Genomic DNA, 288358 nt, shown 5'->3' with positions numbered 1-288358 from the left:
TTCTATTTTACCTACTCGTGTATCTACAAGATAGATCATCTATATTCCTCTATCTCCTGAAATAGTAAACGACATGACCCTACAAGGAGACCCACCATGGTAACTCAGACTATCACTCGTAGCATCATCATTCCTATGCATCCCCACACGGCGTTTTAAGTTTCTTATTCTGCATTTTAATGATGGAACCATGCATATTTCATGGTCATGATGCTTCTTACTTAGCATGAGTCACAGGAGGTAGTTGCCAAAAGCAACTCAAAACTGACAACAGCATAATTTTTTTTTACTTAATTATGAAATGGAAGATACTCTAAAACTGGCACATGCAGAGGAATCAGTCACTTCTCAAAGGCAAAGAAGGACAGGAAAAAAAAAAGGTATTTACCAATATAATCAGGGATTATGTAGAAAGTCTTTGGTGAGCCCTTATGTGAGAAGGAAAGAAGGACAAAATCTGATGCATCTAATAACATTGGTAAGAAATGGGGAAAACTGGGAAAGAATTAATGGAGTTGGATTGTGACAGTGAAACACATCAAAATATAACTGTGAGAACAAACTGACTTTTCTCGTAAGTTTGACACATCTTTGTATTTGTTATATATTGTTCTACCTACACTTACATAAATTATTAAATAAAATTACTGAACTCCTGCAGCCAAAATATATGAGATGTAAGTTGACTCATAAAATCTGGTATGATCATGTCATGTAATTCTATGTCTGACTCGTATTCTTATGCTTCTTAAATGTCAAGATAAATCAAAACAGAGATAGAACTGTGCAGTATAATGATCTGTACCCTGCCCAATCCCAGGTACTGAAATATCACTAGCTTATGTGACTGTCTGCTGCGGGCCGCAGGAATATATCATAAGAACTCAGCTGGTTATGGCAAAGTCACTACCTGGAGGAATCAGGGAATTCCTCCAGAGGAAGCCAAATCCCTAGGAGTTTTTGGTGTTACTTGGCTTGTTATATATCAGCTGTCTTCTGTTATGAAAATCATGTGTGCCTTCATAGTTTTCCCAATTGACTTTTCCCTAAGAATGGCTAACAATGTGGACTGATCACTCTCTAGACATACACATTCCAGGCATTTGGAGAACAGCCTCAGGAAAGGCTTTCTCTGGAATCAGATATCTCCCCTAGCCACTTTCAAGGACTAAAGGAGACACCACCCAGGTGGTTGCCCAACTTCCGAGGACTAACAGTGATAACCACCCACAGGCGAGTCTCCTGACTTAAGGTAAATTCCACAAGGAGACACCGCCCAGGTGGTCGCCCAATTTCCAAGGACTAACAGTGATAACAGCCCACATACAAGTCTCCTGACTTAAGGTAAATTCCACAAGGAGACACCGCCTAGGTCAGGTGGACGTTAAGTAATAGCTTTACACAATTTAGCTCGGACCCTCCTTTTATATACCGGGACTTCCAGGGCAGAGGGTGGGAGAAGAGAAAAGAGAATGGAAGAACTAGACGGGTAAGAACTTGAGAGGAACAAACTGAGATGGGGAAGAACTAGATTGAAGGGCTAGAAGAGGGTACTAGAGGAATGAGATGGAAGATGAGGATGAGCCAGATGGGGAACAACAAGATGAGGAAGAACGAGATGAGGAGAGAGAAAGAGATGGGAGAAAAGATGATATGGGAAGGAACAAGATGGATGAGACCCTAGAAGGGGCAGAACAAGATGAAGGAATTAAGATAGAACCCAGAGGGGACCGCGGACAAGTGTAGAGAGAAATCAGGCAAGAAAAGACCTAAATATGAGAGCAGAATATAAGCTTGTAACTGACACAGAATAATAAAGTTTATGGACTAAGGAGTTTCGTGTACATAGATTCATTTCTTCTCATCAAAGATTAATTATCAGCTGGTTGTAGATTCTTCCCGGACCCTGGGAGGGGACTATCGAGGGGCTGGACCCCCATAGTCCCCGATAGCTGTCAAGTAGGAATTCTTGTACAATCAGAATGTTATAAATTCTGGGAAGCTGAGCTACAAGATCCCAAGGAAGGAGATGAATATTGTGTGACTCTCCAGATAAGCCGTCCTCATTGAAGTCCTTAGTGTGAGCATTATTGATAACATAAAGTTTACAGCAGAGAGACTTATTGTAGGAGACTGCATGCCAGCAGTTTGTAACCTGTAGATCACGACCCCTTTGGGGTCAAGCAACCCTTTCACAGGGCTGCCTAAGACCATCTGCATATCAGATATTTATATTATTATTCATAACAGTAGAAAAATACAGTTATGAAATAGCAACAAAAATAATGTTATGGTTGGGGGTCACCACAACATGACGAATTGTATTAAGGGGTTGGGATGCAGTGTTAAGAAGGTTGTGAACCGCTGTTATATGCCTGTTATTAATTTCAGCAATCCTAGAGGTCTCATTTCTGCACAGCTCATTTGGCTACAGTGGCTGTCCTGGCTAGTTTGTATCAATTTGACACAAGCTAGAGTTTTTGGAGAATCGAGAACTTATATTTGAGGAAATGCCCCCATAAGATTGGCCTGTGGGCAAGTCTATGATTTGATTGACGTGGAAAGGCCCATCCTAAAAGGGTGTGGCCACCCCTGGGAAGGTTGTTCTGGGTGCTATCAGAAAGCAGACTGGGCAAACATGGGGATCAAGTCAGTAAGCAGCATTCCTCCAAGGCTTCCACTTCCATTTCTGCCTCTGGGTTCCTGTCCTCACTTCCTTCAGTGGTGGACTGTTACCTAGGAGTGTAAGATGAAATCCAATTTGTCCTCCCAATGTTGGTTTTGGTCATGGTGTTTTATCACAGCAAAAGGAACTCATCTAAGACAGGAGCATACTGAATTGTTCATTTACTCTTTACTGGGGAGACAAATAAACTCAAGCCAAGCTCTACTCTATTCCAAGAAGAGAAAAGAAAAGGCAATGTGCAATATGGATCACTTAAGAAAATATTTCACTAGGGTAAATTTAAGGACTTGTTATTTGCCGTGTATTTTTTGGGCTAGAAGCATGAGGATAACCTAGGATTTTTTAGAAATCAGTTGCTTAATCTACTCATCAAAGAAATATTGAATCAGAATCTACATTTTAACAATTTCCAGGTAAACTTCTGAGAGTATTAAAGAAATCTTATTCTACATTTACAAGAAGAATATTATTAGTCATTTATTGTTTGCATCATAAAAATAACTAGAAACTCAATATCACTACTAGAAGATAGATAATAAATTAACTGATAGATTCTATAAATTGTTTACTTTAATACTGTAAGATGTTAATTCCTATTTTAGAATCATAAATACCACTAGCTCAGAGTTGACAAAAACCCTTGAATACTTAAAATGAATAATGTATTCCCCATATTACTAGTTTAGAGTTGACAAAAAATCTTGAATATTTAAAATGAATAATGAATTTCCCTAGGATAAATGTATAGAGGCTATAACAGTATATTATATTTTTAAGACTAGATATTACAAGAAACACATAATCCAACTTAATTTTAAGACTATGTCTAATTGTATGATGGATATATTGAAATTTAGGCACCAATAAATGAGTGAAACTAGTTATAGACATTAAAACACTGTGAAGATGCATTCTGGAGTAACAGCTGGGGAAACTGATGATGTTCATCAGATGCTTCCTAATAGAAAGGCACTAAAGCCAAGATTCAGTGGTGTATTGTAATAATAATAAGTCCTCAGATTACTAAAAGTTTATATTTTATCTTAAGTGCTCTATAAATGTTTTACTTTTATTGTTCCAATTATCTTCATATAGTTAGCATAGGAAAATTGTTGACAAGCTTCTTTTCAAAACTGAGTCAGAGAGCAAGCTACTAATGTTCCTGGTGGTCTATGGCTACAAGGTGAGAGATTTGTCAAATTATTCTTTGTACTCTGCTTCTAGAGTTGCCTCAAAATAATAAATGCTTCAAGATGGATAGCAGGGGCATTATCCCTACAGGAAAAGGCAAGGTGGTAAGTATATCGGAAGTGGTTAGAGGACAGAAGCAGAATGGCATGGGTAGAGTTAGTGGTTTGACAAGCATGTGATTTTGAAAACCATGAGCAATAATATATCAGGATCCCAAATTGGGCAAATCTGGCAAAGTCAAATGACAAAGCATAAATGGAGAAGCCAATTCCCAACCACATTACCAGACTGACCATTTGTGGGATCTTGAACACTGACCTCCCTGAACCTCTATCCCAACATCTGCTAGGTAAGAAGTGTTTCGAAGCACTCAACTTGCTTAGAGCTATTTCATCAGCATTGTTTTAGTAGGGACCATAACTTAAACAGCAAAGTCATAAAAATTATAATCAATTTGTATGAGGTGACAAGGTACTCCACTTGAAAATCTGAGCTCTAATCAGATCAAGTCTGACAATGCTGAAGTCTTAGCTGCTCTGGGTAGAACCCTCCTCCTACTCTCATCCAAGACATTTCAGCTGGGCTTCTGCCTTGTAGTTTTCTGAAAATCTGAAACAGGGTTGGTAAAAGGCAATGCTTATATACATAAGCCCTAATGACACTAAACAGTTCCTTCTGTTCACGTGGCTCCTCGTGCAGAGTTACATATGTGGAAATACAATTAGCGTGGGATAATTATAAGTCATGCAATTGATGTCAGAAGACTATTATTGTGACATTCTGAAGACAGTGTTTTCAAAGCACTTTTCTATAAAGTCGGTGTAAGTTAAATATAGAACTCTAGCTTGGTTCCACATAAATTATGGAGTTGGTCAGTCATGGAGACAGAATTACATTTAGAGTTCCCTCTGGCATTCTAAGAGGCGAAACTGAAAAGGGCATTCTCACACTGCATAACAGGTGCCCCAGATTCTTAATGCTGTTGTTTTCCAAATTGAATCCAACTCAGGAGTTTCAAAATGAGCCCTCAGAAGCTTGAAAGAATTGTGGCAGTTGACTAATAAGTCCCCTATTTATGGAGCACCATGGTTTGACAGTCTGGCTAATTAAAGAGTGATTGTATTTCCTGAGATCTAATTTGAGATCTAAACTCATAGTTGCATTTGGCTTAATATCTTCTTGCCCTTTATTTTAGAAATCTTCCATCCTTACTGGCTGTGAAACTCTCATCATAACTGGCATTTCCTTTCATTTGCCCCTAAGACACAAATTTATCTTCAGAAATAAATTATACATATACTAGAAATAATATGCATTTTAATGATAGTATTTTAAAGTTTATTATATTTAAGGTCATACTTCATTCATACTTTATTATTTAAGAAAACTAAAGGTTATTCAAACATTATTGGAGTCGGTGATTCAGTCCCTGACTTACAGTGGTCAGGTCAGTTTTCCTTAGGACTGAATGAATTACAGTGTGGCCTTTATCCATACATTCCAAAGCCAACAAAGCAATTAGCTTTGAAAGAAGATCCAGGTAGAATCATGATGTTATAGCTTTCAGCCTATCTAAAAGAGAAAAAAAAAAAAAGAAGAAAGAAAAACACACAATTTTGTAGCATATCAATTCTTTCTTTTCTTTTTTATTATTGAGATATTTTCTATTCATTTTACATACCATCCATAGGTCCTCCTCCTGCCCTCCAGTCTTGCCTCCCAACCCTCCCAACCCTCCCACCCCCATTCCCACATCCTCTAAGGCAAGACCTCCCATAGGGAGTCAGCAGAGCCTGGTCCATCCCTTTGAGGCAGATCTAAGCCCCTCCCCCTACACCAAGGCTGTGTAAGTTCCCACCATAGGCACTGGGCTTCAAAAAGCCCACTCCTGCACCAGGGATGGATCCTAATCCCACTGCCAGGGGAACCCTTAAACAGTTCAAGCTAGACAACTGTCTTGCCTATGGGAACTCATGAACTGTGGAACCATATCAATTCTTGTTTTCTTAATTTGAAGACTAAGTAAAGAAGAGAAAAAGAAACAAGAAGAATTTAAAATGAAAGCTTAGTCAAAATGAGTTCATGAAACATTTCCATTCATTCTTGTAGTTTTCTCTAGTGGAGTAAACAACTCCTTAAAAAATGATTGCTAAGACGTAGAGGGAAGAAGGCAGTGTAAGGATAAGTAATGTACAAAGAAGTATTATTGGGGAGCAGAATGGTTTTTTATCAAGTCATTAAATGGGTAACAAAAATGAATTTAATATCATTTAATTTGTTGATTTTATTTATTCACTTCTTAATTTCCCTTCAGAATAGAAATGATATTTACATTTAAAATGTTGAGCATTAAATAATCACCTAAAATCAGAGAGAATACCATTCTCATAGAATGGGCACTCCACCTACTTGGAGATGGGGGCAGAAGTGAGAGTTTCAGTCCCCTCCAACCCCACATCTAACCCCAGAGAAGCAATCTGTGAATTTCTTCACTTCCCTTAAAAGAAAAGTCACGATTTTTGTTTTGTTTTATTTTTTGTTTTCATTTCTTGTTGTAAAGTTAGCGTTGTGCCTCATGACATGCATGTGGCTATTTATACAATGTAAGGAATTACTTTAGTGTATTCACAAACACCTTGAAACTACTGAAATGGTCTTGTCTCTTATTCTCTCGACTTTGTGTGTAAAAACACTGCACTAGGATAGCTGAGATTTTTTTCCCGTCCTTTTCCTGTTCTCATAAGGAATAATAAATAAATAAGTTTTATAGACCTCCATCTTTCATGGACCAAGGTTTGGAAGGCAACCACAATGACTTTTTTTCTGCTCAATCTTAGCAACATGATAGAAGAGCAAATGAGCATGTGGAGGGCACTAACCATACAGAGCAGTTAGCAGCAGATACTGACTTATAAAATATTCCAAGTTAGACCTTATAGGTCTGATTGTACCATTTTCATAGTCTTTCTAGAATTCTGCAAAACATTTCTTATGATACCAAAGATTTCCTATGATAAAGGATGTTAACATAACAGAGCGAGATTATAAGATTATATTATAATTTGAAAATATTTACATCTTGTCTTGACTACAAATGCACTGACAAATAAGTGAATGAAATGTAAGCAGAGTATGCTACATCTTTCCAAAGAGAAGTTTTAAATAAAACTCCATGATTCAACTCAGCCTCTTTATTATCTCTTCCTTCTTCTGTGGGAGCAACTCACCCCAAATAGGAGTTGTTGCTTCAGCTTAGGTTGTTGAGTAAGGATAGATGTGGAGCTGACTGCAATCAGCAAGATATAAAGAAGACATGGGACAGAACAAATACATGTTTGTTCTTGTAAGCCATTGGGATTTGGAAGTTGGCTTGCTATCACAGCAAAACTAACAGAATAAAGTGACACCTAACACTGGAATTTTGCTGTTTAACAAACTGGTACTGGACCAAAAGCTATATTTAGAGCCTAAAAATGTCAATAATCCACACACTATGGTGACCCAGAGAATACATGTAATGAACTTGAGACTTTGAAGATGAATATTATGACATGGCTTGATTTATTTTCTTCATTGGATAAACTTAGAATCACTCCATTTGAAAGTAGACATAAAAAAAATCACAGACACTCTGAGAATAGCAGAGTTTGAAAATAGAAGGGCTTTTCATCTACCATGAATAAAAAATATGTAAAAAGAGAAATGCTTTATGTGATTATAGCTGATTGGGACTCAGGCTAGATAAGACTAATGTTCAGTAAAAAACATCTCTTACAGAATCCTCTGATTATTTTAAGATATATTTTAGATGCATGTATGTATGTATTTAAAGTGGAGATGTGAATATGGTTATTGATCCCTGGCCCCTGGTGAAATCAGAGCTTTCTTTTACACCTTTGTTCTAAAGATTTGCGTTGTCCTCTGAGAGCCATGACTCTACTAGCCCTAGGGAGTTGGCTAGGTTTCTAGTACCAGATGTGATTTCCCTCTTGTTGAGTAGACCTCATGTCCCATTAGAGAGCTATTGGTTATCTCTGAGATATAAGCATCACTATCGCACCCATAAATGCAACCTCATGCTGGTCATCATTGTCCATAACTAGGTAGGACTGTTGGTTGCTTTCCTCCCTTGGAAACTTGCACAGCAGCTTCTGGCACCATGAAAGTTAGCCTTCAAGAAGGAACGTTTCAAGTCATATCCAGTTTGTGTCCTGTGGGTCTTGTGTCTTAAGTGCATGGTATCTTCAGCAATAGGGACCTACCTCCCACCTCCGGGAGGTTTTGAAAGTGTACTGCCACTTTCATAAACTAGTATATTACTAACTGCATTCAAAATATTTATCCTTGTAACCACAAATTAGGGTAGCTCTCATTCCTCATCAAAGAAACTTCTATTTGCAACAGATGGAGACACTTGTAGAAATCACAATCAATCAAAATGCAGAGAACAAGTGACTGTGAGGTGGTCAGTACCAGTGAATAAATACATCTAGAGCTCAATTCTAGCACCTAAGGCTTAGGAAACAACACAGAAGAGGGGGGCAGAATGCTGGGGTCCAGCCTTGGCTCAGGTTCAGGTCCTGAGATGGGGAAGGGGTGTCTGTGCAAGGAAGACTTCTGACCACCAAGTGGATTGCACCCAAGTGACTCCAAATAGCTTGAGCTGTGTTTATTTATACTTAAACAGAGGTTTTCTTACCAGGGTTACATGAACAGCTTTATTATTGGCTTCTATTTTTACTTTATGAAATACATCACAATTTAAGGAATACATTGTGATCGTTATGAAAGCCCCCATTGTTCCCCTTTATGCTTCCCCAAATACACCTTCCTACCCCCCTGCATAACCTTATTCTAGAATAGAGTTCAGCATTTTTGTAGGCTAAACTAAATATTGAGTCAGAAACATCCTGCTCTCCCAGTACTTATGTCAGCTGGCAGCTACTTGTGGTTACAAAGTTAAAAAATAATAAACATGGGCACAATGCTCTAAGGACAATAATATTCAAACCCAGACAATTCTTTCATGTCTGCAAGATATGCTTTTATACAGTTCCTTTTTTTACAAGAGGGTCCCATGTCTCAATCTCTCTGTAAAAGGAAGACCTTGACAAAGCACTCTTTTCTCATTTCACTGTACCATACTTCTTCCACTAATATAAGCTCCTATTTATGGTAAAGATGGATCTATCCATCCCACATTTTGCATTGTATTTTTTCCTCTTGGAGCATATCAGATCTTACCAATGATTCTATGCTTAGTGTCCAGGGAACTTATTCTCAAAAGATGGCACTATGTGTATTCCTGAGGCTTTTCCCCTATTCTGTGTATGCATACCTTGCTCTCCTTTCCAGAACTGTTAAACATTGTTAATATTCCAAGTGTTGTTTTCTCATACGTACCTGTCTCTACTGAGTCAGAAAAGTTCCCAGGATTTGAAGATGTAGTTAATAATCAGATAAGAGGTTTGAGAAGATTTCACCCTCTGTTGAATCTTAGGGGATTATATTCAAGAAAGAGCAGAAAACTCAGGGAACATTACAGCTATTGCATGTGTGACTGACAAAGTAAAACTAAAACCACCAAAAGAATAAACAATATGAGAGAGGAAACAGTCTGCAAGCCACACTAATTTTGCAAATTCTCATGCTTTCCTATAGACTTTCCAAGTGAGAATCCATTTCCACAAGTGTCTTGCCCTGAGGAAACCCATCAGACAGGCAGTCATATGCTGAATGGAGACTAGGCTGCATGGCTCCCAATAGCAGACTATAAGAGCCAGAAAACCAGGAAATCTACTGTGAGATTTTATGTTCTAGATATGACAGGAAAGCTTAAGCAATGATATGGTAACAATATGGCACCCTAAACAAGACTTAAACAAAGTCTTGAACATCAACAGATAAGCTAACATGAACCTCTCACTAGGAATCTCCCATAGATAAAAGTCTACAGGCAACTAAGAAATGCTGAGTGGAAGAAATAGTCTTTCCTGAATATCAGCCCTTAGTTGGTTATTCAATACAAAGCAGTCAGCCCTGAAATTATATTGATACAAGAAACACTAGATGAACTGAGTAAGTTGTTTGTATATGTTTAAGGGTGCATGTAAGTGCATACACATGTGCATGCATGTGTGTGTGTGTGTGTGTGTGTGTGTGTGTGTGTGTGTGTGTGTATGTGTGTGTGTGTTCTATGCATAAAGGCTATAATTTCAAGAGGGAGTAGGGAGTTAGGAGGTATGTGGAAAGGATTGGAGGGAGGAAAGGATGGAAATGATATTTTAATTTTAAGAGATTTGTGTTGTCTAAGGTGCCATCATCCCTAGGGCAAAAGTACTTATTGCTAGACTCTGAGATGATCTTTGGGTTCCCAGCTGTCTAAGGCAGAAATAGTGCTGGGAAATCTGATTACTCTTCCCAAGAATGTTTTCTTCTCCAAAATCTGCAGCATCTGGAATCAGGAGGGGGGAGGGGGAAGAGTCCTCCTCAGAGTAGACCTAAGAGGTGTGGGAGATAAGGGAAGAGAAAGGTAGTTATTCTCAGGGAGAAGACTAAGCCAATCAAAGAAAATCCACCACATCAGGCTGTCCTTACACTATTTTTCCTGAGGTGCATGTGAGAGGAGAGGTGGATGTGTGTGTGTGGTCTACATGTGAAGGCCAGAGGACGACAACCAGTATCTTCCTCTATTGCTCTCCACGTATTGCCTTGAAGCAGGGTCTATCACAGAATCTGAGCTTTTGGGGTCCATTGCAGTGCAAAGACAGCAACAGCAACTCTGCCCAGCTTTTTATGTGAGTTTCTGAGGGTTTGAGTTCAGTCCTTGTGCACATACAGAATTTGCTCTTACCCACTGAGCTGTTTATCCAGACCTCCTTATACTCCGAATCTGTGGAATATCCACTTTCCTATTTGAATGGAAGTGTTTATTTTGACTGTTTGCTTGATATTATCCTATACAATTATGGCATTAAATGTTAAATGTGTTTATTTGTTGTATAAACCTGGATTATTTGCCTTCTTCCAAAATTTTGGGAACCAATTTTTAGATCTGAGGTTGTCTTCACAGTCTTAGAGTGTTGTGTGCACATGTGTGTTTGTGAGTGTTTGTGAGTGTGTGTGTCATATGAAAACCCTTTTTACATCATTTTAGAGATATTGTGTTTCTTCTTTGAATTATTTGTTTACAATAGATGAAAGTTTATCTAAAAGGAAGTAAAAACCCTCTCTAGAGTATATGTCCAGTGGTTCACTTGTCAGTGACATTCTTTCTTCAATAATATGAATACTATTTTGTGGTGATATACTGCATACCTCAATAAAGCTTACCTGGGGATCAGAGGAAAAAGCCAGACACTAAATTAGACATAGAAGTTAGGCAGTGGTGGCACACACATTTAATCCTATCACTTGGGAGGCAGAGATCTGTCTGGATCTCTGTGAGTTCAAGGCCACACAGGGCTACATGAGAGAAATAGAGCCAGGCAGTGGTGACACACACCTTTAATCCCAGGCAGTAATATGGCAGGACACTTCTGATATATAAGAGTATATACAGAAATGTATATAAAGAGTGAGGAAACAGGACCTCACTCCCTTTAGACTCTGGATTTCGTAGAGGTAAGAACTTATGGCTGGCTTGTTCTGCTTCTCTCGGCTTTCACCCCAATATGTGGCTCTGGGTTTCTTATTACAAAATGTTTTAAGATTCGTGTTACACTATTTATGATCATAAGGAACTTAAACTTCGTGTAATTTGCTTCTGTATTGGTTTTTTGTGTGCATATATCTCTAAACATCATACTTCAATGACTTCTCAAATTCTTTTTTTGTATTTTACCCATACATATACAAAAGCTTTTACATATCCACATTATTGTAATTAATTTAATAGTGTAAATACTTTGTCTTTCTTGAAGGCAGAAATCTCTGTCCTGCCAGCAGCTCCCAAATAAACACACTGAGGCTTAATATTAATTATAAATTCTTGGCCAATAGCTCAGGCTTGTTACTAGATAACTCCTCCACTTAAATTAACCCACTTTTCTGATTTACACTCTGCCACATGGCTTATGGCTTGTTACCTCATTTTCTACATGTTTTACTTCATTGGAAGCTGGCTGGTGTCTCTCTGACTCCACCCTTCCTCATCCCATCATTCTTAGTTTGACTTTCCTGCCTAACTTTATCCTGTTCTGCTATCGGCTAGTCAGCTTGTTTATTAAACCAATCACAGTGACATATATTCAAATAGTGTACAGGAGGATTATTCCACAGCACTTTCTAAGGTTGCTATTTATGTCACAGATTTAGAGAATAAAATAGCATGTTCGATTTAAACTTTCATGTAAGCAATCATTATAATATGGAAGTTAATATTTGATTTTTAACAAAAAAAATACAAATCCTAACAAAACTGTGTGGAGAGTTTTGTTTGTTTGTTTTGCTTTGTTTTTTAATTTTGATAACAGCAGGTATAAGACAATAGAGATCATGTGTGAAGATGCCTTGAGCCCAAGCTGGGAATCTGGAGAAGAATGTTCTAGCTGAATCTTGTATGAGCTCTGGTCTCTGAGCACAGTAAATACGAAGACTAATTCAGTAGCATTATATAATGTGATGCCTTAAGAAGACTTGGTCATCAGGGCTAGATCTCTGCTAAGACTTAACAAAAAAAGATCCTCATAGAAACTTTATAACTATAAATAAAATCTTAGGGACTCACTGTCACATTATACGTACTACATGATCAAATGTACATAAATTCGCTCAGTTCCTCCTCAAAATATAGCTACATAATGATGCCATTCTATTGATGGACAAAATGAAATTCTAAAAAACCTAAATATTTGCCCAAATTACTTTGCAGAAATACGGGCAACAATTCAAAGAGACAGGTGAGAATATAACCATCTCTTCATCATTGTATTTTTGAAGGAAAAGAAGCAATTCAAGTATCAATCAAATCTTGCTGACTCCCCATCAAATTTGAAGATACATTATGGGTCATGTGCAGGTTTGTCTCCTCCACTGTCTTCTGTGGTCTTGCTGCATCCCTAGGGATCTCGTTAAGCACCTCCTTAAGTGACACTCTGCTGTGTGCTGTGGGGAAGGAGAAAGACAAGACTGATGGGTCCCAAAGACTGATAAATCACCACGTAAGTGGAGCCCATGATCAGGACAAGGACTCAGGAGCCTTGCTTTACCTGACAGCCCTGAGCAGAGGCAGAAGCAGGCTTTATAGGCACAAAACCATAAACACGCCTGTGCCAAGTTACAATTACATTTTTCACCGATCAGGATTCAGGGATTAGGGGCTTTCCCCATGTGTTCCATCATTGTTCAACCAGTACAGATTGTTCAACCAAATGGATTTCTTTGTTCTTTCTCTTGTTAGGAACAGCCATAATATTTCAGAGAACCAAGGGGCATAGGAGACTATTTCTATTGTCTAAGGAGGAGGTTGGTCAGCTGTTGCAACGTTCTCATCTCCTCTAGGGCTTGGGAACCTAGGGTCTTGCTTCACCCTACAGGTAAAATGGAGTCTGAAGTCAAAATGGCAGTACTGCGGACAAGGTGGCTCGGCTTCTCCCTTCAACTTCTTTTCCTTTCCTGTGAAAACTTGTTAATTTCAGGCCCCTCTTCTTTTCTCTTGGCATGAATCACCCCATTATTCCCAAAGAGTGAGACGTCTCATGCCTTCACTCTCAGAAGTTTATTCAGGTACACCTTTGCTGGTGAAATACCTCCAAACAAGGGAAAAAAACATTAATGCCCTCAAGATAAACATAAATATACAGAAATCTTGAGAAGAGGTAGGTATCAACATAGAAACAATACAAGCTTCATAGGAGAAAAAGATATATGAAAATGGAGGGAACGATGGAATTTTTTTTAATTCAAATGTTTGCTTACTCTGACCCCTTCTACCAATAACCAATTAGTTTATGTTTCTATATTCCAATCCCTTGGTCATAGTCAGCATATAATTCTTTGTCTGGATTGGAGGTTGACAGAGCTCTTTAAAAAGGAAATTGACATCTGCAAATGGGGAAAGCTTGACTTCTCCCTTTCCAATTTGGGAGAACAAGGGAATCCGTGGCTGATATGTAGAACTGAATTGTATTGCAAAATAAAAATAAAAATAAAAATAAATAAAAAAATAAAAAAAAGGAAATTGAAAGGTTCCTTTGAATCAAGCTTTCATGCTTGGAAAATTGGTTTTGTTTACTAAGCAAATGTTCCTTGCTTTCATATCACAGGCTATGTAAATAAGACATATTTTATCCTCTCTGCTTAATATAGAATTATAAAACTAATAGAGGCTCTTTCTAGAGGAAAATGTAAGTCCTGGAAAATTATACTGATCTTTCTATTTAAAACCAGCAGTAAGTAATATGAAGCCATTTTGATTTCACTGCATCAGTTTTTTCTTATTATAAAGCATAAATTGTTCATTTATGTATTTAATTTATTTAATAATCCCAATTATTCACTTAAGCTTTTATTCTTAATATAATAAAGAGGTATATTTAAACTGTGGCATTCAAAGGAACATCTAGCCTAAGTAAACTTTAACTATCACTAATAGCTTATAAAATATGTATTTGTGGGTAATGGCATACATATTTATATTCTCTGAGAAACACAAGGATAAAATTCCATGTTGATTGTACAATATGAATTGTTCCTAAGTTACAAGAGTGAATTTTGTCTGGGCTGCACAGAGAGTTTTCCTGAGGAGGCATTGGAATTGTAGTTCCTTTTGGAAAGCTGTAGGACTGGACAATAGGCATGTGCAGTTAGCATGAACGGAATCTTCTGTTCCATCCAACTCTACAGAACCTTCTACTCTGCCTCCTGTGTGGTACAGACCACCAGGGATTTAAGATGGATAAGCAGTGATTCTTACAAGTCTCATGGTCCAAAATAGAAGACAACAATCTCAGTCCAAATTGATGGGTGCAGGGAATGGAATTCAAGATGCTATGACAGTAGGAAGAAAGCTCTCCAACCTGTTGTATATACTCAGATTAGATAAAGATGGAGACAGAATTTACCAGGGCAAAGTGCATACATACATCCCAAACTACATTACTCTGCTTGTGCATGCACCTACATACACAGTGGTAAGAATGGTAAGAATTGCTTCAAAAATATTCTCACTGATATTATCCTAATTTTTCATTTTATTTTTTTGCTACAAACTTTGCAAATTACAGGATCTATATAGTTTTTTCATTGTAATGGGAAAATACAAATAGTTATAGTAATCTAAGCAACCAATAACTTTGGAAACATTACCTCACAAAGGAGAAAATATTAAACTGTTAATTTCTTTAGTCCCATAAAAGAATGCATTGGTAAATTACAAACCTAGAACTAGAACAGTCCAGGTTCAGACTAACTAGAATCGGCAGGAACTGCTGGGAGCTCCCTTTTACTGTAAGAACTAGATAGAAGTTGGAAAAGGATTCAAAGGAAAAGAAAGGCCAAAGGACAGGCTCTCAACCCACTGTCCTTTAGCATTCTTTAATAGTTATTTCCTGTGTGTTATTGATCTACATTGAAAGGAAGAGAATGCTGAGGGAGTAAGATTTTTCTCACTAGATCCCATGAGAATAAATAATTGTAAAACACTCTCTTGTTCTCCAGTAAAATGGAGCAATTCCCAACAAAAATACTGGAACCCCAGTGATAGTAACTCGAAAAAATACAAAGAATCACAAAATCACTAGGAAGCAGAGAAATGACTAAGAGAATCACTGGTTCCCTTGATAACCTCATTACATTCACTTCCATGAGAAAATATGTAACTTAGGACACCATGACTAACTGAGGTACATAACTGTGTTCTTGTAAAACCTGTGTGCTTTTTATTCTTTTTGAGTTTAGAAATTTCAAGAGCTTCTCCTGCCTAATTTCATCTATCATTCCCCTTATATTTTATCCGTAATAAATTCTATTTTATATGTGGTACATATTTATCTTTAAAAGTATCAGAAAAAAACTCCAGTATTTTTCTTTCTTCTTTTTTTTATTTTATTTATTTATTTTACATCCTGACAGAAGTTTCCCCTCCCACTTCCTCCCCGTCTGTCCCTCTCTTCTGCCCTCCCTTAATCCATTCCTCCTCTGCTTCTCTTCAGAAAGGAGCAGGTCTCCCATGGGTTGACAAAGCATGGCATATCAAGTCGTGGTAAGACTAAACACCTCCCCTGGTATTTAGGCTGGGCAAGGCAATCCAGCACGAGGAATAGATTCCCACGAACCAGCCAAAGCATTCTAGTATTTTTCTTTTAAATATAATTTTCTAATTAAATACAAAATTTCAGGTGAAGGGCATTTATTTCCCATGCCCTGGTGTGTAGTTGTCCCTTGGAAGTTTTGAAACTGAAGGTGCAATCACACAGTGCCTTACCAAGTACGTGTTTAGCATGGTATATCAAAATAAACTATCACAGTAAGTCTCTCTTGCTGGTGTACACATTGCCTTTCATTTTGAAGAAAAAGCTTTCACATTCTCGTTTGTTGAACTTGAGTAATATCTCATATTGGCATAGAAAAGGCTTGTCAGTGAAATTTGACTTGAAACTTTGCTACATCAAAGTTAAGCTTTGTTTCCTATAAAAGTACTATCAATTGACAAGTTTTCTTAAATTTAGGAATTGTGGGTATTTTATCTAAGCAAAGATAAAAAAAAAAAACCACCACAAATGCATTGAATTTACTTAACGTGTAATTTTGTCTTTGAAAAACTTCAATGAGTCATTTAACTCCTTTTTGCTTAGATTCCACTTCCTGGTCTAATTAGTGAAGTCCTAACTCTAGGTCATCCCACCCGAGACAACACAAACAGCTTTCAGCCATCTGTAGTGAGCAAAGCCATTTTTTACAGTTCTTTTAGTAAACCACATTTTCTAAGCAGACAAAAACAATTCATGTTGATTTTATGGTCACTGACGAGCTTCCATTTGTATCAAAGCCATAAATACACATGGCAAAAAGTTCTCGCTTGATGCCTGCAATTCTTGAAAGAGCAGGCCTTTACTGATTTTGACCTCATTGCATGGCACAGAAGAAGACTTAGCTGTGGCCTCCAGATGGGTCAGTCTTGAAGGAATGACATGTTATTAAAAGCTCCATCCTGAAAGAGATTTTTGTTGTTGCTGGTTTGGTTTTTGATTTGGTTTGGTTTGGTTTGGTTCACCAAACCAGGCAAGCTTTTAAGGACTAAGCTGAGAATCAGAAGAAGTGGCTTCTCCATTGTGTGTCCCTTCCTCACATATGTCTCTTTTCCTAAATTACTCTTAGGTTTTCCTGAGTAAAAAGTCTGCCATTCCCAACTACAACTTCAGTTAAGCTTTAGTCTTTAGTCTATTGCTGTCATCTGGTGTCACTTCATGACTCAGTGGCTAGATGTCATATTTAATAAAATATTTTAACATATTAAAGGTGCTATCTAATAAAAATACTGTCATGCCAACAACTTTTTTATCCTTTCCTTCCTTAGAATTGAAAACTAGAATTATAACATTATAAGAAACATCAGACAATTCCTCAGTGTTCAAGTTTGGAAATACATTCTACTTATAAGTAGAAACCAAAAAGATTTGATTTGGTTATATATAGAATATTTCTTTGGGATACAATTCTTATTCAAATAAAGTAGTATTTAGAGTGAAAAAGTCCCACCCAAAGTCATATGTTGAAAATAATAGGCACAGATGCTCAATAAAACAGTACCTTACTCCCTGGCAATACTGGCATACAAGTTCTTATCCTGTAAGTAATAAATATAATTAAATGTTATTCAACAAATAATGTTGAAGCACCAATCACTTATGAGAGCCAGTTTCTAGAAGGAATTAAAAACTGATTCAATTATCTTTTCAGTGTTAGAGATCTCAGACTATGCTCCTCTTAGCGTCAACAGACACATGCATGCTCATCAAATGCTTGTCATAGATCTTATGATCGAAAAAAATTAAGTCAGAAAAAAAATTATCTCACTAGAAACTGCTTGTCTACAAGGTAAACTCACTCAATTTTAAAGCTGAAAATATCCAGATCTGAGCTAGCTCATCTCTATTTTATGAATATTAAAGCTATAATTCAGAAATATTGTGAGTTGCCTAAGGACAAGACAGTTACATTTAAGATAGATATCAGTTTTCTTATATCTTTTTTTTTTTTTTTTTTTTTTTGGTTTTTCGAGACAGGGTTTCTCTGTGTAGCTTTGTGCCTTTTCCTGGAACTCACTTGGTAGCCCAGGCTGGCCTCAAACTCACAGAGATCCACCTGGCTCTGCCTCCCGAGTGCTGGGATTAAAGGCGTGCGCCACCACCGCCCGGCTTATTCTTATATCTTTTAAAGAGAGAAAGAAATCTTCCTATTATCCAATAATATTGATGTTACTGTTTGTTTTGTTTGATTACAAAATTAGAAAAAAAATCACTGTGTTTAAGACTTTATAACTGTTTCTACAATGTAGAAAATCTCTGGTTTCTGTTCTATTTATTTTGCCAGGTTTACCAAGAAAAAGACTGTTCAAACATTTACCCCTGCCTTGTCATTACTGTAATACACACAGCCATCTCAAAAATGTGGCTTTTAGATTGCATAATGTGCCATTAATGCAAAATTCGTTGCAAATTGATTTGACTGTATGCCACATTTGTGTAATGTTTTTCATTTGTATGAGTCAAACTTTGAACATCAAAACACAAATAAATACAAATTATGTGTTCCTCAAAGGAAATTTTACTAATTTTACTAAACAGCACTTAATATATGCATATTAGAAAACTGGAGTGTATGTCTGAGTTCACCTACATGCTCTTCACTTGAGTTCAAAATGTGCTAGGCAGAAAATTGTAATTATTTCAGGGGGTATGCTGTTGACACTGCTTAAACAAATTAATGACCTCCGTGTTTCAGACATAAATAAGCAAAAATTTTATATATTCATAAATACTGCATAACAACAGATGTGTTGCATTCACAACCCAATCAAATGTTTACTTGTGTTCTCTGCTTTAGCAAATGGCATGTGTGTTAACATTAATGGAGAAGAAAATAGTCCTTTATGCTCATAAATCTTCCTTTTTAAAAGTCTTTACTTGTGTACTGCAAATTCTCTTTGGTCAGAGAAATCAGAGCTGCACAATAAAAGGCAAATATCTCTCAATGGAAAAGAGTTGGCAGCGCCAACATGTTGATATATTTACCCACTGAGCTTGAGCAAATAAGCCAATGGTCAAGTGAGCTTGCAGGAACTGCACTGAACATTTTTTTTCCTCTGTCCGGTCCTGTTTCTGCCAGAGCAGATGAGATTTATGAAGGCACATAGGCTATGCGTTTAGAATATATTTCGTCCCAAGCTGACAAGTTTTGCTTGCCATTTTGCTGGTTCATGTAAACTGAAATAATATATTAATAAAAACTAAAATTTATACATTCCATTATACTACATTTCCTTTTGGCTCCACCTCCATGACTTTATTACATATTTCCCAGTCTACCTGCTCCTCTGCCCACTGTGCCCCAGTTTCTGTGCCACGCTATAGGGAAAGCAGAAGTTCATGTAAACTGATTATCTAAGGGCTTTGGTAAGAAGCTTGCTTTGTGTGCCTGTTCAATAAACCATAAGAATCAACAAAGTATATAGAAAACATAAAAGGCTGTGGATTTTCAAATCTTCCATAACTCAAAATGTTCGTCTCAACTCTTAACTGTAATGACTAACCATTCATTGATGCATATGTTTATTAAAATTCCGGTAAGCAAGGCAGAGGAAGGTAACAGGATTCTGACACTGAGGCTTTTGGACTTACCATTACATGCTACCTGATAACTTAACAAGCAACAGATTATACTGAATTCTGTGTTGAATTAAGTAACATGAAATTCAGTAACCATTTCCTCCAAGGTATGACCCTTCCTTGCTAGCGAACTATACTTATTGAGTCTAGTCTGCCATATTCTACAAGCACTATTATTCCTGTCTGAGACGCAAATTATTAAATGTAACTACAAATATTAAATAATGTTAAATAAGTGACAAATATAAGAGCAAGATTTTCAATAATAAGAGACATAAAGAAAATATACTGAGTAGGTTTTTAGTGGGGGATGGTTCTTTTTATAAAGTAGTGTTGTGGAAACATTGAGACAGGCCTTGATGAACTAACAGAACACTTGCTGGGTGGAGCTATGCAGTCAGAGCTCTGCCTTGTGGAGGGGCCATGCTGTGAACATATTCAGTAAGTGGACGATACCTGGGGACCAGCCCGCATCATATTACTCTTACATCTAACTTCTGTGAAGCCTCCAAAGAGATGCTGTATTTGAGAGAGAGAGAGGAAAAAAAAAAGACCAAATTGAACAACTTATCATAAAGGTTTTAAAATAAAAATGCTGGATATCTGATATCTTCAAGGTCCCGTGAGTAGTTCAAGGCCAAGCCACAGCATGTTGCTAGATGTTAAAGATAAAATTCCATTTTATTTCACAAAGTCGTCTTTATGTAAGTACCTGGGCTTTCAACTCCATAGATCAGTTACATAAGGCTCAAAGTCTAAAGGACAGATATGGATTTCGCAAGAATGACTTCAATAAAACATTAACTCTCTATTTCTAAAGGCATGGTCATTTGTCCTCTATTGTCATTAAGATCTTTGTTCTCAGAGTTATTGTACATTTTTACCTCTTTAGCACTCCTTTCCTTGTGGCTGGTTCTGTCGTCTCTCCAAACCTCTCTCCTAGAACTCTCAGTGCTGTTCTTCTCAGTCTTTTTCTACCTACAGTGCTGCATGCCTAAGACTGCTTTCTACTTTCTCTCCTTTATCTGTGAAAGTCAAATGAATTCCCGAAGCTAATACTTCAAACTTGGCAGAACTCAGTGCAACTCAATCTACTTCTGAGTCAATATACAGTTCCTGATGATTTCTCTTTCAAAGAGTGTATCAATCAGTTCTCCTAAGTATCTTTCTTAGAAGCAAAATGTGGGACAGGAATTGGGACACTTCTGATTTATGGTGACAGAGTTTCCAGAAGGAAGAGCACAAGGGGAGAAGGAAAGGGGAAGAGCTGAGCATGGGTGGGCTTTCTTCTGCAGACTGGAGCCAGTTTGATTCCATAGGGCCTCTGATTCAAGAAATATTGACACAGAATCGGGCCAACTTTAAAGCTAGGAGCTTGACTTACGTACCTCCATGTCTGTCATTGATATCTCAAGAAGAGTACACAGTGTCCTGAACAAGGAAGCTCCCATACTGCCAAAAGCAATCTTCTCTAGAAGGAGGCAGCTGTGAGTTATTAGTGACCAACACAGAGTGAGCAGATGGGTGCTTGAGTCCTCCAAGTGGCATGGACTTGGATGGAACACCAAGACTGTCCACCACCATATTCAAGTGAAATTGTTGGTTTTTATTGAAGGTCACAGAGTACTTCACTCAGACCTTTCCTAGTTATATTGAAGAAACACAATACAATGAATAAACTAAATTCTTAATTTTGTAATGGCTTTAGAATCCATTGCTCTCAAGAACATATTTCTACTGTACAGTCACAAAGTTCATTTTAACAAATATTTATAAAATTTATTTTCACTATACTGTAACATCCATAAAAATGTCAGCCATAGACATAAATATGCTTGTAATGAAACTTTGGGTGTTATAATACAGGGCAAGTTTCTTTCTGAATTCTGATTTTCAGAACACAAAAGTGTATACAGGGCTGGGAATGTAGCTCAACAACCGAACTTAACCACCATGTGACTATCACTCTGAAAAAAAAAAAAAATTACATATGTGCTCAAATGCCCCGCTTGTCATTATCTTTTAACATCATCTTCAGTTAACAGAATGAAGTCCTTATTATGTGATAGACATCATGCTAGATACTCTACAAACTGTACCAGATTGCACTTACCAGGTGATTATGGTGTCCTTTTCCACACATCTTCTACAATACATTGTTTCCTGACCACTGACCAAGTATCAGTATCTAATATCCTTCCCCTTGAATATGAAAAGATTTGGATTGCTTCGACAGAGCTGGGTAGAAGGAAGACTGTATGTTTTTCAAAGCTGTTTTACATCAGATTTTGCCCTGTGTGGAAGTCATGTGTACCAAGAACAGGTTACAATGAAGCCAGGCCATAGGAAAATGATAGGCAGACTAGTGAGTAGTGCTGGACTTCCAACCCTGGTGTCAATCCTGTGAGTGAGAAAGCCAGGAATTCATTTCCAGACTTTGAGTCTCCCGAGTCCTAGTAAAACAAAACAACTTGCTGTATCCTCTTCAATTTCCTGAGCAGTGAATGGATGAGGACCATAGAGATTGTTTAAGATGCTCAAATTTAGAATGAATGGCTATCACAATAATTGAAACACAAATGATAATTTATTTTAAAGTAACTATAATATCTTTACTGAGATGGATTATGAATCTTGTTAAGGCATTTTGTAATTATTGTTTCTTGAAAGTCTTTATTAGCAGCTAAGCTAAAAACTGCGTGATGAATGACTTCTAGACATGTTGCAGCTCTAAGTGTCCCCGTTGCTTCACAGAACTGTTCCTTCTACTAGAATTTCAGGGAAATCAATATTCGTGTATCAAAAAAGCATTCTTATGCAACTTCCATATAATTTTATATTCTACTCAGAAACCCACAATTCTATCAGTTCAAAAGGTCAAATTTTTCTAAACTAATCAACACTTCACATTCTAAGCAATTTTAAGTATATTGAGGCTGAACCTGGGGATTAGATGAATATTGTTCAAATTACTACTTGGGAAAGTAAAACAATTACTAAAAGTCCATTCTTTCTAATACAGTGTACATTTATTACAAAGTGTTTTATCCTATCTTAAAAAATAGGTTTAAGTATATTTAGTCACAACCGTATCGCCAATATTTAGCAAATGTCATTTAATTATGCGCATTGATATGTAAGTGATCACCTCTAACATTCGGCATATTTTCAGCCTTTTGCCCACGGAGGATTATAGTGACGTGTGATTCAGTTTCTTGAGAGTTTGCTGTGGGAATGACAGTCACTTTTATGCTCCTGGATACGAGCAGCGCTTTCCTCTGAGTTTGCATAACTTTAACATGAATAAGCATTTCTATTGCACCCTCCCTTTTTCAACATATCTGCACATTCCTGAGTTTATGAAAATTCTGTGAATTAACTTCCCATGTCTATGTTGTCTCATTGATCCCATATCTATCAAAAGGCTGGGATTTTTAAGGCATATGTATTTAAGAAGTAACTAATGACCCTACTTCTGTTTTAAGCTTTTCAAGAGAACCCTCCAAAAAGGAGAAAAGAATATCCCAACTTTCCCTGCAAGTCTGAAGGCCTTCACATCTGACTTCAGTAAGGCCCCTCTCCACAATACCAGGGTGTTCCAGATACACTAGCCATCTCTACCCATACATCTCTCCAGGCTGGTTCTCCACTGTGGCTTCACGATTGCTTCCTGTTTTTCCAAAAGCTCAGCTCTCAAACATTCTGATCTATGCTGTTTCCTGTCATTTATGTTTGCAACTGAAATGTGTTTCCATGTCAGAGACACCCCCTCATGTATCCCAATTCAACACAGTCCTTCTTCTCCCACCTCGGGTCGTGTTCTTCTAACCATCCTTTCTTCCTGCTATCTGAAACTACACTGCTACTTTATTCACTTCCTGTTTCCTGGTTAATTCTGGAGGAAATAAGCTATCTATGCATTCTTTTCACCCAATAACCAATCATTTTAATGAATGGTTTTACGTTTAAGAGATGACTGATTCTCAACAGAAGTGGTAGGGGTGGACCGCAGTATGGTGGACTGCCTGAATTAACACGAAGACCAGATGGAGCTGTGATGATGACAGAGATGGAAGAAGGTAAATATTTTCTTCCCAGACTGAGAACTAAAACTGGACTGCAGATTGGAGTGAACCAACTAGGACAAAAGACAAGGCAGAAGGAAAAATAAAGTATTTCAAAAATCAGTATGACAAGGCAGCAACAGCTTATGCAGTACATAAGGCCCTTCCCTCTTCACAGCCTTTAGCAAAGACAGGGTTACAAATACTAAACCACATGTAAGATGCGCTTCCATTCGCTTTGCATTTTAAAATCTATTTTTGCATACTGATTATGCATTGCTGTGTTATGCCAATCACTCTATTTCAACATGATGCTTTCTTGTACTTAGAGAATGCCTGGTCATAAAAATCCCTCACCACCAATCAGCTTCATGCAGCAGTATCAAAGGAATTGTGTTTTGAAGGATACAAAATGAAAGCCCCAAGTAATAGAAGTGGATTTTATTTTGAGCCTGCATAAGCAAAGTGAAATAAATAACCATTTCAAATTTGTAATCTTAATTCTTTTAGTAATATGAAAATGGGTAATAGTTTATTCAAATGCCACTCTAGTTTTTCTACTGTCCAGGAGATAAGACTTCTTACCTTGGCCCTAGAGTTACAACATATTTAGTGGCCCAAAATCTTAGTGTATTAGTTCCCTAATAGATGTTGTAATAAGTTGCTGCAACTTGATTGCTTAAAACAACAAAAATTTATTTTCCCAATCCTGTGGAGACCAGAAGTTTCTAAATAAAATACTGTTGGCTAGAGATATGTCTCAGTGGTTGAGGACATTGGCTGCTCTTCCAGAGGATGAGGGTTCAGTTCCCAGCACCACATGACAGATCACAACTGTCTGTAATTCCAGTTCCAGGGGAGTTACATGGCACCTTCACACAAGCATATATATAAGCAAAACACTAATACACATAAAAATAAATAAAATCATTAAAATAATAAGATACTGTGAGGGCTGGGCTTTCTTTGGAGGGTGTGGTGGGAATCCATGTTTCTTTCATCTTCCTGTGCATGTCCGTATTCCTTGACTTGAGGGTACAATATTCTGATTCCTGTCTTCTTCTCTAGGTATCCATTGTAAAGACCATTTTCATATGCATTTATGTTCTAGGTAGACAGTCTAAAATTGCTTTAGGTTGTTAACTCAAATATAAGACCCTTCTTTATAGATGTGTTCCAGAGATAACGGCATATTCATAGGTGGTCAGAAATGGACATTATCAATCAAATATATGGTTGAAGCTTTGCATAAATCAAATTACTGCTAAACAAAATGAAAAATAAATAAGGAAAATGATGGTATTTTCTGCATTATATCTGAGTATTGATTTCTGAAGAAAGGTAATGAGCAGGTAAAATTAAAATAGGGAAACTCTAAAATCCATGTAGGACTCCAAAGGTGAAGGCTAACACAGTGAGTTTTCTGCTTTGATGTATACTAATAACTTTTTCTATAGTCAGATCACGACAAATTTCTTTCAGGGTTCGAATCTCCTTTTCTCGTATCAGTCTCTGTTATTGACATTGTTATCCACTGTAAACTGGAAATCTGCCAGACTATCTTCTTTCATCTCTTCCACCTCCAGTCACCTACAAAATCCTGTGGCTCTTACCTTCTAAATCCTTGTGGGATCCACTACATTATCTTCCTTCCTACTTTACCCTATCATGTTTCTCCAAACACTAACCATAATTCGGTCCCTAGCTCCCTTGGGGGCCCTTGGCTGCCTTTGATTACCATTCACTTTCCAAAACACAAGTCTGCTCAATCAGTTCCCTGATGTAAGTTAACCTAAATCTCCCTTTCTAGAAAGCCTTGGATTTTCTTACAACCAATCAATTAAAAGAGAATTATCTGATTCTGTAGGGACTTGGGAAATGTGTCCCATTACTAAAGCCAGCATCAATTCTGATTTGCCAATGCCTGTGTATTGTATCACTCTTTGAGAATTTGGGGGACCGCTGACTTTGAAGAAACCTGACTGTTGGCATTCACTTTAGTTTCTGTGATGTAGAGTAACTCCCATGAGCAGAAACTGTTATGTTAGTCCAGAACTCATGGGATGATCAGATGGAGTTAGCAAGCAACTTGACAGCCTTAGACACATAAACAAATACATCTTGTGTTATGGAATGACCCATGTTTTGGACAATGAATTCTTTCTTTTTTTTTTTACAGAATAGTAGCAATCATTGTGGGCCAAAAGGAAATAGAACTTTACAAATACATGATTTGGATAAAGATTAAAAATTCACATTCAAAAGTCAATTCCAGAAAACTGGAATTGAAATCCCAGGTGACTGAATATTTGGTGCAAGCAATTAATTGAGATAATAGACTATGAATTGTGATAGTAGTCAAATGAATTTGAGTAAAATTCATGGAGTGTATCACTAATGAGTAATTAATCAGTTTAGGTTATACTGGGTTTTCAACTTCGTTTACAGTACAAGGTATGTTTTCCTTTGTGTGGAGCATATCTCCAATATAATCACAAAGTAGTTCATTATTCCCAATATAGTCATGAAACTACTGTAGCAATGGGCCTATCTCAATTGTAATTGTAACAAGTATGGTCGATAGCTGAGTGAGACTGATAAGTTTTCTCCCACAGCTCCCTGAGTAGGACCTCCCAGTACGGTGAATGCTAAGCAACAGGAGTTGAGTTTCCTGCTCATTTACAAGTTGGTTCCTTTTTGTCTGTAAAGAATATGAGAGCCAGAGTATGGGGTGGAGTACCATAAAACACCGCTACCTAGATACAGTATAACCATTGTAGTCCCAGCAAAGGGGCAATAGGTACCTGTACAATTGCTCCTTCAACATCCTGTCAGTTGGGAGAGGAATTGCCTATAAGTTCCATCCATCCCTTCCTGAGGAGCTATTGATAGTAACCACTGTGGGAAAGGGTGTCATCCTTTTCAGCTGTGTACCTGCTAGAGAACTAGTTGGAGAGAAATGGACATTCAGAGGGAGTGAAGAGGAATAAAAAGCATAACAGGAAGTCACTATAATCACAATTATATATATATATATTATATATAATATATATATATATATATGGAACTTTCAGAAACCAGGCCAACCCTCCAAAAAAAGATTATAGTGCAAAATGAAGGGAACTAGTTAGATGAACATGAGGGCATTTATTCACAGAAAGGTATTTGTTGGAATAGCTTTAAAAACTATAGGGAAAACAACAGTAGTTCGATGTCTGTGGCTAAAGAGTTAGGAAAGATTCATCCTGTGGGATTTTAAAACAAATGGGATAGATCCATACATATTGGTAAGAAATAATCAAGATGTGAGGGTATAAAGGAATTCCTGAAGTCAGGGCTATCTTTAGCTTTGTTTACACCTCTCTTTTAGCCACAAATACTATCTTTCACTTATTCAAAAAACTTGGAAAGCTAATCAAAACATAAATGTATTCACCCTTCTAAAGGATTGTATAAATGTTACACTTCGTAAGAAAATAACACAGAAGCATTGAAGATATTTTGTCTTAGGAATGGCATGGTAGAATCTGCTCTAGTGTGGTATATTAAAATCCTTAGTAAATGTAAAGGGTTTCAAAATTTAAAGTTTTTTAATTAGCTCTAACATTATCTTAGAACGTATTGTGGGTATGTGCTCATGTGTATGTGTGTGCTGAAGCATGTGTATACGTGGAGGAACCCTGGTGCTCTTCCTCATGAGACATCTGTCTTACTACATTTGCGGGGGGGATAGAATCTCCCATGGGACCTAGGACTTGATGATGAGATGAGGCTGGCTAACCAGCAGACCTCAGGATCTGCTCACGAGTACTTCTCCTGCGGTGGAATTACAGAGTGCACTGCCATGCACAGCATTTACACATGACTTTTGGAAAGGAAAATCAGATGCTCATTTTGTACGGCAAACATTTTTACTAGTTGAGCTATTTTCCCAGCCCTAGGTTATATTTTATTTTATTTTATTTTATTTTATTTTATTTTATTTTATTTTATTTTATTTTATTTTATTTTTACCAGGAAAAATTAAGAGTTTCTTCCCAATAGTGTTGATTTTAGAAACAAAATTGGTAAATGTAAAAGTTCATGCTTTCTTGTTATGCAAAAACAGCTGAGTGACTTCCCTTAAAGATTTCTGCATACACACATACACACACACACACACACACACACACACACACACACACACACACACACACGGGGTGTGGGGCATTGACTCTTGTTCTATTATCATTTACTTCCAGGGCACAGTTCTTCAAAAACCTTAATATAAAGAATGTATTAAGCTTACATTTCAAACAAGTTACGTCTGCCAGAAATAATTCAACACGAAAATATTCTCCTGTGGAACTTGCAAACAGTCCTGTTTCCAAAATGCATGCCTGTGGATTCTGCACAAGAGAATGTGACAAGAAAGATTTAAGAGGAGTTTGAAGGCTGAATGCAGAGAGATTAAAATGAACTTTATCCCCCGCCTCCCCAAACAAAGAACCAGAAAAGAAGTGAATTTTGATGTTACATTTTATACAAAATTAGCTGGTGGATATTATTGTCTTGTTGAAGAATATTTTCAATATCAAGTGTTTTTCTCTACCTTTCTCAAAGCCCTGGCCAAGTTCGTGCTTCCTTTGGAAGACAAAGGGGAACAGCTGCTGAGTAATGCCCAGCAGTTTGCACACAGAGAAAACACTGCAAAGTGTACTGAGTTCTCCCGCTGGAAACATTTGATGAAAACACTTCATTCCCTGACTTTGAGTTTAAGTGAGAAGCCAAAGGAATCTAAATTGTGTGGGATCCTGGAAGTCTTCTATTTTTCTGTTTTTCATTTAAAAGAAATACAACTGCTCTTTTTATTTATGTGGTCACCTAAATGAAAAAAAAAATAATACAGAAGCTATCTATATTCATATAATCTAAAAACAGCAGATTGAGCTCAGTGTCAGAGCTGATTTTTCTCTGTAAACCCTGCACAAAGAAATAATGAGCATTTAATATATTTGTAAATGTAAGTAAATTATTTGGGGGCTACAAAGAATGGCAAATTATATATTTAATGTTTATAAATTGTATGTGTATGCATGCGTGCTTCTATAGCGCTGTGAACATATTTACATAACTATCTGCTGAGTTTTAAAACTACTGTTGGTTTATATAATTAACACTTCCTAAAGAGACTCAACTTCTGAATTTATGAAACCATCTCCACTTTGTCTACAAGGCACAAATTCCTGATCCTTACAAAACTGATAACTCCAGTTTGAGCATTAACTAGTGCCTGTAACCCCAGTACTCAGGAGGTAAAGGCAGGAGAATATTCAGGAGTTTGAGGCCAACCTGGGATACTACAGCCCCATGATTTCTGGGATGCCTTACTGGTCAACAGTAAAGAAAGAACAAAAAATGGGTCTAAAAAGAAAAAATTAAAAAGTAAAAAGTGTGGAAGATCAAGGAACCTGACAAGTTTGCCTCTGAAAGAAACATCTACCTTGAATACTTTTTCATTCAAGTCACAATATGAGCAGGTACAGTCAATAGTATAGTTTATTTGGATCTATATAACAGTGTGTGTGTGTGTGTGTGTGTGTGTGTGTGTGTGTGTGTGTGTGTGTGTGTGTATGTATGTGTGTGTGCATGCATGTGCACATACATGTGTGTTCCTGGAGAGTTTCTAATAAATATATATCATCATAGAGGAAAAGGGAGTACTTTGTTGTAACTTGTATTATTCCTCCAAAGTAAAGTATTTAAAATCAGAAATCACTACAACGTGTTCTTCAACCAGAGTGGAACTTTATCTCCAGTGTTTTTTTAACCAAAGAGCACATCTGGGTCCTTCCAAGGCCACTGAAACTTTGCTCTGGCTGTTATTCATAATTTCCAAATTGCAGAGGGAGTGAAAAATGGCAGAGGCAAATTTAGCATTTCAGTAGTCGGAACCCACTTGCTTTGTCATCAAAATAAAGTGAACTGTATTGGTGGCCTTACACGGAACAACAAAATGTCTTCTCCTTGGCAAGATGTGCCCTTTGGAGTTGAACTGGAAATTGCACCAAGCATGTAAAAATGCATGATTTTCTCCAGCTAAGTTTTAATCTAAATAGCAATAACCACTATCTGTCATCACCTGGGCCTTTCGAAGCATCTGAATCTGTAACTCATAGGCATATAATGTCATTTCTTCGAATCCCAAGAAATGCAAAATGGAGAAATCAATATGCACCTGTGTAGATCATATTAATTTCCTGAGTAATGCACAAATATCCTATATTCTATGTGCCCAAGACCTTGCCTTACTCCAAGAGCTGGGACTTTCATTTCTTCATGTGTCCAGGACTTGGCACGATGCTCACAGTCAGAAGGCACATTATATCATGTCTATGGAATGAATCAATTAAATGAATGGGAAACATTCTAATATTATACGTAAGTGGTACTCTTGCTAGAGTTCAAACGAAGGGCCAACTCTAAACTTTATAGAGGGAACATAAATACTGGAAAATTACAGAGCAGTTGCATTAAATCTAAAATGGGTGTTTATACCCTAAACAGTTATGACTCAAGACTGAAGATGAAACAGTCTAATACCCTTATTAATAATTGCCCTATAGGATTTTTAGGTCATTTTAGGGTCATCATATTAATGCGGAACAAAGTACTTATCAGGTGCATTCACTAAGATGAAATATGTTGGCCTCACTGGATTTCCGTATTATGTGATATGTTTGTACATATATTTGTGTGTTTTGGAGGGATGCATTTAATTACCATGAACTATTATATCACTTTAAAGTAAATTTTTATAATTAAGAGGAAAAAACAGATCTTTGAACAAAATGTAAGGTTCTTAATTAACTGAGAAAGGAAAACACTAACAATTGAGAGTTGTTTTGTTCCATTAACTTGGACCATCAACCTAGTAAAGGCATAGACATTGTAAATCCTAAAACTGAACGGCCTGCTATCACCAAAGAGTGTAACTACAAGATGACAGTGTAGCAGGGAGATGGACACACGGTGCAGGACTCTTTGGTGTGCCAACAATATACAAAAAAACCAATGCCATTGCCAAACCTTTTCTTGAAAACAGCTTACGTTCAGAAGGAAATAGGTATAAAGGGAAGAGTTCTTGGAGTACAATAATTCCAACTGAGTCAACACTCTGGGGCAAGTGGACTGAGAAATGCTACCAGTAGCTCCAATTAAAGCAAAAAGGCACTGGGACCTGCAGGCTAAACACTAGTGTGGCTGGACTACATGGTAATTGCTTCTGGAGACCCAGCTTTGAATAGAGAGAAGAAAACTATTTTATTAAGCAATATTATGCTTAGAAGACTTAATAAGAAAAACACAGGGAAAAAAAATGAACTACAATCATGTTCAACCCACCAAGGAATCCTTTTACTTTTGTATTAAGTAAGACTAGAAATTTTGCTTTTGTTTGCATAAGCTATACATGGTTTTACTAAGTATATTTTGTATATTTAACTTTCAAAGCACACATCTCAAATAATACAAGGATTTATAATCTTGGAAAATCCCTCAGCTTCCCAACCTACCATCTTACAATACATAGAGAAACAGTTTAATGATTTTGTTTCTGTTTTCGAGCTGATCAATACATCTGTATCTCTAGGCCATATACTTTATTGCTTATTGCTGAATTAATTTTTACATTAATACCTGCTTTATAATTATTATAGATACATATCTCACAGTGGATAATACGCTGTTTTTATCTAAATAATGTGCTCTCCATTACCTTTATATGATTTTACATCAGCATGATGACAGGCCATTTTATGTAACACAGTGAATCCCTTGCTCTTGGATTCCTTCCTTCAACCTCTAAACATTCTCACAATCAAAATGTGAACCACGTAATTCTAATCAATTGATTGGTTTTTAAAAGTCAATGGTCAGTAAGCAATGTCTATACTGTATGATTTAATGTTTTTAAAATCCAATACTTTTATTGAGAATTTTATATATGCATATAATATATTTTGATCATATTCATTGCCCTGAATATGGATTGTGGTTGATCTGGAGCATGGTTGACATACAAAGGGCCACATGCTTACAGAGAACTGGCTCTGTCTCCACAAGAAGCCATCAACTATCCATTGCTTCTCAGCTAGTGGTGCTTGAATGTTAACTGGCTAGACCTTGTGCAAGTCCTGTGCAGGCAGCCATAGCTACTGTGAATTCCTGAGTGCGTCACTCCGGTCTTGTTTGGATGACATTATTTTGCTCTAGTTCTTCCTGACCTCTGGCTCTTACTCTCCACCCATCTCTTCTGTGATACTCCCTAAGACTCGGCGTCAGGCAGTGTAATATTGAAGTCCTGTTTGTGACTGAGCATTCCACAGACACTTACTCTTAGCAACTGTAACAAGTGTGAGTTTCTATGGTAATTACAGTGCACTGCACACAGAAACTCCTCTGATAAAGTCTGAGAGATGCAGTAATCTATGGGTATAGAGAAATTAATTTAGAGGGCAGTTATAATGTTTATTTAGCAAACTGATACTACACTATTTTTTTAAGTTTTTCATCACTTTGTTATATTACCAAGTTTCCTTTACCCTGGATACTTCTCATTTAGATGTCATTTCCAGAACTTTGTTTCCTCCCATCAAGCCTGTGCTGATTGCACTCAACATGCGCTACTGTGCTGCTCATGTCCATATTAGTCCTGATGTTTCTGGAAACTCAAGCCTTTTTTCTTGGTTTACAGCAGCATCTACCGACAGCAGATATCTGAGTAATGTTCTCACTGTGGGCAACTGGCACAGATTGCCCTCATAAATGATGGATTGCATATGGAATTCAAAATCCAAGGTGTATTCTCTGATGATTCTGAGGTATATCTTGTCAAAACCTAGAGCCCAAACTTGCCAATGAACTATCAAGTTCTGGTTCCTTTGTAGACAAGCATTTTTTCTGCTTGGAAGTTTTTAGGATTGAAGTACTTGGCATGGACATTTGTTGGAGTTTCTTCTTAGAAGAGAGAACAGGAAGCCAGGTGCTCTGGCATCTGCCTGCAGTCCCAGCTACTTTGCAAGACTACTGGGGAATCATTTAATTCCAAAATTGAAATCCACCCTGAGTAACAGTGTGCAAAATCACCTCAAAAAGTAAAGAAGAAAGGGAGGGAAGAACGGGAGAGAGAGAAAAAAAAGGAAAAGTAAAAATAAAAATTGTAAACAGAAAGACCAAACTCAAATTGGTGTCTGTGAGAAAAGTGAAATCAGGAAGTTTATAGACTTACACATTACAAACTTTCTCCATTCACCACATTGTAAATGTTTATTGGGTCTATTTAATTAGAAAACTTTTCATCTGGGTCTGGAGAGATGATACAGAAGTTAAGAGCCCTTGCTGGTCTTCCAGAGGAACCACACTTGGTTACCAGAACTCATGACAAGCAGTTCTCAACTGTGTGTAGCTCCAGCTCCAAAAATCTGACCTTTCTTCCAGCTTCTGTGGGCACCAAAACACACATGCACAAATATGCACACAGACATACATGTACATATAAACAAATATTTTCTATAAAGAAAATGTTTCCTCCCTCACAGAAATCTCCTGAGTTACTACTTTGATAATTTCCTATCCTCTTTTCTCTTTGTAAAATTCCTGTTACTCATTTTTATACAGGCTGCTATTGCATATAGCACCTGCCTTTTCTTACACATCTCTCAGGTTCCTCCCTTTTCAGTTTCCCTTGTTTCGGCTCACAAAAGTCTCACAGTGTGATGCCTCAAACTAATGTTCTAAAACCAGGTCTCTCACAATCATTTTGAATTCTTCAGTATGAAGGTTCCTGGGCCTTTAGATGGGGAAGTAAGTAAGGTACTAGTTAAATATACCGACACGGTATACCCTATGAATATTATTACTTGTGGTCACTGGGTAACTTACTTCTCTGACTTCCTTTCCTAAGCAATAAAGCAAGATATAATAGCTTTTTTAAATTTACAGAGTTGTGTTAGGATTAGCAGAGTAAAAACTGAAACAAACAAACAACCATTTCCAGTATTCCCTAGGTATAAAATCAGGACTGCTGTGTTAACCATATCACAGTATAGTAAAAATCCTCAGTTGCATGAGTATATATCGTGAAAATCCCCAATTGCATGAGCATGCACGCAGACATTTCCTTAGATTTTCTACCCTCAGTAATTGCATGTACTTGTACACTTTTTAGCATAGACATTTACAAAAACAAGCTGACAAGGAAAACCAAAAATCTATTCGTTTTTGTATATAGACAACACCTCATCAGAGCTCCCTTAAATATCTCCTTCAAAACCCTTATTTTCCATATTGCTCAAAGGGCACATGCAATGTTGAGTTTTTTGCGTTCTGTGTACTCAGAGTATGGGTGCTAATAATGGTGCTTTTATGATCTATCTTCAGCTCCATCATGGCACCACATACTTTCATCTAGCCAGAAAGTCTATGGAACCACCCAAACGTCACCTCACTGCAGTCTTGTGCTCCCATGTCATTGTATTTCCCTTGCTTGAAGTATCCTTCTGGTAAAGCTTCCCAGGGATGGCTACTTTCTCCCTAAAATCATGACCACACATCTTATGATCATCTAAATAAACACTTTTCACTTCTCACTCATCATTTTGTTGCCCTCCTTATTAATATTTTTAATTCTCTCTCTCCCTCTTCCTCTCCCTCTTATCTCCCCACCTCTTTCACACACACTCACCACTTATCAGCAAACCCTCACAAAGAGGAATATTATTGATTACCAAATTCCTAATGATGAAAACATGTAACAACAACAACAACAAAAACCCACAAGTTTTAAATGCTTACTGAAAACTGAACATTTTCTTTTTCTAAAAGAATTTAATATCAGAATTCGAGTTAGGAAAATTTATTCTAAGACTACTCCTCCAGAGGAGCATGACTACTGTCTAACAAAGGATCTGATGAATGTGACTAAGAAGGTAAGAGAAGAGGTGTAGGGAATTTCAGAGCAATTGGGATGGTAAAAGCCTAACGTCTCAAGAAACACCTACTGCACACAGCCCTACAGCTGCCTTTACATCCAGAAGCAGCACATCAAGTACTCCATTGCCTTATCTAAAGGTGAGGCTACTGAAAACTGAAATAATTGAATTACTTAGTAAGACCTTGATAAACCAGATAATGCCCAACCTTGGGTGATAGATGGGAGACAAACCAGTGAGTATTTCTGTTGTGTTAGCTAGTTTATGATTTACCAGGAAGCATGCTCTGGACCTAGAATAACACCTCATCAACTGTGTGTTTCATCTGTCATTCACCCATTATCTTTTGGTGACAGCACAATATCTACCTATTATAAGTGCATGCTGGTAATTTATTTTTAATATCTTTCAGATGGTTTGGCTGGAAATTTTAAATAGATAATAACAGCATGGAGTCTTACAACAATGTAATTTTCCCCTCTTTTTTAGACGTGAGATTATTGCCTTTTGATAGAGAAAAATAACAAAAAGATCTTTCCAAGATAATCATATTAGGGAAAAAAGATACTTAATAAATTATTTCACTTTGAGCGATAAATTTGTCCTCTAATTGCTTTACATGCATATTGTATTGTGCTTCTATCTTATTCATTCAAGTAAAGCATAATTTTAACATACTTTTCAAGTCAATAAAATAGTAAATCACCTTGATTTTCTAGAAAATTCAAATTAAGCAATTTTAATTCTAGAAGGCTTATTTTTATTATTTTTTAATATACAGTGTATTCATCAGGAGCAAATGGGAACCAAGTAGAGACAAATGAATAGGTTAGACTACTAAATGTGTTTGTAAAAGAGGTCTAGGTATCACTGTAATATGACATTTATTTATGTCTACCACTAAAAAAATAAAACATTGTGCTGGGGGCTGGAGAGACAGCTTGTCAGTTAAGAGCACTTACTGCTCTGGCAGAGGACCTGAGTTTGGTTCCCAGCATCCACATGGTGGCTCACAACTGTGTGTAACTTCTGATCCAAAGGATCTTATGAACTTTTCTGATCTCCATGGATACTTCACACATGTGATACCCGTACATGCAGGTAAACATTCATACACATAGAAGTATATATATAAAATCTTTTTTAATGTATGTGTGTTGACCATACCTAGGGATGTGAGAATGGGGTAAACTGTAAAGGCATTCGAATACTTTGTCAACTACTGTACAGTGAAGCAGGCCATTTGTAGAATGGAGTGTTAACTATTAGCTGGATGTCATACTGCATGTCTCTCTCATCCAAATCATGTTCAGTTGGCAAGGACATGTAAATCTTTTGTCATTACTTCTCTCCTTAAGAGCACATATATGTACTGGCTAACACCTCCACTTTGATATCACAGAGGTCATCCAAATCACACAAACATGTGCTAACCACTACCTTTCTTCTCCTGCAGGATACTGTCCTCAATGAATGATGACTCCCCACACATTAGCTTGAGTTAGCAAACCAGATGCCACCTCAACAACTCAACAACTCAACTGAACAATAAGATCATGTCTTCTTAATTCTACTTCCTAGATGATCTCTCTGTTTTCCCTGTCGCCATCTTCAACCAAACCTCATTATTCTCTCTGCCTTAGTACCATCTGATTGCATTCAGGGAGTTTTCTACTTTTATTTTTGCTTCAATGCAAAAGCCAGGGTAATGTTTCTTTTAGCTTAATCCCGGTCACTTTATTTCCTCAGAGGTTTCAATGACTTCTTATTGCTCTAAAATATTTCCAAAATGCTATCATACCTCACAAATAATCCATCTGATGTCTACATATTACTCTAGCCATTACACCCTTTTCCAATTCCTTGAATAACTAATTTCATGGCATTTCAATAACATCTACTGCTTTTTTTCTTTTACTTTGATAATTTCTATTCAAGTGTCAGTTTCTACACTACTTTTTGACAAGAGCTTTCCCAATATCCCAAAATAAATTAGTTTTTCATTTATTTGTTTTATACTACCTCCCCTTTTAACATTCGATACTTTCTTCTGCAAGACGGTAATGTTTGTACTGACAGAGAAAAACATGTCAGCTGGAACAAAACACAGCCTTCATGTTAAACTCTGAAAGTCACTCAACTTACACTTCTCTATAAGAGACTCTGGTCACTGAGTGTGGTAATGAGAATTTCAAACAGTTGGCTGGCTTGGGAATTTATTTTGCCCAGTAACCTTGGAACATAGACAACTCCTAATTTTCCTGAGTTACTGACCTATATGCTCGGCCAGCTCTTTCCTAGGTATCGCTAATTGAATGTCAAGATATTTTGAAGAGGCTAACTCTTAGGAGTGGTAAAAAGGCATAAATTCTTTGGGTCATATTTTAGGAATATCGAATATCAAAATTCACCAAAAATTATTAAAGAGCATGTGAGTCCCTCTACATCTTAATTTTGGTCTCCATGCTAGACCAGAATTCATCATAGTCTTGAACATGTTCTTATTGACTCACTGCTCATCAGAGAAATGGTTCTCAGCATCTCTTGACTCCAGCTCATTAAGCAAAATATGGCTGCAGTCAGTGCAATTGTAGCTTTCGGGTTTTGCTGCTGTTAACATCTGAGAGGCACTACTTCAGAACCTAGGTACAGTGTTAAACTGCAGAAGACTCTTGGTTTAACAAAGGCAATAAACTGATTTTTCAAATCTTTCCCTTTAGCAGGATTGCAATATGTCCTTTCTCTCTAAAAAACTACTTACCCATCATTTCAATTTGCCAATGCCAATTTGTCTCCACCTTTTCTTTTCTTTCTTATTTTATTTTAAATCTTTTCTTCATTTTACATACCAACCACAGTTCCCCCTCCCTCATCTCCTCCTGCTCCCCCTCTCCTGCCTCATCCACTCCTCAAAGAGGGTAAGGTTTCCCATGGGGAGTCAAGAAAGTCTGGCACATCAAGTTGAGGCAAGCCCAAGCTCCTTCCCACTGAATCAAAGCTAAGCAAGGTATCCCACCATAGGGAATGGGCTCCAAAATGCCAGTTCATTGTCTCCACCTTTTCATTGGTCACTTTTAAGGTTTAGCAAAGTATTCACACAGAGAAATAAATAGCAAATTATGATGTAGATGTAACCAACCATCTTATTAAATAAGAAACACAGAGCCGATTCAGAGAAGAAAGCCAAGAGGTCAGATCAAATAAGCGGCAGCTGCCGGTTTGAGCTATTGGCGGGTTCCTAGCGTGTATGCTTGACCTGCAGTATGGCGGGAATGAGGCCTCTGCAAGTGGCACATTAAGCTGCATGGTGGATTTAGCCTTTGCTAGTACAAAACAAAAAAAGAGGTTTCTGGGCTACACGCTGCTTGGATAAAAGCATAGACCCATGATAGCTCCCAGAGCTGGTGGAAAACGTAACACCGCCATGTTGGGAAGCTGAGGTGGGCAGAGCCAGCAGCCACAGCTGCTGCAGTTTAAAGCAATAGATTCACAATAAGACAGATTCAAATATAATAGTTTACAATGTGTGTAAAATATACGTAGGCTTGAAAGAGACAAAAAAGGTGATATATACAGTTATATAAACAAATACATAGTTTTAAAAAATAAAGTCTTTAAAGAGACAGTAAAATTAATATAAAAAAATAAGCCATGTAAAGATGAATATTACACAGAGAATCTGGATTGTGTTATCTCTGGGATTTTTAACTGCAGAAAAACATTTGATTGTAGAAGCTGTTGAGTTATGCCAAAATGTATATTTTAAAGGTACCTTGACTTCAAAATTTGGATATAAGGATGTATTTCTTTGGAAAGGAGACTCTGCTTTTGTTCCCACAGAAAGCCAGAGGCTATGGATTTGTTCCAGATTAAGATACATCAGGTTTGACCAGCCAAGACCCCCTGAAAGGTCTCCGATGACACCAAGGCCAAGATGATCCAACATCCAGAACCGTTTCAAGGCAACTGGCTCAGACAATACACCCTCACGACTACTCCATAATCCTAAAATTTTCTTTGTGTCCCCATAAGATACAGCGCCCCCCTCCAGCAGAAAGTAGTAAGAGAAGCTACGCCCAAATTCCCAAATTATATGTAATTTTACTTTGTTAAGGTTAAAATCTTCCTTTTGGAAAAAAAAAAGAAAAGGGGAAGTGCTGTGGGATGGTCTGTATGTCAAGTGTGTTGCTGATTGGTCAATAAATAAATCACTGATTGGCCAGTGGCCAGGCAGGAAGTATAGGTGGGACAAGGAGAAGAATAAAGCTGGGAAGTGGAAGGCTGAGAGAGAGAGAGAGAGAGACACTGCCAGCTGCCACGATGACAAACAGCATGTGAAGATGCCGGTAAGCCACGAGCCATGTGGCAAGGTATAGATTTATAGAAATGGATTAATTTAAGCTGTAAGAAAAGTTAGCAAGAAGCCTGCCAAGGCCATACAGTTTGTAACCAATATAAGTCTCTGTGTTTACTTGGTCAGGTCTGAGCGGCTGTGGAACTGGCAGGTGAGAGAGATTTGTCCTGACTGTGGGCCAGGCAGGAAAACTCTAGCTACATTATGATGCCAAGTAATTTATACTCTTCTTTCAAAATACTTTAATATGAGGCTAGAGAGGTGGTTCAGTGGTTAAGAGTACTTGGTGCTCTTTAATATCAGAGTTCAGCTCTTAGCACCCACATCAGGCTGGTCACAAGCATCTCTGTCCCAAACTATAGGTAATCCCATACCTTGCTCTGGTCTCCCCAGGCAACAGAACACACATGTACATACACACATGGAGACACACACAAAAAATAAGTAATAACAATAATAATAATATTTTTAAATGTAATATAAATGTCTACACATAGTATGTGTGAAGTATGTTCTATATATTTCCATATTGAACTAGATATTATTTAAAACACAAGTGAACTTATAAGTGCTAGTCACTTAGATAAACTAAGGATTTATCATACTTTCAGTGAGAATAACAATTTTATCATATTGGATGCTTTCATAATGTTTGAACTTCCTTTATTTAGAATATGTTTTAACAAAATGTTGACATTTTGTCCCTAATAATTTAAGATGAATTTTGACATAATACGTGTACTTCAGGAAGTTGTCTAGGAACTATCTAGAATTATGTTAGTTGGTATTAAAGTTAACAGAATGTAATTGACATGTGTGAAAACTATAATTATTGGAATATAAGTGGTATGTCTTGGAGTAAAATCAAGAGAAATTATTTCAGTAGAAATGCATTTACATAAGGATATTTTTGAATGCTTATAAAATGGTAGGTTTTCAAATTGTCTTCTCCAAACATCTTTCCTGCTAGTTATCTCTCCTTCCAAGCCTTCCTCCATCAGCCCTTCTTTACGTAATGATCCCATTATTCTCCCCCCCCCCCTTCATGTCATCTGCATTCTTCTCTGGCCTACCTCGCAGTGGCTCCCATTCTAGCTTCTCCAGGACTTTGAGGCAAATACACCAATATCAATATTAGAAGCTATGATCACAGATGATAGAGAACCCCACTCTTTTCCAGGCTAGACCGATTTCTTCTCATTCATCACTTTACCTGAAAATTTCATGATTTCAGCTTTACTTTCTACTGAGTAAAATTTTCCTGTGTGGGGATTTTCATTATCTCTTTATCAATTGATGGACATCTAGGTAGTTTCCATCTCCCAGATACAGTGAATACAGAAACAATGAACATTGTGTACATGTATAATATTCTCAAAGAGTAAATTAAAACATCATATTAAAAACAGTGATATCACCTTTACATACAAAACCAAAGCCAACATTTGTTCTTGGCTCATAATCCATCAAAAGCCAGTGGTTCAGCCTAGAGATTGTAGGGCCTTATGAGCCCATGCCTGACCCATGATTGACTGTGTTCGAGACTCTACAGAAATATGTCTCATAAGGACAATCTTACTTCCCATTATAGATTTAACTAATTAGAAATCAGTCTAATTAATAAATTTAGGAATTTTTGCTCTAAGTCATTGTGATGAGGCTTATGGTTTCCTTCACTCTGTGTAACTGTCTGGCTTTTAAAGCAGCAATGTTTGTCTCACAGGTGAGTGGGGAAAATTTCCTTTTCTTCAAGTTTTCTGAATAACATAAGGATTTCTATTAGTTCTTTTTTATTGCAACAGGAGCCTAAAGCTACCCCACAATTTTTCCATTTTTTTCTATAGCTAGAAAAACTTCAAAGTAATGTCCTATTATTTTCAGTAAATTGTATTGTAAAAATATAGATCTACCAGCCTTGTTCAATACCTCTGTCTCCTCAAAAAGAAAAACTGCACAGAGCAACAAGCCATGTTTCTCATCATCCTTTTTACACATTATTTTACTGTCACGGCCATTTGGAGATAATATCTTCAAAAAAAAGCCATGAGATGCATTTAATTTTATTTTATTGCTTTCACATTGAAACAACTACGGCTAGCTGATGTCATAAAATGTGCACAGTTCAGCTTCTCAGTGTGACCATTAATACCAGCTAGATGAAATTGTGATGATGTTCCAGAAAATTCCTTCAAAAAGTATTTATGGTTTTCTACTGTGTCAGGAACATTTTTATAACTTTGATCCTTTGGATTTCATAATTTACACTGGCAAACAAAAGAATATACAAAATGGGGTGTTTTTTCAAATAATATTAGATATGTATGTTTGCCTTACTGCTATAATTTATATTATCTAACAAGAGAAATATGAGAATTTGTGTTTAGTGCAAACAGCACTGTTTTCTGTGAAACAGGAATATGTATTTGGGAAAAATTCAACTTCCAAGCTTCCTCCATATTTTTAACAATGGATGATACCATTTTTTTGCTCAATAGTTAGGAAACAAAACTTGTTTTAAAATAAACACCTATACTAAGAAACATCATATGCTACAGGGGTAAATTACTGATTGTATGAGTTATTCTCAAGATTGAAGTAGGCTAAAAGAAGACACACAAGTGATTTCTCAGATCAGTGTTGGCACTGGTGTTTCTCTACTACGTCTGCAGGCATATTTTCTTCCATAGTTGAGGTTGATTCCAAGTCTCCCCTGCCCTCTTTTAAGGATATTAAAACGTTTACTTTGTCATTTTATATTTTATTGCAAAAACTTAAAACATACCTACAATAAATTTTAAAAATCACAAATTTCTGTTCATCCTTCCACTACTTGCTTAAATGATGTTTATCTGACTTTCTTTCATCTCACCACCATTCCTTAACAGGGCAATAATGATGATAATGGTGGTCATGATGGCAGCAGGACTCTTTAAATACACACAGCCTGCACACATCTTATGTGAATTATTTGATAAACAGATGTCCCTTCAGGAGGACCACTCTGTCTCATTTCTTTCTTCCTACAATGTCCCCTTGAGGTTACTCACAAGTGATCAAATCATAAGAAACAACCATTCTTAAACTCTTTCAAACAGCTGGGCATTGGTGGCACATGCCTTTAATCCCAGCACTCAGAAGACAGAGGGAGGCGGGTTTCTGATTTCAAGGCCAGCCTGGTCTACAGAGCAGGTTCTGAGTCAGACAGGGCTACACAGAGAAACTCTGTCTTGGGAAGAAAACAAAAACTGTTTCAAACTACATTATTATCATTCATTTGGGAACTTCAAATAAATGGAATTACTCAGTATTTGTTCTTTTGTCTTTAGCTTTTTTTGCTCAAAATTTTGATGGTGAGGTTTATATATGTTGATGTATCAGTTAATTCTATATTATTGCTGACTACTATCTTGTTTCATATATTCAGGAGAATATATCAATTTTCCTTTGGTGACTGGTATTTTGGGTAATTGGCTTTAGGTATGCGTATGAAATTTCTAGGAACATGCCTGAGCATCTCTTCTTTTATCAATGCATGTACCTATTTCTCTCAGTTAGATGGCTACAAAAAGATAATTGTTCAATAAATACATAGGTGTATGTTCTTTTTTTGTGTACTTGTTCAAGTATATGTATGTGCACAGATATGAGTATGCACATGAAGGCCAGATGCCAGCCTCAGGGGTCTTCTCCAGTCATTCTCCAGGTTACATTTTCTTAGGAGTTCTTTTCTGTTCCTACTGATTCCTAATTTATCATATTTGTAATGTTGAACACTTTTCACATATTCTTGTTCACTATTTCCACTATTATTTACTCTATTAACTAATGTTTTTCACAGTCACTGGCCATATTTTCTTATTTTTCCCACATCTACATATTTCTTGTATGTTGATTGTTGTTAATTTGTGTTTTAACTGATTCCCTCCAAACAATGTTGGGTTTGGGGCTGGTGACATCATATAGTAAAAGTGCTTGCTTGGTACCCTTGAAGCCCAGAGCTTGATAGTAAGCCTACAAAAAAGTAAAGTGAAAACAATGCTGCACTTTGCTTGTCACGTACAGAACCACTTACTTCATTTGAGACTAATTTCTATGTGATTTTAAATTCAGGCTGGAATAGCCTTTGAAACAAGTTTAATCTCATGACTGATATTCCAGGCCAACATCCTCTCCTACACCTGTGTGCTCGAATAGGATGTCAGACACCAAAGAGCTCCGTGCTCATTCAAATGTTTTTCTATCGTTTTCTTGACATTCTTACATAATTTTATCACTGAAACTGTCCTCTGTATTACTCCGTGACTGAGGACAGTTTCTTTGGATGGCTTGCCAAAATTTTTAATGGTTGGACACAGTGCCAGGTGACATTGACTAAAATCAGCTTATCCAAAACACAAACAAACAAGGAAACAACCAATGAGTTGATGTAGAGAGAGACGAAATACTGATACTTCTTATGAAAGACTAGCTCATATGATTAAGTAGCTTGAGAAGTTATTCAATCATCTGTATGGAACCTGGAGATCCAGATAAGAAAGAGTTATAACTTCCTAAAGCCTGGAGATCTTCAAAGGCAAAGAGCCCATGGTGTGATTTCCAAGCCTAGTCTTCAGACCTTTGAGCCAGCAGAGTCTGGTGGCCTAAAAAGAATGTTCCAGCTGAGGAAGATAGACCAAGCACTCCCTTTGACATGAGACCTCTGTGGATTGGATGATCTCAACCCATGCTTGCAAGTGAATTCCCTTTGCTTGGTTTCCTGATCCAAATGCTAATCTCTTCCAGAAAAAAATCTAATAAGACATATTTAGAAAACTGCAAAAACACACCTTGGCTCAATCAAGACAATTATTATGGGACAACATTATAGTCCCATAAGAAGCATCCTTAGGCCAGGCCTGCACACCTTTCATCCCCCAGGAGGCAGGAAACAGAAGAAAGAGAATTGCTGTGAGTTCCAGAACAGCCAGGGCTATGTACAGAAATCCTGTCTCAAAAAAAAAAAAAAAAGTCTCCTTGGTCTCTTCAAAGAAAATCACTATTTTAACTTGAACATACTGAAGATTATTTTTGAATAATTATAAATACACATTTAGGCCATAAAATAAGAGTCTAGAGGGATGGCTCCATGGTTAAGAGCCCATGTTCCTGAGGACCTGGGTTCAGACCCACCACTCACACAATGGTCCACAACTATCATAACTCCAGTTCCAGAGGACCCAGGACCCTCTTCTGACCCCCTGGTGCCTCTACCAGGCAAACATGGGGTTCACATGCATCCATGTAGGCAAAACCCTCACACACAATAAAATGAATAAGTTCAAAAAAATTAAAAATTTGAAATGCAAAGTGTCTACTTTTTTACTCCTATTTAATTTTGGAACTGAAAATTCCAGTTTTCTTTCATCTTAAATTTTTAACGATAGTCTTTGCTTTTCTTGATGTAATGTGTGCAATAAAGATTTAGATTTTTTTAAATTGTAAACAATATTTGATATTAGGCTTATTTAAAGAAAATATTTGGTCACTATTATAAACAAATACGAATAGTCTTAATATATCTATGAGATATATTAAAGATACTTTTGGTATTCTGAGATCCAAACTTCTTCCAGTAGCTCCTGTGAGGATCTGCATGGAACTTAAGATATTGCCTTAATAATATAGAAAGGCAAATTGATTAATGGTGTGGTATTTGCCCACACTAAATCAGATGTAGGGTTAATTATGCTAAAACTAGGAGAGAAACTAATTGCAGTTTAATTTTGTTTATGTTTTCTCTTTTAGTAATTCTTTTCACAAGATAGAGTCCTCCTCACCCTAGTTGAAATGGAACGTGAAGAATACAATTTCAGTCCTTTTACTTGAATTTAGTTATTTTCTCATCATGGTCTTCACTCATTTACATCATATATCATCCTAGAAATTGTCTAAGTCCACTTATGGAATGGGTGTGTGTGTGTGTGTGTGTGTGTGTGTGTGTGTGTGTGTGTGTGTGTGTGTGTGTTCAATTATTTAATATATTTTCTATGATATACCATCCTCATTATCATTAAAATTGCTGGTTTCCTCTTAGCTTCAGGATGAGGCTAGACTCAGGTCTCAGAATTACTGGTTTTCTGCTTGGTGGTGTATGGCAGTCCTCCTAGTCCTTGGGTTGCCCTTGCTGGTTCTGCTGTTCCTTGCATGATACCTGTTTATTTCATTTCATGCTTTTCGGGTTTTATTTTCCTCCTTACACAAAATCCTTCATTTCACAATTTTTCTTAAAATTCCTTTTATCAATATTCTCAGAGGGTTTTCTGTTTATGCCCCTAAAAGAAACTATATAAATTCATACCTTTCACCAGCAAAGTAGCTTTTTCTTAATGTTTGGGATCTTAATAATCATAGTTCATCAGTTCTGCTTTCAGATTTTCTTTTTATAAGATTTTTTTTCCAACTTCTGCATGCATGTGTGTCTGTGGAAGTATGTGCACATGAATGCAGTTGCCCCCAGAGGCCTGAAGAGGGTGTCAGATCCCCTGGCACTGGAGTCCCAAGCAGTTAGTTATAAATTGCCTTTCCTGGGACCTAGGACCTGAACTCAGATCCTCTGGGAAAGCAGTACATCCTCTTAACTACTGAGCCATCTCTCCAGCCCCTCAGATGAATTTCTTGTGTCTATATTTATTTTATTTTTCTATTTTTTTGTAATTTTGAATAGAAATAATGTGTGTATGTTTTAGTTTTGTTAAATTATAAAAAGTTATTAAGGCATATGATCCTAAACTGTTGCTTATATTAAATGCTACATCTTTCTAAATATAATATGTTTTTCAGTCTTATGATCTTGGTTTCAAAAGAATCTCTTATAATTCCTCAAAGCACTTACACATGTTTGAGCATCTTAAGGAACCTTTAACATTTCTAACAGATGATTTCTCCCAAAGCCTTTAAAAGACTAGTGAGAAGTATTCTGCTAAATGTCTTACAGCAAGCTCATGATAAACCTTTAGATTTCTCAGTCTTTGTATTTCTAGCAAGTTTCAAAGTATTTCTATTTCTTTCATACAGCAACTATTCTTAGTAGTTATTTAACTTTTGAAATTAAATACCTATTTATATTTTCTCTCAAAATTTGCTGTTAAGTTTATCCTTGAGAGAAATGTAGGAACCGGTGATACCTTAAAGTAGGTATTTTCGTACAACCATAAACATATGCGTGCATGTGCTCACATGTGCGCGTGTGCGCACACACACGTCTAAGGCTGACCCTCTCATGACCACCACGGCTTTGCTGAAAGTAAGCTTATTTACTTGAAAGCAAACAAGGAATTAATACTCCCTCAGATTTTATATTTCCATAGATGTTTCGACAGTTCTGGTTCTTAGTATGGATCCTCCACTGAATGAATACCAAGATAGCCTTAATAGGTCACCAGAAATGCATAGATTATAAATCCATGAGGTCTCAGAATGTTAAGCCTTCCATTTGGAGGCACAAACTTCAAAGAAACCATCAAATTCCCTAAAAGTTGCAAAGATTTTTCCGACTTTCTTTAACAAAGGGAAGAATTTACATGCAGGATCCGCGTGTTTCTGTTCGGTGTTTTTCCAAAACACAGTTGGATTGATTCATTGCCCCGTCTGCTGTGCTTATGTTTGTTCCTGATAAATGCAATCACAGAAGCTTCCACTGCAGTGGCAATATAACCAACTTTCCACAGATATTAATAGCAGTAGAAGTAACTGTGCCCTCTGGAGAGAATAATCCAATCTATTTCCAGCACCTAGAGTCAGTTTTGGAAAAGACAGAAGCCAGCCTTGATTCAGATTCACAGATAATCACTCTTTCCTCCAAATCTATTCATTTCCAGGAAATGAATTCTTTCATTTAGGATGGAGAGAGAAATAGTTCATAAAACTAGTGATTATGTTAACTACTAATTGCCAATTCACTTCATAGAGGTCTATGATTTTTTGTAGAGAGTCAAGTTCATCATATCCCAGGTTGAAAATAGGCATTATGCAGAAAGTGTCCTGAGGTCTAGGGACCTTGAACTCTTAGGCTCCAGAGGGATAACTGTTAAAAGGAAATTGAAGAAGAAAGCTTAAAGGGAAAATGTGTGATAAAAAAAAAAAAAAAAAAAAAAAAAAAAAAAAAAAAAACATGCCAGGCTTTTCCAACCATTCTGCCTAGGGCTCTCTATAAGTTCTCTGCTCTACTTTATAGGCAATTGCTTGAAGATCTTTTTTATAAAATTATTGCTTTTCAGATCAACTAGAAAAGGAACTTGGGAAGTGAGTGTCACCTGTTAGTTCCTCAACCTTGAATTTAATTCTACGTGCAAAAACTTTAAAAAATTATCTTTGAGACAATGCATTCGGCAAATGTAGGTATTGCTAGAACATCCGAAATTCTTCATCTCCTTGTCTTTCTAAATGGTGAGTGGACCTGGCATCAGAGAATCAACTGTAGCTTGTGACTCTCCTAACTGTGCTAATGTGAACTTGGATTTCAAATGTTACATCTGACTGCGCAGTACTGCATCTCATCTCTTTAAAGAACACATCAGTTCCTTTTTTAGCACACACTCTGTCATCCAGCTTACTGAGAACATTTTATGTTTTCTAAAACCAAAACAATGAGAGAGGGGGCTATCACACCTCTGAGTGCATTAGTTATTCAAGTTAGGAACAGAGTCAAGACATTTGGTGCATGATGATGCCTCCTCACATTTTCTCCACGCTGACAGCAGAAGCAGAAGCAGACAGGCATGGCAGTGCCCACAGACTTCAGCCAAAGTCTAATGCCAGTGATACTTCAAGGACATTTCGTAGCAAGAATATAAACTAGAACAAAGCATCATGGCAGAAAAGAACAGGGAACTCATGAGTGTGATGTCTCAAATTCGAAAGGAAACTTGATTACGGAAATCATCCTTATTCTGTGAAGATGTAATATCTGGAATACAAAAGATATATACAGGTTCCTAGACCTTAGCTCCAGATGAGTTACTAAAATAAGGTAAAACAGGGCCTCAGAGACACTGGATTTAGGAACCATTTGAATCATACCAGGGCCCTGATTCAGTAAAGCATCCCAAAATTAGAATAAAAATTGAAGGATTTTCATAAAACATGACCAAAAACACAGCCTCCCTCTTTTTCTAGGTTTATATCCATGGACAGGAGACAGTGTCCAATTTAACATCTCTGTGGCCTGATTAGCCACACTTGAGTCCCAGAACTTCTTTCAGTGTGGGCACCTTGAATTTCATTCATTCCTTATCTCTAAGATGAGGACCATAACAGATTTATTGTTAGATTTGGTAAAGTTGTAAAAAAAAATACCTGAGAATTTATTCAGCATAATGACAGTGTCCTGTCTCTTCCACTAACCACATCTTTGACTCAAGACTGCCCCACTTGGCATAAAGAAAAGTCAATGACAACAAAAACATTTTTTAAAAAATCACACCAGTCTTGAGGACCTCTCTAAGGTCTTAAAAAACTTTTGTTTTCTATAATTCTTTTATCTGTGGCAGGCCCTTCGGGGGACTGTTTAGATTTTATTGTTTCCTTGGGGGCAGCAATATCAACCTGAACTTCTGGGCTTACCGTATCACAGTCTTGTGTATGTCTTAGAAAAAATACATACAGGAAAATTCAGAATGAAAATCCACTTTTACTTCACATAAAGAAAATCAAGTTAAAATAAACCTAGACATCCAGAAAACGTTATGTCTAGTTTGAACTATAAAACTACCTACTGTTGATGAATGGGTAAAGTATATGTGCTACATTTAACACAATGGAATATTATCAGTCTTTAAAAAATGAAATCATGAAATTTGCAGCTAAGTGGGATAGATGGAACTAGGAAAAATTATCCTGAGTGAGGTAACCCAGATCCTGAAAGACAAATACCGTATGTATTGGCTTATATGTGGATATTAGCTGTTAAGTCAGTGATAACCAAGCTATAATCTATAGAACCACGGAGGTTAGGTATAAATTAAGGTTGAAGACAGAGAGATATCCCTAGGAAAGGGAAATAGAACAGATAATTATGGATGGCTGGGGAGCTGTAATGGGAGGATCAAATGGGTAGGGGAAGAAGAGAGGGAGAGGAAGAAATACAGGGAGAGACAGCTAAAATTAAAGGCCATTTGAAGAGTAGTATGAAAACCTGACACAGTAGAAGCTTCATAAAATGTGTGCATGTATGAAGGGGATCTAAATGGAAGTGAAAACAAGAGGGGAGGCGGAGCCTCAAGTGGCCATCCCTTGTCACCAAATGAAGCTTCCATTACCAGAAACGTGGTTACATCTAATTGAGTATTATTGAGTATCCTATTGGCCAAAGAGGTCCCATAGGACCCCCTCCCCCAAGCAACCTGACCTATCGCCGAAACAACAGGCTGCTCTCCATAAACGGATGACAAGTCCCCATTGCTGAAGACAACACCTACACAACTCATTGGACATGGAGAAGTTGATCTGGTGCCTACCTAGAGCCCTCACCCCTATGTGCTAGGGTCTAATGCAGGAAGGCACTCCGCATGCTGCCAAATGAGACACAAAACACCAACCCAGTCACAAAATCTTTGATCTACAATGGCGACCTGCCTGCACGTGTTCAGGCAATGGTGGCACAAAACTTGTGGGAGTAACCAACCAATATCCGAAGGGGCTCTCAAGCTAGACAAAGGCCAATTCTCTGTTTCAAGATCATATTGGTTGTTCTAATAATAACAGGAAATAATCTACTTTAAACTTCTCTCACTTGCCTGCTAAAGTGCACAGCTTTCTAAGAGTGTCTTTGTGATGTATTTCTTTTTTTTAATTCCATAACCAGCCTACCCCCTTTCTAATGACAAACTTTGAATGTATCAGTGTTCTCCAATAAGAAAAAAGCAGTATAAAGCAAACAGACAACGAAGGGATTTGTTAGAGGACTTATATACATGGGTCACATGTATATGGAGACCTAGATGTCTCAAAATACTCCATCTGCAGCTTTGAGAGTAGGAATGCTGGAGAAATAAATCAGGCCAAGTCGGTAAGCCTCTGTAAGTTCTAAGCACATGATTAGCTCTTCCTTAGTCTAAAGTAAAAGACCTCAAAACCTAGAGAAAAATCTGATAAAGGTCCTGGAATCCCAAGACTAGAAATCCTGAAATTCTTGTCACCAAGACAGGAGAAATAGGATGTCACTGCTCCAAAAGAAAATGAAACCTCCTATCTCCTCCATCTTTTGTTCCATCTTGGTCTACAGCTAATTAGATGGTACCTGCCCATGTGGAGAGTGTTTCTTACTGACTCTTTTCTATCACTTCCAAAGCCAATCTCCTCTGGGATCCCTTCCAGAGACATACCCAGAAATAATGCCTTGCCAGCTGCACACATGTCACTCAGCTCACCCAAATCGGCATCTAAAGTGTAACAGTACATTACAAAATATTTTCTTTGATGATTCGTTCATGGACTCATTGTATCTCAACCAGGTAACTATCCATTGGCATTTTAGAGGAGAAGAATTCATAATATGTCATGTTTTGCTTCATTTTTTTCTCATGCCTTACCAACAAATCTTATTTCACAGATGTGCAACTGAGAATTTGTGATTATAGGACTAGCTAACTGATGTTAGTAAGCTCCTGAAGTAGAACAGAATCTAAATATTGTTTCTTCTGGTTAAATGATTTTTCACATTCTGGTGGGTATGTAGAAGTTCACAAAATAAGAATTACATAGACAGGTGCAGGAACTCAAAACAGAATCAGCAAGTGAAAGATGACCTTTGTCCAAAGGGGTGGGTGCTCCTGTGTCAGCCTACCTGCTACATAGGAGCAAGAGATCACTGCCATTTTTTTCTTCTTTATCTTTCTTTTTTTGTTGTTGTTTTTTTGAGACAGAATTTCCCTGTGTAGCTTTGGAAACTGTCCTGGAACTCGCTCTGTAGACCAGGCTGGCCTCAAACTCACAGAGATCCACCTGCCTCTGCCTCCCGATGCTGGGGCGTGCACCACCATTGCCTGACTATCTTTCTTTCTTTTTTTAGACTAAAAGATACTAAGATTTCTCCACAACAGAACCCTATGTTCCTTTTCAACTATAATGGTTACCCTGATTCAGCCTCTGCAGGACACTGGGCTGGATCCAACACTTAAAGCTGGAAAGGTTTTAGAAATTACCAAGTCATTGAATTTGCAAGTGTTCTGAGTGATTCCTGAGAAATTACTGCCATGCAAAATAACAGCTCATCCTTATTCTAAATGCAAGAGAATAAAGCATAATGTGCAAGCATACTGCCAAAGGTAAGTTCTATTTATTGCAAATATGTTATCCTTATTATAAATACATGCAAAACTCATTTACAATCACTGTGTATATTTTGGAAATTTTCAAAGATGTGACGATATAAAAATCTTGAATTATTCTTTGCTGCAGCATTTATTCCTAAATATTTTTTAAGATTTATTTGTTTATTATACATACAGTGTTCTGTCTGCATGTGTCCTTGCAGGCCAGAAGAGGGCACCAGATCTCATTACAGGTGGTTGTAAGCCACCATGTGGTTGCTGGGAATTGAACTCAGACCTCTGGAAGAGCAGTCAGTGCTCTTAACCACTGAACCATCTCTCCAGCCCCCCTAAATATTTTTAATTAAAATAGTAGTGACCACATAAATAATTGAGACGTGTTAGATCATGTACAAAGATATTTGTTGATAAGAAAATAAAAATTAACTTAAGTAGAGAAACATTACTTAGTAATTAATCTTATAATTATCCAAAGAAATACATAATTCATAGGTTAGGAATTTTTATCTTCATTAATTCATTCTTTGGCAATTTCATGCATACATATAATATATTCTGAGCAATGCATCCCTCCATCTTCTCTATCCTTCTTCTACCCTCACCAACGCCCCCCCCCCATCAAGTCCCCACAATACTTTCATGTGCATTGGTTCCTTTGTGACCCACTGAGGTTAGCCAGTTCCACATGGATTGGTATGGGTTGGAAAGCTATGTCTTAAAGCACAGGAATATCACTAGTGGCTACACGAAGAAGACTTTCACCCTTCCAGTAGCCCTCAACTGCCATTAACTTGTTTCCAGTGCAGTACATTACAGTTTTGGTGCAGCATTGTTGAAGTAAGATGGAGTTGAGCTAGGATTACCTAGAAGTTTGGTTCTTGCCCTAAACTAAAGTAAGACCCTTAACTTTGAATCCCAGCCCTCCATTTATCTGTCCATGATCTTGCTTGATTGGAACTTTTAAAGTTTCCATTTTATAAAGTGAGAATTTATAATACACTGGTTCCTTCCTTAGGAGGTCATTGATAATACATATTAAGATAATCAATAGAAAATGTTAAACCCAGCAGTCTTTTACAGCATGAATTTTTTAACATCTTTACTGAAATTTCCCAACAACCCTCTGTCAACTTTATCCTCCAAAGTTTCATCATTTAATAGTATACTTTACCTACTCTTTACATAAGAATTTAAAGGATTCCCTCTAAATAAGAGATTGTCAATCAAGCTTTCTCTCCTGTTACAAAGATTTAAACAAAATTTTATACTTCTTGGAGGAAAGGACTTTTCTTTTTTTGTGTGTGTATCAAGAGCTGATTACTTAGAAGACAGATTTTGCTGAAGTAGAACCATTTATAATTCATAAGAATTGTGGGGTAGTAGTGTTTTAGATAAATTATAAAGTATTATTAAAATACAAGAAATATTTAACTCACTCACCTCTGTTATACATTATGACCAGGTAAGAAAAGGTGTTTTTATCATAGTTCAGTTGGAAGAGAGAAAAGAAAATTATGTTGAAGAATATTATGTCTAATTTAAATAAAGAGAGACAGAAAAGAAAATGACAAAAGAAGAATAACAAGAGGAATTGGAGCAAAATAGATAGAGACATTTTTTTGTGGAATAACTGTATTTTGGTACACAAAGGAGGACATTGTTGCTCAAAAGACCCATGTGCCCACTATGTGCAGGCCAGGTCATAGGTGCTAGAGGACCTACTTGCAGAAGATCTTTCTTTGGACTGCAAGCTCCCAAATAATAACACAGAGACTTCTTATTAGATATGAAAGCTTGGGCTTAGCTTAGGCTTATTTCCAACTAGCTCTTCTAACTTAAGTTAACCTGCTTATATTAATCTATGTTCTGAAAATTCAAAAACTTTTAAAGGTAACATACCTTCATTAACTTAGCTATGGAATGTGTGGTATGCATAAATCAGCTAGAGATGATTTTGTGTTCTATGTTTGAGCAGAAAAAAGTCATCTGTCAACTTTCTAAATTCGTTTGGACTGTATAATCAAACTGTAGTATAAATCTCCATTCATACTATATGAAAGGATGGCATATAATAATATCATGAGGACATTGTAACCAACAAGATTTATCATGTCTCATCCAGTCTCAGAGCTGTTCCCGTAGTAGAGGGATCAGCATATATGTCACCTGTCTTGTGGTTTTTCTTGGTTTCTTCCTTCACATCTGTAGACATGATTTTCAAGAGGTCTCCCCTGGTCAAATGTAATCTTTATTGATTTTGAAGAAATCCATAGCTTTTTATTTCCTGTGGAAACAAAAGCATAACCTCTCCCCCACTGTAACACATTTCCTGACTTCCATTCTGAAGTTAAGACATCTTTAAAATATATAAGATGGTTTAATTTAGTAGTTTTCATAGTCTAATGTCTCTCAGCATTTTTTTTGTTCACTAGCACTGAAAAAAATTAAAATTAATAAAGCACTACATAGAATCCAGACATCTTGTGTCATAATATTTCTCATCCTTATGTGGCATATATGTGTGCGTGTGTGTGTGTGTGTGTGTGTGTGTGTGTGTGTGTTTGTGTGTGTGTTACTTTACTTTTATTATTTTTAAACTATTTATTTTTTATATGACTGTCTATACCCATTTTCTTTTCTTTCTTCAGCACTTAAGCACATTTTCAAGCATGCTGTACTTGTTCAGAGGTTTTCTCAGTCTGGAGCTGGCTTTTTGCAAGCCTGCAGCCTCTCTGACCACATGAGTCAAACCTTAAATGGCCAGGCCACCTACTTCATGACTCTGCTTAGAACATGATGCTGGCAACTAGCTCCACCCTCCCTAGGATTGGTCCAGCAGGCTACCCCACTGGTTCTGGGCTACAGCTGCAGTTTGACTTTTTGTTATAGCTGAGCCTCATGTCTATGGGCATCAGCTAGGAGCCATGCTTACCCACCTCAGCTCTGGGAAGTTGTTGAGCCCACACTGTGGCAGGAGTTTATACCTAGTCTAGTAGGTATAAACTAGTAGCGTGCCAGCTGCTCTATACTTGAATATATGTGCCCGATGTTTTAATGCCAAAACTGTCAGCTCCCAAATAATGACATGGAGACTCCTTAGTAATTATGAAAGCTTGGCCTTAGCTTAGACTTATTCCCAACTAACTCTTAAAACTTAAATTAACCCATTTATATTAATCTATGTTCTGCCATGTATCTCGTTATCTCTTCTCAGTACCATATGTTCAACTTACTCTGTATCTCATTGGTAAATCCCAAATGCCAGATTCTAACCCAAAGTTCCTATCTCTGCCTGAAGTCACTATCCTCTCCTGCTTAGCTATTGACCATTCAGCTCTTTATTAAACCAATCAGAAGGTACCTTGGCAGAGACACATTTTCACTGTACAAAAAGATTATCCAAGACACCTACTGATGCCTTTCCTCTGGCTCAAAAAAGGAATCCTTCTTTTCTACTCAAGGCAGCTAGCAACATCTTCTGGTCTACCTCATGTTAATTCAGTTTCTATCCCACTGGTGTTCTCCAGTTGCCAGAGTGATATGAACAGGCCACTTAATGGGTAATCATTTGTCCAGCATCAAGGTCAAACAAATCCTCTCCATTCTTTATTGCTTATAACCCAGGAACCATGCACTGTAAAGCACAACACTACCACTTTGACCACCCAGATGATAATTGATTAATAAGAATATTACTTGCTCTTTCTGATCTCAGTGGCTTATAGAGAACAATAAACCCCTATTAAGATATTTCTATCATACTAAATACGTATACATGCCACAGGGTGTTAGAAATGGGCCACTCTTGGTAACTGAATCAAAACTTCCAATCTCCTTATGGCATAAGTGTTTACTTCCAGGACTTTATACTGCACAGACTTGAAATAAAATTACTGGCATTAGAAAGCCTGAAGATGAAGCATAGAATTTGTCAACTTTTCATTTTGCCAAGATACATTTTTTGTGAGGTTTTTTTTTGCTCTTATTTTTATTTTTTTTTTGGGGGGGGGTAAGCTCTTTTTTCGCCCAACATATTGAATATTTGGAAATTTCACATTATGCACCCTGATCACACTCACTTCCCAATCCTCCCAGGTTTGCCTCCCACCTTTGTGACTCCTCCCCCCCCCAAAAAAAAAAGAAGAAAAAAATTCAACTTATGTTGTCCATATACTCACTGGAGCATGGTTAACTCCCAGTGGCCAGCCCCTTAATGAAACCTGAGTCCTTCCCCACCCATACCCCTGCCAGATGCCATCAACTGTGGAGAGCTACACTTCAGCATTGTTACCGCAATCTTTAAGAGTTCACTTCAATGGCTTCCTGTCTAGGCTGTTACTTTTTATGCTCTGTGGGATGGAGGAGTTGGGTGGGGTTAGGGTTTGTCACAGAGGCCTTCTATGTCCCTTTTTTTCAACTGTGAATCATTACCACTGCAGGAGTAGTTTCATTGCCCATTACAGTCAGCAGGAGGAGAGGTCATGGACTTCCACATGATTTCTGTTGACAGCATGTGCCCTGAACCTCAGCATGGTCTCTGGTTTGCTTTTTTAAATTTTGCATATTGTTGTGTGTGTTTGTGTGTGTGTGTGCATGTGCATGTGCGTGTGTGTGTGTGTGTGTGTGTGTGTGTGTGCATGCGTGTGTGTGTGTGTGTGTGTGTGTGTGTGTGTGTGTGTGTGTGTGTGTGTGTGTTTGTATGCGCGTGCATGCATGCTCCTGCACATACATATACCATAGTGCCCTGGTGGAAGTCAGAAGACAACTTCTGAGAGTCAGTTCTCTCTTTCCATGTTGTTAATACAGAACATCCCTTGTTTCTTCACAAAATATTCCAGATCAGCTGGCCCTGGCTTCTAGGTGATTCTTCCCAGCCCCTCATCTCACCGCAGGGGTACTGAGATTCAAATGTATGCCACAGCATGTGGCTTTTTTATGGGAGTTCAGGGGATTGAATTCAGGTCATTGGGCTTGCTCAGCACATATTTTACCCACTGAGCATCTTGACAGCTTGATATTTTCTTCCTGAGAATTCAAATGGGTCACTTGATTCTTCTGTTTAAAGCTTTACTTAACATGGCCCGGAATGCTCTGGCATTTCAGCTGCCTCCCAAAACATCTCCAAACACAGCCCTTTTTTATCTGCTTACAGTTTTGCTCTGCATGTGTATTGAGACCTTCCCACAAAAGTGACCTTCTTGCTTCTTTTATTTTCTTATTTCTAACACATTCCACCTAAATCTTGTTTAAGTATTTCACTTTCAGCAAAAGTGGCAGCTCTGCTTAGACACCACTTGATTAGTGTCCAGACTACACTGATGCCATCACTAAATGTTGTAATTGCACAATCTGCTTTTCCCTGGTGGCATTTAGCATAGTGTGACCCGGTCCGTGCATGAATGAGATATGATTTGATGAATGCTTCTAACTTCATAATTAAACTTCATGAAGGAAGAAATCAATGCCTAGCATCTTCACTACTGCATTCCTTTTGTCCCAGGAACAATTCTGATTTAGCCAATGCTAAAAGGATTGGATGATTGGATGATGCAATTGTATTTTTACCAACTGAACATTACTATCACTTTAAATTCCTTTATAAAAATAATTTTGGCACTAAAGTATAAGAACCATTTAATTTTAGCACAGAGAGTGTTCTAACACTAAAATTTAAATCAATTGATAAAACCTTAATGTTTTTCACACATGAACTAAAAGTTCTATATTATATACCTAAAATGAGTAAGATTTATTTTTGATCTGCATAGATTGATTGTCCCAGAAATAAGAAATAACAGTTTCACAAGAATATGTACTTCAATAACTGCTTAGAAATGAGCTGGAATGGTTCTGAGATTCGTTTTATATGTGGGACCCTCATTCCTGGGGCAGAGAACCCCAAGTTAAAGAAATACTTTGAGTTTTTAACACAGGCTGACATAGTTTGGAAGTAATTCTGAAATTTTCTGTTCCTTCTCCAAATTCTGCCTATAATTTTCCTAGATTTATTTTGTTAGTTGGCACCCAAAGTTAGTTTATTACGGGATAAGTAGTCGGAGGCTGATGCTGAGACTTGAGTGTGGGTATCTGGAACAATGTTCGGGTTTCACATTGAACATTATAATAGGAAATGGCAAGCTGTATTCCTACGTATAGGCTCCGAGCAAGTAACAAAAAAGCTATTAGGTGTCTTGTATTTCAACTGTTAAGATGAGACTGATCTTATAGGGACATAAAATTATTTCCTATTGGCATCCTGTCTGTCATGAACAAAGATCCAAATATCATGTAACAATAAATAGACTCAGGATGTTATAAGTTATATGTATTTATAATTTTAAAACATAGTGATGGTCACTTATGTTAACTCTTACCATAAACATGTAAAAAGGCATAATCAAATCATATCTCTTCTACAGTAATTATTGCTTTCTGTTTAATCCTTAGAATAGTACTCCACCTTTGGACTTGATGTTAATATTTTCAGAAATAATTAATAAATTTATGCAATGACTAAAAAGGGTATTAAGAGCCTCGCATTTAAGGGTTTAGACACAGTCCCCACCGCAGTGCCAATCACTGAGGCAAAAGGAGAGTCAGGATGGTAAGGCATTCTAAAATATGCCCTCTCATCATGCTAATGGGGCTACCATCTCTTTGGGTGGATAATAATTCTTAATAGAGGTGTTTCCACAGACACTGGGGCAATGGACAGCTGACGGTTGTGACAGGCATATGCCAACAGCCTGTCCTAAGTTTATGCTCTGAATTGTGGTCACAAGCAGGATTTGCCTTCTTGGGATTTAGTGTTTAGCTCTTGTTCTGCAACAAACTTTCCTATACATTTTGCTGTTATATTTGATTCATAGTCTATGTAACCTAATTTTAGGCAGTTTCATAAAAATAAGTAAGAAAACTCTGATTTCACTAGATTCTTTAAAAATACTGCCTTAAATAGACGCTGGGTGAAATAAAATTGTATTCACTTATTGTGGATGTCAGCTTTTAATATTTTTATTTTTTACATTCTTATGTTCCTATTATATGTCTTAGATTAGAAACAGCTGTGTTAATATACCAATGAATTCCTTAGCCCTGTTGTTATCAGTTAAACCCAGGAAATAACAATGCACACATTCTCTCCTGCGATACCCTGCAGCTACTGGAAATTTCAACTGTCTCTTTCTTCCAATAAAAATACTTCAGGCACAACAGGGATGTATGTCCACAGAATGGTCTCTGTCCTGTAAACTGTTTCGAGGACAAAGCTATCTGTATAGTTATTTCAAATTCTGAGGTCTTCTTTATTTTGAAATGACTTGTGATATAAAGTTCAGGATGCTTTCATTCTCATAGTACATATTGAGAAAGGTCTATTCCTCTTTATCATGGGAAACCTGGACAGAATTAGAACAGATTGCACAGGTCCTGTTTAATCTTGTTTAAATTTTTAATGATATAATATAATTACATCTTTCTCTCCTCTAGCCCAGTGGTTCTCAACCTTCCTATGCTGTGATCCTTGAATGCAATTCCTCACATTGTGGTGACTCCCCCAACCATAACATTATTTTGTTGCTACTTTATAACTGTAATTTTGCTGCTGTTATGAATTATAATGTGAATATTTTTTGAGATAAAGGTTTGCCAAAGGGGTCATGACCCACAGGTTGAAAACCACTGGTACAGAATATCCAACCACTGGCATGGAGGTGGCAGCCTCTTCACACAGCAAATAGACCATGTTGCTCATGGAGAAACATTTCTATTTCTCAGCACGTCACTATTATACAAAGAGAAGTTGGCAGACTATACACGGAAAAGACTCTAGGAGCTCATGTTTCACTGTCTGCCTCATTGGAGTGTCCACACAGTGGCCTTGAAGTCAGATTGAGTGCTTTTTACCTCCTTCCTGACTCACTCTTTGTGACAATAAAACCTAGGGGAAGAAATCTTGATAGAAGAGACCTCGGTGAGGTCTTTTACAGCTGCAACTGGAAATAGCTGGCTGTACAGTATGGCTTATTCACATAGTAAATGTATTTTCCATGAATATTAGATTCAAAGGACATTTTAATGCTCACTAGATGCCAGACTTTCTGCATGTAAAGAAGAAAAAGAAATAGCAAACATGTTACTCTTTGCAAAAAAATTAACAGTTATTGGAGGAAATAGATTTTACTAGCCAAACCTTTACCAACAGAGGGAAACACATGATGATGCCCAATTAATTAACAGCTAAAGAAAAAGCACACCATGTGAAATTTGAACACTAAGTTTACAAAATACAAAATAATTACATTAAGAGCATGAACATATAATGTTTTTTCATTTAATTTTAAATAGCCAGTCACTTAGCCCCCTAAGATACTTATTAGGTCTATAAGCTAGAGTGTGAAAATTACATTTTTAAATTTAAATATGCTGCTATTTAAGGATCTATAATGAGACAAATATTAACATGGCAATAACTTAAAGTGTACAAAGCAAACATCCAATTAATATAATACAAGAGGAAATATCCTTTCCTCTTGTATTATATTATATATTATATTATATTATATTGTATATAATATATATATATATATCCTTTCCTGTAAACATAAGCAACAGCATGGTGTCACATCACACGTGTCCAAGTTAAAAGAGTAGAAAGAGCCACGTGTGATGATACACACTTGGAAAGCGGAGACAGGAAGATTGGGGGTTAAAGGCCATTGTGGGCTATAGGGAGAGTTTGAAAGCAACCAAGGCTAAGACCTTGTCTCAAGATGAAATAAATAAAAACAGTAAGTAGAAAGTAAATACAAGCATAATATCAATAGTAGTCTTTCTGATAATAAATATAAAAGAATCTAATCAAATTTGACCAAAAGAGGAATATCTACAAATAAGGAAATCATAATTATGCTATTGGGAAATAGTTGGAGAACAAGGCATTAATTCAGTTTGGGTGTAACAATGAGAAAAACGTTGGAAGTGTTTATTAAACGAAAGGAACTAAACATAATGTTGTTTGTATACTTCAGGATAACAAATCAAAGTATGGTAAACAACATATTTAAGAATACAATATCAGTAAAACATTCATTCATAAGAGAAAACATCTTCTAAAGGACATTAACAACATATTCACATCCCTTCAAAGTGGCTCACACGGGCAATCCATTGCTCAAAGACTGAGGCAGGAGAACTGTTGCTATGAGGTCAAGGCCAACCTGTGCTACATAGCGAGTTTTAAGCCATCTTGGGCTTCAGAGTAAGAGCTTATCTCAAAAAATAAAAAAGGAAGAAAAAAATTAATGTATTTTAAAAACTCAAACAAAATAATGTAACTACCTTATGCTTTACTTATTTTCAAATTATATAAATTTGAAATTTAATTATATAAATAACATGAATGCTAATTCTCCACAAATATACAGGAATATTTATATTGAGCTACTCTCATACATTCATCCCTAGAAGCATGATAATAAATTAATTATTAATATAGCTATCTAGTATAGATATTGCATATTGACTCATTACATAAGCATTACTTAACATAGACCAACAGTTATCAGAGCCAACTTTAATTAAACCTGGCTTTTGGAGTTAATTTCTAATAATATTTAATAGAAAAAACAAATTCAAACTTTTATAATAGAAAGCTATGGAACATTCTAGCATATACTTACCACATTCAAGAATAATTCGACTGTCAACTATGGATCTTAAACACAAAATCATTTTAAAATACTTTGTATTTTCTCTGTTCCCAAACTCTGTCAGCACCTAAGATCTAGAAAATTGCATTTACTTCTCTGTTCTTTCTCAATTTCATAAAAAAAATACAATTTCATATTACCTACATATCTTCCCCTATGTTTAATCTATTGTCATTCAAAATAATCTCTAGGGATAAATCTGTGATTCTTTGGATTTGAAGCACACATTTTTCAAGGGAATCATTATATTTTAATTTAAGTATTTGGTTCTTATATTAAAATGTGAGAAATTCCCAAGGAACTCCTCAGAATGTGATCTGACTGCCACTCAAAATGCATCTCTATGAGCACTGACTCTCATTTGGCAAACAATAAAAAATAGTTTATTGGATGGCTTCTGACTGATGAATAGAAAAGAAAGTCTGTCCTGTTTTGTTAAGTAATTTAAATGTCTAATTTTCCATAGATGTTAAGTAGCATGTGATAAGCAGACCAAACACTTCAGCTAATGCATGATACCCATAACATACCCCTGAACAATAATGAGTTATTTAACTGTCTGATGCTGAGATCCAAATGCAGTAAGATAGATGGCTCTGTGGGCCAGGATTCCTTAGCATATAATATCGGAAACGAAATGTGTCCAGACCGTGGGTTGCAGCTTTCTTCCTTTCTGTCAGGGGTAACTGATAATCAGGGTGGTGCCAGAAGATTGGGCTCAATTTTCAAAAAGTTGCACCTGTGATTTCAGCTGCTGCAGGTCAATGGCAGACACCGCAGCTAAAATTACAGAAGCTGTTGACAGCAGAACTCAATTTTATTGCTTTCACAGTCCAAGTGAATACATGAGAGAAGGGTTAACCACTTGCATCCCAGTCCGTAGAGACAGGAGGAACATGAAGCCACAATACTCAGGCACTTCTTTTAATGTGTGTTGTTAATTTTTATTTGACTAGTAAGCAATATTTTACTGTCAGGCACATATGTAGATGTTTTCTACCTCGTTTATAGTATACAGGAGAAGTTGGAAAACTCACAGGAGAAAAATAAACCCCTAGATGTCCAAGTCCCGTCCACATTTGCACAGTGGTTTGAGTGAACCTGTTAAATTCAAACCCCCATTATGTTACAATCCTTTGCCTAGTAAAGTAAACCCAGTGCCAGCAATGGTGACATCCATCAAGAGCTTTTTTAAAATGCAGAATATAAACACCCTTATTTGCTGTGGGATGTTATGTGTGCTGTGAATATGTTGCTCTGATTGGTTGGTAAATAAAATGCTGATTGGCCAGTAGCCAGGCATGAAATATAGGTGGGATAAACAGACAAGGAGAATTCTGGGAAGTGGAAGGCTGAGTCAGTAGATGCCAGCCCTCCGTCCAGGGAGCAGCATGCAATGGCACACAAGTAAAGCCACAGAACACATGGCAACATATAGATTAACAGAAATGGGCTGAGTTTAAATGTAAGAGCTAGTCAGTGGTAGGCCTGAGCTAATGGCTGAGCAATTTTAATTAATATAAGCTTCTGAGTGATTATTTTATAAGCAGTTGTGGGGTTCATGAGGCTGGGCAGGACTGGAGAAAACATCAGTTACACTCATTGGCATGTCAATCAACTCAGCATTCTAAAATGATTCACGAATTACATGTATGTTCAATTCAGATTTCTTTTAAACTGGAAGTAAAGAACAAATGAACACTGTGACTCTCTCCTCTCTATGCTATTTATTTGTAAAATGCATGAAGAGTTTCAGCATTCACTCCTAAGTGTTTCTGAAAGGCAGCAGTCTAGAAGTACAGCTAGGAAGTGAGGATATCATATTTGTTCTCATGCTAATTCGAGTGTTTCATAATGTCCAAATCTCATCACCATTGCTTCAGCAGCAAAGATAATTACGTCGTCATGTTTTACTTAAAATCAAATGTATTCATCTTTTTATTGTGCCTTTATTCATTCAACAGATATTTTCCACATGCTTATAAGAGCTTTTCCCAAATTTTAGCTCCTGTCAGAAGTAACCGAAGGACTTATTGAGCTAAGGACTGCTGGGCCCCATTTCTCAACCCTCCTGAGGCTGAATGTTTTGACAGGTACTCAAGACTTGGTGATGCTATTAGTTCACAGCTTGTACGTTTCAGAACCACTGCTCTGAAGATGTTGGACATTACTAGATGCTCAGAATTTCAAAACTGTGGATATGATATTATTTTTCTTTAGAAATTCAAACACTGATAGCCAGCTACGATAATTATGTTAATATTTGTAATATAAGAAATGATCAAGAAACAATTACAAAGGCAGAGAAGATTTGCTCACGTAGGCAGAAGGTTCTCAGTTCAACCACCAGAAACATACACACACACACACACACACACACACACACACTCCATACAAGTACAAAATCATCATCCATGATGGCAAGCACTCCCAGTCCCAAAGAGTTGGAGACAGCTGGATCATTCCAGCTCACTTGCCAGCCAGTCTAACTGAATCAGGGAGGTCCAGGCCATTGCGAGATCATATCTCAAAAACCAAGAAGGGCTTCTTCTGAAGAACAATGCCAGAATTTGAGTTCTGGATCCCACACGTATGCACACATGCACCTACCTACACACACACACACACACACACACACACACACACACACACACACACACAGAGAGAGAGAGAGAGAGAGACAGAGAGAGAGAGAGACAGAGAGAGAGAGAGAGACAGAGAGAGAGAGAGAGAGAGAGAGAGAGAGAGAGAGAGAGAGAGAGAGAGAGAGAGAGAGAGAATGAACAGAATCAGTATCTGAATAAATCTTATAGCTATTCACAGTGCAGGGACAATATTTCTAGATAAAGATTAAAGTGAAGTTTGGGCAAAAGACAAAGTTGTGGTTGCAGCAAACTGTGGATAGAATATAGATCCCTGGAAGTTTTTAGGGAAGGATTTCTTAGGATGAGATTTGTTACCATAAACTAAGGCACAAGAATCTAAGCTGGAGGACACCCGGTGGATCTAGCAGTTTGCAAAAAGAGAAAATACGTTTGAAAAAATTGGTCACAGACAAATAGCAGACAGAATTTCACTGTGGTGGATATATATTTTAAAAATGAGGTGCTAAGTATCTTAGCAAAGTGAAAATATAACCAATTCTTTGTACTAAAAAAAAATTAATCCGTGTTAATGCACCAAAATTTCTATAGGCAACATGTTCCAAAGATGACATTAGAAACACGGGCTTTGTTCCTTTCATGCCTTCATTTTGTAAATGTTGTGAGCAGAACATCTGTCACAATCAGCGTGTGCTTCAGCAGGGACACCCCGCTTGTGTCTGGTGTGGCTCACCATGCATGAGTGGAGGCTCTTTGTATGCCGGGAAATGTGGCGGCAGATCCCGAGACCTCTTCTTTACCTGCTTTTCCCATCCCCTGTGATGATCTCAGAACTCCAATGCTATGGCATGCAGCCTTAGAGTGCTGGTTGCATCTCCTCCACGCATTGCTGGTTGCATCTCCTCCACGCATTGCAGGTTGCATCTCCTCCATGCATTGCCAGACTCATCTGGATGTAAGTCAGAAGATGAACCCGAATCACGGCAACGGTGTCTGTTTAATTATCTACTCAGATCTGTGTTTAAACTTACCATACTTCTCTTTACTACTTCTCATTGGACAGACATGTTTCATGTGAATATATACAATGTTCTTGATAGAGATAGACAGAGAGAAAAACAGAAGGGGGAAGGGAAGAGAAGAGGAAGAGAGGGAGGGAAGAAGAATGGGACCATGGGACCGACTGATACACACAGAAAGGAAATCTAACACCAGCAAACCTGAGCAAACAGGCAGGCATTCTCATGAAAAGTCAGCTGCCTTATCTTGATTTAAAAGACACTGACATGAACTTTATCTCACTGTTCCTAGCACTCAAACCTGGAGTTCTAATGCTCCAATTCATCTGTTCTAAGTTTCACAACTATTACTACTTTGCTCATGAAATGATTGATGAGGAACATCACACACTAACGTAGTCAGAAAATTCATTTTAAAGGCTTACAGAGGAAAAATGGTGTTAGTCATATACTGACTCAAAAAAAAAAAAAAAATGAATTCCTCTTCCCGCAGAGATGAACTGAGGACCTCTTTCCTCCAGGGAGTAGAACAAAGTCTTGCCTAACACCAAGGCAAGGGCTGAGTACGTGGCAGTGACCAGGGGCTGCAAGGCACTGAGATAAAGAACCAAAGAGAGAGTGTTCTTAGGAAACACAGCGCTGATTCAAGTCTGAATGTGCAGTCCTGTGCTGAGCTGACTGGGGGAGAACAAATCTCCTCCAGATCTCCCTTGATAAGACACTGGCATTTACATCAAACTCTGAATTTCTGCACCAAATACACATACAATGCCATTTTCCCCTGAAGTTCAATGAATCTACAAGTAGAGGATTTACGACATAACCTGATGAGCACAGGGAACAGCAAAGGACACAGCAAAGAAAACAATGAACAAACAAACAAAACCAGGTTGTGGGCATGGATTATCTGAGAGAACAAAACATCTACTTGTCAAGTTAAGAAAACGAATAGAGTCTAATTTCTGCCCCAGAATCTCCCGTCCTAGGGACCCACAGCATTGGATATCTCTGCAGCAAGGGAGGCAGGGAAGCAAAAATAACAGCAAGATGTGGGTATTCACACATGTGAATCCACGTAACAATCATTAAAGAAGAGGTCTTGAGTTTGAGAGGGCCCTGGGGAGATGTGGGGGGAGTTGCAGGGAGGTGAAGGGTGGACCGTGATGTAAATTACATGGCGCAAAACTCATGTATGAAATTCTCAAAAGAAACCATTTAAGCTATTTGAATTAAAACAATATAATCGAAAAAATTATAAGCATAAAAGCAATCACTAAAAAAATTAATCACACCAGTTAGATCTACGACGAAGAAATAACAAAAACAAAAACAAAGACCCAGATTTAGACTATAAAAATCAGACTATGGGCTGAGTTCAAAAGGTGAATCCAGCCAGGAGTGGTACACACCTTTAATCTCAGCACTCGGGAGGCAAAGGCAGGTGGATCTTTTTGAGTTTGAGGCCAGCCTCTTCTATGCAATGAGTCCCAGAACAGCCAGGACTACAAAGAGACTGAGTTTTTTGTTTTTGGGGTTTTTTTTTTAAAAAAAAAGGAAGAAAGAAAAAAGGTGAACTCCAGTGCCAGCCAAATGGTCAGCCCTGAAACCATATGTACAAATAATATTATGTGGACTCAACAGGTTATATCTGAGAACATATATGTATATGTAAATACATATGCATTCAATCACAATTAATGTAAAAAAAAGAGCCATAAATTTTAAAGGAGAGTGGAGAGGGGTGTGTGGGAGGGTTTAAAAGGAGTAAAGGGAAGGGAGAAATGTGTAATTAAGTTATAATCTCAAAAAATAAAGAAAAAAGTGAACTTTACTTATGCTTGTTTATAAGCAAGTTATATTAAACAGTAACAAAAGGTTGGAAATGAAAGTAATGAATGCAAATAAATAAAATACAAGTAAATATTATCGTACTCTACCCAGTGACACTCTGTCGGAGAAAACTGGTTTTCCTTATGAAGTTGGGTAGGTAGGGAAGTGGGAGGATCTGAGAGAAGTTAGGGGAGGGGAAAATCCTAATCAAAATATAGTGTATGAAAGAAATGTTAATAAGAATAGAAAAAATGTATTACCATGAATAAAAATATCATATCTAGAAAAATATTTCAGAATCAAAAATACAGATAAAAATTTGTAATGATAACATATACTGTGTATAAATAGTATGAATACAGCCTTGCCATGTGCAGCAATAATACTGAAGATGTGTATATTGTATAAATACACTTAGAAATAAAAAAGATGTTCAGTAAAAGCACAGTATGAGGTTCAAAAATTACTATCCATCTTTTGAATGTTTTGATTTTCCTCCTGGAGACTATGATATTCATAAATAACTTTCATCCAACTCCACGCCAGTGAACATTAAGAATAACTCAATGAAGCCGGGCTGTGGTGGCGCACGCCTTTAATCCCAGCACTCGGGAGGCAGAGCCAGGCGGATCTCTGTGAGTTCGAGGCCAGCCTGGTCTCCAAAGCGAGTTCCAGGAAAGGCGCAAAGCTACACAGAGAAACCCTGTCTCGAAAAACCAAAAAAAAAAAAAAAAAAAAAAAAAAAAGAATAACTCAATGATGGGAAAACAAGAACATTCTCCTTTCTCACAGGGACTGAAACACTTGCATCAAACATCAGAAACATATGCAATATTATTGTAGACTATGATTTTAAGGGGTGTTACTTTTGTTTATGTTGCATTTGTTTAACTATGTGAAGCTGTGTTGCCATGACTATCTAAAACACCTGATGGTCTAATAAAGCGCTGAACAGCCAATAACAAGGCAGGAGAAAGGATAGGCAGGGCTGGCAGGCTGAGAGAATTAACAGAAGAAATCTGAGGGGGAAATGAAAAAGAAGGAGCCAGAGAAGGAGGAGGACACCAGGGGCCAGCCACCCAGCTACACAGCAAGCCACAGAGTAAGAAACAAAGAAAGGTATACAGGAATAGAAAAGGAAAAGCCCAGAGGCAAAAGGTAGATGGACTTTTTTAAGTTAAGGAAAGCGGGCTAGAAATAAACAAAACTAAGGCCAGGTGTTTATAATTAAGAATTAATCTCTGGCCATCCTATCACCAGAGTAGGTCAGTTTGAGCTTTCTCTTGACCATTGCCAGCAGTCTGTTGTGTGGGTATCTTTGTGGATTTTTGTGGGCCTCTCTAGCACTTTGCTTCTTCCTATTCCCATGTGGTCTTCATTTACCATGGTCTCTTATACCCTAACTGTTGTGTTAGAACTCTCATCCAATGACTGAGGGAAGCAGATGCAGAGATCCACAGCCAGGCCCCAGGTGGAGCACCGGGAGTTGTTGAGACCAAGGTTGGATAAAGCACAGGGACAAATAGCCAAACGAATGGAAACACATGAACTATGAACCAATAGCTGAGGAGCTCCCAACTGGATCAGGCCCTCTGGATAAGTGAGACAGTTGATTGGCTTGATCTGTTTGAGAGGCATCCAGGCAGTGGGACTGGGTCCTATGCTCATTGAATGAGTTGGCTGTTTGGAACCTGGGGCCTATGCAGGGTCGCTTGGCTCGGCCTGGGAGGAGGGGACTGGACCTACCTGAACTGAGTCTACCAGGTTGATCTCAGTCTGTGGGGAAGGCTTTGCCCTGGAGGAGATGGGAATGGGGGGGGGGGGGTTGGGGGGAAGGTGAGGGGGACGGGAGGGGGGAGAACAAGGGAATCCGTGGCTGATATGTAGAACTGAATTGTATTGCAAACCAAGCATTCAAATATATAAGTCTGTGGGGGTCATAATCATTCAAATCACCACGTCCATAGAATGAGTCAGTTAAGTTCCCAGAAGGAAAAAAAACAACAACAAAAATAAAAACAACACACACAAACATTAAACATTCTACAAGGCTGATTAACAGATTAGAATGTAATAATGGTGGAGATTTGGAATATTGTAGGTTCTGGGGGAAAATATCTTTGTCTATAAACAAAAACCATTTATTGTCTGCTCTTGTGAGTCCTAATGTCCTTGTTACTATTAAATAAATCTTTTTGGAATATTTAGACAGAACCCAGCTTCCACCAACTCAAAAGCAAAGAATGTCATCAGACAATACCTGAAACGAATAGCAGTTTTTTTAAATTTTGCTGTGACTTGCATATCTGATTTCCCACTGACATATCTGAAGATCCCGATGTATGACTTTCTTTGTTCTGTTACTATAAAAACTACATGAAATTCATGATAATCTAAATCTGTGTTCCCAACCATTGGTCACTCTGGCTTTGCCCCAGAGTAAACTATCTCTTACTCCCTTTAAAGTAAAAGCTGTGTTTTTTATGTCCTCAAGTGTCACGGCAAAGAATAAACTCTCAACAGTAAAATTACAAATGAAGCGGGAAGACAACTTGCATCTAGTTAGTGTGGACAAATGTTTATCAGAGACTCAGAAATAATTTATTTTCAGGTATTTGAGAAGTTAAATTGCTGGTTAATAAGGGAAAGGAGTTTTTCAAAATATATCAGAAATTTAGATTTTAATTTTTATTATAACCATAATGTAAAGAAACACTGTAATGTAATTCTAGACAAGCACTTACACATTGGCTTCTTCACCCTTACCACATGCTGCAAGGACACTGAATAGGATGAGTCAGGCTGGGAACAGTAGACTATACAGCTGCCTTATTATGCTCTGGGTTTGTGGAAAAGTAGTCTGAGAAAGGACAAGGATTGTACTGGGGTTCACACAGCTGCACTATGCACCCAGATCATTGGCTTTGTCCAAGGTTATCTCCTAGGGTAGGCAACTTCAGAAGAAGGAGCAATCGTCCTGGAGTTATCACAGGTTCAGGGTTGACTCAGGATCTGCTAACGCCATCACAAAATATGCGTCTTCTGAAACAGTACTAAACAATAACATTGGAAAGGATGTTAAAGCTGTCTGGTGATACCAAGAGTATGAGTGATGCAGTTGTTAGGAGTGTAGCTGCTGGTTTGTAGCTGCTATGTAAGTTTTCTCAGTGAGAAGCTAACCATTTTTAGAACTTTACCCCTTATTTAGGAATTTTAATAGGTTGCATAATTTTAATGTTGAATATTTGCCTCAGACAAAAAAAAATCAGACTGATGAGGTAGTTCATATTTTATTAATATTAGTTAAAGACACCTATATTCCTGTCTGAATCCATTCCAATTAGCTTTGAAGCTTTTCTTCTTGGTCATGTTGTGTTAGTCCCACTATATAAGTCCGTATCAATGACACTTGACTGGTACACATGTGTTCGGGTTTTAAGACCCATCTCAATAAAAAATAGTATTTAATTTTCCATAATAAAAATGGTATAAAAAATTAGCTCGTTAATCTGCAAAGTAATTGATCCTATCCTTTCCCAAAGACATGGGACTTGTTTTGCTTCAAAACATATTTCAAGGGAAGAAAGTGTATGGTGTGTGTGTATATGAAGTACAGTACTGTACAGAGGAAAGCACAGTACTAAATGTACATGTACATGTGGAATATATGCATATCTGTTGCCTTAAACATTATTAGCTTTTAATTTTCTAAGTGTCTTAAAATTCTAGTTCATTAAAGTCAGAGATGCTTGTGCAGAATGTACATAATTCTGGTGCATTTTTCATAGTCTTTTCTGTTATTGGTTTCAGAGTATTTCTCTAATTGCTTTACCCTTTCAGAACAATTTTATGCAAATAATTTCATGCAACAGTGATATTTCTTATTAGAATTAGACAGGCCTGGGATATTATAGTTATATCACCAAGTCAGTTTGGGTAAGGCTGTGATAATTCTTGGGTTTTGTCCAAATTTATTTTTGTTTATATGAATGTGTGTATCTGTGATTGTAAGCCACATGTGTTTGGGTGCTTGCAGAGGGCAGAAGAAGGTGTCAGATTCCTTAGAGTTAGGGTTACAAGCAGTTATGAGTCACCTGACATAGGGGCTACAAAGTGAACTCAGGTCCTATGGAAGAGCAGCAAACGTTCTTAACTGCTGAGCCACCTCTCCAGCCTCCCATGACAGTTCCTCAAAGGTATTTTATCACTAATAATGAACATCTCTCACACTGAGTTTTCCCCCAAAGAGTAATAGATAAAGGATACTTTCAAGGAAGAATGTTATCTTTGAATATTCTCAAAAGTACAAATCATCCTCAAAGTGAAACACTTCCCTTTTCTAACAGGAAAGGGGTGAAAATAGTCAATGCACAAGTGTAGTGAGTGTATTCAAATAGTTTTAAATTGTATCTTGAAGCAGATATAGTAACATGTGATTTAGAGTAAATGCCACATGTAGAGTCTCAACATGACAATCCCAGCAAGTTAGGAGCCTGAGACTTATAAACTTAGCACTGACAAAGCTGCCCGATTAGGTTTTAAGCAGTAATGAAGATTGAAATATGTCCTTCTAAACTGGAGGAATTTGCATCTGGATTAAGAGAGGTACTCCATCAGTACAGTGAGTGCATGAAAACAACATGTTTTCTATTTAATTCGACTTCTTCAATTATTTACTGAAATGGATGTGAAATGATTTGCTATTGTGCTATAAAGAGATAATGAAGAAAATACAGACCAAAGCACAGCCCAAAAGCTGTCATTAACTATCCAACAGCATGCTGTTGCTTTAATGGTGGCTTTCCTTTAGAAGTGTATTACTATACATATTGTATTGCTACACTTACCATTAAAATGGGAAGTTGCTGTATTAGGCACAGTAAGAAACCCCAAATACAGTCACATTTTGGAAAGAAGAACAATTAAATTTTTAGAAAATCTGTTGGTTGTTTTTACTCTTTGCTCTTTTGGGGAACCACCACCCAACTCCCAAATAAATCACACATGGCAGCTTATTCTTTTTTATAAATGCCTGGCCTTAGCTTGGCTTGTTTCTAGCCAGCTACTCCTAACTTAAATTAACCTATCTACCTTTTGCCTCTGGGCTTTTGCTTTTCTCTATTTCTGTATACCTTTCATTACTTCTTACTCTGGGGCTTGCTGTGTAGCTAGGAGGCTGGCCCCTGGTGTCCTCCTCCTTCTTTTCTCATTCCTTGATCCCTTTTCTCTTCTATTTATTCTCTCTGCCTGCCAGCCCTGCCTATTCTTTCTCTTGCCTTGCTATTGGCCACTCAGCTTTTTACTAGTCCAATCAGCTGTTTTAGACAGGCTAAGTAACACAGTTTCACAGGGTTAAACAAATGCAACATAAAAGAATACAACACATCTTTGCACCATTAAAACAAATGTTCCACAGCATAAACAAATGTAACACATCTTAAAATAATATTCCACAACACTGTCTGGAACCCTTGGACAGTAGAAGATGGCAACAGCTACAAAGCTTGTTGGGTTCTATATGGAAACATATACGGGGAGGCTGCTCAAATGCTGGAACAGCCAGGTTGTTAGAGAGAGGACTACTTTAAATGGGTGAGGTTGCATTTAGTAGCATTTATCCAGCCTTTAAGAACTTCTGAGAAATGCTTTGGGTTTCTGTTTTCTGGAAAAGCCAAACTCAGGTGGCAGTTGAGCTGTTACCCTAAAATATTGCTATCAGCATTGCCATTTGGGGGCTGACTTATGACTTAACAGATCCTGTGGTTTTAACATTTTTCCCAAAAATTTTATATGCTAGATTTTAACATCAAAGTTATCACATTAAGATGTGGGGCCCCTGGGAAGGTACACAGATTGTAAGAGTAGAGCTTCATAACTGATATTGCAGCCCTCTTAGAACAGCTCAAAACATTTGCCCCATCTCTTACATCACGTAACTCAGTGAGATGTACCATATGTGAGCTAGGAAGGGTGCATAACCAGATGGAGTTTCCCAGTACCCACATGTTAGATTTCCCATAATCAAGAACAGTAAAAATAAATTTCTGTGTGCGTCACCCAGATTATACAGCTTTGCTGAATCAGCCTAAACTAGAAATTTACTGGGTTGAATAATGTCTCCCCCACCCCAGATTTATGTGCACATAGAACATGTAAACATGGCCTTACTTGGAAGTAGAGTTATGTGGATGTAATCAAGCTAAGATTATGTCACACTTTCTTAAGATGAGCCCTAAGCCCATAGCAAATTCTTTTTCATTAAAAGAAATGGGATGTTTAAATGTGGAGACACAAAAGGAGAGAACTCCATATGAATATAGAAGTATACATTAAAATCACGTATAAACCAAAAAGTAAAATTAAATCATAATAAACAAAGATTGTCTGTAGCCACCTAATGCTAGGTGGGAGATGTGGATGAAATTTCTTCTTCTCAGAAAAGCCTTCAGACAAACCAGCTCCACTGACACCTTGATTTCAAGCTTCCACCCTCTTGAAATATGAAGGAGAAAATAGTTATCTTTTAGCAAGCAAGTTTATGAGTACCCCAGGAAACTTACCCAGGTGAGGTAGGCAGCTTTGATGATATTGCAAAACCGTCTCCTTTCATGTGAGAGTCAGATTCTCTTTGCTTACCCTCAGAAGACAAGCCTAACTGACTTCTCTCTTTTCCCTGCACCTTTTTGTTATATTTGCTTATTCAGAAAAAAAAACAGATTGTGTGATGATGTTAATATATATGAAATCCAGCAAAGTATTTATTTGATCATAATTTCCTTAACACTTCTTCAAAATACCTTCAAATCAAGTTTTCTTACATTCCTGATAAATTATTTTGAGTAGTAGCTAACATAAAGTTTAAAGTCTCCACATTTTACAAGAAGACTTAGAATCTGTAATTGCCTGTTTCAAACTTACAATTACTCTGCATCAAAAGAAAATACAGAATATGCAAAAATAAAAGAATCTCTGTTTTCACATCATAGAAATAGAGGAAAAGGACTTGCAGCCAGATTCCACCTAGCCCACACTTTCCTAAACTAATCAAGATGTTAAAGATTTAGCTGAGAACAAACAGACGCTGCCAGTATATCTCCTTGAAAAAGGAAACAGTCTTCCACAGTGCTTTTTAACGGTACTTTGAACTTTATATTGGGTAATACGATGTCCAACAAGTCAGAACTGGAGAAAGGTCTATGGCATTAGGAAATGCATCCTTCTGATTGATATGCATCCTATCTATTGATAGGGAATAAACATGGAATTCCATGGTAATCATTATTAGACATGCATAACAATAATTTACAGGCATGTGTATATGCTTTCAACCCATAATTCATGAATCTGATAATAGCATATTGTTTTCTTTTTAAATAAATTTGTTTTAAAAAAGATTTATATTCACCCACATTAACTGATGCCACAAAGCTAGCTAATAAAAGACTTTAAAAAGCTGCCTTACTTGGAGAGTCTTCCAGATCTAGACGAACAGAAACTAACTTTTCTATAGTTAGTTCACAGAAAAAAAATATTTTAACTTCTTAAGAAATATCTGGGTATGGTGGTACACACCTTTAATCCCAGCATTTGGGAGGGAGAGGCAGCCAGGTCTCTGTGATTTTCAGGTCAGTCGGGTACACACAGTGAGTTTCAGAACAGTCAAGTCTATGCAGTGAACCTGGATGTAGCTCAGTCCTATAGCACTTGCTTACCAAAAGCAAGGCCTTTGATCTGATTCCTAGGACTGCCAAAAACAATTATTTTCAATACCTACAAAATGGAAACTAATCCATTGCCATTATTTACTAGACAGCAAATAGATTTATATTCTTATTAAATTCTAGTCATAAAATTTCCAACCAATGAATATGATGTTCATTTGATTCCATTTTGAAAGAGAATAAGACTATTAAACATTAGTATACTACTTTTACATTTCATGTGGAAAATATGTTCTAATTCCACAGACTTAAATTAATAAAGAAAACATAGGGAACATCTTATATTTAGGATCTGGTTAAGCTTGAGAATTTCAAAATAGTCAATTAGCTGTGTAGTTAGTCAGCTTGTTTTATGAAAAATAATCTTTTTAGCCTCTCTCTCTCTCTCTCTCTCTCTCTCTCTCTCTCTCTCTCTCTCTCTCTCTCTCTCTCTCTTTCTCTCTCCTACTGCTGGAGGCCATCTCACTTTTTAAAGGATCACAACTTGAGGATAGGCTGTATAGTTCTCTGGTCCCTAAGACCATCCTTAATTTCCATGATTTTCTGAGAACATTCAGGAAACAGAAAAACAATTATAAAGATCACTATGTTTGTAAAGCAGAAAGATAGAAGGGTTCTGAGTGAAAACCAGTGAAGAGAAGATATGCTTAGAGCTCAAGCTTCAGCACCCATGAATCCTCTGTTGGTGAAGTCCTACGGGCAATACTTAGTGTGCCTGTAGTGATAGGCACCAACCAATGATAACTCACCTGAGCATGGATGTGAAGGATTGTTTATTGGAAGTAGACTGACTAAGCAATGTTGACTGCCCATATGGCTGCCCTTAGTACCCATCGTCTCCAAAGGTCAAACCAGATGATGTGATCTAGAACTTGTGCAAAAATTACATTCCAGCATAGACTATCAAGAGTGGCATAAGACAAGGGTTACCTAACGGGTGTCGTGACTACTTTCTGGCAATGAGACATGTGAGAACTTTAATATGTAAGATGTGAAAAACCCAGACTTGCTAAATGAATTTTAAATCATTGATAAAAAATTGTATTAAGAATACCAGTTTCTAATATAACAATAATTTCACAGAGAGAACTACAAACTACTAAACTGTAAGCTATTTTATGTTGGAGGAAAAACTGAATATTTCACGGGAGGGGAAATGTCAACTCAATTGAACAAAGGAAAAGACAGAGGATGAATTTGGTTTTCCACAGCAATGTTAGGTGGCTTATAGCCATCTGTAACTCTAGCTTCCAAGGATTTGTCACCCTCTACTACTTATGTCACCCTCACATAAATGGCCTGCATACACACACATGCACACAAGCACACACCATTTTAAAAAGAAATAGCAGATCACTAAAAAAGGCATAAAAATCATTTCCTTTCTGTACATAAACTATAGTCACATACTGGATATCTGCCAGAACTACATTCAAAACAACTTCATCACAAGACTTCTTTAAATGACCCATTAGATGTTGTAGGAGTCACAGAGGCCAGTGCTCTAAGGCATTGCCCATTATTGATACCCTCAACTTATACTGCTTTTATTTAAATTTCTCAGGAAGACGTTAGTTTTTAGTTAAAAAAAAGAAAGAAAGAAAAAGAAATCAACAAGTCCAAGTAAAATGGAGTCTCAGCACTGGTGGGGGAGGTGGATGTGAGCCTCCCTCGCTAACCAAGAAGCTATTTCCAATAGACAACTGCTTTCAAAGGGAAGGTTAGTTTCCCCTTCAACACCTTGCCTCACTTGGAATCCTGTGAGCATAAGACTGACTCCACCCACACTGTGTTTAGAACTCTCTCTTGGGCTCTCATAGTCATCACTAAAAAAGGAACCTCAGGTTTGTGCTTTGAGTGACTGGAGTTGGTCTCATCCTTTAAAACACTTGGCTCTGACTATAATAGCCTACAGAAATCATTCAACACTAGTCCTTTTTCCCATAGTGTTTACCTATAACCTTGATCTTTGCACTGTTAAAATTGCTATAATTTGCCTGCATTTCCCCCATCCGTCGACTTTTTTCTTAAAGATTTGTAGTAACCATCTCACAACTTGATAACTAGTTTAAACAAATTCTTTACATTTTAGGCACCATATTTCCATAGCAGCCTGTATTTCTAGTCCCATCATCTCAGATCAATGAGTTTGGATGGTAGTATCCAGTCAATATTTTCATTTTGCAAGGTTTTTTTATTATCATTCAAGCAAAAATTCATTTGCCCTTGAAAATTCATTGCTAGGAAAATAATAATAATATCCTGGAATAATATAGTACTTTGACCAATTTTTTAATTAAATTAAACATTTATTTAATGAAATTGAAGACAATAAGAACTTAATGACGTACACACATTTTTTAGAAAACAGTTTCAGGAGTTCATCTTTGAGATGAGAAGGAAAATCAGATTTGATGACTGAATTCTGATTAAACTTCATATTTCTTGAATTATAGACTTAATTATTTCTTTGAAAAATAAAATCTGGATATGTATGAGGTTGTTCCCATGATAGAGGTAATATTAAAACTATAAAAGAAGCAAAATGGTGAAATGGAACAATCAATGTATTCATTGTTTATTAGAAATAGTAAATTAACACTTTACATTGTTGCCTTTAGATTTAAGCAAGAGTTTGCTGGTGCATGGGGAGATGGATTCACTCACACATTGTGTGCACTCATGGGGAGGCCAGAGCATAGACTCTGATATTGTTCCTCGGGGTCATCCACATAGGCTTTGAGTCTCTCATTGGTCTAGAGTAGGCTAAGCTGATGGGCCAGTGAGACCCTGTCTCCAACTATCCAACACTTAGATTATGAGTATATTTAACTACACCTGGTACTTTTTTACATAGGTTCTGGGGACTGAGTTCAGGCCCTTTGTGCTCAGAGAGCAAGTGTTTTCCTTAGTGAAGACCCTCTTAAGCCCTCAGAGTCTTAAATTTTGAAAAGGTCTCCTTATCATTCAGCTTGTTTATTAAAGGAAATATTCTGGCTCTTAGAGCTAAACATAGCACTAAGAGCAGAACCTCAAATTGTGACCATCAGCTCCCATTTCTAACAATGGTTCAGTCACCAAGAAAATGCCTTTAAGTACCTATTGCCACATGTTCCCAAAACAAAGTTGATTACATGCAAATGCCAAGAAAGCTTGTGAATGGCATTGCTGTCCTGTCAGGTACAAACACTGCTTTGGAGTGGAAGAAGCCTATGAATGGCAGAACTGCTGGAGTAGGAGAGCAAACAATACAATTACCTAAGGAGCTTTCTGACTGTCAGCATATGTGCCATGGATTCCCACCGAATAAGAGTCTCCCATTGGTACAAAGACCCCAACAGTGACACAGAGGAGTATACTACAGGAAATTACTTCGGCTACTCTTAAGTTTGTGTTGATGTAGTATAGACTTAACATGATATAAATAGTTCACTCTGTCACCAAATGCACAAAATGTTTTATTTAAAGAAATTATGATTCAATTAAATGTGCAAAAATATTAAATTATTCAATTAGTAGAACATTTTATGCTAAAATGTGGAAGTTTTTAATAATTCTTCAATACATATGAAAATATTTTATATAAATAGATTTGGGTGGAAATGTTCATAATTTATCATGCTCTGAAAGTACAATTAGTTACATTATTAAAAATGGTTTTAAACTGAAGTAATAGAAGTGATTCAAAATTGTTCAATATTGAGAAAAATGCTCAGAGAAATAGCATGTTTGTATTCTTTAGGAATTAGATTTTTTTTTAAGCATGACCAAAATAAATTGAGCATAAAGGACACTATACATCATTAATTTAAGAAGATCTATTTTTTGTAAAAAGAATGAAAATTAGAAAGAAAAGTATTTCATCTCATTCAGAATTTGAACTGGTCAGATAAAACTCAGTAGTTATAGTCAATCATTCCTGGTTGATGGGATACAAATTGTATCACTTGCATATACAAAAAAATGTGCAAATAAAACTGAAGGAGGTTAGACAAACATCAACTTATGATATTCAATAAATCCAAAAATGTATGAATAATTAGTATTAGTTCAAAGTTTAAAAAGTTACATTGTCATTATAGAGTGTGACACACAGGGGTAGAATCCAAGATGTGAGTATGGCCCTGATGCATAGAGGTGGATATAAGGGAAGGACAGAGTTCACTGACTATAACCACATGACTAGTTCATCTTCAAAACAATTGTGCAAGAAATTCAAAATATCTCTGAAGGGTTAGTTAATGATGCTATTAAGTTTTGATTCTGTTTTTCTCCCTATATTATTCCTCAAAAGCTGCCAATTTTCTAAAAGAAAATCATGCTCTCATGCTCACAATTTAAAAAAAAAGTCAGAAAGGAAGGACTTGGCGTTGGGTAGGTGGAGACTTAGGGATGATCTGGGGAGAGGTAGTGGGGATGGGAATCATGATCAGACTATGTTCTGTGAAAAAAATTTCAATTAAAAAATAGTTGACTAATTTCAACTTCAAGACTTTACTCAAAATACTCAAAGAACTAAGATTAAAACCTTCAAGTCACTAGGCGGTGGTGGTGGTGGTGGTGGTGGTGGTGGTGGTGGTGGTGGTGGTGGTGGTGGTGCACGCCTTTAATCCCAGCACTCAGGAGGCAGAGGCAGGCGAATTTCTTCGAGTTCAAGATCAGCCTGGGCTACAGAGTGAGTTCCAGGAAAGGCACCAAAGCTACACAGAGAAACCCCGTCTCAAAAAAAAAAAAAATCTTTAAGTCATTGAAGAAGATATCAGAAAAGGGAAAGATCACCCAGGCTCATAGATTGGTAGAATTAACAGTAAAAATGGATATCCTACCAAAAGCAATCTACAGATTCAATGCAATCCCCATCAAAATTCAAAAACAATTCTTTACAGACCTTGAAAGAACAATACTCAACTTCATATGAAAAAATAATAAACCCAGGATAGCTACAATAACCCTATACAATAAAAGAACTTCTGGAGGCATCACCATCCCTGATTTCAAGCTGTACTACAGAGCTGTAGTAATAAAATGCATATGGTATTGGCACAAAATAGACACATTGACCAATGAAATCAAATCCAAGACATTGATCATTGAAATCAAATCAAAGACTATGAACTCCTGATTTTTTTATAAAGAAGTCAGAATTATACAATGGAGAAAAGAAAGCATCTTCAACAAATGTTGCTGGTCTATCTAACTGGCTGTAAGTATGTAGAAGAGTGCAATTAGATCCATATCTATCATCCTGCACAAAACTCAGGTCCAACTGGGTCAAAGACCTCAACGTAAATCCACTTACATTAACCTGATAGAAGAGAAAGTGAGAACAGCCTTGAATGCATTGGCACAGGAGGCAACTTCCTGAACAAACACCAATAGTGCAGACACTAAGACCAGCAATTAATAAATGGAACCTCATGAAACTGAAAGGCTTCTGTAAGGCCAAGGACACTGTCAATAGGGCAAAAAAAAAGCAGCCCACAGAATGGGAAAAGATTTTCACCAACTCCGTATCTGACAGAGGGCTAATATCCAAAATATATAAAGAACTCAAGAAACTAGACACCAACAAACTAAATAATGCAACTAAAAAATGGGGTACAGGTCTAAATAGAGAATTAACAACAAAGGAATCTCAAATCACTGAAAAACACTTAGAGAAATGCCCAACATCCTTTGTCATCAGAGAAATGCAACTTAAACTGACTTTGAGATTCTATGTCATACCTGTAAGAATGGCTAAGATCAAAAACACAAGTAACAGCTCATTCTGGGGAGAAGGGGAAGCAAGGCAAACACTCCTTCAATGCTAGTGTCAGAACAAACTTGTACAGCTACTTTGGAAATCAATATGGTGGTTTCTCAGAGGGAAAAAAAAAAGAATTGCTCTATCTCAAGACCCAGCTATACCACTCCTGGGCATATACCCAAAGGACACTCAATACTATTATAAGTACACTTGCTCAACTATGTCCATAGTGGTGTTTTTCATAATATCTAGAAACTGGAAGCAACCTAGATGTCCCTCAATGGAAGAATGGATAATGAAAATATGGTACATTTGCACAATGGAATATTACTCAGCTGTTAAAAACATTGACATTATGAAATTTACAGGAAAATTGATGGAACTAGAAAAAAAATCATCCTGAGTGAGGTAACTCAGATACAGAAAGACAAACATGGTATGTACTCACTTAAAGTAGATATTAGCTGTAAAATAAAAGATAATCTTGCTAAGGTCCACAGACCCAAAGAAGCTCGGTTACAAGGAAGGCTAAGGGAGGACACAAGAATCTCCCTGGGGAAGGAAAATAGATTTCCCAGGTTTACTGGGGATTGAGTGGGTTGGGATCAGGAAGGATCAGGTTGGGGATGAGGGAGAAACAACAAATTGGGAAGCATTTGAGAGGCAAGGTGGAAATCTAGTGCAATGGAAACTCTGTGAAATCTACAAAAGTAACCCTAGCAAAGATGCCTCGTAATGGGAGACACAGAGCGTGAACCATTCATCTTCTATAATCAGGCAAGGCCTCAAGTGGAAGGATTGGGACACCAATGCAGCCACAAAACCTTTGACCTACACTTTGTCCTGCTGCAAAGTGTCCTGGGATGGGAGCCTAGCAGAATTGTCATCAAAGAGATCAGAGAGACTTCATCCAGCAACTGATGGGAACAGATGCAGAGTCCCATAGCCAGACATTAGGCAGGTCTCAGGGAGTCCTGTGGGAAGGAGAGGAAAGATCAGAGGAACCAGGGGGGTCAGGCACACCACAAGAACACAGCCCCAGAATTAATTGACTGGGACTCCGAAGATCAGGGAGGCTGTAGGAATCTAATGTAAGTCCTTTGCATATAAATTGTGGCTAAGTAGCTTGGTGTCCTTGGCAGATTCCTAATGGTGAGAGCGGAGGCGGTCACTGACTCTTTTGGCTGCTGGTGTAACCCTATTCTTTCTACTGGGTTGCTTCAACCAGACTTGATATGATGGTATGTGTCTGGTCTTGTAGCTTGTTATGCCATGTTTGATAGATAATCCTAGGAGGTCTGCTTTTTTTTTAGGGGAGGCAGAGGGGATTGGATCTCGTGGGGAGGGGAGGTTGGAAAAGAGACAGAGGGGAGAGGAGGGAGGGGAAACTGGTTGGGATGTAATATATGAAAGAAAAATTTAAAAAATGTTAAATAAATAAAGTTGACTAATTTCAAATTCAAGACTTACTCAAAATGATCGGCCCGGCGGTGGTGGTGCATAGCTTTAATCCCAGCACTTGGGAGGCAGACACAGGTGGATCTCTGTGAGTTTGAGACCAACCTGGTCTATAGAGTGAGATCCAGGACAGCCAGGGCTACCTAGAGAAACCCTGTCTTGTAGTGGGTAGCCATTCCAGCTTTGATCTGGAAGTTCCAACCCCCATTGAGGCTTCGGTAACTGTCACGCCTACAAGGCGGGGCCAAGAGAGGACCCTGAAGACCCGAGATCCGGATGCACGGCCTCTCTTGGTTCCTGGACCCTGGACGCGGGAGGTAGACCGAGCAGAGTTCTCCAGAGAACACCACCGGACTGCGCTAGTCTTTCCCAGACCCTGCAACGTACCTATCCCTTCATTTGTAAGTTACACCACTAAATAAAACTCCCTTTTAACTATGTGGAGTGGCCTTAATAATTTCACCAATACTGTCTCAAAAAAAAAATCCATCAAAGAACTAAGATTATAAAAGAACCACCTAATACAAAGTCTAAGCACACAAGCATACATGCCCACTCATGTCATATGAATATGGACATACATACAGGCAGGCAGAGAAAGAAGCATGAGTTCAAACTCACGGGGACATCAATCTCTCCACCGTCAGAGGATTCAGGTCAATATGCAGCAGATGCCAAACTATCAGTTCATTTAACAGTAAGATTTACTCTCACTGCCACAAACAGATTCTCAACACATTCTTGTATTCTGTTTACACTGGGAACAGTACATGTCCCACTAGATACTCTGTCTTTGTTTTTTTGCACAGATGAACTTAGCCTGCTTTGAGTCAGGCCCAAGCAAATGGTCCATGGTAAACTTGCCAGCAGACTGGGGCTCAAAATCCATATGACCCTCTTGGATTATAAGCTTTTGTGAGTGTTGTGTTTAAGAAAATCACTATCAATGGCAAGTAGATCCTCTGGAGACATTCAACTTATGGATTTGAACATTTGATACTGGATTTCTTGAAATTGTATGTATTTCTGAGGAGGGTGTCATGTGTCTCTGATATAACATCTCTGTTTAGAGAAGGGTCAACACAGAATCTACCATTAATAAGACAAGGTACAGGCAAGCTTCTGTTGCCAAAGGAAAATGTCACTTTCCAAATGACCACATCAAGGTTTTGTGGCTTTCCATGATAAAGCAGCAACTGAACCTGTAGGGATACTTCATTCCTGATTCTGTTGCCTAAGCAAAAGCTGCCTGTTCAAGGAGTCTTCACACTGGTGAGATTTCTCAAAATACCTGTGCCTGGATTGCTAATGGCCCTACTAAATTAAAAGCTGATTATGTACACAAGGCCATTTCAAATGACAGGCCATCTGTGCTAAATTCAAGAAATTGGTTGGTTCCATCCAGTGAGAAGATCTCAAACTGTTCTTGTAACTCAGGTGAATGATCCCCTGTGGGATCTTGTCATACCTTTACTGACAATCTAGCAGTTTCCAGAGACCTAGAGATCTATCCAGTTATTTGGAAATCTAAGGACTGTCACATTTCTTAACAATCTGTCTGTGTGGCCATGAAATGTGAAGATGAATCCAGGCTGCACACTGAACTATCTGATCGAGTTGTGTAGACGGCCATGTCTGGCGAAACAGATTAGAACCACACTATTGATCAAGCCTGGACTGCCCAGACGGTCACATCACTGCATGGATTCATCCTTCAACCAACATCAACAACAGGGCACAAAGGTTCCAAGCACCTGGAACTAAAAAATGTTTCATCCTTCATCTACCATGAGCAACAGGGTATAAAAGTTTCAAGTACCTGGAACTTAAAAAGGCTTTTAAGTTTTTTCTCCCCCACCAGGAGGCTCCGACGATCACTTGATGGTCACTGGTCTACTGTCAGTCACAGTAAAAGTCTCCATCTTTCACATCCCAATCTCTCATAACACTTGTCAATAATTCTTCCCCACACCTATACTTGTAGTTATTCTTCTAGTGCTCTGTGGCCAAATGAATACCCCCCAGGTGGTGGCATTTAAAAGCCAGATAGGTCAGCCAGACTGCCTCTAAATAATCTGCCTGTCTTAGTTAGGGTTTCTATTGATGCAACAACAAAACACCATGACCAAAAAGCAAGTTGGGGAAGAAAGGGTTTATTTGGCTTACACTTCCACATTGCTGTTCACCATTGAAGGAAGTCAGGACAGGAACCCAAGCAGGGCAGGATCCTGGAGGCAGGAGCTGATGCAGAGGCCATGGAGGGGTGCTGCTTCCTGACTTGTTTCCCCTGGCTTGCTCAGCCTGCTTTCTAATAGAACCCAGGACCACTATCCCAGGAATGGTATCCAGGCCCCAGCACACTGATCACTAATTGAGAAAATACCTGCAGCTGGCTCTCATAAAGGCATTTCCTCCACTGAGGCGCGGTCCTATCTGATGACTCCAGTTGTTTCAAGTGGACACAAAACCAGCCAGTACACTGCCCCAAACAAGGATGAGGCGCAAATGCTCAGCTTGAACTCTTAATTCCTACAGACAGCAAGGAGACCTCGGGAGGGAGATGATATCAACTTGCCTGGTGCGGGTCCCACATGGGGGACTCAGACAATTGTAAACACTTTCTTCCCAAGGATACAGTGACGCCAATGAAGCACATTTCGACGCCACTCTTAAAGTTACTCTTTTCTGAAACTATGATGATTTGTCATTTAGGGGCGGTTATGAGAGACCTACAAGTGTTTAAGACAATCCAACCTCTAATTGCTGTATTCTGTAATTGTTACCCTCTGGAAGTCTCCTCAAATGATGGCCCTAGTTCCTTGGAGACGCTTCTAGAAGAGAGAACTGACTCACCCTTCCTAAGTACCATGTGGGCAGTTTAACCTGAGAATGGAGTCATTTAACTGAAAAAAAAAAGTGTGCAAATTTATAAAATTAAACTACTATGGGTAGTTTATTACTCACATCTCCTCATAACCCATGACTATTTTTTTAGACAAAGCACCATTGACCTTGTTATGTCACTGGCACAGGTTTGGCAGTCACAGTGAGACTGTCTGCAAATCACTTCGGAATTAAGTGGCCTTGAGCAGATCAGAATATGTCAGTGTTTGAGATTTTTAATCTCTGAAAATGTGAATCTAGTAAATTTATTTATTAAATTTAATACTGAATTTAAGAAATTATTTCAATATGTCTTACAAAGTCTTGACACATGATAAAAACACAAAAATAAATGATTAGCTCTTTCTACTGCTTCATTTAGAGTTTTGTAAAGATTTACTTCTGTTGCATGTATCTGAAGTGTGTATATGGGAGGGGTGTGTACATTCTTTTTTTTTTTTTTGTGTGTGTGTGTGTGTGTGTGTGTGTGTGTGTGTGTGTGTGTGTGTTTGGGGACCAGAAGAAGGTGTCAATGCCCTTCTCTGCCATTCTCTGTTTGTTGCTTTAAGACAAGGTCTTTCCCTGAACCAAGGCCTTTTATTGTCTTGGCTGGACAGGAATCCAGCAAGGCCCAGTAATCCTCCTATCTCTGCTCACCTCAGAGCTGGGGATGCAGGCATATGTACCATGTCCAGCTTCTTTGGGGGGTACTGGAATCTGAACTCAATTCCCTATGATTGCAAAATATTAATTTGTAGATTGTAGATTGTAGACTGTCATGCTGCGACGGTCTCTGTGAGTTCACATGGATGTACATCAGTCCTATTGTGCCTGGAAGACAGATTCCTTGGTATCATCCATCCCCTCGGTATCCCAGTCTTCCCACCTCCTATTCCTCAGGGTTTCCTGAACCTTGAGGGGAGGGACTTCAGAATTTTGATCACTAGCTATTTGAGACTGTAAACATTTCTCTTTTAGAAAAAGGAAAAATGAATATCTCTTCTCTGCTTTGTGAATCAAAAACTCTAAAAATAAACTGAACTACGGAACCTACAAGCCTTCACAAGAACCAAGGCCCCATCATTCTTTGTCAGAGCACACTTAAACGCATTACTTAACTTTCTATATCCAAAAAAATTGGGAGTTTGAACTAAGTGATCATAAAGGTGATATCAATTTCTAACGGAGTAAATGGATTTGTGAATACTACATAACGCTGTAACAATGTCTTTTAAAAGCATTCAGGTCATTATTGTGAGGATTTAGAAATCCTTTTATCACATTTATGTAGTTGTGTGTGACTGTGTGCACTCCTGTGCATGTGAATGTCAGAAGCCAACACTGTCCTCTCCCACCACATCAATCCCAGGGACTGAATTCTTCAGGTCATCAAGTCCGTTTGTCACCTGAACCATATCAATGACCCTAGCCATGCCCTACTTTAGAAATGCATCATCTATATTCTTGTTTCCTTAAGACATATTCTGACTACATTTTATTATTTATTCATAAAATCAAGATTAACTTTGAGGTCATTAAATATTCTAATGCTCCATAACACTGACTTAATTCATGTGATAATAAATTTCGTCAACCTTGTTTGATTAAGAAATGCCTAAAATATTAGTGAAGCACACTCTCAGTGTATCTGTGGGGATTTTTACAGACAGGATTAACTGGAGGGGAATACCTGCCCTAAATGTTGGTGGTACTATCCAATGGGCTGTGTCCCAGGCAGGAGGAAAGGAGAGAATAGAGAAAGCCAGATGAGTGCTGGAATTTATCACTCTCTGCTTCCTGACCTTCCTGACCAGCAGCCTCTGCTCATGTGGCCACTGTCCCACACTGCTCCTGCTGCTATGCTGCCCTGTAGCCTCAAAACATGAATGGGATAAACCCTTCTCCCTTGGATTGCTTTTTACCAGCTCTTTGGTCACAGCGACTAACGGAGTAACTCCTGCAGTAGCCTATTTTTAGATTGAGAGCCTTAGAAGGGTATCAACAGCCTTTCAAACCTAAAAAATACAGTCTCGTTTTTTTCAAAATAAAGTTGGGTTAAGCAAGGTGGGTCCTGCCTAGCAGAGTAGCACTCAAGAAATCCTGTCTCGAAAAATAAACCAACAAAAAGTTGGAAAAATAATTGCCCAAAATTTATTTCAATCGTTACTAACCACTCCATGGTCTTTAAAGATGTCAGGGGTTACGAGCACCGGGTGCTGTTACAGAGGACTCGGGTTCAGTTCCCAGTCCCCACATAGCTGCTTACAATCCACTGTAACTCCAGTCTCAAGAGAAACAACAACCTCTTCTGGCCTCCACAGCCACCAGGCACACACATGGTACACAGATGCACATGTAGGCAAAACACTCATACACAAAAAGTTAATTAATTACCTAATTAATTAAAGGTCCAAAGAAGATTATGAGACCCTTTTTGATGGAGCCCTAGGACATCACTACTACAAGATCCAAAAAGCTTTGGCCGGGAGAGTTTGGTGAAGGTGTTTTGTACTTGCACAGGTCACACACACACAGATCACTCAGTCTCCTACACAGACATGCACAAAACACTGTGTTTGTGGATAAAGTGTGCGCCCTCAGCTATTTACAAGTACAGATCAGGATCCATCCCTGGTGCATGAGTGGGCTTTTTGGAGCCCATTACCTATGGTGGGACACCTTGCACAGCCTTGATGAAGAGGGAGGGGCTTGGATCTTCCTCAACTGAATGTACCAGGCTCTGCTGACTCCCCATGGGAGACCTTACCTTTTCAGAGGAGGGAATGAGGGGTGGGGTTGTGGGGGAGATGGGGAGGCAGGAGAAGGAGGGAAGAGAAGGGAGTCTACGATTGGTTTGTAAAAATGAATAAAAAAATTCTTAATAAGGAAAAAAGAAGACAAATGGGGGGGGGGGGGGACAAGTACAGAGCCAGGTTATGAAATTAAGATCTAGAGTCTTCATTGTACTTTGAAAGAAAATGAAAGGAAACAACAGATATTGTATGTCACTTCATTTAAGCCTTTTGGCTCATTGTTTAATTATTATTCAGACTCATATTCAAAGGAGGAATAATCACATTTCCTAAAACAGAAATTCTGTTCACCATCACTATGGTATTTGAGAGAAGGTGACAAAATATCCACCTAGCATTGATCTGGCTTTCTCTTTTATCCCCTTTCATTTTATGTGGAACCCAGCCCATTAGATGATGTCACCAGCATTTCAGAATGACCTAAACTCTACCTTAGTTTCTACCTCAATGGCTTGTGTGGTAGTTTGAATAAAAATGGCCCCCATAGGCTCATAGGGAGTGGCACTATTAGGAAGTATGGTCTTGTTGGAGTAGATGTGTCCTTGTTGGAGGAAGTATGTCACTAGAGGTGAGCTTTGAGGTTTCAGAAGCTCAAACCAGGCCCAGTGTCTCACTGCCCCTTCCTGCTGCCTGCTGATCTGCTTATAGAACTCTTAGCTACCTCTCCTGCACCATGTCTGCCTGAGAGCACCATCCTTCCCACCATGATGATAATGGACTAAACCTCTGAACTGTAAGCCAGCCTCAAATTAAATGCTTTCTTACAAGAGTTGCCATGGTCATGGCATCTATCCATAGTAATAGAAATTCTAACTAAGACAGAAGTTGGTACCGGGGATTGGGGAACTGCTATGACAGGCCAGACCATGCTTTTGCTTGGAGGAATATGGAACTCTTTGGGACTTTAGACTAGAAAAACAAAAAAGAAAAATGATTGGACATTTTAAGCAGGCCTAATGGACCATACTTGCAGGAGCACTGAAGACAGTGATGATGATGGTGATTTGGACTGTTGGGGACCAGCTCGGGAGGTTTCAGAGGAGAAGAATATTAATATGTGACCTAGATATCATTCTTGTTATGTTTTGGTGAAGAATGTGGCTGCTTTCTACCCTTGTCCAGAAAAATCTGCCTCAGGCTAAATTGAAGAGTTATGGATTAACAGCTTTGGCAGAAGAGGTTTCCAAACAACCTACCTTTGACTATGTTGTGTCATTAATAATGGCCAGTCTTATGCAGATCTATAATAAAAAGGAGCAAGCTAAGCAAGGAAAAATACAAAATGTAGATAAAAAGTTTAAAGAAAAAGCTGATGCTAAATGGAATAAAGGGAGTAGTGAATTCAAAGCAAGACCCCATCTAGCTCACTTCCAACTTGTAAAAAGGAAATAAAGAAAGGCAAAAAGAAACTAAAGAAAATCCTAGGGTCAAGCATAGTGATTCAGTACTCCAGAGACAGAGGCTGAAGGGTCTCTGAGTTTGAGGCCAGACTTATCTACAGATGGAGTTTCAGAACAGTGAAGCTTAGGCAGTGAAGGAAATCATTAAAAACAGAAAGCTGGTTAAGATGTAATTGAATGAGGGGGGCCACGCTCCAGCCCCAGCAAGCAGCAGAACTTGGCAGCTTCAGCCATATACATCTGGCTTTAGAATCAAGGATAGAAAGAAGGAGATTATGGAATCTCCCTCTGTGACTAGGGAAAGCCACTGAGGCCAGGCATGTTCCAGGGATGTCCCTGCAGGGAGGCCTAGAGGGGCCATTGTGTGAAGCTGTGAAGTCGAAGCCTGGATGGCCTTGGAGACTTCAGGATGTTAGAGATGCCCGAGTAGTGGGATACTTGCTGAGGAAAGCTGCTAACAGGAAGTGGAACCAGCCCCAGAGAAAGAAGTGTGTTGCAGTCAACAAAGCTGAAAGAAGTTGGAGACCTGAAGAGTGTTTTTGCATCAGACATGGACATGCAGAGTTTGGAGTCTGACCAGCGGGTTTTTGGTCTTGCTTTGGTCCAGTATTTTCTTGTTTTCCTCCCTTTCCTCCCTTTTGGGACAGTATTGTATATCCTGTGTCATTATGTATTGTGAGTATGTGATCTGATTTTTCATTTTGATTTTACAGGGGTTACAGTTAAGAGATTGTCAAGAGTCTCAGAAGAGACTTTGGACTTTTCAGCAAGTTTGAGACTGTTACAGACTATGGGGACTTTTGAAGTTGGACTACATATATTTTGCATTATGATATGGCCACAAGCCCATGGTTGCCAGGAAGTGGAACATGGTAGTTTTAATAAATATGTCCTATATGGTCCCATAGGGAGAGGTGCTATTAGGAAGTATGGCCTTGCTGGATATGTGGCCTTGTTAGAGGAAATGTGCCACTGGAGGTGGGTTTTAGAAGCTCAAGCCAGGCCTGGTGGTTCACTGTCCCTTCCTGCTCCCTGCCAATCTGGATGTAGCAGATCTCAATTACCCCTCTTGAACCATGTCTGCCTGCATGCTGCCATGCTTTCTACCACCATGATGATAATGGATTAAACCTCTGTAAGCCAGCCCTAAATTAAATGTATCCTTATAAGAGTTGCCACGGTCATGGCATCTATTCATAAAGATAGAAACACTAAGACAGCTTGTCATTGGAAAGCCTTGGAAATACTGAGACACAATCCTTTAATTTGTCTGATCAGCTTAAGAAAGAAATTTTCAGATAGAAAATTTCAGTGTTGATAGTAGTAAAAAATAGTATTTTAATAAACATGTGAAGTAAGACAGGCACTTACTAATCTGCATTTACAGAGTGCCCTTTCATGGAATACAAGGTGTCCTTTGTGCCTGTCTCCACAGAATTAGGTAGGTACAGTCAGTGAAAGAACCATCTGTTTCTGTCATGTGTTGTGGAATATTAGTTGAAGATGTCTTACATTCGTTTATGTTGTAGAATGTTTCTTTAATGATGCAATGATGTACTGCATTTGTTTAACTCTGTGAAACTGTGTTACTTTGCCTGTCTAAACACCTGATTGGTCTAATAAAGAGCTGAATGGCCAATAGCAAGGCTGAAGAAAGGATAGGTGGGACTGGCAGGCAGAGAGAATAAATAGAAGGAGAAATCTGAAAAGAAAAGATTTAGGGTATGAGAAAAGAAGGAGAGAGGACACCAGGGGCCAGCTACCCAGCTACATAGCCAGCCACGGAATAAGAAGTAAAGAAAAGATATATAGAAATAGAGAAAGGTAAAACCCCAGAGGCAAAAGATAGATGGGATAATTTAAGTTAAGGAAAGCTAGCTAGAAAGAAGCCAAGTTAAGGCTGGGCATTCATAAGTAAGAATAAGTCTCCATGTGATTTTCTTGGGAGCTGGGTGGCAGCCCCCCCCCCACCCAGAGAGCCAAAAGAATAAGTGTAAAAAGCAAACAACTACAGTCATAGTTTTGGTCCTATTAATTGAAAAATATAAAAAATCTTTTTAAACCTTTGAGTTGTGACTAGACACCAGTTAGTTGCATTGGAGTAATGATTTTGCTCATCTACATAGAATCAAAGAAACCATTGATAAGAACTTGAAGAAAATGCTCAGGCCTTTCTAACACAATCACCAAACACCTGGAACACAGTTTTAATATTGTCTCTGGGGAAAAAAAAAGTAAGGGGTCAGCCTCTTAATATAGTAGCAGGAAGTTCTGGTAAAAAGACAAAACTACCAATAAATCATCTATTCCATTCCTTCCTTTAAATCGACCACCCTAACATCCTGACTACTGACTCCACTTAAACTATTCCTAGACTTTCTGCCATTTCATCATTTGCTTACCTGAGAAAGACTCCATGCTGCTCTCACTGTCCCTTCACGGGATTTTGTGTGTCAAGCACAAAAACATGAGCGGCATCTCTAAGAGTCAGTCGAACCCAATGGCATCTTTGATACCTGAGGCAAGAGAGTGTTTAGAAAGCTAGAATCTGAAGACATGCTGACTGGCGGACGTCTCAGTGGGGTTTTCATTCTTGCTAGTGTGAGTCATTTGTGGCACAGCTGCTTCTTCATCGACAGGTTTGCTGACAGCCGAGGTTTCGGGACACTTATCCTGTCTGCTCCCACTTACACCAAACACCAGAGAAACAGCAAGAGCTAAATCAGAATTTTGCAAACCATCCTTTCAAACTGTCTGTTTGTTTTTTGTTTGTTTGTTTGTTTGTTTGTTTTTGGTTTGGGTTTTTTTTGTACTTTATTGGCCCAAATAGTCTAGATTTTCATCTCTGTTCTGCCTCATTCTAAAAGGTCTTTTCTGCCGGATATTGATCATGTATTTAAAACTAGAATTGAAATAGTTTCACTGGAAAACGTATTATTTTTCTGTTTCTATGCTTAAAGTGATGCTGGTCCAACTCACATCCTGTGGGTCACATATATTGCAGGGTAGCTATGAATGGGACCCAAAACAAAACCATAATGTTACCTTGAACATTATGAGGGCTGCAGAGATAGCTCAGGGCTTGCTACCTTGTAAATAGGAGGATGTCATTTTGATCCCCAGACGCCACTTTTTTAAGCCAAACATGATGATATGTGCCTATAATTCCAGCAATGGGGAACAGAAACAGGTGGGTTCTGGATCTCACTTGCCACCCAGCCTTGCCTATTTGATGAGTTCCATGCCAGTAAGTGAGCCTGCAGATAGATAGATAGATAGATAGATAGATAGATAGATAGATAGATAGATACATATATACATACATACATACATACATACACAGACAGACAGATAGATAGATAGATAGATGATAGATAGATACATACATACATACATACATACATACATACATACATAATACACAGACAGATAGATAGATAGTTAGATGATAGATAGATAGATAGATAGATAGATCGATAGATAGATAGATGATAGATAGATAGACAGATAGATTGATTGATTGATTGATAGACAGATAGATACACAGATAGATAGATAGATAGATAGATAGATAGATAGATAGATAGATAGATACACAGATAGATACACAGATAGACAGATAAATGAAATAAAATATGGAACTAAATAAGTCCTCTGGCCTACACACACATACACACACACACACACACACACACACACACACAACAACAACAACAACAAACAAAGCAAACGAACAAAAACTATAAGATACTGTTAACAATACTAATGGCAATACAGTGTCACAAAGTCAAAAGCTTAGACACACCTATTACAGAAAATACTTATTCTTGCCCTTGACTCTAATAATCCCTGGTCTGGACTGATGCCAGTCTGGTGCTAAGTACTGTCAGTTGGATGAGTGGCCTCCAAAGGATACTGTGTATAGTTGTGGTATATGGGAAGGTGCTGTACATCTTTCAAAGGTGAGACCTAGTGTGAGATGTTAAGGGTTAAAGTCCCTGATATATGCCCCCAAAGAGACTCCAGGTCCTGTTCATGTTCCCTCTCCAACTCCATGACCTTCTACATGTCCCTCTCCCTCTCTCTCTCCCTATTCCTCTTCCCCAACCTCAATCTCTCCCTATCTCTCTCTCTGTCTTCACACTTGCTCCAGCATATATTGTTACCACTTTAACAAGAGACACCAAGCCATAGTGCTACCTAACCTCAGATTTGAATCTCCAAAGCCCTGTTTCAAAAATTCTCTTTACTCCTTAAGTCAAGTGGGTACTTTGTCACAGTTATATGGAATTGATAAATTAGCTATTTCTCAACTAAAGCAATTGAGAAAAATCCCTGCCCTCAAAGGGGTTCAAATTTTAAACATGCACAGTATAAATTAATAAATGGTATCCAATATGATAGGTACAAGCTCAAAGGAGTGGGGAGGAATAAGTCATGCTAAATTAGCAAATTCTATCTACAGGAGGCACTGACTCCATTTAGTGTAGGCACTACCTACTTTTAATTAAGACATAGAAGTTTGCACGTGAACCTATTAAAAATGCAAATGGATGATATACCCAGCAAATGTCAAGTAAATCAATGTGAATCGAACAACAGTATAGGCTGGGTGGTGATGATGCATGCCTGTAATCCCAGCACTTGGGAGGCAGAGGCAGGCAGATCTCTTTGAGTTCAAGGCCAGCCTGATCTACAGAGCAAGTTCCAGGACAGTCAGGGCTGTTACACAGAGAAACCTTGTCTTGAAAAACCAAAAAAAAAAAAACACAAACAAAAACAGTATAGACAAATATCCTGCATATGATAAAAACAGGTGAGCAAGCCAGCGCAGTCTGTAATGCATGCCTGCAATCTCAGCACTTAGATGGTAGAGACAGAAGAAACAGGAATTCAAGGACATTCCTGCTTAACAGCAAATTCAAAGCCAACCTGTGCTACATAAGACCTTGCATCATATTTAAAGGAGTGTGAGTGGCTAGCCTGCAGTATTTCCTTCCCAGAAGAACTCATGGCATCACGCATTCCTAGCCTCCTCCATCCACTCATCTCCACCATGGGTCAAGCCTGTATTTTAAGTGGAACTTAATCTACTGGACCAGCAGGCACAAGTCACAATGAGCCTCAACAACTGATGAATTCCCACTCTGCTTCCTCCTTGTGAGAGATGGTAACTCTCTCTGGCCAATGAATTGACAGGCTGCAGTTCTCTACCCAGGGAGGTTTGTCTGAAGAAGTTTCAGTCAGTATGAAGCTATTTTTCTTTTTTTAATGTGACATGCTCATTGATCTAACTGCTTCTCCTGTATAAAAGAAGTTATCACAGCTTGAGCAGAGTTGGCCGTTATCATCCAAGTTGATGGAACAGAAAGGATGATATAAAAAAAATTAGGGAGAACCATTAATAAATATTTTGGTAAGATGATATGATCAATTCAGAAACAATTCTCATCAAATCCTGAGGGAGACATCATGTCCTATACGAGCCATTTGAAAGTTTCAGGGAAAGATGTGATAATATCAATTTTGAGTTTTAGAAAGCTATCCAAGCTACAAGAATAGAAAGAATTTCAAAATCCCAGGACTGAACAAAGAGCAAGTAGTTCCAGAGAGGCCTTTCCCAAGATGTTTATATTTTTGAAGATAAGAATGATGGCCCTGCAAGATGGCTCGGTGGGTAAGGTGGCTTATTCCCAAGCCTGCAGACCTGAGTTCAATCCCCAGAAACCACATGGTAGGAAGGGAGAACAGATTCTTGTACATTGTCCCCTAACTGTCACATATGTGCTGTGGTACATGTATACATGTGTCCCCTCCACCTCACACTAAATTTTGTAAAATGCAAAATAAAAGAAGCTTTGAAAACAAGAATGAGCAAAACAAGCTTGTAAACTCTAAACAGTTAGTAATGGTACAGAGCCTGTGCTCTTTTAGATAGTAAGAGCAATACCTGCAGCATATCCTAAGTTAACAATTATATACTAATAACGAAATTCCTCGCAGAAGCAAGCATTCCTGACTTGCCTTACCTCATTCTCAAAGATATAGGGCTCCCAAATAATTCAGTTAGTTCTCAGTTTATTTCCATGAGGTGCCAATAGTTCTGTGCCATAAATAAAATATAGCATTTTGAGCTATCATGAGGTTCCTTGCAGCTCTATTGGTTTCCGCTTTCCATAATAGCTGTAAATAACACATCTAGGCATCTCCGTATGTTTTCACTTTGCACTGACAATCGCCATCTGCTCTCATTGAATAAAGGTCCTCCAAGAAGAAACTTACTTACAGTTAAATCTTTTAAATTTACAAAGTATGCCACAAGACCTCACAATTAACACAACCAGATAAATTCTGTACAATCTCATTCTCCTCAAAATATAAATAACTATTTGGAAATCACATGGACTCCTATCTATTTATAAAATCAGAACAACCTTTCCGTCAAGCAACGCTTCTTAAGTGACTCAGTTCATCACTGTTTTACGAAGAAATGGGATTGAAATATAAATTGCTTTTGCTTTTATATAAGTAAATTGTTGCAATCACGATTCTCACCCTTTGTCTTTTTCTTCTAAAATGTCCCATAATCATATATACAAAAAAAAATCACAGCTCATGATTCAATGAAGAGTGATAAAATGCCTCATTTTATAAAATGTTATGCCAGAGAGACCTTGAATACTTTCGAGGTTCAAGTTACTCAACTTTCCTCATTCTTAATTGATTGGTATGATTTATTTTTTTTAGGAGAAATATAAATAAAGCTACCACTGAAGTGATTACACTATTGAAAACAAACTATACTCAGCCAGATAATGATGCCAGGTATGGGTGTCATCTTGTGGAGTGGAACTTAAATCCATTTAGAAAGTGATTGTTTACTCCCTCATGACATTCATGTCACTGTAGCACCAATGTGCATGGCTTGCCAAACCAATCATTTCTGTAGCTCCGGAGGTTCACAAATGGTGATAAGATGGATGCTTGCTTTTCTCCTCCAGTAGCATGCATAGCAACTTCCAAAACTGAAAACTAGCCAGCTTAGTGCCAGCTTAATTTCTCCATGTTTTATGTCTCACGTGGGTGTTGTCCTCAGTAATAGGATCTTACCATCAATTCTGGAGAATGACCATGAACATTGTCAATAACCTATAAATTTAGGGATTTGGGGACCTAATTCCAAAGGAGGAGACCCATACCTTGAAATGGGCTTTTTATTTGTTGATCTGTAGTATCTAGTGTGGACATTCATTGTTGCCCCATTATAGGTTAACTCCATTTTAACTCTTTTAATATTCATGTCTGTTTGTGCGTATGTGTATGTACACATATATGGAAGTTTCTACAGCAGCAGGTTCCCATATGACTTTTTGAAAAGTCTTTAGTGTTTTTGAGCCCTTCCCATATAACCTCCTCTACCCTGCCCTCCTGTCCCTACTCCCAATAAACTACTGATATTTTGTAAGACATTTCGGATCTAATAACAACCGGAAGTTTTCATGGTAAATCTCCCACTTAGCCTTTGTGGTTTTTACGAATATAAAATGCACTCTAGAAATCTTTTTAATTTATGCTGTCGTGCTGTATCCTCCATTGATTTTCTAGCGTACATGTATCTATTAGGAGCAGACTCCACAATAAGAATCAGAAATCCAATTTGTAATGATGTACAGTAAGCAAGGCCTGTTTTCTCACATGCTAAGTGTACACCGGGAAATAGCTGTAGTTCACTCAGCTGAAATAAAATTGCTTCCTGTCTTTTCACGATGCCATCTTTAGCCTATTCATTTACGTTATAAACACTAGGTTAAGATAACAATTTGTCTGCAGGTATTCTGTCTGCTTTAGATGAGAAGACAGGATGCTGGCCACCACTTGCCTCTAGTTAAGAAATAAAACTCCTGAATATGTGATCCTCTTTAGATCTTACTGATCATCATTAGCAACAAGAAAAACTAGGAGAGCCGGGCGGTGGTGGCGCACGCCTTTAATCCCAGCACTCGGGAGGCAGAGGTAGGAGGATCTCTGTGAGTTCGAGGCCAGCCTGGGTGGGCTACAGAGTGAGTTCCAGGAAAGGCGCAAAGCTACACAGAGAAACCCTGTCTCGAAAAACCAAAAAAAAAAAAGAAAAAAGAAAAAAAAAGAAAGACTAGGAGAGTAAAGAACAGAAATCTAGTACTGATTAAGCCACACATTATTATTGGCAGGATCTGTGCCCATTTTTGTTACAAACAAAATAAGAATAAAAAGAAAAAGGATATAGATTTTTGAGTGAGCAACAATATTGGCACAATAGTTAACAAAGCATTCTCTATCATGTTTTTGAAACTAAAAGTTTACTTTTCTGGCTAAAAAGTTTAAGAAGTAGAAGCTCTACTATAAACTCAAAATGAAGGACTATGGTTCTTTTATATTTTGTTAAAACAGATGACTGTTCAACTGTAAGCACTACCAGATAACAATGGCTGAGAGTTCAATAACTGAAAAGTTGAGTGAATTTATGTGTAAGTTACTGACTTTAAAAAATGTGAGTGCCATAGCATTCTCCACTGTTAACCATATCGAATAGCAGGTGATAGTTTATAATACACTCTGTAGCAGAGATCCTCCTGTGCTTTTAAGTCTTTGCAAAATCTATGAAATCAGAAGGTAGGCTTTTCTCTCAAAAGGAGTATCATGGAGTTATTTACACATTCGTGCTTATTTTTAGCACTCTTCATAATAGCCAAGATACAGAACCAGCCTAGATGCCATGAACAAGTGAATGGATAATGAATGTGTGGTATATATACACAGTGGTGTTTTATCTAGTAATAAAGAAGTATTTATGTGCTTGAAAGAAATGTATGCCACAGGAGATCATCATGTTACATAAAGTGAGCAAGGCTAGAGGGTGACTCAGTGTGAAAAACACGGACTGTTTTTGCAGAGGACCCAAGTTCAGATCCCAGTATCCTTATCAGGCAGCTCACAACTGCCTATAACTCCAGCCCCGGCGTTACCGGTGTATCCAACACTCTCTCCTAGACTCTGTACTGTGATATATATATATACATATATTGCACACACACATATTGAAAATAGAAGACAGAGGGAAAATGGTCTAAAAAAAAAAAGCCAATATGAGAAGATAATGGGGACAAAGAAAACAAAATAAATCATGTTTCCTCTCCATGCAGATCTGAACACAAATTGTGCATACATGGCCAACATGAAAAATACTTGAAGAAAAGGATCAGCATAGGGGTAGGTTAGGAAGAGAGAAAATATGAGTAAAGTATAATTGTAATGAAGTCTGTTGTTTTAATATGCCAGCTAAAATGATTAACATTTTACAATTCATAAAAACGAAACACAAATTGAGCACAATGATGAAAACCTATAACCCCAGCACTTGAGAGGCAGACAAAGGAGGACGAAGAGTCCAGATTTATCCCCAATGCTATGCAGTAAGTTCAAGGCTAGCCTGAACTACATGAGACACTGTCTCAAAACAAAAGAAAGCAAAAAACCAACCAACAAACAAAAAACGAATAACAACAATAAAACAAAGTCAAAGAAGAGGAAGGTGCCGGGCGGTGGTGGCGCACGCCTTTAATCCCAGCACTCGGGAGGCAGAGGCAGGCGGATCTCTGTGAGTTCGAGGCCAGCCTGGGCTACCAAGCGAGTCCCAGGAAAGGCGCAAAGCTACACAGAGAAACCCTGTCTCAAAAAACCAAAAAAAAAAAAAAGAAGAGGAAGGTAGAAAGGACAAAAACAAGAAGCAAACTATCAAAGGACTGCTAGCTTTGGGGTGTCAGATGAAACCCTGAAAGAGGAATAAGTATCATCGAAATTCCTAAAGGGGAAAAAAAAAAAAAAAAACCACATGGGTTCGCTGAACTGTGTGTTCTATAATCTACAAGCAGAACCTACTGGCAAGTATTCAGACAACATCTAACGGGAGGCTCTTAATTACACAGAAGCATAATGCTTAAATTAGAGAACACCTTTTTAATGGTATTAACTCGCATGAAGCAGGCCAATATTCTCTTTTCCCTATTAATCCTTTTCTTTCTCTTTTATTTTATTTTTCTTTTGTCCAACTCTCTCATTACTTCACCTTCTAAAAAAAAAGTTAAAGTTAAAAACCTAAAAAGGTAATTGCTGGTTCGACTGAGAAGAGGCTCTGAGACTACAAAGCACCAAAACAAAAGATTCTCAGCAGGAACGATAGGGGAAGATTTCCCCCACTTGGGGACTCTGTATGAGCTTCTGACGTGCTAATGAGAATGCTTTCTTCAAGAGAACAATTTGCCTACACAACCTTGTAGACTGTGCACATAAGGAGTTAGACTTTGGGGGAGGTTTTTTTCTTTTTTGTTAGAGATTTTCATTTTTACATGAAAAACAAGTTGAAAAAGTTCCCCACAACCTATCTTAATTTTAAGCATACATGAAGAGACTTGGTAAACTGACGAGTCTACGACCTCCTAGTGTGATTACAAGATAAACAGGAGACAACAAATAGTCTCATAAATAACATGTGTTTTTTGCAAATACAGACCATTAGAGCAATAAGAAATTCAGTAGAATTATAAAAATTTAAAGGAAGACTGGATCTGAGAGAACACTAACTCTACTTCTCATTTGAGTGAGTCGTAAGCCAATAAATAAAACTATACCCCTAGGTGGCAAAGTCAGAATACACCAAGGTACCCAGTGGTATGTGATGGTGCATTTTATTTTTGTTGTACATTTTTAGAAAATATTTATCTCTCTTAGCTGAGTTTAACATAATGATCATTAGTTATATGAACAAATATTTATATAAAAAATTTAAGTTTGACTGATTTGCAATTACCTTAACTTGCCTAGTGGCTAACAGTATTATGAATTTAAAAAAATGTCCACATTAAGCCAGAGTTTGTGGGGTTTATTATGCATAAATTACTATTTGCATAAAAAATTAATGTACGATAGTTTATGGACATACTTGCCTACTAAATTACAATATGCATAATGTAGACATTAAACCTGCAGTCGTCTGTTGAAGTTAAGCTGCAGCTGGTGACTATCAAAGACACACCGCTTTGCTTTCACATCAATTGCAAATAACTTTCATCTGAAACTGAAGATTGCTATAGTTTCACAACCATTCAAAACTGGTCCAAATGGCTTACGTGGTTGCCACCGACTAGGTTAAAAAGTTAATATTCCCATTGAAATGTTATGTGCTAATCATCTGAAATGGTATATGGTAATTACAAACATTGTTCCATCATGCCAACTTCCATAATTGTGCATCAAACCTTCTCTAAATTCTATAAACAGTGGCACAATAGAGACAGCGTGTGTCTATGTAATTAGTGATTTACAATTTACTACAAATTAGGTAGAAGTTATTTTGCCATTATTCTTTGTTTCTAAATGTTTTATTTACAAAATTAGCTGACTGCTATCATTTTGGACACACAAAAGCTAGTCTGGGATAGGATATTGCTATGAAATCAGAGCTGCTACATTTGTGAAGTCACATCATACTTTTTTTTAAATTTCAGCATGAGATATTTTTATATTATCATATATACCATTCTAAATTTTCTTATATACGGTCAAAACAATAATTTACTTCTTTTAAAGCTTTTCTCTCCTTCAAAAAAAAAGTAGTTTAAACACTAATTTTAATGAGGAGACAGAAACACACATTCTCTATCCAGTTGCCTCCTTTGTACAAAGAGTAAGACAGGAGAGGTGGTCCCGTGGGATGACACAAAGGCACATCCTAGAGGAGCACGGAGCAGATCTAGACATTGTCATCAGGAGGAAGACACACTGCATCCTAAGAAGGAAAGTAAGAGCATAGGAAAAACAGCAAAGACACTTAAAAAGGAGCATGCCACCTAATCTCCCCAGAGCAAGTGAGCTCCTGAGAAAGGCACACAGATTTCAGCAGTGTGAAGGGAAGGACGCAAGGGTAGAGAAGTGAATATGATGAATATCCTCTAGGGACACTGAAATCTTAGAACTAAAATGTCTTCGCATTTTTATGATCATTTCATTAATACCATTTTCCTTGGATTCTGCTCACCAGTGGAGCCATAGTTGATGAGGAGCTGCTCTTCATAAATACATTGTGTATGAATGTTTGGGAAAAGGAGTAAGTTTTTATTAGTCACAGGGAGAAAGGCCAGAGCCATGTTACACAGGATAGAGTTCTAGTATGGGCAGTGCTGTAGCCATCTTGATGCTTGCTAGCAATTCACTCCCAGGCTTCATTCTAAATCATCTGTTATGATTTAACCTGAGATGTTCCCTAAAGACTTAAAACCTAAGCTGGTGGGCCTCCGTGCAATCATTGGATTCTGAAGGCTAAGGCTTAAGCAGAGCATTAGTCCTTAAACAAACTCATAATACTTCGAGATTATTGTGAGAGGGGCTGAGAGAGAGGAAGTAGCAGGTGACCAGGAAGAGAAGCCTCCTCAGCTCTCTCTCTGCCTCCAAGGCTCCCTCGCTTCCTTCACGATGATGCTCAGGCTCGTGACAAGTCCAACAGTAATGGAGTTGAGAATTGTGTACTGAAATTTCCAAACTGAAAGCCAAAGTTTTTCCTTTCTTAACAAAAGAGATCTACCTTTTAAAAAGATTTTCAGATGATCCTTATGTATTTTAAAGTTTAAGAAACACTGGGCTAGATTTTATGTTCCCACGACTTTTGAAAGGACAATTTATGAGTTCATTGAACGTTACATTGCACGATTTGTTGACGTGGACCTCTAGTAAGGGTTATAACAACAAGAAAAAGTGAAGAACCCTAGAAAATGACATTTGATTGCACAAATAATCCTTTTGATTAGAAAAGGAATGTGGTTTTTAATAAAACAATGAACAAGCAGTTTTCGGGGACCCAATGTATTTAAAATAACAGTAATAATAATAATATCTAATGAGAGTTTTCTACATACTATACACTGTCCTCGGTTCTTTATATGAATTAATTTACTTACCATTTATTAATTATTTAGCTTCATTAAGTCCATGCAATGAAAAGAATGCTACTTTAATTGAACAGATTCAAGCATCAGGACGCAAAAAAAGTTGAATAAATGGACCAAATCAAATTACAAGATGAGGCGCGGCGCCCGCCCGCCCGGAGCCTGCCGGGATTGTGGCGGTCGGTCTCCCGAATCCGAAGCCGGCGCTGCCTCGGGACTCCCGATATGGCGACCTCTCTGGGTTCCAACACCTACAACAGGCAGAACTGGGAGGACGCGGACTTCCCTATACTGTGTCAGACGTGTCTTGGAGAAAACCCTTATATACGAATGACCAAAGAAAAGTATGGCAAAGAATGCAAAATCTGTGCCAGACCATTCACAGTGTTTCGCTGGTGCCCTGGGGTCCGCATGCGCTTCAAGAAGACTGAAGTGTGCCAAACCTGCAGTAAATTGAAGAATGTTTGTCAGACCTGCCTGTTAGACCTAGAGTATGGCCTACCCATCCAAGTTCGCGATGCAGGATTGTCATTTAAAGATGACATGCCCAAATCAGATGTCAACAAAGAATATTACACACAAAATATGGAAAGAGAAATTTCTAACTCTGATGGAACACGACCAGTTGGCATGCTGGGAAAAGCTACATCCACCAGTGACATGCTGCTCAAATTGGCCCGGACCACACCGTACTACAAACGGAATCGGCCCCACATTTGTTCCTTCTGGGTGAAAGGAGAGTGTAAGAGAGGAGAGGAGTGTCCCTACAGACATGAGAAGCCTACCGATCCAGATGACCCCCTTGCCGATCAGAATATAAAAGACCGGTACTATGGAATTAATGACCCTGTAGCCGATAAGCTTCTAAAGCGAGCTTCAACCATGCCTCGTCTAGACCCACCAGAGGATAAGACCATTACCACACTATATGTGGGTGGTCTGGGAGACACCATTACTGAAACAGATCTCAGAAACCACTTCTACCAGTTCGGGGAGATCCGCACAATCACGGTTGTGCAGAGGCAGCAGTGTGCCTTCATCCAGTTTGCCACCAGGCAGGCTGCTGAGGTGGCTGCAGAGAAGTCCTTTAACAAGCTGATCGTGAATGGCCGCAGACTCAATGTCAAGTGGGGAAGATCCCAAGCAGCCAGAGGGAAAGAAAAGGAGAAGGACGGAACCACAGACTCTGGGATCAAGCTAGAGCCTGTACCAGGACTCCCTGGAGCTCTACCTCCTCCTCCTGCGGCAGAAGAGGAGGCATCTGCCAACTACTTCAACCTGCCCCCAAGTGGCCCTCCAGCAGTGGTGAACATTGCCCTGCCCCCACCCCCTGGGATCGCCCCACCCCCACCCCCAGGTTTTGGACCACATATGTTCCACCCAATGGGACCGCCTCCACCTTTCATGAGGGCTCCAGGACCAATCCACTACCCCTCTCAGGACCCTCAGAGAATGGGAGCTCATGCTGGAAAACACAGCAGCCCCTAGCACAGCATCACCACTCGGGCTCTGAGGAAGAAAGGGCGCTCTAAAATCCCAGTAAATGAATCCTGGGATAAGTATAATTTTCCTTGCTTTGTAGTTTCCATGGTAGCTGAATGTGTTCAGATGTGGGCAGCCAGAGAACACAGCTATGCTTCCCCACATGTATCAGAGGATCAGTGGGCCCAAAACAAGCTGCCATGAACACAGCTGCTTACTACTCTAGCAGTACTAAGACAGCCTTATGTGTGTTCGTTCCTTTTCCACTTAGTGGGGAACGTACACATGGGTGAATCAGAATAACTAATGGAGTTACTATCCCAATATGTTCATTTTGTATCTTTTTGGGCGGGAGGCAAAAATTGACCTGCGATTTGGAAAAAAAAAACTTTTGACCATTTTTATGTCTATTTGGTATTTTCTTTTATATCATCTAAAAAAATTTAGTACTAATCATTGTAGTGTCGTAAATGTGATTTAACCAATTTGAAGTCACACCCTCAGAGACAAGCAGAGACCAGAACCCAGCACAGCCGATATTTTCTTTGCTTTTAAAACTTCATGTTACTAAAGGAGTCAACTGATAATTTGACTTCTCCACACTGTCAGAAAAAGACAAAAGTAAAAACTTGCTTTTTATTCCTATTGGGTGGAAACCCAAATTTTATGGCGCTGCATATCATTGATGAAACCTGGTACCTGAGATGAGATGGTTTGAAAGAACTTCCTGTGAAACACTTTAATAAACTGAAAGGAAGAGCCTTGGCGTGTGTTTGCCTGGAGACTGTCCGCCTGCAGCCGGAACTTGGATCCTCAGCGTTCACCCGTGTGTCTTCAGCGGCTCACCATTCGCTGCCTCTGGGCAGGAGACTGTTCAGTCTTAGGATGTTTGGATTTAACTCAATTGTAGATGGTAAGGGAAATTTGATGTTGTATTGTATTTTTTGTTTTTAAATAATTAAAACGGGTCAATTTTCCAAAAAAAAAAAAAAAACAAAAACAAAAAAAAAATTACAAGATGAATGCTGAAGACTATTTTAAAATCCAGATTTACAAAGGAGCTGAGGTAATTGTAGTATTTTACAGTCCCTTGGCTAAAATGACTCTTGTTCTAAATCTAATAAATAAATAAATCAAGTTAGTCACTTGTGTGCAGACTAGTCACATCTCCAGGTACTAAGACGATCTAAAATAAGAATCATAAAGGATTACTTATGAAGAATTAAAGGGAAAAAATCCTGGAAAACAGAAAAGTGGATTCTTCTCCAGTAGAATTGTCTTCCACAGTCTCATTCCTACAGCAAGTAGCATTTTATGTTAATTAGGTCATGAGCTAGCCTATATAAATCTCAATATTGCACTTGCTTCACCTATTCCAAATATACTCAGGAGAGACCCCAGACTACAACATTAGCCACCGCAGAGTATACAAGCTGAGAAGTCTTGAGTGTATAAGAGAGCCAACCCAATCCACAGACTGTAAGCTCAAGTGTAGCCAGCAAAGTATCCTGATACAATAAGAAGACAGCTTCTAGAAGCAAGAAAGCTCCAAGGAACATCTGGCCCTTCACTGGCCCTGCTCCAGCAACAGCCTATATTGAAACACAGGCCACTAGTTTCAACTTGCCTTCCCCCACCTCCACCTGGCAGACTCCAATTTTAGATAACCCAGAAACAAGCTGCTCCTACACTTCATCTTTTTTTTGGCTCCTTGTGCTTTTTCTTTCATGAATGAGCCAACAAGAGTAGTATGTACACTAGGAATAGCCCCAAATAAAATAGGGAAAGGTATCCAAAACAACAGATGCACAGAGTATAACACAGGAAAACAAGAAAGATGAAATTAAAGGCAACATGACATCTACAAGATATCTTGCTCAATTACTAAATCCAAAGTCTACTTCTGAAAATAAGCAATGATTTCAGAGAAAGCAAACAAGCAGATGAATGAACTAAAACACACACACACACACACACACACACACACACACACAAACCTGGGACATAGAGAAGAAAGCACAAATGCAGAGGAGAAACTCAGGAACAAGATTAAGAAATTCAGAAAAAGAAAAGTGATTATGATTTTTAAAAATTCAAAGAAAAATGTTAGGATTCAAAGCCCAGCTAATCAAATAAAAACACATTGGAAAGTATCTCCAGTAGACAGACAGGTAGAAACAAAATACTGGAGATTGAAGTCAAGATTGAGGAAAGACTACATTTAGAAATCAATAAAGAAAAAAATTAACAAGAAAGACTCCAATTCTAAGAACCATGAGGCAATATTGTAAGTATAAACCTTGAGATTCTATGGTGTAGAAGATGGAACTGAGATTTATTTTTTTTAGTCATAGAAAATCTATTTAATGAAATTACAGCAGAAAATTTCCCAAGTCTAGGGAAATATATGGACATCCAAGTCCAAGAGGTATTGAGAATCGCAAATAGACATCTCCAGAGAAAAACTTCTCCATGAAGTATCACACTCACTATGCCAAAACCGCAAAACAAAGAAATGATATTAAAAACTCAGAGAGAAAGATAGCAGTTCACTAGTAATGGCAACTCATGAAAGTAACTTCAGGCCTCTTAGCAGAAACTCTAAAACCCAGGTTCTCAAGCCCTGAAAATAAGTAACTGCTGACCAAGTTTACTATACCTAGCTATGTTATTTTTCAAATCAATGGAGAACACATTTCAAAATAGGCACAGACTAGTGCAATTCACAACCATCAAGCCAGCACTACAGAAAATAAGGAAATCCTACATAAAGAAGAGAAAGAGGCATTTTCAATCATAAGAGCATGGGAAAGAATAAATTTCATGCCAGGAAAAGTGCTAAGAAAGAATCAATAGAGCCCAATAAATAGAGCCCAATAGAGTCTGTGAACCAGAAAATCCCTAGTCTAACCAGGAATAAACAACAATAAAATGAATCACAGTGGTTGTTCTTCTGCTGGCTGAGACAGTATGCCCTGACAAAAGACAAGTTAGACAAAAAAAAAAGGGGGGGAGTACTTTGATTGACAGTTCCATGGGAGACACCGTCTATCATAGCAGGAAATCATGGAAGCAGGAACCTGAGACCAGCATAGCAGTCAAGATGCGGACTGACCACATGTTCTCTACAGACAGGAAGCAGAAACAGAAAAGAGGAAGTAGGGGTAGTCTATAAAACTGCAAAGCCAGCTTCCAATAACATCCAGTAACTTCCCCCACAAGGCACTACCTCCCAAAGGTTCCACAGCACTCTCAAAGCACATCATCACCTGGGAAGCAAGTATTCAAACACATGATCCAAAGGAAAACACTTATCACTCAAACTACAGCAAGCCAGAAAACAAATAACAAGACGACAGGAACCAGAAAACTCCTCTCAATAAAAATTCTGTATGTAAATAGTCTTAATTCTCCCTGCCTTATTGGATTGTTTACAAAAAAAAAAAGAAAGAAAAAAATTCTCAATGTCAAAGACACACACAGATGGGAGGGTGGGGCAGTCAATGTATCAAGAAAATGGAAACGAAAACCAAGCAGGTTTTGGGGTAAAGTAGACTTCAGACCAAAAGTAGTCAAAAAAGAGAAAGGTTACTACATATTACTACAAAAATAATCATGAAGGTAAAAACAACTATAAATAGATGTGTACTGGACATTGTTGTACCCAATAAGATTTTTCAAGAATACTAAAAATGAAGAGTCAGGCAGGCTAAAATCAAATAAATAGTGAAATAGTGACTTTTTTCTTCAACAGGTAGATTATCTCGACAAAAAAAAAATCAACCAAGAATCTTTAAACATCACCATAGATTACATGGTCATATCAGACTCCTACAGAATATTCCATCCAGCAGCTGCAGACTCCACACTCTTCTTTGTAGTTCATGGGATGTTCCATAAAATAAAATATTTTAGTCCCAAGGCCAGTAGGAACAAATACCAAGTGAGTGAAAATGATTTCTTTTATGTTGTCAGATTACAGTGGAATGGAGCTAGAAATCAATATCGAGAAAAACTACACAAATACATGGCAATGAGAGGTTGAATGATACACTCCTGGACGGCACTGCACTTTCCCCAGGTAGACACATCACCTACTCTTGCCTTATTCGAAGCTTTGCTGATGTTACCTTTCTAGTGAGGTCTTACCTCACATTTAAAAGTCCAACTCAGGGCTGGAGAGATGCCTCAGAGGTTAAGAGCACTGGCTGTTCTTCCAAAGGTCCTGAGTCCAATTCCCAGCAACTACATGGTGGCTGAAAACCATCTGTAATGAGATCTGGTGCCCTCTTTGGGCCTGCAGGGATACATGCAGGCAGAATACTGTATACATAATAAATAAATAAATCTTTTAAAAAAAAAATAAATAAAAGTCCAACTCTTCCCATCGCACTACCTGGTCAACCCATCCCTTTGTTGTCTTTCTCCACAGCAAGCGAAATGTTTCTGACTGTGTAACTTATTTTCTGTATGAGTGAGATATTTTTACCCAACATGTGTTTGTGTGCTGCCCCCTTGTTTTTCATATAATTTGAAGTTGGGTGAGGCCAGTTTGGTTACACTGTCTTCAAAATATGTAGTTTGTCCTGTTAGTCAAACTCCACGCCCCACATTCTGGCTAAACTATAAATCATAAAACTTTAGCAGAGTCTCTGGCATTGCTGATATGCTCAAGAAAAAGGCTACATATTCTGGGAGGTATAATTATTGACCGAAAGAGTTTCTATTGACTAGAGTCACTTGTAAAAATCATCAACTTTAAAACCCATTACTATGAATTGTGTCCCCGGGTAAGAAGTAAGCTTTTATTGTGTTGTTTATTACTTCTGCATAATTGAAACTATACTGCTCCTGATTATACATTTTCCCCATTAAGACAAGTTGTCTTTGCCTCTATACATGCATTTCCAGAACTTCAAACAACCCATAATTTATAATCAATGAATATGTTAAATGGCTGAATAAATAATAAATGAGAGAACAGTATCCACATGAATATAATAATGCATTTCCAAGTAATGCAGTGTACAGTGTCTGTAAACAAAGGTTTGTTTAATAAGTAAACTTAACAGCATGCTCACTGAAATATGTGCTCAAATTAATAGATGTCTGGAGGAGGTTTAAAAAGTCAAAAGTATGGGACCATTTGTCTTAGCATGAGGCGGATCTGCGCAAAGCAGAGCCACTAGAATCCCAGCTACATCCTAGTGGTAGCTGTCTCCTTTACCCATGAATGGAAAAGCCAAAAATACCTCAAATTTAAAACAACAACCAAGAAAAGAATGGCTTTTATTCAGAATATTCTTTATTAAAAGTAGCAAAGAACTTAAAGAATAAAAATATTAAGAAATTAAGTTCAATAGAAGCAAAAATCATAAACAAAATAAGAAGCTGATAGAAATATTGTGAAAAGAATTGAAGATGTTGGCAAACCTTTCTATGAAGATCTTAGACAATAGGTGTGGAAGACGCTGCAGTCATCCATGGCCTTTTACTGTCTTCTTTTCTTTTATGTTGTCTTCTTTTGGTGTTGGTATTGGCTTGCTTTGTCTTAATTACAGCTCTTTTAAAATTCAAAAAAAATGTAATTAGTTTTGTGAACATATAAAAGCAGGCTAGAGGCTCAGGAGAGATTTTTTTCCTGTAAGTAAATTCTCACATGTGCTTCTTCATTCTGTATATTGTGATATCTTCTTGGTTTAACTCTATGGAGAAACGTCTTACATAAGCAAGTGGTTGAAAAGGAAGAATGTTTGATAGCTCTAGAGATCATTATAAATAGCCTTTATAAATATCTCAATATCCAACATGAGATAGTTTCTTAAAGATAAGTTGTTGAGCCAGAAAACACATCAATAAACTTAACAATCTCTAATGCATCAAAATGTACAAGCCTGCCTTACACTTTGAATGAACGTTTTATTCACACATACCTTTATATACCTTTTGCCCTGGTCTGATTTCTGTTCCTGTGATAAACAACATGACAAAAAGCAACTTGTGGAGGAAAGGGTTTGGCTTAGATGTCTCATCATAATCCATCATTGAGGTAAGTCAGTGCAGGAACCCAAGCAGGAACCGGGACACCAATCATGGAGGAAAGCTGCTTACCGGCTTGCTTTCCATACTTTGATCACTTTGGCCCATGGATGGCACTGCACACAGTGGGCTGGTCCTTTATACATCAGTCATTAGTCAAGAAAATGCCCTACTGACTTGCCGACAGGCCAATCTTATGGAAGCAATACCTCTTCCTAGATGGATGTAGCTTGTGTCCAGTTGTCAAAAACTGTTCAACACATCTTTGCAATACCTCAGCTTACTGGGCTATGCCTACCTGTTCAATACTGATATTTCTCATTACATGATATTTGAAAAATCATGTTCATTCATAGCACATGTAATTCAAGAATTAAAATCTACTCAAGGGCAAAAATTAACCAATTTAATAAAAATAATATCTAAATTTATGTTGCATATGGGAGTTATGCTTTAGATCCCAAACAAAAATAATTTGAAAGTGAAATTATGAAAACAGATATAGCACATCAACAAACCAAATGCTGGAGTGGATACACCAATATCAGATAAAATATACCTTAAACCAACAAATACAATAGTATTTTTAAACTATTTGCAGTGACAATATTTTATGGGTGAAGAAGACAGTTCAGTGGATAAAGTGGTTTGTAGGCAAGCATGATGTCCTGAGTTCAAATCCCCCAAACCCATGTAAAAACCAAACACGTAGCACAGTGTCTGTAGCCCGTGTCTCTGAGGACATGGGAAGTGGAGACAGGAGCATCACTGTACATAGCAACCAACAACAAGGAGACATTGTCTCAAACAAGGTAGAAAAGGTGGACAAAAATTTGACATTGTCTTCTGACCTCCACTTATGTGTTGTGTTAACAATCACACATACAAATGCAAACATGTCATACATATACCTTCACATCACCCACATATATGTAAAAATAAAAAATGCATAAATAAATATGTAAATAAATAAATAAAACACCTGTCATGGACAACATGGAAGAAATTGGAGAACATTCTTCTAAGCAAAATAAGCTTGCACAAAAGACAAGCATCAGTGTTCTTGCATGTATGTGGCACTGAACAAAATTGAACTGTTTGTTTCAGCAGAGAGAGAACAGACATTATCAGTTAGAGAGGCTCAAACTCAGAGATGGGGAGATGATTGCTAAACAGTATAAAGCATCAATTTGACAGAAGAAATAAGATTTAAAGGTTTTTTAAAAGCCTATTGCAAAGTTCGCAGTGTGATGAATATAGTTAGCAATATTGCATGATATATTTCCAAATTGCCAAAAGTAAATTTCTAAAATTGTCATCACAAAAAGAAAAGCATTCGACATGATGAATATGTTAATTACCTTGATTTAATACTACAAAAAATTCATGAACTATAATATCACTTTTTATCATAAACATACTCAATTATAATTCTTCAATTGAAAATAAACATGTTTTGTAAAAGACAGACCATAGCATTGGAGAAAATCTTTGAAAATTACATAGTCAATGAAAAACTTATATATAGACTATATAAAAGCAATCTGTTGAAATTCAGTAACAACAGAAGAAATAACACAATTGAAAATGAGCTAAGGATCTGAGCAGATGTTTCTCCAATGGTATGGATGTCCGAGAAGCACATATGCTCTTGTCCGAGATGTGGATGTCCAAGAAACAAAATATACTCAGAGTCACGTGTCATCAGAGAAACACAAACTAAAACACTAATGAAGCACCTACTAAGATAGATAATCAAAATACAGACAAGAAAGCCAGTTATGATGACACATACCTTCAATCACAGCATTTGGGTGACAGAGACAGGAGGATCTCTGTGAGTTTGGGGTCAGCCTGGTCTACAGAGTGAGTTCAGGGATAGCCAAGGCTATGTAGAGAGACTGTGTTTCAGGAAAAAAAAGAAAAAGAAAAAAGAAACAGATAAGAGGGTTTACAAGGATATATAGAAATGGTAACCTTTATATTAAATGCAAAATTGTGCAAATGATTTAACAAACCTCTGATGGTTCCTGAACAGGATAAATGCCTAGTTACAATGTGAACAGTAATTTCAAGGTACAGTTATAAACAAGAATACTTGATTATGCAAAAATTGTATGCAAGTTTTTATTACACAATTATTAATAGAAGTAAAAAGCTAGAAATGTTTCTATGTCCTCGACTTGATAAAAGGCTGAGTAATGTTAGGTATAACCATAGAGTAGAATAAACAAAATTATGCAATAAAAAGGAACAGATACATGCCTCAAAGTGGATAAACCTTAAAATGCACTAAACCAAAGAAGCCATTAACAAAATGCTGAAAATAATTTGGTTCCAGCTATACAAACTGAATATCATGGCCAAATTTATAGAGATAAGAAATAGATTCATGGTTCTCTGATACAACAGAATAAAGCAGGCAGGACAGGGAGTGACTGTTAATGGATCGGGGATTTCTTTCAGGAATGATAAATGTTATAAGATTGATTGTGATGATGGTTGTATAACTCTGAATATACTAAAATCCATTAAGCTGTAAATTTTAAATGGGTAAGTTTATAGTATATGAATTATGGCCCAATGTATCTGTTAAACAAAAGAGACTATACCTGAGATATGAGTGTATTATATCAGTCAACCAGCAAAGCAACAGGAAATTCATGAAGAAAAACAGCACAATTGGGGATGAGGCTGAGCAACACAGAATTTTAGCTAGTAAGGTTATTTTGGAAATTGTATAAATACTAACACAGAAACTTTAATGCTGGGTGAGGATGTAACTCAACAGTAGAATGCTTGCCTAGCATTCATGAGGATCTGAGTTCAACTCCTGGTACTGAAAAAAATGCAATAAAGTGGCAAAAAAATAAAAGTTCTTATAACACAGTACCATGTAACTAGTCTCCAAGACTTTTAGTAATAGCAGAGGCATGGGAGATGATGCAGCCAGAAAACTACTTGCCATGAAAGCAAAAGGACCTGAGCTGGATCCCCAGCACCCTGAACATCCCCAGTATCCCCAGCAACCCCAGCAACCCCAGCAGCCCCAACAGCCCCAGAATCTCCAGCATCCCCAGAATCCCTAACATCCCCCAGAATCCCCAGCACCCCCAGCATCCCCAGAATCCCTAGCATCCCCAGCATCCTGAACATCCACAGTATCCCCAGCACCCCCAGCAGCCCCAGCACCCGCAGCATCTCCAGCATCCCCACCATCCACATAAAAGCCAGGCAGGGGTGGAGGCTGCGATCCCAGCACTGGAGAAGCAGAGACAAGAGCATCAGTGTTGTTCACTATGATGATTTCTGATCACGGTTTTCTACTGAAAGTTCTACAGTAATATAATCCAAATTTGACTACTTAATAGAGTATTGTTTCTAACTCTATCAGATGTAACCAGCATAAGTGCTCACCCTTTCTGCTTTATATGAAATATTTACCAAGCAGCAAAAAATTCTCATTGTATATGAAAATACAGAAAAAAAGGAACATAAATATCTGATCTTAAGCGAATCTATCAAGTTTCACAGTGATGACAGCTACAGTGGTAGTTTCTCTATTAAGAAAAGAAAATTCCAGAGCAAGGAAAACCCAAACCAGAACCAGATGTACAGAAAATTCAAGGCTAATAGAAGAAAAGGTGAGGGGGGAAATCAAGAAAGTACGCACTTGAGAGAAATTAATTTTTTGTTCTGTCAGTTTTTAAGATGGACACTAAAAACACAAAACTGTCATATAAACTGTGCATGTGGTAATACCATATCATACCACATTATAGTACATAATAACACATAGTAATTATGACCAAACATTTCCTTATTTTACAGAGAGCTCTTCCTTTGACTTCGACAGGTTAATCAAATATTACGTTTCTGTGCATTTGTCCAGAACATTCCTGCAAAAATGGCAGTCAAGAAAAAAAATGACATTGAGCTAAAAGGAATAAACTAATAGCAGACATAACATACCCATATTTTCTGGAGTGTGGGAAATGTATGCAATGAAAGAAAGGAGATAAATGAGTGGTAGCCTGGCCCTGGGTGCCCATGAGATGCTTGGCCCATGAGGTACAAGGCATGTTAACAGGCAGATACAACGTATGATCAAAAGTGTGTTACCAGTAATTCTTCTATGAGTAATGGAAGAGGGTGGCTAGGTCCATTCACCTTTCTCGTAGGCAGGCAGTAACTTCCCTACCCTTACTCCAGTAGAACTTCCAGGAGCAGCCACAAAATAACAGGATTATGTATTTTTTTTAAATCTACATAATGAAGAAGACTAGCATAGGCAGTTTCCTTACTCCTGACTATCCTCAAAAGGCTTCCATGAAAGGAACTGAAAAATCTCTGTAACTGGTTCATAATTGAAAGCCCCAGAGTGGACATGCTTTCTTGCCATAGAACACCCAAGTCATGGAGCAGTGTTTTAGCAAAGCTTGTGGGAAGGAACCACTTGTAGGATCTTAAAAATCAGGGCTTCTGCACCCCTTTTCTGGGGACTAATGGGCATCCAGGAACACCAGGTGTTGGAAGACATCTTTAAGGATTAAAGCGGAAAGCCTCAGTGGCGAGCGAGGAGAAGAGGCGGTTGTTTGACTCAGGACCATTGAATGACGCGAGAGACACTGAGCAACTTTTACCATGAGACAAATGTCAATTTTGGGAAAATTGTAGATGATGGATTTCACTGCATTTGCAGTTTAAATATATGCATATTTTACTCATGCATGCATCTCAACAATTATTTCATATTTTCTAATTAGGCAAATTACTAATGGTAACTCAAATGGCTTCCTAAAGCAGCTCAGAGTCTATAGGAGAAGCAATGAGTGCACAGTCCTCTCCCCCCACACACACCCTCATTACAATGATATGATAAATCACCAAGAAATGAAATGCATAAAAGCTCAGCACTATTTAAGAAAAGGTTAAATGTCTAGTTCCCAAAGCAGTATCAACATACTTTAAACAGTGTCACTAATACAGTTCCACATGCACACATATACTTTTTAAAGTAAGAAAGGAGAAATTTTGTAATTAAAACAATTGAGAAATTTTCTTAAAAAAAAAACTTATATGTGAACCCTGTTTCAAATACTACCCATCAAGAATCCATAGTAGGATTCTACTTGTACCAGTGGAGTGTATTCCGTGACCTATATCCATGGTGAATTCTGTTCTCAACCTGGGGCTGTTAGTAGGAAGGCACTTGGAGTGGTTAAAGAGTTAACATGGAAGCCAGGTAGTGGTGGCACATGTTTCTAATCCCAGCACTCAGAAGGCAGAGGCAGGTAGATCTCTGTGAGTTTGAGAGCAGCCTCATCTACACAGTGAGTTCTAGGACAGCCAGAGCTGTTACACAGAGAAACCCTGTCTCAATTTAAAAAAAAAAAAAAAAGAATTAGCATAGACCTTTGAACAAATTTCATTAAAAGCCTTCAAGAATTGCACTTAATTAAGCAATAGCAATACATCAACAGCTTTAGGAAGCTGTTAATTTGTCTCATTTCACATTCATGAGACTCAGCATCTGTATGAAGCTATAATGAACATTATTTTTTTAAATAATCACAGGTTATTTTCCATCAAGGACATATATTAGTCTCTTAAATATTAAATATTCTAGACAAATGTGTGCCATATTAAATATTCAGAATCTCATTTTAAACTTTTTTCATCCCAGTAAAATTCCATGACGAGACACCCACTGCGCTCAAGCCTGTTTTACGGATGTTGCCATGAGTTGGCAGTGAGCCAGCACCTAGTGTCTCCTTTACCTTGGCTTTTAAAACCACATTTGTTTCCATTGGCCTCGTCTCACCAAATCTGTATAGTAAGTAAAAGCTTATGAGGAAGACAAGGAGAAAAAAATCTGTTCATGCTATGCATACACTATTTTTCATTATTGTTATTTATCATTCTGATTTTTTTATCTTACTCTACTTGGTCAAGTACCTGCTGGTACAGAAAGAGGCATTAGATCCAGATAGATGCAGAGCCCTGCCTTTGGTTGCACCAGACAAAACACTTTCAGTTTCAAATTAGCTTTTTATGGTGATACTAACTTTAAAAAAATACTTCATTAAGTGTTAAAATCTCCTGACTCTATTCTATTTTCACAAAATAATTGATTTCATATAGTGCACTACCTTATTCTGTATATAACTCCATAAACTATATTCCCCATACTCAAAGTAATTTCTGGAGATAGACATACCTGACTTCTTATGAAGGTAAATTTTGGTGATTGAAATTGGAAGATGTTAATTTCCTTCTTTAAATTATCATACAGATTAGTGAATAGATGAAATTAAGAGCCAAATTCAAGTCTTATTTTTCTGCCATTTCTTTTGTTTGTTTCTTTTTGACACAAAGTCTGGGGGAAATTGCCCACATTGGGTTGGCATTTAAAATATAATGAGGACAAACCTAAAATTCTTGATCCTCTGCCTCAATCTTACACATATTTAGAATGCAGGCATACATCATCTGGCTAGTTATGAATAGTTAATTCCATTTTAATGCAAGTTCCTTCAAGGTTTTTATGCTTAACTTTCTTAAGAATATCAAGAGGAGAACTCCTTTAATCCCAGCACTTGGGAGGCAGAGGCAGTCAGATCTCTGAGTTTGAGGTGAGCCTGGTCTACAGAGTGAGTTCCAGGATGGCCCAGGCTACACAGAGAAAGCCTGTCTCAGAAAAAAAAAATCAAGATACAACATAATAAAGGCAATATACAGGAAGCCCACCTACCACGTCAAACTAAATGGAAAAAATACAATGCATTTCTAATAAAATCTGAGTAAGACAAGGATGTCTGCCCTCTCAGCTCCTGTTAAACATAGTACTTAAGGACTTAGCTAGATCAATAAGACAAATAATGAGTATAAAGGAGATACAAATTAGAAAGAAAAATCAAGTATCTTTATTTGCAGATAATGTGATACTATACATAAAGGACCCTAAAGATTCCCTCTACAGATGATAAATACTTTTAGCAAAGTTTAGCAAAGGAGCAGGATATAAAATTAACATCCAATAGTCAGTGGCCTTCCTGTAGGCAAATAACAAACATATCAACAAAGAAGGAGTACAGGAGAGAGTATGAGGAGTTTAAAGATATTTTTTAAGCCATATGGAAACCTGTGAAAAGCCTCCTTAAATTACAAACACACACACACACACACACACACACACACACACACACACACACACATGCACACACAAAGAGTTAAAACAGATTTACCCTATAACAGGGCAACAACACCCCTGTTAGACATCCAATGCTAATTAAGAAAAGGCCCAGTGTCAGGAATGGTTTACTTGTTTTGGAATTGTTACTCAGTGAGGTTCCATAGACCCCAAAATGGCTATTGGGCAATATTCAATCACACTGTGAACTCTGAGTTTTCATTTGCATTAATTAAATAAAATTAACGTTGGGTCAGGAGGCTGAGTTAGCAACTAGTTGACAGAAAATAATCATAGAGCATCAGAGGGCATCAGAGGAAGAGAAAGATAGATGCCAGGAAACACAGAAGAAGCAGGATGGATGGTACTTGACAGAACATAGATTAATAAAAATGGGTTAATTTAAGCTATAAGAGATCATTAAACCCAACCCTAAGCTAAGGCTTAGCTGTCATAATTAATAATAAGTCTCCATGTCATTATTTGGAGCTGCCTGGCAGGACAGAGAAAGACATGGTACACATGGCTATTGCCATTGCTCTTGGTGATCCCCTGTCCCCAAAACTGACCCATGATGATGAGACCACACCCTCGAGTCATAAAACATGGAGATATGAAGCTGGTACTCAATTGGAAGCTTTGTCCCTACTGGCTACTTTTTGTAGTGCTAGAAGCTGCTGCACACACTACCAAAAGAGAAAAGTGATCATCAATCATACCCAGCGGTGAACCTTGAAAGCTACAGTAGCCACTGGTCTGGAAAGACATATCCACCGAGCTATAGCGACACAAACATGTGGGAATAACCAACCACTTTCTGATTGGATTTAAGTACAATGAAACCCATACCTGACACCATTATCAGACCAAGGAATATACAGGCCATGGGCCCTAAGGGAAAACCCTAATGCTATTATTTTTGCTAAATGTATATAGTATTAAACCAACTCCTCAGGACTTGTTGTTAGACCTATAAATCAATGTATTCTTCAACCCTCACCTGAGAGGCTTTTGTTTGCAGTGCATGATGATTAATAATGGGATCCATTCCTGGCCAACGTGCAGAGAATAAGAAATTGCAGAATTCTCAACCCTCAATGGAAAATATGCACCACAGCTCTTCCTCTCGAGGCTCCGAGATCATTGCAGAAGAAGGGGCAGAAAAGATGTAAGAGCCAGAGGCGGTGGGTGATTAAAATGAAAGTATGTATTCTGGACAAAGCAATATAGCTGCGCCTATGAACTCCCAGTGGCTGTGACAAAACACAGGAAATCTGTGCAAGACCACGCCAGACCCAATCCCAACATGAAGGTGGGATTGGAACATGAAATCCTACCCCTAGCCGTGGTGCTGTTGGCAATTGTTAGCTGCTAGGGGAGAGAGTATCAGTTCTGAGAGTGAGGCCTCTGGTAAACCAACCGTGCTCCAAAGGACGATCACAATTCTAAGAATATTTGGGCATCAGAAACTGGTCTTAACGAGAAAGAAAGAAACAAACAAAGAAAAAAGAAAGAAAGAAAGAAAGAAAGAAGGAAGGAAGGAAGGAAGGAAGGAAAGAAAGAAGGAAAGAAAGAAAGAAAGAAAGAAAGAAAGAAAGAAAGAAAGAAAGAAAGAAAGAAAGAAAGAAAGAAAGAGGGAGGGAGGGAGGGAGGGAGGGAGGGAGGGAGGGAGAGAGGGGGGGAAGGAAGGAGAAGGGGAGGGAGGGAGGGAAGGAAGGAAGGAAGGAAGGAAGGAAGGAAGGAAGGAAGGAGGACACAAAGGTTGGGTGGGTAGGGAAGATGGGGGTAGATCAGGAAAGTGAAGAGTGAGTGTAACCAAAGCACATTACATACAATTCTCAAAGAACTAATAACATTTTAAAAAATAAAAAAAATCTGCCAGGCGGTGGTGGCACATGCCTTTAATCCCAGCACTTGGGAGGCAGAGCCAAGCAGATCTCTGTGAGTTCGAGACTAGCCTGGTCTACAGAGCCAGATCTAGGATAGGCACCAAAGGTACACAGAGAAATCCTGTCTCAAAAAAACAAAAATAAAAAAGACTCAGCTATACCACTCTTGGGCATATACCCAAAGGATGCTTAGTCATACCACAAGGACACATGCTCAACTATGTTCATAGCAGCTTTATTAGTAATAGCTAGAACCTGAAAACAACCTAGATGTCCCTCTACTGAAGAATGGATAAAGAAAATGTGATAGATTTACACAATAGAGTATTACTCAGCTGTTAAAAACAATGACATCATGAAATTTACAGGAAAATGGATGGAACTAGAAAAACATCAACCTAAGTGAGATAACCCAGACCAATAAAGACAAACATGATATGTACTTACTCATAAGTGGATATTAGCTATACAGTAAAGGATAGCCATGCTACAATCCACAGACCCAGAGAGACTAGGTAACAAGAAGCACTCATTGGGGAGACACCTAGGTCTCCCTGGGAAGGGGAAATAGAACAGATTTTGTGAGTGGGCTGAGGGCAGGTGGGGATGGGAACATGAGCGATCAGCTTGGGAGGCTGGGTATGGAGGGGTTGAGTGCTGGGGTGGACTGCTGGAGAGGCGCATTTCAGGTCAGGCAGAAGCCTGGTACAGGGGAATCTCCCAGGAGTCTATGTGGAGGACCCCAGCTTAGACTACTAGCAACAGTAGATAAGTAGCCTGAACTGGCCATCTCTTGTGACCAGATTGGTGCCTGGCTCAATTGTCATCAGAGAGGCATCATCCATCAACTGATGGAGGCAGATGCAGAGACCCACAGCCAAACCTTGGGAATCCTGCAGAGGGGGAGGGGAAAGGAGTGTAGGAACCAGAGGGGTCAAGGACACCACGGGAAGGCTCACACAATCAACTAATCTGGGCTTATAGGGGCTCACAGAGACTGAACCGATAACCAGGGAGACTGACCTAGACCCCCTGCATATATGTTACAGTTGTGTAGCTTGGTCCTCTTATGAGACTCCTAACACTGGGGACAGGGGCTGTCTCTGACTCTTTTATTGGCTTTTCGAATCCTACTTCTCATAATTGCCCGGCCTTAATACAAGGGGAGGTGCTTAGTCTCACTGCAACTTGATATGCCATGTTTTATCGATACTCATAGGAGACCTGCCCTTTCCTGGATGGAGATGAAAGGGGAGGGATTTGGGGGGACTGGAGGGTGGAAATGGGAGAGAGGGACTAGGAGGAGAAAATGGGGGTGGGCTGTGGCAGGGATATAAAATAAATAGATGAATAAAAGAAAAAAGAAAACTATTTTTTAAAAGAATGTTGTGATATAACTGTGGCAATAGATAAGAAATTGTGCTGATGTCTCTGCTCATTTTGTTCATTACTGGTCTTCTCAAATCAGAGGTGAGCTACCTGTGGCTTAATTGACCACAATGGCAGATACGGAAGCATCCTCTTTACCCATCTTTCCCTTACATCACATTGTTCAAGCCTAGTAGATGGCATGCCTTTATCTGCCATGGAAATTATAATGATTTATGCCAAAAAACTAGACAAGTTCATGAGCCTGAAGTTTGAGTCAGTTCTTAACAGATATCTAAAAAAATAGCTTCAAAACATTTTTTATCTCTGCAAAAATAAACATCTTATCATAAAGATTATTTTCAATCTAGTCTTCTCTTTGCTATAGAATTGTTGGTTTGTATCTGTTCTTTTACTTACTTCCACAATAATGAAGGAAGTGACCACCCAAAGATTTAATGGCATGAAACCATTATACAAATTGTTTTTCTCATAAACTTGGGGAAGAGATGTGTATTGATTGCTTTTCCTTTTATGACGAGTTTTCATTTCACTCTGCTTTTTTTTCCAAAACAGAAAATGGTATTTAAAGTAATCCTCCATAAATCGGCCTTGTGATATTGTGAAATTAGTCCATTTATCTTACTTAGGAGGCACAGAAGTTGGGTAAATCTTCTATGCTTAGGCAAATAACTCAGGAAAACATTACCCATTTCTGAAAATGTTCCGTCACCTATGCCTGCACTGTCTGTTCTAATTGTGCCTGGATTATACAATTATCTCACGGTTGCAGTCAGCTTAATTGAAAGGAATGACAGCGCTTCAACTTAGCTTTTAATTGAGATCAATATTACTGAAAGGGTGCAATTTGACCTTGGTGAAAATCACCCTCTGGCAAAAGATCAAGAAATAGCATATTTCTCAGTAAGATATATATATATATATATATATATATATATATATATATATATATATATCCCTTGCTACAAATGTTTACAATTAAAAATAAATGAGTAGTGATGCTTTCTGTGGGAGTATGATTTGGTTTGATTTTTGACACACAGTCTTACTATGTCACTTGGGTTAGCCTCAAACACATCTACTACTTGTCTTCAACTCTGGAGTGCTTGGCTTATAGGCATGGATCAACATAGCCTGGCAAGTTGTACTTGTGGGAACTTAGTCCTTGATTTCTTCTAGTAGGAGATGAAGAACCTAGGTCCCCAGGTGTGCCCGGCAAGCATTCTGCCACTGAGATGCCTTGTTAGTCTTTGATTTCTTACAAAAACTTTCAAATAGAACTCCCTTCCAGAAGTGGTGGCCGGGAGGTCATCATGTTATGTGAAACACGGGAGACTCAGAAAGACATCACATGTTTGCTCTGTGAATTAAAAAGACAAAAGTCTGGAAAGTAGAAAGGATACTACTTGGAAAAGAAAGAGGATTTATGAGAGGGACAAGGTAGAGGGTAATAATAGATATGGGCACAATCAGAGCATTTTATAGACGTGCATGAAATGTATAATAAAGCCCATTCTTTTGTACAATTAGAGTACACTAATAAAAGCATTTATTTTAAAAAGGACTAGTAAAAAAGAAAATACCTTGTTTGGAATGCTTTAATCAGTCTGGAACTTAAAAACTGGTTCTGATGAGATTTTTACCAAAACCTGGGACTCTCCAGTGTAGTTCAATGTCTATCAAAGAGATGTAAGGAGCTCCTTCTGCATTATCTTCCAGTCACCCAGAGAAAAGTTGCTGGGGGCTGGGATGATGTCCTGACTGCTGGCTTAAGTATCTGTGCACTGAATAACAATGGAACTCCTCTAGGGCAGAAGGTCCTACTGCAGCATGCAAGGTGTATTTTTCATCACCCAGCCTAAGCACATTCATTTCCTGCAGGAGTAGCAGCGGGGCATCTGGAAACTTAGATCCCTTTTGCTTTACAAGTGTAATCTCTACTACACCTGCACTTAATACACTCTATTCCCCTCGATTCACTATTGAATTGCTGTTTCCAGTTGCACAAGTCCAAGTGTGCCATCCGAAAGTATTCTAAAACTTGAGGTCTTCAGATTCCCATTTCAAGCTGGCTCCTATTATCCTTCTTAAACGGAAGGACAAACCCTATTTGATTTCTACATTTTCAGAATATCTTTGTATCTCTGGAGGGCAATGTCACTCCAGAAATGCCTGAAGTTGGAGATGTTCTTAATCGACCTGTGGAGGTGGTACATAACCTTGGACTTTATAGCTGTCACTGATGAGATTTGTTGTACAGTATGCTGGAGGTAAAAGCAAGATGGTCAATACAATAGTGAGGGAAATAACTGCTTTCTGCTCCTATAAATCTTGACTTCCTCTGGAATTCTTTCCACTTTATTTCCTAAATAAGCCCCATATATTTACGCTGACACATATTTATAAGCAACAGGGGCTAGAACTGTGCAATTCACAACACAGGGACGTGAGTTAAGAAATATGTGAGGGAATAAGAATGTGAAATAAATACTGACATCCATCTGTAGTGACCACAACTCAGCTAACATTTACTGAGTACCAAGTGCCAGGCATTATGTCTGAAGACAGCATCTTGTTTAAATATAGGATGCAAGAGAACAAGGATGGCGGCACAACAGGAGGACCATGGGCTGGAAAACACAGGCTCGGATTATAAGGCAGATTTCTAAAACTTCGATTTGGATGGATCATAGGAGGTGCTGGCATGTGAGAGAGCAGAAAGGATATCTACATGACAGGCTTTTCCCAGAAAGGTAAATCTACAGTCAGCCTCAGGGTGCAGCTCTGTCCTGGTTGGGTCCACCAAATGGACAGTAGGTGTATCTCTGGCCAGGAAAAGTCCGTCCCTCCTCTGCTATCAGTGGAGACCTGCTTAAATCTTACAAAATGCCTGCCTTCAGGAAACAGTCACATTCCAAGGTCAGTCAAAACAGATTTTGGTAATTCCAGGTAGGCTGATGAAGCCCCTGTTTACAGGCATCATGAAAAAAGCAAGTCTGGAAGGAAAAAACCAAACAGAACAGCAACAGCAAAGGTCAAATATCCTCTCAAGGTCACATCCCAGCGAAAGCAGTAGAGCCACCTCTGGCATAAACCACCTGAGTAGGAAGAAGCTGAATAAACCTTGAATTCAGTGCCTCTCCTCCCTTCCTCCTTCCTTTGCCCCCAACTCCAGTTCTTTCTCGAGAAATGCCTACTTTGTGACATTGTGGGTAAACAGATGTCCGGAGCCACCCAGTAACTATCAGGACTATAAAGGCACTCTCCATGACTGTTACCTCAAACGCCTATATGTACCCCTCCTCTGAGCCTCACTTTATTTCTAGTCTTCCAAAGAGGTTTTAAGGAGTCCGTCCAACGATGAAAAGTTAAGGGAAACAAGATCGTTTGCTTTAAGCTGTTCACATAAAGGTGGTTCGCGTCATTTCCAGATTTCCACGAACAGATAATCTCCAAGGTATCAGGAGAGTTAAAGGGACGGGACTTTATCCCTCCCCCTTCCCTTCCCCAAGCGTCAGTCCAAGGGAAGGGAGGGGACGAAAAGAAGAGACTGGGAGGTGGAAAAGTGGAAGAAGCTGGAAGAGCCGGGTGCTGAGGGGAGCCCCCCGGGCGTCGGGCCCTCGGGCGAGCTGGCGTCTGGAACCCGCCCCGGAGCTGCGCCCCAAGCTGCAGCGCGCAGTCAGCTCGCCGCCCAGGAGCAGCCGGGACGCGCCGCTGTCGCCCGGGCACGATCGCGGCGGGCTGGGGACCAGAGCCCCCAGAGCTTCGCTAAGGTGAGTACGAGGAGCTGCCCCGGGCACCAGAGAGCGCGCAGCGGGCGGCGGACTGCTGGTAGCACTTGGGTGGGAAGGGTGGCGCGGCCTCAGCCTGGCAAGCGCTAGGGTAGGGGCTGGGGGACGGGGGTGGTGGTGATGGTGACAATTCCTTCCCCCGGCTACTTGGATGGAACAGCGCGGAACTGAAGCTCGCCCTTTCCCGTCTCCCCTCAGCCTCTGCTTCCCTAGGGCTAACTTTCAGGAGCAGGCACGGTCCTGGGTGGAGCAGGTGGTCTCCGGTGCGTGGAGGGATCTGGTCCCAGACCCTGGAGAGAGGTGTGGATTCCAAACGGTGATGCCAACACCCCTTAGGGTGCGGGCACCGGGAGAGCCTGCCAAGGATAGAGGCTAGGGTGTACTGAAATCCAACTAGAGGTCAGGGGTGTCATCGAATCCATCACTTGGTCGTATCTGGAGACAATCAAACAGACAACGATAGAATCTGTGTAGGAGTTCAGAAGGGTATGGACCAGAAATCAGGGGTAGTTTTCCAACTTGACTTTCCGTGGGTCGGGATCAATGAGGTAAAGCGCCAAACAGACCCTCTCACCTCGCCTCCACAGAGTCCCCAGCTGCTGTAGGGGCTTGTCCAAGGAAGGCTTGTTTGGCCTCTTCGTCTTTACAGAGACCAATAGGCAAAGAAAAGGAAGGGGTGGCAGAAGGAAGGGCCATGCTCGTGTTTCGGGTGCTCACACCCTAAAGGGGATGAAAGAACCATAGCTGCTTGCCAAAAGTTAAGGAACGAAATGGAGGGATGATGCGGAGCATGCCTGGGCACAGAGGTTGGCGTTTGGACTGCCTTCAGAACCGAATTTGGTTTGTTCACTGGGTACACGATGGACATGTACTGCCACGCACTTGAGGAAAACAGTGAGATAGAGGCTTCGTTTTTTGCCCTGTAGCTAAGTAGCTCCTAAGCACCTTACTGATGAAATACAACATGACATGTGACCATTTAAGATGACCTAAGCAGGTAGCCTTCCCAGCACTCTCTGTTTCTCTGGAGTACCAATGTAATTGTCATTTAACAGCATTATAGATGCTACCAGTCCCTAGACCAAAAAAAAAAAAAACAACAGCAATAATAATAATATTCTTTCAAATGATTTTTGTTTCTATTCCATTTACATATACACCTGTGAACTTAGACTTGTTGATCAACAATGTAGGAATATTTACATTTTATTTGCTCTATATGTCTGTTTATGAGGAGACAGACTGAACTTGGCTGTCTTCCACTGAAGGAATGACAGTCCCACACAGCCGAAGGAGACAGAGGAAATAGCCCTTATCTATGGCTCACAATTACTCCTCCTCTTCTCTCTCCCCACTCTGTAAACTTAAAAGCAAATTCTAATATCACCACTTTCAGTTTTCTCATAAGATGAAATCACTGTTACCTCTGTTTATCCCAGTCAAACTTGTTCAAGGTCAGTTCTATAAGAAAAATTGCTATTCACTGAGTTCACTCAAAAGTGGTCTACCCATCTTTGTGTAAGGTGTTCCTCAAAGAACTGAGATGTTGCAGGACAAATGTTGTATCTGCTTGGTATTAGTCAGGAATTTCCATATGCACCAAGTAACTTCCTCATTTTTATACAAAAAATTTTAGGAAATTTTCCCATGCAGTCTTTGGTCAATATGTGACATTTGTTCAAGCTTCATCCACTTGGGCTTATTGCGGAGCTAATGGTTATGTTCTACTAAAAAAGTGTTCCACTCTGACAATAAACCAAGGGCTTTGCTTATGAGGATGAAGATGCAAGGAACAATGCAGTGTTTGCCCCTTGCTTCCTGGGGCAGCCTCTGTGGGGCACATTGAAAAGGCTCTTTCAATTCGTTCAAATAAATAAAAACACTCATCTGCTTTACTTAAAGTTCTTGAATGCATTGCTCTTATAAATACTGTCACAGAACTGCTGGTTATAACAGCACATTTCTGTAAAGAAATGTTTTGCTTTCACTTGAAGTTTGGCACACGTAGTTTTTCATAGACTTCTAAAATCATAACATCTTCATTAAAAGTAAGAAGACATCCAAAGTTCTCTTCTAGTAAAGGTGATCCCCTTTGAAATGATGAGCTATTACTGAAACAGTTTCAAGGATGTTTGAAGGACATTTTCTAGTATATTATTACTAAATAGGCAATGTAAAACAATGTGGACATGATTTTTTTTTCATTTATTTTATGTACGTGGGTATCTATAGTTCATAATGTGCATGCAGTACCCACAGAAACCAGAAGAGAGCGTTGGATCCCCTGGGACTGGATTGACACACGATTGTGAGCTGCCATATGGATGTTCGGAATTGAACCTTAAATCCTCTGGAAGAGCTGCTAGTGCTCTTAACTGCTGAGCCATCTCTCCAGTCCCTGAATATACTGTTTTTAAATCCATGGCAGTATTCTTTTATTCATCACTAATTTTGTAAGTAGGAGGGGTGCCTTTTGAGCAAAGAAAATGTGATGCTACCAGATCTTGTGATCCCTAAGGAGGTATCTGTAGTCATCCAACAGACCCACATAGAACCTTAGTCCTTGTGCTCTGACAGAAATGATCCATCCACTTGAAATCATAACAAGAAATGTTTCGGAGCCAAGAGAGGAATATAAGTAGGCCAAAATGACACCAACAAGTACACCTGAGTATTTGGGAGTGGAGACTGTATGAATCCGACAACCTCCCCCAGCTCCTTGATGATCTTTTCTTCTGTCAGCTCTTATTTGTGGCCCTTTTTATGCACAGTGTGGAATTTCTCTTTGTTTCAGTGGATGTGGGAAGAAATAATATTTCTTACAGCAAGAAAGGCTTTACCATGATGCCCTTGCCATGACACTAAGCTCATCTGTTGGAAGATAGAACCTGCGAGGAGGTTGTTAAAAGCAGTAGAGTTGTTTATCATCGTCTTTAACAGGGGATGACAACAGAAAGTGGTGAGACGCGATGAGGTGTGGAATACATTTGGGGGTAAGAGAGGCAAGACTTGATGGGTAGATGTGGTTGGTGATGGAGGAAGCAGAGCCACAGTTAGTTCATGCCTAGATTTATGGGTGGAGCGTCTGGGAGACTTCAGTTGTCCCTGAGCAGCATGGGAGACTGCCAGGGACAAGTAGGTTCCATGCAGCTTATCAGACATCTGTACAGAGGTTTCATTGGGGTTGTTGGGTCAGAACTCAGGGGAGGAGAGTTGGAGGTGAAAGTGTGAGGCATCCGTTCATCAATGACATTCAAAACAATAGGATTTTATGGAAAAAAAAAAAAACAGAGGTCAATACATTCGGAGAATCAAACAATCTAGAACAGTCCAGATCACAAATATTGAAGATGGTAGGAGCAAGAAAAGAAAGTTAAGGCGTAGGAATCAGAGGAGTCAGGAGACTTGCAGAAATGTGTGAGACCAGAGACATGAAAAGAAAAAAAGTGCTGTAAGTAAGAAGAAGGTCTAATTAACTATGTCCATGCTGCTGAAGCCTTCTGTGATGTGAGGACAAAGAATTATTTTAGAATTTAAATGGTCTGCAGGCTAGTCAACTTTCTATGACTGTACCAAAATTCCTAAGAACATCAAACGTCAGAGGTTTCCGCCAGTGATAACTGGGCCCTGTTGCTTTGGGCCTGTGATGGCTCAGTATGTCACTGAGGACAGGAGCAGAGAGGGAAATGTGTATCCCATTCAAGGAAGGGCACACAGTTAATGACCTAATTACCACTCTGCCCACCTCCTCAAGGTTATGTTACCTCTTAATAGGCCTCAACACACAGATAAGGCCTTGGGGGACATTCGAGATCAAAACTGTATCTCAGCTGAGACAGGATTGCTTTGGGGTCAAGCCTAACCCATAGAGAGACTAGGCTTGAAAAAATTCTCACACTCTGGTACTCTTTATTTTACTTAAATTTTTAGAATTTCATATATGAATACTGTGTTTACATCATTTCCATCCCTCGCTCTCCCCCTTCCCCTTGCAGCCCTTACAGCAATGTTCATGTGAGTCATTTCAGTCAAAATGATAATGATGATTAAATATTGATTCATAACAGTGAACAAAACAATTGTAAACCCAGTGGTTCTAATTCCTGGAACTTTTCTTTGGCACACAGTTATATTTCAGTAAATGAATATATGTTCAAAGTTAAACAAACAACTGAAAAGCATAAATATCTATACATTTAAAAAGCAAAATAAACTATGAATATCCATTCAGTGAGAAACATTCCAACTGTTAAAATTATTAAGGCAGCTTTCCATGTATTATAACGAAAAGACCTTCCAAGAACATTCAACATGAACAAAAAAAGAATCAGGCTTGATGGCTTATTACTGATTAACAAAGAAAAATAAGGTTATATGTGAAAACTTGTCTAAAAATCAAGAGGCAGCAGCAGTTGCTTGTAGGGAGGGAAAGTTCGGAATAGAGCATAATGAATATGAGGCTCTGGGAAAAGGGGCCTTTGTTTTCTTCTGTTTTGTTTTATTTTCAGTTCCGGGGAGTGAACCTATCCAGGGTCTTGTACTTGCTAGGCAACCATTCTGCCCCCGAGCAACACTTAATGCCTTTGAATTATAGGCACACGGTTACCTATTCAAAACCCTAAATAAAATTTTATGCATAATTTTGAAGCATGTCATTTAAAATAATAAGAGGAAAGAAAAGATGTGGTGGTGAAAAGTGAATACTATATATAGCACAAATCTTTGAGGCGTTTTCAAAAGGAAGATTAAAGGTAGCTGGAGGGAGCCATGGAGGTTTGGTTTTTAAAATGGGAGCCGTTAATGCCAAAATTAAACTACAACAGAAGAAAAATTGACTTTCAAAAAAAAAAATAATGAGGACAACTGGAGAGCAGATTCCTTTAGCAAGTAGTATGGGTAGCATTTCAGGCATTTGGAAGAAAAAGAGCTACCATGACTAGGAGCAATGAGAAAGGCACGTTCTAGAAACCTTCAGGCATGGACCTGTGCGTTGGCCAGCATGCTGCATGCCCAAGCTCACGGCTGCACGGGTCATCTGTATAAATTACTGGGACCGAGGGTCCTCAAAGTCTCCACTTCTGAAGTCCTTCCTCCCTACGTCCTTCTCATCAAGGTTTGTCTCACCCTTGGTTGGCTCTCCCCAGCGCTACTTAGCATCTGGCCAGCGGCCTGTGGGCTCCATAGAGATTGGGTTGGCTGAGAAAGCAGCTGCTTTGCCCAGATCTCCTTCACCCTCATCAGGATTCTGCTGTACTCTGAATTTAGGAGACTGAGAGGCCCTCAGGCATCCATCTCCCTCACCACTTCCAACCCCTGTCGGTTCATCTGCTAAGCTATTCTCCTTCCCCTAAAGCCTATGGTCTAGCTCCCCTCCCTCTGTGTTCTGAGTCCTACAATAGCTTTGCTTCACCCTTCCAAATGTTAACCTCTTTGCTATTCAGTGACCCATTGTGTAAGTGTATTATTAACATGGGATCTAACCTCTTCATTATTAAGAGATCTCATCATGTAAGTGTATTATCAACATGGGATCACTCCCACATTTAAACCACTCAGACAAGCAGAGAAGCTTCACAGGATACAGAGCCCTCAGCTACAATCCTAGCCAGTCTTCTCTTTGTCAGCCAGCTTTGGATGAGGGAAATTAATTCACACTTGTCTCACCATCTCCCTGCTATTAATTTCTTTCCCACCACCTTCTGGCTTACACTCCCACCACCCCACGAAACCTTGTCTCCTTGAACTGCTTTATGATGGTTAAGAACGGTAATCCTTGGCGGTTTCTCCCATGGGCTCTGAGATTCATCTCTTCCCTCTCCAGCTGAAATGGTACCATCCTGACCCAATTTCTACACTTGAAGAGATGCTTTTCCATGCCTCATTGGCCATTGTCTGTAGCCATCTTCTCCATTCAATTCTACCTTTCTTTTTCTCTTTTACTCAATGATCCTTAAGAATCAAAAAGCAAAATTTAAAAAAAAATAAAAAAATCAAAGACACAAACAACTGCTGTTTCTCTTTCCAGGGGAAAAAAATCAGAATCAGATAGTTGCAGGTGATTTCAAATAATGAGGACTCTCTGAAGCCCATCTGTAGAGTGAGAGAAAGCTTTCTTGAGACCTTCTCATTGATATATATATATCAGCTACTGTGATTTCACTCACTCCAAATAAAATGGTAAATATTAAGTATTCTGTATATGAGGATGAGCCCTGGCAGGCTTCAACTCACAGCAGTCCCCCTGTCTCAGCCTTCCAAATGCTGAGATTACAGGCACAAATCACTGTCTATTTTTAACTGTATACTTCTGATGAAGATGTCCCAAATGCTGATACAAACTGCATTATAGTTTTCATGTCTGAATCTTTCATTGGTTCTTCTGAATTTCTCCTTAAACTTGGTGATCTTTTGATATAGAAATAAAAAATAAAATTCCTACCACTGTTAATACTGGAAAACTGATACCACCGACAACAAAACGTAATAAGAAAGAATCTATCAGATAAACATAGTACTTCTGTTAATTTTATTTATGTACTTAGCATCAGCTAAAAGTCTTGACATTAAACTTGACTCCCATTTTTTTAGCTTAAAAGGAAAGACTAGCAGGAGATAAAGTTTCACCAAACTGGAAGTGTACCAGGTGTAGTACAAAAAGCAAGAAAATTCAGGAGAGAGTAAGTTCCCCCCTTTCCCACAGTGTCACTTAGTGTTGTGACGGGGAGTTTTACTAGCAGCACCAATGGTACAGAACTCACATTTGACTGAAGTGTTCCGTCTTCTGTGTATCTATCACAAACCTCTTTAAGATTCAGCTGAAACAACTGGAAATCAAAATAAAGATGACTAAGCATTGTCTATAGGTTCACAATTATACTTTCTTGACTCAAAATTTAAGAATATAAATCACTTACGTCTCCTCAGGGAGACTCCCAGATTTCTTCCTTCCCACGTTCCTTAATTCAAGTCCACCGGTCTACCTCTGTGCCCCTTGAATCTACTCTACTCTCCTGAGCACTCATTACTGAATTTAAGACTCTTGTTTTTTTTTTTTTTTTTTTTCTTTCATGGCAGGGTTTTTCTGTTTGACAGCCTTGGCTGTCGGGGTACTCGCTTTGTAGACCAGGTTGGTCTCAAACTCACAGATTCCCCTGCATCTGCCTCCCAAGTGCTGGGATTAAAGGGTTGCACCACCACCACCCAGCAACCCAGGACTCTTTTAACGCCTTTCCTAGTCACCTCCCTGAATTGTGCCTTGCCCCCATGGATCCTTTTCCCAAATCACCACAAAATTAATTTTAGAATTAGTGCTGACCTATGCTTACAATATTTAGCTACAGTACCTTGCCTGCCTGTCGAGTGTATCACAAACACACTGTCCCTCTGCCCTGTAGGGCCCTCTCCATCCCTCACTCAGATCTGTTGCCTATCGTGCCAAATTCTTAGTCATTTGCCAGAACTATGATGTCCTTTGTCTCCCCTTCCCCGAGCACTTTCTTCATCAGCCTCCCGTCTGTGAACCGCTCGTGAGCATCTATGCTGTACTATGCTTGTATTTTATTCACTTGTGTACCCCTTCTTGCCAGTTAGGCCAGCGAGTTCCGGCAGTGAGGGACCGAGTCTTCTGATCTTGGTGTCAGGAGACAAAGAAACACTGAGCTCTGCACGGAAGGGAAACTGTCAACAATCTACATCGCTGACTATGCCACAGCTGGTCTAGGGTGGGAGTGATTTCCTAGAAACCTCCTCCATTTTTCCTCTTTCTCTCTGCAGTGGTGACTCTCTCTGACATTTCAGTTCTCTCAAACTCGTTCATAAGATTAAGAGAAAAAACCCCAGAAGCTTCATCACACGATCTTCTGTGCCTACCATCTCCAAGCCAGATGGCCAGTTCTGTTATATAACAAAACCTCAAGAGAAGAAAATTTCATAAACTCTCTCAATAACCCACTTTAGTGTTCTAAAGCCTTTATATCATTCATTCATATATAGATATAGATATATTTAAATGACATTGTCAAATATATAGCTGACAATTCTGTAGTTCTCATCTTTTTGAAATAAGAATATGAGGCTACATTTTTTTACATCAATATTTCATCTGTTTGGAAATAACTTTAAACAAGAGTAAACAAAATATTTCAATTAAATAAGGAGTTACTAATATACTTCTTTTACAAATATATAACTTTCTGCTTTACCCAGAAGTCTCTGCCTATAGTTAAGCTTGTTTGTTTATTACTTTTTATCTTATAAATAATGCATTAGTGTACTAGCACTCATACTGAGAATTAATAGAATAAAAGCTGTGGAGAGAATTTCGTGTAAGTGGAGATTAGTACATATACATTAAAACAGTCAAGGTTTGTGTGTCAGCATTTTATATTTAAATTTCTATTTTATATCTAAAATGACCTTGCAGCATTTTATAACTATGTTTTCATCTGCTAATACTTGGATTTTTGAGACATTATTAAAACTTTATAAAATATATAACGCATAACTTTGTTTTCTAGTTAGGCTTGTAAGCAAGATTTCTGAGTACTGTATTACTTACTTCTGAAGAGACTAGCCTTACCTTCAAAAGCAAGTTTCAAAGGATAACAGAGAATGAATTAGCTACATCTTCTTGAGGCTTTTCTTAAATGTTTACAGTAATAAGCTACAGGTTTGAAAAGTGGTCCTGTCCCTGCTCTGCCTGCAGAGTCTCCAGTTCAGTCCCTGCTACACAGCACTGATAACTCAAGCATCATTTTGTTCTTCTTTGGAGTCCAGGCAGCTGTGTTGGACAAGTCAAGGACCCTTCAATCTTGATCATTCTGGCTGAAGTAAAAGCAGTGGCGCCTTCTCCGTCACCTTTTATAACTTAGTGTCGGTTGTATGTTCTCAAGGGTTTCTATTTTGACAAGAGACGCCCAGAATTTATGTGGTCAAAGAATCATTTTCTCTAAAATTCATCTGTGTCTTGCTCTTCCTTAGTTCCTGATTTGGTTCAAACTGTCATCATCAATTTTATGAAATATTACAGGCAATCAATTTTTATTTTATAGTTGTAATCTTAGGAAGGGCCTTCAAATTAAGGGTTAAAGGTTGGACAAAATTTGTCTAAAAGAAATTTACCAAGACAAAGCTCAATTCTATGCAAATTGTTCTTCCCCCCAGTCTATTCTCACATTAGAAGTAAATACAAACTCTTACTGAACATTACTGCTACCATGTGGCCTGGGGAAAAACCTATTAAAATTGCTGTATTCTTTTAAAAGCATGTCACACTGTTTTTAAATTGTAAATAAGTAATACTGCCCAGACTAAGGGAAGCTCCTAAAACTGACGTCACATACAGGAATGTGATGTTTCTCTGGAAACAACTAATCTGTTGCACTATATAAGTATGTAAAACTCCAACTGAAAGGTAAGGAAATATGTGCTTTCTGAGAGAATGAGTTTTTGTTTCTGTGGCATACAAAAGTAGTATCAGATCCCCACCACTAAAAGGGAACCCTACCCCTGCCCTGGATACAAAGCAACTGTATAACTGCACGAAGAATTTAGAATTACACTACCTGTGAAGCCTTGAGGACAGTCAGTCATAAGATCTTGAGAAAAATCCTGTTTGGCGGGTTCCAAAGCTGCATCCAAATATACTACTACATTTTGTCGTCCCAGCAGAATGGGCTTAATTATCTTTGCTTTACAGAAGAGGGGATGTGATTCCAAAGACATTAAATGGCTCACCTCACAGGCAAGGGTTGACAAATAGTTAAACTTGGGACATAATTTAGCACTTCAACTTGGTCCGATCACCTTTTTTGTTTGTTGTGTGTGTTTAAGCACTTTATTTACTGAGATTTTACTTATTTTTATTTTATTGTATGGATGTTATTGTTTGCGTATACATCTGTGCACCAAGCGCGGACAGTACCTTCTAAGGCCAGAAGAGGGTGTCAGATCTCCTGGAATTGGACTTTCAGACAGTTGTGAGCTGCTGTGTGTGTGCTAGAGATTGATCCTGGGTTCTCTGGAAGAGCAGCTGGTGCTCTTAACCACTGAGCCATCTCCCCAGCCCCTCCAGTGACCTTTTAACTAGAGATCTGTGTTACCCTTGAAACTAGATTATGTGAGAGAATATGTATCCTCCTCTGCATTCAGTTTTACTATGTGCTTCATCAGTTCATCGACTGTTAGATGTAAGATAATGATGAGGGACCAGGAAGATGTTTCATTCAGTAAGTTTACATTACAAACATAAGGACCTTGTGAACTCAGGCTTTTTCTTTTTTTCTTTTCTTTCTTTTTTTTTTTTTAAGACAATGTGGTGACTTAGTTTGTAATCCCAGTAGTGAGGAGGCAGAGACTAGATCCCTGAGGCTTGCTGGGTGGCCAACCTAGCCTGTTTGGTGAACTCCTGGCCAAGGAGACACTGTCAGAAAGGAAGGAAGAAAGAAAGAAGGGAGGGAGGGAAGGAGGGACAGAAGGATGAAGGGATGGAGGGAAGGAGGGAGGAAGAGGGGAGGGAAGAAAGGTAGATGTCCACAGCATGTGCACACACACACATACCAAGCAAGAGAGCAGGGAGGAGAGAAGAGAGAAAAGAATTGCCAATTCTATGCTTCAACCCCCCCCCCCCCCGCACATTGTTTTCTTTTATGTTAGTCACTTTATATGCTTCCAATACATGAAATGTGATTTTATTCAAACAGCGTTTGCAGAGAACATGAATATATGTTTTAAAGGAAAAAAAATTAAAATCTTCATATTCCTGTGAAAGCATCCTCATGGAAATTGAACACTACATTTTTTAAAATGTTTTGCTGATGCTGAAAAATCGCATACTTCAATTTTTTGAGACTGCTGTTACGTTTTCAATGGATTACTTCTAAGGCTGAGAGTACTTTTATGATCACTCCAATTTGTCCAGTTTGACTTATTTGGCAGTTTTGGTTTGGTTTGGGTGTTTTTGCTTATATTGCTCTAGCTATTTATGTTTTCTCAAACTTTCTTACAATATTGTCCCCTTTGTTGAGCTCCTTGTTTGAGATACAGTGAAAGGACCTAAGCTTAAATTATGTCTTTTAATTTTGTTTTTACTTTAGTTTAGTTTTATGAAAGTTTACCACTTTCCATGTCAAGATTACCTAGATGTTCATGTTTTGATGGTGGTGTTTGTTTTTGTTTTTTTTTAATGCATCTGACACTATCATATCCGATTAGCACTTAGTTTGATATTTTTGTTTCTGGCAAGCTCCCATCTATCCCAAGCTGGCCTCAAATTCGCTATGTAACTGCATTAGTCTTGGTTCTCTAGAGGAACAAAATTTATAAAGTGAATCTCCATATATATGTATAGAAAGGAGAACTATGAGAATGGCTACATTCTGATAATTGTTGGTCCAGCTAGCCCAGCAATGGCTGTCTACCATGAAAAAGTCCAAGAATCCAGTAGTTGTTCAGTCCACAGGGCTGAATGTCTCAGCTGGTTTTCCATGTATGCCGGAATCCTGAGGAAGTAGGTCTAATGCCAGTGAAGGAATGGACTTGCCAGCAAGGGCAAGCAGGCAAAGAGAGAGAGCTTCTTCTTCTTCTGTGTACTTTAATATAGGCTGCCAGCAGAAGGTGTGGCCCGGATTACAGGTACATCAGCCCACCCAAGATCTGGATTAGAAGTGGATCTTCCCACTTCACTGATTGAATTAAGGAGAAAAAAATCCCTCACAAGTGTACCCAGCCATCTAGGTTTTAGTTAATTCCAGATGTAGACAAGATAACAACCAAGAACAGCCATCACAGAAGCAGAGGATAACCTTAGACTCTAAATTTCCTGTGTCCACCTCCCATGTGCTGGGGCTAAAGGCACACACCACCACAACCAGCTGCTACTTTGATTTTGTTTTGCAAAAAAAGTCATCCCTGTCTTCCTCATACCACATCTTTCAAGATTTTTGTTTCTCTCTTAGTATGAGATTGTCATATATCAAGTATTTCTGAAGTGTTCCTTAGCAATATTTTTGTTTTATGTTCTAAACAATGTAATTATATTTATAAAACTAGTCTATCAGAATTACTATATACACATGATTCTCAGAAATAATAATCAAATAGTTTACCACTGAAGCTCACTTTGTTGTTTTTATTTTCTTTACTCTGTGTGTGTTTTGTTTGAGGCAGAATCTAACTATGTTACCCAGTCTTACATTACATTCCTGGGCTCAAGTTTAAGGTGATTCTCCTGATTTAACCTCCATTTTAGTTGGGACCACAAGCACACCTCAATTATGCTTGATTCCAAAAGTGATTTTGAGGACACTATTTAAAAGATTTGCTAATTTTCATTTCATGTGTTTGAGTGTTGGCCTGCATGTATGTATATGCATTACATGTGTGTGGTGCCTTTAAAGAACAGAAAAGGGCATCAGATTCCCTGAAACTGAAGTTACAGATGACTGTGAGCCTCCATGTGAATGCTGCGAACCCAGTCCAGGGTCCTCTGCAAGAGCAGCAAGAGCTCTTCACCACTAAGCCATCTCTCCAGCCTCAGAAACTATTTTAAATCTCAAAATTATGAGATTTTCTGTTTACATGTTTTCAGTTGCTGCTTGACCTTACTAAATTTTGACCAGCATAGCTCTGAAAGGCTTAACCAAGATTTCCTTTGTGCTCACACAAGGCTAATTTTGATAAGGTTCCGTTACACAGCTGAAAGACAGTGGCATAGATACTGAGTGACAACACTGAAGTCCAGGATTCCACTCAATAGTTGTCATCTTATTTTACATGGTTGAGCTACTGTAGATGCACTATGTACATTAAAGTCACTTTCTACTGTGGGCAGAGATTTTCATCAGGACTGCTGGCCCCCAAATAATCACACAGAGACTTTAATATTAATTGTACATGATCAGCTGATAGCTTAGGCTTGTTACTAACTAGCTCTTACATCTTAAATTAACCCATATTTCTAATCTACACTCTGCCACATGGAAGTACCTTTTTTCAGCATGGCATAGTCATCTTGCTTTTCTCTGCAACTGGCTGAAGATTCCATGACTCTGCCCTTCTTCCCCATGCTCCCTTTTTGTCCTCAAGTCCTGCCTAACTTTTACTGCCTAGCTGTTAGCCAGTCAGCTCTTTTTTGACCAATGAGAATAATACATATTCACAGTGTACAAAAAGATTGCTCCACAGCATTCTACAATTGTATTTACCTGTGTTCCATTGGTCCTATCTTTAACTTATAGCCAATTGTCTATTGTATTAATAATGAGGCATTTAAAATTCATGATGCAGCTTCCTATGCAAAATTTACTTCTTATCCAGAATTCATTCATCTAAGATCAGCTTAAATTAGTTTTTTAGCCTTCTCTTCTTTAGGTTTGCTTAAAATGTGTTGGCCTAGGTTACTTTACTTTGGGATTTTTCTTATATACAAAATATTATTGAATTTTATTTGTACTCAAGCTGGATACAAAATTTCATCATTTTTCCATTGTGCTGGATTAATTCAACTTTGATAATAATTAGCTACTATAAGTATCAGATTCCATTTCACCTAGACCAAGCAACTTTCAATGTTTTCTTTGGAGGGGGCAAGGAGTAATGTGATTTTCTTTATTCTCTCGGGTGAAAATCCATTTTCGAAATTTGCACTTAGAGTCAAATACAACTTATATAGCTTCTCCTAGAAATTAGTTTAGGTCCTTCTATTTAATTCCTTGTGATTTCTGAGCTCCTGTAGCCTATCAAGAAGTCGAAAGAACAAAGAGTTACAAAAGCACCTTTCTTAGCAAAATACCTTCATCTATTCTTTTTGTTGTTGTTGTTGTTGTTGTTGTTGTTAACATCTTTCCCACATTTTACTCACAGGTGCCTAGTCTGTGTGAGGCCAGACCACACATTTCTTTGATATTAGCAGCCTCCCTATGTTCTAGGCAGACAGCAGACCCAGGAATAATTCTTCATTTTCCTCCCATTTGACTTGGAGTTATTGTTTTAGCAGTTCCCTAGATGTGACTAGTTGAGTTGCCAGCATGGTTATCACTCATTTCCCACATTTCAACCTTTTGGAAGGAGATGAATTTATGTCATATTTCTACCCCTGCACTTTCCATTAAGCTGGCTCAGACTATTTCCAAACAAAGCTTCCTGAAAGTTTGGTCAAGAAGATATCAACCCTAATTTCTTCAATGACTCAGTTATTTCCTCCTTTACTCATTTATAAGTTACTTCAGTATAGATTAAGATGGATGAAGTATTATACCCAATTTTGGAAAGTCCCTGGATTGCAGCTTTTAACATAGTTTGTGTATCATAAGAAGAAGGGGAAGTGGGAACTTCACACAGAAGTTGTTATTTAAGAATTTAAGACTGTATGTGTGAATATTGAATGCATTTCCTGAAACAAATATTCTACCAGGTCTTAATAGTAGAATATTAAAATATTCTCTTGCTCTCTTCCAAATAATGTCTTTCTTTTTAAGGTATCATTGATCCATAGAATACGTACTTGTAAAGAATTCTGTTCTGAGACAATTCGATTGACACAATTTTCATCATTGTTCACAACAGCATCTTACTTCATCTTCCATTAGATTCTTGTTTAGGAACTGCTTAAAATTAGACACAAATGGTGCTCCCAAAACTGTAAATTCTCCAATACTCAGGCCATCCTGTCAACCCAACTTTCACTTTTAAAATTACTGAGAGACCACAGGATCAGAAAATGATCTCTTTGAAACCCAGTACTACCATCTACTATATACCTTTGGCAAAGGTACTTTATCTAATTCTTTGGGCTTTTTTTCTTGGTTATAAAAATTATAAATATTTGGTAGCCAGGCAGTGGTGGTGAATGACTTTAATCCCTGACCTTGAGAGGCAGAGGTAGTCAGATCTCTGTGTTCAAGGCTAGCCTGGTCTACAGATGGAGTTCCAGGACAGTCAGTGAAATGCAGAGAAACCCTGCCTTGAAAAACAATTATAAATATTTGGAATGTAGAACATGTTTTTGAGATATACATTTAGGCTGCTAAGTAAAACTAATATAGATATATAAATTGCCTCACATGACAACTTGGATGAGAATATTTAAATATATATTATCAAATAGTTAATATACTATTGTCTGCTATATTCCCTTGCTGTATAATAAGTAGTTCTACCGACTTTACTGCTTTTGTCTCATGGAAATGCTACATCCTTGGACAGATCACTTCATTAGCCCTCCCTTCTCATTTTGTAATCATTATTATACTCTGTTTCTATGAGATCCACATGTTCAGGCCTAATTGATCTATTGGTAAGACTCTAAAATATCAGAACCATGTAGCAAACCATGTGATGATTTAAATTATAATAAATATGAACATATCTGGCATATAAACAAGCTATAAATTATTTTGTTTTGGTTTCTGTATTACTCCTTTCTTTCTTCCTGTCCTTACTCCTCAGAAATTTGTAATGAGGTCGGAAGATGGAGCATCATAGGGAAAGAGATTACCATGAGTTCAGCGTTTATACACCTGTGCAGACACCTTAATGATTCCATTATGTAGGAGGGACAGTTTCAGAGACATGTAGACACTTGAAAGGAAAGTCATACCAAAATTCATTTTCCATTCTATCAAGGGAAGAGAAAACATGGTCCTTGTTCATAGAAGATAAAATTGATGAGTGATTATACATGGATGATATAAGGTTATATAAATTACCACTCTAAACCCAAGCATGATTGTTAAAAGGAAAATCCAAAATCTCTGTATCATGTCAGAAGAGCCAACTGATATGGGACAGAAGAAAAAAACAAAATTAAGAAGCTACTCTATTGCTACTAATCTCATAATTCTTTGGTTTTATTTTGATTCTTTAAAACTTTTCTTAAGTTATGAATATTATATCAAAATTATGAGATTAATATATTTTTTTAATTTTTGTCATAATACCAATGATCATATAGAGTACTAATTCTAGAAAAAAAGGTTTAATCTAGCCTCTTGTACATGATTTGGGGTTTGATTCTCTATCAGTTTTCTGCAGTGAACCATGACCACACCTAACAGTGACTTTGAAGTCTCCAAAAAGGTGATGAGGCCCCACAATGATGATTCCATCAGTATGATGATAATACCACTAAGCTGACAAACACCACCCAAAGATGGGCTTTGGACTACAAACTGTTCAGAACAATTTCAAGATGGCTAGCTGAGATGATCCAGCCTCACAGACCACTCAAGCAAGGACTTAAGACAAGCCCTGCATTTTCCCATTATGCAGAGACTGGACAAATGATACAGCTAACTCTCCCAGGAGTTGACAACTAACCCAAAAATTTCCTTTTCAGGATTTCCTAAAGATGCCTTAGCCCCCAGACAGGAGGAAGTAATTTTAAGAACATGACACCCAGATTCCCAAGAGGTGGGATGAGAGGTTTTTGTTCGTTGTATGGGTTATGGATAGTTGTCATTGTTTAGGATGGTTGGTTACAAGTTGGTATCATTAATGGTCAGGGAAAAGGCTAAAAAAAGATTAGATTTAGGATTCTTGTTTGAAAAAAAGAAAAAGAAAAAGGAGGATATAGATATAGTATAAAAGGGTAGATTATTGGATCTACTCTGAAAAGAAAAAACGAGAGAATGTGGATATAATAAAATAAAAAGGTAGATTATTGAATTTACCATGGGAAAAAAAGATATAGAAATGATGGATAAAGGATAGATTATTGAATCTACTCTGAAAAGAAAAAAGAGAGAATATTGATATAAGATAAAAAGGTAGATTATTGAATCTGCTTTTAAAAGACAACTAATAGTTTTAAATATTTGACATTGGATTGGATTTTTGTATATTGCATATAAATTATGTATATTGATACAAATTTGAGAATTATTTTGTTAGAAAATAATGTACATGTATTTTTAATCTTGTTCAAGCTATTGTATCTATACAGATCATTTAACAATGTAAGGCAAATTATTAGTCCTTGAAATTTATTATTACCAACTAGTTAGGATGTACAGAAATGAAAGTTAGTAGGTAGTTAGTACAACCAAACGTGTAGTCAGATTAGGTACTTTTCAAAGTCCAACAGATATATTTTAGACAGATGGGTCATCTTCAAACACTTCAGAGATCTACAGAATATGGCATTTAAAATGTTTTAATAACATAGATTCTTTTTTTTATGACTATGAGATATGTCTGTTCCTAGCAGCATCAGTCTACTTCAGAGAAGATGATGTTCATCAAAGAAACTCCATGGGGAGTTTACTTTCTTTGTGGGAAAAGTTAGCCACTGGGCAAGAAAATGCCCTTGCCTCGACTACTGACAGTATGCTGTCCAAAATGGACAAGCAGGACACAAAAGAAAGGAATGCCGAATCTTTCCAAGACAAGGTAGTAAGGCCCTTTTGAGAATCCTGTGTCACAGATGAGTCTGTCAGATGTTCTAGGCCTGTAGGCCAAAGGTGGATGCCTCAACATTGCAGAGAAATCTTGGGTGACTATCCAGGCAGCCAGCTGTTTCTGTCATTTCTCACATTATTTAGAAGTCACTTGTTTGCACTTCCTGCTTACTCAGTTAGTGTTATTTCCTTCTCGGGTCTCTGAAGGAGTTGAAGACTAGATAATTATAATTATAGTTTTCCTTGTTAACTAATTCAGAAAAGAAACTCAATAAAGACTGTAAAGTATATAAGTTTGAAAGACATCAAAAGATAGTTTTCAGTTCGTAATATATGTTAGGATAGAAAGTGAATTAAGTACAACATTTTGGACTCACCAAAATTGGATAAATATTGGAGTATTTTCTCTAAATCTGTCAAATGTTATTGGACTAGACATTGTTAATATAATTCTTGACTGTATATATTATACATACTTATTGTATATAGTTTTCCTATTAGGAATAACCTTCTTTTATTATTTTAGGCAAAAAAAGAGGGGGGAATGTGGTGATATTCTGTTGTACCCTAATAAACTTGCCTGATGATCAGAGGACAGAGCCAGCCACCAGATTAGACATAGAGGTCAGGCAGTGGTGGCACACACCTTTAATCCCAGCACTTGAAATCTCATTTCTTTGCTTGGCACACATACCTTTAATCCCAGGAAGTAGTATGGGCAGGGCAGAGAAAGTTATACAAGGTTTGAGGAAACAGGAACTCACTCTCTTTTAAGCTGAGAATTTTGTAGAGGTAAAAACTAGTGGCTGGCTGTTCTGCTTCTCTGATCTTTCAGCTTTCACCCTGATATCTTGCTCTGGGTTTTTTTTATTAAAAGACCATCTAAGATTCAAACAACAACTGAAGACATTGAAACCTTTAGAAAAGAAGAACAATATGATAATAAATGTACTTTACTACAGTTATTAATTTGCTATTAAAATTCTTAACTTAGGGCACAGCAGAAGTTGAAACTATTGATGCCAATGGACACCAAAGAACTATCCTTCACATTGCATATTTGGTGTCCTAGCAGCTTTCCTTATTAAAGGAAGAATGACATCTTCAGGATTTTATTCCCCTAGTTAAAATGTACTAAAAGAAAGTATAATAGAAGGCTGATATCCAGAATATATAAAGAACTCAAGAAATTAGACATCAAAATGCACAACAGTTCAATTAAGAAATGGGCTATAGAGCTAAACAGAGAATTCCCAAAAGAGGAAGCTCAAATGGCTGAAAGACATTTAAGGAATTGCTCAACATCCCTAATCATCAGGGAAATGCAAATCAAAATGACTCTGAGATACCTACCACCTTACACCTGTCAGAATGGCTAAGATCAAAAACCCTGAAGACAGCTTATGCTGGAAAGGATGTGGAACAAGGGGAACTCTCCTCCACTGCTGGTGGGAATGCAAGCTTGTACAGCCACTTTGGAAATCAATATGGTGCTTTCTTAGAAAATTGGGAATCAATCTCCCCCAAGACCCAGCTATACCACTCTTGGGTATATACCCAAGGAATGCTCAATCATACCACAAGGACACATGCTCAGCTATGTTCATAGCAGCATTATTTGTAATAGCCAGAACCTGAAAACAACCTACATGCCCTTCAACTGAAGAACGGATAAAGAAAATGTGGTACATATACACAATGGAGTACTACTCAGCAGAGAAAAACAATGACATCATGAGGTTTGCAGGAAAATGGATGGAACTAGAAAAAATCATCCTGAGTGAGGTAACCCAGACTCAGAAAGACAAACATGGTGTGTATTCACTCATAGGTGGATACTAGATGTAAAGCAAAGGATGACCAGACTGCAACTCACAACTCCAGGGAGGCTACCTAGTAAAGAAGACCCTAAGAAAGACACAGGGATTGCCCAATGACAGAGAAATAGGTGATCAGATCTACATGAGCAAACTGGACGTGAGGGGGAAGTAATGAAGGGCAAGTGTCGAGGGAAAGAGAGCTTAGGGGAGCGGGAGGTCCCAGCTGGATCAGGAACAGAGTGGGAGAACAAGGAAAGAGATAACATGATAAATGAAGACCCCATGGGAATAGAAAGAAGCAAAGTGCTAGAGAGGTCCCCAGAAATCCACAAAGATACCTCCACAGTAGACTACTAGAAATGGTGGAGAGAAAGCCCGAGCTGACCTACTCTGGTGATCTGATGGCCAAACACCCTAACTGTCATGATAGGACTCTCATCCAATGACTGATGGAAGTAGATGCAGAGATCCACGGCTAAGCCCCAGGTGGAGCTCCAGGAGTCCAATCGGCAAGAGAGAGGAGGGATTATATGAGCAAGAGATATTGAGACCATGATTGGAAAAAGCACAGGAACAAATAGCCAAACTAGTAGAAACACATGAACTGTGAACCAATAGCTGAGAAGCCCCCATGGAACTGGATCAGGCCCTCTGGATAAGTAAGGCAGTTGATTAGCTTGAACTATTTAAGAGGCCCCCAGGCAGAGGGACCAGGACCTGTCCTAGGTGCATGAGCTGGCTTTTTGGAACCTAGGGCCTATGCTGGGACACTGCTCAGCCTTGGTGAAGGGAGGAGGGGACTGAACCTGCCTCAACTGAATCTACCAGGCTGAACTGAATCCCCAGGGGAGTCCTTCCCTTGGAGGAGGTGGGAATGGGGAGGGATTGGGAGGAGGGCAGGGGGACATAGGAGGAGGGAGGATAGGGGAATCTGTGGCTGATATGTAAAATTAAATTAATTATAAAATTTTTTTAAAAGTGTAAAATAAAAAAAAGTATGCTGTCCTTTCTAATATACAAATCACAAGTTGGCCAGGGTAATTATTGCAAGTTTTCATTAAAGAATAAGTTAACCTAAGTGCTTTGAAGTACATTACTTTGCATTATTTTTTCAGCTCCACTTGCAGATAATCTGCTGGGATTTTAAACTTGGTAGAAAGGCATGATTAAGAAAAAGATAAGTTTGTCAGCAAGCAATCATAACCAAGAAGGGGACTTAACTGGAGTGACTAGGAGGTGTAGCACTCCCGTCTTTTTGTTATTATTAAACTTACCAATATCCTCCAAACAATCATTAGCCTCTACCCTACATTATCCCTGGGCAGCTTTTGACTATAATTTCCTGAAACAATTTCTTCAGTTCTTTCTAATTAGTTTCTGTGACAAAGCTCTTTTGATCTTTCTGACATTTTTAAACTCTTCTTCTCATACTCAATATAATTTGATTTCACTCTCACAGTACTTCGAGACCAATGGGGTGTGGTAAAGGAAGAGAGTTGAAGAGTGACGAAGCCAAATGTCCCTAACCTAATGTTAGCACTCATCACCATCTGGCTTCTCCATTTCCAGCAACATCTCTAGACAAGACTCATTTGTGATCCTGATTTCGATTTTCTCAGTGTAGAACTTCTTAGCAATCACATCGTAAACAAAACTTTCCCAGAGTCTCTGTAGATTTTAATTTTTTATTGTGTTTCTGTGGCTCTTATCTGTACATTTATGGTTGAATTTACAATTATGTATTGGTTCCATGTGAAAATAGTTCCCATTTTCACTATGCCATGAACTTTCGAATCTCAAAAGACCATGCCTATGATCCTATGTGTTTAGTGAATAAAATAGGCTTTTTAAAGAAAAATCAACAAATGCCCATTTTATCACTAAATGAAATTTCAACAAATGCTGACTAATTCTTAGTAATATCTTGGTCAAGTCTCTAAGCTTTGTGTTTTGTTTTGTTAAAGGACAATAATAAGCTTAATGATAATAAATTAACTTTATTTTTTAGTCATTTAGTATTTTATTCTATAAAGTAGAAGTATTCTGATGGTTCAACAGTAGTTTGGGTTTGTAGATGAACCAAAGCTAAAAATAGGAGAAGAAGAAGAAGAAGAAGAAGAAGAAGAAGAAGAAGAAGAAGAAGAAGAAGAAGAAGAAGAAGAAGAACCTCTAACATATTGGTTCTGAATTGTCTTCTTATAAATCATCTACAGGGAGCCAGAACACTGGGAATGTTACAGATTAGGTGACACCAGGTTATGGCAAGTTACTTCTTTTGTGTGAAGATTAACATAGAGAGAACTTAATTATCATGCCATGAAGCTGCCCTCTTTGGGAAATTTGGCCATCATCTTTGTAATTCTGATTTCTCAGGAGCTCTTATAAACAGCTTAATAACTGCTTGGTGATGTGGAGTGTAGCATGGATGACTCTACCTTTATTTTTAGCCTAGCCCATTGGAGCACAGTGTAGAAGCTTAGTCTAAAACAGTGACTCCCATAAGTTTTGTTTAATAATTTATCTTGAAATGGGAGATAATAATTTTTGCATCACCTTTCCACTTAAAATCATATCATTTTTGTTTTTCAACAAAAGGAATTTGATTACAAAATTATTTTGTAAATGTAAATGCATTAATAGGCCAATTGAACATTATGAGTCTGTTGCTTTACTGAAGTAGTCAAATATGTGCATTTGTGCATGCATGCACACATGCATACACACACACACACACACACACACACACACACACACACACACACACGGAATGAAATGAAGTGTGATAAATTAAATCAAGAGTTCCTGGATTTTTTTTTTCTTTTTTTTTTGGTTTTTCGAGACAGGGTTTCTCTGTGTAGCTTTGCGCCTCTCCTGGAACTCACTTGGTAGCCCAGGCTGGCCTGGAACTCACAGAGATCCGCCTGGCTCTGCCTCCCGAGTGCTGGGATTAAAGGCGTGCGCCACCACCGCCCGGCGAGTTCCTGGATTTTGAACTTTACTAATTCCTACATTTCCCAACACATAAGAAAAATACCATCCTCCTTAATTTGGTAGTCTCTTGTTTGAGTACTCTATTTAATGTGATAGCTTTTTCAATCTCCATTTATCATTATTATTCAGTTAGATTTTACATTCCTGAAAGCTGAGAAATACGATTCTGTATAGGGTGTAACGATATAGTCACTAAAAAAACATCTTTGATATTGACAGGGACTACTTATTGATTATAAACAAGACAGGAAGCAATAGAAAATCTTTATGCTATAAAAAAAAATCAATTCTTCATTCTAACTGCATTTCAAAATTCCTACACGCAGGATTTGCATGTTAACTAGCAAAGCTTTATGAATCCCCAGTGATGGACCAGTTGAGAAGGCTTCTCTTGCTACAGTGCTGAGGGCTCTGATTATGAACGTGAGCTAAGCAATGCTTTTGGAAGCATTCTGCACACTGAAAGGCATTATAGACAGTGCATGGCCAGAGCCTGGCTTGTCCTCTCTGGCTGGCAATTTTTCTGGTGATGTCACTCCCAGTGACACACAGAAAGTTTAAACAGAAAAAGTTAAATAAAACAGAAGCTGAGATTGCCAACGTGCTTTAAGCGTGTGTCAAAATTCTTATCACTCACTGACTTTGCAAATGCTGCCTTGGTACTGTTGCTCCTGTTGCTGATGCGTGCTAAATAAAGCACGGCTCTGTCAAATCCAGGAGAGTTGAGCGAGAGGTATTCATCGTCTGAAATGGAACTGTCAAGCACGAACTCATCGGAACCTTCAGAAATGGCACTCTACTTTTCTGGGATCCTAAAAAGTAGGCATTAAAGGGAATAAGAAGAGTTCTTGTGGCTTATTCTTGGTTGTGCTAGAGAAATCCATCTATCCATGTGGTGAGGTCCTGGGACCACTGCATGTATTGGTTGCTGCTCATTTGAAGAGCTCTCAATGATAGACACTGGCAAAGATGTCAAACGTCCCAATGAATGAGCCACAATGCTGTGAAGAACTGTACTTAATATATCTGATTAAAAAAAAACAACTTTGAGTGTGTTTTTTTTTATTGACATTATCAATTAAGTAGACAGAGAGTTTGTGGTAGGAACATTCAAAGTAGTTTTCCCTCTGTGACTATTGGTTTATCTCACATGGGTTTAACCAATCACATCAACAATATTCAGGGGAAATGTGGCTGCACTATATTCTCACAGCCTCTTTCCTTGTCATTATGCCATAAACATAACTAATTACAGTGTAACAGTTATTTCTATAGCATTACATGTCAATGATAGATAGAAAGATGGATGATAAAGATGATGGATGGATAGATGGATGGAGGGATGGATGGATGGGTGGATGGATGGATGGGTGGATGGATGGATGGATGGATGGATGGATTTATTAGTACTAGCTACTGTGATTTAAAGGCGATTTTAAGTACACTGCATGAAGTGCATAGGTTATAGGCAAACCTGACACTACTTTAAATAAAGAACTTGAATATTCATGGATTTTGGTATGTTCTGTGAGTCCTGAAACAAAACTCCTTGAATACCAAGAAATAAGTGTGCTTCTTCCACACCAGACTGTACTAAAGGAAGAGAGACAATTGAGACACTTCAGAGCATCACTATTTGACATAGCAAGGTTGCATATTTCCTATGCATATGGAAAACCTAGAATATATCCACATTGACCCTCCTGGCAACTATCCCACCCAGGGAGGAGGCAGCTCCAACACCAGGGGAACTGGGAAGAAAGAAGGAAGGAGAAAGGGATGATGACTCAGATCTAAGTATCTTCCTAGAGAGACGGAGCCACAGACTGAATCTCTGAGTGACAGCATTTTTGAGCTCATCTGATGCCATGTCTCAGTTCCCCACACCTCTTCTCTGTTCCTACCTCTATGTTACTATGCTTTTCTGTTTATGTGTGCCATAGGCACCATCCAGTCTACAGGGAAACCAGTGAGAATAAAGCCTAGAGAGCACATTTCAGGAGACATTTACTCTCAGGGTTGTGTGAGGGCCTCCTTAAACTTTGTCCTCGAGCCATGAGTTTTCATTGCACCCCAGCAGGCATCAGCAGATGAGAAGGAATGGTACACCTAGGCAGACTTACAACTCATCCCTTACGCTCTTCAGTAACTTGACCAACTTCAACAACTAACACTTCATTGGGGAACTTATAAACTTGTGTGTTAACTACTCCTTATTTTGTAAACTTGGGCCATAAACTCCAGCAAAATATCCTTCCACATCCTCTTACATGTGAAACAATAGAGTTGACTTTTACATTTGACTACTGTAAACAGCTCAGTGAATTGTCAGTATGAAATGCATACTGTTTTACTTCACTAAAGTATTCTGTAAATAAAAAATCATAATATTCTTACTAATCAAATGACATGAAACTTAAAGGAATAAGTTGCATATTGAGAAGTATTTTTTAACTTTAACTTGTATGGTTTTGTCCATTTTCCTGAAACCTAGCAGTATGCATACATGCACTTGAATTTATAATCTAACTGGTGCAAAATGCTCTGATTACTTGGCTTAGTTCTTGAATTATTGGCATATTTATGCCAATAGTAGTATATTTTGCTTATTTTTATGAGCAAAATCAAACCTGTATAAATAGACCTTCTACATGGAAAAAGACTAGGAGATTTTAGTAAACTATATCATGTTGGCTATCATCCCTTTCATTTTCTCTTCTTTTTCAGCCATTCAGCAGTACCATTATGCTGCAATTTCTTGTTAAAATTAGTGTTATATGTACATTATTGCTATCCCACGCTCTCCCCCTTCCAGTTCCTCCTATGCCCTTCATTCCTTCTCAACTTTATGATTTCGTGTGTGTGTGTGTGTGTGTGTGTGTGTGTGTGTGTGTGTGTGTGTGTGTAACCTGCTGAGTCTATGAGTCTATTTAGGCGCTTTTCCTATGTATATGTGTTTAGGAACAATCAGTTGGGATTGGATAACCTACTTAGTTAGAGGCATGACTAAGATTTACAGACTTGAAAAGCTGTGGTATATATTATCGTACTTAGGTTTTGTGAAGTTTGTTTGCATCTTAACTCAGGTTACTTTAAATTTAACTCGAATTATAGTAAGTGTGACTAAGTCAAAATTCATTGTAAGCATTTATGACTGTGTGAAATCAACTAATTCTCCTACAATTGAAGATAACATCCATGTGATCCTTTCTCTTTTTTTGATTTCTCAATGTTTCACTTTAAAGGGTGTTTATTAGTGAGAAAGAAGAAAGGGCAACAATTTATTATGAGTGGGAAATTTTCAGAAGAATAAAAAGAAAGTTGTTTTCTGTTGTTTCTTTTTAGGGGAAGCTAAGTTGAAATGGAATTGTCCTGGAAACAGCTTGCTAACTTCTCACAAGATCAGGAAGTGAAGTGAGAATGAAAACCAACAGTTGAACCCATCACACCACGGTAAGCGTTCTTAGAAGTGCATCAGGGAGAAAAAATAAGCTAAGAATTGGTGAAAATGAAAAAAATACAATATCAATATCAAGAAACCAGACAAAGTAATGGGGAAGGGATTAGGAGTGGTGTGAATCCTGCTCACGGTGACAAGCAATGCTGTTCACTAATAGGTTCTCTTAAAGTAAAGTAACATGTTAAATAGTTTATTCCAAGCCAAATATGAGTGACCAAAGATTCAAGTTACATTGAATGATAAATTCCACCATGGAAGATGTTCTGTGAACTTTAAAAAAAATCACAGAATAAAAGAAAGTCATAATTCCATGTTTTATCAATCACATCGGTGAGACCCTCCAGTAGGATGGAGTCTCTTCTACAGGTCTCAGATGGTGTCTTTGGCTGATTGCCCTCTGAGTCACAGTCGACGGAGCTTAGAGGTCATCTGGACTTACTGATACAATTCAAGAAGTTTACACAACATTCGTAAGAATGTTATGCCAGACTCAGAAGTTAGCACACACAGCTGTTAGGAGACTAACAACGACCAAGAGCATTTTGAATCTCCACTTGCAACATTGCTTCTCTTCGTAGCCACGATGCTCTGCTTATCCAATGTTAATCAGTCTGTAGGGCCTTTGATACAAATGCAAGGGGCTGGAGATGAAGTTCAGTGATACAGCACTTTCCTAGGATGCAAAAACACTGAATTATATACCAAGCACAGCCAAAGAGAATAAAAATAGATAAACAAGTCGTTACTTTCAAAAAATTACAAAGGGGCCAGAGAGATGGCTCAGCAGTTAAGAGTGTGGTCAGTGCTGCTCTTACCAAAGACAAGAATGTGGTCTCCAGGACCCACATCAGATGACTCACAACTGCCTGTAACTCCAGATCCGGCATATCAGAGGCCTTTAAACACACACACACACACACACACACACACACACACACACACACACACACACACACTAAATCTTAAAAAAGTTTTTTAATAACATTAAAATATGCTTTACATAAGAATGGTGGCTCATTCTGTAATCGCAGGACTGGGGAGGTTGAGACAAGAGGACTCCCTTGAGTTTAAAACCAACTGGGTCTACAAAGTGAGTCCTGGTAAGACTGAGCTGCAGAGGGAGGCCCCACCTCCAAAAGAAACAGAAGATGATGATGTAGATGGGACTCCTTCCAAGAAGTGCAGGTTACTCTTCATCAATGTCAGTAATCTTTAACAGTGAACAGAAACATGTCAGCTGAAACCTACTAGAAGAAAATTGGGGAGAAACTTGGAATGTGGCTATGGGAATATTTGGGTGAGTGTACATAAATTATAAGAGTGTATTTCATGAAATGTTTATAGAAAATGAAAAGTGACATAGCACACTGTGTGAGGAAGCTAGCCTACAGAATTTTAAATTTAAGAGTCTCATCAATAATCATCATTTACAAAATCTAGTTTGTCATTATTTCAAAAGATGGTAGTTAGCCTTGATGGAATGAAAGCTCAATTATAGGTCATATCTTCATGTGACTTCTCAAAGGACTCTGTTAAGCACAACCATTGTATGTGGTGCTCATAGTGCATACTGCCCATGGCAAGGAGATAATTCATAGCATATCTGTGATTTGCAGCCAGTCCAACCTATTTACATTGCCTGTGATCTAAATGTGCATAAGAAGTCTAGTGGTATGGTACATCCTTAGCTTGGGAAGACAGGTTAGGAGTCCTACTGTTCTTGTACTGGTATCAAAACAGTTCTATTAGACCCCTGCTGGATGATGTCAATCAAATCAAATTAGCTTTTCAGGATCTGTTATGTTTATTAGCAAAATGGTCAAGATAATATTCACCTACCAAACCGTACACAGTTGTTTGGATTCATTGAATATTGCTCTGTAAAGAAAGCTTTATATATGCATATATTGCTATTATTTATTTCATTGTTGTTTGAGGCAAGAGCTCACAATATAGCTCAGGATAGCCTGGAACTCAGTATGTCACCTAGGATGACCTGGCCGTTAGGATTAGGAGTTTGTGCTTCCACATCCAAATTTATGCACATTATTATTTTTTAAAAATTAGTGCTTTCTAATCTGAGGGTCACGGATGGCCCTGGTTAAAGTAACCGTGTCACAGTACAAAACCAAAGTCATGAAACTCAGACAGCAGCTGCTAGCGAAGGTGTGGGGGAGGAGGTTGGTCAGGATGGATGGGAGACAAGAGCTAGAAAGAGTAATCAGAACATATTGTGCACGTTTTTGAAACTGTCAAATAGCAAATCTCAAATAAAAACAGTGCGACCTTAGAATAATTATGCTGTCCTATACATACTTTAACATATGCCATCTAATGTAAGCTCCCATTACAGTTCAGTGATGGATGGCCAAATTGTGCTGTCTGTGACAAGTATCTTCAACAGCTTCCACTATCATAGTTTTCTTTATTAGATTTGGTCTCATTCCAGGGGTCCTCATTCGACCTGGAATTGTCTATAGACAGTTTTCGTTTTGTAGTGTGTTGCTCCTCATTGTGGCAGAGATACTGTTTCTGACCCTAGACTGTCCTGTGCAGTCAGCTTCTCAGCTTATCTCATTTCTGAAGATCTATGCATGGTGGATGCTTCAGGCCATCTTCCACTCTTTCCCCTTGTTCTCCACACTGAGCTTTACCTAATTGGACTTAGGGTTAAAAAAAAAAATAAAAATGGAGAAGTCCATGAGATTTGTACCTCCAGCCCTTAATCTGCCAAACTTTCTGGATTTAGATATCAAACTATGCAGTTCCTGCTGTATGTCTAACCAACACAACAAAATAAATATTACCAAATCAGCTTCTCCATCTTCCACCTCAACTCTGTACTGCTCAAATGTAAGCACAATTTTTACCACCTGTTTCTCTGTTTCTTGGACCTTCGGCCCATCATGAAGTCCTATTGGTGCTACACCAATATGCAATCCTCATCATCTTTATAAAATATCTATCTGGATCTCTGGCCCCTATTTCAATTCCATCTCATAAAACATGCAAGTGTTTCCTTGTACAATGCATCCCTTTAGTGAATCATATTTATCTTTTAATCTATTATCGCTCACTTGCCAGTAAGGAATTGTTTTTGTTTTTTTTTCAGAAACACACCTAGATCAGTGTAAATATATATTTAAAACACTCAATTATAGTGGGAAATGAATGAATATATAGCTTTCATAAAATTCCTTGAGCAGAAACAGGCCTGAAATGTGTTGGGAATCAGCCTGGCAACTGTGTGTGATCATCAGTATCCTAGCTGAGGAGATGGATACAGGTGTGTTTTTGTAAATAGGTTCTTTGTAAAAGCACAATATTTATCATTGTTTTTTCACTACAAGTAGTCTCTTATATTGATTTAAATAAGCCATTTTGCCTGTTGTCAACTACAGTTAGATGTAGAAGAATAAACGCTTTGGTCAGCAGCACAAGGCAGTGCCTTGGTTTCTGTTTTGAACTGTCCATCTCTAACTACCCTTCTGAAATCGTATGCTTGAAAATACTTTTTTGCTTCCTCCCACAGTGAAACAATGGTGTTCAGACCAATGATAGTGATAGGAATAAGTATCAGTACGTCAACTTATTCCAATTTGTGTCACAGCGAGAGCAGGCGAAAATCTGTCACAATAGTAGAAGGGCTATCCTTCTGCATCGCTTCTTATTTGCCCTAACAACTCTTTGACAATAGACATAACAAATAGACTCTCCAGTGTGACTTACATGTCTCACCAGAAAAGTAGAATGTCTTTCAGTACTTAAAATACTGTTTGATATAGTTAAATGTTGTTAAATCATAATTCTCAAAGATGATCTGACCTCACAGGTCATGAATTTGTAGCCCATCATATTCTAGGTCCTACAATAAATTAATGACAAAAAAGTGTGCTATAGTAATATTTGTGGCACCTCCCTACCGCATCTAGCTATAGTAATATTTGTGGCACCTCCCTACCGCATCTAGCAGTTATTAAAATGCATCTCATTATTTCCAGATGAGATTTAATCACATGGAAGTCGCTCCTCCTCTCATATTTCTATGCTGCTGACAGCTCCTCCTTGTATCCATCCTTTCATGCCGGAAGAGTCACTCCTTAATGTCTGCTTTGCTTCATGTCATATATCAAATGAGTCACTGCATACTCTCAGTTCTGCATACGAAATGTCTCTGGCATCTCATCTCCTTGCTTTAGCATCATAGCCTCATTTGCAGATGGAGGAGATTTAGCCTCAAAGAGGTACATTGACTTGGCTTCTGACTGCATGGTCCTCTGATATAAAACCAGAGAGGGGCCAGCCTAGTGCCAGGTCCTAATGCTTTCTCTCTGAAAGGTAGTGGGAACTGGAAATGGTCATCTTGCTTCTGTATACTTGGTCACAGAGCAGCCACTTGTGGCAAGATGTAGCTAGAGTTTTCCTGCCTGGCACACAGTCAGGACAAATCTCTCTCACCTGCCAGTCCCACAGCAGCTCAGACCCAACCAAGTAAACACAGAGACTTATATTGGTTACAAACTGTATGGCCGTGGCAGGCTTTTTGCTAACTGTTCTTACAGCTTAAATTAATCCATTTCTATTAATCTATACCTTGCCACGTGGCTCGTGGCTTACCGGCATCTTCACATGCTGTTTGTCATCGCGGTGGCTGGCAGTGTCTCTCTGACTCAGCCTTCCACTTCCCAGCTTTATTCTCCTCCTTGTCCCGCCTACACTTCCTGCCTAGCCAATGGCCAATCAGTGTTTTATTTATTGACTAATCAGCAACACATTTGCCATACAGAACATCCCACAGCACCAAGAGATACAACCAAAAGAGAGTCAGTTTGGATGACAGAAAGGCACAGCTTCAGGCTCCTCCTTGGTTTGTTCCAATGGCATGACCCTGGGGGAGGGGGTTCACATTTGATGTTGAGGTGATAATTCAAGTGGCATAGAGGGGTTGTGAAGACTAAATAAGGTCCCATGCCCTCAAAGGTGCTAGCTGATCTGTTTGGATGCTCCCCAGAACATCGTGTCCTGCTCATATTCTCTTACCACTTCTAGGCATCGTCAAACGCACCATCAGAACTATGCATGCTCTCCTAGACCTCTGGCATTACCATTACATGGGGACCAGGAATTTCCTTATTTTTCAAACAGTGCAGTGAAACCTGGATGAGGCTTTATGCTGTGTCTTAGGGTATCTGTTTGTCTTTATGGTTCTCCAGATCTTAATTCTCCAATACTGTAAACTCCTTTGCTTCATGTTATTTTTATTTAGCAACTCCCCTTGAGTCATAACTAACACTAAAAACTTGTTTCTTACTTACCTTTCCCCTCTCTGCCCTCTCATTCTTTTGTGAAACCAGCTATTGCTATACATTGAGGTGATAGGTAGGTAAACAGACAGACAGATGGATGGAAAGAGACAGACAGACAAATATAGAAACAGAGATATGTATCCTTTCTCCTATATGCTTACTTAGTCTTCTCGTAACATTCTCAATGCCCTGCCTGGCCAGTCACTTTAATTAGAATGCTTTTTCTTGCCTGCAATTCCAGTAAATTCTCAGTATTTCTAAAAGAAGTCCTCTATAGAAACTGCAAAACTTGCCTTCCCCTCCGGAAGTCTGTGTTTGCTGGCTTAGTGTTCCCAGTGCATACTGATATGTCTCTATAAGTATGTATCTTGTCTTCATACATCTGTCTTAGTATCTGCCACATAAATTCTCTGAATGGGTAACAGTGTGCCTGAAGGTCCATAAGTAAGTAATAAATCATGGATGCTGTCATCATTATCCTTTTTGCCGTAACTATTTTTCTTTTTCTAGACAGTCACATTCTTATCTGAACTATCTTTGTCACATTGTGTTATTTCTTTGTATTTTGTATGATAAAAAAAATTAATTTTTATGCAAGCACTATTTTCAGATAATCCTGAACACCAAGACTTAAAAACTTGGATGAATACTTGAGTATATATACCCTCATTTGCATGAAAATCACATTCTGTAATTAATATTTCAAGCTGAGAAATTTCAAATTCCTTGTAGAAAGAAAGACCTTAGCTAAATTAATCATATTTTGCCAGTTTGTTGAATAAATAAACTGGAAAGCAATCCATCATAATGTGAGCAACTTTCAAAATAAACATTTAAAATTGCTTCCCAATGTTCTTTTGTATCTCAAGTTGGTGGCCAAATTAAATAAATAAATAAAAATGAATATGTCCTACTACAATGGCCCTGAGAGAGACTCCTTACATGGAAAAGCATGAGGGATCTAAGCACAGTTGGCATCTGCTGATACGTGGTCTTTCCCTTCTACAGCCAGGCAAGGAGGTGGCAAGCATTCACAGTAAATTCTACTCCTAGCACAACAGCTGAGCTATCACAGTCTACACAGGACCTACTTCTAGGAGATAAGGCCAGACAGATCAGTAGTTAAAGCCTAGCCAGCTGGTTTCTGGGGTGGGTCTAGAGAAGAGCTGGGATTTCCTATGGTTCTGTCTGGGCAGAGGACAGCTAGTGACTGCTTTCCTTCCTGCCTGATAACGTGCTTTTATTACACACATCATGAGAACAGCCTCATAACTTAACGTCCATCCATCTCACAATAATTTGATGGTATGGAATATATCTTTTCACTCTCTGTCTTATATATAAGTTTTCAAATCCCAACCTTGTTTAGAAAAGAAAAAAAAAAAAACTTGACAAAGTAGGGAACTTGTCCTTCCTGACAGGTTGAGCTGCGAGTGTCATTCAGGTTCTTTTAGCTAAGCATAAAAATATATTACTATCATGCCTTGGGGAAGATAAGAGTATTTTTAGCTTCTTTCTATTGCTTTAGAAGAAGAATTTTCTAACAAATTCAGATTAAAGATAAATACAACTCTTAATTATCTATAACAATGGGGAATAGAAAATTAGGATCTACAGATAATCCAAAATTCTATTTTAGGAGCATATTAAACATTTGCTCTGAATGACCATTTTCACTTTGCTTAGAGTGGAGAATTAATTCGAGTTCTTTCTGTGATTTGTATTTATGGTAACTCTTCCCTTAATGATGGCCAATGAAGTGGACACTGAGTAGCAAGTAGCTGGAAGTGTGTAACCAAAAAACCAAAGACTCGAATCATCTGCAAGTAAATCTTCACTTGGGTTTTCCCACAGTCATAGCCCCTCTAAAATAGACGAATTCCAAGAGTTTTATGCATTCTGTGATTGAGTCCATAAGAAAGGCAAGAAAGCATTGCCACTCCGGAAGAATCGAGCCGTATTTTGGTCAGCTCTACTTCACATTCAGCGTCATCAAGAACCCATATTAAGAAAATAGTGATACTGGAAAGATAGGTTTGAGGGTTTGGGGAGATGTCTCAGTGGGTAAAGTGCTTGCTCTATAAATGGGAGGCCTAAGCTGAGAGGCCCAGCCTCCTGTAATAAAGACCAAGTGCGACAGACAGCATATGCCTGTAATCCCAGGACAAGGAGGCAGCAAAAGAAGCATCCAGGGAAGAGAGGTGAGCTCGCTACCCAGCCAGACAGGCCAATCAGTGAACTCCAGCTTCAGTGAGAGACCCTGTCTCAAAAAACAATCATAAAAATGATGATGATGATGATGATGATGATGATGATGATGATGGTGATGGTGGTGGTGGTGATGAAGATGGTGATGATGATGATGATGATAATGTCGGAGTAATAGATGAAACCACATGACATTAACCTGAGAGTGAAAAGGGACCAGGAAAGGATAATACAGTAACAATGATAAGAATACTTCCCATACATGTACAAAAATATCATAATGAAGCCCATTATTTATAATCAATGTATGCCAATAAAGCTTCAGAAACTAAAAATCATTCTGACTACTGGGTCAGAGCAAATATTTCTTCTGTTTTTTTGTGATCTTCCAACTGCTGTGACTGGGATCGGTGTCTGGAAACCATTTCCATATTCTAAAATTCTTTACGCTGTGAGGTCTCAGCAGCCGCAGCCTTCCCAGCTGTCTGGGAGCAATCAGATATGTGGATTTGGGCCTCTTGTTTAGAATTCTTAAGCTGAAAGGGGAAGCATTTGTCTTTGTCTGCAATCTTCTTTTCTGGCCTCAAGTTGGCCTGTAATTGCACTACCATTTCCACTAGCAGACGGTGCTTCCTGTGTGGCTTGTTCTCCGTCAAGGCGTATAGGCCAGGGACTCGGGCCTCCCTTAAGTGCTTAGAATGTTCCCAAACTGAAACTGGGAAAACAAAATCTTTCACTGTTGTCCTTGTGAAGCAATTTTACAAGTGCTGTCCCTGAGCCTGCCATATCAAAATAACCTAATCTACTTGTTCCAAAAACAGAATTCTTAGCCTCGCTCCAGACCTTCCGAGTTACAGCCCCCAAGCGGGGACCAGGAAAACAGTATTTCAGCAAAGAACTCAAGTGACGCCTCCTTATTATAAAGCCTATTTAAATAGAACCTTTTTTGCATTTTTAAGTAATTCTTAACTTTGTACTCTGGAGAAAGCATGCATTTCCTTTTCAATGAATACATTTAGAATGGATATTTACATGTTTAATTTTTATTATCGATAATGTTATTTCATTCTATCTTCTAACTCTACAAATTGGCAGCTTTAGTTGGCAGTCTTTCCTTGTTTTATATATGGCAAGAAACTGCTCCAAAAAATAAAATGAATATACTAGTTGTTGTAAAGTTCCTGATATCCACCTTCCTCATTGATTTTAGTAGGCGTGATTCTAAAACAAGTACAGCCTATGGTCGACCTTCCACATCCTTAGGAGATGCATGAGGATTCAACTGTATACTGAAAATACTCCTTAAAAATTGCATCTGTTGCCGGGCAGTGGTGGCGCACGCCTTTAATCCCAGCACTCAGGAGGCAGAGCCAGGCAGATCTCTGTGAGTTCGAGGCCAGCCTGGGCTACCAAGTGAGTTCCAGGAAAGGCGCAAAGCTACACAGAGAAACCCTGTCTCGAAAAAAAAAAAAAAAATTGCATCTGTCCTAGTACTTGGGAGGCAGAGGCAGTTAAATCTCTGAGTTCTAGGCCAGCCTGATCTACATAATGAGTTCTAGGACAGCCAGAGGAAATAGTGAGACTTTGTCTCAAAAAATAAAATCACATCCGTAGTAAATATGTCTTCTTTAGACAATGCTGTGTAACAACTATTTACAAAGCATTTACATTTTACGAAATATTATAAGTAGTCTAAAGATGATTAATGTATAGGAGGATATGTATGGGTTATAGGCAAATATAATTACGTTTACATAAAAGACTGGAACATCCAAGAATTTTGGTATCTATAGGAATATTGGAACTGACCCTCTACCTTTATCATGGGACAGCTGTCTTTGAATTCAAAACTCAAGATGGGATTCCCCTACAAAATGTGACTGTCTATTCAGAATTGTGAGATGTCCCGTGTGTCTGTACTACACACACGTACACTTACATACCAGGTTATGATCAGTGCATAGATGTGTCCCACCCCCCAGCAGAGGGCAGTAGCGACAAAGAAGCCCTGAAAAGAAATAGAGCCCCAGGCCCCTGGCTCAAGCTTCCCATGGAACTTCATTAACGACAAAAATTCAAAGAGAAAATAGCCAAGAATCTCAAGAGACAGCAACCACAGAGCAAATGAATCCAAACCGTAGGGCTTCTCTGGGTTTGATAGCACTGGCTATGCTTCCTAGGAAGCCAGCCCTGGCCACGACATAATGGAGTATGATGCCTTCACAAGTAAAAGGATTCATCTGAGCCCCTGCTTATCCAGTTACACATGGGAGCTAGGAATAGCTACCTAAAACAGCTTCCAACTAGATGGAGGCACGTCAGAGTAAGTGAATCACATCGGGCTCAGAAAGACACATATCTTCGATGCTTGTAGATTTGATAGTGATATATAAAATCACGTGTGTGTGCATGACATGAAAGCAAAAGTAAAATGGGAACAAAGGGGACTAAGGAGAGGGAAGAGGAGAAAGGGGACAGCAAGAGGGGCCCAGAAAGAGACATGGCCAAAGTGTGTTATGTACATGTATGTAAACATTGTGGTGAAACCCAGTGCTGTGTACAACGAATATATGCCAATCAAAAATAAGTAAATATTCAAAGTGAATACACAACAGCAAAGCTCTCAAATCCCAGTAGACTTTGCAAACGTAGCAATCATCAATGTTCATCCTTCCAGGACTGAGTCAGGCTGTGCTATTCCTATCATAAAAGACTAAGTACCATGTTTAAATTGAACATAAATTGAGCCATCAGACCTAGTCATTTTGGTTCCTTGAGAGTAAGTCTTTACCAGAGCTCTCCCTAGCTAGCCTGTACACTCTGGTTCTGCACCTTACAGAAATAGAAACAACTCCGGGCATTTTCAGAGCTCATATTTCTTATTGTCTTGCCTGTGCAAAGGATCCGATCCTACTTTCATAATTTTATGACCCAAACACTAAACCCACACCAAATATACACAAAAACTTCTTCGAACCTATGGTATTCCTAGAGGTCATTCCAGAGGTCATCCCAGGAGTCTACCGGCAGTATGGGCAGTATCCACAATTCCTGTTGCTCTAAGCAAAGCTTCCAAACGCATTCCCTGCAGAAAACTACGTTGACCACTTTGTCAGGTATTTAAGACCTTAAATACTTCATCTTCCTTGGAGGGAAGTTGTGGTTCTGGGCAACCAATTGACAGCTTGAAGAGAGAAGTCACTAACTTGACTCTGCTAACGTAGAACTAAGATTGCAAATAAACTCAAAGTAATCAGAATTCCAGTTACAAGCTTAGATTTTACTCATTGAAACTGTGGTTATTTTTAATTTGAGGGTAAGCTTTCTGTGTTTGCATTTTGCCTTAAGAGTTACATAATAGTAGATCCTGGTAAATAATAATCTCTCAGAAGATTTGATTTGCCTGCACTTTGAATCAATCTCAACTATTTAGAAAATAATTTATTATCTACAAGAGGTTTGTTTTTTATATTAATAAACCCCTGCCATTTGTTGTAAATAATAGAAGTAAAAAAATAGAAGCAATTGTTTAAAATGAACATATAGAATCCTTTAATATTTTAAGTTTAATTAGTTTGCAACTTATTAAGGACTGGCATTTGCAAGAATGCCAATACCTCCTACCAAATAATAACTCCAAGTTCTCTTGGTGATGCCCCTATCCCAAAGAAGACAACAGCCAGTACAGAAGGAATCCTCTGACCTTCTAGATACATCCCTGAGAAAACAATTTTATTGTGTGGATCAGTTCTATCCTATATCTTCTACATCTAAAGGCCAAACGGCCTCAACTAGGTGTCAGGAAAAATGGAACAAAACAAAGACTTGGAGCTCCTTTTTTTTTCTTTTGTTTTCATTTATTTATTTTTACATATCAACCACAGTTTCCCCTTTCTCCTCCCTCCTCTCCTCCCAATGCCTCTCCCCTCCCTTTTGTCCTCCCCCCTCAACCCACTCCTCATCTGTTTCTGTTTAGAAAGGGGCAGGCCTCCCATGGATATCAACAAAGCATGGCATATCAAGTTGCAGTAAGACTAAGCTCCTCCCCTTGTATTAAGACTGGGCAAGGCAATCCAGTATAAGGAAGAGGGTCCCAACAGCCAGCCAAAGTGTTAGGGACAACCCTTACTCCCATAGTTAGGAGTCTCACAAGGAGACCAAGCTACACAACTGTCTCATATATGTAGAGGACCTAGGTAAGTCCTATGCAGGTACTTCAGTATCTATTCATTCCTATCCCCAATTCTGTATTTGTTAATTAATGATGCTAATTGTAAGGGTTTGTTAGTTGGTGGTTGGGATTTTTGAGGCAATGTCTCTACAAAACCCTGGCTGTTCTAGAACTCACTCTGTAGATCAGGCTGGCCCGAACTCATAGAGATTTGCCTGCCTCAGCCATCCAAATGTTGGGATTAAAAGCATTCACCAATTCGCCCAGCTTAACTTTTAAGTTGGTAATGCAGAATCACTACAATAAAACAATTTTTACTAGATGCAAGTCATCCCAAATCAGAGGTATGTGTGACTAAGTTTCTTTAGTACAAAAAACATTTTCCAGGTTTATTATACTTATGAAGAATTCAGCATGACATGGGTTCCTTAGCATAGATCACAATTCTATAGTATTTTCATAATTGGATATTCATTTCCTGTAGCATTAAGTAGCAAAAGCATTTTAGTTACAAATTCCAGACAATCAATCAAATCATCTTGTTTTAAGAAAGAAGGAAAGGGATTTGACTTCCACAACTAAACAAGTGAAGAGTTTTGAAGGCTGTGGCTGGGAAGAAGGAAGGTTCAGAGGGTGAGAGAGAGGGTAGGAACAGTCAGCGCAAATGCAATCACAGCACATTAAATATCTTAGGAATCTGTAAAAAAAAAAAATCAATTTTGAAAAGAGTTTTGGATTCTCACACAATGCCAGTCTTTTATCTCTGCTTCTTCAGCTGCATGATCAAACCTTCATTATCTTTGTAGAAATCAGGCAGTCCCCAGAAAGTCAGGCTTTCATGACATCCCCCATCGCATCACAGCAGGGAGTCAAGCTTTCTTGACATCCCCATCAAATTATAGCCCCCAGTTCTCTTTTGAACCATAGTTTAGCAATGCCAAGAGAACAGAAACTTCTTTTCCAACAGAGAAAACAAAAACCCTGCAGCTGAACATCATTAGACCTACCCACTTGGTCAACCCAAGGAGTGTTCACCACCCAGAAGCCAAGAGTGAAAGGTCAGTCTCTGAGGGAAAAGGATGGGGGTGGGGAGCTCCCTGAGGGCAATTGGGGTGTGCCACTGAAAGGGAGGAAACTAAGTGTCCACAGCGAATGACAACGACTTGGCCTCTGAAATCTAATAATAGAAAAAGATGAGTCTAAGGAACCAAACCTGTCTAGGTAACTTATTTTTAGATTATTTTTCTAATTGAAAGCATGTTATATGTTGCACGACATTTTCCTAAAATTTGCCTTTTGTTTTCTTTTGGAAATATTACATATCTTTCAATTAAGTGCTATTCAGCTTAATTTTTATTAAATTACACTGAATAAGTTCACCTCCATGACTTAAAGTAGATTAAATATTATTTTATCACATTATCATTATCACTATTAGAAAATAATTTTATCTCTAAACCATAATTGGCTGTGCATTTCTATTGGAGCATTAATATTTTTATAAAATTTATTTTGCCTGTGTCTGGAAATACTTCTGGAAGTTATTGAACATCTCTCTGAGAAAGTAAGAAGGATATTCACATGAAATCTCAAGATTCAAACCTCAAAAAAAGGTTCATCCTGGAAAGAATGAGGTGACGTCCCTTGCAGAAAAGAATCGATAATGAAAATGATGATGTAAAAGGAATGAAAAGTGAAGTTACCTTCAGGAAGATGAACGCAATATGGGATAATTATATTAATTTAATAAAACCACTCTCATAAAGATAGATATCACATGTTTTATGTCCTAGATTTTTTTAAGACTATATTTTAATTATCACATTTCTCCCTTCCCGTTCCTCTCTCTGAGTCCTCTCATTTACCTTGCCCCCAGCTCTCCTTTCAAATTCATGGCCTTTCTTTTTTCTTTTATTTTAATCTTTTTTAAAAATCCTTTTTAATTTAATTTTTTTCATTTTTCTTTATTAAGAAATTTTCTACTCACTCCACATGCTATCCACAGACTCCCCCTCCTCCCTCCTCCCACCCCCAGCCCTCTTTCCCAAGTCACCCAGCATCCCCACATCCCCCAAATCGAGGTCTCCCATGGGGAGTCAGCAGAGCCCAGCTCACTGAGCCTAGGCAGGTCCAAGCCCCTTCCCACTGCACCAAGGCTGTGCAAGGTGTCACACCACAGCCACCGCATTCCCAGAAGCCTGCCTATGCACCAGGGACAGATCCCTATCCCCCTGCCTGGGTGCTCCCCCAAATAGTTCGAGCCAAACAACCGTCTTCCGTATCCAGAGGGTCTAGTCCAGTCCCATGGGGGCTCCACAGCCACCAGTCCACAGTTCATGGGGTTCCACTAACGTGGCCGGTCATCTCTGCACGTCCTCCCATCATGATCTCAACGTCCCTCGTCTGCAGTATCTCTCCTCTCTCTCATCAATTGGATTCCCGGAGCTCAGTCATGGCCTTTCTTTTCATCAGTTGTTATTGTATGCACATATGTATTTGTATATATGTTTATATTCCCAAATATAACCTGTTGAATCTACACAATGTTACTTGTATGTATGTTTCAACTGACCATTTGGCACAGGAAAACCAAACTGTGTACTCCTCCCTGAGGAAGACTATCTCTCCAGCTCCCAGCTTTCCTGAGTTTCCTATAGTTCTTGGTGTAGAGCTGAGGACTCACAGACTTTTCCCCATGCACTTTGGCATGATTGCTGGTGCCCTCCTTGGTCAGCTCATGTTTGGGCAGTCATGTTGGTAGGATGTTACTGGAACACACAATCTCACAGCAAAGTCCCTGATCCTCTGCCTCTTCCAACTAGATTTTGTAAAGTACATAAAATTACATACTTGCACAGGACATGAAAGTAGAAGGAAAATTATCTAAGGGATCAAAGGAAATTAATGGACACGAGGGGTGAGAAATGGGAGGCGCAGAGCATGGAAGGAGAAGATGCAGAGTACATAATACACTCTCATGAAAATGGCCTTATGTGACCCACTTTAACAAAATAAAAAGAGAAAATGATCTTTAGTGATAGAATAGTTCCTCAAATCAGCCTGTCTATTCAGGGAGAACAGCCAAGTTTGCTGGAATAAAGGAAAGAGCAAGACATCATCTCTCTGGTGCTCTGTCTCCCTCAATGGCAGAGACCCTTGGAATGCCTTGGCTTGGAAGCCAGCCCCTTCTAGCCATAGCAACACTTCAGCCTTCCACACATCCCCCCCTCTCTGCCTTCAGTCTTCCCCTCCCCCCATTTATTTTCTCTGCTACTGAAAACTGTTCTTGCTTTAGTCCTTATCTTTTTTTTTTAATTTAAGCAAGAATATACAAAATAAATAACACAGGACATAAACTTTGAGATTGGCTTTTTTACTCAATGAAATAACAGTAAGAGCAGCCACGCTATTATTTATGCCAATACTTTGATCTCTTTGCTGTTATAATGATTTCTTTCTAGTTGAATTGCTGTATCTTTACACTTTTAGAATATCATTCAATGGTGGACTGTGATGAACTATACACATACCTTGTAGGAATGACAGGCAATCGATGGTTTTCTAACTTCTTTTTTGTTTGTTTGCTTTATATTGGTTTTTGGTTTTTGTTGTTTTTGAGACAGGGTTTTTTATGTAACCACTATCCTGGAACTTACTCTGTAGACCAGGCTGGCCCCTAACATAGAGATCCACCTGCCTCTGCCTCCTGAGTGCTGAGACTAAAGGCATGTGCCACCATGCCCGGCTTTTTTATTTTATTTTATTTTATTTTAGGTAATTTTTCCTATTCTTCTCTCATATCCCGACCACAGTTTCTCCTCCCTCCTCTCCTCCCAGTCTCCCCTCCTCCTCCACTCTCCCCCATATCAACTCTCCTCCAAGTACCCTTAGAAAAGAGCACACCTCAGCCAGGCGGTGATGGCGCACGCCTTTAATCCCAGCACTCGGGAGGCAGAGCCAGGCAGATCTCTGTGAGTTCGAGGCCAGCCTGGGCTACCAAGTGAGTTCCAGGAGAGGTGCAAAGCTACACAGAGAAACCCTGTCTCGAAAAACCAAAAGAAAAAAAAAGAAAAGAGCACACCTCACAGGGACATCAACCAAACATGGCATTATATGCTACTGTAAGGCCAGGCACATACTGTAACATCAAGGCTGGATGAGGTAACCCAGTAGGAGAAAAAGGGTCACACAAGCAAGCAAAAGAGTCTGTGACTGCTCCCACTGTTAGGAATCTCACAAGAAGACCAGTTACTCAGCCACAACATATATGCAGACAACCTAGGTCAGACCCCTACAGGCTCCCTGATCTCTGTGAGCCTCCGTGAGTCTTGGTCAATTGATTCTGTGGGCCGTGTTCTCATGATGTCCCTGTCCCTTCAGGTTCCTCTAATCCTTCTCCCCCTGGAGCGATGGATCAGCAGTTCAGAGCACTGGCTGCATCTTTACAGAGGACCTGGCTTCAATTCCCAGCACCCACGTGGTAGCTCACAGTTGTCTGTAATTCCAGTTCCAAGGGATCCGACACCCTTACACAGACATACTTGTAGGAAAAACACCAATGCACATAAAGTTAAAATACTGAGCCTCCGGTTCAGTGATCTGCCTGCCTCTGCTTCCCCAATGCTAGGATTAGAGGTATATGCCACCATACCTGGCTTTGTCTACCTCCTGCCCAATGTGTCTCTTTTCACTGGCATCTAAAATCTTCAAAGTGGTTTAATCTGATAGCATTCACCTTTTCATCTTCCATTTATTCCTAGGCAGTTATCACTATTAAAATCAAATCCCTTTTTATCAAAATTACAGGTAAGTTTATGAGTTATAAATTTGCCAGTGGCTTCAAATGCTATGAATCCATGTACCATTTGAATTCCTCACATATACAGCTCTTAATATTTCTTACAAGTATGTTTTTAATATAAAATCTTGGCATATATGTGATGCATAGCAATGGGTTTCACAGAGACATTTTTAAACTATTTCTTATATTTTTGTTTGTTTGTTTTTTTGTTTTTTGAGACAGGGTTTCTCTGTGTAGCTTTGCGCCTTTCCTGGAACTCACTTGGTAGCCCAGGCTGGCCTCGAACTCACAGAGATCCGCCTGGCTCTGCCTCCCGAGTGCTGGGATTAAAGGCGTGCGCCACCACCACCCGGCTATTTCTTATATTTTTAACATGTACTTTGATTGTATTTACTCCCACTTAATACTTTCTCACTTTTCCCTCCCATTATTCCCATCTATTTCCCCTTTTTCCCTCATTTCTCCTCTCATGCCCTATATACATACATAGTTTTATGCAACTATACAAAATCTAGAATTCACAAATGAGATGAAACGTGATGTTTGCTTTTTGGAGTCTGACTTATTTCACTTAGTATGACACTCTCCAGTTGCATCCAATTTTCTACAAATGACATGATTTCAATCTTTACGGTCGACTCAAACTCCATTGTGTATATATATTACATTTCCTTGATCCATTCATGTATTTTCATTGCTGATTTCCATAGAGATGGAATTACTAACTCTGATGCCATGGTTTGTTTTTGTTTTTGTTTTTTTTATGTGCTAACGCCCTCCAGCCACTCTAAAGGGATTTCTACAAAAGTTATGTCCAGTTAAATTTCCCAGCTAGCATTTTACACAGACAAAAGCTGAGCACTGATTTGCTCATCCAGGATGAATGCTGCCTCTATTATCTCATGTCTAGAGAAACTGTTATCACCTTCATCCTTGTACGTCTTCAGTCTGTATAGAAGCATTAAAATGAAAGTTCTTTTATGGTAGTCTTGCGGTTGAGCAGGAAATCCAGTAAAAGCTGTAATAACAACTGTAATCCTTTCCTTCCTTCCTTCTCTCACACTTCCTAACACCATACCAACTGGGACATTTGTTAGAATCAACTGGCTACATTTTATGTTTTCCCTTTCATATTTTTAATTGTTTTATGTGTTACTACAGCATAATATATATGGGAGGTTACCGAACACTGAAGACTTTGATGAAAGAAAACTATAATACAAGGTTTCTAGTTTGGGTTTATTTGGTGTCTTTAGTAAGTGACAGAACAGGCACAAAAAACTACCCTAAAATGGCATTCACTGGAGACAGTCTCCTGTAATGAAAAGACATAGATTATTTGTTAATACTGATGGTCTCATTCAGATTTTAAAATAAAAATCTCATGACTGCAAAATAACACAAAAGGGCTTCCTTGTACACCTTACCAGCCTCCCCGCACAGCTGTGTGTTATGAAACTATGATTCAGTAGCAGAAGTAGAAAATGATCCTCAGTCAAGTGTGCTTGCACAGTTCTGCCACATTTTTTCCAGGTGTGTGGGTGTATGTAACCACTGCACGTGAGACACAGAGCCATTACGTCAACATGAGCCTCCGTGATGTTCCCTTTCATAATGGCAACTGTTCTTCCTCCCACAAGCCCTGAACTCTGCTCTGTCTTCCATCTCCTCAGGTTCTTTATTCGTGCAGGTTCTCTAAATGAAACAACGCTGTATGTGTAATTTTGAGATTCGTTTTTTGTTTTTGTTTTGTTTTGTTGTTTTATACACTCAGCATGATGTACTTCAGATCAACCAAGGTTTTGTTTGTATCAATAGGGTGCACCAATCTTTGTTGTTGGGGTGACTATTTGTGGCTTTGTAGTTGAAGACTTTTGCACTTGCCTTGCTCTATATGACTAATGAACTAAAATAAATTGAGCAATTGAGCAGTTCACATGCATTATGGAAATAATTAATAGGAATAACTACTTTATTTAAACTAGTATTCTCTTTGATGGAAAATCCCAAAGGAGCACTCTTCCAGATCTAAGTGGAGCAGGTGCCTCACATCTGAATCTAACACTTCCTCTTCCCCATAAACGCCAAAAGAAAAATTTCTCCAGGTTCCCTTGCTCTCTGAAACTCCCATTATAAATCCTTATAGTCAAATCTTACAATGAAACTCATTTTCATAACATTTATTTTTCTTTAAGGATTTCATACATGAGTACAATATTTACATCATTTCCACCCACCCTCTCCCTCCTCCATCTCTTCCCGTATTTCCCCACCCCTTGTTGAACGTATGATTTCTTCTTTTTAATTGTTATTATTATTTATGCATACACACATCTATATAGGTATATACTTATATATGCCTATATAAAAACCTATTGAGTCCACGTGTGTAGGGATGAGCACTTGGGATTAGATAACCTATCAAGGGCTTGTCCCTGGAGAAAACTCATTCTTCCTCTCTTCTTTACTGGCAATTATATTGAGAACAGAGGAATTAAAATACTATGGGATACTAATATCAATATAGAAAACTGGGAATTCTGGTCTCTGCAGTAAATACTTTAGGGAAGTTCATTATATATAAATATATAGAGATATATATAGAGAAATACAGATATAGATATAGATGCTTTAAGCTTCTGTGAGGTTCAATGATCTTGAAAGCCAGAGTAAAATGGATCTTTTAAAGACTTCCTACAGATTTCTATGGATACCTTACTCCTGATTACATGGGTTTTTTTTTTCCTTCTCCCTCTAAAACTACAAGTTGATTAAGTCTGGAAAGAGTCTATCATCTTATTGAGGCTATCAGATTTTCCTCTAGAAAATGAAGCCTCTGAATGGCAGCTGTTCACCCTTTCAAATTTACATAAGGACACTCAGTGCACTGGACTGGCTTCTGAAACATCATTTTGGTTATAACAGAATTTGATACACTTAGAATTTTATTTTAATGAAGTAACATCCAGGTAGAGATGATAAAGTGATAGGCAACTACTGTCTTTAAAGTCACAGAAGTCACAATAAAGCATTACCATGTATGTGATAGCTCTAAATTTTCTATTTCAAAATGGTATCCAAACTTTATGGATGAAAAATCAAGAGACTGAAAAATTCCTGGGGGTCACATATTGGGAAATGTCTTAAGACTTCTCCTCAATAAAATGACATTTGGGTACTTAACCTCTAGTTTGTAAGGAATGCTCCTTTAAGAGAAATAGATTTTTCTCTAATAGAGATCCAAGTGAAGCAGTTTTCCAAAGCTGAAATAGTCCATTCTCAGCCATAGAACACAGACCCAGACTTGGAAGGCTGCCTTGCAGACACCATGGCTGTGTTATAACAAAGCAACGTGCAGATCAAAGTTCTCTAGTTTAGACATGCTTTCATGATCTCTACGTCCTAAGCAGGGCTGGAAGACTTCGTTATTCAAGTTGGCCCATACGATGAAACCTGCATAGGTTTTTTTTTTTTTTCCTGTCTGTGTACTAGGAATGATGTTAGAAGTATCCTATTATCCTATGCTACACACAGTAGCATACATTGTTCATTTTTAGCATTTGGGAGGCAGAGGAAGGTATATCTCTGAGTTTGAGGCTAGCCTGGTCTACATAAGAGTTCCAGGCCAGTCAGGCTATGTAATGAGACCCTGTTTCAAAACAAAAGCAAAAATAACTTGAAAAACCTTTTTATGGTGTTAGCCATATACCTTAAAGCTACTTTGGGCTTCTTAAGATACATTGATATGTTTAGCTGAATTCTGTTTGATGTGCTGTTATTTAATGTTTCATATTTTGCATTCTAGGATAGTACATGTGGCTGTGTGTGATCTCCCTGAGCATATTTTACAGAATTTCTGGTGTTTATATTCTCATGTTATCTTGCAACGTGTTGTGACAAAGGGTAGTCAGTCAATACATTGGCCTACAAATCACTGGGCCTTCCCCATCCAGACTTGCTTTGTAAATATAGGTGTTTCCCAAGTAATTGCTCCTTGAGTAAATATATTTTCTAGGATTTTTTAGATATTATATATGTTATTTATGTTTTAAAATACTAAATTTTTGAATAGCAATGGAATATATACTCTCTTCAGAAAATATTATATTGACAGTTTCACTCAGAAAGTGTTCCATCATGATTACATCCTCAGAAACATATGTTTATCTATCAAAATGCTAAGGTGTAGCTAAAATAGGCAACTGATTCATTGGGCCTTTTAAAATGTAGGGCTTAATGTGTGCTAGCTTTTTTCTAGATGAGGTTCGAGCCGTAATCTAGGCCCTCTACTCTAGAGGTGACATCCTCCAGGGTAGAGGACAGTAAGCAGATGTTGTGCATTTTAAAATGGTATGAGGAGAGAAGACAGAGAACCCAAACTTTATACAATGTTATGGTCTAATAAGTGGCATAAAGAAGCCTCAGAACTGGCAACTGACTTTCCCAAGGCACTCAGTTAAGGGACCACATCATCAGCTTTCAAACTGTTTTGTGAGCTATAGATCACAATTCAGTATGAGCTTTTCACATGAGAAATGGAAGACGCTGTTTGGCAGCGTCACAAACGCCTCTTGGACGTAATGTTTGTGAACATGATTTTGTTCTGATTCAGATTCTTTAAGGTTATTTTTTTTTTAATTTTTCGAGACAGGGTTTCTCTGTGTAACAGCTCTGGTTGTTTTAGAACTTGTTTCATAAACCAGGCTGGCCTCAAACTCACAGTGATCCACTTGCCTCTGCCTCCTGAGTGCTGAGATAAAGGCGCGTGCCACCACCGCCCGGCAATAATCGTGTCGTAATTGCATAAGAAGATGTATAGCTTTTGAAAGAAACTTCCATGATTTCCTGGCTCAAGCCTAATTTTAAAATGATTGTATAGGTGTGCAGTCATGTGGAGGACCCACACTGAGGTGTGCAGTCACGTGGAGGACCCACACTGAGGTGTGCAGTCACGTGGAGGAGTCACACTGAGGTGTGCAGTCACGTGGACTCACACTGAGGTGTGCAGTCACGTGGAGGACTCACACTGAGGTGTGCAGTCATGTGGAGGACCCACACTGAGGTGTGCAGTCATGTGGAGGACCCACACTGAGGTGTGCAGTCATGTGGAGGACCCACACTGAGGTGTGCAGTCACGTGGAGGAGTCACACTGAGGTGTGCAGTCACGTGGACTCACACTGAGGTGTGCAGTCACGTGGAGGACTCACACTGAGGTGTGCAGTCATGTGGAGGACCCACACTGAGGTGTGCAGTCATGTGGAGGACCCACACTGAGGTGTGCAGTCACGTGGAGGACTCACACTGAGGTGTGCAGTCATGTGGAGGACTCACACTGAGGTGTGCAGTCACGTGGAGGACCCACACTGAGGTGTGCAGTCATGTGGAGGACCCACACTGAGGTGTGCAGTCATGTGGAGGACCCACACTGAGGTGTGAAGTCACGTGGAGGAGTCACACTGAGGTGTGCAGTCACGTGGAGGACTCACACTGAGGTGTGCAGTCATGTGGAGGACTCACACTGAGGTGTGCAGTCACGTGGAGGACTCACACTGAGGTATGCAGTCACGTGGAGGACCCACACTGAGGTGTGCAGTCATGTGGAGGACCCACACTGAGGTGTGCAGTCACGTGGAGGAGTCACACTGAGGTGTGCAGTCACGTGGAGGACCCACACTGAGGTGTGCAGTCACGTGGAGGAGTCACACTGAGGTGTGCAGTCATGTGGAGGACCCACACTGAGGTGTGCAGTCACGTGGAGGACCCACACTGAGGTGTGCAGTCACGTGGAGGACCCACACTGAGGTGTGCAGTCACGTGGAGGAGTCACACTGAGGTGTGCAGTCACGTGGAGGACCCACACTGAGGTGTGCAGTCACGTGGAGGACCCACACTGAGGTGTGCAGTCACGTGGAGGAGTCACACTGAGGTGTGCAGTCACGTGGAGGACCCACACTGAGGTGTGCAGTCACGTGGAGGAGTCACACTGAGGTGTGCAGTCACGTGGAGGACCCACACTGAGGTGTGCAGTCACGTGGAGGACCCACACTGAGGTGTGCAGTCTTATGGAGGGGAGGGGAGCTTTAAAGGAGAAAGGATGCCCAGAGCACTAGGGAAGGCATGCTTAGACTCTAGTTAGCATTCAAAAGAAAAAGACAGTAGAGGAAAGGAGAGAGGGTAGTCATGACTCAGAAGGGCAAAGCAAGCGGGCGACCTCTGCTGAACCTCACGCAGCTCCTGCCGACTGCCCTAGGGAGGCGTTCTGGGAGAGAACGCACATTATCTTCAGGTGAATCTGTTTCCCTGGAGATGGCTGGTCCCTTACCCTGGCCCTTGAACTTACATCCCTTGGGTGAATCCCTCTTACTCAGGATGTGATTTGCTTGGTATACTTTTGGATTCTGATCATGTTAGATGATATATTGTATGGATAATTCAGATATATATTTTTGACTTTCTGTCTATAACATCTGTCCATTGATGAAAATAAGATGCTAAAATCCTACACACAACTATAGTAGAGTTTTCCCTTTCTGTTAGCACTAATATCTTTGTTTCATACATCTGATCCCTTCTCTTCTTTTTCTGAAAGGTTTGTAATGTGAAAATTTGATTGCTTAATACTGTCACATCAGTCTTGAATGCTTTCTTAATTTAAAGAAAAACATCGCTAGCTTTTTTACATACGTAATACATTAAATCTTTGTGTGTTCTGAAATCCGAAGAATCATTATTGTACCATTGATCTTTTTCTCAATCTTACAGCACAACAGATCTATTTTTTATATAAAGTACTGTTTGTTAAAGAAATCTTCCTTTAATAATTTTATTTTATATATTCACTTCATAGTTGTTAGACTTTTGTTTTAAGTGTTTCAAACAACAAAAACTTGAACTTTTTCATCCAGATTGTTATTTCCTTCAAATTTTCATTATTTAATTATTCATATTTTTATGTCCTTCATTGGTGTAATTGTACATACTATGGGATGATTTGGACAATGTTCTAATAATGTCTCTTTTCTTAGACATATTTATTAATGTTTTAGGTACTTTAATTTTTACTTATGAGTCACATTTCATATTCATTCTTCGTTTCTAAAACTTTTTTCTCTATTTTCTCTTTTATCTTTACGTATTATTTGTCTTATCATTTTTCTGACATCCATCATTATTTAGTTCTCCTTCTCTAATATACTAAATATGGCTTTAGCTTTCTTCTGGGTACAATTTTCAATTTTGTTTTGTTTTTTTCAATGTTGATTTTCTTTTATTTTGATGTAAAGGGTTAAATATCTCATTAATTCCACTTTTGTCTAAGTAATCTTCAATAGTGACTCTTACATTCTAAGTAGTAAAGATCTGAAAACACGATTTTCACATCTGTTTTTATTTATAATCAGAAAATAAACATTTAATTGAAGAAAAAATCATGTGGCTTGGCACCATCTTCCTCATGGAATTCTATCTATGAAATTAGTCAGTTATCCTACTACTTAACTTTCCCTTCAGCCATCAGCTGATTTTCTTACACACACACACACACACACAGAGTTTGTTCCTGATTTATTGTTTGGCCGGGTTTTCTATCCCCATCTCTCTCTCTGTCCTTCACGCCCAACCCTTTTTCATAATATGTTGTTATATTTTCTCAGGATTTCAGCAGGCTTCTGTTCAACCTGTTGGATTCCTTTAGCACTGAAATCCCACATGAATAATTGGCAAGCAGTTCAGTCCAGCACAGCGTTACATCAGCAGTCCAGAATCAGCTTGAGTTTCTCCCCAACATCTAGACATGCCTGCCTCTTCTTCATTGAGCTCACTCAGTCTTAGGCACAGAGCTCACTGCTTATCATCCTTTAGGCTCTTTGAGCAAACAAAAACTTGGAAGTCAGATTATTTTTCCCTTAGTCATTGTTCTTCTGTTCAGGGACACTGATGCATCAAGTACTTCCTAGATTCACTCTGATCAGATCTTTACTCCATAGACACCAAAGATTTTCTCCAGAAGAAGCAAGTTACTCACTATACACAGTAGGTGTCAGGGATCCAGAAAAGAGAGTGAATCTATTTTGATAGTCAGAGCGGAAGAAAACTAGAGAAAATTAGGCTTCCACATTTCTAAAACTATCTTTTTCATCCATTTGGTCAATTATAATCAAAATAAAGTACCATTCTTAAAATTAGGAATGGGGAATAGCATGTATGCAAAGGATGTTTCTGGACTTAATATTCAGTTTTACTAGAAACCTACAATTGCTCCAAAAGTAAATTGCATCTGCTTTAAAAAGGAGAAATAGAGAAGTAAGTACATTTGAGCATGATTTAAAACTGAGGACAGGGTGGGATACCTTGCTCAGCCTTGACATAGCGGGGAGGGCCTTGGTCCTGCCTTAAGGAGGAGCAGATGGGAGGTGGGATGGGGGGGGAGACTGGGGCAAGGGAAGGGGTAGGAGGGGGAACTGGGATTGGTATGTAAAATGAAAAAAACTGAAGACAGTCTATAGTTAATTAATCTATATAATGCAGATTTATATCTGTCCTTTGGGACATACACAAAACTGCTTTCAGCAAATAATTTCTTTGGGTACCTACTGAAAATACAAATCTCAATTGCTAATATTAAACCAAAAGACACATTTTAAAAAAATATTGACAATATACAACTAACCACATTTTCCCTGTGTGTAATGTAAATATTTATATTTAGACAGATGTTATATGGTAGAAAATGATTCTGTCTTTGTCTTTCCAAGAATAGAATAGAATTCCATCAACTGCTCTTGTGGAATCCAGTCTGCATGTCTCCACATGAGCTTTTGCCCTGCAAAGGTCCAGAACAGTCCTGGTGCTGATGTGTCAGTTGCCATGGATTCTGACTCTTGCAGAGATACAGTCCATGTTACCCTTGTGCCTCTCCCCGCTCATTAACATTTTTATGACTTACCCCATTTTTCATGATATTGCTCTATTGGGAACTATTTTGTGAAATGAAGCAATTATTTCCCCCATGCTAACTTTTATTTCTTGAAGAGAACAATTAATATTAGTCAGACTGAAGACAAGAAGAGGAAATTGTGGATTATCAGTTTAAAAAAAAAAAAAAAACAGCAAATCACTTGACCTGGTGCCAAATTAAAATATTTTCCAGGAAAGGGAGAAAGTCCAATAAAAGTTTTCTGGTTATAGAAAAGAATGGAAACAAATGACTAAATAACTCCAATCCATCTTACAAATGCTGACTATGGTGGGTAGTACAAGTATGGTTTTTTAAATTAACATTTTCCCTAGCAAAAGTCAGAAAGACAGGTCATCACATATGACAACTACCTTCTAAAAGAAAGAATGACCCCAATGTTGTTACCATTGTTTTGTTTTTCATTATAATAGACAGACCAAAAACAGAGAAGTGAGGAGTCATTGTGAAGAAGGTATTTCGATGTCTCTCAGATATCCATAATGTCTATTCCATTCCAAAGACAGAATCTCAAAAGCCTTCCTGAATGTTAAACAGAGTAAGAGTTACATACGGAATTCTGAAGTTCTGTGTCCTACAGAGTTTGCTGTAAATCTTGAATCTGTATGTCCAAAGCTTTGTCAGCTGCTCACCCTCCACTCAGCCGTTCACGGAATTGTGTCACTCTGGGTTCCCTCACAGGCACAACACTGCCTTATTTGCCAATGACTCCCAGAGGGTACCCTCAAAGCCCAGTTGCTGTGAGATGGTCTGTATGTCAAATGTGTTGCTGATTGGTCAATGAATAAATCACTGATTGGCAGTGGCCAGGCAGGAAGTATAGGCGGGACTAACAGAGAGGAGAATTGAGAGAACAGGAAGCTGGGTGGAGGAGACACTGCCAGCCGCCATCAGGATAAGGAAGATGTAAAGTACCGGTAAGCCACAAGCCACGTGGCAAGGTATAGATTAATAGAAATGGATTAATTTAAGCTGTAAGAACAGTTAGCAAGAAGCCTGCCACAGCCATACAGTTTGTAACCAATATAAGTCTCTGTGTTTACTTGATCGGGTTTGAGCGGCTTGGGACTGGCGGGTGAGAGAGATTTGTCCTGACTGTGGGCCAGGCAGGAAAACTCTAGCAACACCCAGTGTATCTTTTGAATTCAAATCTACCTATCAAATCAGCATCCCTAGTGAACAGCTCAAGGAAAACTATTCATCTGGGGCTAGAAAAATGGTTCAGAGGTTAAGAGTACTTGCTGACCTTCCAGAGTACATGAGTCCAGTTCCCAGTACCCATGTTTGATGGCTAACTGCAACTTCGGGGGTTTGGAGATGTTCTCCTGACCTCTACTATCACCCACATGTACAGGCATACACAGAGACAGTCAGACAAAGATACAGACACAGAGAGAGAGAAAGAGAAAAAAGCATACACATAAATTAAGATAAATTTTTTTTAAAGATTTGCTTACTTATATATTTTATGTACATGGGTGTTTTGTCTGCATGTATGTACACCAGAAGAAGATATTGGATTCCATGGGATTACAGACAGATGGTTGTGAGCCGACACATAGGTGTTAGGAACTGAGGAATGGAACTCAGGACCTCTGAAAGAACAGCCAGTGCTCCTAAGCACTGAGCCATTTCTCTAGCCCAAGATAAATATTTTTAAAGGAAAACTATTCATCTGTGTGTGTGGGGTTTTTTTTGTTGTTTTTTTTTACTAATACCACATTGGTTTTTTTTCTGCTCACTTTATAGTAAATGTGGAAGTCAAGTGGTGCTAGTCCTTCAGTGGCACTCTTATTCAGTATCCTGTTAGCCCTTTTATGCATTTTATAAACCCACATAAACTTTAGAATCAATTTGTCAGCAGCCACAAAAATGATTTTCTGGGTGTCTCAGTTGGGATTGTATTGACTTCATAAGTAACTTGGAATGAACTGAAATTTGTCAATGCAGAATCTTCCTATCAATGAACATAAACTGTCTATTATTTATTGAATTTTCTGCACCAGGGTTTTGTAGTTTAAGTCATATATACCTCATTTGTATTCTTCTAGAATTATACTAAAGCTATTCAAATTAGGATGACACTAACATAAATGACATTGTGCTTGAAAATTTGAATCCAACTAGCTCATTACTCTTGTACAGGAATGTTGTTCATTTGTGTGCATTGACCTGGGTCTCACAACCTTGCTACTTCTCTTCAATTTTTTTGAAGATTTTTTTTCAGATCACTTATATGGATAAGTATATCATCTATGGACAAAGTCAGAAACTTTTGGATTCCACTCTTTGTTTTCTTGTTCTATCACGTTCAGGCATTTCTTTACCAGAAAAACACAATGACAGTAAGAAGAAACTGTGTTACCATACTTTTGAAATACTCAGAACAGCATCTCATATATTATAGACTATTAATTTCATAGAGTGAATGAATAAATTAGTTGGTAAATGGAGGCTAGACAAATTGCTAATATACTTTCTTTGTCTTTAAATTATATAATATATAATAGGATCATTACAAAAAGGTCAGGGTAAAGGATATAGTTAAGAAAATAAAATTTTAGGAGCTGGAGAGACAGCTCAGAGGTTAAGAGCACTTGCTGCTCTTACCCAGAACCTAAGTTCTATTCCCAACATCCACATGGCAGCTAACAACCATCTGTTGTACCAGTTCCAGGCAACCTAGCACTCTCAATCTTCGGGGGTACCAAGGGTACCAAGCATGAATGTTGTCCACATGCTTACATGCAGGCAAACACTGACACATAAAGATAAATAGTTTTAAAGAAAATATAATTCAAATGTATTGTCCTTTTATACTATATGCATGGGAGAGAGTTTGTATTAGTCTTCAGCTGTTACTGCAAAAACCTCCACAGTTTAAGGTTCACTAAGCTAAAATAGTGGTATTTGAAGCTGTTTTCCTTCCAAAGCCTCAAGGAGCGACCATATGTTCATCTCCTTGCCTTCTCCACATTCCAAAAACCATCCACATTCTTTGCTTTGTGAACTTCTTCCAGCAACGACAAGGCAACAGCAGGAAGTATCCTCCCCTCACTTAACCTTCTCCTCCTTTTTCTGTCTCATCTTTATGACTTAAAGATGACAGCAAAACTATTCACCTGATAAATCTGGACCGACTTAGGTAACCTATGATAATTATCCCATCTCAAGGTTTGTGCCTTACACAAATGCCTTATCCCTTATATAAACCTCTTGTGTCATAAGATACAATACACAAACTTGTTGTGGGGTGTCTTTCTGTATGCTGTGAATATGTGTGGTTCCCATTGGATAATAAATAAAGCTGTTTTGGTCTATGGCAAAAAAAAAAAAAAAAAAAAAAGCTTACAGCCAGGTGGGAAATCCAAGCAGAGATACAGAGAGGAGAAGGGCGGAGTCGAGAGAGACACAAGACATCACCAAACGAGCAACAAGATGCCAGCAGACTGGTAAGATGCCACAACCACGTGACAACATACAGATTAGAGAAATGGGTTAATTTAAGATGAAAGCACTAGCTAGCAAGAAGCTGAAGCCATAGGCCATACAGTTTGTAATTAATATAAGCCTCTGAGTGATTATTTTATAAGCAGCTGCAGGACCTTGGGGCCGGGCCAGACTGAGAAACTTCCGGCTACCCAAACTTGTCATTGGAGAAAAGGTGTCACTGTGCTAAAATAGGGTATATTGACACAGGCAGGGATCATTGAGCTGGAACTTAGTTTAGTCAGGGTAGTTCATACCGTGATGAAATCCAACATATGGTAGATTAGTTTAAGATAAAATTGATTGCTATTCAAATTCCAGTGATAATATCACTTCTATCCTTATTACTCAAACTTCTTTAGTGAACTAATGCTGTGCAATAAAACAACAACAACAACAATAATAATTACAAATAATGAAGTGTCTAGTTGATGTAATCTCTCCACTGGTAAGAAATTGTAAAAGGAGAAAGAGAAATATAATCTACCCTGACTCTTCTGATCCTAACTCAGAACCTATTGTAATTACTTTTGGGGAGTCACAGTGATGTTTTGTGTGTCTGCAGAGGCCTATGTGCCAATGGGGGGGTCAATAAAATCTTCAGTCTCAGACAGAAAGCTACATGGGTTTGACTAGTAATTTCTGCCTCTTCTCTCTTTCTATTAGCTTCATAAATCCTCCATATGAATTCACTATGTGGCTTATCTAAAGCAGAAAGTATAATAATAATAATAATAATAACAACAACAAGTGATGCTGTATAATTGTTTCTGAAAGATTCTTTCAAGTCCCATGTACCCCATGAGATCATGGTTGAATATTACTACATACATCTTCAAAAACCAAATCATATTACCGTATTTGTAGATGTGGTTTAGTTCTTGCAAGTACCTGTAATTGCCTCCATAGTTAATTTTTATCTGGAAAAATATGGGCATCGTGTGTTTTTCTCAATAGTGATTTTGTGTAGCCTTAATTCATGGCCTTCTTTTTTCCTACAACTAAACTCGATAGCTAACTGTATCTGGTTCCTTTGGCTGGACTGCAAAAATCACAGATTTGAAACAAGCAGTTGGAAAATGGATTTTGCAACTTCCCTCTCCAACAATGCATTTCTTTTATTGAGTTCAAGAAATTTTGGCACAAGAGGTTGTTACCACTGCTCATCACAGTGGCACATTAGTCTTGACTAAATGGTCAATCAGTCTAAAGGGATACAGCACACTACTAAATTAGCTTGAATCAGATTTCTGGAGACAGGCCAATCAGGCCAGATGGTTTCTTAGTCTGCAGGATGTCACTTCCCAGACACCAATACAAATGAGATACTGACAGAATGCTACTTCTACAGTAGAACCACAAAATTTCTCCTTTGTAGCCATATGACACTGACTGGTTGTTTGTAACCAAAATTCTAAGGAATCGCTGATATTACAAATTAAAGGAAGAAAACACTCCCTTGTTTTCAGCAGGCAACACACTATTTCTCCTACCGCTTTATTTTATTTTACTTTTATTGAAAATAAAGTTATTTTCATACAATATATTCTGATCATGGTTTCCTCTCCTCCATCTCCTCCCAGATCCCCCCACCTCCCCACCCTTCCAACTCCATGCCTTTTTTCTCTCTCTTAAAAAGAATAAACAGGCAAATAAAAACAAAAAAAGACAAGAATAAAACAAAATAAACAGTCAAAATAAGAGAATGAAAAACATACACACTACCCATAAAAACATAAAATCAAAAACCATAAAATACAAGGAAAAACCAGTAAGGTAAAAGGAAAAAGACAGTATGAGGCAAAAATAAAAAATAAAATATCCAGAAACACGTTTGAGGACAGTTTGTGTTGCTCATCTGCTGGGGATGGGGCCTGCCTTTAAGTGTAGTTTGTGTACCCAGTGAGACTCTTGAAGAAACCAGTATTTTCCTTTGTAAGAGGTTGTGGATTGGAGATAAACTCTCGGTTGGAGATGAGAGCTTGTTTCCACTTCCCCATCTCAGTGCTGAGACCCTGTCTGGTTTGGGTTTCTTCAGGGCCTTTGCATGCTGCCACAGTTTCTGAGAGTTCATATGTGCATCTGTCCCGTTGTGTGTACAAGAGACTGTTTCCTAGGTGGGATCCATTCCCTCTGACTCTTACAATCTTTCTGCCTCCTCTTCTACAGAGTACCCTGAGCCCTGAGGAGAGGGATTTGACAAAGACTCCCCATTTAGGACTGAGTGTTCCAAGGTCTCTCACTCTCTGCACATTGTCTACTTGTGAGTCGCTATATTAGTTCCTATCTACTGCAGGAAAAAAAACTTCTCTGGTGATGGCTGAGTGAGATACTGATCTATGGGTATAGAGCAGTATTCTCAACCTTCCTAACGCTGAAACCCTTTAATACAGTTCCTCATGTTATGGTGACCCCTCCCAAACATAAAAATTATCTTGTTGCTACTTCATAACTGTAATTTTGCTATTGTTATGAATCATATAAGCAGGATATCTGATATGCGATTCCCAAAGGGGTCACAACCCACAAGTTGAGAACTGCTGGTATAGATGAAACGTCATTGAGTGTCATTTGGTTGCTACTCTCCTCTAGCAGAATATAACATTTGCTTTCCCCCTAGGTCCATGGCCTATCTAGTCTCAGATTCTTGGCCAATGAGTAGTGTCAGGCATGGGTTCTATCTCAGGGACTGGGCCTTCAATCCAATCAGATAGTGGCTTATTATTCCCATGATGTTTGTGCCACTATTTCCCCAGTATATCATTGCAGGCAGATTCCCATTTTAGATCAAAGGGATTGTTGGTGTTTACCTTTCTCCTCTGGTAGCATGCAGAGTCTCTTCCAGTACCATGAACACTAGTCAATAGGTCACCTACTGCTTTTATACTTATCCCTGGAGGAAAAGTTTCTACCTAAAACATCATCAATATTCCAGGCACAACGTAAAGTCTAGGTAAGGGTGGCCTTCAGAAGAGTTGGAAAGTAAGTTGTTTACAGTGTTGTCTGTGAGTCCCATACCATTGATGTCACTTGGAGCTCTTTAGACTTGATATCTCCGTATCAACCCCAATCTATTAAATCAAACTCTGTGTTATCACAAGATTCCCAGGATGTATGTTTGATACAGTTAAGTTAATCGAATATAAAGAAATTATGTATCTGAGGTGACAGATATGCGATTAGTCTGATCTGATTAAAACACATTGTGTATACACACATACATACACACACACAGAAATGTCACATTGAATTCCACAAATATATACAATTCACTGTGTGCAAATTAAAAACACACATCTGGGCATGCACTCCACGCTGGTCTACCTGAGAAAACAAACTTTGTGTCACTTGTACTTGTTCCAAAGATCATACCTTTCCTTAAAGTCCTGTTTTTTAACAATTTTGTGCACAATTAACTTTTTAAGCTTCTTGCATGGTATTCTGCCATTTATACTTATTTCATATGCACCTGTCAATTGTGTATACACAAGATAATATCTCAAAAGTACTGTATAAATTATGGTAGTAATACATTCCATTGAAATATCTACTATACATGAAGCTAAGTTTATACTGACTTAAATTTTGCTGTAACTTGTGCCTTTTTTTCTTTTTAAAAATTGGTTACCATTACATGTGTGCAAATACACATGAGCACAAACAGGTGCATGCATGCATGCATATGGTACATCACATCTGTGGCTATCAGAGAACAATTTTGAGGAATTGTCTTCTGCTGTCACCTTTATTTGTACCCTGGAGATTAAACTCCAGTCCCAAGGCTTGCACAGGACATGCCTTTACATGCTGATCCATCTTGCTGGCCCTGTACCTAAGTGTCTTAAGTCCACCTTGTATAACAGTTCTCATTGGTTTGGCAGCTCATTGAGAGAGACTTCTATAACTTTCATCTTTAAATACTCCTTCATGCTTTGGCCATATGAAGGCACTTAGTATTTACCAAGTTCAATTTTTATTATCATACAATGAAAGCCTATTTAGGAAAAAAAAAACTGTAAGCATCCCAGAAATGGAATTTGTCTTCTTTGTGCACAGGACACAGCCTAGAACAGTCCAGCATATGGCTTGTGATTCAGCATATAGTGAATCAAAACCAGTTTCCCAGCAGAACAGGTTGGCTGTCCCCCACTGGAGTTCCACCTCCCCCTCACGTCTTTACACAGGCAAGCACCACTAAGCTTCAGTTCCACCCACCTCAGCCATGTCCTGATGAATACACACAGATGCTGGGTTTGTGCCTGAGATAAACACAAGCCAAATTCAAATCCCATGTCTGGTCCTCAAAAAAGCCCAGGGTGGAGGTTGGGAGTAAATATTTCATGTGTTCTCATCCAGCAATCAAACTTATGACTATTTAAGCTATGTCCTATCTTGATGCCTCATCAGAAAGCCAATAGATTACAAACCAAAACTCCAAAATGACAATAACAAAAACAATATGAACATTTAATTGTCAATAGAAATGTGGTCCTTAAAGGTGTAATTTTTCAACATTGACTACTTAGGAGAAATATACAGTAGACATTTAAGATAACTTCACAAGGTTGAAATTTATTACATAGAACCTTGTTAAGAACTATGCATCATAATAATTCATCTGGATGTCATTATTTAGTGTTAATATTTTAGTTAACTTGCCTTTATTACCATTTAAAGTGGAAATCTGTAATGGGGTTTATAATTTTCTTGTCTAGATTAAAAACAATAGCCATACTTTTTAATTTACTTTATCAGTTAATAAGTGTAAGGATGTGTCTAAAATGTATAAATGCACAGGTGATATTGGAAGACAGAGTTGCCTCTTTTGTTATTTAAGTGAGGTATAATGAATATAAGCTGCGTCAAACTCTGGAGAATGAAGTGAGTTTGAGAATTCTTCCAGTGTCCTTTGTGACTTTTTTTCAATTCTAACATCAAGCCACATGTACATTCAGAAATGGCATCTTTTTTGCATTTTAAGGTATTAAAGAGATTTATTTCCATTTCTGATTTTTTCTTATTCTAGCTTCCTTAATCCAGAATTTTTCTCTCATTTTAGTCAATAATCAGGTGTTCTGAGGAAGTTTCAAAAAATTATCCATTATTTGCAATACGAATATTCAACATAGAGACTCCTACAGCAATAGCAGACAATCAGCCCTCTGTATGTACAGAGGTAATGATTCCAAAAAGCTCCACATATCCCCAAGGTTCTCAGGCACTCAAGTTTCTTGTATTACTGTTCTTATTTGCAATTGATATTTTTGTTTATATTCTGTTTCCTTAGGTAAAATTTTCCTTATCTAAACTATCGCAAAATGGTTGACATTTCTGAATTTTTATATATATATATATATATATATATATATATATATATATATATTTCTGAATTTATATATATATATGTATATATAGTAGATTTATCATGAAGTAAAATGAGACTCCCAAATGACCCTCCCAAAGAAAGAAAGAAAAATACTGTTGGCTATTATGCCTATGTCTATAAATTTAAAACAAAGTTTTTCAAGGGAAGAAGTTACTTTCTGACCCCAGCTAAACTGGAACAGCACTCAAAACTACACACATATTTTATCAACTTTTACCCAACATTTATGAGATATTTTGTTTGTTTAAGGTTGCTTACAACCTACTGACTGCTTTAAGCAAGACACACACAAGCATGTGAACACATATCCCTTTTGGTCAAAGGCATATAGTTTAAGATCACAACATGAGCTGAATAAGGACAACCACGAAAGATGTCCTAACGTGGACATGAGAAAGACCACAGGGCCTCAACCTTATACAAAGAACTGTAGGCAACTAAGGAATGTTGACAGTAGGAGGAACAGTCTTATCCAAAGAACAGCACACTGGTTGGTTATCTAACACCAAAAGAAGTTGACCCATGAGAACATACATGCAAGTACCATCACACAGATTGAGCAGGTGGTATTTATGCATTTAGGAATAACTGTGTGTGTGTGTGTGTGTGTTTGTAACAACAATTCAATTTTTTTTTTCTTTTTTTGGTTTTTCGAGACAGGGTTTCTCTGTGTAGCTTTGCGCCTTTCCTGGAACTCACTTGGTAGACCAGGCTGGCCTCGAACTCACAGAGATCCGCCTGGCTCTGCCTCCCGAGTGCTGGGATTAAAGGCGTGCGCCACCACCGCCCGGCAGCAATTCAATTAATGAAAAGAGAGGCCATGAATTTGAAAGAGGGTAAGGAGGGGTATATGGGATCTCAAAAAATGAAGGACAATTTTTTGAAACTTGTAAATTAAAAAAAATTAAAGCTATGTATTTAGCTCACCTTGTAGAAGCTGATCAGATAGAAAGTCCAAGGTGTAGTAAAATGTCACATTGTTTTACAGTGTCTTATTTTTCCTTCTTAATTTCTTTTTCTTTCTCTTTTTCTTCTCTCTCTCTCTCTCTCTCTCTCTCTCTCTCTCTCTCTCTCTCTCTCTCTGTTTGTTTTTGTTTTTTAGTTAGGCTCTCTCTATGTGGCCCTTGCTGTCCTAGAAATCACAATATTGACCAGTCTGGCCTTGAGCTCACAGAGATTCCCCCTGTCTCTAACACCCAAGTGCTGGGAGTAAAGGTGTATGCCATTATGCCTGCCACATTGTTTTCTTTAAAGGCAAGTAAACTTTAGACAGGCTGAGTGCACAGTAAGATAGCAGATTCAGTACATAGTCTTAACTGATCTCAAAGCATATTATTAACTTGGCTACAAAGTCTGGCAAAACTAGTCTTTTCAAAGCCAGGAGTTGGTTTTTTTTTGGGGGGGGGGGTTGTGGGGTTTGTTTGTTTGTTTGTTTGTTTTTGTTTTGGCTTGGTTTCATTTGGTTTTTTCGAGACAGGGTCTCATTATGTTGCTCTAGCTATTCTGAAACTCTCTATATAGACCAGGCTGGCCTCGAACTCACAGAGAGTCTTCTGTCTCCACTTCCCAAGAGGAAGTATTAAAGGCATGCTCTGTAGCTGGAAGGTTTCTCCTGTGCCACAAGATGCCAGTACCACTAGGAGAAGCAAGATGTGAGAGTACTGGTAAGCCATGACCACGTGGCAATGTATAGACTAACAGAAATGGGTCAAGTTATAAGAGCTAGTTAGCAAGAAGCCTGCCATAGGTCATGCGATTGGTAATCAATATTAAGCCTCTGAATGATTATTTTATAAGCAGCTGAGGGACCGTGGGCTGGGCGGGACCAGAGGAACCTTCTGACTACAGTGTTCCACTACCCTGGCTTATTTTCAGAAAAAGATATTACCACACTTACTCCTAATTAAAAGATTAGAGTAATAATAATGAAGTCACAAAAGAAAAAAAGCCCCTCCTGTAGCAGGAATCTTAGAAAGTCTTATCAATAAAATCAAACCTGGGGCCAGTTATTGGGGTGAACTCTGGAAGATCAGAGAGACAGAACAAGCCACAGCTAACCTCACCTGGCCAACTTCTCAGCTGGTCTTGTTTCCTCAGACTGGAAGCTTCTGTGTCCTCATCCCAATGGCTCTCAGCTGAACTGCTGCTCGAAAGCCTGAATGCTTAACCAGGCAAATGCTTAACCAGCCAAATGCTTCTAGTTTCTGGTCCTCACACCGTATATACCTTTCTGCTTTCCACCACTACTCCCTGGGATTAAAGGCTCGCTTTCTGGGATTAAAGGTGTGTGTCACCATGCCTGGCCGTTTCCAATGTGGCCTTGAACTCACAGAGATCCAGAGGGATTTCTACCTCTGGAGTGCTAGGATTAAAGGTGTAAGTGCCACCATTTTCTAGCCTTTGTATCCAGTGGCTGTTCTGTCTCTGACCCCAGATAAGTTTATTAGGGTGCACAATATTTTGGGGAACACAATACCACCACATCCTCTAGATAGCTTTGCTGAATAATTCTATCAAATTGTTAACATAAAACACAATAGCGGGACTAGGGAGAAAGCTCAGTAGGTAAATTTTTGGCTTGCAAGCACAAGGACCTGGCTTCAATTCCCAGAAACCATATTAAAAATTTCAGATATAATAACATGCACTTATAATCCTAGTCTTTGAAGGTAGGGACAGGCAGATCCCTTAGACTCACTGTCAGCCAGCCTAACCTATTTGGCAAGTTCTAATCCAATGAAAGATCCTGCTTCAAAATCAAAAATTCTCATCATCTGAGTTTGTCTTCTGGCCCCCACACACATACATGTACATACACGCACATGAACCTGTATATACATGAGCACATCCATGCAAAAAATAAGCACCAATTTTTCTTTAAAAATCATTTTATGATGCAATCATTACCCTGATAGCCACCAAGATGCTACAAGAAATTTTTAAAAACTGTAGACCAATATCTCTGATAAGTATTGAATTCAGATTCTCCAAAGAATTCCCATAATCTGCAAACTGGAGAACTAAAGAATCCCATAGTGTAATTCAGTCCAAATCTACAGGTTTGAGAAATGTGGAGGGGGATGATGATGAAAGATACATTCTGTGTAAAGGTCAGACAGAAACACTGAGACCTAAGAGCATGAAATATGAATGAGTCAAATCAAGCAGGAAGCAAATTCTCCTTCCTCTGTCATTTTGTTTCATTCAACCACAAGTGGATTTTGTCCACCTGCATTGAATAAAGCAATTTACTATATAGTCAGTTTCTCAATTCAAATGTTCATCTGTTCCATATTCATCCTCACAGAAATACTAAGACATAGTATTTTTCCAGCTATGTGAGCATCTTTTATCCCATCAAGTTGACAACATAAAACATTAATCATCACAAATATTGATGCAAAAAAACTCAACAAAATACTAGCAAGCTGGATTTACCAGCATATTAAAATTGTTATATACCATTACAAGTTGGCTTTCTTCCTAGAATACAAGGATGATTCAACACAAATCTTAATCAATGTGATAAATAATGCTAAGGAAAATTAACCATATATCAGATGCAGAAAGTTCACATGACAAAATTCAGTAATTTTTCATGATTAAAAAAAAGCACTGAACAAGGCAGAAAGTTATTTCCCCTGATATTGTGTTCAATGCATGAAGTATTCACTCTTTATACTTTTACTCAGTGTGATACTATAATTATACACCAGAGTAATTCGGCAAAAAAAAAAAAAGAGCAACCAAATTGGAAAGGAAGACATACATGATCTTTTCACAAATAACATGATCATATATGCGTAAGACATAAAATAGTCCATTTAAAGAGTCCTATTCAGCAAAATTATGAGATACAAATTCTGCATACAAAAATTTTAACAAGGGCTAGAGAGATGGCTCAGAGGTTAAGAGCACTGTCTGTTCTTCCAGAGGTCCTGAGTTCAATTCCCAGCAACCACATGGAGGCTCACAACCATCCGTAATGAGATCTGGTGCCCTCTTCTGGCCTGCAAGCATGTATGTAAGCAGAACACTGTATATATAATAAATAAATCTTTAAAAAAAAATTTAACAACAATAACAATTTGAAGCTGAAATTAAGAACAATCTCACAACAACATCACAAAAAAGTAAAATGCATTGGAATAAGCATGTCTAAGAAGGCAACAGGCTTGTACAAACAAAACTACAAAACACTTCTAAAGACATTTTTAAGCTGTAAACATGGAAAGACATTCTAGGCCTAAGAATCAGGTGATATGTCACTACTGTTGAAATGTCTATAATGCCCAAGCAATTTACAGTCTTAATATAACCCTTACCAAAATACCAAGGGGATCTTTGTATAAATAGAAAGATCCTAAACTTGATATAGAATATCAAAGTACACAGTATAAAAATAATTTTTTAGAGACAAAAACCTCCCAGAGTCCCCACACTCCTTCACATAGACTCACATTATGGAGCAACAGCAGGAAAGACAGTATGGGACCAATATAAAGACAGACACATCACCTGAGTTCAACCCAACAAAGAATGGAAACATATGGCCAAGCAAATCTTTGGTGTCAATATCAAGACGAAGTATTATGGGAAAGGTTATCTACTCAACAGAGAACGTCTATGTGAAAAAAATAAAGTCAGACACAGCTTATACAAAGGTAAACCCAAGATACATTGGAGGTCCTAATTTATGACTGAAATCATAAAACTATTAGAAGAAACATTGAAGACAATTTTCTCAACATTGGTTTAGGCAATTAATTTTTGGACATGACACCAAAAGCATAGGTAATAAAAACCAAAAGTAATCATCAAACTTTAAATTTTCTGCATAATAAATGAAAAAGCAGTAATAGAAATCTATAAAATGGGAAATAATATTTTTAAACCATATATCTAATAAGGGATTAATATATAAGCCATATAAGAGGCGCATGACTCAATCACAAAAACATAACTTACGTAGATATTTTCTACCAACTATTATATGTGAATAGTCAATTGGGACATTTAAATATGATAGAGTCATTAATCACCCATGAAGTGCAAATTGAAACATAATGAAACATTACCTCACACTCATTACGATGGCCATCACTTTGAATAAATAGTGCACAAAACAGCAAGCATTGACAAGGATACAGAGGATTAGAAACTTGAGCAGGGGTGGTAGAAGTATAAACAATGCAGTAATCATTGAGAAATGATGAACATTCCTCCGAGCTGAAAATATGATAATTCAGTAATATAACTTCCAAATATACAACCAACATAATGGAAAACAATATATTGCACAGATAATTGGCATAGAATAGCCAAGTGTTGGAAGCAACCTAAATATGTATAGATGAGTGTATGAATGAAGAAAATGTGGTACACGTATACATATGTACAATAAATTTTTTTAGTCTTTAAAAGGGGGAGAAAAATGTGTAATATGCTGAATAGATGAATCTTGAAAACATTGTGCTCAGCAAAATAAGTAGTCACAAAAAGATGATTACTGCATCATTCTATCATCTGAGGTGTACAAAGTAGTCACACTCTAGAAAGCAGAATTGTGGTTGCTAGAAATCAAGGAGAGGAGTTAAAGAAGGGACTTCAGTGGGTATAAAACATCAGTTATTTAAGATAAAAGGAATGTGTGAGATCTGCTGCACCATGACATACAAACACAGCTACACACACACATACAAAAAAAAAACCTATCATCTTGAACACTTAAGATGATAAATTCCATGTTATGTAGGTCTCTTAACTAGAATCATAAAAAGAAAGCAATCAAAATTTGACAGAGTAGTTTTAGGATAAAAATATTAAATCTGCAGTCTACGATGTTATTTAGAAGCCACCATCACATTCTTGTGGTGTCATTCCACTTACTTCAGGAAAATAGAGCAACTTGACATAGAATACAAAATTTGCAGTGAGTTAAAAATCTCTGGGCCGGGCGGTGGTGGCGCACGCCTTTAATCCCAGCACTCGGGAGGCAGAGCCAGGCGGATCTCTGTGAGTTCGAGGCCAGCCTGGTCTCCAAAGCGAGTTCCAGGAAAGGCGCAAAGCTACACAGAGAAACCCTGTCTCGAAAAACCAAAAAAAAAAAAAATTTAAAAAAAAAATCTCTGAAAACAAACCAGTTTTGCCACATGCTTGCGTTCTATATCATTAATCAAGTCACATCACCTTTCCAAGGCAGTTTTCTTTGTTGTTGTTGATGATGATGCTTAGTTGTTTGTAATAATACATAGGACGGTGTTACCTTCCACATAGGATGAGGTCCCTGAGTTATCTTGCCTAATCATAAACAATGCCTTTTCTTTTTCCTATCAATTCACTAGACATTGGTTAGATCCCCATGATGCATGGTATTAGAAAACCTTTTCAAAACTTTTGATGAAGGTTTGTTTTTTATTACACAACAAATTGTTTAAAAATATTAATTTTAAATATAAACAGTAATAGTGATTAAGTTATTAAAAAGTACTACATATGCCAGCCAGATTGTCATATTCTTGTATATTACCTTGATATCACACATGATAAATGCATCATTGCTCTTCCCACTACCAATAAGCTACCTGAAATTGAGACCCTAAGTAATGTCCAAAGCCCCAATAAGTAAAAGCGGAGGCAGAACTAACTCCATAGCACAAATTCTTAACTCGTTCTATACTCTATGGTACATGGAGGATGAACCTATGCGTGTGAAGCAGGCTTGCGCAGAGCAGGCAATCACTAAAACTGAGAATTGTCTTGCTTTCTCTTGGGAGCAGGAGAGGAAATGGAAAAGCAGGTGAGCAGCAAGGTTGCGCCTTTTTCTTCATACTGAAAAACTCCACCTTGTTTCTGAGTATAAATAATATTTCTCATTTTTCTCTGGGTTTTAATACCCTAACACTTAAGACTTTGAAAGACCCTCTTAATAGGAAGCAAGCATGGACTTGGGTTATTGATACTGGCTTTACTGAAGAATGAAAATGAGCTGGGGCTTGAGAGATGACGGGTTTAAATAGACTGGGAACATAGGGGGTGGACTCAGAGGTAGACATAAGGGGAATTGCTTTGTGAATGATAATAAAATCAGACTTTCTAGAGCAAAGGTTTGGCTTTGAAATATTAAATTGAACCATGGAAAGAGTCCAGTGTACAAATTTAGACCACTCATGACCCAGATCATTAACTGTCAAATCACCTTGAAAAAGAATAGATGTTGCTTAAGAATCTGGTCCCGGCTTCAAGTTTCCTAAGCAACAGTCCCAGAAGGACCCTGAAAGATCTGGGAAATAGATGATAAATCATGTGACCTATATGTGAGATATGTAGATGTATGAGAAATATTCATGATGATGATTTCCACCAGAAAAGTGATAGCAAAAGAAAGAGTTCTGTCCCCCGCAACTAAACCACTCTTCTTTCTCCTTATGGTGTCATTTCACTTCTAAGTATAGTACATGGTAGGTAGATGTTTTTAATCGTGCCCTTAGGTCTCTGTGTTTTCAGACTTACTGGTCAGCCGCTCACTTTGTTTTGTGTTTTTACCTTACACACACACACACACACACACACACACACACACACACACACACACACACACACATGGGGGGGCCGGGAGAAAGAGAGAAAACAACCTTTTGTCCTTTAAATGGACAAGATTGAAATTTTTGAAAATGGCACAGTAACCATGTATCAGCCATGGCTAGACATTAAGACCTAGTTGTATATTGCTACTGGATTTATGTCCTCCCCTATACCTTTGCTTGAATTGGAGTTTTATTACAAGCCTACTGCTTAGACGTTAGGCTGGACTTAGGAAAAGCCATATTCATTTCTGAATACTCTGAAAAAACAGTGAAGGGGTGTGGGGCTCTCCTTGGAAATATATAGTTTAATTAATATTCCAAAATAACTGTTGCCTATATATAAGTATAGATACATTTCTATAAATATTTTCAGGAAAAAGAAAGAAATTTTTGCTGTGCTCTTTAAAGATTCATGTCATAAATTATAGAGAACCTTTTAAAATAGTTTACATTATGAATCTGTTCCTGATAACTTATGGATTCCACAATGTAATTTTTATTAGTTAAACTATTGTTTTAAATTACAGATGGTGACATCTGTAGTATAACTGGAATTATGGAAACAGAATTGAAATTTAATTCATCACAATAAAAATTTTATGAATTCTCAATTAAAATATTGACCCCCCACAAAAAAATTTAATGCTTCATTACCCTTTCAGTTGTACAACATAATTCTTTCTGTGATTTTGGCAATGCTGGAGTTTTGATTTGGTTTGGTTTAGTTTGGTTTTTCAAGACAAGGTCTCTCTGTGTAGCCCTGGATATCCTGAAACTCATTCTGAAGATTAAGGTGGCCTCGAACTCACAGACATCCATCTGCCTCTGCCTCCTAAGTGCTGGGGTTAAAGGCATGTGCCACCACCGCCTGGTGACAATTCAGTTCTAACTCTGATATGTATAAAGATATTAAATGTCATTCTCACCCCCACTCACACAAACACACACATATACTTTGGGGTGGCATCTTTAATTACATTTTCTACAATAGTATATGAAAAACAATAGTATATGTAGAATTGCCCATTAAAATTATGCCAGTTTCTCAAGATTCTTAATCTTTTTGTTCAAGAGATAGATCTTTCCAGGCATAATTGCAATATATTATAACTTATCACCAATATTTCCATAATAGTAATTACTCATTTCTTATAGATCCTAACTAATGCATTAATTTGTAAGCACTGCTTATTAGATGAGTAAATTTTGTTTAACCTCTACACTTATGCTATCATGCTGTCTTATTTTTTTTTGCAACTAATAATGTAAATACTTATTACAAGATTTATCTTAGTACAGGATTCTATTACTGCAATAAAACACCATGACAAAAAGCAAGTTGGAGAGGAAAGAGTTTGCTTCTGGTTTAACTGCCAAGTCATACTTCATCACAGTTGGAAGTCAGGGCAGGAACTAAGCCTGGAATCTGAAGACAAGAACTGAAGGAAAAGCCATGGGGGAGTGCTGCTTACTAGCTTACTTAACCTGCTTTCCTAGATTCCCCTGTCCAGGGATGGCACCTTCTACAATGGGATAGGCACTCCCACACCAATCATTAATCCAAAAATTGCACACACCTACCCCAGAGAACACCTCCCAACCTGTCTCATGGAGACATTTTCTCAATTGTGGTTTCTCTCTCAGATAACTCCAGCTCAGATAACTCCAGCTCATGCTACACTGACAAAAAAAAAAAAAAAAAACAACCAACCTGGGCAGGATTTTGTTGGTGGTGGTACCTGTACATAATTTTAAAATGTACATCCTGAGCTTTAACAATTCACTTCCTAGGACTCTACTGAATTCTTTTCTGTTTGAAATAGAAGGCACTAACTGAGTGTATGAAACATAAGATGAAAAATCTAAAATGAGAGTTGAGGCCAGTTAAGATTAACTTTTCTTTCTAGTGCAAGAAGTTGACAGCAGAATCTGATCTGGCATGAAATTATGCACAAATTCTTAAAGTTGCAAATTGTAGTGATGATAAGAGGTAAATTGCATTCTCCGTCAAAAGCAAAAGGTTTGATGGAAAGCAAAATAATAATAGGAAGGAACTTGGGAGACTAATAGGAAAGCTTTTCATCTTGATTATGTCATGGTTTTTAGTCAAATGACTATTAAAAATGTATGTGTGTGAAAATTCATATGGAAACCTATTAGTCTGAAAACTAATTTTTAAAAAATAAAAGTACTAAATTGCACACTTTAAATTAATGCCATCTGTTGTACTACATATAGACCACGTCTTAATAAATTTAATTGAAAGAAAAAAATAAGAGTCTGAAAAGAAAGCTCAACAGTTAAGGTAATTGCTACTCATCCAGAGGACCTGAATTCAAGTCCCAACAACAACAGTGCTGCTCACAGCTGCCTGTAACTCCACTACAAAAGAAATGACCCTCTTCTGACTTCTGTTCACATGCACATAGACTTTAAAAAGTAAAAGATAATTATTTTAAAGAAAAGATAAACTTATCAAAATAAATCAAATTTTTAAAAGATTTCACTAACAAAAGGACAAAATGTCAAAAAACAAAAGTGTTGAACAGAGAAAGGGGATTTGGTGGGTGAGGGGCACTGGTGACCTGATAAAAATTCAGAATTAACTTAGCTGGGTTACTCTACTATTAGGAATAAATTCAACAAGAAATGTAATTTATTCATTGGTATGTAAAATTTCAGCCTCGGGTACCTGAGGTACACAACATACCTGTGTGCACTCATACATACTGCAGAAGACCTGAGAGGAGGCATCAAACGAGAGAAGTGGGGAGACTGTGCATGAAGGCAGCAGAGACCAGCAGAAAAAGGAGTATGTTTATATGGGTTTACCTTTGACTATTCCTCCCATTCTCCTTTAGTCTGGAAATTTTCAAAGCAAACAAGTTGAGGAAAAATTTAACCAGATATATCAAAACTTGAAGATAAAAGCCACGGAAATTAAATTGCCTAGGGAACAGTAACACTGATGTGGGTATAGACTTTACAAGTCATTAACATGGAATTGTGAAATGTCCTTCCAATAAGAGAAAACACTGCAAGGCAAAGAACGTAAATTTAGTGGATTGTCAAAAAATTATATCTAATCTCACAAATTTTCATAGCAGGAAGTTTGATTGCTGAGTTATTTTAGAAGCATATCACGTAAATGTAACTGAGAGAATAGGCTTTGCATATCCCTTCATGTCCCCTACTGATTCGCATTAATCTCAAGTGCCCTTTATGTAAAATTGGAAGAAAAAAAGTACTTATACTTCAAGATTGTCATAAAGATTGACTAAGATAATGAGCTTTAAATCCCCAGCTTAGTACTTCTTCAAAATAAGCACTCAAGAAATGTTAGCACCTATAATTACTATTATTTTAGGAAAAACACAACAAGGTATAATCATTAAAGTATTGATAACTGATGTTACAATGCCAAAAAAATCACATTTTCCTTCTTCCCACCTGCCATTTCTCAATTACAATGGCAGACTCATTTGTGGAGTTTAGGATGCTCAGAGAAGAGTCTCAGGTTCCTCAAACACAAAAGATCTACTATTGTCAACTTAAGCCTAGAACACATCTTTGCTTTTTCTCCCAAAGTAGGGGAAGTTTTCACGGAGATTTGAAGTTTTTGTTTTTGTTATTTTTAATTCCTTTCTATCAAGTTTTGAGAAGCTACCAAAAAAAAAACCACTAAGGATTTAAAAGGTTCTTTCAAATGAGGACTGTACTGTCTCACAATCCAGATTACAAAAAGAAAAATTGTCTTCTTGTCTTCCTTAAGTGAACCATGTTGAATTTGGCATTTACCATCTGATAATTTAATAACCAGAAATGTATTTCTCTCCGTAATTGCTAACTTATTGTCTGACAAGAAAAAATGAACTCAGCAATTTAGCAGCGATTCAGACATGGTAACTATTGCATTTCGATTACAAAATGTACAGTTCTATTGCAAAGATCATGTGGGTTTTTTTTTTTTTTTTTGAAAATGTGAAGGCTCTGAGGAGAGAAAGAGCTGGATAAGGACCAGAAGGAAGTCTCCCATGGATCTCCAAGACCTTCACTTTTTTTTTTTTTTTTTTTTAAAGATTTATTTATTATGTATACAGCATGTGTGCCTGCAGGCCAGAAGAGGGCACCAGATCTCGTTACAGATGGTTGTGAGCCACCATGTGGTTGCTGGGAATTGAACTCAGGACCTCTGGAAGAGCAGTCAGTGCTCTTAACCTCTGAGCCATCTCTCCAGCCCCCGGTGTGGGTTTTGATGAAATAATGAACACTGTTTTCTCTGGGCTGGCTCAGTGGTTAAGGGCACTTGTTGTTGTGAAAGACTGGGGTTCAATTTCTAGTATGCACATGGAAGCTCACTACCTCCTTGGGCACCAGACACCCATGTAGTACCCAGATGTACATGCAGGAAAAACACTCATACACATAAAATAATAAAAACAAATTAAATCTAAAAACAAAATAAAAAGAAAGGTAATTCTCACCATTCAAAATTAAGTTGATCTTAAAAGATACATATGGCACTGGGGAGATGGCTCGGTGGTCAAGAGCACTTGTGTTCTTTCAGTAGATTCCGATTTGGTTTCCAGAACCCACATGGTATCATACAAATTCCCGTAACTCCAGTTCCAAGTGACCAGTCTCCCTCTTCTGGACTCCGAGGAAAACAGGCACACATGTGGTGCACACACAGGTGGACACACACACACACACACACACACACACACACACACACACTTTTTTAAGGTGTTTTTTTCAGATTTTTTTTAATTTTATAATTAAATCATAAAATACAGTAGGGCTGTGGAGATGGTTCAGTGGGCCAAGGGTTTGTCCCACAAGTGTGAAGACCTATGTTTAAATGTCACATAAAAGTCAAGCAAAGCAGTGTCTGTGACATCACTGCTGAGAGGACAGTGACAGGCTGGTCCCTGGGGGTTTGCTGGCCAACCAGTCTAGACTAAATGGTCATCTCTGGATTCAGTGTGAACGCTGTCTCAGTGATGAATAATAGAAGAAGACTGCCAGCATCATCCTCTGGTCTCTACATATGCATGCATGGACTGAATAATGAATCTACAAACACACATACATGCACATACATCTACAATAACACACACACACACACACACACACACACACACACACACACACACACACACTTTTTTAAATATACACTTACATTGATGCAAGTATAGGGCTCCACTTTGAGCAAAAGTTCCCCAAATATGCCTCAAAGCAATTATTTTTTAATTTCCAAGAATAAAATTTTGTGTATACACACACACTTAAAAGAATGTTTAGTGATTGACATCTTAATTTGTCAGAATTATAGTTTCATTCTCAAATCTTCAAAGAAATTCTATGTAATCAATGTCTATCTAGTCTAATATTTTATTGAAATATAAAAGTGTTCTTCTTCCTTCATTTTTTATTAGGTCCTCAATTGACTTATAATGTTGACAGATTAATTTCCCCCAAACATGTACCACCACCTATAAGCCCAATTAATTCAATTCACTCAGACACTTTAAATTACAATTGCAAATTTTAACACAATCTAATTCCTCAAGCATTTCAAACACCTACCAAGAATAATTTACAAACCTAATAAACAACAAGCTCTTAAACAGTCAAATAGTTATGAGCCCGAACAGGCTGATTCCAGAATGCTAAAGCATTATCTCAAATCATCATATGTGTCATGGAGAAAGCCTCTCCCTTCTTACAGTCACCAGCTTAAAAATCACAAGTACAAAACATATTACTGTATCATTTCATTGTTAAATCACAATAACAACATCAAATAACCTTGAACCTCCAAATAAAAGCTTCCAAGTTTAGTATCAGACCAACGCTTTTAAAATGGTAAATCCCAACATGATAAGTTCCCTTGTCAGATTACCTTCAGCATCTACAAACTTAGTACACGAAACACACCTGAGTGGTGTGTTTCGTCAGAGTCTGTTTCTAAATATAGCACATCTTATTCCTGATTTCCATATTTCTCTTACTGATGTGCCAACATTTCTTTGTTGTAAAATGACTCAGGAGCAGAACGGCATCCCAGACAAGAATAAGAGTGTCTAAAGGCACCAGCACTAGGGAATGTGAGTTTATCGTTCAAGATCATTTAGCGGCGGGCGGTGGTGGCACACGCCTTTAATCCCAGTACTCTGGAGGCAGAGCCAGGCAGATCTCTTGTGAGTTTAAGCCAGCCTGGTCTACAGAGTGAGTTCCAGGAAAGTCAGGACTGTTTCACAGAGAAACCATGTCTTGAAAAACAAAACAAAACACCTTGTCTCGAAACACTCCCCCCTCAAAAAAAGATCATTTAGCTAGAACATGTTTATGAATCATTCCTTATAATAAAGGAACTTGCCAAAAGATTTCTTGCAAAAGCCTCACATGGCTTTTTAACTACCTGAGTAGAATTGAGATGCTTATCTTTACAAACACTGAAAACAATCAGCTTCTTACCAAGTTGGTGTCTGAACTCCTTCAGACTACTCTCTCTGCCCTCATACTCATCATCAGTTAGGTCATTTGAATGGTGTCTTGATGTTTCTCAATATGTCTCACTCTTTAGCCCTTTCTCATGAAATAGAGACCATAAAATTAGCTGTTCCATTCTCCAATTAGTCATTTGTGCCTTGAACATCCAATTCCTTGTTCCATTCATTCAGATATTTCGGGGATGTTTTCTAACTCAATTGTCAACTTTACAATTCTGGTTGCAATCAATCTCTCTGACTACTGTAAAATACCTGGGTGGGAAGAATTCAAGGGTGGGGAGGGATAATTTAAGTCAAGCCCACATTTCTGTCAAGCTACCAGCTCAACACATATTTTCAGTATCCCACGCAGTATCTTCTCTTCCTAAACCTTGTAGAAATTGAAAGGAGAAGAATCACATTGGACTCACATAGGTGTTTCAGCGCCCTCATTGATATCAGAATTCATCAGTAGATCTGCGACTTCAGCTTTTATAACTGGTGACTAGGAAAGAATTATACTACTGATAAAATTTTATTTAATTACTAGTAAGCCAAAGATTTATGATCATGGAAAATGTTGTTACAATAGATGAGAATTGTTGGTGAAAAATGGTAGTGTGTGTGTGTGTGTGTGTGTGTGTGTGTGTGTGTGTGTGTGTGTGTGTGTGTATCCATACATTGGATGGATGGATGGATGGATGAATGGATGGATGGATGGATATAATAGAATATGCAGCAAATCGCCAAGGTTTATCTAATTTTGTTATCAGTACTTTCCCAAGAAAATTTAAGCACCCAAATCCTTTAACACAGCATTTCTGTTTCCAATGATCAGTATGCGTTCTCATTTCAATAGCCAGAATGACTGTAATATTTGGTTGCTTCAATGATTACTTCAAAGGCAGTGTGTCATAGTGGAAGGGACAGGAGCTACAGTCAAGGAATCTGAATTCAAATTTCATATATTTCTATTTAGCTTTTCCATCCTTCAGTTTTCTCATCATTAGTAAAGATAACATCTACCTTACAATGCTCTATCTGTAAAGCTACCCCACAGAAGCGCTAGTCCACTGTAGCTATTGTTGGGAGTTCTGTGTTGTGCTGGGCATTCAAAGATGGAAGAGTCACCCCAGAATGTAATTTAGGCTCTCTGGTAGTGGGATGGAACAGTTTTTGAGAACTGAACCTAGAACTTCTGTTCCGAAGCATGTTTATTGGCTGTACACAAATGGTTGTGTTTGGGATACAACAAGTTCCTCATGCCAAAAGCCCCTTTGATTTATTCTGTATGTCATATGAACAAAAGCATCACACTCTCACAAACTTTAGTCCTTATTGTGTACTGTCAGCAGTAACCAATAACACAAGACCTCCAAGTGTGCCTGGATAGTCTTATGATATGCAGTGGATATATTTGCAAATAGATACAGGAAAACAACTCTTATAAATCATTAAAAAAAAATCACTATTCTTTAGATGATTTCTTCAAGGTCCAGATCTCTTCAACAAACACTAATACATGAAACCGTTATCCTAGATATGGTGAGAAACAACCATTACATTTAATGTTTTCCCTAGATTCAGTGACTCTACTAGATTCTCATTAAACCTATTTCAGAGTCATTCATAGTTTTCATATTATTGCTTTCTAGTTTATATTTACTTCAGTTTTAATTATATACAGAATGTTGCATATGCTAAAAGAACACTTTTAAATGATTAAAATTCAATTATAGAATCATACTCTTAGCTTTACTGGGGCTTTGTGTATACTGAAATGAAGAGCAGTTAGTATGAATTTGAATTTCTAAGAAACGACATTTTATAACATTTTGTATTTAAAAATATATTTATAAAAACAAATATTTGTGATGTAGCTAGTGTCAAAAATCTTTTAAAAGAACTGTTTGCAATTATTATCCATCAGATTTTAAGAACAGTGGATTAAATCCCTAAAATGAAACTACTCAGTAATATCACACACACACCATTCTTCCATATCTACAGATCATTAGTTGCAGAACCTCTCCACAGATACCGACATCCTCAAGTTTTCTAGTCCCTTCTATAACACACTGTAAAATCTGCATATATATCCCCACTTGTGTACTTCCAGTCATTTCTAAACTACTCACTAATGCAGTGCAAGCATTGTATAAACACTTGTTATACTATAGTGCATAAAGACTAATGGCAGGAGGAAAGTCTGACATATGCAGCACAGATGCAGTATTTTCCCACAGTGTTCTCCATCCACTGTTAGTGATAGCCACAGGTGAAGATGACATGGAGATAGATAGATAGATAGATAGATAGATAGATAGATAGATAGATAGATAGATAGATAGATAGATAGATAGAGATAGAAAGATAGATAGGTAGGTAGATATAAAAGATAGATGGCTGGATGGACAGACAGACAGACAGAAAGAAAGATAGACAGACACATATGTCTTTAAAATTCTCTTCCCACTAGCCTCAAAAGAGGTAACACAAAATCAGAGATAGGTCAGTCCTTTCAATTCTTATAGTGAATCTGCTAGTGAATCCAGATCTGTATCCAACTGGACAGTACACACACTAAGCCCTGCAACCTAGATAAAATACTCTTCTCAGACTAGAGTTGTGCTGATCAGTGTTTACTAGCAGACCTTTTAGCTCTAGCTCCTATTAAGTCTGAATTTTCTCTTTTTAGTATTCATGTATTCAAGGACACAGATCAAGACTTATGTGTAATTTCAGATTTATCTGTAATTTGGTTTGATTTGAAAACATTCTCCTCTAACTTGTTCAGACAGTATGCAACAAAGACACAAATACAAAGCGCTAATTGAGTTGAAAGTGGCATCTCCCTTTCCCATTTTTCTTTAAAAATAATAAGCCTCCAGAGGCATTCCACCGCTGTGAACAGAGAATGGTACTTCACACCTTTGGTTTGAACATTCTGGCACCAACTAAACACTACCACGAGGTTATGAGTCAATTTGCTGTCCTGTCCCATCTCCTTGGACTATTCCAATCACCCACAACGATGGCTGAGGGACCAGGAAAAGGCACCAGATCCCTTGGAACTGGAGTTACAAAGCTGCCCTGTGGTTGCTGGAAGGACAGCCAGTGCTCTTAGTTGCTGCTCCATCCTCATTTTCCTTAACTATTAATTAAATTAACCCCAGTCGAATAGAATTCTAACAGGAGTTGTCTGACGGTTGAGGTTCATTTCCCTACCATGCAAAGTACACTTTGGGATTTTACTGAAATAACAGCAAAGCTAGGCTTAGCGGCACACATCCCAACACTCAGGAGGCAGAGGCAGGCAGATCTCTTGAGTTCAAGGCCTGCCTGGTCTACAGAGAGAGTTCCAGGACAGCCAGAGCTACACAGAGAAACCCTGTCTCCAAAAACCAAATAATAATAATAATAATAGGAGCAAGTTCATTGTATAGGAACTGAGTGAGCTGAACTAAATCATTCTTCCTCAATATTTCTAACCAGTGATTTATTTTTACATTGATCATTATTCAGCAGATTACATGTGTGACACATCATACTTCTCATTTTAAAAACTTTTTGTTTAGCAAACATTCATAATTTTTTTAAGTTCTTTATAATGAAATTGACGGTGAATGTTTGGCATCTTTCAAACAATTCCAAACGTGTGATGCAAGTAAGATGGGATGAGCTGTGCTGGCGGCAGGAAAGGCTGGGAGAGAGAAACACGGGCAGGTGGTGGGACAAGTAATGAATTATGGTAGTAATGATTTGAAGCCCTTCCAAAAATGAATGTATGAGGAGAGTGCTTTAAAATGCCGCCTACATTGCTAAATTACAAATACTTTTTAAAATAAAACAGGGCAGAAAAACTGCCGGAATCATCAGTTTCCTCCACCGTGTGGCCATGACGTTGCTGGGAACAATAGATGCTCTCCTGTCTGAGAACAATGCTTTTCCCCTGTACTGCTCAGCTGGGGCCCCTCTGACTATTCACCAGCTAATCTAGAAGACTTCAGGGAGTTAAAGGGCAAGAGCCTTTGCCTGCTAAATGCATAAGTCAGTAAGTGACAACAGCAACTTTGACATCCTTCTGAAGAGTGGGGTGGGGCTTCCAGAGTCCATCTGCCCTTTTACCAGAGTGTCTCCTGTATGCCAGGCACTACAACAGGCGTTCATCTTTATATCATTCTATAATGCTGCCTGAGAGAGAACAGCCCCTGTGTCTTTACTCCAATTGGTTAACTGAATGAATACAAGTTATTTACATTTATAATCAGGCCTCTGGGTTTGTCCTTCACAAGGGTTCCTTGGATACGGCAAGAGCTCAGGCTAAAAGAGCAAAAATAAATAAAAGGGCTACATCAAAGTGAAGTCTGCATGCCAAGTGAATTAAGCAGAGGAATGAAATGTCGAACTGACTGAGATAAAGGTCTGCTAGCCACATGATCGGATAAAGGATTAGTGCCCAAAATGCATAAAGAATTCATAAACACAACATCAAGATAATATACAGCACAGTTAAAGCATGGACAAAGGACATGGATAGACATTTCTGGAAAGACGTTATAAAAATGACCAAGAAGTATATGAAAAGATCACTCATCATAGGGGAAATCAAAATCAAAATCAGCCTATCACCTCACACGATTTAGTGTGGTTGTTACCACACAGAAAATGAGAGATAAGTGTTGGTGAGGGTACAGTGAACGGGGGCCCTTGCACACTGCTGGTGGGAATTAGACTGAGAAAAACATAATAGGAAAAGTACAAAGGTTCCTGAAGAAATTAAAAATCGCTCTTCTGAGGATTCTCCCTAAAGAAATGGAGTCAGTTATTTTGAAGCCATAACTACACTCTCTGGTTCATGGCACAATAGTCAAGATAAAGTCGCTGAGGTGTCCATAAACAGATGAATAAGCAAACTATGAAAGGAGAGACGCAGAGAGAAAGAGAATAAAATGGGATTTTATTCAGAACTTAAAAAAAAAAAGGCAAAGAAATGAATGGTAAATGTGCCAATCAAGAAGGATGTTATGCCAAGTGCGATGGGAAACAAAAAAAAAAAAAAAAAAAAAAAAAAAAGAGCAGCATGACCATACTTATATGTGAACTCTGAAAAAATATACAGATAGTAGTGGATAGATGGAAATGGGAACATTTGGGCCAAAGGATACAAAGGAGCAGATACAGAGGATAAAGAAGTCTAAAAGACCTTGAGACAAATTGAAGACTAGAATTCAGGGCAGTGTAGTGTGCTCACAATTTCTGTGACATGAGTAAATATGTCTGGTCTAGACTGTGACAGAATAAAGCTAGTAATTGTGAAATAACGAATATGTTCATTCATTCCCCTTAATAACCACCTTACTTTCTATTTATCTCAACATCCTGTTACATACCTTAAATATATTCAATGAAGTTTATTTTTTTTATAAGACAAACACTGCTGTAAAATTGGGGGGACATATTTAATTAACTTCATTTTAGGGGTGCTATGAAACTACGGCCTAAAAAATTTAAGGATAAGATATGATGTGTCCCCCATTTCGTCACATGGCTATTTCAGAATAACCTGTTGCAGAAAGGATTGTTTGTCTGAAAAGGATTTAGATGGCAGCCTGTTTTCCATGAAACCCAAGAGCTTAGCTTAAGTTGCCTTTGTCTCTGCTGCCTTGTAATACCAGTGGCTGTTTACAACCATCATTTAATTAAGTTAAGGATTTATATTACGCCCTTACATTCCCAAGTTCTTATCTCTACACCAAATAATACTGAATGTTCTCTACAGTGAATGTTAATGAATTTGCTTGGGCCTAGCTCTATCAAAAAGAGAAATCCTCCTGGACACAAAGCAGCTCAAACCAAGGAAAGCTGTGAGGATTTCAGAAGACAGGAAAGCCACTTTCTTTAAATTTTAGTTAAGTTAGCATTCCTCATTTTAGCGTATTTCTTTGTGGTACTATTATTTTTTCTTTATTATTTTCTTCTTCAAGATGAAAATATTTTTAATATCTCTGATTTTAAATGAAAATAATAGCATATAGGCTTAAAATATGAATGTTGTATAAATGTATACATAAGAATATGTGACAATACACAGAGAAATCCTGTCTTGAAAAAACAAAAAAATGAAAAAGAAAAAGAAAAGAATATGTGACAGTCTCTTAGAGACCACCCTCAGAAAAATAATTATTGTTAGTCAATCATTTTTTTACTTAATATTTATGGGATTCCTTTCTATTAGTTAAATCTCTCAATTTACTATGTGAACTATATTTTAAATAATTTTTCAGTTATTATGCCACATATCAATGTCATCTTGTCAGACTTGTTTTGTTCAAAAATAGAAACATGAGGATGGAGAGACGGCTTCACAGTCAAGAGCACATACTGTTCTTCCAGTGGAACTAAGTTCAGTCCCCAGCGCCCGTGTTGGGCAGCTCATAACAGCCTGTAACTCCAGATCCAGCAGGCCTAACACCTCTGGCCTCCTTGGGTACCTGCACTCGCACATACATATTTAAAAAATACTTTTTTAAGTGAGAACACCTTTAATGTCTTAATAGGTGCAATGATCCCATGGAAATATTAGCTTAACACTTAGCCTTAGTCTGAGAAGCCTCTTTCCAGTGAGCAGTGAATGAAGACACTCCTAACCGCATTGCACAAAGTGCTGAGAATAAATGAGAGATGACTGCTCGTCCCTAACAAGACATTTCCACCACCCCCTCTAAGACTCAGGAAAGGTTTCAGAAGAGGGAGCAGGAAGAATGTTAAGAGCTGGGACATCAAATTAAATGTCATCTTCTGCACATGACACAGCCATTGATATCACAAACTCACAGCAGCTGCAGATGTCTGCACTGAGTCAACACAGTAATGGCTAGTCAAGAGCCAAGCATGGATGAGGATCCATCACAGCTGAACTATTTGCTGTAGACTGATTTATGTGTCATTGTGTGCACAGGTGACCGAACCAGGCTCCAATGGATAGTTCAAATCCCATGATCATACAGATGCCCTGGTTAAGCTAAATGGGTCACAAAATGAGCTCAAATGTCATGACTCTTGGAAAGCTAATGGTAGGAGGACAGAGCATTGATAGGAATGGGAGGAAGATTAGAAAGGGTGGGGGAAAGGATAATCTGTATATATTAGATACATGTATGAAATTTTCAAAGAATGAAACATCTTTTAAATCTTCACTTATTACCTTTGAACATATCAACCTGCTTATGCTTATGCGCTACAAAAATTTTACCTAAACTTAGACATACTTCATATAATGCATAGATCCACTTATGAAACATAATTTCCCTAGCCTCATTTCCCAGGACGCCCCTCTCTCCTACCTCTCTTTTAAGGTACATGCCTGAACAAGCATCATCAACAACACATCAAAAGCAAGCATGCTTCTCTCCCTGCTCTTGTGTTCTTTTACTCTGAGCATGTGTCATTTTGTCTCTTGGCTCCATCTGTCCGTACCATTTTCCACCACCGTGACATTCTTCCCTAACCTCAGAGTCAAAAATTTCCCTGTCTATTCCGCAAGCCAACTTTGTGACGTGTATAATTGTATGAAACTTTCTACGACTTACCTTAGTGAGTTATAAAGGATTATATAGATGTCTCCTCATCACTGCAGGCTTGGCACAGATTGTGTGCTTAGTAATAAATTGAAGGATGAATGAGTAGGTGGGATAGATCAGTAGATGATGATAGGTAGGTAGTTCAGTAGATGGAAATAGATGCATCAGTGACTAGGTAGATAGTCGGTGGGTGTATAGATAAGGTGAAGCAGTTGTCAAAAATTTTTACCATAGGAACAGAAAATGTATTAAATATAATAATTACAAATTACAGTTCAGTGTGACAAGGGAGTTGACAGGAAATACTACAGGTCTGCACCAGTTGATTTGGGGTGCAGTCTCGGGGTTGTAGAATGATGAAATAGGGTCTCTTGTTTAGAGACCTGCACCAGCTGATTTGGGGGTGCAGTCTCCAGGTCATGGAATGATAAAGCAGGGTCTCTTGTTTACAGATCTGCAGCAGTTGATATTGGGGTGTAGTCTCAGGTTGGTGGAATGGTGAAGCAGGGTTGCTTGTTTACAGATCTGTAGCAGTTGATATTGGGGTGCAGTCTCGGGGTGGTAGAATGGGAAGCAGTGATTCATGGTGGTTCTTCTAGTTCCAGCCTCACACTTTATAGGTACAGAAAATGAATCACAAAAAAATAAAATGACCTGAGGCATTTGGTGAGTCACATGACCTTTACAGCCTCCACCTCAACCTGATGTTTTTTCTGTAGACACTGAAAGAATGGGCATAAATAGACTGGCATATGTCTTGAAACTCAGTCATAAACCAAGTCATGGGAGATTTATGTAAAGATAAAAGTAGAATGTTATTACAATATGTTTCATTTCTTAACATTATAGTTATTAGGAAAAAAGGTATTTTATATCAAAAATGGTTTCATTTAAAAGTATGAAGTTAATACTTACTACATGCAAGTCTTGCTGAAGAATTAGTTAGATATGGTATCTGGCCAGCCTTTGTTGAGGATTGTTTCTTTTTACTTCCTGTTTTGTTTGTTTATTTTATGTGTACACCTGTGTTGTCTGCATCTGTGTCTGTGCACCACTTGAGTACCTGTTGCCCACAGAAGGCAGAAGAGGGCAAGAAAGCATAGGATTCCTTGAAATTGTAGTGACAGAAAGTTGTGAGCCACCATGTGGGTGCTGGGAATCAAATCCTGGTCCTCTAAAAGACCAGCCAGTGCTCTTGACCACAGATCCATTTCTCCAACCCTCTGTTTACCTATTTTTAATACTTTTGATTTGCATACTATTTTATTCATTATAATGACAGTTATTTGCCTTCTGAAACAATTCCCATAAGAAAGGTTGCTCAGTCCAAGTGTGGTGGCACGTGGATGAAATCCAAGCACTATAATAGAAGCCAGAAGATCAGGAGGTCAAGCCTAATCAACTACATAGTGAGCTCAAGGTTGGCATGGAGACATGAGACCCTAGCCCCCCACCAAAAAAAATGGAAGGGAGGAAGGGATGGGAAGCGAATTAAAGGGGAGGGAAGGGGAAAAGAAAAGTTACTAACTAATAATGCAAGGAAATTCTGATTCTATTTTTAAAATAGATATTTGAATATTAGAAGTCTGATTTAGAAGTTATTTCTGAGGCATAACATTTACTTTTGTGTGTGTATTTTTCTGCCCTAAGAAATACAGTCAGCCTGTTCACCAGGGAGCTGTTCCCCATTTTGTTCTGAAACTGTAGCAATATTCTGCTACGGGAAACAAACCATTGGATATATTTACCATGTTCCAGGAAATGAGTTCTGACATTAAGCTTTCTGTAACAGAACTAATTTGTGTCTTCGGTGGCCTGATTTCAGCTTTCTGAATTTTTTCACTTCTCTAAATTAATATAAATAGCTGGCAAATGTTGCCCTTTGGCAGTACCAAGCAAGCCAGATACGTTACGCAAGCAAAGCAACTCATTTCCCGAGGCTCAGACACAAAGGGGAAATGCCCTCAGTGCTTCTATGTCATCAAGGTTGTCTGTGTACCATGGTCTACCCTAACTTTACTTCCTCCACCAGAACTCTCCCAATAACTTCTCCTTCTACAAACATCCACACTTACCTAATCTAGGTCATCAATTCCTCAACACTTGTTTCACTTGTCCCTACATGGAAGGCAGATAATCCCTAATTTATATAAATTTTATTTTAATGGACTTATAAAACTTAAAGATATGTATATACATAATATGCTTTTATATTTTATATTATTTTATAACATGTTCAACAAGGAGTGTTGAAGTTCTTAATCCATCCAGTAAAATGGGAATAACAATTTTATATTTCTGTACTTGTCAGTGTCTAGGATTCTGAAGATGAACGTTGAACTGATGGTGGTAGTTCAGTTGCCAAGTATGGTGTTTTAAATGATAAATGTTCCCGTTAGGCTCATGTATTCAAACACCAGTGGGTGGTGCTAATTGGAAAGGTTATGAAACCTTTAGGAGGTGGAGCTTTGCTGGAGAAGTATGTCACTGATGAAGTGCTTTGAGGGTTTATATCTTTGCCTCACTTCTTATAGTCTCACTCTGTGTGTGGATGAAAATGTGATCATCCAGCTTTCTGCCCCCGGCTCCACGTGATGGCTACCATGATGGACTGTCCCTTTGGAACCATAATGGAAAATTAACCCTTTAACGTCCTTAAGATGCTTTTGGTCATGATATTTTACCACGGGGAAAGGCACATAATAGGTCAGACTGCCCAAGTGCTGGTCACTGGGGAGTATTGGCACTGGGGCAGTTCTAGTAAGGAATTAAACCTGTAAAAGGAAACACCATGAGCTGCAGTGACTAGTTTCTGAACAGAACCATTCTCACGGTGAACTTAGCTTGCTATCTTTGCTTTATTGTGTCTTTCATGGGCTCCTGTAAATGAAGTTTCCTGTCCTGACCACCCAGTCTCAAATAACTTATTCAGAGGCTGAATATGAATTATAAATGCTTGGTAGATAGCTCAGGCTTATTACTAACTAGCTCTTATATTTAAATTAACACATTTCTATTAATCTATGTATTGGCACATAGCTTGTGGCGTTAACTGTCCTCTAGCATGCATTGTTTCTTAGGCAGCTGACTCATGTCTCCCTACTCCACCCTCCTTCTTCCCATTATTCTCAGTTTGGCTTTCCCTCCTAACTTTCTGCCCAGCTACTGGCCTGTCAGCTTTTTATTAAACAGTGAGAGTAACACATACTCATAGTGTAGAAAATGATTGCTCCACAGTAGGCTCCACTATTGGAAGTCCAACAAAGGGTGCAAAATCAACATCAATATGGAGATTATGTGCTTGGAGCCAGACATAAAGCCTGTCTTCTTGGTTCTACATATATGCTGCTATGATTAGCTGGGTCATCTCAAATCCTCTTGGTCAGCAGTGGTGGTGTGGCATTCTCTCTGCTAGATTCATGGCCCTACTGACCAAATCCCCCAAAGTCGGAATTTACACCTTTGAATTTGCCCTGTCCCAATGGCATCTTGCATTTTTCATGTCACTGTGGAACAAAGATAAAAGTAGAAGTTAACTGTAGCTGGACAGTTTTCTCTCTGGGTCATGCCAAGCCCAGCAGTCCAACAGCCCACTTATAAAATAATCACTCAGACACTTATATTACCTATAAACTGTATGGCCACAGCAGGCTTCTTGTTATCTAGTTCTTATATTTTAAATTGACCCATTTCTATTAATCTATACTTTGCCACGTGGCTCATGGCTTACCGGTACCTTACATCTTCCTTGTCATGGCAGCGCCTGGCTGTGTCTCCCTCTCTTCCTTCCTGTTCTCTCAATTCTCCTCTCGGTTAGTCCTGCCTATACTTCCTGCCTGGCTACTGGCCAATCAGTGTTTTATTTATTAACCAATCAGAGCAACACATTTGACATACAGAACATCCCACAGCAGTTAACCATAGCTAGGGGTTAAAGAAAAGCCTGTAGCATCCCAGAAGACTTTGATCTCAACCTGATGCATCAACCTTTGGTCCTCAACCTGATGCATCAACTTTCCAAAACTGAAAGTATTTCCACCACTTATTGCCACTGTCATCTTCCTGTCAGGTCTCCAGACAGTATCTTCCCCATCTACAGACCCCAGAGTCATAAATGTATAGTTTGTTTTAACATTTCCCAACTGGGATGTATGTCACAGAGACATCTTAATCATGCTTATGTCATTAGTTTCCAAAAAATATCTAGCAACTTCAGTGTCTTTGGAGGGTATAACATAGTTGCTATATCCAGAATAAAATTATAGATTGAGAAAGACTTTTAGAAGTGTTTAGCATAACATCTGTTTCTCTTTAATTCCTGCTCCCTGTGCCTTGACTTCAGTGGGCCTCCTCTAAATGGCACTTAGCAGATGATCCGTCAGTGTGTGCAGGAGAGTGGATGAGTAAATGTGTGTGGGTGTTCATGAATCTTTAAATCTGAGAGCATGTCTCTTCAAGCAGAGACTTATTTCTCAACTAAATTACCTTTAACCTGCTAAAGAGAGATTGGTCTCTTGGAAACTGTCATCAAGAAATGTTTTATTTTGTCCTTTCAGGGGAAAGCTTTGCTAAAGAAACAAAATTAATTAAAGTGGAACTTCATATCCAAAAAGTAAAAACATTATTGTGGCTTGAAATTTTTCACAAAGACTCTGTTGTAATTTAGTAGCACAGTGGATGTCAATAGTCTTTGATAGCTTGTTCCTCTGCCTCTGTGAATGAGGAAAAGAATAGTCCCCCATCCCTTGGAGCTCATGCAACTAGTCTTTGTAAATGAAATATAAGCAGTTCGTAGCTCAAACCTTCCCTGCTATGCCAATAAATTGGCATGTGATATGAAGTGCTTACACAGAAAAGGGCCCTGATTAACTCATGTTAATCCTTATTAGCTCCTTGAAGAAGTAATAAATTCTACCTCTTTATGGTACTGAAATTTTGATGCTATCTATTGCCATAGTACAATCTAGTCCATATGCTTCCGGGTAAATCTGACGAGGTTCTATTTACAAATTCTGTTAGAGTGCACCAACTTTCACTAACAGTGGGAAAAACAACAGCTAGGTGTATGTTCATGATACGATTCATTTACCTAATGTTAAAATGGGACAGTTCACTGGTTTATGATTGAGCGGCTCTATCAAATCATATTTTTTTCCTTTCTCTTTGCTTTTTGATGCTTACTAGGTGCATTTGGTGAAACTGCAGTGGAACTAGAGATACCGAGTTGCCATCGATTGGAAGGAGCAAGCACATCTGTATAAAACTGCATAAAATTTCCTTAAGCCTGACAGGAGCTTATTTTTCTTTTCTCTACAGAAGCTGAGCTTCGACCCGAGGGCTAATGTAGTTACCCCACAGTATCTTCAGAAGCCTATGTCTTTCTCTCTGTTCTCGCTTCCTTAGTCCATTGCTTTATCTCTAGGACCACCGTGGTGGTCTAAATAGCTTCTGTCACTTCAGCCATCCTTTATTGGCAGCCAGGCCTACCGCAGGAAAAAGAAAAACCCCAAGAGAAAATTAAACACTGTGATTCCTCCTGAAAACTGCCCTAGAAACTCCTGTCAACATTTCATTAGATAGAACTTGACCTCACAGATCTGCAAATGTGCCTTAGAAAGAGAGAGATGGACATAGGAAACGAAGACATTCTTTTCCATACCCCATGCCAAGGCTAATCTCCTATGTTGTTTGTATAAGTATTGTCGTATTTGCTTAAGTGGTATAAGTATTCTTTAAATTCCTTTGAAAGTCAACTTCTGTGTCTTCTCATTCTCTGAGTACATATTGTCATTATTCTCTTAAAACTTATATATCTCTTTACTTGATCATTTTTGTGACTCTTTTCTGTTCTAAATCATTTTAGTAACTATGACTTTAAATTTATTCATACTGAAATGATATTATGCCTACCTGCTTCTTCTCTTCCTTTCTGATTATACTTTGTGTTTTAATTTAATATCTTATTGTCTTCCTTGCAGTCTTCCAAAGCTCAATACTTGGTCTTTGGTGTAATCATATACACAACATACTCAACTGAATTTTAATTATCACTGAAGAAGAAAGTTTTCTTTCATATTTAAAAAAAATTATAAATAGATGTCTATTCATGGAAAAAGAGGAAATAATTAAAATTCACAGTATAACATATATTAACATTTGGCTTTTTTTTTTTTTTTGAGACAGAGTTTCACTGTAGCTGTGGAGTCTGTCTTGGAACTCACTCTGTAGACCAGGCCGGCCTCGAACTCACAGAGATCTGCCTGTCTCTGCCTCTCGAGTGCTGGGATTAAAGGCATGCACCACCACCGCCGAGCTAACATTTGGTTTATTGTGTTATGTACTAGTTGCTTTTCTGTTGCTATGGTAAAACACATGATCAAGACAACTTATAGAAGAAAGCTCTTACTTGATCCTAGAGAAAAAAGAGTCCATCGTGGTAAGGAAGCATCGTAGCAAGCAGCAGGCATGCCAGTGGGGACAGAAAGTGAAGAAGCCACATCCTCAACTACAAGCATGAAGAGGACAGAGCAAACTCAAGCTGGTGGAGGGCTTTTAATCCCAAAACCCCCTTCCAGTGACGTCCTTCCTCCAGTAAGCTTGGACCTCCTAGACCTCCCCAGACTGCACCACCAACTGGGGACCAAGTGTTCAAATATCTGAGCCTATGGAGGAGATTCTCATTCAAACTACTACATAGTGACAGTTTATGTGTAAAAAGAAAAATGGTGAGATTGTAGAGAAAAGGGAGTCTGTGCCCACTCTCAGTGGGAATGTGTTAGTACACTCATTATAAAAAACTATATAGGGTCCCTGAAAACACTATCGTATTAGTTAGTAGTATCACTCAGATATATGCCAGACGTGAATGAAATCAGTGTCAGCAAGACAACTGCTCTCCATGTTCAATGCAGCATCGTTTAGTACACAGAAGATTGAAAGAAAGGGAAACACAATCCTTTATGTTAGCTATGGGAAAATACTTAGGGTCTTGGTTTTAATGTAAAAACAGCTTGCTGAAAGTTATAAACTGCATTCACTGGTCCATAATTTTGAATGCTCCCAATTTTCCACCACAGAAAAAAAATCAAGTTTTGGATTACAGACATAGCTCATTGGTAGAGAGCTTACTTAGCATGTGATGCCTTGAGTGTGAGACCCAACATTACGAAAGAAAAAAAAATTAGATGTTGTTGCTGATGAGTTTGTTCAACGTGACACAAACTAGAGTCACCTGGGAAGAGGGACCCTGAGAAATTGCTTCCACCAGGTTGGCCTGAAAGCATGTCTGTGGGGCATTTTTTTTTTTTTTTTTTGATTAATGGTTGACATGAAAGGACTCAGCCAAATGTTGATGATGCCACCCCTGGGCAGGTCCTGTGGTGTATAAGAAAGCAGGCTGAACAAGCCATGGAGAGCAAGCCAGTTAACAGAGTTCCTCTGATACCTCTGCTTCAGTTCCTGCTTTAAGTTTCCTGCTTTGAATTGCTATGTTCACTTCCCTCCATGATGGACTGTAAGTTGTTTGACGAAAGGAACTCTTTCCCCACAAGCTGCTCTCTGGTTGTGGTGTTTATCATAGCAACACAGACACTAACTAGAACATCATGTGCTCCTTATAGTTGCAAAGGCGAAAATAGTATTTACAGCACGTAGAAACCCCAAGTAATATCTATGCTATTTGGAAACCTCAAATAATGTGTTTTTAGAGCTATCTGATCTTTTCATAGTGAAAGAAAGGGGGATGTGAATTTGTGTTATGCAGTTTTATTCTGATTTTCCTTTATAATAGCTTAAGCATCTCTAGATATATACACTAAGGCTTTTAGATATTTCAACTTAATTATTCTATTTGTTTTTTATTTATAAAACAAGTATTCGTTTATACCTACATCATGAAAGCATAAGGCCAGATACTGGAGGTACTCAAATAAATAAAGTTCACATAATCATTGCTCACACAAGGAACAGTATATCCCAGTGAAATTGTACACACACTATTGTACCAGTTAAATATTTGTAAGGTGATGATTCCACGCTGCATTAATGTAATTCAAATGACTGTTTTGAAAGTTCATATCACAGATGACTATGAAATGTATAAATAATTTCCACTAGCTCCTTAATAAATGACTCTATAAATTATATTCTTCTGGAGAGATTTCTCAGTGGTTAAGAGCACTTGCTGCTCTTCCAGAGGACCTGGGTTTGATTCCCAGTTCCCATATGGTGGAGCACAACTGTCTGTAACTCCAGTCCCAAGAGATCCAACATTCTCTTCTGACCTCTGTGGACACCATGCACACATATGGTACACAGATATGCGTGCAGGAAAAACACCCAAACACATACATACATACAAACATACGTACATACATGCCAAGAATTGAAAAAAAAAGTTCCAGGCACTGGTGGCATACACCTTTAATCCCAGCATTTGAAAGACAGAGGCAGGTGGATCTCTGAGTTCAAGGCCAGCCTGATCTGCAAAGTGAGTTCCAGGAGAGCCAGGGCTATGCAGACAAACCCTGCCTTGAAAAAAAATCATATTCTGTGCCTTAAATTATGTGTTCAAGTATCAGTAGTTTGGATAATCTTCATTTACTTTTAATTAAAAAGCACATAAACATTTCTGTCTAGATGGTGAAATTTGTGAATCAGATATGCTGTATTGGGTGACTACAGATATTCTAATGTAATGGTATCAGTGGCTTTGGATCACTTGTCCATCTATTATCTGACATTTTTTATTTCATGACTAAAATTGATACTATGCTCTCAAAATGACTATTGTCACTTAAAATGATACAGAATCACTCCAAGGACCAGAAACTAGAGCATTTTTGCCATTGTATGAGTTTCTTACCACCCAATAGAAACATGGCTTCAGTTAACCATACCCCACAGCTTCTGAATCTCTCCCCTTGATTGATAGTTGATTTTGCAACATTTCATTCTTCTATTTACCATTTTATCTTTTATCATCTAGTTTTCTATAAGACAATAACTAAGTCCAATTAAAATTTAGAATTACAAAGCCAGATGATATTACTGTTAGGTATTTGGCAGTGCTCTTACCCTGTGAGGAAATGTCACGAAACATGACAGAATCCGTTAACAAGAGTTTTATTAAGATGAGAGAGGGACAAGTGTGTTCAGGCCTGTTAGAAAGGCAGGTGCATAAAGAGAGAAGCTGGGAATATGGCGCTTATAAAGGCTGGGTCGTGCATGTGTACACAGGTTCATGTGGCTACTCCACACATGCACGTAGATCACATGGTTGCATTGCGCACTTTACGCAACCATGCAAAGCCATGGGGTCCTGGTCACGCGAGACATTTTGACACGGAAATGGCTATTTTGACCCGGAACTGGCTATTTTGACCCAGAACTGGGTAGGCAAAAGTGTCTAGGTCCGCCGGGCTTGTGCAACCATGCTCAACTGTGGGGGCGCATTGTGAATCTATCAATTACCTGTAATATCAGCACTCAGGAGGTAGGAGCAGCAAGATCCAGGTTATCCTCAGCTAGTCAGTTGGAATTTCAGGCCAGCCTGAGCTATCTGAGACTCTCTCTCTCTCTCTCTCTCTCTCTCTCTCTCTCTCTCTCTCTCTCTCTCTCTCTCTCTCAAAAAAAAAAAAAAAGGTAGGATTACAGAATAATTTAGAAACAAATAACTTGGTGTTCCATTTATTTTCCATTTTCTTGAAAAATATCTTCAAAAGAGAGTGAGGGATTGAGAGATTTTTATCCATGTCCTATGCTCATATTTGATTTAATGGACTGCAAGTGAAATGTTTTAGGCAAAAAAAAAAAAAAAAAAAATGCTGTCTTTGAGAAAATTAGCCTTCATTATACTTCCTATATTACTTTTTGCATTGGCAGTGACCACTATTACTTTCTCTAAGTAATTTACTAATATTTAGATGAGTTTCACACATGCAGAACCCTTTTAAAATACAGTTGTAGATGTAACATGTCACAACCAAATTTACTGCTTTACAGCTTTTAATGTGAAAATGTGCCTGAGCCCAGCTCCAGTGAGGGTTCAGGTCCCAAAGAGGAGGTGTGGAGTCGTCGAGGGGAAGGAGGAGACTGACATAATCTGAGGGTGAACTGGGACGGCTGCCACTTTATTGAAAAAAGCCTGCACCTTTTATACTTTATAATGCTACAATAGTTTAGCCACAAGATTAAAAGCAATGATTTAGGGAGGAAAGCAGCCATCAGTTTTATCTAACCATTTTTCCTGAGACAAAAGCATTAAGTTCAGCAAGTATCTAAATGCCTGTTGCTCTCTAAGGTTCAGTAACTCCACCAAGCACCCTCTTACATCAATGGAAGGCCCACAGTTCCTCCTGCCAGAGATAAGTAGAATGAATTCTTTTAGTAAGCAGCAACTTTCCTTAAGCCCCTGAGGAAATGGAGGCCCTTGTCCAAATGCCTAACCTTGGAAAAAGGACTTCCTCTGGGGACCAGACACTCCACTACAATTTTTTTTAATTTATTTATTTTTATTCATTTCACATACCAACCACAGTTCCCCTCCCTCCCTCCCCTCCTTCCCCTCCCCCCTCCTCTTACCTCCCCTAACCCACTCCCATCCACTCCTCAGAAAGGGAAAGGCCTCCCACAGGGAGTCAGCAAGTCCTGGCCCATTCACTTGAGGCAAGACCAACACCCTCTTTCACACACCCACACACGCCCACCTCCACTCAAGGCTAAGCTAGGCATTCTACCACATGGAATGGGCTTCCAAAAGCCAGCTCATGCACTAGGGATAGATCCTGGTCCCACTGCCAAGGGTCCCACAAACAGATCAAGCTACAAAACTGTCATCCATATGCAGAGGTCCTAGTTTGGTCCCCTGCAGGCTCCCCAGCTGTCGGTCTAGGGGAAGGGGGGATGAGAATATGAGAGAATGGGATGGTGGAGTTAGGGGAGGGATGGAGTGGGAGAGCAATGAAAGAGATATCTCCATAGAGGGAAACATCATGGGGCTAGGGAGAGACCTGATGATAGGGAAATTCCCAGGAATCCACAAGGATAACCCCCAGCTAAGAGCCCTAGTACTAGTGGAGAAGGGGCCTGAAATGGTCTTCCCTTGCAATCAGATTAGTGAATACCCTGTCTTCATAGAGCCTCATCCAGTAACTGACGGAAGCAGATGCAGAGATCCACATCCACGCACCAGGCTGAGGTGTGGGAGTCCAGCTGAAGAGAGGAAAGAGGGATTATAGGAGCAAGGGGGCTCAAGATCATGACAGGGAAACCCACAGAGACACAGAGATGACCTGAACTTGTGAGAGCACATGGACATCAGACTCCACTACAACCTAAGAGCAATTTTCATTCCTCAAGAGACATGATGCAGTGTTTGCACTGAGCTGTTCCCTAATTGCATTCCTTTTTGTATTAGTCTGACTATAGGGGCTCTTCCCCTCAGAATCTCCCAAAAGGGAAGATCCTGATATCTTACTTTTTCCTTTATACAGTACCATTCTGATTTCTCTATACCTACTACCAGAACTCTGGCCCTTAATGGCCTCAGGCTCTGGATCTGGATTGTATGCTTTTCATCCTTGGAGTCAGGTGTGCCAAGTTAGTAAATCTCTAACTTTTCTGTTCTTGGTCTAATCAGGGGGTCAAAATGGGGTCCATGCAGAGTCATCACACTATATGGTCCCTCGGTTGCAGGGATTTTTTTCCAAAGAATTATTTTGTTTAAAGAGGCTGCCATTTTATACATTTTCATCCTTCAAAGCCCACACAAAATTTCCCACACAAAAAAAGGAAAAGGCAAAAGGAAATTCCCATAACACATAGTGAGAATTATTAAAAATTGAAATAAAAAGGTGCTGGAGAATTGTGATCACAATGTCAAAATGCTGGAACTTTGTCAAGCAGCAGTGATTCTCATGTGGTCCATGCCAAAAATTTAACCAAATAAAAACAATTAATAGGCCAGCCATGGCTACATAGTGATACACTCATACATCCACAATAATATGTAAATGATATAAAAATACACTGGATTTTGACTGAATAATTGTCTTGCCTCCTTTCAGAAACCTAAATTTCCATAATTGCTGATTCCAACATTGGAACTTCTCTTTGTTAAAACAAAAACAAACAAAAAAATCATCTATTCAGTGATGTGACCATAAAATATAATAAGATTTATTTTAAAATAAATTAATTTTTAATTATCTTTTTTCTGTTAAAAAAAATTGTAAGATCCTAATCACAAATTGGAGTTGGAATCTGTAATGTCTCCCATCAATGCTACAGCAAAATTTTCCAAAACTTAGTAAGTTACAAAGCACCGTGCAAAACAAAGAAGAGCCCCGGGAAATCTCAGAGCACAAGAAATGTGTAAAGTAGAATGCATGCGTGCAGTTATCATGGAGGTGAAGACCTGAACAGAGTTTCATTTACCTCAGCACACTGTCCATTTCCCAACTCAAATGTGTCATGCAATAAAAGATGCTGTTGATTATGTAGTTAGTTACATTTCTTCTCTTGACCTGTGCTTTCCATATTTTTGCAATAAGTGTCTTTAATAGTCAGAAAAAATGCTTCAAAAATATGAAATATGACTGAGAAAGTATTTGTAAAAGGTCTTATAGCATCCTAATTTATTAATATTTGGAGCAATACTGGTATACATATTAGTTCACATAAATTATGCAAATATTGACATTTTAATAACAGTCAACTGTATATGGAAAATGAAACTTATAATTAGCCTCAGTAGAATCAGGGGATTGTCATTAATCCTACTTAATAAATACTCTGTTCTAATGTCCTGCTTAGAATTTTGAAATGCCACTGGCTATCATTATAAACATGTTATTTACCGAAATGGCCATATTTCACCTTCCCTGCCCATTGCTTTTCTGTGTTCTTAATTTAAGTTCTAAGAAAAAATTTGTTTAAATAGCAAAGAAGTACAATCAAATAATGAGCTTATAGTCTTGTTTCTCAGCAGACATAAGACAGAAATAATCAAAGGAAGTTGATTATTATCTGATAAGAATAAACACAAATCTGTCTCATTATTTTTTTAAGATCGGGTGTTAATATACACTGTGAAGTAGAATTTACCTTGTCTTAGTCACTGTTATATTGCTGTGAAAAGATACCATGACCAAGAAATCATAATTATAAAAGAATGATTTAATTGGAAGCTTGTCTACATTTTCAGAGGCTTAGTCCATTATCATCACAGTGGGGAGCGTGGCCCGGGAGCCATAGCTGAGAACCACATCCTGATCTTCAGGCAGAGAGACACTGGATCTGGTATAGGATTTTAAACTCATAAGCCCACCCCAAGAGACACACTTCCTCCAACAAATCCACACCTCCTAATCCTTTTCAAATAGTGCCACTCCACGATCTAAGCATTCAGATATATGAGCTTATGGGGGTCATTCTTATTCAAACTACCACAGATCTGCTTTATGTGAATGAAAAGATGAGATATAATTCACAGGTACACACATGCACACAAGCATGCACACACATATTCACATGGAAGGAAGCTTTAAAAGCAAATAATTCTATCCTTAGACAGTACTATAAATTGATTACTTTATTGAATAAAATGGCTATATTGAAAATTATTGTGGATACTTGTGCCTAGGAGCACATTTTGTCTTTGTTTTCAAACATTTCTCTAAGTACATTTTAAGAGTTAAAAAAAACAAATCAGTGTTTTTAAATTGGCAGTTTATGATATTACATAACACAGATGGTCCCAACATACTTACAATAACTGTTTTGGACTTGTTGTTTCACTTTGCCATGGTAACAACACAATAAACATTCAGTAGGAATCTGACTCAAAATTTAGGATTGTAATCTTTGCTCATCTACATACAATACTCTCTTATGACAGTAGGGGGCAGAAGTGAGCAACAACTCCCAATAAGAACTTACTCAAAGGTAAAAAGCCAACCAATGCTGGACCACAGCAGCATTCAGTGGCGTACAAAGGCATTTTTGTGGTATTTTCACCTTGATGATGAGTATTTTGGCATGTGTTCCCATTGGACATCAAGTGGCACTTATACATTGTTTTTCCTTACTTGGTGATGCTGAGAATGAAGGCAGAGCCTTGGATGAGCTAGCCTCTCCTTCACTGAGCACACGTCCAGCCTGTACTTGCAGTCACCTCTGGATTTACAGTGGTACAAATGCATCCTATTGTCTCCACGCCATTTCTTGAGATTAATCTGAAAATTTTATTAGAGAAAGGACTATGTTAAATGAAGCTATTTTACTCTTGAATTGTCTTTAATCTAATAGGGAGAATGCTTTGAGTAGATAATCTGAGATGACACAATAATATGCAAATTTTCCAATGAATCTTTAACTTAATTAACAAATAAAAATGCTCCCTTCAGTGGCAACCTTAAAAAGTAATTTTGCAAGGTCAAAATAAAATTAACCATCTTCTTTTCCTTCCCTTTTTTTTTTTTTTTTTTTTTTGAGACAGGGTCTCTCTATGTATTCCTGACTGTCCTAAAATTCACTATGTAGACCAGGCTGGTCTCAACCTCACAGAGATCCTCCTGCCTCAGCTTCCAGAGTTCTGGGATTAAAGGTGTGTGCCACCATGCCTGGCTATTGATGATTTTCTTTCATTCAGTGAATTGCAACAATTTCCAGAGATGCTGTTGTATAAAATCATAAAGTCTATAATGAGAAATATTTGTGTTAGCCATAACCTTTTTCACATAGTTATTGTGAAAGGAATAAATGTTATAAAAGAAACTTTAGAGCGTAGCATTTAAAAACTTAACTTTGAGGGCTGGAGGGATGACAGACACACTGGTTAAAAGCACTGACTGCTTTTCCTAGAGGACTCAAGTTCGATTTCCAGTACCCACAAGATGGCTCACAGTTGTCTGTAACTCCAGTCCCAGGGGATTCAATGCTCCCTTCTGTTGTTGGTTTTTTATTTTACTCTTTGCTCTTTGGGGGCTTGCCACCCAGCTCCCAAATAAATACACAGAAACTTATTCTTATTTATGAATGCCCAGCCTTAGCTTGGCTTGTTGCTAGCCAGCTTTTCTTAAGTTATCCTGTCTAGCTTTTGCTTCTGGGCTTTTATCTTTCCTTTTCCTTCTTTTTCTCCCCTTTCATATTCTTCTCTTTCTATTTATTCTCTCTGCCTGCCAGCCCCAACTATTTCTCCGTCCTGCCTAGCTATTGGATGTGCAGCTCTTTATTAGATCAATCAGGTGTTTTAGACACACAAAGTAACACAGCTTCACAGAGTTAAACAAATGCAATATAAAAGAATGCAACATTTCTTTGCATCATTGAACAAATGTTCCATAGCATAAATAGATGTACTACATCTTCAACTAATATTCCACAACATCCTTCTTGCCTACAAGAGCATCAGGCATGCACATGTTGCACAGACATACTTGCAGAGAAAAAAATGTATATACTCACTCATGTATATAAGTATATACATAAAATAATTTTTAAAATATTTATCTTAACTTTGGGGGATGATGAGATAACGCTTCAGATCACAGGACTCGCCACAAGCCTGACAACCTGACCTTGTTCTCCAGAACCCACATGGTAGAAAAAGAGAACCTGCTTCCAAAAGTTATCTTGGACCTCTACAACATTAGCACTGTGGCACTTCTTATGCCCATGCCTATGCAAAATAAATAAACAAATGTAATTTTCTTTATTTTTCAATTAAGTTTTGAAGCAAGAAAGTTGATCATTGCTGCCTCCTACTTAAAGATGTTTATGTTTGTGTAACATAAGCTGATAACATCTACATATTAATTACTTTCTCTTTGCTGCGACAAAATCCCTGACAAACATAACTCCCTGAAGGAAGGGCTTATTTGACACATGCTTTGAGGGCATAGAGACCACTATGGCAGGAAGGCATGGCAACAGGGGCATGAGCCAGCTAGCCACATTGCGTCATCAATCAGAAGCCGAAGACACAAATGTTGGTGTGTAACTCACTTTCTCCTTTGTTCCTTTTTATTCAGTACAGGCCGAGCCTGTGGGATGATGCTGTTCACACCAAGGGTGAGTCTACCTTCTTTAATTAAACCTCTCTGGAAATGTCCTCACAGACAAACCCAAAGGTATGTCACCAAGGAGATTCCAGCTGACAATGAAGATTCATCATCGTACTACTACCTAGGATTTTGATAAAGATCAGTTAAGCTAATGTACAAGAAAATTAAATTGCTTGGCATCAAGTCACTGTTGGAAAAATTTTACCCAGATTTGTATTAGCATAATTGTTATGTTTGTCAGTAAGTATAATTACCATTGCACTTGACAAATAAAGTGTTATGTCTGCCTCCAATAAATTAATACATGATAAAATTGATTTATAACATTAAATTTGGCTTAGTGTAAGGTTTGATAATGTCAGGATCAAATGTGATATTTTTACTAACTTACATTTGTTTTCTTATTTACTGTGTGTATATGCTATCTGTGAGGATGAACATACCACATCATGCAATGTGGCAGTCAGAGGACAACTTTGTAGAGTTGGTTCTCTCCTTTCATCTCTGTGAGTTCCAGGAGTTGAACTCTGACAAGATATAGAACTCTCAGCTCCTTCTCCAGCACCATGTCTGCCTACACTCTGCCATGTTTCCTGCCATGTCAATAATGAACTAAACCTCTAAACTGTAAGCCAGCTCCAATGAAATGTTTTCCTTTATAAGAATTGCTGTGATCATGTGTCTCTTCACAGCAATAGAAGCAATACAATAGAAGCTTGTACAAGTGTCTTCACCTGTTGAGCTATCTCACAGGCCAAACTCTGCTATTTTTAAATTTTCACTAAACCATGCAGATGTAAGGTGTCCTCGTTAGGGTTTCTATTGCTGTGAAGAGACGCATGATCACAGCAATTCTTATAAAGGAAAACATTTCACTGGGGCTGGCTTACAGTTTAGAGGTTTAGTTCATTATTGACATGGTGGGAAACATGGCAGAGTGTAGGCAGACATGGTGCTGGAGAAGGAGCTGAGAGTTCTATATCTGGATAGGCAGGCAGCAGGAAGAGAACTGGCTTGAGCTTCTGAGACCTCAAAGCCCACCCCCATAGTCACACACTTCCTCCAACAAGACCATATCTACTCTAACAAAGCCATATCTCCAATAATGCCACTCCCTGTGGACCTATGGGAACCATTTTTATTCAAACCACCACATAATGTAGACTTCTATCTGATATTACTAATAGCTATAGATCTTTATTTCACTGAAAAAAATCACACTTTATAGGGCTGAAGAGATGACTCAGTTATTAAGAATACTTGTTGCTCTTGCAGAGAACTCAAGTTCAGCTCACAGTCCTCACACAATGACTCATAACCATCTGTGACTCTAGTTCCAGGGAATCCAACACCCTCTTCTAACCTCCATGGGCACCAGGCACACATATGGTACATCTACATGCATGCACACAAAATGCTATGCACATAATAAATAATAAGACTTTGAAAATTAGGGGAAAATTCACATAAAAAACCATAAAACATTAAAGTTTATCCAATCATTTCAGAGGAATGAGAAAGAGTAAGTCTAGGTGACCTTCCATTTTTTTAAATTTTTTTATACTTATTTATTTTTATGTTATATGTATTGGTGTTTTACCTGTGTATGTCTGTGTGTACCATGACATGCCTAGTATCTATAGAAGCCAGTAAAGAGCATTGGATCCCCTGGAACTGAAGTTACAGATAGCTGTTATCTGCCGTGCAAAGGCTCTTTTTTTTTCTATATTTCTGATATATTTATTTATTTGTTTATTTGTTTGTTTTACATCCTAATGGCAGCCTTCCCTCCCTCTTCTCCTCCCATCCTTCCTCTCCTCCCCTCTGTTCCCCACTCCAGTCCACCACCACCCCTTCATATTCACTCAGACAGGGGCAGGTCTCCCATGGGCATCAGCAAAGCGTGGCCTATTAAGCTCCCATAAGACTAAGCACCTTCCCCTGTATTCTGTCTGGGCAAGTCAATCCAGCATGAGGAATAGGTTCCCAAGAGCCAGCCAAAGCACCAGGGACAGCCCCTGCTCTGATTGCCAGGAGTCCCACATATAGACCAAGCTACACAACTGTCATATATATATATATATATATATATATATATATATATATATATATGCAGAAGGCCTAAGTCAGTCCTATGAAGGCTCCTGGTTGTTGATTCAGACTCTCTGAGTTTCCACGAGCCAGGCAAGCCATTTCTGTGAGTTTTCCTATGATGTCTCTGACCTCCCTGGCTCCTACAATCTCTCTTCCCTCTCCTCAGCAAGACTCCCTGAGGTCCATCCAATGTTTGGCCTTGGGTCTCTGAATCTGCCTCATAAGTCACGGGATGAAGGCATGAAGGCTCTCTGTTGACAATCAGGGTAGTCACCAATCACAGGGGATGGCCAGTTCAGGCTATGCATCCACTGCTGCCAGGAGTCTTAGCTACGGCTGTCCTTTTAGACTCCTGGGAGTTTCCCTTACACCAGGCTTCTTCCCAACTCTGTAAAGCCCCCCTTTCCATTCATCTCTTTCAGAATCCTCCCCCTCCACCTACCTTCCTACCTGATCCCTCAAGTTTCCATGCCTACCCACCCACAGTCCACCAAGAACTTTCCTCTATTTCCGCTTCCCATGGAGATTTCATGCATCCCCCCACTTAGGCCCTCCTTGTTACCTACCCTCTCTGGGTCTGTGGATTGTACCATGGCTATCCTTTACTTTACAGCTAAAATCCACTTATGAGTGAGTACATGCTGTGTTTGTCTTTCTGGATCTGGTTTGCCTTACACAAGATGGTTTTTTTCTAGTTCCATACATTTTCCTGCAAATTTCATTGTGTCTTTTTTTTCTAGCAGCTAAGTAATATTACTTTGTATAAATGTACCACATTTTCTTTATCTATTCTTTGATTGAGAGACATCTAGTTTGTTTCCAGGTTCTGGCTATTATGAATAAAGCTGCTATGAACATAGTTGAGCAAGTGTCCTTGTGATATGATTGAGCATCCTTTGGGTATATGCCCAAGAGTGGTTTAGGTGGGTTTTGTGGTAGATTGATTCCCAGTTTTCTGAGAAACTGCCAAACTTACTTCCAAAGTGGCTTTACAAGTTTTCACTCCCACCAGCAAAAGAGGAGTGTTCCCCTTGCTCCACATCCTCTTCAGCATAAGCTGAAGTGTTTTTGACCTTAGCCATTCTCACAGGTGTAAGATGGAATCTCAGAGTCATTTTGCATTTCCCTGATGGCTAAGGATGTTGAACATTTCTTTAAGTGTTTCTCTTTTATTTGAGATTCCTCTGTTGAGAATTCCGTTTAAGTCTGTACCCCATTTTTTAATTAGATTATTGAGGTTTTTTTAATGGCTTGTTTCTTGAGTTCTTTATATATTTTATAGATTAGCCCTATGGTGGATGTAGGGCTGGTGAAGATCTTCTCCCATTCTGTGAGCTGCCATTTTGTCCTATTGAGAGTATCCTTTACCTTACAAAAGTCTTTCAGTTTCATAAGATCCCATTTATTAATTGCCTATCTTAGTATCTGTGCTACTGGTGTTTTATTCAAGAAACAGTCTCCTAGGCCACTATGTTCAAGGCTACTTCCAACTTTCTTTTCTATCAGGATCAATGCATCTGGGTTTGTGTTAAGGTCTTTGTTCCACTTAGACTTGAGTTTTGTGCAGGGTGATAGATATGAATCTATTTGCATTCTTCTACATTCCAACATCCAGTAATGCTAGCACCATTTGTTGAAAAGGTTTTTTCTCCAATGTATAATTTTGGCTTCTTTGTCAAAAATCAAGTGTCCACAGGTGTGTGAAGTTATTGTTGTTTGAATCTTAAATGGTCTTATAATAAAAAACCCAGAGCTACATATTGGGGTGAAAGCTGAAAGATCAGAGGAGCTGAGCAAGGCACAGCCAACCTCACCTCGCCAACTCCTCAGCTGATCCTGTTTCCTCAGACTGAAAGAGTCTGAGTCCTCACCAGAAAGGGTCTCAGCTGAACTGCTTTAGTTCCTGTTTCCTCATGCCTTATATACCTTTCTAAATCCGGCTGTCACTTCCTGGGATGAAAGAGTATACTTTCCAGTACTGGGATTAAAGGTGTGTACTACCACTGTCTGGCTGTTTCCAGTGTGGCCTTGAACTCACAGAGATCTAGAGGAATCTTTGCCTCCTGAGTGATAGGATTAAGGGTGTGTGCCACCAATATCTGGCCTCTATGTCTAATCTAGTGGCTGGCTCTGTCCTCTGATTCTGGGGCAAACTCTATTAGGGTACACAATGTATCACCACAAGTTATGTCTGAGTCTCCAATTTGATTCCCTTGGTCAATGTGTCTGTTTTTATTACTATAGCTCTGTAGTAGAGCTTGAGACAAGGAATGGTGGTAACCTCCAGTAGTTCTTGTACTGTTGAGGATTATTTTGGCTATCCTGGGTTTTTTATTTTTCCATATGAAGTTGAGCATTGTTATTTCAAGGCCTGTAAAGAATTGTATTGGAATTTTGAGTCTGTAGATTGCTTTTGGTAGGAAGACTGTTTTTACTATGTTAATCCTACCAATCCATGAACATGGGAGATCTTTCCATCTTCTGATATCTTCTTCAATTTCTTTCTTCAGAATCTTGAAGTTCTTATCATACAGGTCTTTCACTTGCTTGGTTAGTGAAAGATAACTATATTGATATTTTATATATTGTTTTTGATATTTTATATTGTTTGTGGCTATTATGAAGGGTGTTGTTTTCCTGATTTCTTTCCCAGACTTTTTATCATTTGTATATAAAAGGGCTACTGATTTTTTTCAGTTGATCTTGTATCCAGCTACTTCACTAAACTGTAGGAGTTTCCTGGTAGAATTTTTGGGGTCACTTAGGTATACTATCATGTTATCTGCAAATAGCAATACTTTGATTTCTCCTTTCCCGACTTGTATCCCTGTGGTGATATTTTGCTTGTGCTCTAACAAATAAAGCTTGCCTGGAGATCAGAGTGCAGAGCTATCCACTAGTTAACCATAGAGGCCAGGCAGTGGTGGCACACATCTCTAATCCCAGCATTTAGGATCTCATGCCTTTGATCCCAGCACTAGGGAGGTGGAGACAGGAAGTGATGTGGCTAAACAGAGAGAGGAATATAAGGTGGGAGGAGATAGGAGCTCAGCCCTTTCAAACTGAGGAGTTGGCCAGGTAAGAGGTGGCTGTGACTTGCTCCTTTGTCTCTCTGATCTTTCAACATTTACCCCAATATCTGGCTCCAGGTTTTTATTATTAAGATCAATTAGAGTTTGTACTACATATCCCCTTGATCTCCTTTTGTTGTTTGTAGCTAAAACTTCAAGTATTATATTGAATAGATACGGAGAGAGTAGACAGCTTTGTCTTTTTCCTGATTTTAATGGAATTGCATTGAGTTTTTCTCTATTTAATTTGATGTTGACTGTTGGCTTGCTGTGTATTGCTTTTATTATATTTAGGTATGTTTCTTGTATCCATGATCTTTCCAAGACTTTTATCATGAAGGGGTGTTGGATTTTGTCAAAGGCTTTTTCAGCATATAATGAGATGATCATATGATTTTTTTCTTTCAATTTGTTTATATGGTAGATTACATTGACAGATTTTCATATGTTGAACCATCCCTGAATCTCTGGGATAAAGCCTACTTGGTCATGGTGGATAATTTTTTGGTGTGTTCTTGGATTCAGTTTGCCAATATTTTATTGAATATTTTTGCATCAATGTTCATGAGGAAAATTGTTCTGTAATTCTCTATCTTTGTGGAGTTTTTGTGTGATTTTAGTATCAGGGTATCTGTGCCTCATAAAAAAATTTGGCAATGTTCCTTCTGTTTTTATTTTGTGGAATACTTTGAGGAACTGGTATTAGCTCTTCTTTGAAAGCCTGGTAGAATTCTGCATTGAAATCATCTGGCCCTGGGCTTTTCTTGGTTGGGAGACTTTTAATAACTGCTTCTATTCCCTTAGGGTCTATAAGTCTGCTTAAACTGTTTATCTGATTTTGGTTTAAATTTGATATGTAGTGTCTATCAAGAAAATTGTCCATTTCTTTTAGATTTTCCAATTTTGTGGAGTACAGGTTTTTGAAGTATAAACTGGTGGTTCTCTGGATTTCCTCATTGTCAGTTGTTATGTCTCCCTTTTCATTTCTGATTTTGTTAATTTGGATATTCTCTCTCTGCCTTTTAGTTAGGATAAGGGTTCATCTATCTTGTTGATTTTCTCAAAGAACCAATTCTTTATTTCATTGGTTCTTTATATTGTTCTCTTTGTTTCACTGGTTCTTTGTATTATTCTCCTTGTTTCTATTTTATTGATTTCAGCCCTCAGTTTGATTATTTCCTGTGATCTACTCCTCTTGGGTGTGTTTGCTTCTTTTTGTTCTAACACTTACAGATGTGATGTTAAGTCACTAGTGTGAAATTTCTCCAGATTCTTTATTCAGGCACTTGTATATGAACTTTCCTCTTAGCACTGCTTTCATTGTGTCCCATAAGTTTGGGTATGTTGTGCATTCATTTCATTGAGTTCTATGGAGTCTTTAGTTTTTTTCTTTATTTCTTCCTTTACCCAGTGGTAATTTAGCTGAGAGTTGTTCAGCTTCCATGAGTTTGTAGGTTTTCTGTAGTTTGTGTTGTTGTTGAATTCCAACTTTAATCCATGGTGATATGCCAAGATACAAGGGGTTATTCTAATTTTTTTTGATCTGTTGAAACTTGCTTTGTGACCAAGTATGCGGTCAATTTTGGAAAATATTCTATGGGGTACTAAGAAGGATGTATATTTTTTGATGTTTGTTTGTTTGTTAAAACATTCTGTAGATATCTGTTAGGTCCATTTAAGTCATCACATCTGTTAGTTCCATTATTTTTCTGTTTAGTTTCTGTCTGGATGACCTGTCCATTGGTGAGAGTGGGGTGTTGGAGTCTCTGACTATTAAACTGTGGGGTTCAATATGTGATTTAAGCTTTAGTAATGTTTCTTTTACAAATGTGGGTGCCCTTGTTTCTGGGGCATAGACATTCAGAGAAACATCATCCTGGTGGATGTAGCTAGAGTTTTCCTGCCTGGCCCACAGTCAGGACAAATCTCTGTCACCCGCCAGTCCCACAGCCGCTCAGACCCAACCAAGTAAACACAGAGACTTATATTGCTTACAAACTGTATGGCCATGGCAGGCTTCTGCTAACTGTTCTTACATCTTAAATTAATCCATTTCTATAAATCTATACCTTGCCACGTGGCTCGTGGCTTACTGGCATCTTCACATGCTGCTTGTCATGGCGGCGGCTGGCAGTGTCTCTCCCACTCAGCCCTCCACTTCCCAGAATTCTCTCTCCCTGTCCCACCTATACTTCCTGCCTGCGGCCACTGGCCAATCAGTGTTTTATTTATACAGAACAATATCCACAGCAGGTGGATTTTTTTTCTTTGATGAATATGAAACGTCCTCCATCTCTTTTGATTAATTTTGGTTTGAAGTCTATTTTGTTAGATATTAGGATAACTACAGCAGCTTGCTTCTTCAATTCATTTGATTGGAAAATCTTTTTCCAACCCTTTACTCTGAAGTAATGTCTGTCTTTGACATTGAGGTGTGTTCTTGTATGCAGCAGAAGGATGGATCCTATTTTTATATCCATTGTTAGCCTGTTTCTTGTTTGGTGAAATGTGACCATTGATATTGAGATATATTAATGGCTAGTGACTGTTAATTCCTATTATATTTTGTTGCTGGTGGTGGTGATGGGGTGTGTGTATGTTTCCCTTTGGTGTTGCCTGTGTTTTTGTGGATGTAGCTAACAACTAACTTCTTTGGGTTGGAGTTTTTCTTCTAGTACCTTCTGTAGAGTTGGGTTTGTGGATAGATATCGATTAAATTTGATTTTGTATTAGAATATCTTGCTTTCTCCATCTAGAGTGATGGCATCCATGGCCTCACAGAGTCTGCATAAGGTCTGTCCAGGCTCTTCTGGCTTTTAGAGACTCCATCTAGAAGTAAGGTATAATTCTGATGGGTCTGCCTTTATATGCTACTTGGCCTTTTTCCTTTCCCGCTTTTAATATTCTTTCTTTATTCTGCATGTGTAGTGTTTTGGTTATTATGTAGTGAGAGGACTTTTTCTCTTGTCTAGCCAATTTGGTGTTCTGTATGCTTCTTGTGCCTTTATAGGTATGTCCTTCTTTAGGTTGATAAATTTTTCTTCTATGATTTTGTTGAATATATTTTCTGGGCATTTGAGGAGGGATTTTTTCTCCTTCTATCCCTATTATTTTTAGGTTTGGTCTTTTCATAGAGTCCCAGATTTCCTGGAAGTTTTCTGTTAGGAATGTTTTAGTTTTAACATTTTCTTTGACAGATGAATCTATTTCCTCTATTGTATCTTCAACAACTGAGATTCTCTCTTTCATCTCTTATATTCTGTTGATGATGCTTGCATCTATAGTTGCTATTCACATACTCAGGTTTTCCATTTCCAGAATTCCCTCACTTTGTAGTTTCTATTTCCATTTTTAGGTCTTAAACAGCTTTATTTGTTTCCATCAAGTTTTTGTTTGTTTTTTCTTGGTTTCCTTGACATTCTTTACAAGCTTTATTGATTTCCTCCAATTTCTTGTTTATCTTTTGCTCCATTTCTTTAAGGAATTTTATTATTTCCTCTTTAAGAATCTCTATCATCTCCATAAAGTGATTTTTTAAAGTCATTTTCTTATGCTTCAGGTGCATTGGAATGTTCAGGTCTTGCTGTTGTAGGATAGCTGAGTTCTGGTGGTGACATATTGTCCTTTCTGTTGTTGATTGTATTCTTACACTGGTATTTAGGCATCTGGAATTGAGGTGATTATAAGTCTAGGTGTTCATTCCTGTGTTTGTCTTTGTTGGATGGATGTTTGTTGCCTTGGTTTCTGATTCTTCTCTGGCTTAAGTGGCCAAGGGTTCTGGTAACTTAGGAGTCTTCAGGTCCAGGAGGGTGTCTCTGCTGGGGTTTTGAGGTCTCTGGGTCCCTTGATCCAGTCTAGCCTCAGGTAAAGCCTGAAGCTTCTTCTGGGGTACCTAGGTCCAGCCTGGCCTCCAGTAGAGCTGCTGGGGTTGTTCTTTTGAATGGTGTGGACTGTACATGGGCCTATGATGTCTGTTTTTCCAGGTGATGTGGACCATGTCTGGGCCTATGAAGTCTAATGGATTTCTGGGGAAGGTCTGCTTGCCTACTGGTGGGCTGGTGAGGGTGGTTGTGGCTGGTATGGTCTGTACCTCAGTGGTGGAAGTCTGCTGGAGTTGGGAGCAGGGCCCAGCAGCAAAAGGGCCAAAGACAAGCAGGGATGGCATTGGCCCATTCTGCCTTGTGTGGCCAGTGCTTGCTTGTTGGAAGTCTTCTGGGCATAATAAGAGCTCTTAACCCCTGAACCATCTCTCCAGCTCTGACCTTCCATTTTGAAGGTTCCAAGTTTCAAGATTAAATTTTAGTGTGACTACTTTGACTGGTTCATTCATTTTAGCAATCCTGCCTCTGATTTTCAGAGTTGTATGGTTGGTGATTATAATGCTTCCTATAACTCAAATGAAACAGAAAGGCCAAAAAGCAATGTGCCCCTTCCTTAGTAAGAGACCAGGTCACTAGAATAAAGATGCTCCATGATGCTGTATTGTAACCTAGGATGTGTGTTTTTGTCCAAATTACTTGTTTATTATATCTACTTATGCATAAATAGATATGCATAAATTGAAATACCCAAAGCAAGGTATGAATTTTAAAAAGCTGTATTTCTGTTCTCCTAGCAGCCAGAAACCTTTTTTATATATTATTCTTTTCACATTACTATTTAGGTACTATTCCAGGAAGATTTAATTTTTAATGTTATATGGGTTTTTCAATAGCAGTACCAATAGTCCTACTTTAGAATTTTGCTTGAATAACTACTAAATAAACTATAATATCAACCCTTTCAGTACTGTTAAACTGTAAAATTTGACACTGAGCAAATTTACTAATATCTGTAAAAAAGAATGTATATTTATTTTCAGATTAGTTATGTGAACTATTCTGCTTCAAACCAAATTGTTCTTCTCTTTAAATTCCATGGGTGTTTATCTCCATACAGTTTAGGTTTGGAAAATGACCATTTTTAAAGAGAATTTTCAAATCAAATTCCCTGCTTGATAGAATGTGTGAATGTATTTGTCCTTCAGAGAAAAAACTGATGACAGAGAGAGAGAGAGAGAGAGAGAGAGAGAGAGAGAGAGAGAGAGAGAGAGAGAGTTGATCATACCCCATGGAGACTAAATATCCTTTATAGGGCCATTATTAACACTGCCCTACAAATAATTCCATTCTAATTACTTAGGGAATGATTCATCACTTAAGTGCCTCTGCCTCTGACAGCTCAATCAGTTGCTAACAGCAGCTTCAATGAGTCTACATCTTGAGAAAAGAAGGTCATTTGGGGATATAATTCCATGCTTCCCTTACCCAGGCTTCTGAAAGGACTCCTTCAGAAAGGTCTGCTCTGTAAAGGACTGCCAGGTTCCTTCAAGGCCAGGATAGGTTCTCAAGAAAAGAACTGACATTGGGAAGATGAAATAGTCTCAAGACAGATTGTAAAGTCCTCATGAGAGCCACAGTCATCTCTCTCCTGTGACTCACATAGCCAGGAACACCAGATAACATTCTCCGTATTTCTTATGGCTGCATGCAGACTACTTTCCCACTGGGACTTCAAAACTCCCACCTTGAAACCCAAACCTGAACACCACACAGTATTGGGATCTGTGATACTATGTTTGAAGGTCATAGGTTTTTTTCTTTATTTTTGAGAATTTCATACATGTATACAATGAGATATAATACTATTTCACCCCTTTCCCCACTTCAACTTTCCCTATATCCCCCAATATGCCTCTCTACCAATTTCATGTCTTTTTTTTTAAATAATCCACTAAGTTCAGTTAGTATTGTCCATATGTAAATGGGTATAGGGCCATGCCCTGGAGAGTCAGAAACCTACCAATGGTCAAATTCTCAAAAAAAGCAACTATCCACTTGCAATAGCTTCTCATCGATTCTGGAATTTTGGCAGGTTTGATATTGTGCAGGTCTTGTGTAGGCAGCTACAGCTATTATAACTTCATGTATATGATAGCCATGCCCTGTCCAGAGGACAATATTTTATAACACTCCTTACCATCCTCCAGCTCTTACATTCTTTCCACTTCCTCTACTACAATTTCCCTGAACCTTGGGTGAAGGGAGACAATATCAATGTAGAGTTTGTTCAGAGCTCAACATTTAGTCTCTTGTTCTCAGCACTTTGACTGGTTATACATCTTTTCATTGACTGCTACATACTGCAAAAAGAAGCATCTCTGACCAAGATTGAGAGCAGCTTAAGTGTATTGGTATAAGGATAAATATGTAGAAGGCAATTTGATAGCATGATCATTTAGCAAAATCATAACAGCATGTTCTATCCTAGGGAAAGGCTGAAGATTTTAAATTGGATCTTTTTCTCCTCTTCCCTGTCAAGGTCCTTTAGATTTCCAAACATAAGGCACCACAACCTCATAGTGCCCAATTGGAACAACTTTTGTATGATTTCTTGAGAAAGGACCAACTCTTACAAGTCCTGCCCCACCTTTCACTTCTCTCATGCATCCAATCTAATCCATTGGAAATCCTAATTCCAAAAGTTGGTCCTCCGACCACATTTCCTTTCCTTTTTTCATCTCTTCATTCATAAATAACCTACTCTTGACTCCTGGTTTTCATCAGGATGGCTCTGATTTCACTTCTTCCATAGTGAGCCAAGAATCAGTCATGTGAGTTGTGCTTTCATAAACCTCCACTGTCTCCAGTTCTCCCTGAACAGGTGTCTTAGTCAAGGTTTCTATTGCTGTGAAAAGACACCATGACCATGGCAAGTCTTATAAACACTTAATTGGGTGGCTAACATTTTCAGAAGTTTAGTCCATTATCATCATGGTCTATCATGGTGGCACGCAGGCAGACATGGTGCTGGAGTGGGAACTGAGTCCTTACATCTTGATTCGCAGGCGACAGGAAGTGGTAAGTGACAGTGGGAGTATCTTGAGCATAGGAGACCTCAAAGGCCGTGCCCACAATGACATACTTCCTCCAACAAGGCCACACACCTCCTAATAGTGCCACTCCTTTTGGGGGCTATTATTTTTTTCAAACCACCACACCAAGGAAGCCCTGATCTGAGAATCTCTACCAATTATCTATAATCCTACTCTGCTACTACTAAGGGCAAGAGGAATCAATTCACAGAACAATCTCCTGATTTCAGACTATAAGCATCAGAGATACCTTTTATCCAAGACATATAGTATAGTGCCTAGGTCATATTATTTAAAAGATTATCAAGAACAACATACTGAATTGTGTGCTGTGCTAGGCCCTCTACTATTAAGATGTATTGTTCCACCTAATCCTCCAACAACTCTCTATGATAGAGTAAGATCTGTCATCTGCAAAGGGCTCAGAAGAAGCATGGATTTGTATTCTAAAATGATTGTTTTCTTGAGACTCATACTTTGTAGCTGCTATTGCTAATAGTACTTTCTTTTATATTTGTGTGTGTGTGTGTGTGTGTGTGTGTGTGTGTGTGTGTGTGTGTGTGTGTGTGTGTGGTGGATGCATGAGATTGTGCAGGAGCATGTACACCTGAGCTCACAGGAAGAGCAGAATAGGACATTATTGCTCTCTGCTTTATTGCCTTGAGACAGGGTCTTTCTAAACCAGAAGCTCACAACTGAAGTTAGACTGAGTGATCACAAAGCTCTCAGGAGGGAACTGACTTCAACCCCAATGCTGGGGTTAGAGACACTCACTCATGCCCATCTTTTTAGTGGGTGCTGTGCATTTTAACTCAGATCCGTATGGTTGCAGGAAGTAAGTTCTTACTCACTGAGCCATCTCTCCAGAGTCATTAATATTTCCAAAAGAAATTTTAAAACTATTTCCCAATTTCTTTGCATATTTTGCATTTTTCATGCCATCTCTTATGTGACATTCTGAAAAAGAAGTACAACATGGAAAAGAGCAAGTGACTAAGAACTGCTGTTTAAACTTATAGTCAGCATAAAGCATATTGAAGGAGAGTGAAAATCAATGATTATCACATCTCTTTTCAATCCCAATTACTTTGTTCAGAGTCAACCACCATGTGATGGTTAGTTTTAATTGTCAAGTTGACACACAACCTAGAATCAATCACCCAGGAAGAGAGTCTCAATGAAGAATTGTCTACATTGGGTTAATCTGTGGGTATACATATTCAGGACTGCCTTAATTAAGTTAATTGGTGTGAGAAGCCCCAGCCCACTGTGGGTGACCCCAATCCCTATGCATAGGGTCCTGAATGGTTTAAGAGTGGAGAAATCAAGCTGAGAATAAGCAAGCAGACATGATGCATTCAATTTTCTCTCTGCTCTTGACTGTGGATGCACCCAGTTCCCTCAAATTCCTACCACTTTCATATCTCCGCATGTAGCCTGGGATTTTCAGCTAAAATAAACCCTAAGTTGCTGTCAGTCAGTATGTTTCATCACAGCAACAGGAATGAAATAGAGCACGCTGCATGTGCGTGCGTGCGTGCGTGAGTGCGTGTGTGTGTGCATGTGTGTGGTTGCACTGTAGAATTGGCCCTCCATATCCATAAATTCTATACCATGGATTCAATCAGTGACAAAGAGAAAAATCAAATCTGTACCAAACATATATACAGGCTTTTCTTATTTTTATTGCCTAAACAATGCAGTGTAATAACCATTCCAAAGCACTATTTTGTACTAGGTGCATAAGTAAGATAGCAATGCTTTCAAGTTGATGAGCGGATGTGCTTGGGCTTTTGACAACCACTTATTTGAAGTACAGGGCACGAGAATCTGCAGACTTTGCTAACCAATCCCCTGCAAATACCGAAAGAAGAGATTTGTAATTACACATAAAAATTGCTTCTTACATGTAATTCCTAATTATTTGAGTATTTTCACCAACAAAATCAGTAGTAACTTTTAGGAAACTACAGGTTCTCAGAAACCATATAACCAAGCCTTAGAAGCAATTACTGGAAAGCCCATAGGAACGATTCATAACAAAATTAAAGAACAAATATGCCCAACTGGAACTAGTGGATGTGTAATTCATAGATGTTTATCATTGCAGGAACAAAATGGCGAAGATACAAAAGCTTGGTTAGATGGATAATTCCCAAAGCGTAAGGCTATCGTATAATAAAATCTGCAAGAAAAACCAGTTCCAGGAGAAGCAAAAACTGAAATTAAAAAAGAAAAAGAAGAAAAGGAAGGAGAAACACATGCACTGTCAGTTGGTGATGTAAAAGATATTTTCACAGCCACACTTGTTTGTTTGATTTACAGCTTTTAAAATCAACCTACTCTTGGCCAGAGTGGTGCACATGCCTTTAATCCCAGTAATCTGGAGACAGAGGTGAGCAGATCTCTGAGTTCGAGCCTAGCTTGGACTACAGAGCTAGTCCCCGGACAGCCAGGATAGGCAAAGAAACCCTGTCTCAAGATAGATAGATAGATAGATAGATAGATAGATAGATAGATAGATAGATAGATAGATAGTAGATAGTAGATAGATAGATGATAGAAAATCACCTCACTCTAGTGAAATTAGTAATTTTTAAACTGAGTTAAAATGTTATCAATCTCAACAACAGAAAAGCAGAAATTCAGAAGCACACAAGAGAAATCTAAGTGTTCAAGATTTGAAAATTAATTAATCTCTGTGAGTTCGAGGGCAGCCTGGTCTACAAAGCAAGTTCCAGGAAAGGCGCAAAGCTACACAGAGAAACCCTGTCTCAAAAAAAAAAAAAAAGAAGAAGAAGAAGAAGAAGAAGAAGAAGAAGACATGTAACTCACATTCCAAAGATTTCTCATCCTCTTTACAGTCCTTCCTTCTCATTGTCCCTGAACCCAGGCGGCCACCAATCTGCTTTGTGACACCTAAATAAGTTGGCATTTTGTGCTAAAATTATAAAACAAAATACCCACATTTTTGCCTGACTTCTTTAATTAGATAATGATTTTTAAGATTCATCCATGTTATATGTATCTGCTTGCTGTTTTTATACTGATGAGTGACATTCAGCTGAATGGGAGACAGACCAGGTTTATCCATTTGCCTCTAGGCACATATCTTGGTTATTTGTAACCTGGGATTATCATAAGTAAAGTAGATTGGCTCTATGTGGACATGAGTTTTTAGTTCTCATTGTAAAAGGCCTAGAAACCGAAGGGTCTTTTGAAGTGCTTGATCAAACTAAGGAAGGTCCTTGAATATGCTACGCAAGTGTTCTAGCGTTGAGCTACACCCCTGACCTTAATCTTTTATTTTACATTGCTGAATCATTTTCCAATATAATTCACATTTTATACTTCCATATATAGCACATGAGAATTGCAATTGTTCTGTATTCTCACTAAAAATTAGTATTTCTCATGTTTTCAATATTAGCCATTTTAATGTATAGACTGGCATTTTATCATTTTAAGTTAGAATTCCATGACAACCTTGATATTAACCATACTCTCTGAGATTCTGGCTAGTCAAGCATCTTCTTTTGTGAAATATCAGATTGAATTTTACATTTTAAAAATGTTGTTTACCTCCTTATTTTTGACTTGGAAAAGACCTGTGTCTATTCTAGCTACAAATCCTCTATTATTAATAAGCCACAAGAATTGCCTACATTCTGTTGTTTGGCCTTTTCTATCTTAATAGTGATATTTTTTTCTGAAATCAAAAGGATAAATCTTTGATGAAAGCCAATTTCTTGATTTTCTTGCACTGTGGTTTGTAATTTTTAGTCTAAGAAAACCTTGCTTTGCCTGAAGTGGCTAGGACTTTCTTCTATGTTTTACATAAGATGTTTTGTAGTTTTGACTCTGTTGTCATATGACAAATTTGTCTGTGTATCTGAAGGGTCAACTGTCAATGCTTTCACATCGATGATCAGACTTTTCCAAGACTCTCAGGTCCCTTGTTGATTACCTTAACATCTTCAAAAATAAACTGGAAACCAACATGGTTCCATTTCTAGACTCTCTAAAATAATCATTTATGTGTCTCTTATACAGTTATAAAACATATATTTATTCTCTCACCAATGCCACACCACTTTCATTACAATAACTCCAGGATAAGTCTAAGAGTCAACTTATACATTCTGAAATTTCGTTCTTTCAAAAATAGGTTTACCTCTTCATATAAGTTTCAAAGCCAACTTTCCAATTTCTAAAAACAGTCTTCCTTATATCTTGCCTAGGACTATATTAACACTAGAGATAAATTTTAGAATAACTGACATCTTAATTTTTCACTCAGTCTTCAAAAATCTGTCTCCCCATTTTTTAGGTCTTCTTTAAATCCTCTCTAGCATGTTCTATAATTTTCAGAGCAGATGGTCTACATATGTTTTGTCAAATTAATTTCCAAGGACTTCATGTTGTTAGTATCCTTTGATAAGACTTTTGAAATTGAGTTTTATCGGTTGTTTGATGCTAGTGTGTGACAATAAACTTGATCTTTTTAACGTTTGGTCCTAAACCATGGTAAAATTCACCAATCCCAAGTCAATTTTCTGATTCTTATAGCATTCTTAAGTAAATACATGTATCACCAGTGAACACAGATAACTTGATCTCTATGTGTTGTGTGTTTCCCCAACATCTATGACACGCAGTAGGGACAAATGCTCCTCTTGTTCCAAATCTTTGAAATTAGCAATGAGACTTTCCCAGGGAACTCTGATGTTTGGTATAGATTTCTTTATATTTTGTCGTTGTTGTTGTTGTTGTTGTTGTTTTGGCTTGATTTGGTTTTGGTTTTCGGAGACAGAGTTTCTTTGTGCAGCCTTGGCTGTCCTGGAACTCTCTCTGTATACCAGGCTGGCCTCTAACTCAGAGATCCACCCACCTCTGAGAGCTGGGATTAATGGTGTGTGCCATCGTGCCTGGCTTATAGATGCCTCTTATCAAATGGAAGACATTTTCTAGTCCAATTCTTCTGAGAGGAGTCTTGTTGCCATAATGAATGTTAAGCTCTGGCAAATATTTGTTTCTAACTCTATTAAAATGGTAACATGGTTTTTCTCCTTCACTCTTTTAATGTTAGATTACCTAGAGTGATTCTGTAATATTATGTCACCTTGGGGACTGAAGACATAGCTCAGAAGTTAGGCGTACTAACTGTGGAAGCATATGTACCAGACTTTGAATTTGAGCACCCATGTAACAAGCTAGCATGGTCCCACATACACCACTAACTGTAGCACCAGGAATTGTTGTCAGCTAGGTTAAAAAAGAAAATGCAAGCTCCAGGAGAGACCCCTGTCTCAAAGAACTGAGGCAAACAGTGATACCTTCTTCTGGTTTCCATGAACCAGAACTTACACTTGCAGGCACACACACACACACACACACACACACACACACACACACACACACAAACACACCATACACATATACATACATATACACACATACATACTCACATAGGTACATACACACATATACACTTAAATTTCAATTGGTCTTGCTGGTGCTGTGTTATTCTTTATAAATATTGTAGGATTTGGGCAGTAACATTTTGGTAAGGATTTTAATGTTATATTAATAGGAATTTCTTTTCTTTGTTGTCTTTTCTGGTTTGGGTATGGGATAATGTCAAATTAATTCATTTAATTAGTTTAAAATATTTCCTTCTCGCCGGGCGGTGGTGGCGCACGCCTTTAATCCCAGCACTCGGGAGGCAGAGCCAGGCAGATCTCTGTGAGTTCGAGGCCAGCCTGGTCTCCAAAGCGAGTTCCAGGAAAGGCGCAAAGCTACACAGAGAAACCCTGTCTCGAAAAACCAAAAAAAAAAAAAAAAAAAAAAAAAATATTTCCTTCTCTTCTACTCAAAGCATTCATATAAGGTGTGGTGATATTGTGTACCCCAATATATTTGTGTACCCTAATAAACTTATCTGGGGTCAGAGAACAGAACAGCCACTAGATATACATATAGGCCAGAAAATGTTGGCACACACACCTTTAATCCTAGCATTCTGGAGGCAGAGATCCATCGGATCTCTGTGAGTTCAAAGCCATACTGGAAACTGCCAGGCAGGGTGACACACACCTTTAATCCTAGGAAGTGATGGCAGGAAGCAGAAAGGTATATAAGGTGTGAAAATGAGGAACTAGAGCTTTTTAAGCTTTTAGCTTTTAGCAGCAGTTCAGGTGAGATCCATTCAAATGAGGACTCAGAGGATTCCAGTTTGAGGAAACAAGATCAGCTGAGAAGTTGGCAAGGTGAAGCTGTGGCTTGTTCTGTTTCTCTGATCTTTCAGAATTCACCTCAGTACCTGGCCCTGGGTTTGTTTTTACTAATAAGACCTTTTTAAATTCATCTACAATAAGGTTTACTTTTAAATTTATAAACCTTTCTCTTTTAAAATAGTTGGTAGAATTTACCATTAAGATCATATGTATCTATAGGTTTCCTTATGAAAAGGTATTAATAACTAATTTGATCTCTTTCTTTGTTCTAAGACTCTTCATGACATCTATTCTGTCTTTGGGGTTTTGGGTTTGTTTGAGGAAACTATGGTAGTTTATGTTATTCAAGAAAATTGTCAACTTTCTATATAAGTTACTGAATTTGTTGTCATCCACTCCTCTTCCTATCATCATCCTGTTGGCATGGGTATGATGTGTATAGAGACCCATCCTGTCATCCTGTTGGTATGAGTATGATATGTATGGAGACCCATTCTTCATTTCTGATTCTGCTAATTTAGTCTCATCTTTTATATTCTTAATTGAGCTTGTTAGAATTTTATCCTTTCTATTGATATCTTTAAAGAAACTTCTTTGTCAGTTTTCTTTATTTTTGTCTAATTATCCTATCATTTGCTGCAACAAATGTAAAATTTTTACTGTATTTGAGGCGTTCTGGTTCCCTTTATTTCTGTGTGCCCTTGAGAACACTGAGTCCCCAAGTAGAATCGTTCTCATTTTAAAATATAGTGCATGGCCCATAGGAAGCATTTCAGAAACAATGCTGCCTCTAAACACTTTTCTTTATGCAGTGAGCTCGCACAGACTTTATCTCAGCCCTAAGATAACACTAAAGTCATCCCTCAGAAGACTGCTAATGACTTCTCAGTAGCCAAACTCACAGTCTCTTCACCAGTACTATGTTCTATCGCACCTCTGCTGTAGTTGAGACTACAAATCAACATTTAACCCTTTTCTTCCCTGGGTTTCGGTGACATACTCTCTGTATTGTTTGCCTTCTCTCTGAAATCAGCTTTTGCACTCTCTGCTTCACAAGCAGAGGTAGGTGTGCACATAGCACACAGTGTTAAAAAGTCTTGCTTTTTATTTCCTCCTTTAGGTCGGCTATCATGGCTTATTTTACCGCCACCTCCATGAATTTGATACCCAAATCTTTCTAGCTCTGAACTTTTTCCAAAATCTCAGTTTCATATTCGGCCTGATGAATATTTCCTCAAGCTAATTCTAATTCCCCAAATGAACTAAGTACAAACTTATTAACTTGATACCTCACCCTGAGATATGTTTAGGGGTGTGTGTGTGTGTGTGTGTGTGTGTGTGTGTGTGTGTGTGTGTGTTCTTATGTAACCAATCTCTTAGTAACTCAAACTGAAAACATTATCATTACAAACAAGGCAACAGCTTATCATGATTACTATGAGAAGATCTGAATTCTGATTAAGTTTAATGTTTAAAACTGCAGTTTACCAATTCTTCTATATGGGTAGGGTAGGATAGCAATAGTTCCTAAACTCTAGTATTGGGAGGGTTCAACAAGACTGTCACTTAAGTACTATATGGTGTATCATTAAGTTTGGGCAGTTCTGCCATATCTAAGGGCATCTTAGATTCCTGCATCTCTTCAGTGCTGAAACCTGATGACTTGAGCACTGTTTATAGCCTATGGCCCATTATTATTTTCTCTTCTGCCACTTCAATATTTTCTTTTAAAATAGGATTGGTTATAGCATATTGTTTCTAGACCAAATCTAGTAAAGTCTTTTCCTTCTACTTTGTATACCTCAGAAAGCCAATTTCCAAAATTAAAGATTTGTGTAGTGGCACCAGGAAGCTGCTGAGGTTCACTTTGAGACTTCAGCAGTATTAGCAACAAGAAAAGCAAATATAAAAAGGTTTTAAAAATTAGTAAAAGGATTTATGATATTGGTTTGAGGTTATTTCACGCTGTTTTGATAATATGGTTTTCTAGTGGAATAATTAAATCTATACAGGAATGTGATGTGAGACCACCGCAGCGTCTACAAGGGTTATGAGTTTTCATAGTAAATAGGAATGACTCAGTAACCTAACTAATGAAATAAGTACATATTTTACAGCCCAGTACCCTGGTTGATTACAAGCATCTTTTAAACAGAAGTGAGCAAGTTCTAACTTGCTCAGGTTCTGTCTGAAAGAATTCTTGGACTCAGCAGCTGTTTTCACAGAGTAAATTTGCCACATAAACAACCAGTATCAACACCTCTGCGTTACTTCTCTTACGGAAATATTTATGTGTCTGTTTTGTGCGTTCCCAGCATGGCAACATATGAAAATCTCTTAAGATAGAGAGAAAAAAAAAAAGCCAGTGTCCTTGCCGTTCTTCAGATTAATTACATCAGAATTTCTGGGGATGGGAGGCAGGCACCCACGTTTTTAAAGGTCCCCAGAGAGTCCCAGTATCAGGCAACATGTTGAGAACAGCTGCCATCCACCCTTCCTGAGCCTCCTCTACCCCTGTGGGTGGTTACCAATTGGCAGCTTGGAAAACATCCTAGATGCATGACAGAAAGCAGTCATTCCGGTATCAAACACAGTAGGCACCCCGGTGGGAAATAAAAGAATCGGTACTGGTTTAGAGAGGCAAAGGAACTGATTTTTTCAATAGCTTCTTCTGAATAAAGAATACGGGCAGGGTCAGGAGCACGCAGAACCGGTATCGAATCCCAGTTGTGCTACTTTAACTGGCTAGGGAACAATAAATGAATCTCAGGGCCTCTCGCGAGTCTCTCTTTCCTCCGCTGTAAAAGTACATAAGAGTATTTGTTATGAAGACATTATGAAAAAGACTTATGGGTAATATCTCTAAAGCCTCTGTGTGGTTTCTCTTGCCGTCCTAGTGCACCACACGACAGGTTATTTCCAAAGACCCTTCTTTGCTTGTTCCTTGGACCTGAGTTTTACTAAGTTTAAGCAGGACGTGGTGGCGCACGCCTTTAATCCCAACACTGGGAGGCAGAGGCGGGTGGACCTCTGTGAGTTCGAGGCCAGCCTGGTCTACAAAACGAGTTCCAGGAAAGGCACAAAGCTACACAGAGAAACCCTGTCTCGAAAAACCAAAAAAGTTTAAATTCACGAGTGCAGGGACAGAGTAGCCCGTTTGCAATCTGTGCTTCTGGTGTGGCATGACTGATCCTGGAAGAGGCACTTTCCAGTTATTACCAGGTTAATCCTGATACTAAACAAGAAGTGCCTGGAACCTTTGCAGGAGCCTCAAATGTTGTTTCCTAAAACTCTGGGTCTCACAAAAGCAGTAAGTATGACAAATGGGTGTGGTCTCATCAGTTAGAGAAAAGGAGTATGCTGGATCACCTCTGGAAAAACCCAGAGAAAAATAACAGACTGTAGCTGTTACCATGAAAACTGGGGACCCCTCTTGGGGTTCTTAGCCTCATTATTAAACTAATTTAAGAGGGACTCAAAGGAAACTCAAACGTTAAGCCTGACCTAGTCTTCCCTGGGAAATGGTTGGTTGAAGGGACTGTAAGGAGAACCCTGGACACTGGTAAGAATTTCCTACTATGGGTGAAAATTCCCGAAGACCTGAAAAATCCAGAGGTATTACAAGTACCAACACAGCTACTGGAATCTCTGGTCCTCGGGGATCTCCAGACCCTCACATGAAGCAAATGAGCAATGGACACTGGAGCTAAATATTCTGGAGTCTTCACCCCTCTCCGAGGTCATGGTTTATGTCTCCTACTTGTTCAAGCTAGGACCAAAAAGATGCTTTAGACCATCGCTGAGAGGTACCACTAGGTCCAGAAAAAAAGGAATGCTCAAGCTTGAGGAAGCTATGAAGGCCCTGGAAGGCTGGAGGATGAAGTGAAGCCACTTTCCGGTCAATGTGACAGCATCTAGACACAAGGATTAGGCTGTGGTCAGTATTGGAGTGGTTCTGGCTTGCTTTAACAGTTTATGCACCGAGGTAAGCCCCCCAGAGACCACCACACAGATACTTTTTTATTATTAAGAAAAATTTTTTATTCATTTTACATACCAAAGATCCCCCTCTTCCCTCCTCCTGCCCCTCCAACCTCCCCCTCCCAACCCACCCTTCATTCCCTCCTACAAGAAGGTAAGGCCTCCCATGGAGAGGTACATTTAGTAGAGGCAGGTCCAAGTCCCTCCCCCTGCCTCAAGACTATGTGAGGTGTCCCATCATAGAAGTGCGATCCCAAAGGCCTGCTCATGCACCAGGGATGGATTCTGATCCTACTGACAGGGGGCCCCTTAAGCAGATCAAGCTAAACAAGTGTCTCACTATGCAGAGGGCCTAGTCAGGTCCCTTGCAGGCTCCGTAGCTGTTGATCTAAATTTCATGAGTTCCTACTAGCTTGGTTTGGTTGTCTCTGTAGGTTTCCCCATCATGATCTTGATGCCCCTTGCTCACAGAATCCCTCTTCTCTCTCTTCGACTGGACTTCTGGAACTCGACAGATACTCTCAAAGCCAAGAAGAAAATCTGTATTTGCAGCCCCGAGCCTTACAGCTCTTGGTTCTTTGTGTACAAAAAAAACACATCCTGGTTGACACACTTAGGCTAGCAAGAACAGTTAGCAAGAAGTGGAACTACTGAAGCCGAAAAGCACAGTTAGTCCATTTAGGGACTTCTTACTCCAGGACTTTCCCAGACGTGCCGGAACCATTGACTGACGGAAGTCTTTCTTCCGGTTTTGGCAGGAAGTGTTGTCTACTGTTTGGATCTCAAGACCTAAATGGTGCTTGTACTGTGGCATCAATTGTGCTGAGGGCTGGGGCCCTATTGAGATCTAGGAATCTGTTACATTGTATCCTTTATATTCTAAAGCGTTAACCGAAAACTGAACTCCACACCTTGCAGGGCGTTCTGATGTGACTATCTCTTTCCAATGTCGCTAACCCAAGGATAAAATTTAAATAATTAAAAATAAAATTCTTTTAAAGGCAGCGCAAGGGCAATTTTATTAGAGTTTAAAAAAACAAACAAAAACAAAAAGACTCCAAACCAGAGAAGCTGTAGATCTCAGCAGCTGTTCAGAAGAGGAAGACAGGGAAGAGAGAAGTCGGTGCCCTTTGAGTTAGCTGATGTGGATATTAGCCTCCTCGTGAGTAAGTAGCCATGTGGCAAGAAGGACAGCTTCGGAAAAAGAGTAAGGAAGATCAAAATGTTAAGGAAAGCGTACTTAGAAGGGAGCTTTTAAAATAAATAGATAAATAAATAAGGAGAGGAAAAGCTACTCTGTTTTTAAGTAACTCAGGAAAGGAGGCTGGATCATGATGCTGCTAGGTTGAGGCCCTCTAAGCTAACTGTGCTGGGGACAGGAATTCTGAGAAGGAAAAAAATACATTGTCTCATTAAAGGGGAAGTCATTCCTCCTGTCTCTTTAGCTCAGGTGGTCTTGCCTTCCTGAGGCAAGTTTTTCCTTACTGGCCCCTGCAAGCCTCTGTAACGCTGGCCCCCCCATGCTTCTGTGACACTGGTCCCCTCTCCATGCCTCTGTGACACTGGCCCCTCAAGACTCTGTGACACTGGCCCATGCCTCTGTGACACTGCTCCCCATGCCTCTGTGACACTGCCCCCCTCATGCCTCTGTGACACTGCCCCCCCCATGCCTCTGTGACACTGCCCCCCATGCCTCTGTGACACTGCCCCCCATGCCTCTGCGACACTGCCCCCCCATGCCTCTGCGACACTGCCCCCCATGCCTCTGCGACACTGCCCCCCCATGCCTCTGTGACACTGCCCCCCATGCCTCTGCGACACTGCCCCCCATGCCTCTGTGACACTGCCCCCCCATGCCTCTGAGACACTGCCCCCCCATGCCTCTGCGACACTGCCCCCCCTCATGCCTCTGTGACACTGCCCCCCATGCCTCTGCGACACTGCCCCCCCTCATGCCTCTGTGACACTGCCCCCCAAGCCTCTGTGACACTGCCCCCCTCATGCCTCTGTGACACTGCCCCCCCTCATGCCTCTGTGATACTGGCCCCCCCATGCCTCTGCGACACTGCCCCCCCCATGCCTCTGTGACACTGGCCCCCCATGCCTCTGTGCCTGTGTAACAGGAAGTCTACAAGTAAGGCACAGCTTCAGCTCAGCTTGGCCTGTTATATTTGAATACCACTAACCTACAAAAGCACCTATAAATAGTTTAAAAGGCCCACATCCCAGGAATGGAGAAATTGTGATGAATGATTTCATTACTGACTCTTGCATTAGAAAGAGAGACAGCTTAAAAAAGGAAATGTGACACGGATTCCTAAATGATCTTTTTTTTTTTTTTTAAAGATTTATTTATTTATTACGTATACAGTGTTCTGCCTGCGTGTGTCCCTTCAGGCCAGAAGAGGGCACCAGATCTCATTACATGGTTGTGATCCACCATGTGGTTGCTGGGAATTGAACTCAGGACCTCTGGAAGAACAGCCAGTGCTCTTAACCGCTGAGCCATCTCTCCAGCCCCCTAAATGATCTTAATAAAAAACCCAAAGCCAGAATATTGGGGTAAATGCTGAAAGATCAGAGAAACAAAGGAACAAGCCACAGCCACCACCTCATACCTCACTAACTCCTCAGCCTGAAAAATCCTCAGCCAATAGGCCTCTAGCCTAATGAACTTCCTCAGCTGAAAAGGCTTGAGCTGAAAAAGCCTCTACCTGAAAGGGACACTTCTGCCTAAAAGCCTTTAGTTCCTGTCTCCTCATGCCTTATATACCTTTCTCCGCCCAGCCATCACTTCCTAGGATTAAAGGCATGTGTGCTTCCCAGTACTGGGAATAAAGGTGTGTGCCACCACTGCCTGGCTCTGTTTTCTCTCCTAGGATGAGTCAATCTCATGTAGTCCAGGGTGGCTTTGAACTCACAGAGATGCAGTCTCCCGAGTGCTAGGATTTAAAGGTGTGGAGCACCACTGTCTGGCCTCTATGTTTAATCTAGTGGCTTGCTCTGTTCTCTGACCTTCAGGTAAATTTTATTAGGGTACACAATATATCACTACAAGGAAAGATTGGGGGGGCACACAGTTTCAGACAATTTCAGCCCACCACTCCAGAGAAGCTGTGGAGGGAGGGCAGCTCCGTTTACGATGCCAAGTGTGTAGAGAAGGCTTTTCATGTCCAAACAAGCAGAGGTAACCGAACTAGAAGCAGCTGGGCACCTGTCCCGTGACCCATCCCCTCTATCTAGGTCCCACTAAAGATCCTGCACTCTAGCCGGGCATGATGGTGCACACCTTGAATCCTTGGGAGGCAAAGGCAGGTGGATCTCTGGAGTTAAGGCCAGCCTGGTCCACACAGTGAGAGTCTGTATCCAAAAAGAAAAATCCCACATCCTCCCAAGGGAGATCCAGCAACTGGAGAACAAGCATTAAAAATATATGTTTACTCGGAATATTTCAGAGTCAAACCCTAATAATGATGTTCTCAATAACTAGTCCAAATTTGACTTGCTCTTCCTGTCTCCATAAGTTCAAGGCCAGCTTCAGTTACATTGTGAGTTCCAAGGCAGCTTGGGCTACAGAGTTAAACTTCATCTCAATAAAATAAAACACAATAAATAAACAGCAACAAAACCCTTGCTCTTTTTTTGTTGCTGGAAGAAAGCCTGTCTCCAGACAAACTTTGATCAGTAGCGGGAGCCTAAAAGCTGTCACAGAGATTTTAAAGAAAATTCTGAGATGGAATGTTAAATTTGAAAGTTATTCCTGAGAATGCCAACATGACTGTGACTGCTTGTGATTAGGAAAATTTTTGATAATTTAATATATTGCATGTAAACACATTATCTACTATGTTGTCAGACCAAAAAAAAAGCATTCTCTGCACTTCACAAAATCACATAATTAAATACACTATTGTTGTGTTTTAATTTTAAAATGGAGAATAGAGGAAATTGCATAACAAGGAGATAAATCCAGAGAAGGGACATAAAATTTACCGAAATCCTACCAATTATATTAACAGGCATTAGGGGTGCCAGATAAAATACAGAGTACCAAGTGATCTTTGAATTTCATGTTAGCAGTATTAATTTCTGTCAGTATAGGCCTGGCCTAGGCAGTAAGGTAGATACACTAAAACATTATTCTCTGCTTATCTGAAATTCAGTTTTAACTTAACATTCGGTATGATTTTAGCTTGTTAAATATGGCAGACTCGGTATGCTAAATATACAAATGGCATTTAAAAAGACATACATTTGGTTATAGTATGGATGGTAACGTTTTTCCCTTGCAGATATTAACATGTCATAGTGGCAAAAAGGGTAAGAGGAGGCAACTTAGGGTTTTTGTAAAAAGATAAAAATTAGAGCCTGTCTAGAAATAGTTTATTGAGTGGCTTCTTAGGACAGTGACATTCAGGGAGAACATGCATGTCCAATAAGGAGGGCCTCGTTATACTTTGCATTTAACAACTTAGGGAAATGGAGACGGATAAAATTCAAGTAGCCACAACATTACTTTAACTACAATTTATTTTTAAGCCATAAAACCATAAACAGCTTTGATTCAAACAAATGAAAACTTCATTTACCACAAAACTAAAGAGGATCCAAGATTAAAATTCATGTGCCAAGAGAAAACATAAATGGCATTGTTTTTAGTCAATATATCAGAATTATAGTCAGAGGGCTAGTTCTCTAATGTGTGTGAAGCCAGAGATGAGTCACCAGCACAAAACCAAATAAGAAAAACAAAGAACAGAATTGTACAGCTTTGGGGCCAGACCTTCATATTAATTGGGATGCAAACAGAGATAATTAATAAAGAGAGAAAAAAATCCAAGTGTACATGGCAGAGACCACTGAGACCTGGGAACTACAGTAGGGTGGCCAGCCTTTCCAGTCAGTTCTCCAGCACCCTGAGTGACCCACCTAGACTCCCCTGCCTCTCTGTATTAGAGTAACTTGTGTTTGTCCTACTTGTCTTAAGCTGGATTGATTAGATTTTGTTATTTTATAAGCATTCATGCCCCCTCAGCTACTAGGAAAAAACATCATTTGTTTATCTATGGCAGTCGTATGTTATTGTATCCCATCGCTTCCTTAATGCAATATTTAAAAACATACTGTTGAACAATGATAATATTAAAATGAAGGCTGAAGTAAAAAATACATAACACTTCTTACCCTGTTAAGAGTCATGATATGACTTCTACAATGTATACCATAATTCTGAAAACAGGGACTTCTAGCCTTCTACTACATAGTGAATACATAGTTTTCTAGTGGGGGTGGGGGGAAGGAGTGATGTCTAAGGGATTTATAATCAATCTCCAGCAACACTTCGTGCAGTGTAACTTTTATTATCTCAACATTAAAATAATGAAACTGAGTCTTGGAAAGTTGGCATGACTTTCCTGAGCTCATACTAGTAAATGAGGGGGTGAGATGTAAAGAAAGCTCTGTTCAACTGTGGGTTCATCTCACGGTGTTGTGCTTCATATCGCTGTGGTTTGAAAGAATCTCACAAAGTTTTTATGTTAGAAACGTAATCTCCAGTGTAACAGTGCTGGGAGGTGGGGCCTGCAGAGAAGTGTATTGGTTGTGATTTCTCTGCCCTCATTAAAAAAATTAATGTCACTATGGCAGAGGTAGTTCATTGTAAAAGTGAATTTTGACCTCTCACTCTTTCTGACCTTTCTATCTTCTGCCATAGATGATGCAATAAAAGATTCTTGGAGATAACAACTCTCTGATCTTAAATTTCCCAGGTGTGTGTGTGTGTGTGTATGTGTGTGTGTGTGTGTGTGTGTGTGTGTGTGTGTGTGTGTGTGTGTTCATTTAAAATTACCTGGTCTAAAAAATTCTGTTATAAGAGCACAAAACAGACTGTAACAAGAGTGTCTTAATGAATTGAAGCCCCAGTCCCAGGCATAAACATAGGTTCTCATTGTCTTCAAACTCCTCATTGGCTGGGCATGATCAGGAACTCTGACAGCAGCTGTTGTTAGTCTCTCGGGCAGACTCCAGGAGGCTTCATAAGGAAGTATGTCATGTGCATGCCTTGGCAACTGGTTTGAGCCAATTTCCTGGACCCTATGGGTGTGTCCTACTACACATAAGGTCTTGATAGCATTGAATTTACAATCTTGCCCGATGTATAATGCTATTATGGAAACTATTTGTATATGACCTGACTCTTCCCTTGTTAATTATTCATTAGAAAATATATTAAACTATTCCTCTAGGAGATGATACTTTAGCCTGATGACAATAGACTTAGAACACATAACCAAGCAAACTCTTGAGTGCAAATAGCCCTTAGATTAAAAATATTGTGTGTAATCAATCAGAAGAGGTTTTAAATTCATCACAGGACTAGATCAACAAGCTGTCAAATGTTCACGCTGACTCAAGTATGAGAAGCTGTCAGTCTTTGGCTGACACCACTGCCAGTCTTCACAGAGTAATTTTCTCCAGGAACAATATCTGAAATACAGAAAGAAACCCGTGTCGTGGGGCAGAAGTGACATATGTGGGACAGTCTGGGTTAGGTGACCAGTAGGGTCCCTAGCTCTACAATATGGGGGGAACCTGAAGAAGAGCGAGGGTGAAGAATCTAGTGAAAGGCTGTGTCCAAATTGGACAAAGTAAATGATTTGTTGAACTTCTGTTTATCAGTGGGAAGGAAAATAAGAATAAAGAAAATTCAAACCCAACTGTGATTGGCTCCATTTGGTTTCCTGTTTTCCTTGCTGTCTGTGACTATAACTGTGGAAGATTAATTAGTTTTCTAAATTTAATATTGGACAGGGTTCTGGTAAACTGCAATATAATTTACTTGACATGCTTATAATTCATATTTATATGGCATATAATTATAAAATATTACAAAAACTTGGGGGGATTTCCTGACATTAAGTACCATTTTGGTAAGGGCTGGAGAGATGGCTGAGTGGGTAAGAGCCCTTGCTTCATAAGCATGAGGATCCGAGTTCAAATCACAGCATTTACGTGAAAAGTCAGACATGGTTACATATACCTATAACTCCAATTCTCCAGGAAGCAAAAATGGAAGGACAGTTGAGGTTTGCCGGCCACTAGCCAAGCCAAGAAAACATCAAGCTCCAAGATCAGTGAGAGACCCTTTCTCAAAGAAATAAAGCAGAGAGGTGACATAATAGGATACCTCCTGTGGTCTCTGAGCACACTGTGAGGTATTGTGCACACATACATGCACACACACACACACACACACACACACACACACACACACACACATACACACACACACATGAAAGAGAAACTTCAGGGTTTTTTAGCTGAATCTATAGCATAAAATATATGATGAGAAAATGGAGGGAATTGGAAGCAAAGCAGAAATTAATCAGTCTGTCATATTTCCCCAAATACGTCCGTGGATTTGGAGCAAACTTTTCATATAAGATCACTGACGTTTCTAAAAATGTTTGCAAGGAGTATATATAAGAACTGAAGGAGAGAGCCACCAAGATGGCTTGGCAGGTTCTTGCCACCAAGTCTATAAACCAGAGTTTGATCTCTGAAACTCACGTGGTGGAAGGAGAGAAGGGACTCCTCAAAGTTGCCCCCAATATGTGTGCCTTGACATGCATGTACACACACACACACACACACACACACACACACACACACACACACCAAATAAATGTAAAAACTAAAATTTTTGAAAAGTTAAAATAATAAATAAAATGGCAGAAAGAAAGAAAGAAAGAAAGAAAGAAAGAAAGAAAGAAAGAAAGAAAGAAAGAAAGAAAGAAAGAAAGAGGGAGGGAGGGAGGGAGGGAGGGAGGAAAGAAAGAAAGAAAGAAAGAAAGAAAGAAAGAAAGAAAGAAAGAAAGAAAGAAAGAAAGAAAGAAAGAAAGAAAGATGGATGGATGGATAAGTAGAAGATCCTGTGTTACTAAAAACACATACAAGGATTTTGTGATGGTGCTGATGGTGCCTGTGAGTTCTCTACATCTCAGACCATCTGACCCAAATTTCTCTCATGAGAGAATGGAAAACATGGGAAGAATGTGAGGGGAAAGAGCCTACTAGCCCTAGAATAGGATGTCTGAGAGCTACACTGAGCCAGCAATGAAAATCGAGACACATCCAATGGAAACTTAGCGTGAGGTCATTTATTTGAGAGTCTCCAAGAAACAAGAATGTCAGGAAGAACCATGTTGAAGAAATTTTGAAAGATCATAGATGCTATCATTTGAGAGAAACTTATAGATGCCATAGCACTGACAAAATAGACCAGTGTGGGAAACAAGCAGGATGATTAAGCCCAGAGGACAGACTCTCTGTCCTCTAGCATCAGCGTCACCTGAAAGCATGTCAGAAATGTGGATTTTAGAGCCCCACACCAGACTTACTGAATCACAAACTCCAAAGTTTGGACCCTGGAATCTGATTTAGCAAGGCTTCAGTGTGATTCTGAGAGCCATTGAAATTAGTAACTTCTGGTTTAGAATTTCTAGGAAGGATTTCCATTTCACTGCTTCTCTGGACTTGTCTTAGTTACCCTATACAGGTAACTGTTCCGTAGACATGGGACACCTTAGTTGCTCTTTACAGATGGGCATTATACAGATATGAGACAATTTCTCAGCTTTACAATGGACAGTCACTAATCCAGGTAGTAGGTATTTTTTGGCATTCAATTTGCTTAGCAGCAGTTGGCTTCGTGAATACCTGAAAATCAAAATTAAATTTTATACTGGTACCCAAACAGAGGCAGATAGTAAACATCACAACAAATACATGATTATTTATATCCTTATGAAATACTGAATGCAAAAATATTAAGATTTTAAATATTATCAGTCCAGTCCTAACAACAGAAACATTACCACTTTAAAGTAAATATATTTTAATATATACTTGTAAAATAGCAATTGTAAGTAAGAATAAAGTCTCAGATTCTTCTTCCTTCCTGTCCTTCCTTGAGAGCCAAGTGGTCACTAAAAGTTATGAAAGTCAAAGAAGGAGAGTAATGGGAAATAAAGAAACGTCTTGTAAAAAAAATATTACTAGTATCTGAATTGAGTACACTCCAATTACTTGTTCTTTGGTTCTTTTGGTCCTGGGATTCAAACCCAAGGCCTTACACATGCTAGGCAAGTGTTCTACCAATGAACTATATTTCAAGCCCTTATTTGGCTTCCAATTAAATTAAATCACAGACTGAAGCAACAATTATAAACTGTGGATGTATGGTCCTTCTTAAGCAGAAATGTAATATAATAAATACAAGGGTGATTTACAAAGAAAACAACATTACTGTCAGTATGGCAGTCATGAAAGGGTTGTTTGGTCATGTGTACCACTGTTATAATAGATAATTTAGGGTTATTTGACTCCTACTAATGTTATTTTGTCTTCTCAAACCAAATTAACTACCAAGTCCCCAAAGACTATGAACATTTTTCTAACTTTATAAAATGCTACATATAGTATTTTTTAGTTATTTCTCTCTATGTAGCCTCTATATCACAGCACAAAATGCATTACAAATATCAGTAATAATGTTCACAATGTGACCTTAAATTAAATATAAATATATTTATCATTTTTGAATACTGCCTTTAATGTTCTCATTCTACATTACAAAATACACAAGTATAAAACATTAACTTGCACTTTTAAACATAACTTCTGCTGTAGACAAAGAGAAAAACATAGGACTAATATAGTTTTTAAAAATAATTTCACTATCATGGGGATTTTATTGGATAATTGGATAGTTTACTCATAAAAAAATTGCTTTATGTGAGGCAATTTTAACAAATGTTTTGAAAGTTTCTATTTGTTACTGTTATCATTAGATTGCTTCAGGGAAAAAAATCTCCAATCTGAGCTCAAATTTTAATGTATAGAATTCTCTAGAAAATCATGCATGTATATTTTTAAGGTGATATAAAAAGAAAAGCACTTCAAATTTTGTCTGAACTATGCTTCCCCTCCTTTGTTACAGGTATTCATTTTTCAACTATATTAACCTCTGAAACAAAAAGAAATGGACTTTTTAAACTCATCAGATCAAAACTTGACCTCCGAGGAACTGTTAAATGGAATGCCATCCAAAATTCTAGTCTCCCTCACTCTGTCCGGGCTGGCACTGATGACAACCACTATCAACTCCCTCGTGATTGCTGCAATCATTGTGACTCGGAAGCTGCACCATCCAGCCAACTATTTAATTTGTTCCCTGGCAGTTACAGATTTTCTCGTAGCCGTCCTGGTGATGCCCTTCAGTATCGTGTACATTGTGAGAGAGAGCTGGATTATGGGACAAGTACTCTGTGACATTTGGCTGAGTGTTGACATTATCTGTTGTACGTGTTCCATCCTGCATCTGTCAGCTATCGCCTTGGATAGGTACCGCGCAATCACAGATGCTGTTGAATATGCCAGGAAGAGGACTCCCAAGCATGCTGGCATCATGATTACAATAGTGTGGGTTATATCTGTGTTCATCTCTATGCCTCCTCTCTTCTGGAGGCACCAAGGAACTAGCCGTGATGATGAATGCGTCATCAAGCATGACCACATTGTTTCCACAATTTACTCCACGTTTGGAGCTTTCTACATCCCACTTGTATTGATATTGATCCTCTACTACAAAATATACAGAGCAGCAAGGACACTATACCACAAGAGGCAAGCAAGTCGGATGATGAAGGAAGAGCTGAATGGCCAAGTCCTTTTGGAGAGCGGTGAGAAGAGCATTAAACTGGTCTCCACATCCTATGTGCTAGAAAAATCCTTATCGGATCCATCGACAGACTTTGAGAGAATTCACAGCACAGTGAAAAGTCCCCGGTCTGAGTTGAGGCATGAGAAATCATGGAGAAGACAGAAAATCTCAGGCACTAGAGAGCGCAAGGCAGCCACTACCCTGGGACTGATCCTGGGTGCATTTGTCATATGTTGGCTGCCTTTTTTTGTAAAAGAATTGGTTGTTAATGTCTGTGACAAATGTAAAATCTCTGAAGAAATGTCAAACTTTTTGACATGGCTTGGTTACCTGAATTCCCTTATAAATCCACTGATTTATACCATCTTCAATGAAGACTTCAAAAAAGCCTTCCAAAAACTTGTACGATGTCGATATTAGGTTAAAGAAGTCTATTTTTAAAGGGTGGAGGCTTTATTTATTTGGGGATGGGATAACTAAATGAATGTAAAGTAATAAAACATTTAAATTTTTAGAGAAAATATATTAAGACTGCTAAAATTGTAAGAGCATAAATTTATTTTTAATAGCACCAAGAAATAAGATTATTAATTTGACCATCATTCTAGTGTTATCAAAATTAGGAAATAATTTATGCAGCTTATAAATAATCTTTTGTCTATGCAATATACCTAAAAATATAACTGGAAAACTATATATACATACTATTAATTACAATGCTTTCCAGATTTATATCTTACAACAACTAGAGGAATTTTCAATTAACATAGTTGCCGGGTATTTGCCCACTAACCCCACAGTTCCCCAGAGTTTTCTTGAGTGAGAGCAGCAGGAAATATTAGATGGAAGGACTTAGAATGTGGAGATAAACAGATAGGAAATACAGGATAGCCTCGAGAGGGCCTGGAACCTACTCCAACGAGCCCTGACTGTCTCTGCCCTAAGGAATTTATAGAAATGCCAATGGGTGGAGCAAAAGACCTCCTCCCAGCACAGCCAAGTGCAGACCATCTCAGACACCTGCACTCAGGCCCGTAGTCGAATCATCCTCTCTATACAGACCTACTGGGTAAAGTCACTGGGAACCTGGAAATGGGTTCCCACACATAGTTCCATTGATAATTTTGCATCACCCCATTGCATAACTAATCATCCACAGAAGAAATATTATTCACTCTAATACCTCTCTTGTCTCTTCTCCATCTTATTCTTCGAAAAAATTGAAGAGAAGGCAACAGCAGATCTTATTTAGCCTGAATAGAGTAGATATGATGAAACTCAGTGGCTTTGACATTGTCCTCATATTTGGACAGCAAAAATAATCATACAGTGGGCTAAGTATGGCAAAATATTTCAATATCCTGAACTTCTGTACATTTGATATCCTTACTTTGTTTAATATCAGCTTCTAGAATAATATTATCTTAATCATATAATATCAATATTTGAAATCAAAGCCCCAGGGGGAAGGTTTATTATACAATTATTATATAATTGTTATATGCATTGTCCCTTGTTCAAAAATAAAACTTTAAACACTAAGTACCCTGAGTTACTCACTATAGCTGTCACACTTCTAAAACAAAATTTATTTCCTCTCTACTAATATTAGTAGCCCAGTTTTTACAGTTCTTCTCCATATCTTAGAATTTGATCATGACTCCCTTTTTATTGTAGAGAATATAATGGAAAATATTGAGTATTAAAACTTTGTTTGGACAACAAAAATCTGTTTTCCCTTTGTAATTAGGATATATTTTATAAATCAAGACCATCTGAAAAACACCATATACCACACCTCTTTAAATTGTCACTTTGTGTATATTATAAAATATGCTTCCCTTGTATAGTGTTTAAGAGTATAATACATCGCTTTTTATATATCTATGAGACATTACCCCTGGTTTAAAAAAATATCTAGAGGTGAGATTTTACATAAGGCAATGAGAGTTGTACTAGATAGAAGATACCGGAAATAATAAAATACAAATTCTTTCATCAATGTCTCTATTATCTAAAGGAAGAAACAACACAGAATTAAAACTATAATAGAAGATAATAAACAAGGATCTAGCAAGTGAGTTATTTACATAGTTGTGATGACGTCAAGACAAAGCTGATCACCTCTATTTGAAGAACACTGGGAAATTTTCATAAACAATGCATCTGAAATGTGTGTCAAATAAAGCAGCATTTGGGCATGAGCAAATGAAAGGACATAGTCCAGGTGGTGACAGCATAAAAAGTTCAGGCTTTGTCACGCAAGAATTATGGCCCACGCCATGAATTTGCTAGCCATTTAAGGCAACAAAGGAAATCAAAAGATTAAAGGAAAAATTGAACACTGTGAATGACTTTTAATGTCAAGAAAAGTAATGCACTGCCAATTTTCTTACTACCCTTGAGTTATCAATGAGGATTTTCAAAATATTACAGGCTTGGGGCAAACCTAACATAAAGGGGGTGGAGGGGGGGAGTTCTCTAGATACAAGAAGCAGAGAGAGTACTGGAGATATTGTCTTCAGTAGTCCAGGCAATGGGGGATGAAGTGCTGAACTTGATTCTGGTAATGGAAATAATAATCCATAGATTACAGCAAGTACAGCAATCAGACAGTAGGAGAAGCTGAGTGCCTAAGATCATCTTTACCTGAAATAAGGAAATTAACTGACAGGATCTGTTGGTAAATAACAACTTTTTCGAAAGTATACCAGTTCCAGATGTGCCCAAGCTCATAGGCACTACTGACCACTTCTGGCCTAATGAAAACCGACATATCAATGAGATTAGACTGTTCTCTGACCTCAGCACCTACAGGCAGTCGAGGTGCCCAGCCATGTCCTTTATCCTCACACCACTCCACCTTCACTCTCATGCCTTGTGTCTTCCCTATCATCCTCTGCTTTCTTCTTTTACTCTCTCCCTTGCCAAAATTTGATTCTGTGATTTATTCAAAGACCTTCCCGAAGTTATTTCTACACATATTAGAAACTTACATTGGGAAAACTTTTTACTTTTTTTAATACATTTATTTGAGACAGGGTTTCTCTGAGTAGCTCTGGTTGTCCTGGAACTCACTTTATAATCCAGACTGGCATCAAACTCAAAGATCAGCCTGCCTCTGCCACTCAAGTGCTGGAATTAAAGGCATGTGCCACCACCACCTGGAGGGAAAACTCTTAAGACACAAACCACCAACTATTTCAAGCAAAGTAAACCTAGGTACTTATACTGCCCTTGGATCTGAGTTAGACCAAATCTCAGATGTAAAAAAATAATGTCATAAGTGACAAAGAAGTTGCATCTATCTCCCTTCAGAGCTCAGGGGAAAATCAAATTCACTTTTTTTGTGTGTTGCAACCTCATCATTTAATCCAAAGGGGCTGCAACACAGTGCAGTATGAGTTCATCTACATTTGCCCCACATGCTGAGGTAAATCAAATTCACTTTTTTTGTGTTGCAACCTCATCATTTAATCCAAAGGGGCTGCAACACAGTGCAGTATGAGTTCATCTACATTTGCCTCACATGCTGAGGTTTCAGGCTTTGCCATCACTAATGAACATGCATCAATGATATATGTTCAATATCTTTAAATGGTGACAATGTAAGGGCGGTCCATCTCAAACACTTTTTTTGAAATGTATGCAGAACACATTACAGTTAACAAGACAGACTTCTCAGAATGTATTCACTTTATCCTTTGAATTAAAAGTTTCTAAGTAGCTAAAAACTGTCACAAAGGAAAAAATTAATGCAATATAGTGGTTCCTCTTTTATCTGATAAGACAGAAGGTGAAAACATAAATATCATCAAAGGTGTTTAAATATAAGATATGAAAATTCACTTCCTACTAGAATCTTACTATAGTGGCACTATAAAATCAATCAAAGCGTTTATTCTATTCTATTAAGTGATCTTCTAAAACTCTTCAAATAAAAGATGTATTAAAAGCAAAGACCAGACACAAAAGTCATAAGAAAGTTAAATGAGTGGATATTAAAATCAGTCTAATATGTCAGCACACACAGCTGCACATGGACTGTGTTTGAAATGTCATACGCTTGTGAAACATGAGCTTTCTTTCAAGTTTGTTTTAAGACTATGAACTGCCTGGGTCAATGTGTTTTGCTTTGTTTTGTTTCTTGGTCTTCTTTTATAAGACCTATCACCAATAACCAGTTAATGGAAGGTAATGAGCCCGTCTTTAAGAACAACCTCCCTTATGAATTTCCAAAGCCATTCTCACTTGACTTCACTAAGGATTTGATCCCCCAGCTCTCTGCACCCGGCCTGCATAGGGCAGGCATCTGCTTTGCTTACAACACTACATCAGTAACAAATACATCCCCTTGCCGTAGCCTGAACCCCATAGTCACACCCTCCATTTAACCTTGTGCCTTTTACCAAAAAGTTTTCATAGAAATAAGTGGGAAAGTAATTTAAATCCAATTGCTATGAAACAGGTTGAGTTGCTCCCCCAAATGCCATGAAGGCAGACATGATCATAAATTCATTACTGATAATCTGTGTCTTTGCTTCAAGTATGAAACCATTTTCTCATGAATTTATAGACTTTATTTATTTCTAGGTCAGAGAATCAGGTTTCCTAAGTTGTGCAGTAGAAACATGGAAGTTTTTTTTCTTTATATATCCCAAAGTCCTTCAAAAATAATTCTGTTTACTTTGAAATGCATCCCTATTAAAGCAGCTTGTTCCAGATATATGCTTCTAGTGTCTTCCTCATAACCAGAGTGATCGTGCTTAGACCCTCACCTTACCATAAAATGTTTCTAGAATCAAGTTAATATTTTTGTCACGAATAAAGTAAATCTTTTCTAATGACTTGTCTTGGTCTTTTTAATTAGTTGACTTTCTTCCACTATTTAAAATGAGGAACTTAGGACTGAGAGAAACATCACCTAACACTGCAATAAGGTCTGGCTATTGATATGGAACACCTTCTCCAAAGCCTAAATATGTTTAAAATCTAACCAGGAAAATGGCATTAAATGATAATAATAGAACCTCTGACTGGGATAGAAATGGTGAAAATTCCCCTTTAAGAAAAGGGTATATTATTAGTTTTATCAAGAGGAACAACACACCATGTCCAAGCAGTTTTCCATTAAAGCTGTGTTTAGTGTCTGTCCTGCTTTTTGCTGTGGACAACCTCCACTTCTGCAGTTACACTGAGATGATTCTTCTGGGTTGTGTAGACACCGTAAAGCTAGATTTGTCACCGATAGTTTCACATTATATTAATATTCCTAAGACATATACACTCACTGTGTATGCCAAAAATCAAACTCACAATTGATGTGGTGTATCATTATTATGTAATCATACTCTGTTGCTGAAGTTGCTGCCTTGAAGTTACTAATCAACAAAATTAATAAAGGAAAACTATATTCATTCCCCTCCTTCTACATACATACATAGTAACTATTTTGCCTAGTATAGTGGGCTTGGCTATGAGTCAATTCTAACCCTAGTAGAGAGGATAGGAATGTGCAAATATGTATTAGTTTATCTTCTGCAAAGTAAGTTGATGTTAAGAAGTGATCTAGGGGAAAAAAATCATCTGAACTAAGTATACTGTTGAGCTTGAAGATGAAGTAAGAAGAGAATTTCTTTTGAAAGAACATCTGGTTTCAGATTTTTACAACTTGTGTGAATAAAAAATCACCTTTGATGTTTGTTACAAAGGTGGGCATGTGAGTATGTGAATTCAGTCCTGATCCCATGCACTCAGAACTTAGATTATTCCAGTGGAGGTGGAGCCTGGGACTTCAGTTCTGAACACCAGTGATTTAAAAGGCCCTAGCTCATTAAGTATGGGACCATAGCTATAGGAACTGAAATAAAATTAATCTGCCATTTTAGTAACAGACTGAATCAGAATCCAAAAGGTGACCTTGCCACTATTAATGCAATACTGCAGAATTTGAAGTCAAAACCAAAAACATTGTAGATGATAACACATTTAGTTAAGAATAAAACATATTCTGTTCTCAGTGAGAATGTTGTTTAAATTTTCTAGGGCATAGAGCAAATTGTCCATGACATAGGAAGCAGCTATTTAGACATATGATGCTCTACATTTAAAAATCTGAAAAGGCTAGATTGGAGTCCCAGTTCTTCTGATAACCATTAACCTGGGCAATCCTCCTTTCCTCGGAGTAGAGTTGAAAGAATAAGATGGTGAGAGAAAGTGAGCATACTCAAAAGTTAAAGACTACAAAATGTAAGTAACCATGATTACTCCTAATGAGTGAGAGCACACTTGGAACACGCAGACCCTCAGTGCGATCCTGTGAATCTGGAGAGATGCAAGTCAACAGCACTGAGAAACTTCTCACTCTCCTGGAAGTATCATGTCTAGCACAGCAGAAGGGCCCGGCAAGACACACAAAGGCTACATGTCTGGGTGCCAGTCCTCTCCCTGCTCCATTCTGTGGGTTCTAGCCTGCCTTTCTCCTTGCTCTGCTCCGTCATCCACATTGCTACAACCATGGCATCTTCTAACTACTTTACCTTTGTAGAAAGTGGTAATGCAACCTGTCTGCCCAATTAAAACCATAACTGCAATTAGTAACCATAACCATTCATTCTCATTGTTAATACATTCAGAGATGACGTCTCATATGTTCCAGGATTTTTATACATTAAATAGCTAAAAGAAATTTTCATTTGAATTTGGATGATTAAAACAAAATTGGAAGGCTAGATTTTAGCTCTACAGAGCTTAAAATACAATTTAATTATATGAATATTAATATATTCGTATTATAAAACATTAATATTTGAAGAAAGTAGTATTGTCTCTCTATTGCTCCTTCCAGTATACATAGACTCCACTGTGGCTTTTAGTCTTGGTATTAATAAGAAAAGAACACTCTAGAAAATCTTATCTCCCACTATCCTGCTTTGTCCTAACAAATACTGTCTGCTCAGGTCTGGTCTCTCTCTCCCATACCCTTGCATTGTGAACCTTGCTTCTTCAGCCATTGTCTTCCCCCTCAAACACCTACTTCCTTGCTGTTGAGCAATGTACCCTTCAAAGCACAAATTAAATTCCAGTTTGAAACTGAATTCCTACTGTACTTAAAGTCAGTGACACACATTTTTTCCAATTATTCCTCATTTTCTTTAAATATTTCAACTTTCCTCATGAATATTAGGTTTTCCTAATAACTAAGATGGTAATTTTAAGTTACTTAAGAGACCTGTGCTCATTTCTCTGTAGATTCAGGGGGATGCGGCCTTGGTTCATTTGTCTCTTTGCTTTTTGACCCAAATCTCTCTATGTCACCCTTGATGTTCTGGAACTAGCTCTGTAGACCAGGCTTTCAAACACACAGAGATCCCTCTGTCTCTGCCTTCCCAGTGCTAGGATCAAAGGCATGCTAAGGCCATCACACTTAGATTTTGTTTTTCTTTTTGGAACATGGTCTCACTATAAAAACTCAGTGGACCTCAATTTGGTGATCCTCTTGCCTGGGATTCCTGTACGCTGGGATTTCAGGTATTTCCCATCATGTCTACATGATCCCAAACACACTTCAATGACGATCTCCTTTCTAAGCAAGCCTGGTCCACTGTGCTGTGTCCTCTCGTAACTGACTTAAACTGCAGGTTTCTCTTTATGCTTGTGATTAATAAAGAAATAGAAGTGAAGTATGTTATTAGGAAGAAGCTAAAAGCTGACTAACATTAGAAAAGGAGTCTTTATTTTTCAGTTATTAGGGATAGCTTACTGACAATGAAATATATGAAATTCAAAGGACAGTGATTTTTCTGGAAATGTCTGTACATGATAATAAATGTCAATGTTATTTATTATTCATCACTATAATGCATTATCAGTTATATATGCAATATGTAAGTAATTGCCTATTCCCAAAGGGAATGTTTTTATTGCTATTTTGAAATGGATGTAAAAATAAATACACTCAGTTATTTCAAAGTTAAGTTATTGACATCCAGCACAACTAACATATGAAATTACTCATCACATTTCCTTACTGTGCCCAGGCCTCTTCTCTTCAATGATTTATGTACAGATGAAAAGGCAATGGTTTCTTACACTCAGAGGTATCTCTGCAGAGGAGTAAAAGTACCCTGAGTTCTTCCATTCCAAAAGAACAATTCTCTCTGGGAGAATCTAGAGCTGACTTCACTGGTTTTAAAGCTGAAGTAGGAGGAGGAACTTAGTTCATTTTATTTAGCTCAACATTCTTTCCTTTTAGAGTCAGGGTTTAATCTGTGTAGCCCTGGCTGTCCTGGAACTCTATAGATCAGTCTGGCCTCGAACTCAGAGACCCATCTGCCTCTGCCTCTGCCTCCCCTGCGCCACCACTGCCCATCATAACTCAACCTTCTAAACAGAGATAATACGTGCGGCCCACAACCATTTTCCCGTCCTACGTGATTGTGGTCCAAGAGATGAACAGCTGCCCAAATATAAAAACAGCAACTTTTTAAACTGCCCCTCTCCTCTGCAATCACCTGAAAATCTGTCCAACCTTGGGGAAAATACAATGTTTTAACTCTGGCTGCCAAGCTGCTTTCTTCGTCTGCGTCTAATGCCTTAGCTGTCCACCGACCTTCAAACTCCAGTTTTAATTATGTACCCCTAAAGGGGGGGGATTAATTACAAGTTAATAATCTAATATATTTCTGATTTTACTTATGTTTAGAAATATGAAACTGAATTGAACAGTCGCTTTTGTATTAAGCTTGATTTTCTTTTAAAAGTTTAAATCCTATCTTTTCTGTTTATCATATTTATATTTTTTAAAAACATGCAGTCATAAGTGCATGCACACATAGGACTATGATGTTCCTAGCTTCATTAGCATATTATATGCAAAGCATCCAAAGGCTCCAGTTGGATAGCTGACTTCTCTTATCTGTATTTTCCACTGAGTAATTTCTGAAGTAAAGGCCTAAGTGTGCCATTAAGCTTAAGGTAAAATTCAAGTTCATTTTCTTCCTCAAAATCTTCCCATTAATGAAAGTAATGTGCAACGTCTAATTTAATTTTTAAAAGCCATAAAAAAAGTTGCATTCATTTTAATAATTTTAATGCCAATCGTTCATACTATAGAAAATGCTCAAATATGGATTACAACAGCCTACCAGATAAAAGAATCTGCTTGATGTGTTGCTATTAAACAATGATAAATGAATATATGCTGCAAGTTGATGCTGCTTAGCCTAAAAGAAAGGAAAAGGTGAAATAAACCATATTCTTTAAATGCTATGGGCTGGGTTTCACTTAATGACTTCAGAATGTCCTGTAGTGTTCTACTAAGAAAGCTAAAGTGGGGAGGGGAGACGGCTCAGTCAGTAAAATGCTTGCTCCAAAAGTATGAGGACCTGAGTTCAATTCCCAGCACACACACAAGCAGACAGCCATGGTAGCGCCCGTTTGTAATCCCATTTCTGGGGAGGTGAAACAAGGGATCTCTGGAGCTCTCTGAACAGAGAGCCTAGACAAGCCCAGGTCCTTAGGAGAGACCCTGTCTCAAAAATCAAGGTGGACAGGTCTTAAGGAAATGATCTCTGGCATCTATACACATCCATATATTCGTGTGCACATGTACATGTGCTCCTTTACACACACACACACACACACACACACACACACACACACACACACACACATGCAGGCACACACGCACACACATATATATGTATATTTGGTTGTTTGGTTGGTTTTGTTTGTTTGTTTGTTGAAGCCGGGTTTCTCTGTGTAGCCCCGGCTGTCCTGGAACTCACTCTGTAGACCAGGCTGGCCTTGAACTCAGAGATCTACCTGCCTCTGCCTCCTGAGTGCTGGGATTAAAGGCGTGTGTCACCACTGCCTGAGTAGGCAGATACATTTTTTAAGAAGAAACGTAGACCAGCAAGATGGCTCGACAGGCAAACATGTATAATTCCCAACAGTGAAAATCTGATGGCGTGTGTTTACCTCTGAACCCACAGAAATATAGAAGACAACACACTCCACCAAGTTGTCCTCTTATCTCCACATATGTCCTGTGGCACATGCACCACCACCACCCCCCATACACACACACATACATACTTCATATATGCCCACGCACACAATAAAAATAAATACATAAAATTAAATACCTTTAAAAACACAGAAACCTACAACAAAACCGTAACTAATGTGCAGCTTCTAGAGGTTGTAAGCATCGGAATGGGTTTCCATGGCATCTGTGGCCATCCGAGTGTAAGGGAACCTTCCTTCCTTAGTTAGCTGTAAAACCTACTATCACCTTCTCTTCCCCTGGTTCTTCACCTCAACAAAACTAGAGACCTGACACTTGAGTTTCGAAATCTCAATTTAAGACAAACGCAATTTTCCTGATCAACAACAAAACACACATTAGTAAAAGTGGTTTTTGAAGTAGTCTAGATAATATTTGAGCATAAGTGTGTTGTATTCTGAGGACCAGGCTTACAAAAGCACTTTTGACTCTAATGACATTGAATTGTGTATCAAATTGTGAAAAAACAACTTCTTTGGCATCCCTTCCTCAAAATATATCTTGATAAACAACAAAGGGAGGAGTGTTGGCATTGAAAAGGATGCAAGAAAAGGTTATACTATTAGTCAAAGATATTTTCGCATATCCCATAAAAGAGTGTTTTCATTCATTGTTGAGAAGTACATGTACATGTTCTGGGGTAGCGGTTGGGGAAATACGTCAGACATTCTCACCTAGTCCCAAATATTTGTGCTCTCCTTCTTCCTTCTAGCTTCTCTCTGTATTCTACAGCTCTGCTTCAGAGAGAGGCTCACTGGAGATTTCAGCCACTTCATTACTACCATGTTAAACAGAACCAGGACCCAAATGTCTGTTTCCCTCTGGCCAACCTAACAGACTCAACTGCACCTGCCTCCTCGAGCTGCTTTGAGTACTGTGAAGTTCAACAGAAGCTGTGGGCTTGGACCTCAACAGAAGACATGGGCTTGGACCTCAACAGAAGACATGGGCTTGGACCTTGGAGCACAGTCACCAGAGCGCCTTTCCTGCCTCGACTTCCTTACTATGCTGAAGACAACTGGGTTCATGCAAAACTAAAACAAAAAGGCCACATACTTTATTTTCTTCTACTCAGCTTTTTGGTCACCTTTTGTGCCACACAGGGGAGCTTTCTGCTGAGTCTTCAGAGTAAATTGTGTTTTGTACTTGGCCAGACTAACTCAATTCAGTTTAACACTGTGAAACAAGCAAAATTGGAATAACGCATTTACGTGTACGAATATCCTAAACATGTTTGATACTACTTTAAAAAAAATTAGTAGATAGATAGATAGATAGATAGATAGATAGATAGATAGATAGATAAAAACTTACAGGTTGTAGTAGTTTGAATGAAAATGGCCTCGTAGACTCATAGGGAGTGGCACTATTAGGAGGCGTGACCCTGTCAGAGTAGGTGTAGCCTTGTTAGAGGAAGTGTGTCACTGTGGGCAGGCTTTGAGGTCAGAGATGCTCAAGCAACACCAAGTGTGGCATTCTCTTCCTGTTGCCTGTGGATCCAGATGTAGAACTCTCAACTCCTTCTCCAGCACCATGTCAGCCTCATGAATCACTAATCAGAAAATGCCCTACAGGTTTCCTACAGCCAGATCTTATGTAGTCATTTTCTTAATTGAGGTAGTCTCCTCTCAGATGACTGTAACTTGTGTCACATTGACATAAAACTATCCAGCACACGTGTCAATCAACATAGAACCTTTGCAATTGAAGCCACCCCCAAGAAAGCTGTCATTTCCTTTTTTTCAGGCATAGGATATACAGGATGGATGTTTCTTGTGTTTTTCCAACTATATGGGAGAAGAAAAAGATAAAGGATTTCTCACCAGCAAATCAAGACATAGGATTTGGATTAATTTTTCCTTTAAAAATAATACCATCAAATCCTCAAGAATGTTTTCATTTTTCTTTCTTTCTTTTTAAATTATTTGTGATTTAAGTATGGTGGATCTTAAATTTGGATTTTGTTTGCATTGGGATGCAGCTCGGTTGGTAGACTACTTGCATAGCAAGCGGGAAACCCTGGGTTCAGTCCTTCGCAGCTAGGGTGTCTGTATCAGTTCCTGGTGTGATTCACATGTTCTAAGAAGTTATGGAGAAACACTTTTAAAAATACTTTTGCTCAGACCAGGCATGATGGTGCATGCCTTTAATTCTAGCATTTGAGAGGCAGAGATAGGAAGATCTCTGTGAGGTGGAGGCCAGCCTGGTCTGCATGGTAAGTTTCAGGACAGAAAAGAGAAAAGAAAAGAAAAGAAAAGAAAAGAAAAGAAAAGAAAAGAAAAGAAAAGAAAAGAAAAGGAAAGAAAAGAAAAGGAAAGAAAAGAAAAGGAAAGAAAAGAAAAGGAAAGAAAAGATAAGAAAAGAAACGTTTACTCAGAACCGTAGTTGTTTTCAGAACCAGGACCTGGCTAGTGTTTCCTTAACCAAACACTAGCCGTGGAAATAAAATCGACAGTTTGTTCTGTTCATAACAATCATCTGCACCTTGCACATTTTTATTATAATGTATTTTATCCCTTGTTTTGGACACCACAGTTTATTTATGATATCTACAGCTATGTGTTCTCAAACTTTTTCTGATTTCTGAAATCTCCTTTTCACGTGTTAATTCTAACTAACATTAATTATCTTGATTTTTAGGTTTTTATTGAATTTGTTATGTCAAGGATTCTATTTCTGGATATTGAATAATACTTACTTTGCAAATTATAGGCTTTCTCCTGGTTGTGTTTTTTCCCTTCATCTTTTCATTCCTTCCTCTTTTCTTCTTTTGTTTCTAATTCTTTCCTTTATTCTATCATACATCCTTTCCTTCCACTTTCCTCTGGTGCTTCTTCTCCCTTGACTGTGGCTCTAAAAACGGCATCACTTATTTTTCCTTGGCAGGATTTACCATCAGGTATTATTTCCCAATATGATAGAGATACATTGATGCCTTTCCTACCTTATCAGGGGAGATGGCTGATGGTTCCTTCAGGTGCTGAAGCTCTTCTGTGGAGGAGTGTCAGCTTAGCTGGAGACCTGGCCCCTGAGTTCCTTTCTGAGATCCACTCATAAGATTAGACTGGTTGTCAATACCGCGTTACAAAGCTCCATCAAAGCTCACAAATCTGCTTTATTCTTCAGATGAGTTCCCAAGGGTGCAGTACTTCTACAGGTCTTGTTGGTTTTTACTCAGGACTCCTTACTCCACAATTACAAGCATCCAAAACCAGATGACAAGAATAAGAATTTTCAGAATATTCTGTAATACCTTCTACAAAAAAAAGAAAAGAAAAGAAAAAGAAAAGGAAAGGAAAGGAAAGTGAGGGTGGGAAGTGTAATTCGGTATGAATACATCTTCTGCTTCTGCTTTGATACTATGTCTTTTCTTTTCATTGGTGGTAATAATTTGGGAGGTTTGTTTTGATACTGGTACAAGTTTTATCCTCCTTTCTTCCTTTGTCAGTCTTTATAATTATTAATCATTTGTCTCAGTATTGAGAAATGTTGTTTTATTGCACTATTTCAGTCAGAGTTCTCTAGAGGAACAGAACTGATAACACGAATCTAAATATACTAAAAGTGGATTTATTGGAGTGGTTTACAGTCTATGGTCCAAGTAGTCCAAAAACAGTTGTCTCCTAATAGAAAGTTAAAGAATCCAGTAGTTGTTCAGTCCATGAGGCAGGGTGTCTCGGCTGGTCTTCAATATATGGTGGAATCCCAAAGAAGTTGGCTCTAATGCCAGTGAAGGAAAGTCTCAGCAGCAGAGTAGACGAACTTGTCAGTGAGAGTGAAGGCAATAACACCATCCTTACTGCACGGGATCAGCACAAAAATGGGCCATCAATAGGCGGGAATAGACCCAGCACAGACTTAGACATCCCTATCCTTCACTGCTCAACTATTTTCTGTGGATAGATTTGTGAAAAGGAGGAGTCATTGGTTTAGTTACGAATGCATTGGTGATCCCACCAGGCTCCAACAGACAGCCCCAATCCAGAGGTTACACAAATACCTCTGATTAAGTTAAATGAACCACACAACAAAATCAAAAGTCATGAATCGGGAAAAGAGAATGATAGGAACAAGAAGAGGTCGATATGAGTGAAAGGAAAATGAAAAACAATGGGAATAAAAAGTAATTAAAATGCATTTCATACATATATGAAACAAAGTTAAGTTAATAAAAAAGAAATGATAAATGCCTTAACATGAATGAAAGTTAAAATATTATCAAAAATGGAAAAAGTAAATCTCATATATTCATTTTTGCATGATTTGATTTTTAAAAGAAAATTCTGTAAAGAAAAAACATCTGTATAAACAGAAAGTAGATTACGGATTGACTATTGCTGGAGAGCATGAGTGAAAGTGGAGACCTAACAGGTGCTGGTTTCTGAAAGAACTTAAGTTGCACAAATGTCAATATTTTAAAATCGTTCATTACATTTTTATGCTTTTACAAGATGATTTAAAAAAAAAAGTAGCATCCTGCCTCCAAGTGTGGTGAAATATGCTTGTAATCCTAGCCCTGGGAGCCTGAGGCAGGAAAGGTACTAGGTCAAGACCAGCCTGTGCTGCACAGCCAGAATTTGTCTCAAAACCAAAACCAGGCCGGGCGGTGGTGGCGCACGCCTTTAATCCCAGCACTCGGGAGGCAGAGCCAGGTGGATCTCTGTGAGTTCGAGGCCAGCCTGGACTACCAAGTGAGTTCCAGGAAAGGCGCAAAGCTACACAGAGAAACCCTGTCTCGAAAAACCAAAAAAAAAAAAAAAAAAAAAAAAAAAAAAAAAAAAAAAAACCAAAACCAAAGAAGCAAAATGAAACATCCTGCTACAAAAACTATCTTTTTCACAAGTAGTTTCATTTTAGATAATTATGACTCAGTAATTCTCTTTGTGGAGGATAGCGTACCCCGTGACAAATGCAGCTATTGTTTAAATTATCACCATTTGGGGACGAGAACAGAGGTAGGAATTTGGAAAGCTGAGCAATTGTTTTCCCCCAGAGGAGAATATAATTCTGAGTGTTGGACTAATGTGACAGTCCACAAGGAGAAGCAGATTGCCTTGTACTCTCAGGCAGCAAGTCCTATTTGTCTGGAAGAAAGCTCTAGAAGTTCCAGAGAATAAGAGCTACAAAATAAATTTAGCTACTTATTTTCCCTGTCAGGCTCACACTTATTTTTCTCTATAAAAAAGCAGCCACACCAGAAAGAAAAAAAAATTTTCCTTATGTTAAGCAAATCTTCCTTGTTGATTTCAGACAATGTGAACATTAATACTTTGAGGTTTAGGCATGAAGCGAGGAATTGAGCTGCTCTTTGCCGCCCTCTACAGACGAATCTAAAAGTCACAATGAGATTCAGAAAAAAAAAAAAAATCCCCATATGAAGCCATGCACTGTTTAACAGTGTGGAAATGTTCTAAGCCTTAGAATCTAAGATATGGACAATTTCATCACACAGCTATCTGAAGTTCGAATCCTAATTAGTCTTCGATAACAATAAAAGTCCGATATCGAGAGTGAAAGCGGAAAGATCAGAGAAGCAAAACTGCCAGCCACCAGAGACTTCCTACCTCTATGAATCTCAGAGCGAATGGGTCAGCCTGTCTCTATGAATCCTCAGACTGAATGCGAGATCTCGTCTCTACCCATCTTATATTCCTGTCTCCACCTCCCTAGTGCTGGGATTCAAGGCTTGAGCTTCATCACTGCTCAGCTGTTTCTCTTTTAGACTGATTCAATCTTGTGTAGCCCAGAGTGGGCTTGAACTCCTGATCTTCTTGCTTCCTCCTCCCAAGTGCTGGAATTAAAGGTGTGTGTGCCATCCTTGCCTAGCCTCTATGGTTAACTAGTGGTTAGCTCCGCCCTCTGATCTCCCGGCAAGAACACAAACAAAATATCATACAACAGCTATGAGAGTGTACTTTCACACACCTCAGTGGTATAGCCTACTGCACAATAGGCTATGTGTTACAACTTATTGCTTTTCAGCTATGAAGCTTGCACAGTGTGAGAACTATAGGCAACGGTAACACAATGATGAGTTCCCATCTAAGCACCCCCAAACATGGAAAGGAAATAACAAGAATAGAGTCTATTTACTCAGGGATAAACACGTTTCAACTCCATCGTAATACTACAAAGACACCTTTGAATGTGTGGTCCATTGCTAACAGGAGCCTCACCAAGTGGCATGTGATAATATTACAATGAAGATGTGTATTTGTGGACTTGAAGCAGAAATATTCATGAAACTGCAAAGTATTTCTATGTCATGTGACTCAAAAACATTGCATGTTAGATTATTAAGAAATGAAGACACCCCCCACCCTTAAGAGTTTTTAAATAAAAGGAAATTAATACTGTGGAGGGGGTGGGGCATGGTGAAGTTCGGGGAGGGATGGAGAAGGAGAGCAATGAAAGAGATATCTTGATAGAGGGGGCCATTATGGGGTTAGGGAGAAACCTGGTGCTAAGGAAATTCCCAGGAATCTAGAAGGATGACACCATCTAGGACATCTAGCAATAGTGGAGAGGGTGCCTGAACTGACCTTCCCCTGTAATCAGATCGGTGACTACCTTTTATTCTCATCGTAGAACCTACATCCAGTAACTGACGGAAGCAGATACAGAGATCTACAGCTAAGCACTGGGCTGAGCTCCTGGAGTCCAGTCCAAGAGTAGGAGGAGGGGTCATATGAGCAAGGGGGGTCAATATCATGATGGGGAAACCTACAGAGACAACTGACCTGAGCTAGTGAGAGTTCAAGGACTCTGGACTGAAGGCTGGGGTGATAGGAAGTCCAACCACACCCCCATGGTCATGCATGTCTGGCAGGACACTTAGTCATCTCCGCCTAGTCATTTCCTGGTCATACGTCCTGCGTGACCCATGCCCCATGGTTATGCGGTCATGTAGCCACTCAGACATAACTGCATGATCTATGCGCATGTGTGGAATAGCCAAGTGGGCCTGTGTGCACAGGTGCATTCTGGCCTTTATAAGGTGGGCCCCATGTTCTCCCCCGCCCACTTTCTCGCACGTGTCCTTCCACAGGCTGATCACATCTATCCCTTTCTCTTTGTCTTGATAAAACTCTTGCTAGTGGACTCTGCCGTGTGTCGTGACTTTTCCTTAGGGGCAAGAGCACCACAAGAAAACATCATGGGGAACCTGCATGGGACCGAACTAGACCCTCTGAGTATGGGTGACAGTTGTGTGGCTTGGTCTGTTTGTGGGGCCCCTGGCAGCGGGACTAGGATTTATCCCTGGTGCATGAACTGGCTTTTTGGAGCCCATTCCCTATGGATGGATACCTTGCTCAGCATTGATGCAGCAGGGAGGGACTTGGTCCTGCCTCAACTTGGTATGCCAGGGAGGCCTTACCTTCTCTGAGGAATAAGGGGTGGAGGTGGAGTTGGGGGAGAGTGGAAGCAGGAGGAGGAGAGAGGGGAGGGAACTATGGTTGATATGTAAAATGAAAAAAAAATTTTAAAAATACTGTAACTGAGATGGAAGTTAAGCATTGATTTGGTTTTAATTTTTAAATAACAATTTGATGCATTATACCATCTAGCTCTCCCAGCCCCCTCCACCCCCTCACCTTGCCCCCCCCCCCAATTTGTTACCACCTCATTCTGTTCTGTTTACATTAGCTTGGCTGTCTCTCAGCCAAGGCAATTTCCCTAAAATAAATGCAAACATTGACTTTTCAAGTTTAAGGGGGGGAAAAAAAGCCTCGATGGCAGAATAACACAGGAGAAATATAAAGGGATATTAGTCTCATTCAAATTCTCCAACAACTGAATAGTCAAGGTTAAGGATGGATCGTGGAAAACTCCAGAAGGGATTGCAGAGGATGAATATAGAGTTTCTGAGATTCTTTTTTTCTGAGACCCTGGCCATCTAAGAATCTTGTATTACACAGAATTTTCTGTTTAAGAAAAACATGAAAGCAGTTCTGAAATATGGCTGTGTAATGTATTGAAAGCAGACCAAATCTGTTGCAGCATCACTGAGTATTCTGGCCTATGACAGCATGAAAGGATGCGGAGGTCAGAGCAAGAGCAAGACTGAGAAAAAGGGGCACACACGCCAGCTACCCAGGAACAGCCATTTAAGGTGCAAAGCAAAGTCACTACATTACGTCTCATCCTGGTTGCAACTACATCTTGATACTGATGCCCAGATAAAAAGAGAATCCCTGGGCACCATGTGAAATGATCTTTCAAAGATAACACCATACTGAGGCAGATCAAATAATAAAAAATGAACCTTTTCCCAAATCTAGAATGGAAAAGTTTTAGGGAAAGCAGATCTTCAATTTGAGAACTTCAGGAATCTTAGAATAGTAAAGTTTACCTGGGGGGCGGGGGGGAGAGCTTTTGCCTTCAGACGGAAATGAAGCTTTCACCCAGATACAAGAAAAGCATGCTACATTTTCCACAGTAGCACTTGAGGTTAGAAAAGATACAGTGAAAGACTCTGAAGTTTCTGGTGACATCTTGCCAGTGCTGGACCATGTCACCTGCCCATTTCTTCACTAGGTGTTGTAATGTCTCCTCTCCTACCCAGCACTGCTCTTTGTCTGGACATTTTCCCCACCATACGCTAGCACCAGGAAAAGAGTGTTGTACTGATCTCAGTTCTCACTGGTCCACCATTGTAGTCATTTGTGACTTCCGGTGGACTATCTACACATGCTCATTAACATGAAATAAAATGAATAAGCTAGACAGCTAAAGTTCAGATGGGAAACCAGTGTTTTAAGAAAAATGCAGACTTGAGGCCAGATAGTACTGTCAAGTGTTCCTTCTCACTGCTGGACTCAGGTAATTTTAATGAATATTTCCTATGTGGCTGTGTATTCCTAAGACCCAACTTTAGAAGTTCTGAATCATCATTTGTTAACACAGAGCTCTTTTCAGTGGGTCTTGTCCTGTTCACTGTTGTATTTTTAAATGTTTTCATATACTCTTTTCCCTTTTGAACATGGTTGTGGCTCTCAATAGCTCTGGCTTTAGCATCACTAGGAAGAATAGGAACGTCAAATAGAAAAAACAGCCGGAAAATCAGAGGCCCACTGAGTAAATGAAGAGGGAGGTAGGGAGGAGGGGAAGAGGGGAAGAGGGAGGGAGGGGAGGAGGGGAGGAGAGAGAATGACAGGGGGAGGGGGGAGGGTAAGAGAAGAAGACAGAGGAGGTAGAGAAGTTTCAAATTAACTAAGCAATACTTTCATACATCAAGCAAACACTGTTATTTGCTGCCCCTTACTGGTAAGATAATAAAATTGCTAAATCACATATTCCAAGTGTAGTTCTTAGTTCTTTACAGTAGGTACCCACTCAAAAGGAAGTAGACCATTTATCACTATGAAAATCATAAAAGAGCATCTTGAGTCATCATTTAGGAAGAGTCCCCCAGGAGGGCAGGTTTCTGGCCCCTGACCAGATAACCCTAGGGGAAAGTTATTTTAAAAAGTACTAAAAGGCAAGTCCCATACAAGGCTTCTGGCCCCTCTTGTTCAAAAGCCTAGAACTTGATATTGGCAATTAACGTCAATTATAGTTCTGAACATGACAAGCTTGCTTTATTAATCTTTGGAAAAGTGATCACTCACATCGGAGTAATCATGACTTGGCTGTCAGTCGCTCTGTCAAGTTAAAAACATCTGTCTACGTTGAGAAGCAGGTAGTTCACTTGCTACTCAAACACGAAGTGAAGTGATTTTCTTTTTTTTTTTTTTTTTTGGTTTTTCGAGACAGGGTTTCTCTGTGTAGCTTTGTGCCTTTCCTGGAACTCACTTGGTAGCCCAGGCTGGCCTCGAACTCACAGAGATCCGCCTGGCTCTGCCTCCCGAGTGCTGGGATTAAAGGCGTGCGCCACCACTGCCTGGCGTGAAGTGATTTTCTAAGGATAGCCACCAAAGGATCTATTATTCAACAAAGGAGCTTTATACCCACTTTCCATGACACAAAGCCTCAGAAAGGAATGGGACAGACAAGGCAAAATGCCTCAGCAGGTGTGTTAGTGTGAAGGGGCCGCAAAAATAGCTTGACCACACAGCAGCCATGACAGGCTTGGGGGCCTAGACACAGCTTCTGTGACAGGCTTACTGGCAGGCAACAACCAGATCCAGGAAAAGCCTCAAGCTGATACCATGCAGGGATCCACCCAGGGATGAGGAAACACCTAACTTTCCAACCATTAGGTGGCCAGATGTCCTTGAGTCTAGCACACACCTATTTTCGTTTTACAGATACCCCTAGACAATTGCCAGCCAATCAGGGTCCTGAACTCTGGAAACCCCCTCCCCCAACCTCTGCTATGATAAAAATCCCACCCTGCCTGGGCTCAGGGCTCTCTGCTCTCACCACTATGTTGGACAGACAGAGGGACCAAGCTCCAGAGCTTGAAATAAAAGGCTCTTTGCTTTTACATGCGGGTTTCGGTCTCCGTGGTGGTCTTTTGGGGGCCCCTGTGATCTGGACATAACATTAGAATAACTACATGGTGGCCAGGAAGGCTCCCAGGTTGAAGGGTTGGTTATGGTGTGAATGGAGAACGAGACTATCTTCCGAGGCTTCTGTTCCTTATGAGTCAGGGAATTCTGGCTAGCAAGGACTGATCCTCTTCCTCTCTACCAGGCTAACTAGCCACGGAAGGCATGAATTTGGGCGTGAAATGTCCACAGCTTTGCCCAGAGAGGGACAGCAGCATGTAGCCCACAAACCTCTTGTTTTGCTCTGCACCAGTAAAGGCTAAATCCACCATATAGCTCAAAGTGCCACTTGCAAAGGCCCCATTCCCGCCATACGGCAGGTCGAGCGTGCATGCAACCCATAAGTAGCTCAAACCGGCAGCTGCTGCTCATTCGAGAGAGACAATTAGGAACTGTTTTTAGCTCCGTTTTAGAATCCTTTTTCTCAGTTTTTAGGTGGAAACTCTTGCCCCACGTTGGGCGCCATTTGTTGCTAATGTTTTCCTGCCTGGCCCACAGTCAAGACAAATCTCTGCCACCCGCCAGTCCCACAACCGCTCAAAACCGACCAAGTAAACATAGAGACTTATATTGGTTTCAAACTGTAAGGCCATGGCAGGCTTCTTGCTAACTGTTCTTACAGCTTAAATTAATCCATTTCCATTAATCTACATCTTGCCACATGGCTCGTGGCTTACCGGCATCTTTACATGCTGTTTCTCATCATGGCAGCTGGCAGTGTCTCTCTCACCCAGTTTCCTGTTCTCTCTATTCTCCTCTCTGTTAGTCCCGCCTATACTTCCTGCCTGGCCACTGACCAATCAGTGATTTATTCATTGACCAATCAGTAACATATTTGACATACAGATCATCCCACAGCAATTATCCCTTCTGGGGTGCTATTACAGATCATTTCAAATATTTGAGCCTGCAGTGACCTACTCACACTCACAGAATCCCAGAAGTAGTGTTATCCCTACCAGCCATACCAGAAAACCCATAACACGGTAAACACCAGGAGCGGTACAAACAAGGCACTCATCTCAGCAATAGGGATTATCCAAAGCATTGAGTTGCTATGAAATCTTAAATAAGAACACGAAGACCAAACTCTTTCTCAAGCAACATAAAACACAAAACAAAACCCAGAAAATATTTATAGGTTTGCAGAAGCATCCAACACCCAACGAAGTCAAATTTCCCAATACAAATCACTAGGCATGGAAAAAGCAGAAAGTGTAGTACAATATGAAAACATCAGCTACTCAACCAAAAACATTACAGAATAAGCAAGTTTAATTAGCAAGATAATTTTTAAAAATGTAACTGTGCTCCATACATTCAAAAACATCAGTAGAGACATGAATATTAAAAGAACTACACCAAGATTTTAGAAGTTAAAACTAGTACGTGACATGAACATATTGCATATAATTACTGATAGAATTGTTAATATTCTGACCAAGGAATTAAAAGACTGTTAAAATATATATACATAGAGATAAGTAAGCTTTTTTTAATTTTTAAAAAGTGTGTATGTGTGTGTGTGTGTGTGTGTGTGTGTGTGTGTGTGTGTGTGTGTAGAGCCATAGAGACCAGAAGAGAGCAATGGATCCCCTAGAGTCCATAGGCAGTTGTGAACCACCAGATGTGAGTGTAGTGTAACCACTGAGCCACCTCTCCAGCGCTTCCACGCCCTACAGAAAACTTTTCAGATGAACAAATCTGTGAATTGTGGGTTAGTTGACAAAGGTTAATCTACACATACTTTTAAGTCACTGAAGGAAGAAACAAAAAGAAGGGAGCAGAAAAAAATATTTAAAGAAATATTTCTCTGGGACCTACTACCCAGGGCTGGATTGATGTCTGTGGCCCCTGTTGCCAAGAGGGCCATGCGGATTCCTGGGGTCTCGACCCAAACCTGGGACAGTGTTGGTGCCTGAGGGCACTGAGGCTAGGGGGCATAGTGATGTCCAGACCCAGGCTGCTACTGAGGACCATGTCTGGGTCCGTGGTCCTACTGCAGCCGGGGTCTGTGTTGAAGTCCGTGGCCCATATTGACACTGGGGGCCACGTGGAGGCCCAGGGTCTAGGAAACAACGTGTGTCCTTATTAGAGTCTGAGGGCCATGCTGTTCTGAGTGGCCTCCACTGCTACCGGATACCATGGTTACATCCGGGCCAGAGCTGCAGCTGAAGGCCGTGTCTAGGTCCGTGACCCTACAGCAGCCAGGGTCTATGCTGATGTCCGAGGTTCCTATTACCATCAAAGACCATGTGGATACCTGAGATGTGGGGTGTGCTAGTGTCCGAGGGTCACACTGCTGCTAGAGCTGTGCCCATCTGGGTGGTCTGCATTTCCACCTGGAGCTACGGTGATATCCAGACCCAGCTGCTGCAGAGGACCATGTCTGGGTCCGTGGTCTCATCCCAGCCAGGGTCTGTGTTGCCACCAAAGATTACACCGAAGCCCGGGGTCAGGGTACAATCTGTGACTTTTTGGTATCCAGGGGCATGCTACCACCGACCCATCCTGATCTGGGTAGCCTGTGCCTCCACCCAGAGCCAGGATGTCATCCGGGACCAAGCTGCTATCAAGGGCCACTTCTGGGTCCATGGTCCTGCTGCAGTTGGGGTCTTTGTTGCTATCTGTGGCCCATACCACTTCAGGGGACCATGGGAACAACACGTGATGGAATGAGAGGGCAATGTTGAGCTGGCCATGCTGTTCGCTGGCCCTGGGATAGCTGGACCTGGCCTTCCGGGATGCTGCTGCAATAGAGCTGGCCGGGATTCTTACAGGAGAGCTGACCCCGCTCCCTGCCCCGCCCACCAACTCAGGAGAGATGGCCCCACCCCTCAACACTGGCAAAGCAGAGTTGAGGCTGATGGAAAGGGCACAGGGGAGGTGGCTCCGGCCCTCGCCTGAGGGAGTTGACTCTGTGGCCTGGACTGACCAGCTCAACTACAACCCAAGTCCAGAGCAGGGCCTGGGGTGCACCCACCCTAATATTTACTGGTCCTGTAGAACGATAACTGCAGGATCTCCATGACTGGGGTTGGCCGCAGGTCCAAGAGTTTCGGTCAGGTCCACTGATGATGGTGTACCGGACACCAGAGGCCTTGAACCAGACCAATGACTCATTGCAATGAACATCTGCAAATAAAGCTGATAGGACAAAAGGGTGTACTGTGTGACACACTGTTCCCAAGGCCACCAGGACGAATGAAGAGGTATTGGAGGGGCGGGAAAGATAGAGGGTTTTTTTTGCTGTTGTTTTATTTTGGTTTTTTTGTTTTTCTTTTTGTTTTTGTCTGTTTGCTTGTTTGCTTGTTTTGGTTTGGTTTTTTGTTTTGTTTTGTTTTTTAATTTTCGTTTTGCAGGGTGGGAGCTGCAGGGGGGAAGGAGAAGATATGGAGGGACTGGAAGGTAAGCAGAACTGGGTTAAATTATGTTAAATATTAAAAAAGAAATATTGCTGACTTTCCCCCAAACTATTTAAAGACTGTACAGTCCCAGATCTAGAAAGCTCAGCAAAGTCAAACACAAGAAACAGAATGAAAACTATACCAAGGCACCAAAGAGCTCCTGGCCAGGGCAGTCTTAAAGTGAGCAGACAAAAAAGACACAATAATATCTGGATATGGTGACATATGCCTGTGACGATATGAATGCCAGCTTGGTCTATGGAAAACTTTGGGTCAACCCAGGCTACACAGGGAGACTTGTCCCCCAAATAAATATATAAATGTATTTACAGAGGTAGAAAAATTCATAATGGCAGAAACAAGACAAGCTAGAAGACAAAAGAGCAAAAATCTTAAAGCTGGGGCTGGGGAGATGGCTCAGAGGTTAGGAGCACTGGCTGCTCTTCCAGAGGTCCTGAGTTCAATTCCCAGGACCACATGGTGGCTCACAACCATTCATAATGAGATCTGGTGCCCTCTTCTGGCCTGCAGGTGTATATGCAGACAGAACACTATACATAATAAACAAATCTTTTTAAAAAGTCTTAAAACTTTAAAGGAACAAAAAAAACCCTTAATTCTATGCTTAGTAAGATTATTATTTAAAAAAGGTTCTAGACATCTTTAAACAAAGACATCTTTAAACACACAAAAGCTGAAAGATGTCAACATACCCACACTATCAGAGTTATTAAAGGAAACCTTTCAGTTAGAGCAGAAAGATGGTAGTAAGTTCTGCACCAAGACATGAAGAGCCCTCAAAATAACAAGTGTGTTAGTGAATATATGTGTTTTCCTATCATTTAAAGCTTTTAAACAAAAATAGTCACAGTGTAGTGTGAAGTTGGTAACATATAAAAAAGTAAAATTTCCCAGTAATATAAAGGTCAGGAGAAGAGGCTGTAAAGCATGTAACCATGAGGATTTATGCTGTACTGGAAATAGCATAATGTTATCTAAAGGTAAACACGACAATGCAAAGATGCATAATATAAACCTTAAAATACCCACTAAGATGAAAAATGGACATGTAATAAATGATTTAAAGACTGTAGATTAAGGAAATTATACAAATCCTAAACCAAACGGAGGGAGGAAAAAATAAGGAAAAGAAAACAATTAAAATAGAAAACATACAGGTCAAATAAAAATAAATATTAATAAGATGACATATCAAAGCAGAGTGGAGTGTTGTGTGTCTGTGAGTGTGCTTAGCCTTGTTAATAAATGTATTCAATCTAAGTTTTTTAAGTAATCTAAGTAAAGAAACAAATTGTCAGATGAATTTTTAAAACTCAAGACCTGCCAGGGGATAGTGGCACACACCTTTAATCCAAGCACTCAGGAGGCAGAGGCAGGTGGATCACTGAGTTCAAGGCCAGCCTGGCCTACAGAGCGAGTTCCAGGCTACCCAAAACTACACAGTGATATTTTGTCTTGTAGTTGGTTTTTCTTTTACTCTTTGGGGGCTGGCCACCCAGCTCCCAAATAAATACACAGAGACTCATTCTTACTTATGAATGACCTTAGCTTTCCTTGTTAACTTAAATTATCCTGTTTCTCTTTAACTACATTTTGTCTCTGGGCTTTTTACCATTTTCTATTTATTATCTTTCTTTCCTTCTTACTCTTGGCTGGTGGTGTGGCTGGGTGGCTGGCCCCTGCCATCCTCTTCTTCTCCTTTTCTTGTTCCTCTCTTTTTTTTAGAGCCTAGATTTCTCTTCCTATTTATTCTCTCTGCCTGGCAGCCCTGCCTATTCCTCTCTCTTGCCTAGCTATTGGCTGTTCAGCTCTGATCAGATTAGACTGATCTGGTGTTTTAGATGTGCAAAGTAACACAGTTTTACAGAGTTAAACAAATGCAACATAAACAAAAGTAATACACCTTAAAATAATATTCTACATACAACATAAAAGAATGCAACACATCTTTGCATCGTTAAACAAATATTCCACAGTTTAAATGAATGTAACGCATCTTAGGCTAATATTCCACAACATTATCTCAAAAAAAATTTTTTTAAAAAGGCAAGAATAGAAAAATGTTGTTATAGTTTGACACCCATAGGCACAAGTTGTCCCCAGCTGGTGTCACTGTTTTGGGAAGTGGAGCCTTACTAAAGGAAGCAAGTCACTGAGACTTGAGGCTTGATAACTTGACCCCAATGCCTGCCCTTCCTCTGCTTAAAAACTCACTGCACCCTGCCACCGACTGTTCACACTCCTGCTGCCATGCCTTCCCTGTAGTGGTGGACTGAGTCCTCAAACTGTAACACAAAGTAAGTGTTTTGTCCTTGAAGTTGCCTCTTACCAAATATTTGTTCCTAGCACCAAGGGAAGCAACTAATCCACAGGACTGTCGTATTATCACTCACCACCAAAAGGAAGTTGAGGGGGTTACTCTAATGTATCAATCCGGCTTCCAAACAAAGAAATCTTCTACGATAAAGAATGCTATTTCACCATGGTTGTTATATCAAGGTTAGTAAACATACTTTTTCTATGTGATTAATTATCTAATAACGAAGCTTCCAAACATACGTAACAGCATTCATAGAACTCCAAGGAGTTCTGCTCTCCCAGTCACTGATGAACAGGTAGATGGAAAATCAGTAAGGAAGTCGAGGAGGAACCAGCCATCTACAGGCAGAATGCTAAATCTATCCCTCTCCATTTCCCATCTGTCTTTGTAAATATTTTATTGAAGCAGAGAGAAGCGGGTTCACTTAGGTAACATCTCTGAGTGACTTCACTCTGCCAGAGAAGAGCTCAGGGAGAAACTGGCAGTGTGCTGAACCAGCTTCTACTGAATGAAGACAAGATCAAACACATCAAACGTGAAGCACCACTGTAACAGAATTTAGCCAGATGTTTAAGAGAACAAAATCTCAAGAAATGCTTCTATCTTAGGAATAGCATAATTATTCATGGGGCCCATGAAGCATGCAGCTTTTCTGTTTCAAGCTTGCTGACACATGACTCAGGTCAGGATAGTATGACCAGTTTGAGCTACAGATATAGAACTTGACCTTCAACACTAGCACAATTCACAGCTCTGCTAGGTGCATATGAAATACTTTGCCTTATGCCAAACAGTAAATGAGTCTCAGTTGATCTAAATGTCATGTTATACCCAGCGAGTTCACTGATCATGGTAAAATAAAAAATCTGTGTTAAAGAAAAACTATTTTAAAGATCCACAAGCATTTAGAAACTAATTGGTGGGCTTCTAAATAATTCATGAGTCAAAGAAACCCAAAGAAAAGTCAAAAATTATTTTGTGCTGAATATGTATCTTATTTTTTAAGTGCACCTTATCCCAGGTATATAAGGCTTATTAAACATTCAAATGTCAATCAATAATCATATTGATAAACTAAAGAGAAAAGCTGTATTATCTCTGAGATAATACATAGGGAACCCTCCTATGTCAATTAGAAATCAAGAAAATGCCCCACACACACATATTTACAGGCCAATCTGAGGGAGGCAATTCTTCATTTAGGATTCTCTCTTCCTAAGGGCCTTAGTTTGTGTCAAGTTTATAAAAACTGAACAGCACACACGCAGTTTAATATTAAGGAGTAAAGAAGCTTACAGAAGATGAAAAGAGCTGTAAAAAAAAAAGGTGTCGTGTTAAAGGGAAATAGGCTATAGAAGAACAGCAAGGTCAGCATTTAGAGGAAGCTGAAAGAGGTTTATAACGTGCATATCACTTCAGCTGAGTTCAAGACAAAAACAAAAATTGATCAGGATTTTGGACATTTAATTGACTGGAATATTAAGTGTAGGAATTTATTTTTCTGTATGAAATGAAGTTGGAGAGGAAGGCAGGACTAACCTTGTACACCTTGCTGAACAGTGTGGATGACTTGGCAAGGGAAGCCAATGAAAGTTGTAAAGCAGAGAAGGACTGGCTTCCCTTTCAAGTCTAAAAGGTAACTTCAATAACTGTCGTGGAGGACAGACTGCAGTTAGATGAAACCGAATGGAGGAAAAGCAAAGCAGAGAAGGTGGGATCTTACACTTGAGAGATAATAGGGAAAGAAGAGAAGGGAGTGGGGAAAGGAAAAGTTAGCTTGTGTGTTTGAGTGGTTTTCAGAAACAATTAAAAAATAACTCTGTAGAGCACCCCACCACATTGGGTGTCATTGTCATACAGCAGTGGGCCTGTTGTCCTCTTGTCTATGCAGAGTACAGCCTGTTCCCCACAGGGGAGTCATGCATCTACCAGTCTACAATTGCAGACAGAGCTGTAGACGGGGAGTGAAAACTTCATTTCTTCTTTTACCAGCTCTTTTCTTTTCTTTTCTTTTTTTTTAGATTTATTTATTTATTGTGTATACAGTGTTCTGCCGGTATGTGTCCCTTTAGGCCAGAAGAGGGCACCAGATCTCCTTACGGATGGTTGTGAGTCACCCTGTGGTTGCTGGGAATTGAACTCAGGACCTCTGGGAGAGCAGCCAGTGCCCTTAACCTCTGAGCCATCTCTCCAGGCCCTACCAGCTGTTTTAATGCCTATGATTATATAAACATAGTAGATTGATTTATTTGTTTTATTTTTGTCCTGTAGGTTTTGTGGGATTACTATGTAGGTTATTTACTCACTGTCTAATTAAGAAAATTGCATCTCTTTTTTAAACCTTGCTCCTTTGATTTTTTCCTTTCCTGCCTATTTACATTGGCTAGAACTTTTCCCACAGTGGTCAATAGGAGTTCTGATTCTATAGCTTTGGTATTGTAATATTTTATTTTTATTTTTTATTTTTTGGTTTTTTTTGAGACAGGGTTTCTCTGTGTAGCTTTGCGCCTTTCCTGGAACTCACTTTGGAGACCAGGCTGGCCTCAAACTCACAGAGATCCACCTGGCTCTGCCTCCCAAGTGCTCGGATTAAAGGCGTGTGCCACCACCGCCCGGCTGTATTTTATTTTCTGATCCTAGATGGTTGGCATTCACCTTTAAGGATGGTGCTAACTGTAGGTTTTTCATAAATCTCTATTTTTAGCTGAAGATGTCCCATCTCCATTTTACTAAAACTTGCTGGTTTTTATTTTGGATCAAGAGTGGGTGTTAGATTTTTTTTAAAAAGGTTTTTCCATATCTATTGAGATAATACAGCTTTTTGCTTTAGTTTATCAATATGACTATTGATTGACATTTGAATGTTTAATAAGTCTTATATACCTTGTGTAAGCTACACTTAAAAAAATAAGATACATATTCAGCACAAAATAATTTTTGGCTTTTCTTTGGGTTTCTTTGACTCGTGAATTATTTAGACACCCACCAATTAGTTTCAAAATGCTTGGTCCCATCATCCTTAGGGAGGGAGTCCTGGGATGTTTAAGAAAGGTAGCCTATATTTTTTAGTTGTGAGCCTAGCCTTTAACAGCTGAGCCATCTCTCTAAACCAGGCAGTGGTGGCGCACTTCTTTAATCCCAGCACTCAGGCGGATCTCTGTGAGTTCGAGGCCAGCCTGGGCTAACAAGTGAGTTCCAGGAAAGGTACAAAGCTACACGGAGAAACCCTGTCTCAAAAAAACCAAAAAAAAAAAAAAAAGAAAGAAAGGTAGCCTAGCATGTCTTCATGATCTCTGGCCTCAGTTCCTGCCTCCAGGTTCCTCACTTGGCTTCTCTCAATGTGTGTTTATCACAGCAACAGAAACCAAATTAGTACAGTATGCCGTCTTTCCTCTATCTCTTTCTCTCTCTCCTTAGCTTGTAGCCTACCATAGTTCTAAAACAAACATTGTAGAGGATAACTAGGAAACAATTCTACTTCATTAGAGGACTATACTGAAACAATAGTACAGACACTTCTACAAACTGAAAACACTACCACTTTAAAAAAAATGGAAATGGCCCATCAATCCTTTATTATATCCACTCAATGTTGCAACGAATCTGAAAAGGATTTAGGTAGGCCGGAAGAGTTTGTTCAGAGGTTAAAGGCACTCAGTTCTCTTGCAGAGGACATGAGTTCAGTTCCCAGGATCTACATAATAGCTAACAAACATCTGTAACTCCAGTTCCCAGGGAATCCAATGCCCTATTCTGGCCTCCACAGGCACCAGGAGTGCTCATCATGCACATATATACATGCAAGCAAACACTCATCCCAAAATAAATAAATCTTTTTTAAAAAAGACCGAGTTCATATGTCAACATACTTGCTATCGCCCTTCCCAAACTACTCCTAGAGTGCTGATATAATTTTGGTATTTTTCCCTTTGGGAAAGGGATGAGCAAGGCACTGAAGAGAGCTACAAATACAGTCAAAGGTAGAGATTTCATCACATCTGAGTTAGATCACCAAGCGAGACAAATCACACTAGGATTACAAATGGTCATTTTGGAAAGATTAGAAGATCTAGACTCAAGTAATATATTGGTCATTTGAGATGAAAAGCCCATTTCCTTCATTAACATTTGTGTTCAACATCTCGATGATCAACATTAAGAGTTTTTTCCAGAAGAGGAGAAAGATGAGGAAGGGAATTGAGAATAGCAAGAAGAAGAGAGAAAGGAGAAAGATGGGGATAACAGAGAAGAAGAGGAGAGGGAGAAAGAAGAGGAGGAGGATGAAGAAGACATTCAGCCTGAAATTATAAGCGTGATAATCTATAGATTACAAGAGATTTGGTTATTAGTAAAAGTTAATAATAAATTTAAACTGTTTGAAATGTATTCATGATTGCTCATATTTTCAACTTTTAACAGGTTGTCTTGAGAAGCAGGCACTAATTTCTAACAATTATTGAGTGCTAAATTGTACATTAAAATCAATGATACTGCATTGAAGTCAAGAAACTTCTGGTGCACAGGGCGGTGGTGGCGCACGCCTCTAATCCCAGCACTTGGGAGGCAGAGGCATGCAGATCTCCATGAGTTCGAGGCCAGCCTGGTCTACAAAGCGAGTTCCAGGAAAGGTACAAAGCTACACAGAGAGACCCTGTCTCAAAAAAACAAAAGAAAAGAAAACAAAAAAGAAACTTCTAGCGCATCTACAAAAATTGTTCCCCCACCATACCCACACATAAGCCACACACACACACACACACACACACACACACACACACACACACACACACACAAATACATGCATACACATCCACATGTACACACATTCACAAACACACACATACTCACACAAGCATACACACACCAGAAACAGATAAAGAAGGGTATTTTTCTTACAAGAAAAGCCTCAAAATGACTGCTATGTACATACTCAGAGCCCAGTGTGAGCGCAGGTGTGGCTTTGAGGTACAGTTGCAGAATGCAGTTGTTATGCCATGCCTCCTAATTCTGTGGTTTTTGTTAAGAAAAACAAAAAACTAAGTATGAGTTCAATAAAGTATTCTCACAGTAGCCTATTTTAGATAAGAACAGAAGGCTAAGTATTTAGTGCTTACCACTGAGCAAAAACATCACTGTTCATATCTGCATACCATGGATATTATGATAGTACATGGATATTATGGAGAAACAGCTGAGTGGTTAAGAGAATTTGCTGCTCTACCATAGGGCCCAACTCTGTTCTCAGTACCATGGGGTTAGAGGTGTCATATAACTCCAACTTCAAGGGTTAAAATACCCTCTTCTGGCTTCAGTATAAACACACACACACACACACACACACACACACACACACACACACACACACAGCATATATCCACATACAAACACACACATAAATAAAAATAAGAGTGAAAAAATGAATCTTTAAATAATATTCTTCAACCATCTTTATGAACTTGATATTAGAGTCTGGAAACATACTCTGAATTACTTGTGTCTGGGTTAAGCTTTAATGTTTTGTAAAGCATAAAATGCAGAGGACGGGAAACATTTATTTTCTAGGAATCAGAACCGCTCACAGATTCTTGAAGCTAAAGCAGTAATAGGAGTGACATTGTAAGTACTGCCAGCCCAGACCTCTGTGAGTTTGAGGCCAGCCTGGTCTACAAAGTGAGTTCCAGGAAAGGCACAAAACTACACAGAGAAACCCTGTCTCAAAAAACCAAAAAAAAAATTAAATAAATAAAAGTACTGCCAGCCAATATCCTACTTGCTATCTACTGTGACAAAATCAGTCTGTTTAGTAAACTATGAATGGACTCAAAAGATAATTCTAAGCATTGACATTCTTTTTATAATATAAATATGAAATATTCCATATCAAGCCAGCAACAGCTATTGTAAGAAGATTCTGTGATAAATACATATTCATATGTGTGTATGTATGTATATAATATTTGTGTGCATAATGTGTTTGTTCACACACACACACACACACACACACACACACACACACAAGAGCCCCAAATTCAGTTCACTGCAAACATTGCTAAGTTTTAGAGGAAAATGGAGGATCGAAGATGACAGAAGCGGAACACCTGCAGCATCATATAAGGAAGCAATCCGATAGTGAGTTTTCTGACCTGGGCTTTTCACTTAAATAATTAACACAGAGTACACTCGCTTATTCTGATGGCTCTCAGTCCTCCTGGAAGCAGGCATCATGATGCAATTAGAAATCTGAGCATGTCACGGTACATTAGAGGTGGGGGAGCAGGGAGAGTAGGTAGGGAGAGCTAATAGGCCAACACCATCTTCCCTGAGAAAGGGAAGAAGGAAAGGGGGTTGTGGAAGGGAAGACCCAAGCAGGGTATAGCACTGAGAATTCTGTCGTCACAATGCAGAACTCAAATTTCATAAAGGAGTTGCAGTTTGAAGAGGCGTTTTCTTTGTCTAGTACTCCTGTGCTTCATCATCTAATATCCTGTTGTGGTTCATTTCTCCTGGGAACTGATGAGAGAGACTTCAAGATGGTCTTGCTCACTGCTTATGGGAAGCTCTCTCTTGAGGAAACACCTAAGTAGCATCCTACTTCTGTGGTCGCCCCTTTTGCCATTCAAATTATCGTGGCCCTTGAAGCATTCTTTCTCAGTAATAGCAAATCTTTTTACTAAGATTGGGGAAGGGTGAGAGTTGCTGTAGATTAAACCCAGGAATTTGCACGTTCTAGGCAAATACCCTAACCAATGAGCTACAGCCCCATCATAACAATGCTTTTGATTGTCAAATATAACGTGTATTATTTTAGCAACATCTCATATGAACAATTTGATACTGCAGTTAATGTGAAAACTATGTACAAGGGGGAAAATACTCTAGGGAGAATCATTGTTACTGTTCACAGTGGAGCAAGAATTACTGTTGTTTTGTTATTTTCTTTTCTTTTTTCTGTTTTTGGTTTTTCCAGACAGGGTTTCTCTGTGTGACTTTGGAGCCTGTCCTGGAACTCTCTCTGTAGACCAGGCTGGCCTCAAATTCACAGAGGTCCGCCTGCCTCTGCCTCCCTAGTGCTGGGATTAAAGAAAGGCGTGCACCACCACGGCCGGGCTGTTTCTTGTTATTTTCAAGACAGGGTTTTTCCCTCGTGGTCCGGGTTGTCCTGGAATACTCCCTTTGTAAACCTGGCTGGCCTTGAGTAGTGTGTGTGTGTGTGTGTGTGTGTGTGTGTGTGTGTGTGTGTGTGTGTGTGTGTAAGAAAGAAGCAGGAAAAGGAGATATATTCAATTGGCCACATTGGGAAGAATTACATCCATCCAACAACTCCCCAAGGTCAAGGTCATCTCTAAGGGTCTGTAAAGGTAGAATTTAAACAGAAAGCAAGAGATATACATAGCTACAGACAGTGCAGCAACCTGTGGTACCTCGCCCACCACTGCACTGGGCTCTAATCCTCTTCTTCAAGGTCAGTCCCCGGCTGCAAGATCATCTGACTGGCTCTAAATATTTCTCCGGAAGGTAAGCTTTACTTCTGAATACCCCCAGGGCTTCAGCCATTTCCACTCCTAGCAGGAGATTCCTGGAGAAATTCTAATTCCATTCTTTCAACAGTCAGATAGCCAAAGCAGAAGCTTAAATCATTTCCCAGCCTGGTGGTAAAAGGTACACACCTTTAATCCCAGCGCTCAGGAGGCAAAGGCATCTCTGTGAGTTTGAGGCTAGGCTGGTCTACAGAATGAGTTCCAGGACAGCCAAGGCTACACAGAGAAACCTTGTCTCAGAAAACCAAATATACATATATATATATATAGTCAGTCATTCCTGCCAGGCAAGCAGGTTTTATTCCTCGGTCTGTTTTAATACCTAAATCTTAAGGTACGTCTGTGCCTGCAAAGATCATAAGCAAATTCCTGTAGAAACCAAGGTTAGAACACATTCCATTAGTGTCGGGTTAGCTAGTATAA

General features: G+C 38.7%; 2 protein-coding genes across 8 annotated transcripts; both read left to right on the top strand.

Annotated features, from left to right (window-relative positions):
* The first annotated feature begins 101707 nt into the window (after positions 1–101707).
* Positions 101708–103803, top strand: LOC128111564 (pre-mRNA-splicing factor RBM22). The gene has a single exon (XM_052739815.1). The coding sequence runs from the start codon at positions 101786–101788 to the stop codon at positions 103046–103048; it is 1263 nt and encodes a 420-aa protein (XP_052595775.1). The 5' UTR covers positions 101708–101785; the 3' UTR covers positions 103049–103803.
* An 18575-nt stretch (positions 103804–122378) lies between these two features.
* Positions 122379–266376, top strand: Htr1f (5-hydroxytryptamine receptor 1F). 7 transcript variants are annotated; one of them, XM_052740972.1, is made up of 5 exons: positions 122723–123324; positions 148892–148999; positions 193611–193740; positions 221037–221076; positions 253365–258934. In XM_052740972.1, the coding sequence occupies exon 5, from the start codon at positions 253407–253409 to the stop codon at positions 254505–254507; it is 1101 nt and encodes a 366-aa protein (XP_052596932.1). In that variant the 5' UTR covers positions 122723–123324; positions 148892–148999; positions 193611–193740; positions 221037–221076; positions 253365–253406; the 3' UTR covers positions 254508–258934. The 7 variants fall into 7 exon arrangements, 6 of the variants coding, with proteins under 6 accessions (XP_052596934.1, XP_052596936.1, XP_052596932.1 ...); XM_052740973.1 differs by lacking the exon at positions 193611–193740 and adding an exon at positions 180126–180219; XR_008218861.1 differs by lacking the exons at positions 193611–193740; positions 253365–258934 and adding an exon at positions 264869–266376 and having other exon boundaries at positions 122379–123324.
* The last annotated feature ends 21982 nt before the right edge of the window (positions 266377–288358 follow it).

This window comes from Peromyscus californicus, unplaced genomic scaffold (genome assembly GCF_007827085.1).
Source record: "Peromyscus californicus insignis strain IS unplaced genomic scaffold, ASM782708v3 Scaffold_16__1_contigs__length_79575227, whole genome shotgun sequence".
Lineage (NCBI taxonomy): Eukaryota > Metazoa > Chordata > Mammalia > Rodentia > Cricetidae > Peromyscus > Peromyscus californicus.
The sequence above is the reverse complement of the archived record's forward strand: the minus strand, read 5'-3'. Positions and strand labels throughout refer to the sequence as shown.

Bases quoted from the DNA above. Each gene is read 5' to 3' on its own strand.
- LOC128111564 (XM_052739815.1), top strand. From the start codon at position 101,786: ATGGCGACCTCTCTGGGTTCCAACACCTACAACAGGCAGAACTGGGAG.
- Htr1f (XM_052740976.1), top strand. From the start codon at position 253,407: ATGGACTTTTTAAACTCATCAGATCAAAACTTGACCTCCGAGGAACTG.